Genomic DNA, 288,358 nt, shown 5'->3' on the forward strand with positions numbered 1-288,358 from the left:
GAAACTCAGCAGATCACACAGTGTCCATAGGGAGTAAAGATCATAAGAAATAGGCTATTCAGCCCATTGAGTCTATCCCACCATTTAATCAGGAGCTGATCCATTTTCCCACTGCCCATAACCTTTTCTTAATCAAGAACCTGGTAATCTGCCATAAATACATCCAATGATTTTGGCTCCACAACCTCCTGTGGCAACAACTTCCACAGATTCACGACCCTCTGGCTGAAGAAGTTCCTCTGCATTTCTGTTCTAACCATACACCTTTCAATACTGAAGTTGTGCCTTCCTGTCTTCGACTAACATTTAAGACCTGAACATTGGATGTTCAGGGATCAATGAAACTGACATGTCGTTACTTGAGGTCATTTCCACAGTAAAACAGGTCCACAGGCCCAGCGTATCCACGTCCAACAACAGTGGGTTCAGCGATCAGTGGAACAGAGTTGTAGTTACATGGAGTCTGTGTCAAAATGTAGCTGGAAAACAGCTACTTCAAGGTCTTGGATGAGGACGGTGTCAGAGTTGGTGAGGAGCTCTGTTGAAACATTGACCTTTGATTCCACAGATGCTGCTTCACCTGTGGGAAGTCCCAGTTAATGTAATTTATAATTTAATGTAACATTTAATTTAATTTAGACATACAACACAGTAACAGGCCCTTCTGGCTCACGAGCCTATGTCACCCAAATACCTATAACCTACAATCCCTGTACATTTTTAAGAGTGGGAGGAAACTGGATCGTCCAGAGGAAACCCATGCAGATGTGGGGAAAATGTAGAAACTCCTTACAAACAGAGCCAGATCTGAATCCAAGTCACTTTCACTGTAATAGTTTTGTATTAACTGCTATGCTAACCGTGCTTCAGGTTCCAGCAAGGGCAGTCTTTAATTAGCAGAATTGTGGCCAATAGGCTGACAGCAACAATGAAAGTAATTGAAGGTGGTTCTTATGTATGTGTTCGTATGCATGCGTATTTTTCTGTGTATGTGTTCTTGTATGTTTTTTAAGTCTGTGTGTGATTTTTGTGTGTTGGAGTGTGTGTGTGTTCCTGTGCATGTGGGTTTTTTCTGTGCTTGTTTGTGTTATTGTTTGTATGTTTTAGCATGTGTTGGAGTCTGTGTTATGTTTTTGTGTTTGTGTGTGTACATATATTTGTCTGTGTGTGTGCCTTTTTGTAGTTGTGTGTTTTGAATGTGTTTTTGTGGTTCTGTCTTGTGTGTGTTTTAGTGTGATTTGTGTGTGTTGTGGATATGTTTCTCGGTGCTTGTGCGTATTTGTGTATTTATGTCTTGTGTGTGCATTTATGTGCATATGTGTGTTTTGTGTGGCTGTGTGCATGTTTTTGTATGTTTTCTTGTGTGTGTTTTTGAGTCTATGTGTGTGTTTGTGTGTTTTAGTGTATCTGTTTGCATGATTGTGTTCTTGCATGTGTATTTGTATCATCTTTGTATTGTGTTTGTGTGTTTTCTGTCTATGTCAGTGTGGGCATGTTTAGTGTGTGTGTGTGTGAGGCGTGTGTACGTTTTTGTGTGCTGGTTTATGGGTGAATGTGTGTTTTGCCTGTTTTTAAGTGGGGTGTATTTTATGCGTGAGAGTTTGTGCTTGTGTGTGTGTGTTTCTTTTTGTGTGTTGTATTGGGTGTGTTGCATGTCTGCATTTGCATATATATGTATGTATATGTGTGTGTTTGTGTCTATGTCTTTGTATGTATGTATATTTATGTGTATGTATGTGTATTACACTTGGAGATGTACATTTCTCAATGACACCAGTGGGTGGCAGTGATGAATGGTGCAGCATTAGTTATATTTTATAATAATACTTTGAATTCATGTCATGGTCGTGAGGTAATACTGCTCCAATGAGTTTGCTTAGGTTTGATGTGCATGTATTTTCTTTTGTAATTCCGATTGACATGATGCTCAGTTTTCTTTAATCTTCAGTACTGTTCTATTCTAACTCAATACACAGTCAAATCAGTCATTTTTAGAAGCCACTTTGGATCCCAGCCCAGCAGTTTTTTTCCCCCTCTGATGCAGCTTGATGGGGTTCAGGGTGACTCACTTTCACATTTGTTCTGTGGCTGTGAGCCGTATTGCAGGGCCAGCAGACTGTCGCAGTCAGGCCAATAGGTGGGTGACAGAGAAGGTGAGTTGTATGGGCACTTCTGTACACCCTCCACCATTTTGGTTTGACCTTGCATGCTCCTGCTGAACAAACTTAATATATTTACTGCCTCTACAAGTTCTCTTATTTTTGCTGTGGCTCAACAATTTCTTCAAATTGATGAGAATGTTTTGTTATTTTCCCAAGGAGGCTTTGAGAATATCCTTAAAGAGTTTTTGTTTGTACTGGAGAAATTTAGAGTAGGGAACCTGATTTGGCTGTATGGTATCAGGCCAGCAGACATTCTTGGATCTGACAAGGTGCTTTGATGTTGTTTGGAAGAGGCTCTAATGTTTGTTGATTTATCCAACCAAAGGAATTGGAAGCATTTACAGAAACCACATTGCTGGTACCTTCCCTCAGTGCTTTGAAGTACCTGCAGTCGGTTGTCCATGAATCTGAAGGTATCGGATGGACAATCTCCATTGTCTGATTGACCATGTGTTGTGTTTGGTCTTGGTTTTAAACTACTCCTTTCCTCAGAAGCCCAAAGACTGTACTGTTCAAGTGATGATGAATTTTGATATCAATATCATGTGCACTGAGAATTGACTCCTGAGATATGGAAAGTAGTCCATACCTATTTTCAGGGAGCACAGTATTGCACTGAAGATAACTTGATGGAGGACATCGGCTTTACAGATGTTTATGTGAGACATTCTCTCATAACCTTCAGTGAACGAGTCAGTCATGTACATATATTAATGACTGAAATTGCAAAAATGCATAAGAAATAGGAGGAGGCTATCTGGACTGTCTTTGCCTTTCATCTTTTCAATGAGTTCATGGGTGTTCCTTTAACCAGGTGTCATTTTCCTGTATAATATTTAAACATTTATCAAGCAGTGTCGTGAGCATTCACAGCAACAGGACTTTCACAGCACTCAGGTAAAGAATTCTAAGGATGTATTGTCCTCTCAGTCCTGATTGATGAACCTCGAATTCTGGGACACTGACCCAATGCCTTTGACATCCCAGCCTGGAAAATTAATACTCTTGTACTTATCATGTCAAGCTTTATAAGAATTTTGGGTTTCAATGAGATCACCTCTCATTCTTTAAATTCTAGATTGGACCACGTACTGATACTCTCCTTCCTCCCATCTGTGGAATTGCATTTCCTTTATTGCAAATGTATTTTCTTTTTGTGTGGAGACCAAATCCACACATAACATTCCAGATGTTGGCCAGCCAGGCTTTTATAATTTGGGGTAAAATATTTTTAATCTTCTACTCGTATCCTTTTTCAATAAAGACCAACACTTCTATTGTTATTTTTTATGGTTCTGGGTGTTGTTGGCAAAGCCACTATTTATTGTATATCCGTCAGGGCCACTGAGAAGATGGTGAGCTGTCTTGAACAGCTGCATTTGTTCTGGTAAAGGTATCCCAACGTGCCTTTGGGGAGGAAGTTCCAGAATTTAAGCCAAGTGGATGATGAAAGAATGGGGCTAAATTTCAACACCAGAAGCGAATGTGCAAACAGTGATATATCCATGAGCTTCAGGAGTAGAGGATTGGAAGGTAATGTTTGAGAAGCCACTCTGTTCCAGCACTGAAGGGAATCTATGTACAGGGAATTCAGTGGAGTGCAATTCTTGAGAATTTACTTGGCTTGAAGAAGGTAGAGTTGCTGGAGACACATTTATCTGGACAAGTGATGAGTATCCAGACTTGATGTGTGTAGATGGTGGAAAAGCTATTGGGTTTCAGGATGTGAATCACATAGCCCAATATATTTGACCTCTGACCTTTTTTTTTTGTAGCCACTATGTGTGGTTGGTCAGTGTGTTTCTGGTTTGTGGTGATCTGCAAGTGTCGAAGGATAAGGACTTAGTAATGGTAATGCCATTGGATGGTTGCATTCCCTCTTGCTGAAGATAGCCATTTAGGTCACTTGGTAATGTGAGTGTTACCTACCATTTATCAGACCATGCCAGACTGTTGAGGTCTTGCATAACTGCTTCACTTGCTGAGGCATTACAAATGCAAGGGTAAGCATAGTGGTGTAACTAGTGGAGCTGCCATCTCATAGGTCCAGTGACCTAGGTTCAGTCCTAGCCTTTCTGAGTTCAGTTCACTCATTCTAACTGTGATTACAAGCCTTTCTTCCTAAACATGCACCCTCCTGCTTCCTCCAACCTCTGCTTCCCTCCCACACCCCAAAATAATTTTGCTTGGTCAATTACTTGACCATTGTAAATTGCCCTTGGTGCAAGGTAGAATTTGGGGGAAGAGAGAGGGAGGTGGGGAAGTTATGAGAATGAGGTGATAATAGGCGACAAGAGGAAATGTGGGAATAGTAGTGAGGATTTGCATGGATAGCGGATTGGTTATCCAATGGAAAGCAGAGCTGGGATAAATCAATGTTTCTTTGGTTGGCGATCAGTGGTGAGTGGAGTGCCACAGGGGTTGGTGCTAGGCCCACAACTGTCATGTTAATGATCTGGAAGAAGGGACTGAGTTAGCCTATCTAAATTTGCTGATGACACTAAATTGAGTGGAAAAGCATACTGTGCAGAGGATTCGGAGAGCTGCAGAGAGCTGTGGATTGGTTGTGAGTGAGCAAGGGTCTGGCAGATATTGGTACATGTGAGGTCATCCACTTTGAAAGGAAAAATAAAAGATCAGATTATTTAAATAGTGAAAGATTGTGGCATGCTGTTGTGCAGAGGGACTCGGGGGTGTTTGTGCATGAATTGCATAAAGTTGGTTTGTAGACAGGGTATGTTATCAAGAAGGCAAACGGAATGTTGGCCTTCATTGTTGGAGGGGTTGTATTTAAGAGCAGGGAGGCTCTGCTGCAACTGTACAGGGTTCTGGTGAGGCTGCACCTGGAGTACTGCGTGCAGTTCTGGTGGTCTCCCTACTTGAGAAAAGATGTACTGGTTTTGGACGCAGTGTAAAGGAGATTCACTAGATTGGTTCTGGAGAGGACGGGGATAGTCCTTGAGGAGAAATTATACTTCTTAATTGAAATATGACACCAAGCCATGTGAATGTCAATAGATCAAATGTTAAAAATTTTGAACAAAGAAGTTGATTTTGAAGAGTGTCTCAAAGGAGGATAAGAAAGAAAAGAAGTGGTAGGTAGAATTCTCGAGCAGCCATTTTCAGCAGGGGCCTGACGACACCCCCTGGGGACAACAGGACATTTAAGTAAAAGCCTCGATTTCTTATTACCTCACGTAACATAAATATTTTTTGTTTTTTTTTCATGTAGTAATTCGAAGAGAAGAATGGAAGAAATCAGAACTTGACTGCTTCACAGGGTAAGGGTCCATAAACTTTGAGCAGAGTCCTGGGGAGAGGGGGGCGGCATAGCCAAACAAAAGGTTGCAAAAGGTGTTCTGGAGGTTAAGTGCCAGGATCTCTGTAACAATGCCATTAGTGTACAGTGATTCACATCAAAAATACGCACTGGAAATGGAGATGGGCACTGGTTATGTCAACACAGAACCTAAATCTGGATTTTCAAATGGCCTTGCTGAGAACACCGCGTGGGTGAAAACCAACTCATGGAATAGATCAACAGGTAAACACAAAATCTGCAGCTGCTGGAAGCTTGAGCAGAGGAAGAATTGCGGGAGGCACTCAGCGGTTCAGGCAGAATCCATGGGTAAAAATGGTAAGTCAGCATTTCAAGTCTGAACCTTTTATGAAGACTAAAATAGAATAGGTAAAATTACATAAATGAAAGGGGAAAGAAGATGGGAGAGAGGCTCAGATGTGATCCAGCACAGAAGGTGTGGGAGATGGAGAGAAAGGTCAAGGGAGAAACCAGTAGGAAGTGAGGTGGGGGGGGGGGGAAGAAAAGTTTAAGTGAAAAAAAATAAGTGCAGGAGTAGGTAAAGAAGAGATGGAAATGGGAATCAGGTGAGGGTGGGGCTTATGGAAAAATTTAAAATTCACAGTTGCCTTCAGGTTTAAAGCTGTCCTCTACATCAGTGAGACCCAATGCAGATCAGGATCGTTACCAGCAGTATTCAAGAGCACTTGATAATTGCTTTCTTGCTTTTTTATAAAATACATTAAAATGTTGGACAGACCAAGGGTATAAAAAAGAGTTTGCAGATGATGTAAAAACTGGCTGTGAGGTTAGCAATGAAATGGAAAAACTTTGAGCTGATGTAGATGGTCGGCCAGTCAACCAGAGAGGTTTTTTACCAAACATCAGTTAGGGAGTGCATTTGGGGAAGAGTAACGAGGCATAGGACTGCATAATAATTGGGAAGAGACTGAAAGGTATAGGAGAATGAAGTGTCTTCGGATTGTCTGTCCACGTCCCTCAAGTTAGCATGGCAAATCGATGAGGTGATTGAAAAGGCACAAATGATGCTGAGCTTCTCAGCTGAAGCACAGAATACAAGATTTGAGAGATTTTGCAGGATTTGTTATTAACACTGCTCAGACAGCGACTTGTGAACTCTGAAGAGTTCCAGTCTTTAGATGGCAAGGAAGATGTGTTTTCACTGGAGAGAGGGCACAGGACCTTGTTGCCACAAATGTAAAATTTAGCTATGAGGAAATATGGGACTAGATGTAGCTAGTTGCTTTCGAACAGTGGAGGCAGAGTGGGGTTATAATTGTGGTGTATACATTATGTGGGTCTTCGATAGGTAAGACTTACTTCTTGTAAATGATAGTTCAAAAACCTGGGCTTTGGTTTGATCGGAAGAAAACAATTTTCATCTAGAGGGTGGTAGATGTAGGGAACCTCATTTAAAAAAAGAAAAGCATACATGGATGTGTATTTGAAGAGCTTTGACCTGCAGGAATTGGGCCAATATTGCAAGTTCACTTTTGACTGAACTCACATGATCTTGATGGGCCAAATGGCCTCCTACTAAAGCACAAATTTTCCATGATTTTTTGGTATGATGGAAAAGAAATTGGAGAATGGGTCTTATGGGATTGCAATTTTTTAAAAAAGCACAGGTTTGGCAGTCATACCTGCAGCAAGAGGTCCTAATTGATGGTACTGAATATTAATAGGGCCTGTAGCTGTCTAAATGGTTGTGACCAAAAATGTAGTATCCTGGGGAACTATAGGTTCTGTGATTGTATAAGCTTTGAGAACAGGGAGAGGGGAAGAAAGGGAGGCATGTTCATGACCTACAATAGTTCTTGATTGTTCACTGGGCTGTATCATTTCCAAATAGGGAAAAACATGGGTTCCAATGCTAGAAGCTATTGAATTGGAAAACTTTAGGCTCCATTTACATGCCTTTTCCCCCAGAAATCTTAATTCCCCTACTATGCAAAAATCTGTCTATCTGTGTCTCAAATATATTTAATGAGGAACTTCACTACTTCCTTAAGCAGAGAATTTCACAGATTCAATACCCTCTTGGGGAAGCAGTTCCTCATTATTTCTGTCCTCAATCTCATTCCCTGAATCTCAAGGCTGTGTCCCTAGTTCTAGTCTCACTACCAATGGAAACAACTTAATCCCTTAATCTTAAGGGATTACCTAAGGCGGTATGTGAGTGGTAAAATAAAGGTCGAGAACCACTCCTCCCCTCTGGAATCGTTCTGTGAACCGCCTCTGTACCACCTCTTACTTTTGCTTTTAAACAAGGCCCATAATAATATTCTGGTTTAGTCTGTGAAGTATTTAGAGTAGTAGTTCTGTGGCTGCAAGTAATTTACTCAGTATGCACACAATTTAAATCCACTCACTCATATCATAGGTTGGGGTTAGAAATTAATTAGATTAGTTATAGATTTTTATTTCTTTTCCTTTTTTTATCAGTAGCATGGATCATATGTATCTTGTTTACTGCTGCTATCTAATTTTAATTTACTGTTATCTGAAGATTATATCATATGTATTTATGTATGTTATTTTTTTCAAAAACCAATAAAAATATTTAAAAATAAAAAAATATTTCAGTAACAATTGGGTCTAGAGCAGTGGTTCTCAACCTTCCCTTCCCACTCACATCCCACCTGAAGCAATCTCTTACTAATCACAGAACACTTATGGCATAGGGATTGCTTCAGGTTTAGGAGGGCGGTTTGAAAACCATTGATTTAACTCATGGGGTCTTGGTTCCTTTCTATTCAATCTATGCCACTTTGCTTTCAAGGCCAACATCTTCCCAAGTTGTTCTTGATTCTATGCATAAACTGAGCAAATGTCTAGGGAGCTTGCAACTATGAGGGCCTTCTTTGGAGCAATGACCTGATGCAGCTTCCTTCTTCAATGAAAGTTCAGACTGTTGGTGACTGTTTAACAAAGCTTAAAAACACTTTAAGGGCTCATACCCCAATCAAAAATTCAACAACGTGTAGTAAAAACACAGAAATGCTGGAGGAACGTAGCATCCAAAGGAAGTAACGATATATTACTGATGTTTCAGGCCTGAGCCTATCAATAATGTGCAGCAAATACTGTGATCTTATAAATTCATAGATTTACAGACATAATCTAACCAAGGCCTTGTATAACTGAATCAATTCTTTCCATTTCTATTCTAAATACAAATTTTCACAGTTACTTGTATGTGTAATTTTTTTGAACAGGAACAGGCCCTTCTAGCCCATGACCCCGTACTACCCAATTTGATTATTTAACCTACTAAACCTGTCTTTGGAATGTGGGAGGAAACCGGAGCACCCAAAGGAAACACAAGCAGTCACAGAGAGAACATATAAATTCCTTACAGACAGCAGCAGATTCGAACCCGACTCGCTGCCGCTGTAACAGTGCTGCACTAACCGTGACATGTTCCACGTTAATGCAGGTTAAGCTTGAATCAGTTTAGGAATGCTATGGTCCTGCTAGAAATGAGCAGAGCAAAGAGAGATCAACACAGAACCTCTTCAAGGGAAACTGATGAATAGCACTGTTGGAAAATCTTGTGTCGCCTGGTGCACACTTACAGCAGATGGATAACACTGAACTTGAAGTGGATGTAATGTTTCATGGATGCCAGTCTTAATGCAAGCGAACACGGCTGATGGAATGACTACTTCACAGCACCTGAGACCCAGTTCATTTCTTTTACCAGTATGGACTTTTTATCTAGGTGTTCTAGTTTCCTTCCACATCTCAATAAATGTGGGTTACCATTTTAATTGTATGTTTCCCCTAACATATAGGTGCATGCTAGAGTCTAGGGGAGTTGAAGGCATTGTGGAATTAATATAATAGGATTGATGTATGATTGGTGAAAGTGGGTAGGTAATGATCACCATGGACTTGGTGGGCCAAGGGGCCTGTTTCCATTCTGCACTTGTCTCAGACAGTAAGAAAAGGTGGACACCTAGGGGCCCTTAACTCAGGCCACCCAGGAGAAGCCAGAGATGCAATTGCCATCAGCAATGTTCGGAGGACCTGTCCCAATGCAGCAAGAAGTTTACATATGTTAAGCTAACAAGGTTAATGGCCAACTATCACTATCCCACACTCACACTGCTACATTCACACACTTATCACAAATGTCATGCCAACAGTATCTCAAGTTTTGCATGCATGTACAGCCCATTCCACCACTCCAGGCAAAGCATAAGTATGATGTGATACCAATAATATTCTTTCCCCAATTAAAGGTATATTTTTAATTTCATTACAACATTAAAAGAGGTCATGCGACAAATCAGATTTCAGATCATTTCCATCAATCTCATTCTTACACTATTTCCCTCTATCTTCCATGTCTCCTACACATGCCAATTAACACTCCCAAGTTTGCTCACCAATTCCCTACATTAGGGGTAATTTTCAATAGCCAATAAATATAATAACCAGTAAGGCTTTGGAATGTGAAAGGAAACTGGAAACTGAACTTATGTGGTCACAGGGAGAATGTACAATCTCTGCACAGAAAGCAATAAAGGGCAGAATTGAACCTGGGTCACGAGACCAATGTGACAGCTGTTGTGTCTGTGATTAAATCACCGGAAATTTAAGATGCTAATCCAAAAGGATTTTATTCATTGCAACAAATAGGAAATCTCTTGGAGAACCTCTCCGTTGAATCTCCCTGAACTCAAAGTACATTTGAGCTTTGTACTCTCAAGATCAAAGATAACAGCAGAAGAAAGAATATAACTTCAATAGCTACAATGGCATAGTTTATTTCAATAATTTAGCACCAACAGATGGTTCAATTGAGGTATATATTTATCATGGGAGTACAAGATAACTCTGAATATTCAACACATCTATGTTGGGGCAAAGTCATTCACATGGATGGTCTAAAATAGTGGTTCTCAACCTTTTTCTTTCCACTCACATACCACTTTAAGTATTCCCTATGCCGTACGAGCTCTGTGATTAGTAAGGGATTGCTTAAGGTGGTATGTGGGTGGAAAGAAATAGTTTGAAAACCACTGTTTTAATCGTATCTAATTGACTCATTATGTGCTCAGTTTCGTATCTCCAAAGGAAATGGGCCAATGACAATTTTTCTCAAGCAAAATATTTCAGTAACAATTGGGTCTAGAGCAGTGATTCTCAACCTTCCCTTCCCACTCATACCACCTTAAGCAATCCCTTACTAATCACAGACCACCGATGGCATAGGGATTACATGATGTGGTATGTGTGTGGAAAGAAAAAGCTTTTAAAGACAAACTATCATACCAGGCAACTCTCTGGGTACACATATATCCCAGTTATTAACATGTCCATAACCATGTTTGATGTGCTAAATGACAGGTCTAGTCTGGATCCTTCCTTGATCTCTATCAGAATAGTACAAAAAAAACAGCTGCACATGTCCAATCAGTGGTTCGATGCAAGCCAATTAACTTATCCCCATTGTCTTACATTTGGCTGGTGCAGATGAGAATGTCTCATGGTCATTCAGTTTATATATATCTCTTGAGTGGATGCCTGCTGTAGGTCATTCATCTGCGCTCTGTAGACTTAACTCAAGAACCTGAGTCACTGGAGACTGAAAGCTGATAGATGCAGAAGATCTTTCTTCATTGCAGCAATACTGTGGGCCTCCTAATAGCCACCAGGCAGTGGAGGAATGGATATATGTAGCCAGATTATCAGAATTTATCAAGAACGATCTGGAGACTTTCTTAATTTATTCCCTGGAGTGTAGAGGAATGAGTGGAGATTTGATAGAGGTATGCAAAATTATGAGAGGTATAGATAGAATAAATGCAAATAGGCTTTTTCCACTGAAGTTTGGTGAGATACAAACTGGAGCACGTGGGTTAAGGTTGAAATGGGAAAAGTTTATAGAGAATATTAGAGGAAACATCTTCACACAGAGAAAAGTGGGAGCGTGGAATGAGCTGCCGGATGAAATTGTGAATGTTGGCTCAATTTTAACATATAAGAAACATTTGGACAGGTACATGTATAGGAGGAGCATGGAGTGCAGGTCAGTGCATCTAAGCAGAATAATAGTTCGACACAGACTAGAAGGGCTGAATGACCTGTTTCTGTGTGATAATCTTCTTTGGCACTATGAGGTTGTGACCAGTGTGATGGGGGTCCTTTATGATGTTGGCTGCCTTCTTGAGGCAGCACTTCACATGGATGCATTGAAGCATGTGATGAAACTGGAGTCTTCTGTGCTCCTGGTTAGCCAAATTCCCAAACCAGACTGTGATGCAACCAGTCAGTGTACTTTCCACAGTGCACCTGAAGAAATTCATAAGAGTATTTAATGACATGGTAAATCTCCTCGAATTCCTCAGAAAATAGTGGCATTGGTCTGTCTTCTTCACAGTGGCCCTGATGTGCAAACTCCAGGAGAGGACCTGAAACAGGAAGGTGAAGGCTCTAACCCTCTCCCCCTTCTTCGCATCCATGCAGAAATGGCCTCTTCCTTTCTAAAATCAACAATAAGCTCCATGGTCTTGGTGACATTGAGAGCAAGATAGTTACTCTGGCCTCACCCAACCAGATTCCTCATCTCCATCCTGTATTCCAACTCATCATTTCCAGTTATTCAGCCAACAATGGTGGTGTCATCAGTGAATTTGTAGATTGAGTTGGAGCAGAACATGGCTACGCAGTCATGGGTGTAAGAAGTAATTCTGCTGTGCCCGCAGGAAAAAGAATCTCAGGATTGTATGTGATGTTATGTGTGTACTCTGACAATAAATCTGAAATCTGAGTAGTGTAGGGGGGTAAGCACATAGATTTAGGAGGTGAAATGTCAGGAGTATGTGCAAAATTAATAGCAGAGCTCTTAAAAGTATGATAGGCAGAGAGATCTCAGTGGATACACAAATGTGTGATTAAAAAAGGCACATGGTATGCTTGGCTTCACTGGGCAGGGCATTGAGTATAAAAGGAAGGTAGTCTTGTGGCAAATGTATAAAATTTTGGTTAGCCGCACTTGGAATGTTACATTTTGGGCATCCCATTATGTGAAGCATGTGGGGAGGCATTGGAAAGAGTGCAGGAGGTTTACTAGGACGTTGCCTTTTCCAACAGATATGAGATATGAGGTGAGATTGGACAATTTATTTTTCTGGAGAATAGGAGTCTATGATTGGTGGAGAGTCAGAATCTTTTCTCCAGAATAAAGGTGTCATATTACTCGTGGACATGTGTTTAAAGTGAGGGGGAGGAAATTAAACAAGAAACTTTGCAGGAGCTGGGGTCGAGTGCAATATCCAAACGTATTGGAGAAACTTAGCAGGCCATGAAGTGTCCATAGGAAGTAACGGATAATCTTGGGCCCTTCATCAGGAGGAAGTTTAAGGGAGATGTGTGAGCGAATGTTTTCCACAGTGTAGATGCCTGGACTGGAACAGAGTGGAACAAACTGCCAGGAGTAGTGGAGGAAGTAGATACGATAGAAATGTTTAAAAGTTTTCTAAATATCTGTCAAGTTCAAACAGCAGAATTTTACTTTAATTTGGACATCATATTTGGCACAGACATGTGGGTCAGAGGGCCTGTTCCTGCGCTATCTTCTGAGAAGGCACCCAAGATGAGATGGTGTCAAAGTACATCAAATTATTGACTTATAGACAATGAGGATTAAAAACAGTTTCAATGGCTTCAATTACCTATTTAGCGGTAACATTTTGATTGTGGACATACAACTTAGTAAAATTACATACAGTATTTGGAAAGGCAGAGCTGCTCGAAATATTCAAATCCCAATGATAGATCCAATGGCCTGACCACCAAACACATGACATCCACAGTATCTCCTCCATGTCTCATTCTTCCACTCTCACCCCTCCTCCCCAGGAAGGATGAGGACAAAGTCCTCTTTTTATATCCCACCACCCTCTGCATCTGGCATATTATGTGCACTTCCACCAACTTCAATGTGACCCCCCCCTCCCATCCCTATCAGCTTTTCACACGGATCAGTCTCCCCAAGACCTCTGGTCCACTCATCCCACTAACCCTTCCATTCCCTCAGGTGCTTCCCTCTGTAATCACAGAAAGTGAAAAACTTGTCCCTAAATCTCTCCACGTCACCTCCATCCAGGGCCACAAACTTGTTGGTAAGGCAGTGTTTTGCAAGTACATTGTTCACCCAGATCTACTGCATTCTGCACTTCATTTGGCCCTCTCTACATCAGTGAGATTAATCGCAGATTGGGTGACCACTTTGCTGAAAACCAGCACTCTGTCCATGGGTTGAAATTAGAAAACCCAGTCACCAACCATGTCAATTCCGCTCACACAGATGCATCTGTCCTCAGCCTTATCTATGGCCAGGTTGAGGCTAAATCGAAGCATGAAGAACAACACATCATATTCCGCCAGGACTGATTTAACCCGATAGCATGAACATTGATATTTCTAATTTTAGATAACACTCACCTCCATCTGATTTGATTGTTTCAATCTCTTAGAACATAGAACATTTTAGCAGTCAGCACAGTCCAGGCCTTTGGCCCTTGATGTTGTGCCAATCTATATATTCCTGCCCTGCGAAAAAGGTATTGGTTGTCCACCTTATCTATGCCTCTCAGAATCCTGTAGACCTCTATTAAGTCTCTTCACATTCTCCTTTGCTCCAAAGAGAGAAAAGTCCCAGGTTTGCTAACCTTGCCTCATAAGACTTATTTTCCAATTCAGGCAGCATCCTGGTAAATCTCTGCACCCTCTCCATAGCTTCCACATCCTTCCTGTAATGATCTGAACATAATACTCTGTCAGATCTCAACAGAGATTTATAGAGTTGCAACATGACCTCTTGACTCTTGAATTAATTCCCCTATTAATGAAGCCCAATGTCCCATAGACCTTCTTAACTATCTTATCAACCTGTGCAGCAACCTTGAGAGGTGCATGGATTTGGACCCCCAAGGTCCCTCTATTCTTCCACACTGTTAGGTCTCCAACCATTAACCCTGTACCCAGCCTTCTGGTTTGACCTTGCAAAATATATCACCTCACACTTATGCAGATTGAACTCCATCTTCCACTTCCCCATCCAACTCTGCATCCTGTCTATATCCTTTTGTAATCTACAACAACCTTCAGCACCATTCACAACTCCTCCAACCTCCGTATCATCTACAAATTTACTGACCCATCCTTCTGCTTCTTCATCCAGGTTATTTATAAAAATCACATAGAGCAGGGGTCGCAGAACAGATCCCTGTGGAACTCCACTAGTCACTGGCCTCCAGGCAGAATACTTTCCATTCATTACTGCTCTCTGCTTTCTACATGCAAGCCAATTTTTAATCCACACAGCAAAGGTTCTGTGGATCCCATGCCTCATGACTTGCTGAATGAGTCTTTCATGGGGGATGTTGTGAAATGCTTTACTAAAATCCATATAGACCATATCTACTCCCTACCATCAATTTCTTTTATTATCTCCTCAAAAAACTTTATTAGGCTCATGAGGCACGACCTTCCCTTCACGAAGCCATGCTGACTATCCTTGAGTAGTCTGTACTTCTTCAAATGCTCATAGATCCTACTCCTAAGAATCCTCCCCAATAGTTTGTACATGACAGACATAAGACTTACTGGTCTATAAATCCCAGGATTCTCCCTATTACCTTTTTTTTTAAAAAGGGGACCACAATTGCCATTCTCCAATCCTCAGGCACCTCCCCTGTGGAAAAAGGAGGATTCAAAGATCAAAGCCACTGCTCCAACTATCTCTTCCCTCCCTTCCCACAGTAATCTGGGGTATATCTGGTCTGGCCCTGGGGACTTGTCAATCTTAATGTTTTTAAGAAGACCCAACACTTCCTCTTCTTTAATCTCACCATCATCCAGCCTGTTTTATTCCAACCTCTCCCTGATCAAGGTCCTGAATACTGACACAAAGTATTCATTTAGGACCTCCCCAACCTCCCTGCCTCCAAACACATGTTGCCTCCTTTAACTTTAAACAGCCCCACCTTCATTCTCATCATCCTTCTGTTCTTCACATATGCATAGAACACCTTGGGGTTCACCTTAATCCTACATGCCAAGGCCTTCTCATGTCCCCTTCAAGCTCTCCTAAATCCTTTCTTAAGTTTCTTCCTAACATGTAATTCTCATGAGCCCTTCCTGTTTTCTAAATCTAATGTATCCTCTTAACTAGCTGTCTTATCTGTTTTGTCATCCATAGTTCCATTTTTCTACCATATTTTCCCTGTCCCATAGGACAAACCTATCCTGAACCTTGCGCAAGTGGTCCCTAAACTTCCTCCACATTAATTCTATGCTTTCCCTGTGAGCATCTGTTTCCAATTTACTTTCGCTTGTTCCTGCCTACTCCCATTGTAATTAACCATTCTCCAATTAAACACTTCCCCATTTTGTCTGGTTTTATCCTTGTCTATAGCTATTGCTAAAGCTCAGGGAATTGTGGTCACTCGTACCAAAATGCTCCTCCACCGAGAGGTCCACCACCTGACCAGGTTCATTATCCAGTACTAGATACAGTATGACTTCTCCTCTTGTTGGCTGGTCCACATACTGTGATAGGAATCCTTCTTGGACACACCTGACATATTCTGCCCCATCTATCCCTCTTGCAGTCGGCAGTTGTCAGTCAATATAAGAGAAGTTGAAGTCTCCCAGAACAACAACCCTGTAATTCCTGCACCATTCCAAAATCTGCCTGCTTATCTAAGGGTATTTGGGGGCCTATAGACTACTCCCAGTACAATGATTTCTCTCTTCCTATTTCTGACTTCCACCCACACCAACTCAGTAGACACTTGCATTGCTGTGTCCTCCCTTTCTGCAGCCTCGACTCTATCCCCGACCAATAATGCTCCTCCCTCCTCCTTTACTTTCATCCTATTATTTCTAAAACACATAAACCCCAGTACTTGCATCAGCCAATCCTGCCCTTCTGCTAGCAAGCCTCTATATTGGCCACAACATCGTAGTTCCACATACTGATCAATGGTTCATCTCCTTTATTCCTAATACTCCTACCAGTAGACAATTTCAAACCTTCTAACTGACTAAATTTATGTTTTGTCCACTGCCTGTCTTTCTTCACAAACTCAGAACACATTGTATCATGCTTTTAACCTTCTTCCCTAATCTCTGCATTAACATCTGATCCCCCCCCCCCCACTAAACTAGTTTAAACCCTCCCCAACAGCTCTAGCAAACTTGCCTTCCAGGATATTGATCCCTTTCCAGTTCAGGCACAGCCTGTCCTTTTTGTATCCAGAAGAAATCCCAATGATCCACAAATCTGAACCCCTGCCCCCTGCACCAACTCTTCAGTCACGTATTCATCTGCCACAATTTCCTACTCCTCCCGTCACTGATGAGTGGCACAGGCAGCAATCCTGAGATTACCACCCTTGAGGACCTGCTTTTCAGTTTCTTTCCTAACTCCCTATATTTCCTCACTAGGACCTCATCCGTTCTTCTATCTATGTAATTGGTCCCCACATGGACGATGATGTCTGGCTGCTCACCCTCCCACCTGAGTTCGGAGAAGTCCCTGACCCTGGCACCTGGGAGGCAGCAAACCATCTGGGAATCTTGATCTTGTTTACAGAACTTAACTATTTGTCTAACTAATGAATCCCCAATTACTATGGCTCTCCTCTTCCCTCCACCTTCCATTCTGAGCTGAAGGGCCAGACTCTGTGCCAGAGATGTGACCACCACGACTTGTCCATGGAAAATCTTTCTTCCAAAACAGAGGGCCACTGGGGTGCACTACATTATCTGCATAAACCCTTTCCCACTCCTAACAGTCACCCAGCTACTGGCTCCTGACTTTTGGGGGCATCTGTATCCCTGAAGCTCCTGTCTATCACTGCCTTGGCCTCCTGACCTCGCACACCAACCAATTACCATTCTGTTTTAACATTTAAATTGACCTTTTAAACTCACCTTCACAAAACCTGGTCCCAACACTCTCTGGTTGCTGAGTCCTCAGTCTGTCTCCTGACACTTATACAATCTCATTCTTCCTTTTCTCTCTAACATTCTACCCTACTCAGTTGACTTTATCTATCTTTTCACCCGTCCCACTCTCTGTCCAATACCTTATCAGCTCTTAGGCCCTCGCCAGCTTCTCCCCCGCTCTTATCCTCCTCGATACGCTTGATAACAGACTTCCTACTTTACTCTTCATAAAGTGCCCTGACCTGAAATGTTACCCAAACATTTCTACCCACAGATCTTGCTTCTTATTGTTTGCTCAAGATATCAGGAATCCCTTCCAGGCAGGGGGAGAAATCTTATTTCCAATACAAACGGGACAAGGTAGACCCCAAGGGGCTAGATATGAAAATCGAGTCCACTAACCCTCAATACACTTCTCCCACTGGTTGGAATGAGGAAAAAATTTCAATTGCAGCAAAATTTGCAGTACGGAGGGGCATTGGGCATCCCCTTGATGAAGAAATTGCAGGGTCAATATCATATTTGGCATCTAATGTCTTTGAAGAGTCGGTGCTAGAAGACTCAATTAAAAAATACCAATACCCCTGCCCAGCCAATTGGATGTACCAAAAGTAAACCCCACAATATGGGACAATTTGAACGTCCCCGCAAGAGTCAAGGACACGAAGCTGCAAAGATTACAAGGCTCTCTGGTTAAAGATATCACTGTGTTTGCCCAGACACTGTCATCAGATATAACAGAGACACAACAAGATGTGCTGGGGTTACTCTCTCATACCAATTACAAACTTAATGCCTTCCGGAAGGAGCTGATGAAGCCTGATGTAAATGTTCAGTATGCTTATTTATGTAAACCCAGTAATCCTGTCACTAAATTTCTCTTTGGTGATGAGCTGAGTAAAGAAGTGAAGGACCTGAATGGGCAGCGGCTGGAGTGGTTAAAGGCTCGAGAGTACAGGCAAGAGCAACTGCTATGTTTTAACCCTATCGCAGGTGCGTGGGGGACTTTAAGAGAGGATATCCCTCTAAGGCGGCACCACCATGCAGGCATTATTTAAGGCTAACGCCCTCTGTGGAGACCGCGGCAGCAGAATTTTCCCACCCAAAGCTTTTCGCAGAGGTCATGCCAGATTGCATTGCCATGCCAGCCAAGCACACCAAAAAAATGAGCACAACCTATGGACGGCTGAGTGCATTTTCTAATTATGATGATAAGATTGTAGGCGGTTGATTAACAATATTCTTTAGCCAATGGTGTAATCTTACTACTGATGCTAATGTACGACATACAGTGTCTGGGTATCAAATTGAGTTTGTCCCACAGAAATTCCATCCGGTTAGGAGAAAGGGCTTATATATGCAGCCCCCAGCTCATGAAAGCTACACAGAAAGAGATTATGGCTTTAGAACGCAAAAATATAATAGAACGCTGCTGCTGGGAAGAGAATGAGTTTGTCATAAACATATTCATGAGAAGCAGAGGAATGAGACTAATCTTAAATTTATCTGACCCAAATGAATATGTCTTATACCAACATTTTAAAATGGACACGATTCACTTTGTTATGCCATTACTATGTCAGGGCTATTTTATGGCATCCGTTGATTTACAAGATGCTTATTATTCAGTATCTATACATATGCTCTCTGGAAAGAACCTGAAGTTTGTTTGGAAGGGTGAATTGTAGCAATATAAGGGACTTCCTAGTGGACTTAGTTCGGCGCCCAGAATATTTACCAAATTGCTGAAACAGGTTTTCTCCCAGCTCAGACAGGAGGGACGTGGTGATAGGTTACTTGGATGAAACCATGGTGATTGGGAGGTGCATGGGCGAAACAGAGAGAGCAGTGACCACCACTACAGCGCTGATGCAGGATTTATAATACACCCAGAAAAATCAGTCCTCAGCCCAACCCAAGACAATAAGTTCCTCGGGTTCCTCTTAAATACGGAATCAATGAGAATAACCCTATGAGAAGATAAAAAGGTGGAAATTCCACAGGCTTGTAGTGCTTTGATTGCATTCATACGGAAAGTTGCAAAAGTAATTTGGAAATTGGTGGCTGCTTTCCCAACCGTTCAGTATGGTCTGCTAAAATATAGATTCCTGGAAATAGATAAAGTACAAGCCTTAAAGACTGCCAGGGGTCATTTTGATAGACCTATGAGCTTATTGCAAGAGGCTAGAGCAGAACCTGCATGGTGGAAGACAAATATATCTCAGACTTATGCCATGATCGAGATTAGAAAGTTTGATATGGAAATCTGATCAGATGCTAGTGGTGAAGGATGGGATGCCACAGACTTAACTACCTCTGCCGATGGCAGATGGACTATTTAAGAGATTAGACTGGCATCAGCATCTGGCATTAACTTTCTTGAAATGTTGGCAGCTCAGTTGGCACTGGAGTCTTTCTGTGCAGAGAAAAGGGGTTAGACAACATCTCAGCAATAGCATACCTGAATAAAATGAGAGGTTTGAAGTCCCCATCATGTAACTGGCTCGCAATACAGACGTGGAGTTGGTGTATCAAAATAAATATCTGGATTACAGCTGCGTACATGCCAGGGCGTCTGAACTATCAGGTGGGTTTGATGTCTAGAAAGTTCAATGATAGTGTGGAATAGATGTTGTGGGAAAAGAGTTTTAATCTGATAGTACGGAATTTTCGGTTGTCAGAAATCAATCTGTTTGCATCTCGTTTAAATGCTCAAGTACTGAGATATGTCTCCTGGTTGCCAGACCCCAGCCAGAAGCCATAGACGCCTTTATGATTGGACAGAACTGAATTTCTATGATTTTCCCCCCTTCTCATTAGTAGCCTGCACAAAATTCAGGAGGACGGGGCCTCTGGGCTCCTGGTGGTGCCAAATTAGCCTTTCCAGCCTTGGTTCCCAATGCTGAATTGGATGCAGTATCTCTCCTTCTACATCCTCTCACTCATTTCGATTTCTTATGTTGCAGGATTGGCATGAAAAGTTCGCCGTAAAAGGATTGCAGCTGAAAATGGTGGACATTAATTGTGCTTCATGGAGAAAGTCAACTCAGAAGCAATACACCACTTATGTAAACAAATAGCAACTGTTTTGTTTTAATGTGAATTTAAATGTTAATTATGTTTCAGTTTCAGATGTTTTACATTTCCTCACTGATTTGTTTTAAGTTCACGTAGCCAGTGCTTTGTCGGCTTTCCTGACTCTATGAGACGCCGAACACTCTATTGGGAATCATCCCCTGATTTCAAGATTCATGAGGGGAGTATTTCACTTTCGTCTGCCTACGCCACGTTATCATGCTATCTGGGATGGTAAAGTTGTGTTGGATTTGTTGCGACATTTGTCGCCAGCATACACTTTGGATTTGCGTGATTTATCACGGTTGACTTTGGCCCAAACAATACAGACTTTAACTTGTTTACACTTGGACTATATAATTTGGGAAAATTATTTTGTTGAATTTCATGTTCATGACTTGTTGAAACATAAAAAACCTGGTAGTGTGGGAACAAAGTTTAAATTGTACACTTATCAAGAGAATGAAAGATTATGTGTGGTGTGGTATCTGAGACAATATATTGAATATACTTGCAATATCAGAGGGGAAGAGAAATTCTTGTTTGTATGTTACAGGAAACTGCATCAGCGGGTATCCTCTCAGACCTTGGCCAGATGGCTAAAGAGGACCATGAGGTTGGCTGGAGTGGATACCACTCGGTTTGGGACTCACTCAACCAGAGCGGCAGCTATGTCTACTGCTAGTAGAGTGGAAGTCCCCATTTGGGATATCCTCCATCAGGTGGGATGGTCAAATGAAAGAACATATAACAGGTTTTACAATAGACCTCTGAGGACAGAGAGGCAAATTTGATTGAATTGTGCCACATACGGGAGGTCTATTGATCTACCCTATAGTCTTTTGGACCATGCGAAAAAGAGACCACTGAGCTTTGAAATTTTATATTAGCACACCAATGAACATTACGAAAAATAATGGAGCATTAAACGAGAACTTACCAATTCGAAGTTTGATGATTATTATTTGAATAATAGGAGTGGTGAGATAATATGCCCTCCTCGCCGTTATACCATATGACGCCCTCCAGTAATTACTTCAAACATTGTTAAGGTAGTTTCTGGTGTTGCATGTATGCCTCACAATAAAATGCTCTTTTGACAGAATTATACCAGTGGTCGTCTCTTTGGAGATTCAACGATTGGCTGCATGTGCGCAGATGGGATCTCATATTATCTCACCACTCCCATTACTCAAATAATAACAATCAAACTTCATACTGATACGTTCTCATTTAATGCTCCATTAACAGTGTCTCTCCAACAGCTATCAGACTCTTGCACTTCCTCCTGTTTTACTCATTATGGACAGCTCCAACACTACAAAAGGACTGTCTATACGATTGCAATGTCGCTTTGCACTCTAATAAGTATGAATGTTTATCATTTATCAATTTTTATACTCACTGTCCCTTTTAAATTCAACTATAATAGCATACTTAGTTGTTTTTCTAGCTGCTTTTTCAATTTTTTTAACAAAGTGCCTGAAGAAGTAGATGGATGGGTCAGTAAGTTTGCAGATGACATGAAGGTTGGAGATGTGAGTTGTGGGCAGTGTAGAAGGTTGTCAAAGGTTAAAACAAAATATAGACAGGATGCAGAGACTGGTGAAAAAGTAGCAGATGGAGTTCAATCTGGATAAGTGTGAAGTGATGCATTTCGGAAGATCAAATTTGCAGATGACATGGTTAATTTCAGAATTCTTAACAGTGTGGAAGAGCAGAGGGTCCTTGGAGTCCAAATCCATAGATCTCTCAGGTTGATAGGGTAGTTAAGAAGGCTTATAGTATGCTGGCCATCATTAGTTGGGGGATCGAGTTCAAGAGTTGGGAGGTAATGTTGCAGCTCTACAAACTCTGGTTAGATGACACTTGGAATATTATGTTCCGTTTTGGTCAAGTCTACAGGAATAGAGCTGAAGCCAGGGTGTTGTGTAGATTGGAGAACATGACTTATGGGGCAAGGTTATCAGAGCTCGGGTTTTTCTCTTTGGAGCCCAAGAATGATGAGAGATTATTTAATAGAGGTTTACAAAATTATGAGAGGGGTGGACCTGGGCGAGAACAGAGGACGTCTGTACAAACTGTTTTTAACACAAGAGAGGAGCGGGTAACGTCGAGTTGGGCCGAACTGCCTGTTAGCTTGCTGTCACCCTGCGCATGTGAGCTCGGGCTGATAGCGGCCCGAGGCTCCTCCCCGCCGACACATCCCCGCTCGCTGCCTCTGTTCAGCGACTCGCCGCTCACAGCTCTCGGAGCATCCAGCCGCTTTCGACATGACCTGGTGCCGTCTTCTGCTGATCTGCTCGGCGGTGTCCTGGGCAAAGGCAGCCGTGCTGGCCGAGCCCACGGATTCGGCTTCCGACCAGATCATCTTCCAGTATCATCAGTACCCAGAACTGCGCGAAGTCCTGGTCGGAGTGTGGCTCCAGTGCCCCAGCATCAGCCGCATCTACACGGTGGGCAAGAGCACCGAGAACCGGGAGCTGCTGGTCATCGAGTTGACAGACAACCCCGGAAAGCATGAGCCCGGTAATGTGCCTTCCTTGCACACCTCTCCCGTCTGCAATGGCAAAATCAGCGCAGGAAGTAGATCGCCATTCATGGGATTATTTGCTCTGAGCGTTGCCGAATGGTGAAATTAATATTATGGGGTGGTGGGTCCCCTTCCTGGGTTCTGCCCATTCTGGGCACGGACGCGCTGAGAGCCGTGGAGGTGGGCGGATGAAGCAGGCATTCCTTGATCTCCCTGGTCTATTTTGCCCATCAGCGGATATTTTGAGACAAGAAATGCTTCTCCGCGTTCCTCTTTGAACTAGGGTGCGCCTGACACCTGCCCGGTTTGTAGAAAATGGTTTGCTGCTGTTTGCAGTTAAAGTGGCCGCAAACAAACAGAATATGAAGCCATTTGGCTCACGGTCTCGCATCTCCATTTTCCAATGCAATCCCAGTTATAGTAACACGATAAACACTCTGTTGGCTTGCTCAAATTTAGCCATGCAATGACATATTTTGAGCATCTGATTTTGTTTTAAAAAGGCATTATTTAGGGAAACACATTCGAGAGGAATGTTACTTAAGATTAGAGTGCTGACATTTTATAAATGTATAATGGATCTTTTAGAATCTCCGGGTTTCATGACACAGGAGAACTGACCCAGTGCAGGCCACATCAAGCTCTTCACACTAATCCCATCTCGCAGCCTTCAGCCGGTAGCCTGGTCACAGGCACAGAATTAAAGGGATTCGATTGAATCGCTTCGGCTGCCTTTCTAAAGCTGATGATGGCATGATGTGGTTTTGCTTCTTGAACGACTTTTCCCCTTCATAAGGAGGTTGTTTATTTTTTTAAAAAAAAGTAATGTCAAGATATCCAAAATGACTGGCCTTAATTTCCTTCTGAAAAGGGTACTATTTACATATGAAGAAACGATAAAAGTACAATGTGAAAAATGCACAGAAGATCAATGTATGGTATAAAACTACGTTGACTTCAGGGGTCCCCAAACTTTTTAGACCATCGACCCCCTTGGAATTCTTGATCCCTCATGACCCATAGACATGCACATAAATAAGGAGAATTGCAGTTTCCATATGCATTAGTGAGGGAAACTGTATACTGGGTCTCCCAGCCACAACCCAAACTTTATTACAACACCCCAATCGCCAAGTAACAAATCTGTAAATCAGTGATTCTCAACCTTTTTCTTTCAACTTGCATATTTGAGTGGGAAGGGAAGGTTGAGAATCACTGCTCGAGACCCAATTGTTACTGAAATATTTTGCTTGAGAAACATTGTCATTGGCCCATTTCCTTTAGAGTTATGAAACCGTGCACCTAACAAGTCAATTAGGTACGGTTAAAACAGTAGTTTACAAACTTTTTCTTTCACCCACATACCTCCTTAAGCAATCCCTTACTAATCACAGAGCATCTATGGCATAGGGAATACTTAAAGTGGTATGTGAGTGGAAAGAAAAAGGTTGAGAACACTGCTGTAAATTAACCAAACAAGTGATTATAATAATTAAAAAAAACTTTGCTTCTGGACGGGAAGATGCCAAATGGACCTGGGTCCAAGTCTTCAGCATCAGTGATGGCGACTCCATTCTCAACGTCAGGTGTGGTGCCGTCTGTATCAAAAAAGTCACCTTGGCTCCCAGGCAGGATTGGGGACCTTGGGCTCCTGGGCAGGAGCGCGGACGTCAGGCTCCTGGCATGTGCAGGAAACTTGGGCTCTACAATTCTTTCGACCCCAAAAGTTCAATTGACCCCCCCTCTCTAGCATTTATCCCCCTTTTGACCCTCCTGGGATTTTTAGACCCCTTGGATAGTTCCATCAACCCTCAGAGATCGATTTCAACCACTTTGGAGACTTAATTTAGAGGCATCACCTCTGGTATGGAATCAGTTTGCAATACAGCCATTGTTTTATAGTGCAAACTTCAACAACTTTGTAAGATAAGACAATCATTATTTTGGGTTTAGCTCTGAGAAATAATTCTAGATCTTAAAAAAATCCTCTGTCTCTATTTCTGGGGACAAGCTATCCACTGATACCTATTGCGTACCTACTGACTCTCACAGCTATCTGGATTGTACCTCTTCCCATCCTGCCCTTTGTAAGGAGACCATCCCATTCTCATAATTCCTCCACCTCTTCTGTATCTGTTCTCAGGATGAGGGCTTCCACTCCAAGATATCCAAAATGGCCTTTTTATTTAATCCCCTTCCTGTGGATGTTGTGTGAGCTGTTGAGTTTCTCCAGGACATTTGTGTATTGCAAGGATTCCCCCCCCCTTACTATCAGTGATAAAGCCCTCACTCATATGTCCTCTATTTTTTATACTTCTGTCCTTGCCTAACCTCCCTCCTCCCCAGGCAGAACCAGGACAGGGTCCCCTTGGTCCTCATTTTCCACCCCACATGCCTCCTCAGCTGACACATTATCTTTTGCTATTTCTGCCAACTTCAGCACTATCCCATTACCAGCCACATCTTCACCCTTTCCATCTCTTCCTGCTTTGTTTTTTAGATATACATGTCTCACTGAGACTCCCTTGTCTGCTTTTCCCTCTCCAACCAAGCTTCTTCTCCCACAGACAGAAAGTGCAAAACATGTCCCTGCATCTCCCCAACCTCTCATCTACACCCAGGACCACAAACAGACCTTCTAGCAGAGGCAGATACACATCATCTAACCTTGACTACTGCATTCGGTGGCCTCCTCTACATCAGTGAGTCCAAACGCAGATTGGATAACCACTTGGCCAAATACCAATGCTCTGTTTGTGATCTAAATGATCTCCATGTAGCCAAACCATTTTAACTCACTGAGTCATTCAGACATTGACAAAGATATAATTCTGAAAACAAAATGCAAGGACTTTCCAGAAATAATTTGTTTTAATAAGTCTGAATGAAAACACATAGTGTTTATTCTGCTTGCAGTTTGGTGCTCACAGTATTATGAGAAAGGACATTTGATTAATTTAGTGGCATGGGGATGGTGATAGCTTGTGTTGTTTGTATGTGCCAAGAACAACACAATTTAAGTCCACTTTTATTTAAACTGAGTTTTTCTTTAGTCATTTAATATGACAAAATTTCAATGATAACTGCATCTTGCTGTTGCCCATCGGTATCCCACACCAAAAAGTCTCATAGAGTGCAATTGGCTAATAACAATTTGGCATGATATGAACACCAATGTACTTCTAATAGTCTCTCTAAATCAGTGGTTTTCAACCTTTTCTTTCCACTCATATATCACTTTAAATCATCCCTATCCCATCTGTGTTCTGTGATTAGTAAGGGATACTTAAGATGGTATGTGAGTGGGGGAAAAAAGGTTGGAAACCACTGTTCCAAATGGTCCACAGCATGGCTGACACGTCAAACACGTTAAAAGTGAAATACTGTTGGAGTGTTGAACAACATCGAAGTTACTTCTACTTAAGCTGTTCAAAAGGAAAGAGATGCAAATAAATCAATAGGGCTCATTTTTTTTAAGCAAAGCACTCTTTCCTTTGCAGATTGCTAAATATTTACAGAATGTGAGATTATCACATGTTCTCTAAAGAAGAGTACATTGTTCTTAAGTGAGAAACAATTCCCTCTAAAAGATTTTTCTGAATCTGTGAAGGTAGAGTACTGAAAACTGCTCATTTCTGAATCACTCTTTTAATATAACTTGAGAATAGATTATTTGCTCCTTATACAAAATTGTTCCTTTACTGTGGTGTTATAAAGAATCAGAACAACTGATGCAACATCAGTCCTGGTCAGATTGTTGTGTTAACAAATAAAATGCTGCAAATAGTGGACTTCTGAAATAAAACCAGAAAATACTAGAAATAGCAATTCAGGCAACATCTGTGGAAAGTTTGATGCGCTGAGCATCTCGGACATAGTCTTCTTGATGGTACAGGTCCTATCCCTTTATCTGTGATCCCAAAAACCTCTGTTTTTAAACTTTTTTTAAACTGTATGTACCATATATTTTCAGGTGTTCTAGAGAGAGTAAGGAAGGTACACGGTGAGTAGGGAGAGCGAGAAGAGAATAAGGTTCAGACAGCGAGGGGGGGAGAGAGCAAGTAGAGAACGAGGCTTGGGTAGGCAACCGGAGAGAGAACAGCAGCGCAACTCAGGTGGGTGAGTGAGGTGAGAACATGGTCTGAAAAGTGTGAAGGCCCAGCAGGGGAGAGTTGGAGCCCTCCGAGCTGCTGCGGCCAGAGACCGATGGGACCCAGGTGCTGAGCTCCTTGGCCCAGGAGGAAAAAGGAGAAAATCAAGCCGGTGGCGAGGAGAAGGTGGTGTCAGAGGGAGAGAAGCCAAGGGGATGCTGGGGAGTGGCTGAGCCCGACAGCAGCAAGAGCCAGGCCCAAGGGAGGAGCAGGTAATGGGAAGCCCCCTGGCAGCCAAACTGGTGCAGAGCGACCAAATAATGGGAAGCAGCCCAACAACAGTTGAGCCAAGCTGGAAGGAGGCAGGCAAGGGTGTGGCGGAGGGTGATCCTCTTTTTGTTTTAATGTGGGATCAGTGGCCATCTTCATTACCCATAATCCCTCACACACCTGGAACCTCTCTGCATTTCTCAGAGCGGTTCCAGCTGCATGGGAGATTATGGGTTCAATGCAGCATCGCTCCATAAAAAGGATTTATGTTTTGTGTGAATCTGCATAGTCGCCATTTTAATTCCATAATCTGCTATAATCCGAATACTGAGAAGTGTCCCATAAATATGATTTGCCTAATAAAACCTCTGCTATTTTCAGGTAAAGTCTTGCTTAAGGGATAATTTGGGACCATCTATGACCCTGCCCGTGTGTAGTGACGTGGAGATTCTAATTAGAAGGAGGAATGTTTGTAAGTTTATTTCTATGATGTATCTCCTATTCCAAAGTGAGGGCCAAATACCGGGCTTACACAGGTCGAGGGAAAGGTAGGAGTCGGACTTGGGCACAACAATCCACAAATGGTGCTAGTCAGATCTGTGTTGGGCAGCATGACAGCTGTTATTAATCCCAGGTACAGTTTTTATTTGGTACAGGTTGATACAATACTATTTCCTGCATCAACTGTACCTCACACCACAAAAATTACATAAATCCAAATCAGAAATCTTGGAAATATGCTTTAGATGTGGAGATTGGAACCTTTATCCATTCAACCTGGCTGTGTACAAAGGTTGGACCTTTCTGGGAGAACCTAGGGGACATTCTGAAAAAAATTACAGAAGTGGATTTTCCACAGGATCTAGAATTGTACCTTCTGTGGAACATTGTGGACATGTATTTTAAACTGTCCAGATACCAAATTCAGTTTGTGAAGGTTGTCTTGTTAGTAGCCAGGAAGCTTATAATGGTCACGTGGATTTCCGACTCCCAACTAAATATTACACAATGGAATACAGAAATGCAGAGTTGTATTCCCCTGGAAAAAATCACATACAATTTAAGGATAAAATAGGATACATTCATTAGGGCGGGGCAACCCTATCTGCAATACATTGGTACGCAGATATAATTACAGTACAACTCCAATGATCCAAAATCCGATTCTCAGAAATCCTCAATTTAACTAGGATATCTGAAATCCTCATTTATCTGAAATTTTTTCGGAGCCGAAATGACCGGAGACGTTTGACTCCCGGTAGCGGCAGTAGCAGACCTGGCAATGGCAGCAGTGCAGTGGACCTCAGGTTCCTGGCACCAGCAGCAGCTGATCTTGGGCCTCTGGCGCTGGCAGCAGCAGGGACCTCAAGCTCTCGGGCAGGATCCGAACCCTCGGGCTTCCGACACGAGCAGGACCTCGATGGGGAAGTATTGATGATTGGCGGTGGCCAGCATTTTTTTGGTGAGAATCAAATTTTATTTTAATGCTTAAAAAGCCCTTCCCTTGTAGTTTGTTGTTGAATAAACACTGTTACAAATGATTTGCTACTGGGCTGTTATTAAAAAATGACCAGTTCTCTGAAAAAAACGTTTATCCGAAATGGGCCCGGTCCAGATCACTTCGGATAATCGGAGTTGTATTGTATCTAAAACCCATTTTCGATAAAGTGAATACAACTGTGCCAGTTGTGGAATGCTTGTAATCAGGGAAGTGGGGCGTGGCGCAGGCAAAAGTGCTTTTGCATTTTGTTCCTTCTCCTTTTATTTTGGGTCTCTTTAGGTTCTTCTTAAATTACCTTAAAGATTTTTTTACTTTAACAATATTTTAATCTTTGCATTTTTAAAATTTATATAATCTTTTCTTTTTTGTATTAGGGTACAGGAGGGAGGGGAGGGGGAAGGGGATAAAATAGACTCTGTATGATATACACTATTGTTGGAAAAAATGTATTGTTTATTTGGATTTATAAGAGTCTTTGAAAATAAATAGAAATGTCCGGTCCCAAGGACCTTTTGGATATAAGGATAAGCACCTGTACGAAGTTTTGCAAGTCAGTATGAAGATTTTCACCCAGTAAAACCTATAAAAGAAATGTTATAAGTTAACATTTTTCCAAGAGTCATCAAGAAAAGCATTTGTGTAACTTGTGTATTTTAAAAAAAATTGTGTTGCAAATTACAGTGATAATGAGCTCATGCACTGGAAGTCTTACTGCAGTCAAATGGGTACTTGTAAAGAAAAACTCTCATTGTTAAATAATTGAATTAAATTAAAAGAGCAAGTAAATACATAAGATGGAAAATAAAATTTGCCAGTGATCTTGAAAAATGTCAGAGGTGAAATTGAATCTCATAATGAATCATATTACATACTTAATGATGGAATGCTGGAAATTGTCCTGGCTGTTAAACAGGCTGTCTATGTAATTTTATGCAAAATGAGGATAATTCAGTTCCACACCCCCCCCCCTCAATTTTACCAAACATTATGCTGCTGTTATGATTATAAATTGATAGGGGGAGGGGGGAGCTCTCTGAATGGAAAGGGAAGGGTGTGGAGAGCTGGAGATAAGGAGACAGGGATAGGGAAAAAGAAGGAAATGGGGAGAAAGCTTAGTAGAAATTGGAAAAGTTGATGTTAATGCCATCTGGTTGGAGATTGCTCAGACAGACAGGTATTGCTCCTCAAATTTGTGGATTTGGCCACAGATGAAGCAGACATGTCGGCGTGGGAGTGGGGTGTGAAACTGAAATAGTTGCCCACTGTGAAGCCCCCTATTGGAGTGGACAAAGCGAAGGGACTCAAAGAACCAGTCTCCCCATCTTTGCCTTGTCTCTCTAGTGTAGAGCAGGCCACAACTGGAGCACTGGATGCAGATTCCCCTGCAGATTCACAAGCGTTGCTTCGCTTGGAAGGACTGTTACTTCCAATACTGGAGAGATATCTTCCATACTTATCTTTAATTAACAGAAATTTAGAACCAAATCCTTTAGTTGCTCTATTCAGAACAATGGGAAAGGTTGATGTTCTTTTGACTTCCATTAAATGTCGAACACTATCCTTTGCTTCCCTTTTGGCTAGACGAGTTGGATTACTTAGATGGAAGGATGCTGCCCCGCCCTCTCATGCTCAGTGACTGAGGTTCATGTTCAAACTTAGAAAAGATTTGTTATCCAATTAATAATTCAGGTATAAGATTTCAAATGTTGTGGGGGCAATTTATGAGTCATTTTCTTAATCTTCATTATAATATACTTAAACTTTGTAATTTTCTTTCTGTTTTCATTTTAAGTATTAAGTATGCTTATTATCATACAGCGATAATAAAGCAGGGACAGGGGTTGGATTTCTCTTTATTTGGGATAAAATTATTAATATATTTATAGCTTATGATTTCTGTATCTTCTTTTTTAATGATTTAATCTGTTATTTACACTTAACACTCCCCAATTGCTTTTGGTACTTTTTTCCTGCTTCAAAATCAAAATTAATAAAAATATTTTAAAAAGAAAGAAAGGCCTCTTTGAGGCCCAGAATGGTGGCGAGGGGGGAGGTGTGAGTGCAAGTGTAGCATTTCCTGCAGCATGAGGGGAGGTAAATTATTCTCACATTTTAGAGGCTTTTCTTAAAAACAAATCATTTGAGGAAAAAAATAGGAAAGTGAGGACCAGTTTCAGCCAGACTGAGGAGGAGAATGGAGGAAGGAGTGAGGAGTTAATTATTTGGTTTAAATCAAGCAAAATCATCCAGTTATTTTCAAATATTATTGCAATATTGTGTGATGGCAATTTTGTTGATTGAACTAAATGAATCTAATTATAGCTATTATGCAAAGTATTCTGGTTCTGTGAAATGAAGCAGCTTAATGATTTACACATAGGGATACAAATGCAGGAAATGCATATCTGACTCCAAGGACAGTTGGACATTGAATAGATTTAAAGCACAAAGCATGAATCCGACTTCTTGGAGTAAATGGCTGATGCAATGAAATTAGTGGTATTATTGGCAAGAGATCAGAATTTGTTGCAATTATTTGGACCTTTTCTAGGGCAATGATCAGTAATAATGTGCAGCATAATCTATTTTACTGTGACAAAGGCAAATTGTCCTTCATCCTTTTCAGCCCCATGACACACTTAGTGACACCATCGTCCTCTGTTGTTTCATCCATGTGGGGGAAGGTGGGCTGGGCAGAATTCATTTATCTAGTAGTTGTAGTGAATGAATCACTTTAAATTGCAGCTTTTTGCTTCTGTCAGGTTTTGTTCCACACGAATCTATTATCAGTCCCCTCCTGTATATTTTTGTTTTTGTGCTGCCTGCGGTGCCATGATATTAAAAAATACTGTTTTTCATACGTGTTGATAAAGTCCAACTCTATCCCACCTGCACCCCCCCAGATCTCTCCAACCTCAATGGATTTTGATCTTTCCCACAAACTGCTTGCGAGTTACTGACCCAATCTTTCTCCCTTGCTGCTGCTCAAGACTAAAACTAATAATTTGTTGATTTGGTGTCATATTCAACCTTGATGTTAATGCCATCCAGTTGGAGGATGCCCAGATGGAATATGAGGTGTTCCTCCTCTAATTTGTTGGTCTCTGTCAGACGATGTCCTCAAATATGGATGCTTAACTCTGTCTCTACAAGATCAATGACTATTTTGGTGCTTCCTCAATTCTTTTCACTTTTCTGCCAACTTTCACCCTGTCCTCAAATTCACTTGGTCCATCTCTAGCAAAACTCTCCCTTTTCTCAGTCTCTCTGTCTCCATCTCAGAAGACAAGCTCTTGACGGACATCTTCTACAAACCTACCAACTCCCACAGCTACCTCAATTACACCTCTTCACATCTTGTCCTCTGTAAGAATTCAATTTCCTTCTCTCAATTCCTCTCTCTCTGGCGCATCTGCTCCCAGGTTGACGTCGTCTATGCCAGATCTTTAGAGATGTCGTCCTTCTCCTTCAAAAAACATGGCTTCTCCTCTATCACCATCAAATTGGCCCTCACCCATATATCCTCTGTGACCTGAACATCTGCCCTTGTCCCCTCTGCCCCTATACACAATAAGGACACACCTACCAGCCCATCAGCCTCTGTATCCAAAATATTACCCTCTGCCATTTCCACTGCCTACTACGTGATCCCTCCACCAGGCACATACTCCCCTCTCTTCCTTCTGCAGGGACTGCTCCATCCACTTCTCCCACCCCACCAATTGCCTCCTTGGCACCTTCTCCTGTGACTGCAGAAGATGCTCCACCTGTGCCCACAACTACTTCTTCACCACCATTCTGGGCCCAAAACAGTCCTTCCAAGTGAAGCAACACTTCACGTGAATCACTAGGGTTGATGTCACCCAGTGCAGTAACTCATGGTGTCACCCATCCCCCATGGACCTCCTCCCGTACCAGAATCCTTAGTAATGTTTTTTTTGTACTAATGTAATTTGTAAATTAGGATTCCCATATATCACTGAATGTAATGGCAATAGTAGTGAGATAAACAACTCGCAAAATTAAAATTACAATTTCATACGCACAGGATTAATGAAAACAACAGCGCCTGCTTGTAGCGTGTGCAGACGAAACCAGTGATTCAAAGTGTCATTGTAATTGGGTAATAATGAAGCTCTGAATGGAACATATTAGAAGATTCAAAAAGTAAATTAACAAAGCATTTTAGCCTTGTAGGTATAGCTGGCTTAAGAAAAATGTTTTTGTTGTAATAACTAATTAGAAGGATATTTTAATAAAAAGATAATACATTTCTGCTGGAACACTGCACAAAAATTTTATAGACAGTCATTTTGATGTCACCTCCTCTGATGGTGTCACCTGGTGTGGTCCTCATCCCCCGCACCTCCCTTGTGTCACAATGATCAGCAAGGGTCATCAACAGAACGGGTGCTACTGTTGTGGTCTCCTCTACATGCAGACTGAGAGATCACTTCATTGGGTAGCTTGGCTCTATCCACCACAAAAGTGGGGATCTCCCAGTGGCCACCCATTTCAATTTCCCGTCCCATTCCCTTGCTGATATGTTTGTCCATGGTCAAATGGACTGTCAGACTTAGACCATCTGCAAATTGGAGGAACACCTCATATTTTGTCTGGGCACACTCAAATTGGCATTAACCTCGAGTTCTCCGGTTTCTATTAGACGCGGCCCCTCCCATCTTTCCCTCTTGTCTCCTTTCTTCTAGCTCAGTCTCTATCTCTCTCTCCTTCTCTTCCCTTTTCCTTTTGTCTCCTTTCACAGAGCAAAAATCATGTCTCACCTTTCCTCTTGCCTGCCCTTTTATCATATCCAATTAATACCTTTTGTCTGTTAGTCTGTACTCCTCCACCTCCCATTTCTTCCCTTTTTCCCTAGCCTTACAATACAGATACGTGTCTCTTTTTTCACTCATTCCTTGAGGAAGGGCTCAGACTCGAAACATTGGTAATATATCTTCACCTGCTATGGACGTTGCGAGACTGGCTGAGTTCCTCCATCATCTCTGTGTTTCTACATAGAAGCCTAGAATATAGCAATATGGAAAATATAACATGTATAAGGAGGCCATGTGAATTATGTTTTTTTTCCAGTGGATAAAGAGCTATCCCATCTAATCCCACCTTCATGCATGAGCTCTGTGTCACCTGAGGACTAAGTATTTCTCTGCCTCATTCACCCTTTCAGGGAATGATTCTTGTGCTCTGCTCTCTCCTGGATGAGCAGTCACGACCTCTCTTTAATCCTTTTACATACATATAATATATATAACATAACAATTACAGCACGGAAACAGACCATTAGGCCCTTCTAGTCCACACCGAACCAAACACCCCTTTCTAGTCCCACCTCCCTGCACAATGCCCATAACCCTCCATCTTCTTCTCATCCATATACCTGTCCAACCTTTTCTTAAATAATACAATTGACTCCGCCGCCACTATTTCTCCCGGAAGCTCATTCCACACGGCTACCACTCTCTGAGTAAAGAAGTTCCCCCTCATGTTACCTCTAAACCTCTGCCCCTTAATTCTTAACTCATGTCCTCTTGTTTTAATCTTTCCTCCTCTTAACAGAAATAGTCTATCCACATCCACTCTGTCTATCCCTTTCATAATCTTAAATACTTTTATCAAATCCCCTCTCAACCTTCTACGCTCCAAAGGATAAAGACCTAATCTGTCCAATCTCTCCCTATACTCTAGATGCTTAAACCCAGGTAACATTCTGGTAAACCTTCTCTGCACCAGAACTGCACACAGAACTCCAAATTAGGCCGCACCAACGTCTTATACAATCTCAACATCACCTCCCAACTCCTATATTCCATGCAATGATTGATAAAGGCCAGCATACTAAAAGCCTTCTTCACCACCCTATTCACGTGAGTTTTTACCTTCAGGGAACGATGTACCGTTACTCCTAAATCTTTCTGCTCTTCTGTATTCATCAATGCTCTCCCATTTACCATGTATGTCCTATTCTGATTCTTCTTACCAAAATGAAGCACCTCACACTTATCAGCATTAAATTCCATCTGCCATTTTTCAGCCCACTTTTCTAAGCAGCTCAAATCCCTCTGCAATCCTTGAAAACCTTCTTCATTATCCACTATTCCACCTATCTTAGTATCGTCTGCATATTTACTAATCCAATTCACCACCCCATCATCTAGATCATTAATGTATATAACGAACAACAATGGGTCATAGCTAAGTCCTTCCTATTTGCTTTGAGTATGTCGTATGCTATTTAGGTAGTTAACTCTTCAATCAGCTTCCTTTGATCCAAAGGAAAGAACTCTAACATATACAATACTTCCACTCTCATCAAACTCCTCAAATTACTTCTTGACCCCTTTCCTGTAATGAGGAGACCAGTATCGTATACAGAGGTTGAACTGGTGTTGTACACAATTCCAGCTCTTATATTTTATGCTTCGGCTAATTAAAGAAACCATGCCATATGCTTATTGACCTATACTACTATCTTTAAGGATTGATGGTCAAACATAACAGCATTCAATGTCGGCCATCTACAAGAATACTTCAAAATCTTGTACCTTTCTGAATGCATTTGCTCACATTCTCTGGGTGGATTGGTCAATGGCGGATAAGTGCATTTCCTAGTTGCTTGAGATTGCGTGTTGTGTTATTGGCAAACTAACCACAAGGGGGACCAATTTTAAACCTTAGTACTTTTTACGTTTTACTTCTGCAATGTTTTTCGCAGTTGTTTGAGGCTGCCGGTTGCATGAATTCCGGGTAAGAGAGATTTTTACTGTACACAGTATATTACAGAAAGAATGGGACAAAATACAGAACCCTGTATTTAACAGTTCAAAGTTATCAAAGTTAAAGACAAAGTTCAGATTTATCAACCTTGCACCACAAAAGTACTAATGATTCATGACCCTTTCCTTCCTGCAATTTAGGGTCCAAATTGTCCCTCCACCTTGGATCTCTTGCTTCAAATTATTTTTGGATCTTGTTGAAATCCTTGCTAAAATCCATTTGTGCCCATCCATTGCACTGCCCTTAATAACTCTCCTTATCACTGCCTCAGAAAGTTAAAGTGTTTGTAAGAAAATGACCTCCCATGAACAAATGACCTTCCAAATGAAGGTTTGTACTAACCATCAGAATTCCTTACAAAATTTGTCAACCTCCACAGTTAAACTATCTTGCTGTCCAATTACACCCAAGTTTTCAATTAACCTCGTAATCCCCTACCTCTTTGGAATGGGGGAGGAAACCAGAACACCCAAAGGAAACTCGTGCAGACATGGAGAGAGTGTACAAACTGCTTTCAGACAGTGCCAATGTCAAACTATAATAGCTATTCTTATCTTACAGCTATTAAGCAGGTCAATGTCTTGATGCAGTAGTATCTTTCAAGAACTATATGTTTCTGGAGAGTCATGGTTTAACTTGAAGTTATTGTATTGTCACTTCAATTGGCAGTAGTAACAGGTTTAAAGCATAAAACCAGCTTTTTTCTTGACAGACGCATCATTAAATATCACACTTCACATATTTGATTATATATTCCCTCAGCTTTACTTTGGCATTTACCCCAGGTTCTGAAGGCATTTTAGAAATGGGTAGAGGAGGGAATGAGTGAATTCCAAGGAAAATATGAAGTAGTTGCCTGAAGAGCAAACAGGTGGCTGCATGGATTTGTGTCTTCTGTTGAGCTCGAAGAAACATTACTCCTGATCCTAGTCCACAGGTAGTGCCACAGTGGACTCATCATACAGAGAGGAGCACCTCTATTCACCTTTTGGGAAACCATCCTGACTGGTTAGAATACCTGTCTTCTGGGAACCGATTGGTTCCTTGCCCCTCGCCCTCCCACTCTTAAAACCAATTGAGTATTGTGTCAGACTTTTCACTTTGTAATACAGGTACTCTCCGACTTGTGGCCTATACGACTTGCGTCCATCAGCACATGCGACTGAAAATTTAAAAAAATAAAGAAAATATAAAATTTACATGGATTATGTTGTATTTAACAAACTATAAAAGGGATTGTGGTGATAGACCACTGGCCTACTGCAGGGGGTGATCTTTGTACCTGGAGGAAGATCACTGGAGGACAGACCACACCTAGCTGGCTGTCAATCAGCCGACCTGAATAGACCTAACTCCACCCGACTGGCTGTCAATCAACTGCCCGGGATATAATCCTGAGCTGGCCCGTCCAAAGTAGTCACTTAGGAGTTACCAGTACAGCTACCACTGTAGCAGATACTTTTAACAATAAAGCCTGTTGTACAGTCTTTCTCGAGTTTGTTTCTCCCTGGACCAAACTATAGAGGAAGTCCATTCCTTGGGCCTGCAGCCCTCCATGCCGAAGCCTTCGACTCCCGACTTCCCCAAGCCTCCGTGTGGACTGCCCAGACAGCAGCCATGACTCAAGAACCACTGGTAGATGAACGCATCACGGCCACAGGCGTCCTGCACCCGTGTAAGTACTGTGGGTCTCAGTGTGGGTCAGATCAATGAGCGCACCAAAACTGTCCAGCAAGAAAGGCCACTACGCAAAAGTATGCCTCTCGAGGCCCACCGGCCCTCTACGATCACCTTGCTAATCCCCGGGACGCCACCATTACTTGCCCAATGACTTCCGTCCTCCTCACCAGCCCCACTTCTGGCCCCGACGCGTATTACCGCTGCGTGCTCACCACGAATGTCTCCCTTCCCAAACCCTCGCCAGCCAAGGCCAGTGAAGATGTCACTTCTGCCGCCACAGATGACGTCACATCTACTGGTGCAGAATGCGATGATGTCAGCTCCTCCCCGAGCAAGCAGCATGACCGACGGGTAGAGCCAGCAATGCCACTGCTATGCGTGCCCAAGGGGCACCGCCATCTTGTGTCGGCTGAACACCGCTGCCATCTTGGGCCTATTGGGCCGATCCAGCGCACAACCCTACCTCCCACCCAGAACAGGGTGACAATGACGATGTGGTCAACATGTGTGCTGACCAGACCGCACTCCTGACGCACCCCAAGCCTGCGGATGCCACTGACCACCACTCACCTCCATCGATGTGAAGGATGCCACCGACCACCACTCACCTCAACCATTGGGGAGTAGCGACTCGGACTCCAGCCACTACACTAAAGAGAGACATCCCACACAAACTCGGGCACTCCATGATGGACATTGCTATTAACGGTCAGGTACAAAATGCCTATTCGACAGCGGCAGCACTGAGAGCTTCATATACCCGGACATGGCCCAAACTTTGAGACTTAAAGTCTACCTTACAAGCTTTGCTATCGCTTTCGCTGCCCAGGACTGCTCCATAAAAACTCTCAGGCACTGCTCTGTTGACCTGACTGTGGGGGGGTGGGGGTTGGGGAGACATGCCCAAACTCTGTGCCCCCGTCCTCCTGGGCTTAGATTTCCAGTGTCACCTACATAGCATCACCCTCGCCTTTGGTGGGCCCCTATCCCCCCTCACACTTCACAGCACGCTGTTCGACCAGCTCCAGCCCACTTGCAGCCTCTCCACATTGCACATCACCCCTCCCGCCCTTTTCTCCTACCTCATGACAGACTGCAAACCGATAGCCGCCATAAGCAGGCGCTATTGCGCAGGCGATAGAGAATTAATTAAAGCGGAGTGCGATGCCTCAGATGTGGTGCTTGCCGCCACTCTCACCAGGAAGGGTGACCCATCGCCTTCTTCTCAAGAACCCTCCATGGTTCCGAACTCAGGCACTCCGCCATTGAAAAGGAGGCTCAAGCAATCGTGGAAACGGTTCGCCACTGGCGTCACTACCTGGCAGGCAGGAGATTCACCCTCCTCACCGACCAGCGGGCAGTGGCGTTCATATTCAGCACCACGCACAAAGGCAAGATCAAAAACAACAAGATCTTGTGCTGGAGAGTCGAGCTAGCAACATTTAGCTACGACATCCAGTACCGACCAGGGAAGTTCAACGACTCCCCTGATGCCCTATCCCGGTCCTGCACGTCGGCCCAGGCCGACCAACGGCAGGCACTCCACAAATCCCTCTGCCACCCAGGCATCACACGTCTCTACCATTTCATCAAGTCCCGGAACCTCCCATACACCGTCCAGGAAGTCCGGACCATGACTGAGGCAAGCAAGGTCTGCGCGGAATGCAAGCCCTGCTTCTTCCGCCCACCACAGGCCCACGTCATGAAGGCCACCCGGCCCTTTGAACGCCTCAGTATTGACTTCAATGGCCCCCTGCCTTCCACAAACCGGAATGTCTACTTCCTCGCAGTGATAGACGAGTACTCCCATTTTCCCTTTGCCATCCCGTGTCCAGACATCTCCACAGTCACCATCATCAGGTCACTGACACAGATCTTCACTCTGTTCGGCTACCCCATGTTCATTCACAGTGACCGGGGGTCCAGCTTCATGAGTGAGAAGCTGCACCAGTACCTGACAGCAAGGGGCATCGCAACTAGATGCACAACTAGTTACAACCCAAGGGACAATGGGCAGGTGGAGCGCGAAAACGGGGTGATCTGGAAGGTAGTATTCCTGACCCTTAAGTCAAAAGGCTGGTCCGTGGAGTACTGGCAGGATGCCCTCCCTGAGGCGCTCCACTCCATCAGGTCACTCCTGTGCACGGCTACCAATGAGACACCCCCCCCACCCCCCATGAATGCCTGTTTTAATACTCCAGAAAATCGGTGACTGAAATCTCCCTCCCAGCATGGCTCACATTTCTGGGACCAGTGCTCCTGTGTAAACACGCACAGGCCCACAAGGCTGACCCCTTGGTCAAGCAGGTGTTCCTCCTTCATACCAATCACAACTACGCCTACATCAGCTACCCCAACGGCCGGGAGGACACCATCTCAACCAGGGATCTGGCCTCAGTGGGAGCACCTACCTCTACACAGCAGCCTCCACTGCCCCAGGACTATGTCAGCCCATTGCATTGCCACTCGCCCCCATCTCGGACACTCATTACTCACTCACGTCACAAGGAACGACCTTTCTTCCCTGCCCCTCCAACGCCTCACAGGCTTGCCAATCCAGGCTGCCCCGACCACCCCACCACGCAGTGCCATGCCAACCGTCCCAGCGCCCGACCTAGCCACCCTGTCTAGCTCTCCCAGCACACCCTCGCTGACCTTTGACCAGGGGCCACCCCCGCGACAGTCACAGAGACTCCGCCAGCCGCTGGACCGTCTAAACCTGTAAATACACATATACCACCTAAAAATGTTGCTAAAACCACCCCCCCCCCCCCACTCAGGACAATTTTAAAGAAGGGGGTGAACGTGGTGATTCACTACTAGCCTATTGCAGGGCGTAATCTCTGTACCTGCAGGAAGATCATCGGAGGCCAGACCACACCTGGCCGGCTGTCAATCAGCCGACCTGAATAGACCTAACTCCACCCGACTGGCTGTCAATCAACTGCCCAGGATATAATCCTGAGCTGGCCCCTCCCGAGTAGTCACTCAGGAGTTAGCAGTACAGCTACCACTTTTACCTGTTGTACAGTCTTTCTCGAGTTTGTGACTGCTTACTGCTGCAGCCGTGCATCACAGGGACACAGGGCATGTAAGAGCCAAAATGTGTGCACTTATCTTGTTAGTCGGCACCCTGGGGTCCATAGGCTGGGCATGGCCATCTTGATTCCTGTGCGCATGCAGAATCAAGATGGCCGTGCCCAGCCTATGATCCACAGGATCCTGAGACGCCAACTAGCAAGGTAAGCCTGGACCAGAATGTGGAAAGATTCACCAAGGTTGATCGACAAATTCAGGAAGCTTTATATCGTCAAATCTATCAAAACAAAATTTGATTAAAAAGTTTGCTTTAAGACTTCTGTACTCCACGCCTGCTGGCAAAATTCCACCTTGAGTCCATTTTGAGATACGACTGATCCTTCGGTCCCAATTATAGTCATAAGTCAGGGAGTACCTGCATTCCACCTTCGTAAACGACCCATTTTTGCCTTTAGATTTATTCATCGGTCCTTTGGAAGCTGCAATTTGGTTAAGGAATCAATTATACCCTTGAGAAAAGAGGTAATCAAATATGGCTCTCAAACTAAAATGAGCAAGTGTCTTAAGGTATTCTGGATAAGTAGCTATGAGAAAAACCGAAGTGAATGCAATATTCCAGGCCTTCAGTGAATTCTGTGATGAATTCTCACCCAGAGTTTCATAATTGGTGCTCAACAACCAGCTTCAATTTTTATAATTGGAAAGCATTCCTCTTGCAAGTGTGCAATTTGAGGCTGTCAGAAATCAAGCACAAAATAACATAGACTAGTTGTGTGATGTTAGAACTCAAAATGAGCAAATAAATTAAAGCAAATATTTTTCCAACTTGCTTCTGATTTAGATGCACATGACTCTTAAATGATCACCTGCTGCACCATTCTGTGTAGCTGGTCAAGCCAAAGTCCATGGTACAATACAACATATTTCTGATTAAAAAAAATAACATGATGTAAAACTAAATTGTGCAACAAGTGCATGAATTTGCTCAATTTGGACAAAAGATCTCAAAACTTTGGTCGCTATCACTGTCATTGCCATAAAACAAAGAAGAGTGAAAATGAGTTCTCAAGGACCTAAAACGGAGACAATATACCTTTCACGAGTTGCTGAATTATAGTTCGTGTGGTAATGGAGGGAACAAAATGCATTTTGGCTCATTTCTCTGGAACATAAGGCTCCTATTTTTCTGAAAAAACATTCCTAATTTGTAGAACATAAAGTAATGTGGCTCTCTCAAGTTTCAATGTTAGAAAACATGGTTTGGAATTTTAGCTAATACAAGTGCAAGAGGATCTGGCCAACATATACAGTGGATAATAGTTCTGTTCCATGTAATTTTGCATCGACTTAGCATGTCACTGAATTTTGGAGAGTGGAAACTCTATGGGTTTTAGGTATTATTTCTTTCTAAAATTCAGATGAGCCTTCCAGTTAACGTTATTGACCTTAACATTAAGAAGTTACCATAGCGGTTACAAATCATTGTAGCGGCTACTATGGTAGAGCTACTAAAGTAATATAAACACACACGCCAAATTAGTCAACTCAAGACTGACTTTATTCGGGCTTTACAATCTTCTTTTATACCCCGCATGTCCCGGACTCCACAGGATAAGGCGGGACATTGCTACTAGAGTGCTTCCGATCCACGGGACCGGCAGGTTTTAATTGATCCTTGTGAGTATCCTGCACCTTCTGGCAGGATACTCAGCAGGATAACATGCTGTTCTCCAGCACGTAGTATTGCTCTGTTAGGTGAGTATTCACCTGTTTGTTGATTTGTTCCGCGGCCCGCAGAGCCATGCCGGTGACGGTTCACAACACTTGCTCGGCCCACTACGCAGCTGCTACGTCATAAAATAAAAAACAAACCATGGAGAGCCTTCTGACTGGATGCATCACTGGAATGGAGATGCCAATCTACAGGACAAGAAAAAATCTACAGAGAGTTGTGAACTTGACGAGCGCCATCTTGGGCATTAGTCTCCACTCCATCAAGAGGCACTGTCTTAAGAAAGCAGCCTCAATCTTCAAGGACCCCCACCACCCAGGCTATGCTCTCTTCACACTGCCAAGATTGGGAAGGAGGTAGAGGAGCCTGAGGATGAACACCCAGCGGCACAAGGACAGCTTCCCTTATGCAATCAGATTTCTGAATTGGTAATGAACCATAGACACTAACTCACTTTCTCTTATTATCGCACTAATTTATTTATTTTTAAATGTAATTTTCAGAAGCAATGCTGCAGAACAACAAATTTCATGACATGTTCATAACAATAAATTCTGATTCTAATGTTCATTTGCTAGTTACACAGTTAATCAGATTGTTTGTGGAAATGATTACCAGGTCATTTCTGTCAGCAAGAGATAACTTTGCTTTAGAACAGTGTGCTAATAGGCATATTAAGCATCACAGAATTCAATTCCACACTTTCACAGAAAATAGCATTTTGGTGAGCGAGAGAACTGTGCAAAGATGGGAAGAGAAACTGTTTTTGTATTTTATCTCTTTTTGGACATCAATCTTTATAAATAGCTGTGGCAAAACACCTCAGATTAATGGAATCCAATCTTGTGTCATACACGACTTCTATAATGCTTCCTCTTTCCTGGATAACTACGTTGACATCAGTTGAAACTGTACAAACAGCTGCTTGAGAAAAAGCAAATACCAGTGAGGCTGGTTGTTTCAGGAGATACCCACAGCTCAAGATACTCACCCTCAGCTCCATTATTGTCACATGATACTACATTTATAATGTAACTTACATGAAATTCTTTAACTTTATCTACTGTAAGGAAGACAGGGAGTCGCCACTTTGTCCAGCGCCCCTCCAGAAATGAGGCTCCAGCAAGGAAGGAACCCATGGTTTACAAGACCAATGCTCTAACCACCGAGCTATCGGACAGACAAAACAGAGCAAACTAATGTGCAATTCTGAATACTCTAAGGGAGAAGGTTCCCCTGGGGAGTGAATTGTAGCTCAGCTGAAAAAGAGGTGAAAAGTCAGGAGAGTCAAGAGGCCATTTCAGAGAGCCCAAAAGTTGAGATGTAAAGGTGGAGAAACTCCGCTAAAACATATAATCACCTACCCTTCTGAATGTGCGGAGACGGTCTCCGAGCCACATTTTCCAACCCCTCTCTGAGAGGGATAACCTCTGCAGCGCAGCCCTCCACCGATCGATCTGAATTGGCAGCAGCGCTAAGCGGCTATTTAGGGGCGGGCTGATGATGCTGTCAGCCCGTGACTTATCTCCCCACTCACCCTTCTCCCTTCAAGGCAGCGGGGAGCGTCGGGGCAGCGGGAGCTATCGGGGCCGGCTGGTACGGGCTAGGACAGCCACACCAGGCCGCTTCAGCCTTCAGGCTCAAAAAGTGGGAGAGCAATGGCTTTCTTCCCTTCCTATAATCCCCCATGCAGCTGGAACTGTTCTGGGAACCGTAGAGCAGTTTCAGCTGCCTGGGAGATTATGGGTAGGGAAGACAGCCATTGCTCTGCTGCATACTTATGATGGGTGGTGCTACAGCGGCCCCTCCTCAGTGGGATCTGGAGGGCATTACGAGGTGCCTCTGGATATGAATGGGACACTGGAGCAGCCTTTTAGGGCTGCTGTCTGAAAAGTAAGTTCCCATTTTTCCATCTGCTCTGTAGCTGGTCTCAAGGCGGATGCTCGATATGAAATGACCTATAGTGATAGTGAATTCTATGGTTAAGGAATTACTTTTCAAGAGGGCCAGGAGCAATATCCTCCTGGGTAAGTTTGCTGGTGTTGGAAAGCCAAGCATAGAAGAGTTCATTCAGAAGGCATGAAAGCAATTAGTTAGTGATATAATTTGGAAAGCAGCACAAAAACTATTTAGAAAGTGGACAGAGATATTCTGCTTGTGCATTATAGTAGATATTTAAAAGAAAGTAGTTTACTTCAAGGAAGGAGTTTAGGTGAGGGCACTAATAAACAGATTGAAGAATATCCTGTAGCTACTGTACTGTATACTGTTGCAAAACATGGCATAAAGAGGACCAGAGACAGGAACATGCTGGAAAGGATATGTGAAGAGAACAATCAATGATTCAGATCAGTGACCCTTTGTCAGAATAAACAATGATTGTTGAGAAATGGCTACAGAGCTAAGCTGATCACAATCCCCTAACCAAAAGTGAAATCCATTCTCTTAATATGGTCATTTTAAGAGAGTTATTGGAGTCCGACTGTTACAAGATTGGTTGGGGTGGGGGGGGGGGGGGGGGGGGGAAACAATCTTGCGATCAAGAAGCAACTTTTTTAAATTTAAAATTTCAATGTGATTTGCTTATTAATGTTAGATAATTGCTACCAATATAATGATTAATCTTGTTACAGTTTTCTGTGAACTTTTTTTGTGGGTCCAAAATGCCGCTGGATCATGGAGACTTTTTGCAAGCTCCTTCTATGGTAACAAAATTAAGCTGTATCTCTGAACGCAAGACCAAGCAATTTGATGTTCAATTATTGATGAAAAATTCATGTTTACTTTACCTATTTACATGATGTTGATTAGAAATGATTTTAAAATTAGTTTTGTACTAGGAATCTTCGATTAAAAAAAATTCTGGAAGATTCAAAACTGGTCAATCATCATGGACCCTGCAATTTGGTATTCAACCTTCTGTGCATTATTGGAATCTACTGCAGGAAGCAATACATTTTCATTGGTGCAAAAAAAAGAAAATGGGGAGTCACCTTTAGCTGGATGTTATTTCTGTTCTCTGCCTCGTATTTCAGCTGATAGGTGTTTTTACTCTTGATGTATCACTTTCCCTTTCCTGGTTATATCTGTTGAATACATTATGCTTGATTAAAGAAGTATAATGAAAATCGGCTAAGCTCCCTGTTTGTTTACTTGATGACATCATTGCGATTGAATGCGAGTTATACATTTTTTGTTTTAATAAGAAAGTCATTGTTTAAACATTTTGTTGTTTTATCTGTAAAATCATCTTGTGTTGTAGACAGCATTCTATGTAAACAGTTGGAACAAATTTTTTTTAAATTAAAATTTTTTATTTTTCACACTATGAACCATACTGACCAAAGTACACACAAACATTTCCCTCTTGAATATACACAGTCATTTTCTCCCCTTTCCCCCCTCCCTTCCCTCCCTCCTTCACACCCCCCCCCCTCCCCACCCACTCAAAGTTCAACATATATGATATATTAAACCTATTAAACTATGTCATCACACAATGAAAATAAACAAGAAATTTGTGTCTTCTACTTTTACATACTGGGTCAGTTCATTTCGCCTTCTTCTCCTTCTGTCATTTTAGGCGGTGGAGGTCCGCGGTAGGACTTCTCTATTGTGTTCCATGTACGGTTCCCAAATTTGTTCGAATACTGTGATGTTATTTTTTAAATTATATGGTTTTTTTTTCCAATGGAATACATTTATTCATTTCTATGTGCCATTGCTGTACTCTCAGGCTATCTTCTGATTTCCAGGTTGACATTATACATTTTTTTTTGCTACAGCTAAGGCTATCATAATAAATCTTTTTTGTGGTTCATCCAATTTGAGGCCTAATTCTTTACTTCTTATATTACTTAGAAGAAAGATCTCTGGATTTTTTGGTATGTTGCTTTTTGTGATTTTATTTAATACCTGATTTAGATCTTCCCAAAACTTTTCCACTTTCTCACATGCCCAAATTGCATGTACTGTTGTTCCCGTTTCCTTTTTACAGCGAAAACATCTATCTGATACTGTTGGGTCCCATTTATTTAACTTTAGGGGCGTGATGTATAGCCTGGGTAACCAATTATATTGTATCACGCGTAACCTCGTGTTTATTGTATTTCTCATAGTTCCGGAGCATAGCTTTTCCCATGTTTCATTCTTTATCTTTACGTTTAGATCTTGTTCCCATTTTTGTTTGGGTTTACAGCTTGTTTCCACGTTCTCTTTCTCTTGTAGTTTGATGTACATGTTTGTTATAAATCTTTTAATTATCATTGTAGTTGGAACAAATATTTGAAGCTCGTTTAAAGCACTTTAAAAAGGTTCATGATTAAGTACTTGGAAACCGATGAACAGCAGAATTTTAGTTCAAGGCTAGCAAATTTAAAAATGGCTAACTTCATGTGGCTGTACTAATACGTAATATTTGGAAATATGAACTTGTGGTATTTTACCTTCTTATACACAAGAAAGGAAATCAGCTTATCAAACCAGCAGATACAGTTCTGGTTGGCATAAGTAGTAGCACGATGGGTTCGAGGCTAAAGAAATTGTGTGACATGAAAAGATCGCCTTTGTTGGCAGGTGTAATAATCCTAGCAGTGGTTATGCAAATCCAAGTATGACAAGAAAAATTGGGTGCATGTTGGGAGAATTTTCCTGTCTGGAATTTGCTCACCTTGTGGCATTGGGTGTGAGTGCAAGTAAAATGTTGTGGATAGATTATTAATTTAAGCAGCAACCAGGTGGCGAACTGACTGAACAAGTAAAGTGAAGCAGAATGATTTTTTCCCAAGTCAGTTAAAACAAGAGATAATTAGATGGCAACAAATTAGTTTTGCATTAAAAAAAATGTTTTCCCCTCAGTTAAACATTCTTCCGTGTAACTCTCTTTTCCTGATAATAATTATTGAGCCATCCATTGGTTTCATACCCCTGACAGCCCTGTTAGCTGTATCTGGATCATGTGAAGTGACATGTAAGCAATTAATTTTTCAAGTTCTATACCTCTTGTGTGTTGCCTGGGGAATGATATTAGATTGTCAGCAGTAAACAGAAATATTCAGAGTTGATTTTTTATCACCAGGTGGGGAATATTGAGGATTATTCTTTTCTCTAGTTTTGTTGAATTCGTGTATCCGTTTATGAAGTGGCTTTAGTAAATTTATTTATAAAGAAATATTAATTTTCCACGTTTGAGATTAATTAGTGTTGGTCAGCCTTTTGACTGCTACTGGCACCACAACTGAATTTGACTTTTTCAGCGGATGTACAGCTTACAGATTCATAGACAAAGGAAGGTTTCATTCAGACGAAAAAACTGATGGCACGAGTTTCTGATGTGTTCAATACCATTGCTTATTATTCCATGGGAGTTTTCCATGTTCCTTGCTGACTATTCAGCTGCTTTAATATAAATACTTTATATCTACAGGGCTCACTGGTGCTTAACACATCTTTAGCTCTTGGCAGTTAAAAATAGCATTGTCAGTAAAACAAAATTTTTGACATCTGGAGAAGGAGATATTATCTTGGTCAGAGAGGTAGATTTCATGATGCATTTAAAGGAAGTGATGATTGAAAGGTAGGGAGATTAGGAGAGGAAATTCTCAGGAGTTTAGAATGGAGCCAAGTGAAACCATAGCTACCAATTGCCCAGTGCTTAAAATGAAATGTACAAGAAGTCAGAATTGTGGACAATGATGCCAAGGTGGAGGAGACTAGAGATAGGAGGCCAAGAGAGAAGGTGAAAGATTTTTAAAATGGAGTTGTTATTGGACCAAGGATCAAAGTGGGTTAGTGAGCATACGGTGATAGATAATATACGGTGATTATATATTAATGTGGTCTATAGGAATGTTTTTGGCGAGCTTGAGGATGCAAGGAAACATGCTGGGAATGAGAAGCTGAGATTTGTTTGCTAATCCAAAGGTTTTCCTTGTACCCCAGTGTAGTATGGGTATAGATGAGATGAAATTGTATAATCATGTGCATAAATACCATGCGTAGACAGTAAAATTCTTGCTGGCTGCAACTACACAGGTCTGTAAAACATACTAACAAACAACAGGAATAAATTAAATGAACACAATGCACCACAAGTGAAAAAAGATAATAAATATAAAAGGATAAATAAATATCCACAATTGCAGCAACACAAAAAATGTCCTGTTCCAAAATTGCAAACAGAGGTTCAGATGTTCAAAAATGTGATAGTTGTTGGAAAAATGCTATCCTTGAACCTAGAGGTGATGGACTTCAAGCTTCTGTACTGTCTTTCTGAAGGTAACTGAGGGAAGAGAGGATGGTGGTCTTTTAAGATGTTGGCTGCCCACTTTAAGCAGCACCTTCTATAAGAATCCGCAATAGATGGGACTTTGGTATCAATGATGAACTTGGCTTGGACTATCACATTCTGCTGCCTTCTGTGTTCCTGAGTGTTCCAATGTTCAAACCAGACTATGATGCAACCAGTCAGTATACTGTTCACAGGACACCTGCAGATGTTTTACAGAGTATTGGATGATGTGCTGAATTCCCTCAAACTCCTGTGACTTTTTCTTGATTGCTTCAATGTGCTGGCACCAGGAGAGGTCCTATCCTTAGAAACAAGGGAATGTATAATTTTTTTTATCATCTCTGCAATGTATGTGGTATCTTGAACATAATGCCTTTGAACCGTTGTTGGTCTAAGCTGTGATGTTGAATAATTGCCCATGCATACTGTTAAGTTTGCATGGTGATAATTATTCATTTTAGATTTCCCTCAACAACATGGGATAATAGCTTTTTAGCTAATTAACGTATAACTTGGTTATCCATTGTACAGTGAAAAGTAACATTTGGATTTGATTTGGGAATAGGTTGTGCTTCATGAACATTCAACATAATCAGGGCAAACTTTATTGACCTACTCTTAGCTTTGAAGATGATGCATCTCTTATAACTGAAGGATTGTTCTTAACAAATTGTACTAATGTTCCTTACTTATTGTTCCTGGAAAAGTTAGCACATTGACCATAACCTAATATATTCAAATAATTTTCTTTTCGAGGGGGAAGGAAAACATTCCAGTTTCCATTCATTCCAATGAATACCTTTTAGATTTGATTATTAAATCATTGTATTAAATCTTCCTGCAGGGGTGTAATATTTATTTTAATGCTAATCATCCTCTCTTCAGTCACAGAATGTAAAAATTACCACGGTTTCTTTGGCTTGGCTTCGCGGACGAAGATTTATGGAGGGGGTAAAAAGTCCACGTCAGCTGCAGGCTCGTTTGTGGCTGACAAGTCCGATGCGGGACAGGCAGACACGATTGCAGCGGTTGCAAGGGAAAATTGGTTGGTTGGGGTTGGGTGTTGGGTTTTTCCTCCTTTGCCTTTTGTCAGTGAGGTGGGCTCTGCGGTCTTCTTCAAAGGAGGTTGCTGCCTGCCAAACTGTGAGGCGCCAAGATGCACGGTTTGAGGCGTTATCAGCCCACTGGCGGTGGTCAATGTGGCAGGCACCAAGAGATTTCTTTAGGCAGTCCTTGTACCTTTTCTTTGGTGCACCTCTGTCACGGTGGCCAGTGGAGAGCTCGCCATATAACAGGATCTTGGGAAGGCGATGGTCCTCCATTCTGGAGACGTGACCCATCCAGCGCAGCTGGATCTTCAGCAGCGTGGACTCGATGCTGTCGACCTCTGCCATCTCGAGTACTTCGACGTTAGGGGTGTAAGCGCTCCAATGGATGTTGAGGATGGAGCGGAGACAACGCTGGTGGAAGCGTTCTAGGAGCCGTAGGTGGTGCCGGTAGAGGACCCATGATTCGGAGCCGAACAGGAGTGTGGGTATGACAACGGCTCTGTATACGCTTATCTTTGTGAGGTTTTTCAGTTGGTTGTTTTTCCAGACTCTTTTGTGTAGTCTTCCAAAGGCGCTATTTGCCTTGGCGAGTCTGTTGTCTATCTCATTGTCGATCCTTGCATCTGATGAAATGGTGCAGCCGAGATAGGTAAACTGGTTGACCGTTTTGAGTTTTGTGTGCCCGATGGAGATGTGGGGGGGCTGGTAGTCATGGTGGGGAGCTGGCTGATGGAGGACCTCAGTTTTCTTCAGGCTGACTTCCAGGCCAAACATTTTGGCAGTTTCCGCAAAGCAGAACGTCAAGCGCTGAAGAGCTGGCTCTGAATGAGCAACTAAAGCGGCATCATCTGCAAAGAGTAGTTCACGGACAAGTTTCTCTTGTGTCTTGGTGTGAGCTTGCAGGCGCCTCAGATTGAAGAGACTGCCATCCGTGCGGTACCGGATGTAAACAGCGTCTTCATTGTTGAGGTCTTTCATGGCTTGGTTCAGCATCATGCTGAAGAAGATTGAAAAGAGGGTTGGTGCGAGAACACAGCCTTGCTTCACGCCATTGTTAATGGAGAAGGGTTCAGAGAGCTCATTGCTGTATCTGACCCGACCTTGTTGGTTTTCGTGCAGTTGGATAATCATGTTGAGGAACTTTGGGGGACATCCGATGCGCTCTAGTATTTGCCAAAGCCCTTTCCTGCTCACGGTGTCGAAGGCTTTGGTGAGGTCAACAAAGGTGATGTAGAGTCCTTTGTTTTGTTCTCTGCACTTTTCTTGGAGCTGTCTGAGGGCAAAGACCATGTCAGTGGTTCCTCTGTTTGCGCGAAAGCCGCACTGTGATTCTGGGAGAATATTCTCGGCGACACTAGGTATTATTCTATTTAGTAGAATCCTAGCGAAGATTTTGCCTGCAATGGAGAGCAACGTGATTCCACTGTAGTTTGAGCAGTCTGATTTCTCGCCTTTGTTTTTGTACAGGGTGATGATGGTGGCATCACGAAGATCCTGAGGCAGTTTACCTTGGTCCCAACAAAGCTTGAAAAACTCATGCAGTTTGGCATGCAGAGTTTTGCCGCCAGCTTTCCAGACTTCTGGGGGGATTCCATCCATACCTGCTGCTTTGCCACTTTTCAGTTGTTCGATTGCCTTATATGTCTCATCCAGGGTGGGAACCTCATCCAGCTCTAGCCTTAGGGGCTAAACCACGGTTTAATACATGAGTAACAACACAGAATGCTGGCAGATCAATCAGCATTCAGTGATAAGAGAAACACTGAATTGAATATTAATCCAGAGATACAGAATGGTAACAAGCCCTTCCAGCCCATGTGCCCTTGTAGTTCAAACACACCAATTAACTTACAAACCCCGTGCATCTTTTGGAGGGGAGGAGGAAACCAGAACACTCAGTGAAAACCCATGCAAGTCATGGGGAGAATGTACAAACTCCTTCTGGACAGCACCGGATTCAAATCTAGGTTGCTAGTGTTGTAGCAGCGTTGCGTTAACTGCTACACTAACCGTGCCACCCCTTTTCAGGCCAATGATCCTTCATCATCCCATCCCTGGTTGGAGTAAATTTTGCGTTTGATCTCTTTTTTATTTTAGATTTCCTTTCTTCTGCTTCTCTCAACGTAGACCTGCCTTTCTCGCACTCCAGCTTGATTTTTTTTTGACTTAACATCTTAATGAAATTATCCACTTGTTTGTTGGTTATTGGAGAAAGAGATCTGTTAATAAGGAAATCCATTATCTTGCTGTGCACCATGTTTCTGGATGTCCTTTACAGTCATTTTAAGAATGCAAAGTGATTTTAAGACTTGCACTTCAAGCAACAAAATGTTTTAATGCAAAGTTAAGCCATAAAACAAAGTAACTTGCTTGGAAAGTGAAATAAAAACTGTTCGCATGTTAAGATGTAAAAGTGGCACCTCTTCTCTCCTGGAGAAGTTTTAGTTTATTGGAATTCCAACACGAGCTGAGAAGCCCTGTTAACTAGTCACAGTGCCATGGGTCCGTAGGTGATTTACAGAAAGTGTTGACACTGATAAACTAGCTAATGCATGAAGTCCAGTACTCAATAGAATCAAAGGGCTTCCCTTCACATGATTTGTCAATGGAAAGACGGCAGAAATAAGTCAGGGCCCTGCAGGTGGAGCTTGAGAGAGCACTGGGATTGGGAGTGATGGTCATGGATCAGAAGGAGTGTGAGTACTAATGATCTTCAGTGGGTGGACTGTGCTCCCTCAGAGGATCAGGAGCATGGTCTTTGATTACCAGTGGGGGATTTTGTGCACCCTCTTCAGAGAGCAATCTCATTAAAGCACGTCAATGGGGCAGTGATCCTCTCTGCCCCTCTTATGTTCTTGTGGATTGACCATCAATCCATCTCTCTGTATTAACTGTACCACACTGTGATGCAACTGGCCAGGACAGTCTCGGTAGAGTTCCTGTAGAAGGCTGACATAATGTGGCTGTAGCCTTGCCCACTTTAGTCTTCTCAGGAGGTGTAGTTGCTGTTGGGAAAACTGGAATTTTTTTTAGCTTTGTTAGGGTCAGATAGAATTGTTCGGTGAGATGAACTGTCCCTCTACTTATGATAATTTCCTAACGGGACACATTGAAGGCTTATTTAAGGGGCCAGTTAATTGATATACCAAAGGTGTCAAAAAGGGCCACATGAAGGAAATCAATAATTTGGAACATGAAATAGCCCAATTGGAAAAAGACTATCAAAGAGTGGGTTCAGAAGAAAAATACAGGAACTTAATGAATAAAAAGCTCAAATATAATACACTGCAAATGTACAAGACTGAGAAATTGATCTTAAGATCTAGGCAACAGTATTATGAGTTGGGGGAGAGGGCACATAAAGTCCTGTCCTGGCAGGTGAGGGCGAAAGAAGTTTCAAGAACAATCAGTGCGATTCAAACGAGGGAAGTCAAGATTTCACATAAACCAAAGGAAATAAATGAAACGTTTAGAAAGTTCTATAAAGAGCTATATAAATCAGAGTTGGGGGTGGGTAGAGGGAATCCCATTAAAATAGATGATTTCCTGCTTACATTGGAACTACCATATTTGGATCAGGAAGATCAAGAAGGGCTAAAAGCCCCCTTCCCTAGTGATGAGATTGAAAAAACCTTGGACTCTCTGCAGGCTAATAAATCACCAGGGAAGGATGGTTTCCCTGAGGAAAGAGTTCTTATGAAGATGATGGATCATGCGGCAGAAACACATACGCTCCCGGGGTCTTTCTCAACACGATGATCACAAGAAAAGGCAGGGACTCATTGAACCCCTCCTCTTATAGGCCCATCTCACTATTAAATGGAGATTTTAACATCTTAGCAAAAGCATTAGCCAAGAAGTTGATGGTATATTTGTTGAAATTAACAAATCCAGATCAAGCTGGATTCGTAGAAAAGAGGCAATCAACAAACAACATAGCTAGATTACTTAATATAGTATATCTGGCACAGTCCTGGGTGGATCTGGGAATGGGCATACCTCTGGATGTGGAGAAGCCCTTCAACAGATTGGAGTGGGACTTTCTGTTAAAGGTACTGGAAAAATTTGGTTTGGCCCAAACATTTATTAATTGGTTAGGACACTACTATAAGCTAAAGTTATTTCAAATGGGCAGATATCTCCAGTGTTTCCATTGAGTAGGTCCAGTAGACAGGACTGTCCATTGTTCCCAGCACTGTTCATGCTGGTCATTGAGCCACTGGTGGAAGCCATTCATCAGGATCCAGACATAAAAGGGGCCAGGTGGAACAAAAGATCAACCTACTCGCTGATGATGTGTTAGTATATTTGATGGACCCAGGGTGGGAGTTCGTTGGCCAGGCTGAAGGCGACACTGGAGGATTATGGGAAGGTCTTGGGGTATAAGTTAAATCTGGACAAGAGTGAGATCATGCCTCTGATGAAGAGGGATTATAGATAATACCAACAGGGAAGTCCATTCAAATGGCCGCAAGAAGATATTAAAGCTGACAAGGATTTACTCAACTTATACAAACTCAATTATCTCCCTTTGCTCTGGAAGATTGAGGAGGATCTTGGTAGTTGGAGAACTCATAACTTTGGTGGGCAGAGTTAATTGTGTCAAAATGAAGGTGATGCCAAGGCTACAATATCTATTTCAGTCATTACCAATTCCGCTGCCCCAGGGCTTCTTTAAGATGGTGAGCGGATGTGTCAGAAAGTTCCTATGGAATGGTAGAGTGGCTAGAATCTCCATGGAAAAGTTGATTTGAGATTACAAATTCCGGGATTTAAAATGACCAAATTTCAAAAAATATTATTGGGTGGCCGAGGAGAGGTTTATCGTCTCATTCTTTGAGGAAGGAGGCCCTCCCTCCTGGGCACAAATTGGACTACATGCAGTAGGTGAAAAGATAACAGGAGAGTTTATATATAAATGAGAGACTAAATTAATCTCAAAGCAAATGGATAACCGCATACTAAAACATGTAATTGAGACATGGCAAAGATTAAATAAATGTATTGAATTAAAGATGGGGATATTTCCCAAAATGCCCTTGACCCAGAACTTAATACCCATGACTCTGGACACCTGGTTCCAGAAAGGGATCAGGTGTATCGAGGATTGTTACAAGCGAGGGCAACTTGTATCATTCAAGCAGCTGAGGAATAAATATGATTTGTCTAATAGAACGTTCTTCTGCTATCAGCAACTAAGATCTTTTTAAAAGGTCATATTTGGACCATCTATGACCCTGCCCGTGTGTAGTGACATGTAGATTCTAATTCGAAGGGGGAATGTGCTTAAGTTTATCTCTATAATGTAGTTTATATTCCAAAGTGAGGCCCCAAAGCCAGGCTTACACAGGTTGAGAGAAAGGTAAAATACAGGATTCTGTTGACACTGTGGTTAAGTAAAAAAACTCACACAGATGGTGGAGAAACTCAGCAGGTCAAACAGTGCCTTTATACTGCAAAGGTGAAGATACATCACCAATGTTTCAGGCTGGAGCCCTTCATCAAGGTTCAAGCCCGAAACGTTGGTGATGTATCTTTGCCTTTGCTACATAAAACCACTGTTTGACCTGCTGAGTTTCTACACCATCTGTGTATTTTTTCAGGTTGAGGGAAAGGTGGGAGTTGGACTTGGGGACAACAATCCATGAACAGTGCTGGTCAGACCTGTGTTGGGACAGCATGACAGCTATTATTAATGCCAGGTACTGGTTGGTGCAATACAATTTCCTGCATCAACTGTACCTCACACCACAAAAATTACATTAATCCAAATCAGAAATCTTGGAAATGTGCTTGAGGTGTGGTATGGAGATTGGAACTGGCTGTGTACAAAGGTGGGATTGAATTCTCACTCGACGTGGAGAGTGAAGAAATTAAAACCGAGACTAAGGTCCTGAATTTAAATAAAGGGAATTATGATGGTATGAAACGGGAGTTGAGTAAGATTGATTGGGTGGTGTTTATGGGGGGGTTGACGATGGATAGACAATGGAAAGCATTCACAGATCTAATGGAAGAATTGCAGAAATCGTTTATACCAGTTTGGCATAAAAATAAACCAAAAAAGGTGACTCAACCGTGGATAACAAGGGAAATTAGAGACAGCATTAGGTCCAAAGAGAGAGCATATCAATTGGCCAAAAAAAGTACCACAACCGAAGACTGGGAGCAGTTCAAGATGCACCAAAGGAGGACAAAGGGATTAATCAAGAGAGCAAAAATAAATTACGAAAGTAAGCTTGCGGCAAACATAAAAAACAACTGCAAAAGATATGTCAAGAGGAAAAGATTGGTGAAATTTAGAGTAGGTCCCTTGCAGTCAGAATCAGGGGAATATATAATGGGGAATAAGGAAATGGCAGGCCAATTAAATTCTTATTTTAGTTCTGTTTTCACAAGAGAGGATACAAATAACCTCCCAAGGATTTTGGGAAACATAGAGACTAATGCAAAGGAGGAGCTGAAAGAAATCAGTATCTCTAAGGACATGGTCTTGGGGAAATTGAAGGGATTGAAGGCAGATAAATCCCAAGGGCCTGATAATCTACATCCTAGGGTACTTAAGGAAGTGGCCATTCAGATAGCAGATGCTTTAAGAATTATTTTCCAGAACTCGATAGACTCAGGATCAGTACCCATGGATTGGAGGGTAGCTAATGTTACCCCACTATTTAAAAAGTGGGGGGTAGAGAAAAAGCGAGGAATTATAGGCCGGTGAACCTTACATCAGTAGTGGGCAAAAAGATGGAATCCATTATTAAGGATGTAATAGCGGAGCATATGACTAGCAGAGAAGGGATCAGACAGAGTCAACATGGATTTACAAAAGGTAAATCGTGCTTGACAAATCTATTGGAATTCTTTGAGATGGTGACAGGTAAAATAGATGGGGGAGAGCCAGTGGATATGGTGTACCTGGACTTCCAAAAGGCCTTCGATAAGGTCCCACATAAACGACTGGCATGCAAAATCAAGGCTCATGGGATTGGGGGCAAAGTATTGATGTGTATTGAGAACTGGCTGGCAGATAGAAAACAGAGAGTTGGGATAAATGGCTTGTTTTCTGAGTTGCAGGCGGTGACCAGTGGGGTGCCACAGGGATCTGTACTGGGACCCTAGCTGTTAACAATTTACATTAATGATCTAGATGAGGGGATTGGATGTAATATCTCCAAATTTGCAGACGACACTAAGCTAGGAGGGATTGTGTGCACTGAAGAGGGGGTCAGGAAGCTCCAGTGTGATTTGGATAAATTGGGGGACTGGGCAGATACATGGCAAATGCACTACAATGTGGATAAATGTGAGGTTATCCACTTTGGTAATACAAACCGGAGGGCAGATTACTATTTAAATGGCAATAGATTGGGAGATGGGGAAGTGCAGAGAGACCTAGGGGTTCTTGTGCACCAGTCGCAGAAGGCGAGCATGCAGATACAGCAGGTGGTTAAAAAGGCAAATGGTATGTTGGCCTTCACATCAAGAGGGTTTGTGTATAGGAATAAGGATACCTTACTGCAGCTGTTCAGAGCCTTGGTGAGACCACACCTGGAGTATTGTGTGCAGTTTTGGTCGCCTTATCTGAGGAAGGATGTTCTTGCAATGGAGGGAGTGCAAAGGCAATTCACCAGTCTGATACCTGGAATGGCAGGAATGACTTATGAGGAAAGATTGTGCAATTTGGGATTGTGCTCACTGGAGTTCAGAAGATTGAGAGGGGATCTCATAGAGACATATAAAATTCTGGCAGGGCTGGACAGAATGGATGTGGAAGTGCTGTTTCCAATGATGGGGGAGTCCAGAACCCGGGGCCATGGTTCGAGGATAATAGGCAAACCATTTAGGACCGAGATGAGGAGGAATTTCTTTATCCAGAGGGTGGTGAATCTGTGGAATTCATTGCCACAGAGGGCAGTTGAGGCAGGTTCATTGAATATATTTAAGAGGGAATGAGATATATTTCTTCAGTATAAGGGAATTAGGGATTACGGAGAGAAGGCGGGGGCGGGGTACTGAACTTTAAATCAGCCATGATCTCATTGAATGGTGGAGCAGGCTTGAAGGGCTGAATGACCTACTCCTGCTCCTATCTTCTATGTTTCCATGTTTCTGGGAGGACTTGGGGGACATTCTGAAAAAAATTACAGAAGTGGATTTTCCACAGGATCCAGAATTGTACCTTCTTGAGAACATTATGGATGTGTGTTTTAAACTGTCCAGATGTCAGTTTGTAAAGATTGCCTTGTTAGTAGCCAGGAAGTGTATAACGGTCATGTGGAAGTCCGACTCCCAACTAAATATTACATGATGGAATACGGAAATGCAGAGTTGTATTCCCCTGGAGAAAGTCGCGTACATTTTGAGGAAGAAATATGACACATTCGTTAGGGTGGGTCAACCCTATTTGAAACTCATAGGTACACAGTTATAATTCCACCCTTTTGGAATAAAGGAAATGAAGTAACCCGTCCCAGTAGGGAAACGATTGGGATCAAAGAAGCGGGATGTAGCGCAGACATGCCCTCATTTTTATCCTTACCCCATTTTATTTAAGTACCTGGGGTTTTCTCAGTTTTAATTCTGTTTTTTGCAAGGGACATTGACCTCACCTGGTTTTGTGTTTTGTGTATTTGTATAATTTATATATCTTTATTCTCCATTTTATTGGGACATGGGGGGAGGGGGGAGAGGGAGTAGGGAGGGGAAAAACAGACTCAGAATGTTATACATAAGTGTTCTAAGAAAGTGTGTTGTTGACTGAATCTATATGAGTCTTTGAAAATCAAAAATAAAATATTCAAAAATTAAAAAATAGAAATATGGCCTTTTAAAAATGTACATTATTTAATTGCAGTCAAACCCCGGTATCTGGAATTCAAGCAACTGGCAGCTTCAAGCAAATGGCAAAATAATTGAGGAAAAAATACAAATAAAATAAAATAAATAATAGGTAAAAATATACATGTTTAAAATTGTAAAAGAAAATGTTCTCTGAAGTTACATATAAACCTTTGGTGAAGATGGGAACAAATATTCAGCCAGTGGAGTGTCTTGGTTGTGCTTTGCTTGTAGCAGTTGTTTGAATAAAGTTGTGTGAAACACCAATGGTATTACCCAGGATGAAGAGCTGGTTGATGCCACTCACCTTTTTTCAAAACTGTTCACAAATTTAATCAGATACACAGGGAGAGGTTCAATATTTACAGTCTAGCAATGGAATAGCAGGTGCCCAGAAGTATTTCCAAGCCTATCTCAACCACCCCAACTACCAGGTAAGTAATCTCACCAGGGGCCCTGATATCAGTCCTTTTGCAAAACCACATTCTTCTCCATCTCCACTGATCTCTTGATGGTCTCCATTGGGGTGACTGTCTTAAAGTGTCCCCGTATCCATGCTTATGAAGAGTTGCCCCAATCAGAGGTTTTAATTGTAAACTTGGGGGAGGAGGGGTTAATTATCTATAATGTTATTGATCATTTTTGGGTGGCTCCGTGGAGGGGGAGGAACCTGCAGATGCAGTGACTGTTAAATTTTTTCAAAAATTGTGACTAAAAATAAAGTAAAATGCTTTAAGGTTTATATCTTCATGTAAGTCAAGTTTGTTCAGTGTAAGTACATTGCAGTATTTTTGTCCATTTCATGTGCATTAATTAGGCATTGTAAGAGTAGGTCTCAAGCAACAGGAAAATATATACTTATCTGGCGTCTACTAATCCCCATAGGTGCTGGATACCAGGGGTTTTACTGTAGTAACAAAACATTAAATAATTTATATTCCTGATAAAAATCTACAAGAAGGAAGCTCACCAGCTCTTTGTGATTTTCTTCATATCAATTTTTGAAAAAAATATCTTTGTATGGATTGTTGCTGGTGTGGCTGTGTGAGCAGTGGAAGAAACAGAGCCACCATGTTGAGGGTCGTTAACGACTGTTTTTATTCAAATTCAGCATGCCCCTATAAGGGCAGCATGAGCTCAGTCACCTGGTGCATTGTGACATCATAATCGCTGCCCAGGGTGTGCACTGGAAGGGATGCTGGAGTCAGAGAGAAACCTCTGATGACGCCACTTCCCCATGGCTGCCCCGCCACGTGGCGATACTAGCAGGGCCGGTTCACCATGAGGATGTGTGCTGCCACACAACACTGCCCCCCCCAGAACCGGCTACACGTCCTGTCACTTTGGCGGCCGGCCCCGGCACTTGGGGGTGGCCTTCTGCACCAGCTGTGATAAGTCCAGATGGGCCACCTTCAGGCGGTCCACTGTAAAAGGTTTCTCTCTCCCCTCAACGTCCAGGGTAAAGGTTCCACTGGACTGGTGCAAGACTTTGTATGGCTCCTCGTACAGTTGCTGTAGCGGTGCACCTTGTGGTCCCCTCCGCATGAAAATGAACTGGGCCAAGTTGAGCTTTTTGGGGAGATGAAATGGCTGGGTGCTGTGGTGTGCCGGGGGTGGGGGAGCTAGGGAGGCCAGTCGCCTGCATAGGTCCGCCAGCAGGTTTTTGTCAGTGGCTGTGGTGTCAGGGTCTGGGCCGAAAAACTCACTCGGCAGGGAAAGCGGTGCGCCATACACCATCTCTGTTGCTGAAGCCTGCAGTTCCTACTTGGGTGCCGTACTAATCCCGAGGAGGACCCAGGGTAGTTCGTCTGCCAGTCTGGTGCAGAGAGCCTGGCCATAAGCAATACCTTCAGGATCCTGTGGAACCTCTCCACCAACCCGTTGGACTGTGGTGTGGTGGAGCTTGACCCCCAGGAGCTTCACCATCTGAGTCCACAGGGCAGACGTGAACTGCGCCCCTCTGTCGCTAGTGATGTGTGCCAGGACTCCGAAACAGGCGATCCATTGGCTGACCAGAGTCCTGGCGCATGTCTCCTCGAAGGCCTCCTTAAGCGGGACGGCCTCCGGCCACCTAGTGGCCTGATCCACCAACGTGAGGAGGTAACGAGCCTCCTTGGAAATTGGCAGGGGCCCAACGACATCAACGTGGATGTGTTGGAATCTGTGAACCGCTGGGTCGAAGTTCTGGATGGGGGCTCGTGTATGTTGCTGGACCTTAGAGTTCTGGCACCTGGTACAGTTCCTGGCCAATTCTGCCACCTCCTTCTTCAGCCCTTGCCACACAAACCGCTCCACGACCATCCGCAGTGTTGTCTTTACCCCTGGGTGAGCGAGGTCGTGGATCAGACTGAAGATCTTCGCCCTTCAGTGTGGCGGGACCACCAGCTCGCCATACCTGTTGAGACATCGCAGAGCAATGAGTCCGGGCTGCCGGGCACCCAGACATCCTTGAGTTTGAGGCCTGAGATGGTGGTCCACAAGACCTGCGTCTCTGCATCATTCCTCTGTGCCTGAGCCAGTTGCTCATAATCCAGGCCAGGTGCAAGAGTGTTGATGGCTGGACGGGAGAGTGTATCCGCCACTACATTGTCCTTGCCGGCCCTGTGTCGGATGTCAGTCATGAACTCAGACACGTAGGAGAGGTAGCACTGCTGTCTGGCAGACCACGGATCCTTGGCCATCGCCAGTGCTTGAATGAGGGGCTTGTGATCCGTGAAGGCTGTGAACGGCCTGCCCTCGAGGAAATAGCGGAAATGGCGGATGGCCAAATACAGCGCCAGGAGCTCCCGGTTGAAAGTGCTATATTTGATCTCCGGCAGGTGCAGCTGCTTGCTGAAAAAGGCCAGTGGGCGCCATTGTCCATCGAGTCACTGTTCCAGAACCCCCCCCATTGGCATAGCTGAGGCGTCCACAGAGAGCACTGTGTGTGCCTCCGGCCGCGGGTGTACCAGCAGCGTGGCGCTGGCTAGAGCCTCCTTTGTCGTGATGAAAGTCCTGTCTGCCTCCTCTGACCACAGTGAAGTATTTTCTTTGGTGGCCATGAGTGCGAAAAATGGATGCATGGTGCGCGCGGCTCCGGGGATAAAACAATGGTAAAAGTTCACGCGAACTCTTGGAGGCCTTTCAGGGTGGGGGGTTTGAGAATTGTTGAACAGCTGCTACATTCTCCGGCCCCGGCATTGCCAGAGCCACTGAAATGGTGTGCCCCAGGAACTGGAGGGACTTTTTGCTGAACTGGCATTTGGCCGTGTTGACCGTGAGGCTGAAGTCCGCCAGCCGGGCAAAGAGTGTGCGGAGGTGGGTTTTGTGTTTGTTGTGGTTGTGACTGGCAATAAGAATATTGTCCAGGTAAATGAACACAAAGTTCAGGTCTTTTCAAACCACGTCCATGAGGCACTGGAACGTTTGGGCTGCGTTCTTTAGACCGAAGGGCATACGCAGGAACTCGAAGAGGCTGAAAGAGATGAGAATGGCCATCTTACCCATGTTATCTGGATGCGCCGGGATCTGATGGTATCCTCGCACGAGGTCCACTTTGGAGAAGACCTGTGCACCGTGGAGGTTGGCGGAGAAGTCCTGTATGGGGGGTACCGGATACCTGTTGGGGGTGGTTGCGTCGTTCAACCGATGGTAGTCCCCGCACAGTCTCCAGCCCCGGACGATTTTGGGACCATACGGAGCGGCGATGCCCAGGCACTGTCCGAGTGCCGGACGATTCCCAGTTCCTGGAGCCTGAAGAACTCCTCCTTTGCCTGCTGGAGCTTCTCGGGTGGCAGCCATCTGGGCCTAGTGTGCAGCAAGGGGCCCTGTGTGTGGTGATGTGGTGGAAGACCCCATGTTGGGGCAGGATGGCATTGAACTGTGGCTCTAAGATGGTGGGGAACTTGTGGAGGATCTCGTTGAACTCATCCCTGGCGGCAGCTATGGTGGTGATTTTAGACCTGCGAGCTTCTGCTGTGTCTAGTCGGGTTGAGTGTAACATTCAGGCATTGATCAGTCTTTTGCCCTTCATGTCAACCAGTTGGCCGTGAGCTCTGAGAAAGTCAGCACCTAAAAGCACGGTGCCCACAGAGGCTAGGATGAACCTCCAGTGGAACTTTTCCTTCCCAATCTGGATCTGTGCCCTGCGGGTGCCATAGGTTCTGATGGTGGAGCCGTTGGCTGCCCGCATGGTTGGACATTGAGATCGTGTGCGAGTCTCTAATGCTGTGGGGGGAAGGACGCTGAGCTCAGCCCATGTCCACCAGGAATTGGCAGCCAGTGGATCTGTCCGTCACATGAAGGGGGCTGTTTGTGTGGCCAGCCATTGCAGCCATCAACAACAGCTGGCCTGGTCGTTTCCCTGAAACCTGCAGGGCTGACGGTACTTATGGGCTTGCTCTCCCCAGCGCTGGTGATAGAAACAACAGGTCAACTGACCCTCCTCTGGCTTGGTCTTGGGAGCGGCTTGCGGTCGGCTGGCTCCTGGTTGTGCCACCTTTTTTGAGGGGTGCCTCATTCTTCCTCTTCGTGTGCCAGAGGATATCCGCTTGGGCTGCTGCTCACCTCAGGTTCAAGAAGTCTTCATCTGTGAGGAGCAGCTGGATGTCCTCCGGCATCTGTTCCAGGAATATCTGGCAGAAGAGAAAACAAGGCTTGTGGTCTTCCGCCAGGGCCAGCATTTCGTCCATCAGCGCCAACGGTCTAAGTGAAGGAGCCTGGAAACCTGTTGCTGGGGAGTTAGCCCAAAAGTTCCAAGCAACAGGTCTTTGAGGGTGTGTACTTGCCCGTAGCCAGCGGTGGTGGATGATATCGTCCACCCTCGCTGATGTATCTTGGTCCAGAGCACTCATCTGAGGAAATGTTGTGGAGTTGAAATTGTGCTTCCACCTGCCTGAACCACATTCCTGGTCGGTGGGTCCAAAAGGGGGAAAGCTTGATGGAGACAGCGTTAACCTCTGCTAAATCCATGGCGTTTTGAGTCCAGAAGAACGTCTGGGCTCGTCGGCGTCACCACTGTAGGGGTGTGAGCAGTGGAAGAAACACAGCCACCACGATGAGGGTCGTTAACGACAGTTTTTATTCAAATTCAGCGCGCCCTTTTAAGGGCAGCATGAGCTCAGTCACCTGGTGCATTGTGACGTCATAATCGCTGCCCAGGGTGGGTGCTGGAAGGGATGCTGGAGTCAGAGAGAAACCTCTGACGACACCATTTCCCCATGGATGGCCCACCACGTAGTGATACAATTGGGGCCAGTTCGCCATGAGGATGTGTGCCGCCACACAGGTACAATATGTTTTATTTTGATTGTTGCACTGTAGTCTTCAACTAAAGAGCACAGGCCAAAGTAGAATGCATTTCAGGTGGAGAATGATGTTTTGGCCAGTTTTGTGCAGATAGCCTGGATATCATTTTAAATGATAGGACCATGATTTTGCTACCTTTATCAGTGCATATTCCTAAATGTTTGTCGTTGTAAGTCATGCATCAAGAAACTCCAATCCTATGATTTAAAGAAAATACTAACAGTTCTGGTAATACTAGTCTGTCAGCAAAGTAGATTCTCTGTAGTATAATCTATTGATATTTTATGATGCAAAAAAAGTGTAGCATCTCAGGAGATGTTGTTTTACCTCTCACATGCTTGATTTTAATTCAGCACAGATTGTGTGGCAGATGCTTAAATACAATGCATTGATTATCATACCATCAAATTCTTGATTGGACTTCTCATTAAATATGACTAATCCATTTGAAACATTCATATCAGTTAATTTTCCATTTGTACACACGCTTATTTCTGATTTTATTCCCCCAAGATTTTAATTAAAAGCTTTCAAAGGATTATACAACCTGTGTGTTGTTTGCATACTGTGATTCAGATGTGCCATAATCACTCTGCCCTTTGTTCAAAGCTTGAACGTGGCATCAGCTTTTGTTACATGAGCTGTGAGAATGTGTCAGCAATATAAAATTTCCACGGCCTACATTATGCTGGATGCAATCATTCTTTTTCATCTACTCAGTGGAGATCTGGTCAATTACTTGGGGGGTTGGGGTGGAAATTGCATCAAGAAAGCTACCTGCTGACAATTTTTAGGTAGCGAACATAAATCACTGTTAACTCAGCATTGAACATGACACCAATATGTTTCTAATCATTTGTAGACAATTGGAAATAATCTTTTGTTATTTTGTTAATTATAAAGTTTATTGCAATACCCTGATTTCACCATTCTTTTCCATAATGAGGCAACCTGTGGAGTACATAAGCTACATTTCTCTTTTGCAGAGTGAATATTCAGCATCCTTTCAATTTTATGAAGGATTTAGGTTTCATTCTGATCAACAAACAATTTGTTTAGTTTGATATCTTCACTGAATTGGTAATCATCAAAATTCTTTTGGATTCTCTGACTCCGACTGCTGAGTCTACTTTCAGCAGATGCTTTAGCTGATTCTATGTCATTGATATTGTGCACATGGCAGGCTGTTTTCGTTCTTAATTTCACACAAATGTAATTTTTATCTGCTAGTCTTCTCCATTTATAGTTTTTTTTGGTCTACCTTTTGAACAAAATATCAGTGCATTTTACACTTGCTGTGTTGGTTCTGATTCCACTTTGTCCTTCCCTCTCCCCAAGCCCGACACTTCCTGAACAATTATCTGCTGTTTCATTCAGCTAATTTTTATCCTTGAAAAAATATTACCATTATTTTCCATTGCATATTATTCAAGTAACAACACTGCTGTGAAATCCTGGCCTTAAGACCCTGTAATTCTTTGCATGTCTGTTTAGATATTATTTATAAATTGAAATAATGAATAACTGGACTGCTTCCTTCTGAAACGATGTGTTTGTTAAACACCATTTCTCTTGTTTATGATCCCAATCCTGGGCTTCACTTCCCCGATTGTTATATTCTGATCTTGGTTGGCTATTTTCACTACATTGGACCCATTGTAATGAGGTCAGGCTCAATAACCCTAATTGATCTCATAATTCAGGCAAAAGACAGTGCAGGAATCCTGTATTCCCAATTGCCTTTAATTGTTTCTTTGACTATGGCATCACTGGAAACTCCAGCATTTATTATCCAAACCTGGAAAGATTGTAGTGGTAATTTTTTTGGTCTGCTTCAGTCTTTCCTGTTTAAGATCCAGGCTGATTCACTTTAATAGGGAATGAGGGATCACAGTGCTGTCTTTGTACTTTTCTTTCATCGACGAATTTCTGCTTCCTTGACCTTTCGAGTTCTGACACTGATTCTTTTCTCTCACAGAGAGAGCAGTTGACTGATTACCTTATACAGTGCTGACTCTGGTCAAGGCAGAGTCATTCTTTCATCTCCTGTGTCAGTTCAGGAGGGTGCTAGACACTTTTTGGTCTTTGGCCTCAGCTTTTCAAAGCTCTTTCTTCCTTGTGTCAGATGGCTTCGTGTGAATTTCGTTGCTTCTGTTTTTTGAACTGAACAGCCCCTCAGTTTGCTCTAGTCAAATAGAAATGCTTTGGTGTCCAAATATCCCAATGATCAAAAATTATTTTTGCATCATAATTGTAAATAATTTGTGAGGTTTTATCAACTTTTTTGCAATAACTTTGCAGACGAATTGGCACAAACTGTTTCTGCAACTCTTCTGCTTAAACATTGGTGGTTAACTAGCACTATTCCCATGAACTGGTCTTTGCCCTGGCACACATGAGGTAATATTGGTAAAATGACCGTACTTAGAAATAAGTCAATGGGCCTCTGTAAATTGGAATAAATACCGACAGCTGTAGAGACCAATTCATTTGATGCATTTAAAGTGGAGGTTGATTAGTATGGGGATCAAAGGTTACGGGGAAAAGGAATGCCATGATTGAGTGGTGGAGCAGACTGGATAGGCCAAGTGGCCTCAATCTGCTCATATGTCTTACAGTCTTATAGACCAATAACTCACACACTTGGCTGCTTCACTGTTTCAGGCATTTGTCATATTGTCCCTTAATTGAAATTATAATTATAGGCAATAGGATATTTTATATGTGGGAATAAAAGGAAGAGAAAGCATTTCATTCTCATATGTGGTCTCTGATACTTTCTATTGTTTTATAAAATGAGTTTACATCTGTAATAATTATTATGATTGAATTTGTAGTATGTTTAATAAATAGTGTTGTTGGTTTCCCTTTATCCAGCTACTAATAGTTGGAATTCAGTGCTCCATATCTGGGAAACTGTTGGAAAGCAGGCCAGTTGGAGTAGTCTAATGCAATAACACTAAACAGTCTGATCAAAAGAAAATGTCTTCAATGTCACAAAACCAATATGATACATTTACCGGTATAAAGTCAGTGGGTGTGGCAGCCAATTTACTGGGAGAATTGGGCCACAAACAAAAGTGAGGTAATTGACTAGATATCAGGGATAGAAATTTCCCATTGGCCACACACAATAATCATGAAATACACTGTGATTTGCAATCCACCTCTGAAATGTGGTTGTCATGAAATTAATGGAACCATTATTTGATGTGGGTGTCTGTATATAGCCTTCACTAAATTGTATTTTCTTTTCTATATTGATGGTTGGAAACACTTAAATATTGAAGACTGAATTCCTTACATTTAATATAGTTTAATATTCACCATGCTTATTGTTGGTGATGGAGAATGAATTTCTGTCCTGTACAAATCTTGTTGATGTTGTTGAGGATGAATAGATTAACTCCTCTGAATATTACCACCTGAAGAAAGCTAGAGGCTATTTACCCACTTATCCAAAGGATACCACTATTGACTTGTGTATCTCATTGAATCTTCTTTTGTGTTATTGTTTCCAACTTGAACACACATCTTTAAAGAAGGAGACAGAGGTCTAAAAGTACATCCAGAAAATTGTAATCTCGGACAATGATGACTTTTCAATATCATGGGTATTTCTAGAAATTTGTGATTCCGATTATAGTGTAGAGTGCCACCACCAGGAGTAGTTGGAAACAGAGGTGTAACATCTTGGGAATGCTGTTGCATCTTGGATACATCAAGATGGATGCCTCCACATTAGCATACACATCTGGCATGTATATGTTCTGTCCTTTGTGCTGTTTGCTTGATAATAAATCTAGTTGTTTTAAAAAGAATCCAAGTTTCTTTTATTGTAATAAAAGAAATATCACATGGTACAAAGGATGGAAGAAACAGCCATTTTCTGTTGTGAAAGAAAAAAGAAACACAAAGTGTGCATAGTAAGTAACAGTCGATATCAGCAGAGAAAATATGGAGAGTTTAAAAGTCCTAAGGCTGTAAAATGGACTGGAAATGTCGACCATGAGTGGAGGCTGTTTAAACAAACTTTATGTTGTACCTGCAAGCCATTGGAATCAATAGCGAATAGGATACATGGAAGATTGCACTGATACCTATCTTGGTGGGATTTCAAGCTCTAGAGGTTTTCAACACATTTATTTTTGCTGAGGAAGAAGACCAGAGTAAATTTGACAAGGTATTCGAGATGTTTGATGAACACTGCTCACCAAAGGAAAAAGTAAACTTCGAGAGGTATGTGTTTCGCTTACGCACACAGGTGCAGGGCAAAAGCTTTGATTCTTTTTTAACAGGCTTAAAATTAAAAGCAAGATTCAGTGATCAAAAACATGTAATTCTGGATTGGTGGAAGATTCAATGATCCATGATCAAATTGCGTTTGGAATTAATGATAAGAAAGTGAGAGAGGTTGCTGCGAGAGACAGCTCTTACCTTAGCTGGAGCTGTGAAGATTGCCACGCCAGTGAATTAGCTCTGCAGCATGCAAAAAAATTCAGTGATAGTGTACAAGTCAGTGAAAATGAAGGCATAGTAGTAGCCACAGTGTCTGGACACACACAAACAAAATACAAGATACAGGAAACAACAAAAAGATGGAGAGATATTCAATTGTAAGCGATGTGGCACTAAATATGCACCAAACCAAAGCCCAGCTTATGGGAAAGCCTGTAATAAGCACAAGGGCAGAATCACTATCAAAGCAACGTTTTTCCAAAGGGAAACTAAACAGAAGTAAACATGTATACACTATAGAGGAAACTGCTCTCATTGATATGTTTTTTGTAGGCATGGTGGTGCAGGAAGTGAACAGTGTTGAGCTGGATAAATGGACTATGTCATTGCATACAAATGGAACAAATATTCCTTTCAAGTTAGACAAAGGGGCAAAGGTCAATTTGATCTCTGAGCACAACATCAGGGCAATGAAGATAAAGCCATATGTCCAAGCAAATCCTGTACTGCTCAAAGCCTACAATGGACAGAGCCTCGACATGAAAGGTACATTTAAACTCAAGGTGAAAGTTAAAGATAAAGAGTACCACCTCAGGTTTACAGTAGTCCCAGATGGACATGAATCACTGCTTGGTGACAAAGCTTGTGAAAACTTAAACCTAGTCAAGAGGGTGTTTCTCATTAACAGTGACCATGCAGAGAACAGCGTAGAGGAAATACTGGATCAATTTCCTGACACCTTCAAGGGGTTTGGAGTTCTACCATTTACCCATAAGATACAGTTAAAAGAGGACTTGCAGCCAGTAGTGCATGTCCCAAGGCAGGTTCCAGTGCCACTAAAAGATAAGCTCAAGCAAAAAATCGACCAAATGATGGCACCAGGAGTCATAAAGAAAGTGGAGGAGTCCACAGAATGGATGAATTCAATGGTTTGTGTCAAAAAGAACAATGACCTACACTTGTGCATGGATCAAAAGACTTGAATGCCAATATAAAGAGGGAACATTATCAGATTCCAACATGGGATGAAATTACAAGTGAGATGGTTGGTGTAAAGTTTTTCATTAAATTGATGCATCCCAGGGCTTCTGGCAAATAAAACTGCATGACGATAACACAAAATATTGTGCACCGTTTGGCTGATACTCCTGTTTGAGGATGCCTTTTGGAATTTCCTCAGCTCCGGAAGTGTTCCAAAGGACAATGGAGCACATCATGGAAGGCATAAATGGGGTATGTGTGTACATGGATGACATGATCCTATGGGGATCAATACAATGAGAGGCTCATCAAAGTGCAAAAACACAGTAAAAAGTATGGATTAAAGTTAAACAGAGAAAAAGATGTCAGTTTGGTGTGAAGGAAATCACCTTTCTGGGAGATAAACTGTCAGAGGTAGGTGCAGAGCCAGACAAGAGCAAGGTAAAAGCAATTTTAGAGATGCCCACTGACAAAAAGGCATATTAAGAGTGCTGGGAATGATCAATTTCATTGGTAAATTCATATCAAACCTGTCTTCCAAAGCAATGTACTTAAGGAAGTTGTTAGAGGACAAACGTGAATTCAAGTAGACAGCCAACCACTGAATGGAGATGACTGAAGATCATTCTTAACAGAACCAGGGTTTTTGACATTCTTTGTTGCATCCAAAGGGACAAAAATATCCACATACACTTCAAAAGATGGAATAGGTGCTGTACTACTTCAAGCTGTGGGAGAAGATTGGAGGCCAGTCACATAAGCATCAAGGACGATGACAACATCTGATTATCAATATGCACAGATCGAGAAAGAGTGTCCAGGGTCTGATCTATGAACTCGAGAAATTCCACAGTTATGTGTATGGTAGACCAACATTCATGGCAGAGACAGATCACAAGCCATTAATAGCAATAATCAAGAAAAACCTCAGTGAAATGTCGCCGAGAATCCAAAGATTGGTGATGAAACTACATCATTATGACTTTGAATTGGTGTACACACCAGGGAAACTTATTGTGTTAGCAATGTGTTATCCAGGGCAATGACACAGAGTGAAACACACAATGAAAGTTCCACAGAGATAGATGTGAATCTCCACGTGAATCTGATCACTGAATCTCTTCCCAGATCTGCCATGAAATCCAAGCAGGTCGCAGCTGAAACTAAAAAGGACACAGTCCTACAGAAGGTCATCAAGAATCTGAATGAAGGATGGCCCAGAGGTGAATGTCAGCTATACTGCAACATCAAATCTGAGCTGAGTGTTATCAGTGGGCTTCTACTCAGTTGAGCAGAATTATCATTCCTCAATCACTATTTTCCACGATTTTTTTGCTGGCTGCTTGAGGCTCTCGGTTGCTTAAATTCCAGATAATGGGTATTTTACTGCATTTACAAGATAATTGGACCCCTAGCCCACTTTTTTCACCCTGTTCTCCATTGCTGGGCTGAGACTATATTATCAAAACAGGAGAAAGAAAAGTAATACCTCTCTTCTATGAGCATTTACTTACAGTACTGCATTTTTTCTGTTGTCCATTCTCAAATATTTGAACATGCTATTTCTAGAAATTAATGTTCATATTTAGTGTAATTGCATAGTAAGTGAAGGCAATATTGATCCGTTCAGCATTTTCCCTGAGTGTTGACTGTGTGCCTATAAGTCTAGACCAAGACATGCATTCTTAACGAAGGCAGATACTCCTTAGGCATTGCCTGAGGGAATGCTGCGGTGCTGTAGGTGTCGTATAAACAGTTTCTCAGCTAGGCATAAATTATCCCATGGCCATTCCTGGATACAAGCAAGGGAACCCCTCAGTATTACAGCCAATGTCCTTCTAACATTATTAAAACAAATGATCAGGTCACCATTGCTGTTGTGTGTAATATCACAACAAAACCACTCTATAATTTGCACTCATGTAGAGAACTTTGGGTCATCATGAGTTATGCAAATGCTCTCTATTGGTATAGCTTAAGTAATAGTAATCAATTTCAAAAACCCCATTCTGTTACCCTTCCATCAGTGAAAAATTAACAAATAGAATTAGTCTCTGGTGCAGAGGGTTTTAAGCATATATAAGATGTGGGAACTAATTTTTGATTAACCATTTAGTGTGGAATTGGTATTTTAGATTGAAAAGAGGGTTGGTGCGAGAACACAGCCTTGCTTCACGCCATTGTTAATGGAGAAGGGTTCAGAGAGCTCATTGCTGTATCTGACCCGACCTTGTTGGTTTTCGTGCAGTTGGATAATCATGTTGAGGAACTTTGGGGGACATCCGATGCGCTCTAGTATTTGCCAAAGCCCTTTCCTGCTCACGGTGTCGAAGGCTTTGGTGAGGTCAACAAAGGTGATGTAGAGTCCTTTGTTTTGTTCTCTGCACTTTTCTTGGAGCTGTCTGAGGGCAAAGACCATGTCAGTGGTTCCTCTGTTTGCGCGAAAGCCGCACTGTGATTCTGGGAGAATATTCTCAGCGACACTAGGTATTATTCTTTTCAATCTTCTTCAGCATGATGCTGAACCAAGCCATGAAAGACCCCAACAATGAAGACGCTGTTTACATCCGGTACCGCACGGATGGCAGTCTCTTCAATCTGAGGCGCCTGCAAGCTCACACCAAGACACAAGAGAAACTTGTCCGTGAACTACTCTTTGCAGATGATGCCGCTTTAGTTGCCCATTCAGAGCCAGCTCTTCAGCGCTTGACGTCCTGCTTTGCGGAAACTGCCAAAATGTTTGGCCTGGAAGTCAGCCTGAAGAAAACTGAGGTCCTCCATCAGCCAGCTCCCCACCATGACTACCAGCCCCCCCACATCTCCATCGGGCACACAAAACCCAAAACGGTCAACCAGTTTACCTATCTCGGCTGCACCATTTCATCAGATGCAAGGATCGACAATGAGATAGACAACAGACTCGCCAAGGCAAATAGCGCCTTTGGAAGACTACACAAAAGAGTCTGGAAAAACAACCAACTGAAAAACCTCACAAAGATAAGCGTATACAGAGCCGTTGTCATACCCACACTCCTGTTCGGCTCCGAATCATGGGTCCTCTACCGGCACCACCTACGGCTCCTAGAACGCTTCCACCAGCGTTGTCTCCGCTCCATCCTCAACATCCATTGGAGCGCTTTCATCCCTAACGTCGAAGTACTCGAGATGGCAGAGGTCGACAGCATTGAGTCCACGCTGCTGAAGATCCAGCTGCGCTGGATGGGTCACGTCTCCAGAATGGAGGACCATCGCCTTCCCAAGATCATGTTATATGGCGAGCTCTCCACTGGCCACCGTGACAGAGGTGCACCAAAGAAAAGGTACAAGGACTGCCTAAAGAAATCTCTTGGTGCCTGCCACATTGACCACCGCCAGTGGGCTGATAACGCCTCAAACCGTGCATCTTGGCGCCTCACAGTTTGGCAGGCAGCAACCTCCTTTGAAGAAGACCGCAGAGCCCACCTCACTGACAAAAGGCAAAGGAGGAAAAACCCAACACCCAACCCCAACCAACCAATTTTCCCCTGCAACCGCTGCAACCGTGTCTGCCTGTCCCGCATCGGACTTGTCAGCCACAAACGAGCCTGCAGCTGACGTGGACTTTTTACCCCCTCCATAAATCTTCGTCCGCGAAGCCAAGCCAAAGGAAAAAAAAAAAAAAAAAAAGTATTTTAGAACAATCAAGTCTTTAATAGACAACTATTAATATAGTTGGTGTGGCGGTTAGTGCAACACCTTTTCAGTGCCAGTGATTGGGACCAGGGTTTGAATCCTATGCTGTCTGTAAGGAGTTTGTATGTTCTCCGTGTCTGCCTGGGTTTTCCCTGGGGACTTTGGTTTCCTTTTACTGTTAGAAACGTACTCGGGGTGTAGGTTAATTTGGAGTGTAAATTGGGTGGCATGGACTCATGGGCTGAAATGGCCTGTTTCTGTGCTGTATGTCTAAATTCAAAAATGTAAATATCAAAGTAGATATCTTATATAACCAATCTCATGTCAAAGTCTCCTATTTTTAGTCATGACTACCTGCCCATCCGAGCTCTCAATGCCCCGAACGTGAACCTTCACCTCAGCTGCTTGCCCATCTGAGCTGCCGATACCCCACCTGCAAACTCTCACCTTGGCTACCCACCCACCAGAGCTCCCGAGGCCCCGACTGTGGATCCTCACCCTGACTACCCACCCATCCGAGCTCCTGATACCCCACCACCTTTCGTCACCTCAGCTGCCCTCCCACTGGAGCTCTCAATGCCCCAATCGCAGATCCTCACCCTGGCAACCCACCAATCTGAGCTTCTGATGTCCTGACCACATATCTTTATCCTGGCTGCCCACCCATCCAAGTTCCTGATGCCCTGACTGCAGATCTTCATCCTGGCTGCTTGCCCTCCAGAGCCTAACATCCTGACTGTGGATCCTCGCCTCTGTCACCTGCCTATCCGAGTTCCTGATGGCCCAACGCAGACTTACCACCCAGTCCTGCCATCCAAGCTCCAGATACCTTGAACACTGCAGGTACTTTCTGCAGTCAAAAGTAGTATCTGTGTAAATGTTTACCCCTCAAATTTGACCTAAAATTTGGTCCCCAAAACTTGACTATTACATGAGTATATAAGGTAGATTGAATCTATTTACTAGATCAATTACAATAAATAGATCTACTGCAGTAGATAGAACTGCAGATGCTAGAATCCTATTTTTGTGATTGTTAATTAATAACTGTATCCACAATATTTTCAAATATACATGAGAAATAAAATATTTTTCCATTTTATTTCTATTGTTGATAGCCTTTTGTACAAATCTATCAATCTTACATGACTTGAAATGGTGCTTAAAATCTGGAGAGGTGGAGTCAGTGCAGGAAGTAACGGATGTTCCTGTACTGAACATCCTCTAACTAACTTTCTTTTAATGCTTTAAAGATTTCTGATGTCACTATTTAACACTGACACAGATGGAATCCATCTGACTTGACCAGACAAGCATAAATTTGTCTTTGATACATTTGCTTCATTCAAGATTCATGATTCCTTGGCTCAGGTGTGGTGCTGAGGAAGGGCATTCCCCCACTCCCCACCTGTTTGCAGTCATTTCCACTCAAATGAGGTATTTTGACCCGCCACCTGCTGCACTAGTCTCCATGCGATATAAGCAGCATGCTTGTGTTATGTCGGAGGGAGGGGGATGTGTGATGGCAGCAGCGCATGGAGGAGGTTCATGATAGGTAGGTAGGCAGGCACCACACCCTCCAGCGAGCTTCTGAACATCAGATTGTGCCCCCACCCACAGTTACCCTAATGCCCCCCAATTTTGACACCGACTCTGCCTTGACTGTCGTGTATATGAAAACACAAAATATGCCAATTTTTGCTTGCCGTAAAGCGCACAATTAGACACCATGAGCCCAGTACCCCCACGAATAAGAGAATGAGAAGCAAAAAAGAGTCACTTCAGAGAGATGGTGTCCATGATTCACCTCCTGCACTCCTGCAACCTCAGTAACTTCACAGCATCTGGCTTGTTCCACCAGTGAACTTGAGCTCCTAGTTCCAAACCTTCCATATGTACATGAGGCTGCTGATACACGAGATCCTTTAGGAGTCTTTCTCACCATCTGCACCTTCATGAATCCCAATCCAAATTCCATTGTAGCAATGATCATTCCTTATCTTCCAGGACTGGTTATCCTCATTATTGGCCATTCCTGGGTGATCAACGCTCGTCTTGTGGACAACCAGATATATGAGCAAGCTCCTATAATACTGTATTATTAACTTCAAAAGCCTGGCCTACATACATATGCTCTTTCCCGTGAATGGCAGAACTTGTTCCCCCCTCTCTCCACTTCGAGTGATTATTCTTTCTCTTTAGTGGTTTTGATGCCACTCATTACAAGACTGAGGAGGTATGGTTACATATTGGGTGATTTTTGTGTATTTCCTGTCGTATGGACAAAATCAAAATGAATGTGTAAAATTGAACTTGTTTGTTACCCGGGATGATTTGTATTGTAAATAACACTGATGTTGCCTGTTGCCTAACAACAGCAATAATAATGAAATTCAAGGTTTAAGTCTGGCCAATTCTACCTTGTATCAACATTCCTCAAATAACTTTCAGTTCTTGGATTTCACCTTCAAGTTTTCAAATTTGTGGCCACAATTTTCTCAAGGACTTTCCCTTTGACAAAATGCTCTCAGCTGATTCTGCTTGGTGAAGAGTTATAATGACGCCAATGTCGATGATTTCTTTGCTCCCAGCTTTTGCTGAAAGTTGATGGGAGATTTAAAACTCTGGGGAGAAAATTACAGCAAATAAATACTGCAGATTTCCATTAACATTGAACAGGCGCCAGGGCACGATATTTCATCTACAAATGATGGTTTCTGTTCTGAAATGTTACATTGTAGCTCATGATTGACATGCAAGAATAACATGGTTTCAGTAACCTTTACAGCAAATCACAGCGAAGGATAGAGTGAAACTGTTTCAAATGCCTGTGTTATGCAAGCAAATGCATCAAAACAATGAAACATTTTCATGTTTGCTTCTTACCTTTGCTGATACCGGTTTTTGAAAATGTGGTACTATATTACTTCCCTGGCACAAGGTGTTAAAGGATCAGTTATATCCATATTTTTGAACCAAGATTCATATAATGTGTTTGCATGGAAAAATCCATGGTCATTTAGTTGAGTTATTGAAGTGGGTCCTCCCCCCTCTTCACACATATTTGATTATATTAAATTAATTTAGTTCCTGTGTATATAGTTTTGGTGCATTTTGACTATTTGAAATTTATACAAAGGTGACTGGAAAAATGGAAGTAGCATTGGTTTATGATTCGTTTTTTTTTAGCCACTACTGGTTGTAAAATGCCCGTCCAGAACCCTTATTTTAGCCACACTTTAATTTTGCGAATCATTGTTAAAAAATACTATCATTAGATCTATAAAAGCTACTTTGCATGAAGCTTTAAAAAAAAATCCGGACCTAATAAGGGACTCTCCCAGAACTAATCTAATATCTCTCATAAAAATCAACGAAATGTTGATTAATTAATGGGAGGTTGGAGAGGGATCAGTAAATACTGGTAACACCAAAATAAAGGGAAAGGAATCAGTTGTTTAACTGAAGTTGAAACTCTGTAAATACTGATTTGAAAATATCTTTGTAAATATTTCTTGCTCAGAATGGCAAAATGGCGTACATCATCGGCAAACTCAAATCATATTAGACTTTCAAAGGGCTTGTTGTCAGTGAAATAAGATGTATGCTGTTGATAATTTTCAAATTCTTGTAGCTTGATGAAAACCTGATTTGTCAATATTCTTTTGGAGTCATACTCTATACAGGAAGGCCCTTCTGCCCACTGAGACTGGCACCTCCCATCAAGCCCCCATATGCACATCCTACAATAACCCTGTTTTTCCACATTCTACCCCATTTCCATAAACATCTCCCGGATTCTACCACTCAACTCCACTCTAAGGGCAATGTATTGTGGCTAATTGACTTGCCAGCATACACTTTGTGTGGCAGCAAACTGGCGCATCCAGAGAAAAGCCCTGTAGTCAGAGAGATAACAACAGATATCAGGATTGTACTGGAGCTTCAAGGCTGTGACAGAAATGTGTTGGGGACATGAGGGGAATGTGACCAAATAGAAATATGGTGTCAGAAATAATTCCAAGACAATTTGATTTAATGGAGATAAATTTGTGCCATGTGGTTCTTTATAGCTTTTGAGTGGGGCCTTTGGAAGACTACACAAAAGAGTCTGGAAAAACAACCAACTGAAAAACCTCACAACGATTAGCGTATACAGAGCCGTTGTCATACCCACACTCCTGTTCTGCTCCGAATCATGGGTCCTTTACCGGCATCACCTAAGGTTTCTAGAACGCTTCCACCAGCGTTGTCTCCGCTCCATCCTCAACATTCATTGGAGCGACTTCATCTCCAACATCGAAGTACTCGAGATGGCAGAGGCCGACAGCATCAAATCCACACTGCTGAAGATCCAACTGCGCTGGGTAGGTCATGTCTCCAGAATGGAGGACCATCGCCTTCCCAAGATCGTGTTATATGGCAAGCTCTCCACTGGCCACTGAGACAGAAGTGCACCAAAGAAGAGGTACAAGGACTGCCTAAAGAAAGCTCTTGGTGCCTGCCACATTGACCATCGCCAGTGGGCTGATATCGCCTCAAACCGTGCATCTTGGCGCCTCACAGTTCAGCGGGCAGCAACCTCCTTTGAAGAAGAACGCAGAGCCCACCTCACTGTCAAAAGACAAAGGAGGAAAAACCCAACACCCAACCCCAACCAACCAATTTTCCCTTGCAACCGCTGCAACCGTGTCTGCCTGTCCCGCATCGGACTTGTCAGCCACAAACGAGCCTGCAGCTAACATGGACATTACCCCTCCATAAATCTTCATTCACGAAGGCAAGCCAAAGAAAAAGAAAGAAAAGAGTTAGATCTACCAAATACTTCCTTTAAAAGAGCAATGTCTCTAATGAAAGTCTTTGACCTGAAACATTAACTCTGTTTCTCTTTCCACTCTCTCGACAAGCAGCCAGACCTGCTGGATGTTTCCCGTATTTTCTGATTTTGTTGTGTAACAAGTTTGCACAGGATGTAGAAGAGATGACTCGCAGAACTGTATTCCAGCATTTATTCACTCTCACTTTGAAGACAAAATAATGCAAGTATTGTCTTCTGAGTTTTCTTCCTTTTTTGTCCTTTTTTTCCCTTAGCAAGGTAACAGCAGTATCTCTCCCATTCATCCTTTTCCTCAACTACACACATATACTTTATTTTAGCATTTCAATTTGTACTCAACTTTGTGTACATGGTATTAGCCGAGAGCTTTTAAGATTTGCCCAGGAAAACATTTTGCATTTTAAAATCTTTTTAAATTATTTAAAAATAACTGCATTTACAAGGTGAAAACAGTTGCTCTTGGCGAGTTAAAATTACATAGAGAAACTAACTGGCTACAATCATGCATTTGATGAGAAAACCCTGTATCTTTCTGAAGACAAAATAATACAATCATTATCTTCTGAGTTTTCTTCTTTTTCTTTGCCCTTTTGCTCCCAAGCTTGTAAAGTAACAGAATTTACACTATGAAATCTTGTGTCACATGATCAACACATGGTAATGGCACCTGAACAGAATTCAGATAAAAATGTTCATAAAGCTTACATTAATGATTAAAACAATAAAATAACAGTTGCAAAACACAATAATATTAGCAATAAACAATATACATTTGAGATTGATAACATAAACAATTCATTCTCTGTGATAGTAGAGACCTATCACCAATGTATATAGTTAGAGTATCTAGAGTATGTAATGACTGTGCTTACAGCGATTGGCTGAGAGCTTAGCCACACCTACTGACTGGGCCTTAAAGGGTTGTGTCCCTCGCCAGGTCAGATCATTCCAGACTGGTCGGCCATCTGTGAAGAGCTCCTGTCTTTTGCTAATAAAATTGTAGAGCTCGTCGAAAGAACCAAAGACTTGTTGATCCAAACCAAGGCTTTTATTAGCAAAAGACAGGAGCTCTTCACAGGTGGCCGACCAGTCCAGAATGATCTGACCTGGCTAGGGACACAACACTTTAAGGCCCAGACAGTAGGTGTGGCTAAGCTCTCAGCCAATCACTGTAAGCACAGTCATTACATACTCTAGATACTGTAACTATATTCATTGGTGATAGGTCTGTACTGTCACATTTTCCAAATAAAACATTAAGGTACCCCATCAGCAGTTTTCTCACACTTACCCATAACAAGGTAGCAAGTGTAATGAGGAGCAGGAAGGGAGGGCTGAGGAGGTGCACTTGAGGTGTGCACCACCAAACTCATTCCCACTGGAAACATTATTAAAATGACAGCAAATACAAGTGACTCATGGATATAAAACTTACAAATACAGAATTGAAAATGAAAATTATTAAAAGATTTTTAACTCTGTTACAGTTGAAATGTTTCTTATATCTGCTGAGAACAGATGTTTAGTTCAGGTATTAAGACAACCATAATTGACCATTGGACATGTTTAAAAACTTGTACATTGTGGTACACACTAATCTCCAATCTAACAGGGCAACCAGCCCTGCTCTCCCATCTTCATACTGTGAGAAGTGCCTTCACGTTCACAAAATATGCTCGAGACAAAAGTTGAGAACAAAGAACATTTATTTACATTTACAACATTGCAAGTTCGGGTACTCTCCCCCTACCTCCGGAAAGTACACCGAGGGCAGGAAGCTTCTTTGTTTTTATACATTTTTCAATTCACCTGCCCTTACATTTTTCTTACATTTATCCTTCTTGGATTGGTTTGGCACTTTTCCCTATTCGCCTGACTCTTGACTGACTCCAACTTTCTCCCATCCCGTACTCACACTTCCTTTCCCCACCCCCTATTAAACAAGCCCTTTGTGTGTACATGCATATTTCTATATCTCCTTAAATTCCTCTGTTATCTTGTCTACTTTTTCATGCACCATTTTACACAAAGAACATTTTAGCTATTTCCTTGCTTTTTCTACCTTCTATAACTGTTTCTAAACTCCTACAATAATCAAAAATTAACTGTTTCTAAACTCCTACAATAATCAAAAAGTAACTGTTTCTAAACTCCTACAATAATCAAAAAGTAACTGTTTCTAAACTCCTACAATAATCAAAAAGTAACTGTTTCTAAACTCCTACAATACCATCAAAACCAACTTTGTCCCAATGGCAGGAGGACAGATGAGTGTTGGGTGAGAGTCAAAGTGGAAGTTGTGTTTTAATGTGATAATTGAATGAAGGAAACCAAGTGTCCTCAGTTAGCAAGTGATCTATGGCTGTGTTGCCCAGAGTAATAGGATATAAGTTTATTTTCACAGCTAGCTGCAGTCATCGCGCATGATCTGCAGCCTTTGCTTTCCAGGTTATGAAATATGTGTGCTTGCATTTTAAAATTGATTCATTTGCCAAGAATTTTTGTTTAGAAATTATGGCTATAGTTGTGTGAAGAATGGTTACATTTCATATTGGTGTGGCAGAGGAGATAAATTTGTACTCAAATGGGTGCAGACAGTCCAAATAATCTGCAAAACTGGACAACATTTTGTTCTGCCCTAATTATGCTCACATTGCAATTCCAAGGATGGATTGTATCAACTTCCAAGTCAGAGCTTCATATCAGTCCTAGAGCAGAGGACAGCAATAAAAGGCTGTAGCCCCTTTTGCAGGGTGATTTCAGATTTGGATTGCAGACTTATTGTTAGAGTACATACATCACATCACATACAACCCTGAGATTCTTTTTCTTGTAGGCGAGGCAGAATTACCACTTATTGTAGTGCAAAAAAAAACTGTACTCAATGTACATGTGAGCAAATATAAACAAACTGACTGTGTAGTACAGAGGAAAAAAATCAATAAAGTGCCAAAAGTAAGAGTTCTTAAATGGGTTCCTGATTGATTTTATTGTTGAAAAGTCTGATGGTGCAGGGGCAGCAACTGTTGGTAAACCTGGGAACGCAGATTAAAACTTTCAGCTCCCTCAACAGCAGTGCATGCTGTTTCATTCTACTGATTTAGCATCCATTCCCTCCATCTCCATCTCCCTTTCTCCTTACCCTCCCCCCCCCCCCCCCCCACCCCATCTTTCTGCAGAATTAGAGCCCCACAGAGCATTTATTCTATATGTTTGGCACAGGAAGATGTTTTTGAGAGTGGAAAGGAAAAGAGGAGGTATGCATTTGCTGCTCTGATAGATGTGGCTGCACAAGTATTGCTGTGAAAACATCCTTTATATGTGTCCAATAGTCAAAAGTAACTTTTTCTGGCAATTATGTATGTGGGTTCCCATGGCAACCTGATGGAGTTTTAACAGATATGGTGTTTCAATGGCAGTGTAAAGACACTTTTTTAGGGCATGTTACTGTTCCTTTTAATTCCCTTTGTGATCATTTGAATGACTTATTTCCAGCTTCCTTTCCTGGCATCAGTGCAGAGATCACACAAACAAATGAACAGCAAAATAGTTGCTCCAATGTTCCAAACTACATTATCAACCCACTTTCAGCTTAAATCAGAAATCAGTTTGTTTCATATTCCAAAAGGAAATGAACAATTAAGAAGTATTGTAATATAGTTTTTCATGTTGGAATTGTTCTGTAGCTTGATGCTTTGGCATAACACAGTAATTAATCCCAATATTTTATCAAGTCTGATCAAATTGAAATAATTTTAACACATTACATCGGGACTTGTTAACCCTTGGAGCACTGGAGAAGAAACTGTAGACAATGATGGACTTGTCTGATAAATATGGAATTGAATCATTAGTCCTTTTTACACAGAGATCCTGTGTAAAGAAGACCTGTCATTAAGCCAGCTTTGCTTGTTTACACTGAACCGAACAACTTCAGCATAAGGCTGGGCCAGAGTGTCATTTTACACACCAAACCAACATTGCAGGAACAAAAGAGGCAGGACTTGTAAAGTAACAGCGTCGGCGTCTAGTGAGACGTATAACATAAACATTGGATATTGCTTTCTACATAATAATGGCGGCTGAACTTGAGGTGCTTATGCTAGCTGTGACCATTTATGCCACTCTTTGAACACAAGCAAATTTGCTGTGCATTGTATTCAGCTTTTTTGATGCGTACAATGGTGGATTTGTGCGAGCAACATGTTTGTGTGATCAGAAATACGTTGGAGGAGAAATTGAAGAGAAGCAGAGACCTGTTTGAGGAAGAAAGAGACGCCATAGATGGAGATATTTTTTTCCTCTGAGTCAACTCGCGCTGGTATCTGATAGAAGAATATAGTGTGGGGGTGGGGGGGGGGGGTGGAGAGAGAGAGACCACAGCTGCCTGTGTTCTGGGGTAACATTCTCAACAATTTTGATGAAGATGAGTGGTGGAGTTATGTTCGTATGTCTCAGAACACTTTTGACTTTGACTTGGAACTCATTGAGCCACCCCTGAGGCACAAGGCAACAAAATGGTGACAGCCTCAGGAACCTTGGCTTAGACTCACCGCTGCTGTGTGGTGGTATGCCGTCCCATCTGATTATCAATCTATCAGTTGTATTTTTGGTGTCGGTGTCACCATTGTGCATGTGTTGGTATGCCAGGTTACTGGAACATTGAAGAGGGCTTTTTAAATGTTTCATTGACCTGCCGAGTGGTGCACGTCTTCAGGAGACAATAGATGGATTTGCAGAATGTGTGCAGGTGCCATCGATAGCACACATAATCCCATCATCATTCCCCATGAGGATGCACCAGCCTACTACAATCGGTGGCACTCCATTGTTCTTCAAGCTGTTGTTGACTACAACTGCTGGTAAGGATCATGGCCTGAGTTACAATTATTTGTCTTTAACAGATAATGTGTTTCATTTGTCAATCTATACACAGTCTTTTTTGTTCCAGCTTCACAGATGTGAATGTGAGGTAGCCTGGTTGCACACCTAATGGTCGAGTTTTAGACAACTTAGCCATCTACGGAGAGGCCGAAGATCAAGGTGGATACCTCTTCCCATGTGAAGTAAGTTTCTCTACTCCACTGTACAGTAATATATGTGTAGACCAATCAATCTGTTGTGTTTATTTGTCACATAATCATATAGGATACAATGACAGTGAAATATATATATGCATAAACTGAAGGAATGGCTGACCAAGGCTACGTCAAATAAAACTTATGACAAGTCCAAGGGTCAGGTTCAATCCTTTTATTGTAAAATGGCCACTAGAAAACATTAGTGAACAGATTGTTTGTGATCTCAGAGGTTGCTCAAAGTACTTATACATCTACATTGTTCTGCCCACAGAAATCCAAAGCTGTTAACAGAGTGGAAATCCCTGTGCATCTAATCTGAGAACTGCTTACCCCCCTCAGGAAGTGGCTGATGAAGAGGTTTACAAACCACCACATACTCGAACAACGGCAGCAAAACCTTAACTACTGTTTGAGCTCGACAAGGATGGTGGTAGAAAATACTGTTGGACATCTCAAAGGTCACTGGAGGTTCCTGGCCAAGCAACTTGATATTTGTACCACTTTTGTATCAGACATTGTTTTTGCCTGTTGTGTTGTACACAATATATATGAAATCAACAAGGAACACTTCTTGCCAGAGTGGATCACTGAGATAACCGATCTCCCAGAGCCTGATTGAGTTGCTTATCAGGGTGCACAGCACCAGGCTACCCGTGAAGCTATTATGTCCATTCTGTTAACTAATTAAGCAAACAACTTATAGTAAATGTAAATTGCACATGTCAGAGAATTGTGTACAGGAAATGTAAATAACAATAAAAAGGATGAATTCAATGAAGTATAACTATTTAGAACTGTGCAAATAAATAAAATACCAATGACTATGTGCAAAAGTAGTCAGGCACAACACAGTGTGGACAACTGTCACATCACTCCAGTAGCTGGAGGAAGGAGGAAGGTGGATGAAATGTCTCGTTCATGTAGTGGAGGATGTCATTTTGATATGGTGGCAGAGATTAATACTGCCTCAGGTGCAGGAGTGTGGTACTGTTGTGTAGGAGCATGGTACTGTCGTGTACGAGTTTGGTGTTGTGGAGTGGGAGCAGGGTTCTGTGGTACAGGAGCTGCTATGAGTGTAATCATGTCCCGCCTGATTCTGAGGCCTGATTCTGCATCTCGTGCTGAATGTCTCTAAACATGTTTCTGAACTCATTAATTTCATCTCCACGGTCATGTCTATCAGCCTCCCATGCTGCCATCTCCGCCTCCTGCACCTCTCTTCTCATGGGCCCTCTGCATTTCCAGTCGAAGGCATTCCCTCTCCACATCCTCACGGTTCATTGCTAGTACAAGCCCTTTATTTCCTTCATCATCACCTGGGCCTTTGTTAATTTCTGCCCTTTCTGCCACGGCAAGCTTGCTAGAGAACAATTGAACTCAAGCAACATTAACGAGATGGCTGTTTATGGGCAAACCCACTCACAAAATCACATGAAAAAAATGTTAATCATGAAAAAGAAGTTTTTACCTTGTTGATCATGAGGTGGAGAGTCACCATTTTTATTGCTGGCGTGGGTATCTCACATCAGCATTGCTGCTGGAGGAGGGAGATTGGAACGCTCTCAGCACCAGCAACCAGGATTCCAATCCAGTGCTGTCTGTAAGGAACTCGTACATTGTCTGCGAGGGTTTCTATCAGGTGCTCCGGGTTCCTCCCACCATTCAAAAAACATACTGGGGGGTGTAGATCAATTGGGTGCAATTGGGTGGTACAGGCTCTTAAGGCTGTCAGGGCCTGTTACCGTGATGTACGTGTGTCTAAATCCCTGACTTTATATTTCACCCCTGTAATTCTGTGATCAAAATAAACTCCAAGTTTGCACTTGCAAAAATTAGATTGATCCTCAGTTACAGGACTTACACTATGCAATATATTTGGAATGGTAGTTCAGATGAAATATCAGACACAGGCTGTTTCTTACTTCAGATAAATATGGCACAATTTGAGGCACAGAACAAAGTGTTCTTTCAGATGAATTATCAAGCAGAAATATAATTTGCATATTTAAGCAGGGTCACTAATTTCAATGACAGGCTCCCTGTTGCTCACTCTCTTTCCAAATCTTTTCATTTCCCTCTGCACTCTGCTTGTTAAAATTCAATTTACTTGAATAATGTTGGACTTAACTTGAGCAGTTCTATTCATCTAACATTTTATTTATCTTTATTCACATGATTGGAGAGAATATTAAGTCAGAACTGTTGTTGGCTGTTGTAAAAACTGCAGAAAATTGAATCATGAGTATTCATCTTCCTCTTGCCACCTGACAGGCCACAGGTTCAACATCTATGCAGTGTGTATCATTTGTATGGTCTTCTGCATGGAAACAGGAGGTATAAGATCATCTGACTCACTTTTCTGAGCTTTATTATTAGGTACCTCTCCCCCACTGAGACAATCCATAGAAAACCTGAGTGAGGAAACAGCTTCTTAGCAGAGCATTGTATAGGGCTTTGACTCAAACAATAATACTGATAACAAAACAGTGACCAGCTTACATTCAGTAGCTCTTTAAACGTATAAAATGTTCTGAGTCACAAAAGCAGAAAATGCCGTAAGTATTGACCAGATAGGCTGCCTATGTGGAAACAGTATGAATATTTCAGGTCAGGGTTATACATTCTTTTGGCTTGGCTTCGCGGACGAAGATTTATGGAGGGGGTAAAAGTTTGAGAGGAGACAACAAAGGGAATGTTAAGGACCTGTATATCAAGTAGCAGCTGTAGAGCTTTTCTTCTTCACTTAACTCTGTTCAACTTTACATTGTTTCCAGACAAATGCCTTCACCACCCCCGCCCCCCCTCTCAGCCAGGACCACACTCCTCAGTGATGATTCAATGATTCACTTTATTGTCATTGTACCAGTAAACCAGCCAATGAAATACAACCAGCATTGACCAGAAGTTAAAAAATAGTGCTACATATCTTACAATAAAACATATGCAATTAAAATCAACAACAATCTATTCTCCAACGAACTACTAAAAAGTCCCACTCAGCACTGTGTTTCAATGTTCAACGTAGTTGCAGATTCATTAAAAAAAGCTCTTCTTGAGTTTACTGGTTCGCAAGCGAAGGCTCCTGTAGAGTCTGCTGATGGGAGAAGAGTGATCAGTGGAGATGTAAATGATGAGGCAGAGTCCAGGAAGTTGAGATCAGGAAATGGTAGGTGATGAGGAGCACAAAGTACAGTGGTTAATGACCTTAACTAAACTTATTAAGGATGTAGGATCTACACAAACCGCAGGAATGATGGTCGAATTACTCTTGACCTCAAGAACTTTACTGTTCATTTTAAAATACAGGGAGCATACAGGACAGATCAATGCTGAAGAGATTCTCATTAAACAAAGTGGTAGCCCTGCACCACCTAGTTTTACCTCCCACCCAAGATCCACAATCCTAACTGCCCAGGTAGGCCTCTGCGTGCACCAGCCCCACTGAACATATACTATCTTCTCTTGACTCAGTTTTGACCCTCTTGGATTTGTCCCCTAGCAGTGCATGAGACCAAGGGAATGGGATGGAGAATTGAAATGAGAGGCCACTTGGAGATCCACACTATTGTGGTGGATAGAGCTGAGGTGCTAAAAAAAAAGATCTCCCAGTCTATATCCAGTCTCTCTGATGTACAGGAGATCACAACATGAGTACTGGATGTAGTAGATAACCTCTCATGCACTGCCAGACTCAGACCACCCACAAATTGAAGGAATAACACCTCAAATTCCATCTGGGCATCCTCCAATTGGATGGCATTAACATCGACTTCTCCAATTTCCATTAGACCTCCCTGCCCCCGCCCCATCCGCAATCTTTCCTTATATCTCCTTTTCTCTAGCTCTCTCTTTCTCTTTTCCCTCTGTCTCACAGTCAAAACACCTCCTCCCAAACAATTCCCACCTTTCCTCTCTCTTATCTTCCCATCCATATCCTTTTGTCTATTGGTCTGTACCACTTCCCCTGCCCATTCTTCCCTTCTCCCCAAGCCTTTTAATTCAGACGCCTTTAGACATACCTTGAAGAAGGGCTCAGGCCCAAAACGTTGTTTGTATATCTTTACCCTCTATCTTTACCTGTTGAGTTCCTCCAGCAATTCTGTATTTTCACTACAATCACATAATCTGCGGGCTTTCATGCTCCAATCCTCTTTATCACCCGATCTACTTATGTCCACTTTCAGGGAGTTTTGGACTTGCTTCCCTTGCTTTGACCTTCCAAAATGCAACACCTCACACTTGCATGGATTATCTGCAAATCCTCCACCCACATCTGCAATTGATCCATATCCTGCCATATCCTTTAATAGCCCTTAATGGCAGTGGTTCTAACCTTTTTCTTTCCACTCACATACCACTTTAAGTATTCCCTATGCCATAGGTGCTCGGTGATTAGTAAGGGATTGCTTAAGGTGGTATATGAGTGGGAAGGGAAGGCTGAGAATCACTGCTCTAGATCCAATAGTTACTGAAATATTTTGCTTGAGAAAAATGGTCATTGGCCCATTTCCTTTGGAGTTATGAAACCATGCACATAATGAGTCAATTGGGTATGATTAAAACAATGGTTTTCAAATATTTTCTTTCCACCCACATACCTCCTTTGGTATGTGATACACCGATGCCATAGGGATGACTTAAAGCATTATATGTGTGGAAAGAAAAAGGTTGAGAACCACTGATCTATGGTGTCTGAAACTCCACCAATCTTACAATCATCTGCAAACCTGCTAACCCTACCTTCCATATTTTCGGCCGTTATTTATATATAGATCATAAACTGGAGGGGTCCCAACACCGATCCTTGTGGAAAAAGCCACTGTTCATGGACCTCCAGTCAGAATAACACCCTTCCAGCATTACCATCTGTCTTCTATGGGTGAGCTGATTCTAAATCCAAACTATCAATTCACTGTGAATCCCATGCATGTTTATCTTCTGAATCAGCCTCCCTTGAGAGACCTTGTCAAATGCCTAAATAAGTCAATGTAGATGACATCCACTTTCCTACCCTCATCATTAATCTTTGTCACATTAATTTCTGGACATATAGCCCTGCAGAATGTCCCCAATAAGACCATACCTATCAAAATGTACTTACATAATGTAGTTTAGAACAAGGGATCCATTTTATAAGATAGATTAATAGTAAACCTTTCACCTTACTTCTAAATTAGCATCAAAAGCTAGTTGTTGATTGAGTAAATTTATGCACCCTTTTAGATAGCTCTTACGAAAGCCACATGTGAATAGATTTTCTTTTCTTGCCTGATTTTCTTTTAATTAACTTTAGAGTTTAAATTTAAAATTAAAAGGACATCGCAAGTGTGAGATTTATAAAGCTACAAAAGAGTATTTGTGGACAATTGGATGGCCTGTTGTGTTGGCAGATCATTGGGCTTACATGCACTTCTGCTACAATCACAGCCAGTTCTGCCTGAAAGCTGCTAAGTAAAATGACTGGGCACTCTTTCAATGCCTTTTCATAGAGGAAAGTCGTTACCAAATGACAATTTCCAACTAAGAGTGGTGATAAAAAGAACAGTGAGAATGGAGCAGCAACAGATGGCATCCTGGATTTAGACACGTGACAAGGTCTAAATCTGGAAGGGGACTATAAAGCTGTGGTGTGAAGCAGATGGATGGTGCTATATTGTGGCTCCAACCAGGTCCATAAAGATTTGGGTCAAAAATGTTTTCCAGCCTTGTTAGGTGTTAATTTGATTTCTGAGCCTGTTTTTAGATTTGTCTAAAAAGAAATGTTAAATTGTCAAGTGCTTCATAACTTTATAAATTGTTTCCATGATTTTATATTGACAGCTTTGACATTGTGTAAATTACAGTTGTTCCTTATAAATTATAAAAAAAATTAGACATACATCATGGTAACAGGCCTTTACAACTCACGAGCCAATGCTGCCCCAATTGCACCCAATTGACCTACAACTGCTGGTATATTTTGAAGGGTGGGATGGAACCAGAGCCCCTAGGGAAAACCCAGAAAGACACGAGAGCAACCGACAAACTCCTTACAGACAGCGTGGGATTCGAACCTCAGTCCTAATCGCTGGCGCTGTAACAGCGTGGCCCTAACCACTACACTCACTGTGCCGCCCTGCAGGTTCTGTAGGTATCATGTCTGTGAGATAAACAAGGGTGTAAAATCTTGGAGGGAGTGGAATTGATGATCACAGAACACAACTCACTTCATACCCTGTCATGTCTTTTTCATTAGATTAAACTAGCTGCAAATTCACTGGCTTTAATTTTATGTTACTGTTGAAGACCAATCAGTTGATGGCCTCTTCACTGTATTTTGGAACATTTTCAATGATTTTTAAAATTTTCTCCTTTTCCCTGATCAAGAAATGTGCTCCTTTAATTTTGATTTTGATTTGTAACATTATGAAGTTTTTTTTTGGCTCATCTCTGTAAACAAAGTTTGTTCTGAATGTTAGTGAATGAAGTCCTTTCAATGCTTTGTCTGCCAGTTTTAAGTGAGATCACGATCTTCTCACACAGGTACTTACAATGGAATGAGCTGTTAAGTCCTTACTTGTTTACCAGCACCCAGCTAATGCAGGCATTGAATGAGCAGTTTGCATTATCCACTTTAGGTTCAGGCAAAGTCAGGAAAAAAGGGGGCTTAGTATTTCACTTTCACTTGGTAAAATCCCAAAGTTAAATTAGTTTCTAAAGTGCCTGAGGGGTACAGATCTTGTAGTAATTCTCATGCACCTTGTTTACCTTACAGGAGAGCCAGAATTTAAATACGTTGGCAACATGCATGGGAACGAGGCAGTGGGAAGAGAGCTGCTTGTCTTCTTGGCTCAGTATCTGTGTAATGAATACCAGAAAGGAAATGAAACGATTGTCAGACTGATTCACAGCACGCGGATTCACATCATGCCCTCCATGAATCCTGATGGCTTTGAGAAGGCATTTTCACAGGTAAATCCAGACATCTGTGGTGTACCTCAGTTACTCGTAAAAACGTTGACATCCCCATTTCTTTAGAACACACATGTCAAACTCTGGCCCGCTCTTATATTTGGCCCACAAGATCATATCAAAAATGAATTAGAGGCAGCCCGCTGGCTGCCGCGCCAGTATAGCGCATGCACAGAAACCGCTGTGTCCGAGGGTGAGAGAGAGAGAGAAAAATCCTGGTCCTTGAAAAGTAGTGGTGGGTGGTTTTATAAACACGCTGTCGTGTCCCCCCGCCCACCCCCCACCGCAGCGCGGCCTGGCCGGTGTCAGGGGAAGCCAAGGCCGCTTCCCAGCGCCCGGAACCCCAGTGGCACAGCGTTTCTTGGAGCTGCAGATGGAGTCGGGACGCCGGAGGGAAGATTGGGGCTCCCCGCCGGGCGATGAGGGCGCCGGCCGCTGGCCGTCCTGCGCCTTCCCACCGGACCAGCGGCGGGTGCCCGGAGTATACGCGGAGAGTGAGGCTGGTCGGGCAGGTAGGGTGGAACCCCCCGCCAATCTCTGGAGTGGTGTGGGCTGGATCGGGATTAGCCGCGCTCACCTGCTCCTCCACCGCTGACCGGGATCCCAGCACGGTCCTGAGCACGGAGACTGCCCTGGAAAGGTCCTGGGACACCGGCACGGAAAGAAGAGCAGGGTCCGTAGAACATTACAGATCAGAAACAGGCCCTTTACCTCATGAAAACCCAACACTGGAGAAACTCAGCGGGTTAAACCGTATCCTTTATCCAGCATAGAGGTACCTGACAATGTTTGGCCCTTGATCCCCCTCATCAATGTATGAGCGAAAGTCTGTGGTTCTCGTAAAAATACCAGAAGGGAGAAACTCAGCAGGTCAAAGGGGGTCCGGGAGAAACTCAGCAGGTCAAAGGGGGGTCCGGGAGAAACTCAGCAGGTCAAGGAGGGTCCGGCAGAAACTCAGGTGGGCCTGACCTCGCCAGGACCGTTGCCCACTCCCCCTCCCTGCCGCAGGCCGACCCGCGACTCACGGTGACGGGGCCGCTGATCCGCCGAGATGCCGCCCTGCAGCGAGAGCCGATGCCCCCGCACTGTCGTTGTCCAACCCAATCGCCCGCAAACCCCGCCCTCCCGCACACAGGCCTGAGTAAGAATTATGAACTTTAATCTCAGGATAAAACGATCTTCCAATAGTTTCATGTCACAGTGATAAATATATTCCTGGTTAAAAATGGTCCTGCACCTGGATACAAGCTCATTAGGCATAAAACTTGAAAAGTGTGTAAATCAAAGGATATCTGTACCAATGGAAAAAGGGCATGGCAAATAACCCTGCTAGAGTTCATGCCCACAATCAGTCACCCATTTGATTGTTTCAGGAATCATGTTATTCTCCCACATTCTCAATAGCCCTCAGATTTTACTATTCGACAGCACACTAGCAACATTTGACAAATCCTCTATAGAGAAATATTATTTATTGAATATTTTATTTCTCATTTGTTAATGCTTCTGGAAAGAGTTTATCCAAAACTATTATTAAACATTTATTTTAATAAGAAAAAGTTTAACATTACATATGTTGAAAGAAGAGAAAACATGCAGATGTTGTTGAAAATTTTCAATAAATATTTAGTTCGGCCCTCGACTTAGTCCAAGTTTTTAATTTTGGCCCTCCATGAATTTGAGTTTGACACCCCTGCTTTAGAAGGAGAATTTACCTCATAGAATGTGTTCACAAATATAGTTCATTTCACTCAGACTGGAGTGGAATTCATTATGATTTGTTTATTAATGTATGAGTTTTTAAAAATTAAGACCTACAGCATGTTTATACAGTAATGTTCAACAAGGATGGCCTTTACCAAATGTCCAAAATGGAGGACATGTAGCAGAGTCTCTCTAAGCTTTGTGTGTGTGCGTGTGCGGGTACACAAATGCTCTGCGCTTGCACAACAGGAATGGATGTGTACACATTAGCGCGCAGGTGTGTGCACACATGGCTTGTTTGTGCAACTGGGTGCGCGCACAAGCGCACAGCCTAGAAGGAGCACAGTGCTGGAAAACTCTCAGCAGGGGTGGAGGCGTGGTGTGGGTGGATTACTTACCTGCCATGAACCTTTGTGCACCATTATCACATTTCCCCCTCCCTCCAGTGGAAGGAGGAACCCGGTACACCAATCCATCACGTATGCACCAGCTGGCACTCGTGCATGTGTGCGAGAAGAAACAAGGCCACCCATGGCCTAGGGACATTTAACAGGTAAATGCCCCTGATGGGCAATCAAGTGACTCCACAAGGCAGTAGATGAGAGTCAAAAGGCTTTTATTAGCTTAGATATTAGCTGGGTCTCAGAGAGCATCTGGCCTGGATCCGAGCAGGAACTAATCTAGGGTCAAGGTCTTGGGTTGGGATCTTTATTTGGGAATCTCCTGGGAGGGGTCAGATGGAAGGAATGGGGAGTCCAGTCCAGTACATACAGTTATTACAGTGATGTAATACCTCATACCACCACAGCCCCCTTCCTTTCTGCCTCTTAATTTGTCCTCCATTTAGGAGTGTAGGGCCTATAACCCCAAATGGAGGACAAATTAACATCCAACGAGGTGGCACTGGACGGAGGACAGAGTTCTCAAAGGCTGGACTGTCTGGCCTAAAACCAGTCGTCTGGCTACTCTGTTCCAGGTCTTCATAGCCAAGGGTTCAAAGGTTGGCCTTTACGGCCCAGACCAGAACTGTGAAGATTTAGCAGCTCAACATGGACTTGTAATGGCACTGATTTACCACAAATAAAAGAATACACTCATTCGTTTCTTTCAACACACCATGAAGTCAACTTTCTTTATTATTTCTAGACACAACATTGCATTCTTCAACTCCCCGAACACCACCCAACTAAACCCCTCTGACCTTCTCATTGGCTCACTGCCACACAGGTGATCCTTATGCTCTCACTCTCCTCCTCCTGCGTCCGAGATTCATTACCCGTATGGTGATGCTTAATACACCCGCGCATACGCGCTATTAGTCCCACGTGTTGTGTCGCTTACATCACCAGAGGCCACCAGCATGGCTCCCGACGAAGGTAAGTACGTTACTGCGACAGACTGACATTTCATCTGGGAATTACGTAACAGTGACTTGGTTCAACAATGATGATTAATTTGCCTCTGGCCAGCTTAGATCATTAGACTTTATGAGAGAACAAAATCCACAAGTGCTTAAAAGCAAAGATGGAAGCTCTGTGCAGCCGTCTCGAAGAGTTTCTGCACCAGCAGTCAATGTGACTGAGTTACCCACCCTCATCAACATCTCTGCAGCCAGTGATCATCTCCTTCAATGCCAGCTTTTTGTTCATTGATGGAATCACATGACAGAGGAGGAGGGATCTGAGAGGTGACACTGGTGCATACAGAGCCTTTCGAAGGAAAAGAAGGTTTGGAGATGAGGTAATATTTGTCAAGAACAGAGGGCATTTCTTGAATTGGTTTAACCTTAGTAGCTTACAATGTAGTCGTAGATTAAAACTATGAAGATACAGGAGGTGTGGTCAAGAGATTAGAGTATGGTCTAATGGATAAAATGGCTCAGAGTGGACATAAAAGGAAATAGGAGAGAATCAAGAGCAAGATGGGTTCTGAGGTACTTTAGAGCAAGACATGAAAGGTGTGGGTGGGAGATGCTTATGGTATTTGCCACTCTGATCTCTCACATCCAGCTCTGAGTATGTGCTTGCAATTTATCATTTGAATCCCCAGTTCGATTGGATGGGAAACAGATTCAGATTTCAGATTTATTGTCAGAGTACAGACATGATATCACATACAACCCTGAGATTCTTTTGCCTGTGGGCGGGGCAGAATTACCACTTAATTCTTTCTTTGGCTTGGCTTCGCGGACGAAGATTTATGGAGGGGGTAAAAAGTCCACGTCAGCTGCAGGCTCGTTTGTGGCTGACAAGTCCGATGCGGGACAGGCAGACACGGTTGCAGCGGTTGCAGGGGAAAATTGGTTGGTTGGGGTTGGGTGTTGGGTTTTTCCTCCTTTGCCTTTTGTCAGTGAGGTGGGCTCTGCGGTCTTCTTCAAAGGAGGTTGCTGCCCGCCAAACTGTGAGGCGCCAAGATGCACGGTTTGAGGCGTTATCAGCCCACTGGCGGTGGTCAATGTGGCAGGCACCAAGAGATTTCTTTAGGCAGTCCTTGTACCTTTTCTTTGGTGCTCCTCTGTCACGGTGACCAGTGGAGAGCTCGCCATATAACACGATCTTGGGAAGGCGATGGTCCTCCATTCTGGAGACGTGACCCATCCAGCGCAGCTGGATCTTCAGCAGCGTGGACTCGATGCTGTCGACCTCTGCCATCTCGAGTACTTCGACGTTAGGGATGAAAGCGCTCCAATGGATGTTGAGGATGGAGCGGAGACAACGCTGGTGGAAGCGTTCTAGGAACCGTAGGTGGTGCCGGTAGAGGACCCATGATTCGTGCAGCAAAAACTATACCCGATGCACACATGTAAACAAATAATGAAATGTAAACAACTGACTGCGCAATACAGAGAGGAAAAAAAAGTAAAGTGCATAAGTAAGAATCCTTAAATGAGTCCCTGATTGAGTTTGTTGTTGTGGAGTCTGATGGTGGAGGAGTAGCAGCTGTTTCTGAACCTGGTAATGCGAGTCCTGTGGCACCTATACCTCTTTCATAGATCCATGGAATCCTACAGCACAGAAAACAGGCCATTCAGCCCTTCTAGTCTGTGCCAAAACATCATTTAGCTAGTTCCACTGCACCCATTCCATAACCCTCCAGACCTCTCCCATCCATGTATCTATCCAATTTATTCTTAAAACAATAAGAAAAATTTTACTTTTTCCTGTTGGAAGCAGCAAGAACAGTGCATGTGCTGGGTGGTGTGGAACCAAGAACTTAAATTTGCTCACCCTCTCCACCTCTGATCCCCCAGTGATCACTGGATCATACACCTCTGGTTTTCCCTTCCTTAAATCAACAATCACCTCCTTGGTTTTGGTGACATGGAGTGCGAGATTGCTGTTGATGCACCATGTTTTCAATCCCCCTCCTGTATGGTGAGTTATCTCCCCTTTTTAAACAACCCACTACTGTGGTATCATCAATGAATTTGTAGATGGTGTTGTTGTTGTACCAAGCCACACAGTCATAGGTGTAAAGTAAGTAGAGCAGCGGGCTAAGAACACAGCCCTGTGGTGCACTGGTACTTTTGGAGATTGTGGAGAAGATGTTCTTACCAATCCTCACTGATTGTGGTCTGGAGGACAGGGATTCAAGGATCCAATTACACAGTGGGGTGTTGAGTCCCAGGTCTTGGAGTTTGCTGATCAGCTTTGAGGGGATGATGGTGTTAAATGCTGAACTCTAGTTAATAAAGAGCATCCTGATGAATGCATCTTTGCTGTCCAGTGTTCCAGGGCTTTGTGTGGAGGCAGTGAAATGGCATTTGCTGTAGACATGTTGCTACAATAGGAAAATTGGAACAGATCCATGTCATTGCTCAGACAGCAGCTGATATGCTTCAACACCAGCCTTTTAAAACAGTTCATCACTGTGGATGTGAGTGCCTCTGGTCGACAGTCATTTAGGCAGGTTACTACACTCTTCTTGGGTATTAATATGATTGATGCCTGTTTGAAACAGGTGGGTACCACGTCTTGCCAGAGTGGAGATGTTGAAGATATTTATGAATATGTTGGTAAGTGTTGTAAGGGTTCATGTGGATCCCACAGGTTAAGAACCAGACCAAGATCAAGGTGCAAAGCACATTTATTTTGGGGATCCAGATGGAGCAACAGGATTGAAATGCTAAATGAACCTAAACACACATACACAATACACAAGCGGTGAATGTGCATGGATAACGAGGGGAAAACCGACAGAACTGGTGAAATGACGCAAATACACATACAATCAACAGTCAGGATCAAGGTGATACTATGTGCCCCCAGCCCTTGACCAGTACGGATATGGCTCTTGTTACCTAACCTTGGGGGCCCAGTGCAAAAGGTGATCAAAAAAAGAGAGAACAAAGGGAAGCATGGTCCTTTATAACCCTGCAGCAGGTATTGGGGTGGGGGCCAATTGCTTGGTGTAAGCTGGGCCCTGTTGGCTGTTGTGGCCAAAGGGTTGAAGCCAAGTGCAAGGGCTCAGTAGGGGATTCACCTGGGCCAATTGGATGAAGGTTAGGGCTAAATCCAGGCAGGCTGCCTGGACTCCAGCACCTGGTAATTTAGATAGGCCAATCGAGAGGGCCACCTTGATGGCTTGGGGTGAGTCTGACCTTGATCGACATGCGATGTATCCTCTGAATAAGAGCGCAACAGTGCCACCGTGTGATGGCTGCAGCCTTTCCATTATAGTAAGTTGGTCAGCATTGATTTTTAATATTGGTGTTCCATCTGGACCCAGATGCTTTCCTCATAATTCACTCTCCTGAGGGCAGCCAACATGTCATCCCCAGATATGGATAGGAGAGGATCATCAGGGGACACGGGAGTGTTCAGTGGTTTTTTTTCTCTTGTTCTTAATTTGATTTAGACATATAGGATGGTACAGGCTATTTTGACCCATGAATCAGTACCGCCCAATTACACCCAATTAACCTGCAACCCCGGTACGCTTTGAAGGGTGGGAGGAAACTGGAGCCCTTGGGGAAAACCCACGCAGACATGGGGAGAATGTACAAACTCCTTAGAGACAGCGTGGGATTTGAACCCTGGTCCTGATTGCTGGCGCTGTAACAGTGTTGTGATAACAGCTACGTTAACCTTGCCTCCCATGCTGTCTTGTGGTCGAATTGGGTGTAGAAGGCATTGAGTTTGACTGAGAGCGAAGCTTTGCTGTTTTCTACTGCACCGGATTTTGTTTTGTAGCAGGTTATGCCATTTGGGTCCTGCCGCAGCTGGCGGGATCCCTCATGGTTTCCATTTTCGACCGGAAACTCCACTTCACCCAGGAGATGGCTTTCCATAGGCCATACTGCTGCTTCTGTAGTGATCTGCATAATTAAAATCCATACAAATACTAATGAAATATAAAAATATAGGAACCTAAAAAATAAACATCTGCATAATTAAAATCAATATTAAAAACTAATGAAAGAAACACAAAAACTTCAGTGGCTGGAATTGTGAACAACTATTTTGATAAAAACATAGAGATAGAACATGCTATCAGGCCCTTCTGCACCACCTAATTACACCCATGTGTCCAATTAATGTACTACCCCTCAATGACTTTGAAACATGGGAGGAACCCAGATTACCCAAAGGAAACCCACACAGCAGAACGTACAAATTCTTTACTGACAGCGCTGGATTCAAACTCATATTGATGGTGCTGTAATAGCATTGTGCTAACCGTGCCACTGTTGATGAAAGCCATCACTAGGGTGGACAATCAGCATCTTGTTACCCAGGGCGCCAATGGCCAATACCAGGGAGATCCGTTTAAGATGAGAGAAGGAAAGTTCAGTGATGGTGTCAGCAGAACATTTTTTTCACTGAGACTGGTGGGTATCTGGAATGCACTGTCAGGGTGGTGGTTGTGGCTGATGCAATAAGACATTTAGATCGACACATGGGTATACAAAAAGTGGTTGTGGGCTGTGAAGGAAGGTAGGGATGGATTGATCACAGAGTAGGTTTATGAAGGTTGGCACCACATTGTGGGATGACGGGCCAGTATAACTGTGCTGTACTCTTCTATGATCTATATTCAATTTAAGAGGAGCTGGAGGGACTCACTGGGTCAGGCTTGTCCAGGAAGAGAAATGGGAAGTTGTAGCAGGCCACGCCTGAAGCGGCAACGGACACTGGGAGCCCGCGGCCTACGCAGCCGGCCGAGACGGTCTATGCTCTTCGAAGTCGGTGCCCGACACAGCAGCACGCAGCTGTAGTGCCCCACTCTGGTGGGTTGGCCAGTGGCAGCCCATCAGGTGGAGCTAGGGAAGCAGCCACACCTGGGGATGAGAGGGCCCACTGATTGGCTGCTCCCCGGATAGCATTAAACAACCAATTCCAGGAAGTGGATCATAATGCCACCGGTCAGGTGGCATGATGACATCAGAGATGGGCTTCTGAGCCCTTTATAAACAGAGCTGCCAGCACAATAAACCAGTGTCTCTTCTTTGAGCATAACCTCTCCAGCAAAGGCAGACACTACACAGTCAACATTTCAGATGGTACCTTTTTTCAATATCAGTCTTGAGAAAGGGCTCTCCCCAATTCTCTCCATGGATGCTGCCTGACCCATTGAGTCCCTCCATCTTCTCCTTCCTCACTAAAAATTAATTTTTCCGGCACTCCTGTACCTTCCATGCGTTCTCACAATTACTCATGCCCAGCATGAGGAGCCACCAAAAATTAATTCACTACCTTCCCAAAAAATTGTAGCATTTGTAATCCCATCAATGCAACTCATCATTGCCCTCCCTGTTGCCTCTTAGTTGCTAGTCTTGTGCCAATTCATTGAAGTTCAACATTAGTCTCACAAATATTCATTCTTCATTCCCACTTGTCCCCTCCTCAACTACAAGGTAGTAGCTGTCATCCACTGAGAGAGCAGTGCAGAGAGGTAACAGTACGGTACGGTACGGTACGGGGAATGCAGGCACTCAGGGGATATTTGAAGGTAAAACATTAACTTCTTTGTACTTTTCCACCTGATTATGCGTATGATCTCGATTGGCAAATTGATCAATTTAGCTCTTACATTTTGTGCTTAAACTTATGCCGATATGATATCAAAAACAGAGATGTGTAACAATGGATGTGTAACTTCCCTTTACCCATATAATTTCTTCTTTACGAGGTTGGTATGGAAATCATTTTTTAATGTTCAGTCCTAATAGTCGTTGATAAACGTTGGGAAGCTGTGGTAGAGGTGTTGTGAAGATACCCTCAGTGTACGCTGGTATTGGGAACTGCTCCACTGTTGTAAATTAGGAACTAAAGTGGAACAGAAATATTGTTCCAGGTCAGTAGTCATGATGAATGTACAAGTGTATGTGTCTGAATACCCATACAGAGGTGTGTGTGTGTATACATGTGTGTACAGGTGTGTTTGTATGTGAGTGTGTGCGCATGTGTGTTTAAAAACCTGCATTAAGCAAATGATTTCTTGTCCTTGTGTGAAATTGGATCCTGGCACCATCTTGTGGGCAGAGGAAATCTAATCTAATGTGGTCAGGACAAGTTCTGCCACAAGATGGCATCAATGCTCCATTAGAATGGGAGGATATTTTGACTTAGATCCTGATTATTAATAGGTACACTCCCACTCATGAGTTGTACTATGCCAACAACTAATTCATTGCATATACTACTTTCAGATATTCAGTGTGATGAGACAAAGATTAATCCAAATACATTTTATTGATTTCCTGTCCCTTGCATGCAAATCTGACCTAATGCAGGTACGTGGGAAAAACGGGATTAGTGTGGATAAGTACAAGGACAACATGGGCATGGTGGCCAAAGACCTATTACTGTGATGTCTAACTCTATGACCCACTGATTTTAAATTGTTGTGTGTGTGTGTGTGTGTGTGTGTGTGTGTGTGTGTGCGTGAGTGTGTGTGAGTGTGTGTGTGAGTGTGTGTGAGTGTGTGTGAGTGTGTGTGTGAGTGTGTGAGTGTGTGTGAGTGTGTGTGTGTGTGAGTGTGTGTGTGAGTGTGTGTGTGAGTGTGTGTGAGTGTGTGTGTGAGTGTGTGTGAGTGTGTGAGAGTGTGCGTGTGAGTGTGTGTGTGAGTGTGTGTGTGAGTGTGTGTGAGTGTGTGTGAGTGTGTGTGTGAGTGTGAGTGTGTGTGAGTGTGTGTGTGAGTGTGAGTGTGTGTGAGTGTGTGTGTGTGAGTGTGTGTGTGTGAGTGTGTGTGTGTGAGTGTGTGTGTGAGTGTGTATGTGTGAGTGTGTGTGAGTGTGTGTGTGAGTGTGTGTGTGAGTGTGTGTGAGTGTGTGTGTGTGAGTGTGTGTGAGTGTGTGTGTGAGTGTGTGTGTGAATGTGTGTGTGTATGAGTGTGTGTGTGAGTGTGTGTGTGAGTGTGTGTGGGAGTGTGTGTGAGTGTGTGTGTGAGTGTATGTGAGTGTGTGTGTGAGTGTGTGTGTGAGTGTGTGTGAGTGTGTGTGTGTGAGTGTGTGTGTGAGTGTGTGTGAGTGTGTGTGTGAGTGTGTGTGTGAGCGTGTGTGAGCGTGTGTGTGAGTGTGTGTGAGTGTGTGTGTGAGTGTGTGTGTGAGTGTGTGTGTGAGTGTGTGTGAGTGTGTGAGTGTGTGTGAGTGTGTGTGAGTGTGTGTGTGAGAGTGTGTGTATGTGAGTGTGTGTGCGTGAGTGTGTGTGTGCGTGAGTGTGTGTGTGAGTGAGTGTGCGTGTGTGTGTGTGCATGTGTGTGTGTGTGTGTGTGTGTGTGTGTGTGTGTGTGTGTGTGTGTGTGTGTGTGTGTGTGATTTTGTCTAATGATTTTGTGATTCTGTCTCATTGCAGTTTCATGAAAAGGTTAGGTTGTCTTTGAAGCTCCGACTCTTTGTAAGAGGGTATGTTGTATAAGATTCCTTCTGCTTGATGATTCATGTTGCCGTTTGGGTGACGGGTAAGTCAGCTTTGCCACAATTCCCACGATTCTTTGATCAGGATGGTCATTCCCTGCTTTTCTTTTCCAGGTGGATGATCCAAACGACTGGTTTATTGGCCGCACCAACGCACAAGGAATAGACCTCAACAGAAACTTCCCTGACCTTGACAGGATAGTTTACATTTATGAACACGAAGGAGGGCCCAATAACCACCTACTGAGAAACATAAAGCTTTCTGTTGACAGAAACTCTAAGGTACGACCTGCCCATCTACCCTCCTCACCTGCATCCACCCATTGCTTGCCAGCTCATGCCTGCCATTTCCTTTTACTTCTTCATACAGGCTGACTCCTCTTTACACCCTCAGTCCCAATGGAGGGGCTTGACCTGAAATGTCTCCACTGATGCTGCCTGATTCTCTGAGTTCCTCCACCAGCTCTCTTTGGGTTTCTGACTTTATCGAGATTTACCCGTAAATACAAATCCTAGTTTTAGTTAAGAACCGAATCCGGAGAAAATGAGATTCTTTCAGAGGGAATCCGAATAAAATGTTCACATTTCAGAGGAGTTAAACAAGAAAGTCTGCAGTTGCTGGGGCTGAGTGCAACACACGAATGTGCTGGAGAAACTCAGCAGGTCACGCAACGTTCATGGGAAGTAAAATTCAGAGGAGTTTTGATCAAGGAAATGGTTGTGTTTGCTAATGAGCCAGTTACCAGTTGGCATAAAGTTCAGACCATTAAAAAAATGACCAAAGTGATTGGGTAGGGAAGGGAGGGTCCATTTTGTGGTTATGTTTTGGAACACCCTTTGAGGAACAGCAATCTAATATTTGGGAAGTAAAAATTTGGGAGGTTGAAGAGAAGGAGCAGGCAGTGGGTAATGTTGTTAATATGGAGCAGACTGCAAGACAAGTTAAACAGAGAGCTGCCCTCGACCCTCTCCCCCATCACTTTTTTTCTCTTCTATCCTACCCTATGACCTCTTACCAGTTAGCTGATGCACCTCCTCTCTGCCCTTTCCTCCCTCCTCTTCTTACCCCCTCTCCCCATCTTGTTATTCAGATGCCTGCTTGTTTTGCTTATACCTGACGAAGGGCTTGGGCCCGAAATGTTGGTAACCCTCTACTTCCTGTGGATGCTACGTGCCCTGCTGAGTTTCTCCAGCACGTTTGTATAACGCAGACTAGGAGACAATCTGGCTCCTTTGGGCTCTATGGGTCTTTAATTCTTTCAAGAACCTCACTGATGTGACAATATGATAAAAATGTAATTTTAAATTTTAACAATACAGCATGGCAGAAGGCTCTTCTGACTCATGAAACCCATGCCGTTCAAATGCACCCAATTATATATGAGAGGAAACTGGAACACCTGGAGGAAACCCACGCAAGTCACGGGGAGAACATACAAACTCCTTGCATTGATGATTTAAACCCGGGTTGTTGGCACTGTAATAGTCTTATGCTAACCGTTACGCTAACCATAACGTCCAGTTGGTGTAAATAGGTATGAAAGCACAGGAAAGGGCATTTAGAGCACCACATTTTTCAAATACAGTGAAACCTTGGCACCTACGGGGATTGGTATTTGCCAGTTGTTTGAGATTGTATGTTGTGTGGATCGGCAGATTAACCACTAGGGGGCGCCAATTTTAAAGTTTTGTATTTTTAACCAGTTAACTTTCTGTGATTTTTTCTGCCGGTTCCTTGAATGTCGGGATTTTACTGAATATCAAGATTCAAGATAAAATTGATTTTCAAGTCACAGACATTAAAAAACTTTCCTTTTTGTGCCTTGCAAAGGCAAACAAGAAGTCACCAACTAGTCCAGTGCCTTTATTAAAAAGCAGAAAGAGAAGCAAAAGAGGAGTCACTTCAGAGACATCAAGTGGTCGTGGGCCTTGTACCTCTGTCAGTGTCACTGTCTCCAGCATCCCTGTAACCTCCAAAGCCACACAATCTGTTGTTGAGAGGTGAACCTGAGCTTGAGGTGTCCAAATCATGTCTCCTTGACCCCTGAGTCTGAGTCCTCAAAGTGATAGGAAGCAGTAGGTGCCTGACGCCTCTTGGGAGGACTTCTTGCCATCACATTTTCATGAATTCTGGATCTGATTCCTGGTTTGCAGAGGCCAGTTCCATCAGCTTGCGGCCTGGTTGAGGCCCTAGTTGCGGGGCTTGAGCCCAAGCCTGCCTTAGCACTAGCTGTGAGCTGTTCCGTGCAGTAACATGGTGGGACCAACAAAAGCCCCAGGTGCATTCACAAGGAATGGCTCCAGTTGACCTGGTCTGTTGCTGTGGGGTTTCCTTCTTTGTGGGTTCTCTACAGAGCATCACCTTCTAGGCCAGAGGATGGAGAGGGTGGTGTCCTCTGCCTCTGGTATTCTGCTTTGATCGGACACGATTTCAGTGTTAACAACCCTCTACACAAGGCTGCCACAAATGCCCGCCTCCATCTTGGATAAGAACCTCAAAAGATCTTTGGTTAAAACTCACCAATGACTTCCTTCTACAGATGACTCAATCGTCACTGGGGACTTCCAGAGAGAATGGCTGGGCAGTAGGACCCTGTGGAGGTGCTGAAATGCCATGATATCACTCCTCCTGGCTCTGCAGCAGCAGTGCCAGGCAGTAAAATCCTGTAGAGAACTGTTGAAATGTCATGGCCCCACTCTTCAAGCTCTATAGCAAGAGCAGAAGTAATGGCAGACAATAGGACCCTGTGGAGAACCTCAGAAAGGCTCTGGCAGGAGCAGCAGTGCTGGGCAGTAGGAGTCTGCGGAGAACTGCTGAAAGGTCCTGCTCTGCTCCTCATGGCCCTGCAACAGGACCCAGAACAGTTTTTATTTATTTGCTTTAATGGCAGTAGGTATTTGATTGCTGATCTGTCCAGAATTTCTATCCCTCACCTTTGTCCAGAGGTAAAAACTGGACAGCATAGATGATGTCTTTAAGGTTGGTGGCGATGATTTGGCAGAGCTGCTTTAAGGCACATCTATTGAAATTGAAATTGTACAAGTTTAGAAACATAGAACACAACAGCATAGGATCAGGCCCTTTGGGCCATCTCGTCTGTGCTGAACTATTAATTCAAGTTCAAGTTGGGACAAAGACACTTTTCCTTTATTTGACCCTGTGCTCCAGTTTTAAATTTGTAATCAAACAATTCACATTTAATCAAAGTGTACATTCCAGATTTTATTCAAGGTTATTTGTATGCATTTTAGTTTGACCATGTAGAAATTACAGCACTTTTTAAAAAAAAACTTTATTTATAAATTAAAAAAATACATACAAAACAAAATAACTTACTAAAAAAAAAACTGTACCCTTGCTACCCACCACCCCCCTCCCACCCCACCCCCTACATCCCTCCCCCCACGTCAGAGCAAAATACATATTTCAGGTAATTATCGGTGGCTGTGGAGTGTGCCAACCATTTACATCGTAAAAAACTATTTACAGTATATCAAAACCCATACATTTCAAATATGGGGTAAGATAATTATTCTGTAAATTATGTTATCTTCTTTAAATAAAGACACAATTTTAGTTTATTGTGCCATCTTTGTATATTCGATTGAACATCATTCTTCCTCATAACAGCTATATATTTCCTAGCCACTGCTAACCCCAGATGTATAAATGCAATTTGGAATTTATCCAATCGTAGACCAGCTGTTAATGTATTAGTATAACCCAATAAACATAATAACGGATCAAGTTGTAATTCAATCTTGAACAAATCTTCCAAAAACTTGATTATTTTTTCCCAAAAAGATTTATCTTTTTTCACATGTAAGTAAGTACCTGTCTGTTTTCAACAACTAAAACACAAGTCTGAAGAACTAAAACCATATTTTTTCAACTTCTCAGATGTAAAAAGTTATAATTGACTAAACTATATCTCACATTAATTTCATAACACTGTCTACACACATATTCATCCATTCCTCCTGAGATAACATGATATATAAATCCTTCTCCCACTTAATTCTTAATTTTATTTAAGTCAACCTTAACCGTCTTCTCATGTAACAAGGCATACATTTCAGAAATGAATCCTATCTTCTCATTATCAACAATTAAAATCTCAAATTTAGTTTGTCCAGGTAACACCAAATTCCGTCCAAAATTTGATGTCAATAAAGCCCAAACTTGATAATAAGCAAACAAAGAGCTTGATGATATCCCAAATTTTTCTCTAAGTCTAGTAAATGAAAGAAACATGCCAGCTTCAAAACAATTCTCCACCAATTTAGTACCCTTCAATTCTCAAGCTTTCAAGTAGGGGTTATTAAGTGAAAAGGGAATTATTTTATTCTGATATAACGGTCTCTTAGCTGAAATTTTACCTTTAGTTCCCATAATTTGATCCCTTTTATACCAGGTCTCCATTAAATGTCTCAATACTGGCAATTTATACTTTGGTAAAAAATAAGGATTCCATTTATATATAAATTGATGTACATTATGTTCAAAAATCTGAGCCAGTTCAACTTTAGCCCATATTGGAGGTTGGTCGATATCAAACATCCTATTAATGCATTTTAATTGTGCTGCTTCGTAATAATTCTGAAAATTTGGTAATTGAAGTCCTCCCAATTCATATCTCCATGTCAATTTCTGTAAAGAAACTCTTGATAATTTACCTTTCCATAAAAACAAACGTACCGCTGTATTTAATTCCTTAAAAAATATTTTTAGTATAGAACAAGGAATAGATTGAAAAAGATATTGAATACGAGGAAATATATTCATTTTAATGCAATTTACTCTCCCTCTCAAAGTTAGAAGTAAATCCTTCTATCTGTTCAAATCAAACCTAATCTTATTTAATAAAGGTACATAATTTAATTTATATACATTTTGATAATCTCTATCCACTGTTACACCTAAGTATTTAATTTTGTAGTACTGGACACAGCCAAGAAAGACTCAGCCACCACAATGAAAGTCGTTAATGACAGTTTTTATTCAAATTCAGCGCATGCCCCTTTAAGGGCAGCATGAGCTCAGTCACCTCATGCTTTGTGACATCATAATCGCTGCCCCAGGCATGCACGGGGTAGGAGAATTGAGGCAGGGAGAAACTCTGGTAGCGCCATCTTCCCATGGATGCCCCACCACGTGGCGTTACACGCAGGGCCGGTTCACTATGAGAGAGTGTGCTGCCACAGTAAGCTGTTTACAATCTGAATAATCCTCATCTGATATTGGTAATATCTCATTCTTATCCCAATTAACTTTATAACCAGACATTTCTCCATATTGATTCAACAAATTTTGAAGTTTCCCCAAGGAATTTCTAGGATGTGTTAAATATATCAACATATCATCTGCAAACAAGTTAATTTTATATTCTTCCTCACCAGCTTTAATTCCCTTAATGTCAACATTCTGTCTAATTACCTAAGACAGCACCTTTTAGATATAGTTCCCTCATTTCAGGGCACCATAATATTTTGGACATAGGAATGGTATGTCCCCTGTATATTAAAGTACTTTGTTGCATATCCTGTGCATGCAATGTCTGCTTGAAGTCTGTGATTCATAGACATCACCAGATGCTGAGTTTCTTCTCTGATGATGCTCTGCCAGGCCTCTACTACAGCCATCTTCAGCTCCTCTTGTTTCGGGGGCTTGGCCCCTTAGGTTTTCTCTTCAGCATATGGAAGACATGCTCAATTAGATTTAAATCAGGTGACTGACTTGGCTATTCAAGAATTTTCCAGTTTTTAGGTTTGAAAAACTCCTTTGTTGCTTCAGCAGTATGTTTGGGATCATTGTCTTGGAAACATAGAACATCACAGCACAGTACAGACCATTTAACCCTTGATGTTGAGCTGACATATATTCCTACCAAAATAATCTAAACCTTCCTACCTCATTACCCTGAGCCTGTCTAAGTGTCTCTTAAATGCCCTTAATGTTTCAGCCTCCACCACCATTCCTGGCAAGGAATTCCAGGCACCCACAATTCTGTGTAGAAAAAACTTACCCCTGATGTCTCCCTAAACTTCCCTCCCTTCACTTTGTAGAGATGTCCTCTGGTGTTTGCTACTCCTGCCCTGGGGAAACAGATGTTGGCTGCCCACCCTATCTATGCCTCTCAGAATCTTGTAGACCTCCATTAAGTCTTCTCTCATCCTTCTTCGCTCCAAAGAGAAAAGTCCCAGCTCTGCTAACCTTGCTTCATAAGACTTATTTTCCAATCCAGGCAACTTCCTGGTAAATCCTCTCTGCATCCTCTCCATAGCTTCCATATCCTTCCTATAATGAGGTGACCACAACTGAACACAATATTCTAAGTGTGGTCTCACCAGAGATTTGTAGAGTTGCAACATGACCTCTTGACTCTTGAACTCAATCTCCCTATTAATGAGCCCAGCATCCCATAGGCCTTCTTAGCTATATCAACCTGCATGACAATCTTGAGAGATGCATGGATTTGGACCCCAAACTGTTAAGTATCTGACCATTAACCTTCTGGTTTGACCTTCTAAAATGTATAACCTCACACTTATCCGGATTGAACTCCATATGCTACTTTTCTGCTCAACTCTGCCTCCTGCCTATATCCTTTTGTAACCAACGACAACCTTCAGCACTATCCACAACTCCTCCAACTTTATATCATCTGTAAGCTACTGATGCATCCTTCCATTTCTTCATCTAGGTAATTTATAAAAATTGCAAAGAACAAGGGTCCCTGAACAGATCCCTGCAAAACTCTACTAATCACTGACATGCAGGCAGAATACCTTCTGTCCATTACTACTCTCTGCTTTCTACAGGCAAGCCCATTTTTAATCCACACAGCCAAGGTTCAGTGGATCCCATGCCTCATGACTTTCTGGATGAGGGACCTTGTCAAATGCCTTACTAAAATCCATGTAGACCACATCTACCACCCTATGCTCCTCAACTTATTTTGTTATCTCCTCAAAAAACTCAATTAGGCTCATGAGACATGACCTTCCTTTCACAAAGCCAGGCTGACTTCCTTGTGTTGACTGTACTTCTCCAAATGATCATAAATCCTGTCCTTAAGAATCCACTCCAGGGGGTGGGGAGGGGCGGGGGGTGGCGAGATGGCGTAGAGACTCGACGTGTAATACCTGCCCTCTCTGGTCAGACTTTTAAGTACCTGTTTTTTAACCCTTTATTTTTAATTTAAAAATTTTTATTTTTAGATTGATATTTTTGTGAGCCATTATGGCTACTAATGTAAAAAAAACTAAGTCTCAGTTACAAAAGAAAATACAGTTTCGAAGTGCAGAAGATTTGGGGCCTAAACGACCTGAAACAGCCTCAGATTAGATTTCAGCGATCCCCAAGCTTCAGCGATCGCCGGTGGGGACAAAAGTTAAAGTAACAGCCACTCATCAGTCTCAAGATGGCGCTGGTTCAACCTGTTTTGTGGAAGAAGGAGCGCACTCCCGAGAAGTTGGGCACGAGCCTGGAGGCTTGCCACAAAGAATAACCCTGTTGGAAGAGATGGGAGCGCAGAGGAAGAGGTCTGTGACGCTGGACACGCAGTCTATAGTGACTGGGGGTTTGAGTAGCGCTGTTAATTACGGAGGATTCTGTAATTTTATTTAAAAATGGTCTGCGGGGGAAGGACAGCGACGAAGAAGAAGTCGGGGGATCGTCGCTGGGTGTCCAAACTCGCAGCAAAACGACCAGAATGCTACCTTTTGAAGTACAACCAGAAGAGGATTTACCTTACTCTACCACTATACATGAAATGGAAGAAGAGCTGGAAGAAAGTGAGTTACACATTGTGGAACTGCATTCTGCATTCCAAATTGCATCTCAACCTGTTTACATGATGTTTGAAGGTATTGCTTCTTATTTGGATATCATTACTGGTCAATTGAATCAGCTGGTTCAAATGAATACTGATATGAGTTCAGACTTAACTGTGGTTAAGGCAGAAGCTAAAGAAAATTGGGAAAACTTTAAAAAATTTGAAGCTTCCTTTTCTGAATGTAAACCATAGGTACAATCCAATATAGAAACAATAATAAAGGTGGAAAAATCAGTTAAAGATTTAGGAGCCCGGGAAAGAGAATTAACAAAAAAAAAGACTATTTGGAAAATCAAAGCAGAAGAAATAATATGAAAATTGTGGGTTTACCAGAAGGTATAGAAGGTCAAGATCCTGTTAAATTTAAAAAAAAATTGGATTCCCCAGATGTTAGGGGAAGAGTCTTTTCCTGATGGATTGGTATTGGAAAGAGCACATAGAGCTTTAAGAAGAACACCTTTACCTGGTCTACCTCCAAAAGCTGTGATAGTTCGCTGTTTGAACTGTTTGGATAGAGAGACAATTCTTTGACTTGCAGTTCAAAATGCAAGACAAAGGCAAGCTCCAATGATGGTTCAGAATAGTAGAGTTTTCTTCTACCCTGATTTGAGTCAAGATGTTATCAGACATCAACGTGAATTTAATCCAGTTAAAGACATTTTATGGCGTAAAGGTTACAAATTTGCTTTTCGTTACCCTGCTGTGTTGAAAGTGTTTTATGGAAACTATCAGTCTCAATTCTTTGAGAATGAACATGAGGCAATGGTTTTTGCTAATTCGCTACCAGATGTCAGAGGACAAAGAAGAAGTCCACCAATATCTCCTAAAAGAAAATCTGATGGTCTTGGAAATGGAAAGAATGGGAATGGAAAAAGTTCATCTACTTTTGAAATGAGTTCACCATCTGGACTGGAATCTCAAGGCTGAAAAATTTTTTTTGTAATATGTTAATATTTTTGATTGGCTGGCTGGGGAGGAGGGGATTGCACTAATTTCTTTGTTAGTCATCAGTCACTAGTGGGTAATCCACACCCAGTTTTTTTAGGAGTTACTACCTTTTGGTAGTTTTTTGTTTTTTTTTCTTCTTCTTATTAACAAATATTATTTTTATTTGGAGGGCCTATATATTTTAATTTGAGGGTCCTATATATAAAAAAATTTCTTTGCTATTATTAATTTTGTGTTTATTTTTGGTATTTAGTAATTGTATTAGATATGTCAAATTTGAAATTTGCTACTTTTAATGTTCAGTGTTTTGGCTTATATCAAAAAGATGAAAATTGATATTGCTTTTTTACAAGAGACACATTTGAATGAGAAAGAAAGTATGAAATTGAAGAGAGACTGGGTTGGACATGATTTTTTTTCTTCATTTAACTCCAAAGCTAAGGGAGTAGCAATTTTAATACATAAAAATTTATCTTTTGAATTACAATCAATGGAAATGAATACAGGACGTATTCTTAAATTGAATTGTAAGATTTTTAATGAATTTTGGACTTTACTTAACATTTATGCACCGAATGTGGATGATGAAGCATTTATTTTGGATGCATTTTTGCTTCTGGGACAAGATAATGAAAATGTTTTGGTTGGAGGAGATTTCAACTGTGTTTTGGAACCTTTATTAGATAAATTTCCAAAAAAATGTTAAAAAAATCCAAAATGGCAATTCAAATTCGATCTTTGATGAAAGATCTTAATTTAGTGGGCATTTGGCGATGTCTCAACCCAACAAAGAAGGATTTCTCTTTTTATTCATTTAGCCATGAATCCTTTTCTAGAATTGATTTTTTTTTAGTATCGGCACATTTACAGGGGAAAATATTGCAAGCAGAATATAAAAGTAGGGTAATTTCAGATCATTCTTTGTTGTATTTTACTTATGAGAGTTCTGAAAAAGTTCGTGCAGCTTATCGTTGGAGATTCAATACGATGTTAAAAAAAGCGGAATTTATTGAATTTGTTAAGAAACAAATCAATTTTTTCTTGGAAGAGAATGTTAATTCCGTTCAGAGTAAATTTACATTGTGGGATGCTATGAAAGCTTACTTGAGAAGTCAAATAATTAGTTATACTTCTAAGGTTAAAAAGAATTACTTGACTGAGAGCCTTGAATTAGAGAAACAGATTGATGAATTAGAAAAGGAATTTCAGAGAGATGTGACAGAAAATCAGAAAATAGAGTTGTCTAGATTAAAATTGAAATACAATACGTTGCAGTCTTATCAATTTAAATGCTTGATGAATAGATCTAAACAACGGTATTATGAATGGGGTGAGAAAGTACATAAGGTACTTACATGACAGTTAAAGAAAGAACAGGTATCAAGGGTTATTAATGCAGTTAGATGAAATTCGACTGTTACTTATAAACCTCGTGAGATTAATGATGAGTTTTACTCATTTTATAAGAAACTATATACTTCTGAGGAAAAACAGGAGAGTGGATCGATTGATTCCTTTTTATCAATGTTGAAATTACTGATATTAGAAGAAGAAGACATATTGGAGCTGGAGGCTCCTTTTACTGATTTAGAAATTAAATTGGCTGTTGGAAATGCTGAATGGAAAATCACCTGGTGATGATGGGTTTTCGGTTGAATTTTATAATGTATTTTATGATGATTTATCTACAGTGTTTGGAGATGTGTTGTGACAGATTAATGAACATTATGATTTACCTGAATCATGCTCTAGTGCTTTAATTACTGTAATTCCTAAGAAGGATAGAGATCCGTTGAAGGTGTCTTCATATAGACCAATTTCTTTGTTAAATGTAGACTATAAAATAATAGCTAAAGTATTAGCGAATCGATTGGCTAAATTTTTACCTAAGTTGATACATGTTGATCTAACAGGTTTCATAAAGAATAGATATGCTTCAGATAATATTCTTAGAATGATTAGTTTAATTAATAAATATCGACAGTGCCCTGACCATCTGATGGTGATATATCTTGATGCAGAAAAGGCCTTTGATAGAGTTGAGTGGAATTTTTTATTTAAAGTTTTAGAGAAATTTAAGTTTGGTCCTTCTTTTATTGGTTGGATTAAAGCTTTATATAATAAACCAATAGCCAGGGTATTGACAAATGGTCAGATTTTGGAACCTTTTAAATTAACCCGTTCAACTCAACAAGGTTGCCCTTTGTCTCCAGCTTTGTTTGCGTTAGTAATTGAACCTTTAGCACAGCTGATATGACAAAATGCACAGATACAAGGTATGAGAGTTTTAGATGAGGAGTATAAAATTAATTTATGTGCTGATGATGTATTGGTGTATTTAACAAACCCAGCTCAGTCACTTTTACATTTGAAGGAATGTTTAACACAATATGTATCTTTATCTGGTTATAAATTTAATTGGGAAAAAAGTGAAATTTTACCGATAGGTGAAGGAAATTATTCAGTTTATAAGAATATTATTAATTTGAAGTGGACTGATCAAATTAAATATTTGGGTATAAATGTGGATGTTGATTATCAATCTTTATATAAATTAAATTATATAACGTTAATGAAAAAGATCAAAGCTGATTTGATTAAGTGGAAGGATCTTTCTATAAATTTAACTGGAAGAATAAATACAATTAAAATGAATATCTTTCCACGTATACAATATTTGTTTCAGTCAATTCTGTGTTTACTTAATAAGAATTTTTTCTGAGATTTAAATAAAATGGTTAGGGAATTTTTATGGAAGGATAAATTTCCGAGAGTAGCTTTGAATAAATTAACTTGGAAATATGCATTAGGAGGATTACGTATACCTCAGTTTCAAAATTATTATGAGGCAGCTCAATTTAAATTTATTAGTTCTTTAATGGATTTGGAATGCCCCCCTGGTTGGGCTAAAATTGAAATGGCAAATATTTTTGAATTTGAAATACATCAATTTTTGTTTTGGTGGAATTTAAATTTATTACAACAATATAATGTGCCTATACTAAAGCATTTAATGAAGTTATGGATGAGGAACAATAGAATGATAGGCTCTAAGGGTAAATTATTGACTTTAACACTGTTATATAATTCTTTTATATTATTCCTTTTTCAATACATAATCAATGTTTATTATATTGGAAATCTAAAGGTATAAAAAATTTGGGGGATTGTTTTAAAGAAGGTAAATTTTTATCCTTTAATCAAATGAGGGAAGATTTTGGTATTAATGAGAATTTTTTATTCGTTTATTATCAACTTCGATCTTTAGTAAAACAAATATTTGGTAGAGATATGATTTTACCTAAATTGACTAAATTTGAATCTTTTCTTGTGATTGTACCAAAGAAGGGATATATTTCATTGATGTATCAAATATTACAGGGAAGTATGGAAAAAAAAAAGGATGGGATAGATCTAAGATTAAATGGGAAAAGGATATTAATTTTATTTTTTTCTGAGGATGAATGGTTAGATATTTGTCATGATAGTGTTACTAGATTGATAAATGTTCATTATGCAATGGTTAATTACAATTTTTTACATCAATTGTATTTAACACCTGAAAAGTTAAAAAAATATAGTTTTAGTGAATCAAACTCTTGTTTTAGGTGTGGTAATTCGGTTGGAACTTTTTTCATGCTGTTTGGTTATGTGTTCATATACAATCTTGTTGGAAAGCAATTCAATTGTTTTTGGAACATTTGTATAAGATTAAAATACTTCTAGATCCGGCAATATTTTTGTTGGGTAAGTTGAAGCCTTTGAAAGATTTGGGATTAGATAAATTTCAGATTGCTTTTGTATATTTAGCTTTATCTGTAGCAAAAAAATGTATAGCAAGTACATGGAAAAATGCTAATGTGATTGATATTAATAGATGGCGTAATGAGATGAAAACTTGTTTATAATGGAAAAAAATCACGTATGTTTTACATGATAATTATTATTTTTTTCTTAATAAATGGTCTTTATATTCAGAATATTTACATTTAAAATTACTTTGATTAGATTTTAGTGAATATATTTTAGTTTATATTTTAGTTTTCTTTTCTTTTTGGCTTTCCTAAAGAGAGCTGGCTGAGAGGGGGAGGGGGGTTCTTTTTTTTCTCTCATTTCTTTTTTATATAAATTTTTTTTTATTGTTCACAGAATGTACTTTTTTATTGTATGTAATAACCTTGTTGAATGAATAAATAAAGTTGTGGAAAAAAAAAGAATCCACTCCAATAGTTTGCACACCACTGTCGTAAGACTCACCCACCTATAATTTCTAGGATTCTCCCTATTACCATTTTTAAACAAGGGGACCACATTTACCATTCTCCAATCCTCGGGTACCTCCCCTGTAGCCAAGGAGGACTCGAATATCATAGCCAATCCCCCAGCTGTCTCTTCCCTCCCTTCCCACAACAAGCTGGGGTATACTGTGACTGGCCCTGGGGACTTATCAATCTTGATGTTTTTAAGAAGAGCCAACATTTCTTCTTCCTTAATTTCAACACTGTCCAGCACACAGGCTTGTTCTATTCCAACCTCACCCTGATCAAGGTCCTTTTCTCTGGTGAGTGCTGAAGCAAAGTATTCATATAGAACCTCCACAACCTCCTCTGCCTCCGGGCTCGTTCATCATTTTCTTTCATAATTTTTCTTTAAAACTACTTCATTTTGGTAAATGAAGCATGCTGTATTTGCTAACGAATAAACTATCAAAATTTACTTGTTCATCTCTTCTTTATTCCACCTTAAATTTGAATTTTAAAAGTACTGTCCAAGAATCAGAATAATTCAAAAATTCGGACAGACCCAACATCTGAGCATGCGGATTTCACACATCTGTATTGAGTAGCGTGTGCAGAGCTGCCAGGTATTAAATGCATTCCTAATAAGGCCACTAAACTGCACCTCTGCTGAAATGGGAGTGTTGCAGACATGATTAACATGGCTCCTGCAGCAGGTTAACAAGCCATCTAAAAATAAATTTAAAAAAGCTTTGCACAGTGGTGCTTTTGGGCATTGTGAAATGGAAGAGCCTGCAGATGCTGAACTCGGGGTTCAGCCAAAAAGTAAAGATTTTGAACAATAAATCCACTTCTTGTGGTTACCATCTTGGGTACAAAGTCTTCATGTCCAAGTTCATGATGGGCATTAATAGTTTGCAACCCAAGCATTCTGAGATCCATTCGAACTGTCTGATGTATTATTATTATACTGAGGAAGCTTTGTTTCTGCAGCTTGCTCCCGAGACGAAAGCCATCATTCACTGGATCATGGATATTCCATTTGTGCTCTCTGCAAATCTTCATGGGGGCGATGTTGTAGCAAACTATCCTTACGACGAGACTCGAACAGGTAAATATGCAAGAAATCTGGTGAAAAATTAAGTTTGATGGGATAAAGCCCAGTGGGTGATTTTCTGTGAGAATTGGCACTGCTAGGTTCAGGTAACGAGTTGAATGCAGTGGTAGACAGAGACAAGGCAGCAGGCAAAATCCAGCGGTGGCGCAGCAGCAGGTGTACTGAATGTTCCAGACTAGTCACTTGCTTCACTGCAAACCTCCCACTGCAACCAAATATCAAGTCAAGTCACATTTATTTGTTATTCATACCATAAACCTTGCAGTGTACAGTGAAAATGAGATAGCGTTTCACCAGACCATGGAGCTGGTTATTTACATGGATAAATTACCTTAGAAACAATTTATATAAATAACATATCACTCATTAAATATCATTTTACCCTATGTTAGCCCTGTGTCCCCGTAGTTCTGAAGCCTCATGGTTTGGTGAAAAAGCTGTCTTGTGTAATCTGGTTGTGAGGGCCCGAACGCTTTGGTACCTCTTCCCAAATAGCAGGAGGGAGAACAGATTGCGGGAGGGGTGTGTGGAGTCCTTCACAATGTTTATGGCTTTCCGCAAACAACGGCCATTATAAATGTAAATCATGGCAGAGAGACCCCAGCAGTCCCCTCAGCAGTATTTACTATCTGCTACAGGGACTTGCGTTCTGGGATGGTGCAGTTCCTGAACCAGGCAGTGATGCAGATACATAGGATGCTCTCAATGTATCCCCTGTAGAATGTAGTGAGGATAGAGGGTGGAAGCTGAACTTTCCACAACCTCCGCAGGAAGTAAAGGCATTTTTGGGCCTTCTTGGTAATGGATCTGGTGTTGGGGAACCAGGAGAGATCCTCCTACAGGTGCACACCAAGGAATTGGTGCTCTTGACTACCTCAACGGTGGAGCCATGGATGGTCAGTGGAGAGTGGTCGCCCCAGGCTCTCCTGAAGTCAACCATTTTGTCTTGTTGATGTTCAGGTGTAAGTTGTCTCTGCAAACGATACTGTACTCTCAATTTGTTCTATCCTAACTTGGTCAATATTATGTTTTTTGAGGTAACCTTTACAAAAATACTATTCTGTCTGATAATCCTAAAGTATAAGTGTTGGATGAGCTTTCATGACCGGGAGCATAATCTCAGCTCGTGGTTTCAAAAATAAACAAGATTTGTCACCTTGGCAAAAGTGATTGCAGAGTGATTGACAAATACATAAGGTATTTCTCTGGACATGGATATTTTAAATCTTGTACAGGTAAAAGCAAATGTGAAACTGGTTTCTGTTAGATCCACAACAGTGCAACTAAATATTGGGCAGGAGGTCAAAAGCCTGACAATAATACCAATGATATATCCCATCTCTTGATCCCAATTTACCCAGATATTCCCAATTGTGATGTGCAGAGGAGATCACACTACCTGCCCTTGAGTATGTAGGTCAAAGATACCGCAGGCTGAAGAAAAGGGTCCTCAATAAGTCTTTGAGTCCTATTTAAGTAAGGCTCATAGGAATGTCATTTATAATGGAAAGGGAGAACCCAGTGATCTTTTCGGCTGTTTAGATGATCCTCTGCATTGACTTTCGGTCTGATCCTTTGCAGCTACCATACCACATATGATGCAGACACACAGGACATTCTCAGTCGTGCTCCTGTAAAATTGTGTCAAGATGGGATCAATAGCCTTCCCCTCCTCAACCTCATGAGTAAGTTCAGTACCTTCCTGACTGTTGTGGATCCAGGTCAAGTCATCTGTTAAATAATACCAATGATATATCCCATCTCTTGATCCCAATTTACCCAGATATTCCCAATTGAGTTCCACACTCCTGCCCTCTGGAAAATTTTCCATTGTGATGTGAAGAGGAGATCAAACTACCTGCCCTTGAGTATGTAGGTCAAAGATACCGCAGGCTGATAAAGGAAGTTTGTTCTCTCCACTCTCTACACATTAGAGCCATTGATGTGTGGTGGTGCTTGGTCAACCTTTATCCTCCTGAAGTTCACAATCATCTCCTTTGTCTTATCCATGTTGAGACTCAGGTTGTTGTTTACGAGCCTTTCTACCTCTTCTCTGTTATGCAGCTCATATTGTTGCTGATGAGGCCAACTACTGTTGTATCAACTGCAAACTCGATGACTCAGGTAGAACTGAATCCGGCAGTTGTGAATCAACAGCGTGAATGGTAGAGGGCTGAGTCCCAGCCCTGAGATGAACCAGTGCTCAGCCTGATGAGGTTTTGATGCCAATCTAGACAGACTGAGGTCTTTTCACTAAGAAGTCCAGAATCCAGTTACAGAGAGGGGCATTGAGCCCAGTGGGAACAGTTTGTTTATGTTTATGACGAAGGCATTAAAGGCTCTCCCAGAAACAAAATACTTGTCTCCGAGCTTCCCCATCAGCGCTGACACCCAAATTCCTTTCACTTTGGCTGTTTAGGTCCACCTTCCAGATGAGGCAGAGCTCCAAATGCACCTTCTCTAACCTGGCCTGTTGCATTCAGTGCTCATTCTGTGGCCTCTTCTGCACTGGCAAGATGAGGTGTAGACTGGGTGATTGCTCTGCGGAGCACCTGAAGTGTGTCTGCAGTGGCTGTTTTGAACTCCTGGTTGCTTGCCTTTTCAACTACCTTTCCCATACCCAGCTTGACCAGTCTGTTCTCCATTGCCACAGAGAGGCCAAACATAAACTAGAAAAAGAACACTTCAATTCTGCTTGTGTAATCTACCACCCATGATATGAACATTGAATTTCCCAATTTAAAGTTACCCATGCTTCCTGTGTTCCTTTCCAATTCCCAATGGTCCACATAGTCTCTCTTCCTTTGTTCACATTTCTCATATCTCTTCACATCATTATCAATACTCTTTACCCTCCCTCACCTGCTTCCAGCTGCCTAATTTTTCTCACCTCTTATTTGTTTCTACTTATCACCTATCAGTTGCTGTTTCAGTATTTCCTTTTACTTCTATATATTAGCAGTTTCTGCCACAGTCTCAGACTAAAACAAGACTATCCCTTTGCTTCCAGAGATCTGCTGATTTTTTTCTATGAGTTTTATTTTTGCCACATATGCTGCATCTGCTGTCCTTGTATCAAATGTTCTCTGGAATTGGTGAGGTTTAGTTCTGCCTTGAGATTGTTTCTTGGAACCTAAGATTAGATTTAATGGCATTTCAGAAACAGTGGGGGTGGTGAATTTCAACTATGTTTGTATGGATCTAATTGGCCCAGAGATCAGAGCGTAGGTTGAGGTGAAAGTTCACTGTGGCTCTGGAAATCTCATTAAAAGAGAGAAACACTGTTAATGTATTAGACTGATGACTTACTGATTTCTAAATGGTGGATATAATTCTCTCCACTTTGCCAGATATATTGAGTATTTCCAGGATTTTCTACTTTGAATGCTGCCAAACATAACCTTCTGTTTGTTCTATTAGTGAGAATAAAATAGCTGATCAAGACGAAACTGCATGAGGGGTGAATTGCACCTTCATGTGTTAGGATCAGAGATCACAATATGAAATCAAATTTCCAAAGAACTCCTGTACATTATTTTCTGCAGTTTGTTTCAAATATGTTTGTTTATCTGGCAGGTTCTTCACATGAATATAGTGCATGCCCAGATGACAAGATTTTTAAAAGCCTGGCTGAAGCTTATGCTTCTTTAAATCCAGTAATGTCAAACCCGAATAGACAACCATGCCGCAAGAATGATGACGACAGAAGCTTTATTGATGGAACAACAAATGGAGGGGCTTGGTATAGTGTTCCTGGGGGTAAGTGACAATGAATCCACAAACAATTCTGTCTTGGAATCTCCTTCTGCAAAGTGTAACAGCTATTTATTTCAGGTTCAATATCTATTTTATTATACTTGCAACACTCAACAAGAACCAGGCTAACAGGAAAATCTGCAGATACTGGGGTCTGGTGCAACACACAAAGTTTTAGATTTAGGTTTAGATTATGGATTTATTGTCAGAGTACATATCTGACATCACATATAATTAAAAAAAAATCTAGACATACAGCACGGTAACAGGCCAATTCTGCCCGATGAGTCCATGTCGCCCAATTTATCCCATATTAACCTCCATCCTGGTTAATGTTTGAAGGATGGGAGGAAACCAGAGCCCCAGGAGAAATCCCATGTGTACACGGGGAGAATGTACAAACTCCTTACAGACAGCATGGGATTCGAACTCAGGTCCAGTCCTGATCACTGGCACTGTAAAGGTGTTGTGCTGACTGCTACGCCAACCATGCCGCCTTTTATCTACAGGGAGGCAGAATGACCACTTCCTGGTAGTGCAAAAAAAAAGGTACACAACATGTATACAAATAAAGATCTGCATACAGGTAATAAATGTAAATAAACTGACTGTACAATACAGAGAGAACAAAAAAAAAGAGAAAATAAAAAAAGTCTGGAGAAACTCAGGTCATGGAGCATCCACAGGAAATAAAAGGCAGTCAACGTTTCAGGGCTGAGCCCTTCATCAGGAGTGTTGAAAACTGGGCAGATGCCTGAATTCAGAGGTGGTGGGGGGAAGAGGGGAGGAGCACAGGATAACAGGTGAGAGGTAGATGCAGGTAGCCACTGGATACAGTTAGGAGGGTGGAGGAGAAAGAAGCTGAGAAGTGATAGGGCAAGAGGGCAGAGGGCTAAGAGGAATTAACTCTCTGATTGGTGAAGGAAATGAAGTGGGTAGGGATCAGGAGGAAGGGAGACACAGGGGAAGGGGAAGGGTGAGACTGGGGGAGGGAGTTAACAGCAATTGGGGAAATCAATATTGATGCTGTCTAGTTGGAGATGGCTGAGATGGAATACAAGGTGCTGTACCTCCACTTTGTGGGTGGCCTTGATTTGGCAGTATTTGAAGCCATCTACTCATCAAAGCATTAAATCTTCTCTGAGGGTTTGGATTTTATACCGTGCCTTACATGTTCATTGAACATAGCCAAAGAATTGCATAGCTGTGGACCTTAATGCCAAGAACAGTGGCTATTGTTAAACAGATAAATACTGTAGCCGGTTTACATAAATGTCTTCCAACAGAAAATTAAACAAGTAGGCGGTTAAGCTGCTTTAATGGACTTAGCTGAGGGATGAATTTGACAGATAATCTTGAGTGCAGCCTTTTCTTTCCTGGAAATACATGGATGTTGGAAATCATCATTGATTGTTTATGCTAAATGCCAAGTAATAATGAGACTTGCTTCAGACTGAAATCCACTTCTAAAATTTGTTTCCTATGTTGAAGCTTTCATCTCTCAATGGCCAGCTTTTCATTTTTTACTTTAAGAATAAACCTACACACATATTTTAACTTTGACAGTTTGGTTTTAAGGATTTTACAGTGAAATGGATGATTATTTTAATTAGAAGGATAGAGGATAATTAGAAGTAATTTTGTGGAAAGATCCCCAGAGTGTGTCACTATGTGTCAGAGAAATGCAGCTCAATTGCATGGAACTAGATTACTGTGCACCAAACATCTATTTGGATAACATGTAAGATTGCAAATTGTGTGCATGTAAACTCTTTTTAATAATGGACCTAGTTGTGGATGTTGGAATCAGAGGGTTAGGGTTAGGGTTAGGGTTTGGGTTAGGGTTAGGGTTAGGGTTTGGGTTAGTTATTGTCATGAACATGTATCACAAAATTTGTTGTTTTGTGGCAGCAGTGTTGTTCTGAACAAGGTGTAAAATTACTATAAATTACAATTCCATAAATACAAGATTTTTAAAAATGCATAATTGTGCAAAAAAGAAAAATTGAGATAGTGTTCATCGGTTCATTGTCCGTTCAGAAATCTGATGGCGGAGTGAAGAAGCTGTTTTTGTTATGTTGACCGGCTTTTGTACCTCCTTCTGATAGTAGCAATGAGAACAGGGCATGGCCTGGGTGCTGTGGGTCCTTGATGATAGAGGATGCTTTCTTGAGGCAATGCCTCTTAAAGATGTCCTTAATGGAGTGAGGACTAAGCCCATTATGGCACTTGCAGCGCACAATGGTGTTTACAAGCCTCAGTAGCTTGTTCCTGTACTGTGCATTGGCACCTCCATATCAGAGAGTGATGCATTCAGAATGCTCTCCATGGTACATGGTACAAGTTATTATTTCTCAACAGGTAACTTACACAGAGAAATTAAAATGAGTCATATTGGGCTTCCACTAATGACCCTAATAGTGGACACAGTTGTCGATATCATAATCAGAATCAGGTTTGCTATCATGAACATGTGTCATGGAAAGTGTTGAAAGTGAAACACAAAAGTCTGCAGATGCTGTAATTGTAGTTAAAAACACATAGAAATGCTGGAGAAACTCAGCTGGTCTCACAGGAAATAGAGATATATCACTGATATTTGGGGCTGGAGTCCTTCTTCAAGGAATAGACAAAGAACAGGAAGGCACAAGAATAAAGAGACCAAAGACTAGCTGGGGGAGGAGTCCAGGTGTTAATTGGATATGATAAGAGGAAAGGTGAGAATTGATATTGGTGCTGTGAAAGGAGACAGAGGGAAAAGGGAGACAGAGCTGGGGGAAGGTGGCAGGGAGAAGAAGAGGGAGTGGGGTGTTGTAACCAGAGAAGTTGATGTTAATGTCGTCTGGTTGGAGGGTGCCCAGATGGAAGATGAGGTGTTGTTCCTCCAATTTGCAAGTGGTCTCAGTCTGGCAGTGCATGACAGTAGGGGAATGGGACAAAGAATTGAAATGGATGGTCACTGGAAGATCTAAAATATTGTGGTGGATAGTTCAGATGCTCAACAAAGTGATCTACTAGTCTGCGCCCAGTCTCTCCGATGTAGGGAAGACCACAACGGGAGCACCAGATGCAGTAGATGGCCCCTGCAGATTCACAAGTGAATATTGCTTCACTTGGAAGGATTGTTTGGGGTCCTGAATGGTGGTGAAGGAGGAGCTGTGGGGAGTGGAGCATCTCCTGAGGTCACAAGAGTAGGTGCCAAGGGGATGATTGGTGGGGAGGGAGGAGTGGACAAGGGAGTCATGGAGGGAGTGGTCCCTGTGGAAGGCAGAGGGGGAGGGGAGAGGGGAATATATGTCTAGTTGTGGGATTGCATAGTAGCTGGCAGAAATGGCAGAAGAGGATATGTTGGACATGGAGGCTGGTGGGGTGGTAGGTGAGGACAAGAGGAATCCTGTCCTTGTTGCATATGAAGGTGGAGGGGGCCAGGGCAGATGTGTGGGTAATAGATGATATGCGTGTGAGGGCCGAGATGATGGAGGTCGTACTCCAGACCAGAACAGCACTATCCTTGTCCGTGGGTTTGATGGTGAGGTTAGGATTAGCATTCCAAGGGGGTGAGATTGGAAGAGTGAGGGGAGTAGTGAAAATTGTTGTTTTGCAGGAGCACTAATTGTGCATTCCAGGTGGAAAATTACTATAAATTACATTTCTGGAAGTACAAGATTTAAAAAGTAAATAATTAGTGCAAGAAAATTAGATCGTTTACTTGATCATTTCAATGCATGCCTACTCTACCTCCTGCAGGCTCCCCTCCAAGTTCCACACCTTTCTGATTTGAAAATAAACTCATGTTCATTTGGTTGCTGGATCGAGGATTTCCCACCCCAAATGTAGGAACACCTTCACCAGAGCAGTTAGGAAGAGATTATAAACTCTGACCATGATAGTGGCACCCACATCCTGCAGACAAGTGTTTAAAAAATGTACACGGAATCTTATTTTTAGTGTCATTATTTGTATTGAATGAATTCATAATATAAATGAACTGAACTGGGAGAACCTCACTTGTGTTTCTTTGAAGCTGCGATCTTATTTGGCGTAATTGTGCTCCTTCTTAGAACAATCAGGATGGAGCAACAATGGGTGGAATCAAGCCTTGATTTCCTTCTTCCTCATGGCTTCTAACTTTATCTTGATATTGCTACAGCAAGTTGTGCATTTTCTCAAATGGGAAGGGAAATTCAGGGAAGACCATTCCTGATCTCGTGTTCTTGAAGCTTGAGCAGAAGTGGCCAAGGCATGAGGACAGTGAGCACTGCTTCTGTTGGGCTCTGTTAATGAATTTCCTGCTAAATTCTGTGATGCCAAGTCCTCCGTTGCTTCTAAAGCTGCTGTTCTCCTTTGCCTCAGGGGTTGACAGAGATTTGCTTCCACTTCCATTTTGTGGGCTCTAAGATGGGTGAGGAAGGAGAGATGAGAGGTTTGGAGCTGGTGCCCTCCAACTGCTCATTCTCTGCTAGATGAAGCAACTGCTAAGCTGGATGCTTCTTATTGCTCTCAAGCAGTCAGGGACAGGGATTGCTAAGTCAGCAAGGATGTTCTGTTTTTTCTAATGAAGCACTTGATGCTTTTCTCGTATCTATCTGGTAACCTCCGGCTGTATGAAGTTGGCCATGATTGGTGCCTTGGTACTTGCCCAGGGAATGGTTGCTGACATTTATCCTGCTGGTAGATTTGGAGGATTTTGCAGACACGCTACTAATGCTCTGAGATGCTTGATACAGGCAGTCTAGATTTCAGTGAGGAAATTAAAATCACGGATTTCAGACTCTGTAAAAATTATTCCATGTCTATTGTGTTTTATTTCCTTCTAGGTGAGGGAGATAAAACTGTGAATTGCCATCTGAAGTTCCTTTTCACCAAGCTTAGAAGGAATGCTCTCTTCTCCTGTTGCCTTGTTGTAGTTAAGTTGGTATATTAGAGGGAGCCGATGGTCATGATTTCTTCTGGCAGAGGAGGAACTGCTGAGAGGCTGGGCTGGCTCATTCGTGGCAGCGAAACCTACCATGGAAAATGGTGTTGCTATTCCAATTTGTCTCTTTATAAGAAGCAGCCAATACCATCACCGCCCTTCATGTTTGATTCAGATTTTCTGAGCAGTGATTGTGGAGCGATGTTGGGTCTGTCTCTGAAGGCCCTGGCATCCTGGATCCCAAACCTATTATTTGGATGAGGAAGTTGCTTATACGTGATCTCTTTAAACATGGGATAGCTGTTGCACACTGACAATCACATGTCAGATTTCGGATTTTTTTACAGCATCAGATTTCAGATTTATTGTTAGAATACATACATGACATCACATACAACCCTGAGATTCCTTTTGTTTTCTGCAGGCGCAGCAGAATTACTACTAATTGGTAGTGCAAAAAATAAACTGTACGCAGCATAAACAAATAAAAGATAACAAATGTAAACAATCTGACTGTGCAATACAAAGAGAACAAAAGAAAATCAATAAAGTGCACAAGTTGTTTGAACAGCTTAAAAATAAATATGATTTATCGAATAAAACTGAAATGCCAGTAAATGAAGAAACCAAAGGCTGTGTAGTTAACCAGAAATGATGGCTTTTATTAGTAGAAACTTAGTAATACAATAATGAATGATAATGGACGTATACACAGTTATACCCAAGGGGAGTGTCTTTAGTGAAAGAGATAATACACGTCCAATGTCAGGAGAGCAGACTAAGCACAGCGAAAGACTGACAGCATGACACAGATTCATCACAAAAACATTCCACTGCTGTCTTCAAATAAGGTCGTATTAGGGACGTATTAGGTCCAGGTATCGTCTGCAAAGAGTAGTTCACGGACAAGTTGCTCTTGTGTCTTGGTGTGAGCTTGCAGGTGCCTCAGATTGAAGAGACTGCCATCCGTGCGGTACCGGATATAAACAGCGTCTTCATTGTTGAGGTCTTTTATGGTTTGTTTCAGCATCATGCTGAAGAAGATTGAAAAGAGGGTTGGTGCGAGAATGCAGCTTTGCTTCATGCCATTGTTAATGGAGAAGGGTTCAGAGAGCTCATTGCTGTATCTGACCCGACCTTGTTGGTTTTCGTGCAGTTGGATAACCATGTTGAGGAACTTTGGGGAGCATCTGAGGCATTCTAGTATTTGCCAAAGGATGTTGTCTGGATTAGAGAGCATTCCTTAAGAGGATATGTTGAGGGAACATGGTCTTTTCTTCTTGGAATGACCTGATAGAGGTGCACACGATGATGAGAGACGTTGATTGTGTGGGTGGCCAGAGACATTTTCCCAGGGCTGAAAAGGCCAACACCAGGGGCCTTAGTTTTAAGATATTTGGAAATATGTAAGGGGGCATGCAAGAGGTAAGTTTTTCCACACAGAAAGAGGAGGGTGCATGGGACGTGCTGCCAGCAACATTGGAGGAGGGAGATTCAATTGAATCTTTTAAGAGACTATTAGATAGGTACATGGAACTAAGAAAATAGATGGCTGTGCAGTCTGGAAATTTTAGGCAGGTGTTAGAGTAGGTTATTAGGTCAGTACAGCACTGTGGGCCGAAGGGCCTGTATAGTGCCATAGATTTCTGTGAAAAGCATTGGACAAAATCTCAAGTTGACAAAGTCATGGAGGAGGAATTCAGTAGATGAGCCAAGGCAATTTGGGAACTATATTGTCTGATACTTGGAACTGTGCCTACTGTTTTCTCCCTTTGCATTTACTTTCAGACCACCAGATGTAACTCCAGCTGACTCTTCACTGTCTAGTTTGGGACATTGTGCTTCAGATGAATTGTTAGCTAAGACTAGAAGTTGAACCATTGCATATTTCCATGTGATAGTGCTTTTTTATGACTGTATCATTGTATTTTTGGAATATATCCCAGTTAACATTGTCAGATCTTATAATTTGCAATTTTTTTAATTTCACAGGAATGCAAGATTTCAACTACTTGAGCAGTAATTGCTTTGAGGTCACACTGGAACTGAGCTGCACGAAATTCCCACCACCGGACAGCCTTGCACAATACTGGGAAGAGAATAGAGACTCACTCCTTAATTACATTCAGCAGGTTAGAAAAAAAATCCACATGCATTTCAAGGTGACATTAAATCAAGCTGACTTTTAACTAATTTTTTTTAAACTTTGTCTTATTTCAGCAAAGTTTGTGATTAGAGAAGGTGTGACATTTCTGCAGGACTGATCTTTTATCACTGATAAAAATCAATTTGTTTCCAGGACTGGAGAAAAATGAGAAACAATACAGTAAAATCCCTGGTATGGGGACTGGTAGATGCCAGATAAGTGTTTTGCCTTACTAATGCACCTGAAATAGACAAAAATACTGCATTCTACTTACACTGAACAAACTTCACTTAGAACCGTAGAACAATACAGTACAGAAACAGGCCCTTTGGCTCATCTCTTCTTTGGCTTGGCTTCGCGGACGAAGATTTATGGAGGGGGTAAATGTCCACGTCAGCTGCAGGCTCGTTTGTGGTTGACAAGTCCGATGCGGGACAGGCAGACACGATTGCAGCGGTTGCAGGGGAAAATTGGTTGGTTGGGGTTGGGTGTTGGGTTTTTCCTCCTTTGCCTTTTGTCAGTGAGGTGGGCTCTGCGGTCTTCTTCAAAGGAGGTTGCTGCCCGCCGAACTGTGAGGCGCCAAGATGCACGGTTTGAGGCGATATCAGCCCACTGGCGGTGGTCAATGTGGCAGGCACCAAGAGATTTTTTTAGGCAGTCCTTGTACCTTTTCTTTGGTGCACCTCTAGCCCATGTATAACCTATTCTCCCTAATCTTCCTGATCTGCACTCTGACCATAGGCCTCAATACCCTTTACCTGTCCAAGCACTCTCTGTGTGAAGAAGTTCCCCCTAATGTACCCTCTAAATCTTTTCCCTTTCACCCTTAACCCATGTCCTCTAGTTTGTATCTCACTAACCCTCAGTGGAAAATGGTTACCTACATTTACCCCGTCTGGACCTCTCATAATTTGAAATATTTCTATCAAATCTCCCCTCATTCTTCTATGCTCCAGGGAATAAAGCCCTAACCTATTTAGCCTTTCCCTGTAACTTAGTTCCTGAAGTCTGGGCAATATCCTAATAAATCTTCTCAATGTTATTGATATATTTCCTGTAGTTAGGTAACCATAACTGCACATAATACTCCCAATTTGGCCTCACCAATGTCTTATACAACTTTGCCATAACATCACAACTCCTCTACTCAATACTTTGATTTAGGAAGACCAAAATGCCAAAAGTTCTCTTTACAACCTTCTTTTTTCTTCTTCTTTGGCTTGGCTTCGCGGACCCTACCCACTTGTGAAACTACTATCTGTATTCCTATATCCATCTGTTCTACTGCACTCTTCAGTGCCCTACCTTTTACTGTGTATGTCCTTTCTTGGTTAATCCTTCCAAAATGCAACACCTCACACATGTCTGCATGAAATTCCATCTGCCATTTTTCTGCCCATTTTTCCAGTCCAAAGGTCCAAATCCTTTTACAATCTTTGAAAGCCTTCCTTTCTGTTACAACACCTCCAGTGTTTGTGTCATCTGCAAATTTGTTGATTCAATTTTCCACATTATCATCCAGATCATTGACAAACAGCAATGGTCCCAGCACCGATCCCTGAGGCACACCAGTAGTCACAGGCCTCCAGTCTGAGAAACAATCATCCACCACTATTCTCTGGATTCTCCCCTGTAGCCATTGCCAAATCCAGTTCACTACTTCACCATGAATACCTAGCATCTGAACATTTCTGACTAACCTCCCATGTGGGACCTTGTCAAAGGCCTTACTGAAGTCAATGTAGATGACATCCACAGCCTTTCCTTCATCAACTTTCCTGGTAACCTCTGCAAAAAACTCTACCAGATTAATTAAACTTGACCTCTCATGCACAAAACAATTTTGACTATCCCAAATCAGTCCTTGGCTATCAAAATACTTGTATACTTCATGCCTAAGAAGACCTTCCAATAACTTACCTACTGCAGACATTAGGCTCACCAGCTTATAACTTTCAGGTTCACTTTTGAAACCTTTTTTAAACAACAGAATAAAATGAGCTACCCGCCATCCTCCGGCACCAGACCTGTGGCTAAGGACATTTTAAATATTTCTGCCAGAGCTGCTGCAATTTCTACACTCGTCTCCCTCAAGGTCCAAGGGAATATCTTGTCAGATCCTCGGGATTTATATTTGCTTTAAGACAACAAACACTTCCTCCTCCTTAATCTCTATAGGTTCCACTGCTTATTTTCCTTACTTCCTATGACACTCTGCCACTTACCTGAGTAAATACTGATGCAATAAAACCATTTGAGATCTCCCCCATCTCTTCTGGCTCCATATACAGCTGATCACTCTGATCTTCAAGGGGACCAATTGTATCCTTGTGGTGCGCTGTTAGCCAGAATCAGACACACACAAGGTAAAGGCTGTACAACAGGCTTTAATCCACAAAGTCCTCCACAGGGCCAGGCTGGCTGTAGCTGCAGTAACTTTGAGTGACGCTTCGGGAGGCCGGCGCAGGCTTATATCCCGGAGGGAGATTGACACCCGACTGGGTGGGGCTTGATCCATTCAGGCTGACAGATTGACAGCTGGCCAGGTGTTGTCCTGTCCCCTTACACTCCTGCAGGTACAGAGGTTGCCCCCTGTAGTAGGCCAGTGGTGTACCACCACATTCACCCCCTTCTTTAAAATTGTCCCGGGGGGGGGGTAGTAACAAGGAATCGTACCCACTATACAACATACAATTTTTACAGATTGAGATGATCCAGCAGCCGCCGGGTCTCTGTGACCAATGTAGGACTGGCTCTTGGTCACTGATCGAAGGGGAAGTTGGGGGGCGGCTGGTGGCAGGGGTCTGTGTGACTGGTGTGGTGCCGTGCGGAGGGGTGGCTGAGGGGGCCAGGATCAACATATGAGTGTCGTATTGGATGAGTGGGGGGGGGCAGGTTCATCCCCCAGGGCTGAAGCAGGCCCCTGGTAGTCAAGGAAGTCCTGTGCGCCCCATAGCTGCTTGGGGACGGGGATGTATGCCTGGTCGGCGTCGTCCTGGGCTGAAGGATGCCATAGGGTGGTGGGTGCTCCTGCTGAGGTCCCTCGTCGAGATAGTGTTCTCCCTGCCATTGCCGAACCTAACGTAGGCATAGTTGTGGTTCGCATGTAGGAGGAAGACCTGCTCGACCAGGGCTTCGGCCTTTTGTGTCTGTACGTGCTTACGCAGGAGCTCCGGTCCCGGGGATGTGAGCCATGCTGGGAGGGACATTCCAGTCTCTGACTTCCTGGGGAATGAGAACAGACATTTATGAGGGGTCTCATTGGTAGCTGTACAGAGCATGGAGTGCCTCGGGCAGGGCATCCTGCCAGTACTCAACGGCCCACCCTTTCGCCTTGAGAGCCAGGAGGACTGCCTTCCAGACCACACTGTTTTCATGTTCCACTTGCCCATTGCCTCTCAGGTTATAACTTGTTGTGCGTCTGGTCGTGATGCCCCTTGCTATCAGGTACTGGCACAGCTCGTCACTCATGAAACTAGACCCCTGGTCGCTGTGGATGAAAGCGGGGTAACCAAACATGGTGAAGATCTGCCCCAGGGCCCTGATGACAGTGGCCGTGGAGGAACCAGGCAAGGGATAGTGAAAGAAAGCATGAGTACTCGTCGATTACCGTGAGGAAGTAAATGTTTCGGTTCGTGGAAGGCAGGGGCCCTTTGAAGTCCATGCCGAGACACTCGAAGGGCCGAGTGGCCTTTACAACATGGGCCTGGGGCGGGCGGAAGAAAATGGGGTTTACACTCCGTGCAAACCCAGCAGGCCTCGGTCATGTCCCTGACGTCCCTGATGGTATACGGCAGTTTCCGGGACTTAATGAAGTGGTACAACCTGGTGACACCCGAATGGCAGAGGGACTCATGCAATGCCTGCAGCCTGTCATCATACTTAGATGCGCAGGTCTGAAAGAGGGCACTGGGAGAGTCGTTAAACCTCCCAAGGTAGTACTGGATGTCGTAGCTGTAGGTTGCCAGCTCGACTCTCCAGTGCAGGATCTTGACGTTCTTGATCTTGCTCTTGTGCGTAGTGTTAAACATGAACGCCACAGCCCACTGGTCCATGAAAAGGGTGAATCTCCTGCCGGCCAGGTAGTGGTGCCAGTGGCGGACCTCTTCCACAATTTCCTGGGGCTCCTTTTCAATAGTGGAATGCCCTAGTTCAGAGCAATGGAGGGTCCTAGAGAAGAAAGCGACGGGGCGCCCCACTTGGTTGAGGGTAGCGGCGAGGGCTACCTCAGAGGCATCGCTCTCCACCTGGAAGGGGGAGTCCTCATCCACGGCCTGCATTGTGGCATCTGCAATGTCCTGCCTGATGCGGATGAAGGCTGCCTGCGCCTCGGGTGGGAGGGGAAAAGTTGTAGCTTGGGCCAGTGGGTAGACCTTGTCTGAGAAGCAAGAGACCCACTGCGAGTAATAGGAGAATAGGCCAAGGCTCCTGCAGAGGGCCTTTAGTGTGGGGGGGAGAGGTAGCTCCATTAATGGGCGCATCCTTTCTGGATCTGGGCCAACCTCATGGGCCACGATGTACCCCAGGATGGCGAGGAAGGTGGTGCTAAACACACATTTCTCCTCGTTGTAAGTGAGGTTCAGCTCCCCGGCCGTCTGGAGGAATTTTTCCAGGTTAGCATCGTGGTCCTGCTGGTCACGGCTGCAGATAGTGACGTTATCCAGATACGGGAACGTCGCCTTCAGCTTGTACTGGTCTACCATGCGATCCATCTCCCGATGGAAGCTGGAGACCCTGTTCGTGACCCCAAAGGGAACTTGGCGGAACTGGTAGAGGCGCCCATCTGCCTCGAAGGCGGTGTAGGGCTTGTCCTTCAGGTGGATGGGGATTTGGTGATACGCTGACTGCAGGTCAATCGTGGAGAAAACCCAGTAGTGAGTTATCACGTTGACCATGTCGGCGATCCTCGGCAGGGGGTAGACATCCAGTTGGGTGTACCGGTTAATGGTCTGGTTGTAATCCACGACCATCCTCGGCTTACTTCCCCCTTTGACCACCAGGACTTGGGCTCTCCAAGGGCTGTTACTGGGCTCTATGACACCTTCCACTAATAGTTGCCGCACCTCTGCCTTGATGAAGTCAATAGCGCCTACTTCTGGTGGCGATCGGCTTGCAGCCAAGCATAAGATGTGGGAAGAGTGCCGGTGGGGTGACGCGTAGTGTAGAGAGGCCGCAGGTTGGCTGGGACTGGTAGGTTAGCGTGCTGTGTAACGTGAGTGGAGGTTGGGGCCCTCCGAAGGCAAAGGTGATACTCTGCAGGTGGCACTGGAAATCTAGGCCCAGGTAGACTGGGGCGCAGAGTTTGAGGATAACCAGGAGCTTGAACCCTGTGTATGTCTCCCCTCCCACAGTTATATCAGCTGAGTAACCTTAGCCAAGGGTATCAACAGTTTTATTCTTGGCGGTGAGGGGGATCGAGCAGGTGGTGGGGTGGACTTTTAATCTCAGGGAGTGGGCCACGCTCGGGTGAATGAAGCTCTCAGTGCTGCCACTGTCGAACAGCTACTTTGTTACCTGCCCGTTGACTTACACGTCCATCATAGAGCGCCCGAGGTCGTGAGGGATGTCCCTGGTCAGCGTGTTGGCAGCCATGACCGTCTTGGGGTTGGAGTCATCACTCTCCGGTTGTGCATGGTGATTTATGGTGTCCGGAGGCGTGGGGAGCATCGGTAGGGCAGCCTGGTCATCGCCAGTGTTGACCACGTCAACGTCGGTCGTGGGATGTGGCATGTGGCAGCGATGGTGTCCGGAGGCATGGGGTGTGTCAGTAGGGCAACCTAGTCATCGCCCATGTGGACTACGTCGTTCTCATCATTGTCAGGGGCCCTCCGTGTCGGCCACTCTCTGGCCCAAGAAGGCGGCGGCACGTGGGGGCCCACTGCGTGGCTGGCCTCCTACCCCAGCTGTGTTCATTGCACCAGGGGAAGTGACGTCGTCACGGCCGGAGGCACAGACGTTAATACATCAGCTGGATGTGACATCACGCCATGTCCCGGAAGTGACGTTGCTGTAGTTCTCGGTGAGCGGCGCTGGCGAGGGCGGCGGCTGGTCCAGGTGCTCAGGGCACACGCTGCGGTCATCGTTGGTGGAGCAGGATGCAGCACCATCGGAATTGGGGAAGGCAAAAGTTGTAGCGAGGACAATGGTGCTGCCCGGCACGCGCACATGGAGGGGTCCATGGGGGAGGTGGGAAGATCATAGGGGGCCACTGAGCAGCCGGCTGGTTTTGAGAGGCACACTTTAGCAAACTGGCCTTTCTTGCCGCATCGGAAACAGTACTGGTTCCTCACTGGACAGTTTCAGCGCGATCGACAGTCTGACCCACACCAGGACCTACAGTTCTTACAGGGGCGCTGGGCACCTGCCGCCGCAAAGTTCTCATCCCCAGCTTGGTCTGGGGCTGCAGCTGCAGTGTGAGAAGGCCATGAGGGAGCCTGGGGGAACCTGGAATCGAAGGCTTCGATGAGCAGGGCTGCAGCTTCCAGGGTTCGGACCACTTCCACTGTCTTAGTCAGGGCATAGATATCTTCCAGCAGCTTCTGCCGGATGGCCCTCGAGCATAGCCCTCACACGAAGGCATCCTGGATCAGTCTTTCGACATCTTCTGCGTCTACTCCCGGGTTCAGCCAGACACGGTTGGGCTAACTCTCACAAGTGTCCCAGGTAAGACTTAACCATCTCCCCGGGTTGCTGGGCTTGGATGTTGAGGAGGTACCTTGCACAAATCGCATTCATGGCGGGCTTGTACAAGTTCTCGAGTGTGTCCATTCTGTTCTTGTACGTGGAGCAGCCTTTGGTTGCCTGGAAGGCATGGGGACCCAGCTTTGACCGGAGTAGGACTAGCCTCCTCCGATTTGAGTCCAGGATGCCACCTGCATGCGCCACGATGATTACCTCAACCGCGTGCCACCAGATCTCGAAGCGTGTCTGGGCTTCCGGTGGCGTGGGTTGACTTCGAGGCTCCCTGCGCTCAGGAGTTTTTCCATGGTAGCCGTAGGAAAATTTTGTGGATTAAATTGTGGTGGTCTGTTAGACAGAATCAGACACACACAAGGTAAAGACTGTCTTTCTTCTCTTTGGCTTGGCTTCGCGGACGAAGATTTATGGAGGGGGTAAAAAGTCCACGTCAGCTGCAGGCTCGTTTGTGGCTGACAAGTCCGATGCGGGACAGGCAGACACGATTGCAGCGGTTGCAAGGGAAAATTGGTTGGTTGGGGTTGGGTGTTGGGTTTTTCCTCCTTTGCCTTTTGTTCGTGAGGTGGGCTCTGCGGTCTTCTTCAAAGGAGGTTGCTGCCCGCCAAACTGTGAGGCGCCAAGATGCACGGTTTGAGGCGTTATCAGCCCACTGGCGGTGGTCAATGTGGCAGGCACCAAGAGATTTCTTTAGGCAGTCCTTGTACCTTTTCTTTGGTGCACCTCTGTCACGGTGGCCAGTGGAGAGCTCGCCATATAACAGGATCTTGGGAAGGCGATGGTCCTCCATTCTGGAGACGTGACCCATCCAGCGCAGCTGGATCTTCAGCAGCGTGGACTCGATGCTGTCGACCTCTGCCATCTCGAGTACTTCGACGTTAGGGGTGTAAGCGCTCCAATGGATGTTGAGGATGGAGCGGAGACAACGCTGGTGGAAGCGTTCTAGGAGCCGTAGGTGGTGCCGGTAGATGACCCATGATTCGGAGCCGAACAGGAGTGTGGGTATGACAACGGCTCTGTATACGCTTATCTTTGTGAGGTTTTTCAGTTGGTTGTTTTTCCAGACTCTTTTGTGTCCCCAACAATGAAGACGCTGTTTACATCCGGTACCGCACGGATGGCAGTCTCTTCAATCTGAGGCGCCTGCAAGCTCACACCAAGACACAAGACACAAGAGAAACTTGTCCGTGAACTACTCTTTGCAGATGATGCCGCTTTAGTTGCCCATTCAGAGCCAGCTCTTCAACGCTTGACGTCCTGCTTTGCGGAAACTGCCAAAATGTTTGGCCTGGAAGTCAGCCTGAAGAAAACTGAGGACCTCCATCAGCCAGCTCCCCACCATGACTACCAGCCCCCCCACACCTCCATCGGGCACACAAAACTCAAAACGGTCAACCAGTTTACCTATCTCGGCTGCACCATTTCATCAGATGCAAGGATCGACAATGAGATAGACAACAGACTCGCCAAGGCAAATAGCGCCTTTGGAAGACTACACAAAAGAGTCTGGTAAAGACTGTACAACCGGCTTTAATCCACAAAGACTTCCACAGGGCCAGGCTGGCTGTAGCTGCAGAAACTCTGAGGGAGGCTTCGGGAGGCCGGTGCAGGCTTATATCCCGGAGGGTGATTGACACCCGACTGGGTGGCGCTTGATCTATTCAGGCCAACTGATTGACAGCTGTCCAGGTGTGTCCTGTCCCCTTACATTCCTGCAGGTACAGAGGTTTCCCCCTGCAGTAGGACGGCGGTGTACCACCACAATCCTTTCCTATCCTTTTGCTCTTAATAATACCTGTAGAAAACCTTAGGATTTTCCTTCACATTGTCTGCCAGAGCAACCTCGTATCTTCTTTTAGCCTTCCTGAATTCTTTCTTGCATTTTTTATACTCCCCAAGTACCTCATTTGCTCCATGTTGCCTGGGGTACACCACTCACCTCTTCCAAACTAGATCCACAATATTCCTCAAAAACCAAGACTCTCTATGCCTGTTTAGTTTTCCTTTAATCCAAACAGGAACATATAAACCCAGACCTATCCTTCTCCATAATTAACTTGAAACTAATGGCATTATGATCACTGGACCCAAAATGTTCCCCTATATAGGATGCACCTGAAAAAATTGCCATCACACACAACCCTTTGACTTCTGATGTCACATGCAATCTTCACTTTATACTTCTGTCACCTGTCCTGCCATGTTCCCTAAAAGGAGATTCAGTATTGCACTCTCTCTAGTTGGTACCTCTATATATTGATTTAGAAAACTTTCCTAAACACATTTGACAAACTCCACACCACCCAGGCCTTTTACAGTAGGGGACTCCCAGTCAATATCTGGAAAGTTAAAATCTCTTACGATCACAACTTTATGTTTCCTGCACCTGTCTGCTATCTCTCTACGGATTTACTTTTCCAATTTTCGCTGACTATTGTGTTGTCTATAATTCAACCCCATGGGTCTGTTCATACCTTTCCTGTTCCAGCTCCACCAATATTGCCTCAGTAAATGAGCCCTCTGCCTGAGGACAGCTGTGATACTTTCCCTAATGAGCAATGCCACTCCTCCCTTATTCATTTCCCCCCATTCTATCACATCTAAAGCAATGGAAGCCCGGAACATTGAGCTGCCAGTCCTGCCCCTCCAACAACCGAGTTTCATTGATGGGCACATTGTCATAACATCATACACCAATCCACGTGCTAAGCTCGTCTGCCTTTCCTACATATTGAAATAGATGCACCTGAAAAAAATTGCCATCACACACAACCCTTTGACTTCTGATGTCACATCCAATCTTCACTTCATCTTTTACCCCATTCACTCCTCTATCTACTCTGGTACTGTGGTTCCCACCCCCCTGTAAATCGAGTTTAAACCTCCTGGAGCAGCACTAGCAAGCCTTCTCACAAGGATATTAGTCCCCCTCTGATTCAGGTGCAAACCATCCTATTGGAACAGATCTCACCTTCCCTGGAAGAGAGCCCAATGATCCAGAAACCTGAACCTCTCCCTCCTGGCACATCTCTTTAGCCACATGTAAGCAGCATAATCCTCCTATTTCTAACCTCACTAGCATATGGCACGGGTAGCAATCCTGACATCCCTGGAGATCCTGTCCTTCAACCTGATGCCTAACTCCATGAACTTTTCTTGCAGGACCTCCTCACTTTTCTTACCCATGTCATTGTTCCCTACATGAACCACGACATCTGGCTGCTCACCATCTCTCCTGAGAATGCCATGAATGAGATCTAAAATATCTTGGACTCTGGCACCAAGGAGGTAACATACCATCCGGGATACTCGATCTCTTCCAGAAAACCTCTTATCTGTCCCCCTAACCATGGAATCCCTATCACTACAGCTCACTTATTCTCCTCCCTTCCCTTCTTAGCCACAAGGCCAGACTCTGTGCCAGAGACCTGACAACTGTGGCTTGTGCCTGGTAGGCCATTCCCGCCATCCCACCTCCCAATAGTATCCAAAATGGTATACTTGTTATGGAGGGGAACAGCATAGGGGTGCCCTCCACTGACTGACTGTTCCCTTTCCCTCTCCTGACTGTCACATACCTACCTCTTAGATGTTCCAGCATCCCTGTGACTCCTGTCTGTCACACCCTCAGCCTCCGGAATTCATCCAACTCCTGCTCTAGTTCCCTAATTCAATTTATAAGGAACTGCAGTTGGATGCACTTCTCACAGATGAGGTTGTTAGGGATGCTGTTGGCTGCCCTAACAATCCACATCCTGCAAGAGGAACATGTCTCTGCCCTGGCTACCTTTCCCACTATCTATGAAATAGGGAAAATAAAGTTTGAAAAACCTGTCCTTAGCTTGCCTCAACACCTGCTCGCCGAAGCCACGCGACCCAAAGCCTCAAAGTCCCACTCACTCACTGGCCGTTCCACTTGTGCTCCCCCACTTTTTATTGGCTAGAACTAATTGGTCAATGGAGAGATTTTAAAGAACACTTAGCAATCCTGCTACCGATTTAAGTACTTGTAAACTGCTTGCACTGCCTCTCACGGCACCTTGTTCCCACATTCCCAAGTTGAGGACCAAAATAGGCACTTGATGTCCTTCCACTATAACCCTTGCCTATTACCCGTTCTTGCTGAAGCCTGATGAGCCAAAGCCTTACCACTCTGCTTCAGACTAGTCCGATGAAGATCGTTCCCGCGACAACTTCTCCGCTACTTGATTCCCCATTTATATGGTGTTTATAATAGGTAACCTGCTCACTCCTCCACCAATCACTGTCTTCTTGCTCCAACTGACTTTTAAAGACTTTCTGGCAGTTTGAAATGGGTCACCTGTTCACTCCTCCACTTGCATGAATGTATAAACAAAGCATTTTACTTTATTTCAGATACTTTCTTTGAAAATATTCAACCGTTGCTGCATCTGCAGGTTCCTCTCCCTCTATTGAACCACCTGAAATACAAACAATAACATCATAGATAATTAACCTCCTCTTGGCCCCAAATTTACAGAAAAAGCCTCTGACTGGGGCGACACTTACTAAGCAGGGATAAGGAAATACCTTAAGAGAATCACCCCAATGGTGATAGCATCAACCAGCTCTTCATCCTGGGCGACACCATTGTATTCAAACACAACTTTATTTAAACAGTTGCTACGAATAAAGCACAACCCCACTGACTGAATAATTGCTCCCATCTTCACCAAAGGTTTATGTGTTACTTCAGAGAACCTTTACTTTTGCAATTTTAAACTTACATAGTTTTTACCTATTATTTTATTCTTATTTATTTTAATTTTTAAAATATATTTTCTTCGATTTTTTTTGCTGGTTGCTTGAGGCTGCCAGTTGCTTAAATTCCTGATACCAGGGATTTTACTGTATTTAACTTTCAGATGTGTTGAAGATCAGATAGATAAAAATGTTGGCATGTAAAATTGCTGCAGCTTTGCATCAATGAATGTTTTATTGTAGCTGCAGAATATTTTTTCCCTTAATGCTTTCCTTTTGACTTCCTGCATTATTGATTTTTTTCTTGTAATGTGATTTGGGTGCTACCAAATGCAAAACAAAATAATTTTATAGGTACATATATTTTTCTTTTTTCTCTGCAAAGTTTTTCTCATGCAAATATGTGTTTGAAGAGTGAGACTGTCCATTTTACAACCACTTCCCCTATGCATGACCCCTCCTACTCTTGAAAAGCTTGTCGATGTCATTTGTGAGCTAGTAATGACAAAGTTACAATTGTGTTTCAGGTTCACCGTGGGGTTAAAGGGTTTGTCCGAGATTACCACCAGAAACCAATAGCTAATGCTACTATATCCGTGGAAGGCATAAATCATGATGTTACCTCTGGTATGTTTGAACACATTATATTTTTGGGTTAGGGAACTTAGTGGCTGTTTAAAGAAAAAGATGCCTTTTAATTTAAATTAATTTCTATTGATTAGAGATCATAATTCTTGTGGATCTCTTGATGAGAGGAATCTTTCATTTCTCTATACCTCTTCCTGTAAAATTATTAGTCGTCTATCACCAGAATGCACACTTTCTGTAGTAAAACTGCACTCTCTAAAAGAATACTGTACATTAAAAAAATAAAATTCAAAACTATGGAATAATAGAATTGGACAGCATCAAAGGAGGCCATTACACCCAATAGGTCCTGCATCAGACCATGAGAGATTTCTAATTAGTCTGCATGTCTTTTCCCCACATTGCTACAGTATTTCCCCTTCAGGTATTTGTCCAATCCCCTCTGAAAGCCAACTGTTAAACCACTGGTTCTATTTCAGTTTCATTAGTTATTGAAATTACAATTGAGTTCTTTTGTAAAGCTTTGTCCTTGAGCAATCTCTTTTTGTGATTCCCTTAAAACTGTCCTCTGATTATTGAACCTTCAATCAAGAGAAGTGGTTTCTATATATGTTTCCGATTTATTTTTTGACTCTTGATGATTGTAAATATCTGTATTAAATTCATTCCTTAAGTGTATCCAAGTAACTGTAATGGTTCTTGTCCCAGAACCATTTTGATAATTGTGCTTTGTATCTTGTCCAGACCCTTTGCTTCCTGTCTAAACTCTGTGCCCAAAATCGAAGCACTTCTCCAGCTGGAGTTGAGTTAGTGTTATTAACATATAAGATAACTTCCTGGATTGTATATTGGGTGGGGTGGGTCAGTGGAACAGGGCTTTGAACAGACTGCAATGCGTAGTGGTCAAGGAAAATTTCTTCCTTATGTCTCTATTTGAAAATCCCTAAATTGTCTATTATTTCCCCAAAATAAATTTTATTTACAATAAAATTATTTACAAAATCTATCCTTGCAATGTTCTGTCATATCCTTGGTGTCATATTCATCATTGTACATTATTACATTGATTATCTGATTAGTATATAGCTTTGTTGCCACCACTGTGGCCCCTTGGAGTTTCTCCTCCCTTTTTTTTGAGGGGCTTCCCTTTCAGCCCCTCAATGCCTGGAAGTAGAAAAGATTCAAGATAGTGGTCCTTCCCCACAAAGCTCTCGCACTGGCTGCGCCAAACCTCAGTGCTCCCTCAGCATCTACTCCTGCAGCTTGGAATATGCCAGTCAGCAGCATTCCCTCACTGACATTGCTAGATACTTCATAAGCTGATTTGTTGGCCTCAGCTGCTAGACACAAACAACCCTTGTTTCTTCATCCAACTTTAAGCCTGCATCATTTAACATTAACCAGTACTCAGCCTTCAGGTTTGACCTTCCAAAAAGCATCACTTCACACTTATCCAGATTAAACTCCATCTGCCACTTTTCTGCGCAACTCCACAATCTGTCTATATCCGTTTGTAACCTATGATGACCCTCAACACTATCCACAACAACTAATGGTCAAACCTAATTTCTCTTGCCAAATGGCAACACCTTACATAGCTCCGTGGTGAATTTCATATTTCTTTTGTACAGGACAGCATACTGTATCATTTAGAAGTGCTTTTCTATCTTCCTCATTATTTACAATGCCTAGCAACCTTGCTAATAAATTTAAAATCAAACACCCTTTCAAAGTCTACACAGAGAAAATTGACCGATGTCCACCATTTCTGTGACCTCGTCAAAAAAAAACTCTGTGGAGTAAATGATTTCCTCACGGAAAACCTGCTGCTTTTCCTTTGATGTCAGCGCTTTTCCAAATAGTGGTTAGATTTCCAATAGATTATTGATTCAACAAGCTGTACTACCACTGATGTTGAACTAATCAGTTTGTAATTAAACTAATCTGTCTCATTTTGTGAAATGGCATCTAAAGAGTTTGGAAGATTTTATCTAGCATCTCAGTAATTTCTAAGCTTATGACCGGCTGGTGGATTGTCGGTGTTGGGACTGGGGTTTAGGTGTTTTATAGGGAGGTCAGAGAGGGAGTGCAAAACATTACTGGTCAGGGATAATATCATGGCTGTAGAACGGGAGGACACTGTCTACTGAGTCGGCGTGGGTGGAAATCAGAAATAGGAAGGGGGCAAGCATTGTGCTGGGAATAGTCTATAGGCCCCCAAATAACCCTCAGAACATCAAGGAACAGATAAGCAGGCAGAATTTGGAATGGTGCAGAAATTACAGGTTGTAATGGGAGACTTCAAGTTCCCAAATTTTGACTGGCAACTCCTGACTGCAAAAGGGATAGATGGGGCAAAATTTGTCAGGTATGTCCAAGAAGGATTCCTAACTCAGTATGTGGACCAACTGATTAGAGGAGAGGCCATAATGGATCTAGTACTGGGTAATTAACCTGGTCAGGTGTCGGACCTCATGGTAGGGGAGCATTTTGATGAGAGTGATGACAACTTCCTGAGCATCAGTATTGTTATGGACAAGGATAAAAGTAGACAAAATGGGAAAGTGCTTAATTGGGAAAGTTCTAATTACGATGGGATGAGGCAAGAACTAGGAAGAGTAAATTGGGAACAGATGTTCGCGGGAGAAAGCACAGAAGTAATGTGAAGGATGTTTAGAAACCACTTATGCTAGGTTCAGGATAGGTTTGTCCCACTGTGACAGGGAAAAGGAAACCATGGTTGGCAAGGAAGCACACTTATTATATAGGAAGCAAAACGCAGGAAAGGCTTATGAGAATCATACTAGGAAGGAATTTAAGGAAGTACTTAGGAGAGCTGGAAGGGGGCATGAGAAGGCCTTGGCAAGTAGGATTAAGGAGCACCCCAAGGTATTCAATGTGTTCGTGAAGAACAGAAGGATGGCGAGAGTGAAGGAAGGCCCACTTAAGGATAAAGGAGGCAACATGTGCCTGGAGATAGAGGAGGTCCTAAATGAATACTTTGCTTCAGCATTCACCAGAGTAAATGACCTTGGTTAAGGTAAGGTCAGAACAGAACAAGCTTGTGTTTTGGACCATATTGTGATTAGGAAAGAGGAAATGCTGGATCATCTTAAATGCATTAAGATTGATAATTCCCAGGGACCAGGTGAGATATACCCCAGGTTGGTGTTGGAAGGGAGTGAAGAGATAGCTGGGGTGTTGGCTATGATCTTTGGACCCTCCTTGACCATGGGGGAGGTGCTGGAGGATTGTAGAATGAAAATGTGGTCTCCTTGTTTTTAAAAGGTATAAGGGAGGATCATGGGAATTACAGACCAATGAGTCTTACATCAGTGGTGTGCAAACTATTGGAGAGGTTTGTTAAAGATAAGATTTATGAGCATTTGCAGAAATACAGTCTACTCAGGATAGTCAGCATGGCTTTGTGAAAGGAAGGCCGTGCCTCATGAGCCTAATTGAGTTCTTTGAGGAGGTTACAAAAGAGATAGATGAAGGTAGGGTGGTAGCTGTGGTGGATATGGATTTTAGTAAGGCATTTTACAAGGTCTGCCATGAGAGACTCGTTCAGAAAGCCATGAGGCATGGGATCTATGGAACCTTGGCTGTGTGGATAAAAAATTGGCTTGCATGTAGAAAGCAGAGAGTAGTAGTGGATGGGAAGTATTTTGCCTGGAGGTCAGTGAGTAGTGGCGTACCACAGGGATTTGTTCTGGGACCCCTGCTCTTAGTGATTTTTATAAATTACCTAGATGAAGAAGTGAAAAGATTGGTCAGCAAGTCTGTGGAAGGTTAGAGGTGTTGTGGATAGTGTTGAGGGTTATCATAGGTTACAAAAGGATATAGACAGATTGCGGATTTGGGCAGAAAAGTGGCAGATGGAATTTAATCTGGATAAGTGTGAGGTGATGCTTTTTGGAAGGTCAAACCTGAAGGCTGAGTACTGGTTAATGGCCAGATGTTTAATAGTGTGGAAGAACAGAGGGACCTTGGGGACCAAATCCATGCATCTCTCAAGATTGCTGTGCAGGTTGAAGGGATAGAGGCTTCGTAAGTTGAGGCTATTGAGTTCAGGAGTCAAGAGGTCATGTTGCAACTCTACAAATCTCTGGTGTGGCCTCACTTGGAATATAGTGTTCAGTTCTGGTCACCTCATTGTAGGAAGGATGTGGAAACTGGGATTTACCAGGATGTTACCTGGATTGGAAAATAAGTCTTATAAGACACGGCTAGCAGAGCTAGGACTTTTCACTCTGGCGAGAAGAAAGATGAGAAGTAACTCAATAGAGGTATCTAAGATTCTGGGAGATACAACTAAGATGGACAGCCAGCGCATTTTTTCCAGGGCAGGAGTAGCAAACTACCAGAGGACATCTATATAAAGTGAAGGGAGGAATGTTTAGGGGAGTCATCAGGGATAAATATTTTACACAGAGAGTTGTGGGTGCCTGGAATGCCTTGCCAGGGATGGTGGTGGAGGCTGAAACATTAGGGGCATTTAAGAAGTTCTTTGACAGGAACATGGATGAAAGAAAAATAGAGGTAGGAAGGGTTTAGTGTTTTTTTTGGTTGGAATATTGGATTGGCACAACATCGAGGGCCAAGGGCCTGTACTGTGCTGTGATGTTCAATGTTGTATGTCCTTAGGTAACATTCCCTTGTGTACTTTTAGTCATTCTACTTCCTCTTCATTATCTATCTTTGCTATGTGGCATGATGGTGCAGCAGTTAATGCTGCTGCCACACAGGGACCTGCTCTGGATGCTATCAATGAGAGATAGGTTACAGGGAAGGAAGAGGAAAATGAGAAAGATTGCTCTGCTAAAAGCTGGCATAGATTTGATGGGCTGAATGGTTTTATCTGTGTTGCAATATGTACCCCTTATCTGAAATGCATGGGACAGAAGTGTTTTGGATTTTGGAACATCATTTAAGAAAATGCACTCATTCATTCAGACTTAAAGATACATGCATTCACATTACATTACAAATATTTAGATGTGCACAAATTAACTGAAGTAGACATGTATTGAAAAATCTACACTCCATAATGCAGTAGTTACGTTTGCTATGTCCCGTTCTCTGATTGGGATTTCTGAACTCTGTTATGTATTACGTTGTGGGATCCAGACCAAAAAAGTTTTGTAGTTTGGAATTTTGGATAAGGGGTACTCAACCTGTATTGTGAAAACCTTATTACCATGGCTTGGGTAAATGCAAGCACAATTCCCATTTGGCACATTGTTCATGCTTTCTGCCTCTACTGTTAGATCTCTGTTTCAGTCCTTCATCAATCTTGTACTCTTTTATCAATCCTTTTCTGATCATTGAAGACCTTTGCATTTCTGTAGCTGCCATTATATCTGTTCTTCTGCCCTTTTTCACTCTCACTCCTGTTCCATTGAGTCTGATTCTCTCTGGCATTCTGAAGGTAACGCTGTCATACAGTTACATTCCTCCTTATTTTTCACTTTAATTCATGTGCCATTCAGAGGGAACAGTTTTATTTGCTCTGGTTTTCCCCTTGAGAAAATGTACCTGGTTTGGCTTGGATGTCTGTCAAAATTCTTTTGGCAGCTTTGCAGATGGGTCAGGTCCTCTTACCCCATTGAATAGGCTGGGCTAGCTTCTTTCAGCAAATTCCTGCAGGAGGAACTGCACCAAAAGGATAAATAATCAAATCCAAGTCCAGTTTAAATCATGATTTATAATTTGCAGCAATGCATGACAATTTTTGCTTCTTCTGGGGGAATGAAGGAGAAAGGGAATGCTGTGGGAATGATTTGCAAATCATTTATTTTGAAACCTTTTTTAACTTTCCAACATGACCTCATTTGGGAGTGTCTGTATCGCATCTGCACAAATCTAAACTTGGCCAAGGTGCAGTTAGGAGGTGTGATTAAAGATTTGGTCAAGGACAATAGCCTCTTTCAGTTGACATAGGTACCTTCTCTCAACACTTCCAATGGATTGTTAATCCAAACACTGTGAGGAATCAGTTATCCAGAGGAAAGAAGAAATATTTTTATTATTTGTACAATGTAACAAAGATTTGATGTTTTGCGTAATACTGTAGGGAAACAAATTGGCAGTTTTCACAAAGCCCATGCTGTAATTTCTTGGAAAAGAAACTTAAAAATAAAGAATGCATTTGTTAGAATGATAATGAAGGGAACTGTTTCTCTCTCAATAAGGGAGAGAATAAGGGATGAGTTATCATTAAAGTTCTACCATATTTCCACCAGAAATATTGACATAATATGAGGCAGCTCTATAAAACTCTGGTTGGACCCCACTTGGAATATTGCATTTATTTTTGGTCACCTCATTACAGGAGGGATGTAAATGTTTTGAAGAGGGTGCAGAGGAAATTTGTCAGGATGTTGCTTGGATTGGTGAACATGTCATATGGAGTAAGTTTGACAGAACTAGATCTTTTCTCTTTGGAATGATGAAGGATGAGAGGTGTTACAGAGTCCAGAGGACCCCAAAACCCAGCAGCAATAAATATGCACCACAACAAAGGGTTACTTAAACAAAAGTAGTTTTTAATTATGTTTGAACAAAAAAACAGAATTGAACTTTAACTTATTACTTAACCTACCTAATTATTTAATCCCCCCTCTAATACTAAGCACAGGTGTGTGTAATGTATATTTAAGATTAGAAAAGTTCTTTGGATCACAGTCCAATCACACTGGTTGCAGCCAATTCTTGTACTGTGCACAGAAGTTAGCATTAACAAAGTTCACCAGTCTTTGGTGCTTAACAGGCAGATGGTTACCACTCAGGAGGGTTCTTGCTGGTTTTCTGAGAGAGATTCCTTTTCCAGGACATCCACAACTGATTCCTTCTCAATCAGTCTTGCTGACGAAACTTGCCCCCTTCAGGATTCTCCAGATGATCCTCTTTCTTTCAGGTCACCTTTCAAACCACCAGTCTTCTCCTTTGACCAGACAGACTTCCAAAGTTTGCAGCTTTGTCCTTCTGGAAATAATTTCTGTGATTTCTCACTGTTTCACACCCTCCCTCTCTGAGAGCCAAACTCTTCTCCTCTGCCTGCAAAGATCACATGCTCTCCCAGGCAAGCTTTTGTTGATACTTTGTTGCCTCCTGCAAAAAGCACTCTGCAAAAGTCCTGCAAATATTCTGTGTTTTAAAATGTGTGTGTGCAAGCTGTTCTAACAATTCCTCCCAAACCACCTCTAAATACTCTGTCACAGAGGAGACTTAATAATGGTATATAAGATTGAGAGGGTGGACATCCAGCACCTATTTCCTGGCTCGACAATAGCAAATATCAGACAACAACTGTTTAATGTGAGTGGAAGAATGTTTAGGGGAGATGTCAGAGGAAAGTATTTTATATATAGAGGGATGGATGCCTGCAAAGCACTGTTGGTGGTGGTTGTGGAGGCTGGTACAATAGGCACATGGATGTAAGAAAAGTAGAGGGTGTAAGGAAGGGAAGGATTAGATAGTTGTGGAGTAGGTTCACATAGGTTGGCACATGGGCTTGTGAGAAGTGCCTTCACTTTCACAAAATATGCTCGAGACAAAAGTTGAGAACAAAGAATATTTATTTTTATTTACAACATTGCAAAGTTGGGTACTCTTCCCCTACCTCGGGAAAGTACACTGAGGGCGGGAAGCTTCTTTGTTTTTATACATTTTTCAATTCACCTCCCCTTACATTTTTTTTAAAATTTATCCTTCTTGGATTGGTTTGGCACTTTTCCCTATTCGCCTGACTCTTGACTGACTCCGACTTTCTCCTATCCCGTACTCACACCTCCTTTCCCCACCCCCTATTAAACAAGCTCTTTGTGTGTGTATGTGCATATTTCTTAAATTCCTGTTATCTTGTTTACTCTGTTCTGCTGTTTTTCATGCGCCATTTTACACAAAGAACATTTTAGCTTTTTTCTTGCTTTTTCTTTTTACCATCTATAACTGTTTCAGAACTCCTAACATTAAAATAATAACTGTTTCTAAACTCCTGCAATTAAAATAATAACCATTTCTAAACTCCTTCAATTAAAATAATAACTGTTTCTAAACTCCTACAGGCTGAAAATTCTGTCCTGTGCTGTAATGCTCTATGTTCTTTAACTACCAACATTTTGGAAACTATTGATGTTTTTGATATTGATTTTTTTTCTGCAAATTGTTATTGTGGGAGAGTGTTAAAACATCAATAGAAAGTCATTCCTATAGTTCCCTGAATAAGTAAAAAAAACTCAGCAGGTCAGTGTCCTTTATGTAGCAAAGATACATAACCAAAATTTTGGGATTGAGCCTTCATCAAAATATGACAAAAATGTAGGTAGGTGTCCAAACAAAATGGTGGGGGGGGGGAGGAACACAGTCCCACAAGCAGGAGGTAATGGGGATAAGGGAGGGAGAGCACACCCACAAGCAGGGAGAGGGAGAAGTCTCTGTGAACAGAGAGGAAATGGGGTGGAGAGCTGGAGGAAAGAAGACAGAGGGAATGGGAAGGGAGGGAGAGTAGGCTAGCAAAATGTGGAGGTCGATGCTAATCCCATCCGGTTGGAGAGTGCTGAGATGGAAAATTAAGTGTTGCTCCTCCAATTTACAGATGGTCTCGGTAAGAGAGTACACGAAGCCATGGACAGACGTGTCAGCATGGGAGTGGGGTGCAGAATTTAAATGGTTGGCCACTAGGATATGCGGATAGAACGAAGATGCTCAGTGAATGATCTCCCAGTCTACGTCCAGTCTCTCTGATGCTACAATGGGAGCACTGGATGCAGTAGGTGACTCCTGCAGGTTTACAAGTGAACTGTCACTTGACTTGAAAGAACTGTTTGGGGCCCCAAATGGTGGTGAGGGAAGAGGTGTGAGCGCAAGTGTGACACCCTGTTTGCTATACAAAGTGTAGTGTTTGACCTGCCGAGTGTCTCCAGCATTGTGTTTTTACTTTAATTCACAGTTTCTGCATACTTGTGTGTTTTACTCCTGTTCCCTGAATAAGTATTGATCTGGACGTTATAAATCAGTTCAGGAAGCAACTGGATATTTACCTGATGAGAGAGGAGAATGAGGGACATATTGGGAAGATAAATGGTTGGTGACATGGCTTATTGGACCTGATGCTACATGATCTGGCCTCCTTGTATCTAAACTACTGTGTGCAAGATCTTCCTGTAACATTTACTTTTAAGGGTTACACTTGACCAACTAACTTTGTTTCTTGACTTTTAACTCATTTTATGCAAAATCATTTTTCAAGAGCAACTTTTACTCTGGAAGGAAGCCTTTCCAACACAGGAGTTGTGAATTGATTTTTTAAACTATTTCTACAGCTGAAACGATCACTCTCTTGAGGCCCCAGTCATAGCATTCACATTATTTTCAACAAGTCAATCCTGCCCTGATTATTACAAACAAGTCAATTGGCCAAGATAGTCCCTGTGCTGGGTGCAGGGTTCTCTGCATGCAATCAATTTGCAAGAGTCTTCAGACATTCAGAATGTCTCGAACTTCATGTGAATGCTTCTGATTGGCACAAGTTTAAATGGCTAATTCTGCCAAAGAAATGATCATTTGGTGAATACCTAATGCTTGCACTAGAATTGCCACTCATGAACATTATTCTTTCTTTCAGCAAAAGATGGTGATTACTGGCGGCTCCTGGCTCCAGGAAATTATAAAATCACTGCTTCTGCATCTGGCTATTTGGCAATAACCAAAAAGGTGGCCATTCCTCCCAGCCCAGCCGTTGTGGTAAGCATCACGATTTATTTATGCAGTTGTGGAACTTACTTCATACTTCCCATGAAATACAAGAAAATCCAGTTAGAAAATCCTGCGTGGCATTCAAGAGCCATAGGCCTCATGTCTCATGACAAAGACAAAGTCTATGCTACTGGATCGATAGAGATATGCACAAAAGTCATGTTATTGCCTGCTCAAGTTTAAAAAAAAGGCAAATTTACCTTTTATGCAGAGGACAGAAAAGGCAGATGTAGCCCAGAGGAGTGCACCGGCTTCTCAGGGCAAAAGAAATGGGATATGTTGCACAGCAGTGGCTGCCCTGCGACACCCCATCCAGCCGACTGCCTGACAGCTCCCCCACCTCACTGCCTTACAGCCCCGTCGCCCCGCTGCCTTACAGCCCCGTCAGGAGCGGGTGGTGTGAGAGAGCACGGTGGGGGAGTGCTTTGAGGGAGCGAGGCGGTGTGAGAGAGCGGGTGGGTGGGGGAGCAGGGTGGAGTGAGTGACCATAGCCTGACAGCTCCAACGGCTGCTCTGAGACAGCACAGCAGGGCAACGGGGCTGTAAGAGCAACAGCAATCAACTTACCTTCCTGTTTGGAGCCGCTTTCAGCGGCAATCCTTTTACAGAGGAGGTGGAGCGACTCCATTCCACCTCTGTGTGTACCCCCCCTAGGCGGATGTAAGAAGGACCGAGTTTGAGCAGACAACCCATGTTCCGACCTTTTATGGAGGTAAATGAAGTGATGTAAAGACGGAGAATCTCTGTTTTCACAATTCCTTTTTTCACTCTAAAAGGGTCTAATAAGTAAGATAGTCTCTGGCAAGATGCAATCATAGCTCCAGGAGTAGAGTTTTCAGAGCAGCTTGGTCTGGGTTAAAATGAAATCTGCACATCAAAGGGACTTGGCCAGGACTCCATGTGAATGAAGTTCCTGCTTCCCATGTGGCTCTGCCTCAGTGGGGTCTGATGGAGACCACTCTCACAAGGAGGATGAGGCATGCTGGTTCTGTGTTTGTCCTCTCCTCAGTTCCTCTGTACCATGAGAAAAGTTAATAAAAATGACCTGAGTAAAGTGAACACATCAGCTTGTGTTCACAACAAATAAAGTAAATTGCCTCTTAAGCTTTACTCAGCTACATGACACTAATGTGAGGAATCCTTGAACATTGTGTGAATTTATTTGACTGCAATAATGTTCCACAAATGGAGTGGAATTAGGCGATTCAGCCCATCAAGTCTGCTCTGCCATTCCATCAAGGCTGATTTACTATCCTTTTTGACCCCATTCTCCTGACTTCTTCCCATAACCTTGATTCCCTTCTTCATCAAGAATTTATCTACCTCTTTCTTAAACATACCCAATGACTTGGCCTCCACAGCCATCTGCGACAACGAATTCCATGGATTCACCAATCTCTGGGTAAAGAAATTCCTCCTCATCTCTGTTCTAAAGGGATGTTTATGTATTCTGAATCTATGCCCACTGCTCCCAGACTCCCCCACCATAGGAAACATTCTTTTCACATCCACTCTCTCCAGTCCTTTCAGTATTCATTAAGTTTCAATGAGATCCCCTCATTCTTCTAAACTCTGGCAATTACAGTCCTAGAGCTATCAACCTCTCCTCACACGATAACCCTTTATTTCAGTGATCGTTCTCGTAAACCTCCTCTGTACCCTCTCTAATATCAACACACCCTTCCTTGGACAAGGAGCCCAAAACAGTTCACAATACTCCAAGTGTGATCTGACCACTGCCTTATGAAGCCTCAATATTACATCCCTGTTTTTATATTCTATCTTTCTTGAAATAAATGGCAGCATTGCATTTGCCTTTCTTACCACTGACTCAACCTGCAAGTTAACCACTAGGGAATCTTGGATGAGGGCCCCCAAGTCCCTCTGCACCTTGGATTTTGAACCCCTTGCCATCTTCTTTCTTTGGCTTGGCTTCGCGGACGAAGATTTATGGAGGGGGTAAAAAGTCCACGTCAGCTGCAGGCTCGTTTGTGGCTGACAAGTCCGATGCGGGACAGGCAGACACGATTGCAGCGGTTGCAAGGGAAAATTGGTTGGTTGGGGTTGGGTGTTGGGTTTTTCCTCCTTTGCCTTTTGTCAGTGAGGTGGGCTCTGCGGTCTTCTTCAAAGGAGGTTGCTGCCCGCCAAACTGTGAGGCGCCAAGATGCACGGTTTGAGGCATTATCAGCCCACTGGCGGTGGTCAATGTGGCAGGCACCAAGAGATTTCTTTAGGCAGTCCTTGTACCTTTTCTTTGGTGCACCTCTGTCACGGTGGCCAGTGGAGAGCTCGCCATATAACACGATCTTGGGAAGGCGATGGTCCTCCATTCTGGAGACGTGACCCATCCAGCGCAGCCATTTAGAAAATAGTCTATGCCTTTATCCTTTCCAACAGAGTGCATGATCATTGAACCTTATGGTACTTTTGATCATATCTCTGTGAAGAAGATTTGGATGCTTGTTTCCATGTTAAATACACTGTTTGTGTAAATGGTTATCAAGGAAAGGAAGATGAGTGCCAAGAAATTGGATTGCTGGTGGGAATTGGCCTCTAAAGGGCGACCAGTTCAGGCACAAAAGAATGGCCGAAGTTATTTTTCCTTGAAATGTTACCTATCTCATTGATGATAGTCTTAGACAACATGAGCCTGTGAATGCATTGGTCATCATGTCTCTGAAGACTCTTATAACCAACATGTCCATTGGCCAAAACAGTCCCAGTGCTCTGGGCAGAATTTGGAGTATTAATTCTGTTTTTTAAATAAAAAAAATTAGATATACTGCACAGAAACAGGCCCATCCAGCCCACATGCCCATGCCACCCGATTACACCCAATTAACCTACAACCCCTGTATGTTTTTGAAAGGTGGGAGGAAACAAGAGCACCTCCACAGCCATCTGTGACAACGAATTCCATGGATTCACCAATCTCTGGGTAAAGAAATTCCTCCTCATCTCTGTTCTAAAGGGATGTTTATGTATTCTGAAGCTATGCCCACTGCTCCCAGACTCCCCCACCCTAGGAAACATTCTCTTTACATCCACTCTATCCAGTCCTTTCAGTATTCATTGAACCTTATGGTACTTTTGATCATATTCTCTCAGAGAATACACAAACTCCTTACAGACAAGTGCTGGTTTCAAACCTGGGTTGCCGACACTAACTGCTGCGCTAACTGTGCCGTGACCTTCATTTGCATGGGTATTCATGGAAAGTTTATTGTACGTTCTGTGAGTGCTACTGATTGGCACATGTTTAAATTGCTAATTCCATTCAAGGCATTATCAGTCAGGGAATACCAACTGCTTGAACTAAAATTGCCATTCATAAACATTATTCTTTCCTTCAGCAAAGGATGGTAATTACTGGACATTTCTTATTGTTGGAAATTTTAAAATCACCACTTCTGCACCTCGCTGTCTGGCAATAACTGGGAAAGTAGGTTCTTCACCTGCCTTGCCTTCTGCAAAATGGAGTGATGCCAGCAGTGTCAAACTGAGGATCCCCTGGAATGATCATCCCAGCAGTTAAATGTTGGAGAGAATTCTTCCTGTTGTGTAAGCACTTGCTTTGGACTTTGGAAAGTGCATGAGCAGTCTGCTGTTAGTTTGAGGGGGCCCAGTCAGGTTTCTCAATCTCAGCAGAGTATCCCTTTCAATAGTGACAAAAGTAACAAACCAGCACAAAATTCTCCAAATATTTGTCTTTATTTACAACAAGGTAGAAGCCAATTCTGGCCACTGAAACCCATGCCGCCCCATTACATCCAATCAACCTACCAACCCCATATGTTTTTGGAGGGTGGGAATATACTGGAGCACCCAGGGAAAACCCATGCAGGTCAAGGGGAGAATGTTTAAACTCCTTCCAGGCAAGGCTCAGGTCGCTGTTCTACTGGAAATGTTGCAGGTTGCAGCTTTGAGCTGTCGTTTATGAGAGTGTGTAAATAAAAGGATGGTTTGTGAATAATGCCATCATCTGGCGTGCACCTGATATTGGGTGAAGTGCTGAGGAATTCCTGCGGAACAGGCATAGATATGTCTATGATGTCTTTGGTTTAACGCAGAGAGGATGACCAGTGCTATCTGGCTTGAGTAAGATCAAAGTTTACATGATTTCCATTGAAAAAGTAGAGACTATGTGATCCAATTTCTCAGCAATGTTTCCTACACTGTGAACTAATCTTCGTCCATGATGAAATTAATAAATATTAACTTACTGCATTTTCTTCTTCAAATATAGAAATCCAATTGATAATAGAAAACATGCACTAATATAGCATCTTGCATGCCATTTCTCCCTACTGGTGACTGTGTGGCTATTGTGGGCAGTGGAAAAGTGGAAGTGTGGAGGGTTCTTTTGGTTATGTTTTAACTCAAGTTCGGTGGAATGAGTGGTATCTTCTTGATTTTCATACATGCACATGTTCTCTTCCAAACAGAGGAGTGATTTTACAAATCCCTTTGTATTTTGATTTGTCTTTGCAGCTTGACTTTAATCTTGAGTCATTTTCTGAGCGAAAAGAAGAGGAAAAGGCTGAAATCATGCAATGGTGGAAGATGATGTCGGAAACACTGAATTTTTAAACAGCTCATGCTTTCATGGGAAGTATGCGGCAACTTTGTCCTTTTTAAAAAATCACCTAATAATTTGTTTGTTGTTTTAATACTACTTGAGGACATTAATGTAGGAATTGATGCTTGTGATCAATCTGATGGCCCTATCGCCAGTTCTTTAGCTCAAATATGTGTTGCCATTTGGCAGTGATTCAGTGTGCTCACCTTGCTGAAAAATGGTTTCCCCTTCCCCCCATGGCCTCGTTCATATACAAGTGATCAACGCTACTGTGTGTGTTTATACCACGATGTAGTAATTCATTAAACAATTTCAAATGATGTGTCCTAACCAACAATATCAGGTAATGCTTGGAATTCTCTGGAGTAGCTCATGACAAATGAAATTGGTAAGATCTTTGTGGATTCATGGAAATGACTTTTGAAGGTATTCAAATTGAAATGGAAATCTACTTTGGGGAAGCACTCACATCAAAACTGCTGTTGATTCAAGTATAAAAGTATTAGTTTTCTGTCTTGGTTTGAAAAATCATCAATCTGTTATAAATTTAAACTTAACGAATCAAGCAATAACTGAGATTCTGCATCAGTTCCTATGAGGTTTAGCACGTGACAAAAGAGATTACTAGTCTCATGTTCATAGTTTAAAACATGATGCAAAACTGATCCAACTTTCATAATATGAATAGATCTGAAACCAAGTTAGTAAATTATGATGGTAAACAATTTAAAGATTTAGATTGTATCTTGAGTGAATGTAAATGTATTAAACATATGTGTGTCAACAGTATATAAAACAGCCATACTTTACATTTGGTAGTTAAGATTGACAATACTTACACATGGTCGTATAGTTAATCTGATGGCATTCTCTGCCCTCATAAGCATGTAGTATTAGATTGTTCATGATGCGAATACACCATTTCTATACACTAAGCATTATATTGTTATCCCAGAAGCATTGGAGAATAAAAACTGTGTATGTTCATGCTCCTATATAATTCAAAGAGTGCTGAACTGTAATGTGTGGTTTTCTGTTTGTTTATGATAAAAGTTAATTGTTGCCTGATAATCATTTTGTCTGTAAGTGGTTTCTGTTCTTAAATTTGGTCATATCATGTATCAAAGCAGAATTCATGAGGAGTACAACCTGTCAGAGCGCCTGGTGAAAACGAAATTGATTATTCATGGTTCACTTCATTGATCAGGAAAAGGTCTTTTAGATTTAAAGTCAAAACTGAAATATGCAATTCCATTTTTTGTTGGTTTGAGGTCATTCAATTTCCATTAAAAAATAAAATGAAGAGAAAAATTAGGGAATTTCTGCAAGTTGTGATAACTGCAGTTTTCCTTCTGGCTTCTCCATGCACTTGACTGTAATGTAACAAGGAGTGCCAGTTTAACAATCAGTATCATTCACATAGCACATTCAAATTTAACCACATTACTGGATACTGATCTCTTTACTCACATTTTTGAATGCATAAATGCTGAATTTGTGAACAATTTAGTTTCAAATTCAAATTGGTCTCAAACAATACCAATAATAGTTTCCACATTTAAAATTATGACATGGATTATGTGTTTGGCAACTTAATTGGGTTGAGATCTTTTTTTTAGTTTTTATGAATCCCAGAGGTGCGTCTTTGGTCCACATCCAAATCAAATGCCATCATTCCTTTTACTTTTTTAAATTTAGATGCACAGCACAGTAAGAGGGCCTTCTGGCCCACGAGCCCATGCTGCACAAATACCCCAGTTAACATACAACCCGGTATATTTTGAAGGGTGGAAAGAAATTGGAGTACTGGAGGAGCCCCTTGCAAACATGGGGATAATGTATAAACTCCTTACATATAGCATCAGATTCAAACCCGGGACTCTGCAGCTGTAATAACGCTATGCTAACTGCGCTGCCCCATTTTAAAATATTCTGACTTAATTAAATTAAATTTCGATGTTAGGAACACAAAGTTTCCATTTCCAAACCTCTACTCAAAGTTAATCTGTTTTCTTTTGTTGTCTCTTGACTCACTGACAAAAATACATTGCTTGCTAATTATGCATGTGAAAAATCTGATCACCTCTATCCCCCACTTATGGTCTGTCAACTTTCAGATTGTTTTTTGAGTATAATTTATTGAATTTCCAAACAAATTGATGGAAGAATTAGTGGGTATTAAATATCTATGGGGATGCTCCTAGTATTTAATCAACATTCAAACCATCTAAAGCATTTGGAAACTTATAGGTCCAAAGGCAGGGTCAGGCATTTGCTTAGAAACAGGTGAAACTCATTTTCGTGAAAGAACTGACTGGCAATTGCCCCAGGCCTCCTTCCTGGATGCACCATGTGTTGAGTACCAAGAATTTGACTGGTTTTGGGAGTTAGGTGGAGCTAGAGGGTTAGGTGAGGGGTGGATGAGATTTGCAGGACATCAGGCAAACAGAAAATTGTGAAGGTTCAAACATTTCAGCAGCTTGGTTTGTAACCAACTAAAGACAATGGAATTTTGCGGCTGGTTTTAAGTGGGCAATGTAACCAAAGAAATAAAGTAATAATGCTGCAGGGGTTTAATGAAATAATTCTTTCTCCATATCCCATGGACATTGCCAACAGTTTTTTTTTCTTCTTTTCGTGGAGGGGGAGCACGTGGACCTGTCCTTGGGCCTGCGCAAAGGAGCTTTTAGGTGGAATGCAGTGCGCGCAGTACTGGCCCCACCCTTTACACCCATGGTTCGTGTGCCGTGGCCAAGCAAGCTGGGACGTGGCAGCGAGGTCCTTGGGTCGTAGGTTTTATATCAGAGTGGCCTTCTCCTATGCAGGTTTCTTACCCGGGCTGAAGGGGCCTGCCTCCCCTCCTAGGTCGGACCATACTGCCCGGACAGGGGCCGGGGCCGCCGCTGCTTTCCCTGTGCCCGGACCGGGGCCGCCGTCTCCTACTTTCTGCCCGGACCGGGGCCTCCGCCTGCCTCACTCGACCGAGGCCGGGGCCGCCGCCTCCCCTTTGCTCTTGCCCGGATAGGGGCCGCCGCCTGCCTCACTTGACCGAGGCCGGGGCCGCCGCCTCTCCTTCGCTCTTGCCCGGATCGGGGCCGCCGCCGCCTACCCTCTGCCCGGACCAACGGTAGTATGTATCATCAGAACAATGAACAAGGTTCCCTCAAGACTTCCAGAGACCAGGATTCATTTTCCAGATTTGAGATTATAGGAAGAAAGGATAGTGGAATTATTTTCAATCTTAACTTTTCTATCTTTATTTCTCATCTCATTTGTAAATTAGCTACACCCTTTCCATCTGTTGAGACTCCAACCAATGGCTCTAACCCTAAATAACAGTAGACCGGAGATCTTGTCATAACCTTTAGCCGTGACACTTTTGGGTCGGTTCTGGCAAATCTGTGATGATGAACTCAACTATAGTTCCCCCTGACTGAGAAGGCATGCTGTATCTTTGCTGGGCACTAAATACAGCTTATCATTGTTTTTTAATATTTTATTTTAGATTTTCAAAGACTTATAAAAATTCAAACAAACAACTATCTTTTTCAACAATAGTATATCTAACATAGTCTATTTTCCCCCACCCCTCTCCCCTCCCTCCCATACCCTAATACAACAAAGACAAATTATATAAATTAAACAAATACGAAGAGGCAAATATTGGTAAAGTCACAAACCCTTAAGGCAGGGGTTCCCAACCTGGGGTACATGTAGCCCCAGTGGCACATTTGCACTTTTCAGGGGGTACATTGGGTCTGAGAGAATAACCACTACTGTACAATACATGATGTTGTAATCTGCAGTCAGATTGCACAATGTCGTGTTTTTTTTATCCTTAATTTTTAGGGGTACACGGGAACCTATAAAAATGCCCAAGGGGTTCAGAGGAACAAAAAGGTTGAGAAACCCTGCCTTAAGGGAATTTAAGAAAAACCCAAAGAAACCTAAAAATAAAAAAGATAAGGAACAAAATACAAGACCACGTCATCTGCACCACAACCCATTTCATTGATCTCAATCATTTCACTACTGGGATGGATTGTTGCTTTTCCTTTATTCAGAAGGGGTATAATTATACCTGCGTACCAATGTGTTGCAGATAGGTTTGTCACACCCAAACAAATGTGCCATATTTCCTCCTTAATCATTACATGATTTCTCCAGGGTAATACAACTCTGCATTTTGGTATTGCATCATGTAATATTTAGTTGGGAGTTTGATATTTGTTTCAGATAAATATTTGGAAATAAACTCTACAGTCACTGGAGAATTGAAGATTGCCTGCAATACTTTGAGTGTCTCCAATCTGTGGATCTGTAGTTTACTTAATTGCTAGGAATTCTGTCCATTTGCAAAGTTTAAGATTGTCAAATTTCATAAAAGACAAATTACAAATTTTAGGCAGTTGGAGAGCTAAGTGTTTGGTGCCTACACAAAAGAAAGCTGAATCCAGTAGTAAAATCTCCCATTTACCTGTTCTACATTGCATTGCAAGGGGCTCCAAGGTTAGAAGGAAGGTCTGTGGGGGCTGAACATACTTACATATGTTGTGTATGTTGAATGGCAATGCTCCAATACATGGAGAACCCACTGAATTTTCTTGGATTTTCATTCACACATGCATGGATTGCACTTGCAGAAGCAGGAGATAATTTGTGCAGCTATTTCAGTATTGCTTTCATTAGGCTTCCTCTTGAGGCATCTCGCACTGGAAACTCACTTTCAAATCATATACTTTCCGAGCTGAGCCTTAGGCTTCTACACAGCTCCCCTTTACCTACAACTGCCAATAGTGATATGTATCTGATCCAAGGTGCCCAACACCCAACCATTGATCTGATTCTTTGTTCAATTCTTCTGAGCTGCTAAAAATAAAGAAATGTAGACATTGAAAACCTGAAACAAAACCAGAAGGTTCTTTTAATCCTCAGCTTGCCGAGCAGCATCTGTGCAGAGAAAATGGAGTTAACATTCCAGGTCAATGAACCTTCATTAGGGCTGAAGAAGCAGAAAACAAGTGAACTTCATATTACAGTGAGGGGAACAGGTGGGGAGAAAGTTAAAAAAAAATGCCTGTGATAGCACAGACACCAAGGTTGTAATGGTGATTCAGGCCTTTTGGAGTTATCTATTTAAAAGGGAAATGAAGCCAATTATCGAGAGAGACCAAAAAAAGACATTCTGAAAATGTGGGAAACAGTTCCATGAAATCTGAAACCAAAGGGGATGTTGGAAATATCCAACAGATCAGACACCATCAAAAGGAAATTGGGGTTATGGTGGATTACCTCCCATCATAACAGGCCAGTTCTGACACAAACAGGAAAGGCTGGCTATCTGATGCTAAAATTAATATTGAGTCCTGAGAGCTGTGATGTGCCCTAGGCAGAAGAAGAGGTGCTGTGTTTCAAGCTTACACTGGCAAGTATTCAAAGAAAATGACCTAATTTTCCTCCAAATGTGTTTAATTAAGACATAATTGTTTAGGCATGGAGTCAGATTATGGTTGACCCAAGATTGTCTTTGCATTGTTCCCATGGCTGAATAATGTGACTGAATGTGTCCAAGCAAATCTAGTCCTTGTGAGAGGGATTAATTGCGAGCAGTGACTAAGCTTCAGGTGATGAAACCTCCTTACAATATTTGATAGCTTGTGATGCTAAAGACTGGATCAAGCAAAATGTATCTCCAGGCCTTTAGCATTTTCCTTATCCAAGAAATCATATATAAAGAAAAATAAGTTTGTGTTCCTGATACACATTGCTTTCCAATTTAATTTAAAAATATAGCATCTTATTGATTTTTCATGATGTGAGACCTTTAGAAAAAAGAAAAGATTTGAATGTTTATAAAGATAAAAACTTTGTTCAATTAATTTAAAAACTGACTACCTCAAGAGAACTCACTTATCTAGGTACCGTGAAAGGTGGTAAGGGATTCTGTTTCCACCTTATCAGCAGAGAGTTTCCAACCTAACTATTCTTTAGGTGAGAAAATCTTGTCCATTACTCCCTTAAAATTGTTCAACCAATTAATTCAAAATTAACTTCTCTAGTTATCCATCTTTCTGCTGAGAGATGTAGGTCCTTTCTTGCCCTCACAATTTTGTGCACATTGATTCAATCTTGTAACATCTTTTGTTCAATAGAACACAGCCAGATTAGTCAGTCTTCCCTTATAAGTGCTAATTCTCCAGCTCTGGCACAGTCCTCATAAACCTACTCCACACCCCTGCTTGTGCAGGATCAACCTCCCAATGATTGGGTAGCCTGAACTCTACTTGTGGCCTTGTGAGTGCTTTTATATAATTCTAGCATCCTTGTTCTTTTATTTTGTGCCATGACTCATAAAGGTATACCATGTGACTTCCTATCCTCTTCCCTTCCTGTCCCGTGATCTTCATGAATGTGGACATGTGCTCTCAGATTCTTCTATTATTCTACGCTTCTTAGTATCTTGAATTAAAGTTTATTTTAATTTTTTTGATATTTAAAAAATATATACATGTAGCACGGTAACAGGCCCTTCTGTCCATGAGCCCGTGCCACCCAAATGCCCCAATTAACCTGCATCCCTGTACATTTTGATCTTATAGTTCTTTTCCTTCCCTTGCTTATCTAACCCAGGTGTGTTGCCTCACATTCCCTCTGTTCAATTTCTATTGGTCACTTTTGTATTCACGAGTCATCGTCATACAATGTGGAAATAGGCTCTTTGTAAAAACACGGAAATGCTGGAGGAACTCCTGATGTTTCGGACCTGAGCTCTTCCTCATGGTAAACAAAACCAGGCAGGGTCCCTATATTAAAAAGCTGGATAAAAGGGAAGAATGGGAGGGGGGAGAAGTACAGACCAACAGACAAAAGGTGTTAATTGGATATGATAACAGGAAAGGGGGAAGGGGGTAGTTTTTGGCTCTGTAAGGGGAGACAGAGGGAAATGGGAAGAGAGAGAGAGAGAGAGAGAGAGAGAGAGAGATGCAGAACTAGAGGAGAGGAGACAAAGAACAGATGGGGGGGGTAACGTAAATTAGAGAAGTCAATATTAATGCATCTGGTTGGAGGATGCCAGATGGAATCTGAGGTGTTTTTCCTTCAATTTACAAGTGGTCTTAGTCTGGAAGAATATGAGACCGTGGGCTGAGAAGCTCAACGGAGCAATGTCCCAGTCTGTGCCCAATCTCTCCAATATAGAGGAGACTACAATGGGAGCACCAGATACAATAGAAGACCCCAGCTGATTCACAAGTGAAGTATTGGTTCACTTGGAAGAAATGTTTGGGGCCTTGAATGGTGGTGGGGGAGGAGATGTGGGCACAAGTGGAGTATTTCCTGCAGTCACAGGGGTAGGTGACAAGGGGGCGATTAATGGGAAAGGAAGAGTAGACAAGGGAGTCATGGAGGGAGCAGTCCCTGCACAAGGTGGAGAGAGAAGTGAAGATGGGATCACATAGTATGTGGTGGAAATGGTGGAGGATGGTATGTTGGATGTGGAGACTGGTGAGATGGTAGGTGAGGACAAGGGAAATCTGGTCCTTGTTGAAAGTGGGGTGATGGAGGCTAGGGCAGATATGTGGGTAATGGAGGGTATGCAGGTGAGGACTTGTGGAGGGGAAGCCAGATTGTTTGAAGGAGGAGGACATATCTGGGTGATATGCCATGGAAAACCTTGTCCTGGGAACAGATGTGACAAAAATGGAGGAATTGAGAGAAAGGAGCGGGGACAGGGTTTGAAAAAGGGTGTCAAGGAAGCTGTGGGCGTGGACTGTTTGGGCCAACTTGCCCACGCTAACACAAATGTCCCACCAACACAATCATCCCACCTGTCTCCATTTGGCCCATAACCTTCTCAACCAGGGGTCCCCAAAATTTTTAGACCGTCGACCCTTCACGGAAGACTTGATCCCTCATCGACCCACAGCCATGGAATTTCGGTGCTGGATGATGGGGGGTGGTGGGTGGAGAGTGGTGCCAGTGCTGGATGGGAGCACCGGGTGAAAACACTGGCCCAAGATAAACTGATTAAGCAGGAACCGTCAGAACATGCCCAAGGGCACCACCAGTGCACAGAGCCCGAAAATTGAGTCAATTCGAAGGGAGGGGGGAGGGGGGGTGCACAGAGCTCTGGTTACAGTCGGTCTGATGAGAAGCTGGAGAGCGCCCATCTGTCCCACTTTCTCAACGCCTGGCGGGCTGTGGGCGCTACCAAAGGTACAAAAAAAAACCACATACACTTCTTCTACGATCAGTCCATCCTTCCTTTCACTCTCAACTTCACAAGTTGCAGCCAAATACAAGGTGGCGGCCACCAAATCCTGCTCTCGCTCGAGGTTGGCCCCCACTTCTATGGGCGCTATTTTCCATAGATCTACCCCTGCTTTCTACTGCAAAAGTTCATTTGACCCCCACCCCCCCACGTGCGTTATTGACCCACTGGCATTTATGGACCTTTTGGATAGTACCATCCGGTACCGCACGGATGGCAGTCTCTTCAATCTGAGGCGCCTGCAAGCTCACACCAATACACAAGAGCAACTTGTCCGTGAACTACTCTTTGCAGATGATGCCTCTTTAGTTGCCCATTCAGAGCCAGCTCTCCAGCGCATGACGTCCTGTTTTGCGGAAACTGCCAAAATGTTTGGCCTGGAAGTCAGCCTGAAGAAAACTGAGGTCCTCCATCAGCCAGCTCTCCACCATGACCACCAGCCCCCCCACATCTCCATCGGGCACACAGAACTCAAAACGGTCAACCAGTTTACCTACCTCGGCTGCACCATTTCATCTGATGCAAGGATCAACAAAGAGATAGACAACAGACTCGCCAAGACAAATAGCGCCTTTGAAAGACTACACAAAAGAGTCTGGAAAAACAACCACCTGAAGAAACACACAAAGATCAGCGTGTACAGAGCTCCTGTTCGGCTCTGAATCATGGGTCCTCTACTGGCATCACCTACGGCTCCTAGAACGCTTCCATCAGCGCTGTCTCCGCTCCATCCACAACATTCATTGGAATGACTTCATCACCAACATCGAAGTACTCGAGCTGGCAGAGTCCCCAAGCATCAAATCCATGCTGCTGAAGACCCAACTGCGCTGGGTGGGTCACATCTCCAGAATCGAGGACCATCGCCTTCCCAAGATCGTGTTATATGGCGAGCTCTCCACTGGCCACCGAGACAGAGGTGCACCAAAGAAGAGGTACAAGGACTGCTTAAAGAAATCTCTTGGTGCCTACCACATTGACCACCGCCAGTGGGCTGACATCGCCTCCAACCGTGCATCTTGGCACCTCACAGTTCGGCGGGCAGCAACCTCCTTTGAAGAAGACCGCAGAGTCCACCTCACTGACAAAAGACAAAGGAGGAAAAACCCAACACCCAACCCCAACCAACCAATTTTCCCTTGCAACTGCTGCAACCATGCCTGCCTGTCCTGCATTGGACTTGTCAGTCACCAACGAGCCTGCAGCAGACGTGGGCATACCCCTCCATAAATCTTTGTCCGCAAAGCCAAGCCAAAGAAGAAAGGATAGTCCCATCCACCCCCAGGGGTCAATATCGACCACTTTGGTGACCCCCTAGTTTAAACCCATCCTATCCACCTATCCGCCCAATAGTTCATTGATACCGTCGGAAGATGCCTTAAACCCCACAAATCCTGATAGCTCTATTAAGCTCAATTGGTGCTGCCCATTCAGAACACTTAACGGATTCAATTATTTTCTCTCTGGGAAACCTGTCAATTCAGTCTCTAATTTCGGTTCCATTGCCTGAGTTCTTGACCTTGGCTTGAAGAATTGTCTTGGAATATAGGGATCCAGATGTATTTTTCTTTGGGTTGACATGAATATGCCCAGCTCAGTTTGGAAACATGTTCACGTGTCTGGAGCACCTGCTGAAATGTTCCACTCTCATCCATCTTAACACAATCCAAGGGAGGTTTATCCCAACATATTTAGTCCAGAGTTATACACAAAAGTGCTGGAGAAACTCAGCAGGTCCCGCAGCGTCCATCAGAGGCAAACATATAAAACCAATGTTACCTTGATGAAGGACTCAGGGCTGAAATGTTGGTTTTGTATCTTTGCTGCCTTTGGACTCTGGGACCTGTTGAGTTTCTCCAGCACTTTTGAGTATTGACGACCTTCAAACTTCCTTGTTTCAGTCAGTTTAATTCTGCACTTGGTGTCGAGTTCAAATGTTGCCTAACCTTTGTTGTCAGTTCCCTTTACTTTGAACATCATGAATTTGATTTGAATTGAATTATTTGTTGTCACATCTACCAAGATGCAGTGAAAAAATTGTGCTCCATCCAGGCAACTCAATCCCAGTAGTATAATAAAACACAAGTGCAGTGTATAGTGTTATGGTAAGTCAAAATGTGCAGGGAATAGTGTTACAAAGACAAAATCCAGGTTACAAAAGAAATGGAGTAAAACAGTGCAGGAGCATCATCTTTTACCAATGAGAGGCCTGTTTGAGAGTCTGATGACAACAGGAAAGAAACTATCCATGAACACTTCCACTTGCTTTCTCTATGTGTTGAGAAAAGTGAAAACTTTGGAGATTTGAGTGCCTTATTTTGGGTTTTGGTTTTCATTTTGTTTCATCATTTTGCATATCCCTACTAATCCTGGCAATGCAGGCTTTTAAACCACATATGTGACACACTTCATGCTTAAACCAACATAACCTATGCTTTTCCCCATCTTTGTTTACCTGGAGAAAGTGAAGCTTGGTTTGCTTGTGTTGCAGCTGGTATACTTTACGTCACTACATGTAACTGCCATATGCATTTGCAAGTTCTAAACGTCTTTACTTGCCAATTCCACCAATCAAGTAATTTGAAATATATTTTCAAAAGTCAGATTCACTTATGACAATGGTTCCCAACCTTTTTCTTCCAACTCACATACCACTTTAAGTATTCCCTATGCCATAGGTGCTTTGTGATTAGTAAGGGATTGCTTAAGGTGGGATGTGGGTGGAAAGAAATAAATTTGAAAACCACTGTTTTAATCATGCCTAATTGACTTGTTATGTGCACGGTTTCATAACTCCAAAGGAAATGGGCCAATGACAATTTTTCCCAAGCAAAATATTTCAGTAACAATTTGGACTTGAGCAGTGATTCTCAATCTTCCTTTTCCACTCACATACCACCTTAAGCAATCCCTTACTAATCACAGAGCACCAATGACATAGAGAATATTTAAAGTGGTATGTGAATTGGAAGAAAAAGGTTGGAAACCACTGACTTATGACAACAGCTGCCTCCAAAGTAGTTATCACTCATTCTGCAAGCTGATTTGTTCCTTCACATCTGTAATCATTGTCTTGTGATAATTTCCTCATCTCAGATTCATTCTCACCAATATTTCATTAGTCCTTCTTAAATACCAATCAAACTTGCACCTTTACATAAAGGATGAGAACTCAGAAATTGAGATGTTGCCTGAAAAAAAGCAGCAGTAGAAAATGTGGAGGCATTGAAAATTATTTTTCAGGAACCGGAATGAACCTGGAGGACTGGAAAATCTCAAATGTCACCCCAGTTTTTAAGAAGGTGGGGCATGAGGGAGCAGAAAGGAAATTATAGATTGGTTAGCCTGATGTCAGTGGTTGGGAAGATGTTGGAGTCGATTGTCAAGGATGAAGTTACGGAGTACTTGGAGGCACATGACAAGATAAGCCAAAGGAAAAAATTACTTGACAAACCTGTTGGAATTCTTTGAAGAAGTGATAAGCAGGTTGATAGGGGAGATGCAGTGGATGTTGTGCATTTGGATTTTCAGAAGGCCTTTGACAAGATGCTGCACATGAGGCTACTTAACAAGATAAGAGCCCATGGTATATCAGGAAATGTACTGTATGAGCGTGGATCAAGCATTGGCAGATTGCAAGAAGCAGAGTGTTGGAATACAGGCATATTCTGGTTGATTGCCAGTTGCTAGTGATTTTCCACAGGGATTGGTACTGGAACCACTTTGTTTTATGTTGTATATTAATTATTTGGATTATGGAATGAATGAGGTGGAATCTCATTGAAGCATATTGAAAGTTGAAAAGCATGGACAGAGTAGTTGTAGAAAGTTTGTTTCTTATGGTGGGAAGTCTAGGATAAGAGGGCAGAACTTCAGGGTTGAAGGGCGTCCACTTAGAACAGAAATGCAGAGGAATTTCTTCAGCCAGAGGGTGGTGAAGCTGTGGAATTTGTTGCCGCAGGCGGTTGTGGAGGCCAAGTGATTGGATGTATTTAAGGGAGAAATTGATCAGTTCTTCATTAGCGAGGGCTTCACAGGTTATGGGCAGAAGATCAGGCAGTGGGGCTGAGTGGGAAAATGGATCAGCTCATGATTGAATGACAGGAAAGACTCGATGGGCTGAATAGCCTACTTCTACTCCTATGTCCTGTGGTCTTATGGCTATATGGTGATCATATTGGCCACACATTAATGTTTTTTCCTGTGTTCTGATCAAAGTGTTGTTGGGAGGTTATGTTGCTAATTTTGCAGGGTATGTGCATGAAGTATATGTGTAAGCATAGAGAGTATGTGCACTGTACTTCTATTTCACATTAGAAGGACTAAATTGGATGATTGGTTAAATGTAAGATTGTCTGTGATATAGGCCCATTTCAGCTCCAGTCAAAGCATTGCCAATCATTGTCATAGTGAGTCAAAAATGAGGGCTTGTCCACCCTTTCAAGTAAAGTGGAGCCTTTGGCCGGGCCTCTGGTTCCAGGAGCTGTATCAGAAGCTGTGGTCAGGAAGAGCAAAAAATAGAGAGGGAAGAGCTGTTCCCCTCAGTCTAGCCTGCCTTCCCTCTGCTCTACTGTTGTCTCTTCTACACTCTATTTTCAGAAACGTGGATTTTCAGGCCATTTGAGGGCTCACAGACTCTTCAGAAGAATAGAGGCAAGCAGATTGTTGCAGGAGCAGAGAATCCACACTGTGAAATCACAATCAACTGGCATGACATGAATAAAATGACATTAAACAATTAGATTTTAGAATGAGCAGACATTTTGCTCATTAATGAGAAGGCACAGCTAGGAGATATAGGTAGGGGTGGGAAGATAGACTGGGATTTTGGGGTCCAGCTTATGTAGCATTAAATTCTGATTTGGAGGAGGAAGAATTTACAAGGTGAGGCTATGAAGGTAAACAATTGCTACAGTGTAATGTTACTTGTTGGAAATTTGTCCAAAGAGAATTTTGCATGGCCTATACAGAACACGTCCATTTTTCATCGATCACCTGTATTATACAAACATGACACTGTCAAATATTTGCAATCAAGGTGTCCCTCAACCACGTTTTAAATCTTTTATTTGAATATTTTATTTATCAGTATTCAAACTTAAACTCATACTATGATCAATATTCATCAAAACATGGTCATCATTTCTGTACAAGGTTCACCATTGAGTCCAAGTCCTTTTTCTACCCCTCCTTTATCACACACAATAGACCACATAACAACAGACATTCAAGACACTCACAACAAAGGTTAAAAACCTAAATCAGGGGTATGTGGATTTGTTACGCCCTGGCAACCCTTGACTTGGCCATTATCCTATCCATAGTTTTATTTTGGATTGGGATGGGATGGGGCTAGGCTGTGAGACAGGACGGCCCACCCTATAGCTGCGCACCTATGAAGTTTAGGTATAGTTTCCAAATCTTAAGGAAGGTACTGTGCTTTTTCCTGAGATTATTGGCAATCTTCTCCAGGGGAACAGAGCTGTGCATTTCTACATTCCAACGAGCAATGCTCAAGATGGAGTTGGACTTCTAGGTAGCTGCTATGCACTTCCTGGCCACTGGCAATATAACCATTACAAATTGGATTTGAAATTTGGACAGCTTTGTTGTAAGTCTTATGTTCATCATATATCCCAACAGGAACAGTTCTGGATCCTGTGGGAATTCTTTGCCTATGATTTTCCCCAGGGTTTCGCCCAGGTCCACCCAAAAGGTACATGGCCAGGTTGCATGCCATATCTGAAGTATTGGACTGAACTTTCTGATTTTGATCGGTTCAATTTTTGTGGCATCAGGTATAGCTGGAGAAGAAAGTTATACTGCATCAGCCTATATTGTGCATTAATGATTGCTGTCATGCTGATCCGACACAGGTCCGACCAACACTGCTCATCAATTGTTATTTCTAAGTCCAACTCCCACCTCTGCCTTGACTTGTGAAGGCTTGGTTTAGGCCCCCCTGCCTGAAGTAAGAAATACATTGCCAAAATAAACTTCCATGTGTTCCATTTCGAATCAGGGTCTCCATGTCACTGCACTCTGGCAGGGCCATAGTTGGACCGAGTTTGTCCCTCAGAAAAGATCTTATTTGTAGATAGCAGTGAAACATCTAAGCTGCTCTAACAACATTAACTGGCCCTGCTTATAACAGTCCTCTATGCACCGGACACCATTACAATGCCAGGTGTCTAGGATCTTGTTACCCACAGTCCATAGGAGCACTTTATTCAGAGCCAGGGATGTTTTTGGAGACAACCTCATTTTGAGCCCTATACATTGATTAATTTTCTTCCAAATTAAAATGAAACTTATTTCAATATGGTGCTGTCTTTCTTTCTGGATAGCAATTTAGTATTCCACTTGTAAATAAAGTCCTCTGCTACCTTCTCCCCCACCACTTACAGATAATTTTGTGGCCAGGATGGTTCATCTTCCCCCGTCAAAGAGTGAGGCAATGTATCACAACTGGGATGCACAATAATATTTCTGGCAATCGCAAACCGTCCAGACTGAAGTCCCAAGTTAATTTCGCCATAGAGACTCTGGCCACCTTACCATTCCATAAAAATCTTTGCGCATGAGAAAATAATTTCTGAAAGAATTCCTGGGGCAACGCCAAGGGCAGTGTCTGGAAGAGGTTCTGACGTCTCAGTAACACATTCATTTTTACACAGTTAACCCTGCCCACTAGTGTTATGGGCAGGGTCATCCACCTATCCATAGGAACATAGGAAGTAGGAACAGGAGTAGGCCAAAAATGGCCCATCGAGCCTGCTCCGCCATTCAATAAGATCATGGCTGATCTAATTTATGACCTAACTCCACCTACCTGGCTTCTCCCCATATCCCCTAATTCCTCTATCATGTAAAAAATTATCTGACCGAATTTTGAATATGCTCAATCTTCCTGAGCAAGGGGGTATAATTTAATTGTATAAATTATTCAAGTTATTATCCATCTTCACCCCTAGGCATTAATCCTATTTTATAGCCACTTCAAACGACTGTTTTCCTGGTATTGAGTGTAATTTCCTTTTGTAAGTTGCATAATTTTGCTCTTCTCCCAATTAATCTTATATCCAGAGATCTCCCCATAGTCCTCCAGAGTAGAGTGCAACTTGGCCAGAGAGTTCACTGGGTCTATCCGGTATATCAGCACATCTGCAAATAAGTTATTTTTATGTTCCTCCTGGCCTGCCATAAATCCCTTGATATCTAGATCCTGGTGACTGGTCTCAGCTAAGGACTCCATGGCTAGTATGAATAGAGCTGGAGATAGTGGGCACCCTTGTCTACTGGATCTTGACAGTGAGAAAACTTGCAAAATTTGTCCAATGGTCACTACTTTAGCCTTGACACATGATATAGTGTCCTTATCCAGTTTATAAAAGTTGGCCCTAGCCTCAATTTTTCCAGCACTCTGAATAAAAAGTCCCACTCTAATCTATCAAATGCCTTTTCTGCATCCAGGGCTACAGCAACCCTTCTTTCATCTCTTGACTGTGCCAGATGTATTATACTTAACAGCCGTCCAATGTTATATGCTGCCTGTCTCTTTTGGATAAAGCCCGCTTGATCATTGTTTACTAACTTTGGTAGATACTTTGCTAACCTCTTCACCAGAGCTTTGGCCAATATTTTGTAATCTATGTTTTACAATGAGATTGTAAAATAGGAGGACGGTATCAGTGGATCTTTGCCTTTTTATAGAATTGCCATTACAATTGCTGTTGAAAAAGATTCCGGGTCTCCATTGCCTGGTCCACCAGCAGGTCCTTAAATTACTTATAGAACTCAGGTGGGAACCTATCCTCCCCTGGAGACTTGTTGGTTTGTAGTGAACTCCATGCTTTCCTTATCACTTCCTCTGTGAAGGGGAGACCTAATCCCTCCTGTTCTTCAGGGTCTAAATTTGGAAGCTCTAATTTTAACAGGAACCTGTCCACTTTATCAAACCCCCTGCCAATTCAGATTTATATAAGCCCTCATTGTATTGCCTGAAGGTCTCATTTATCTCTTTTGGTTTGTATGAGATCCTGCCATCCCATGTTTGTATTGCATTGATCATCCTTGAGGCCTGCTTGATCCTTAGCTGCCAAGAGAGAACCCTCTCCCCCAACTCATAATTTTTGTTTTGACCTCATTAGGGTCTTTTCCATACTATATGTTTGGAGCATATTATATTTTAATTTCTTGTTTGTCAGGGTCCTGTAGTGCTCTTCCAAGCCACACTCCTCGAAGGCCCTCTCTAAATTGGTAATCTCCTGTTCCAATTGCTCCACCTCCCTCATGTACTCTTTTTTAACTGTTTTATCTGATCTCTCAAATATGCTTTGAGGGTGTCCCACAGGAGAAATTTATCCAGAGCAGAGGTACAGTTGGCCTCATAGAACACATCTATCTGTGCCCTAACATTGCTTCTTTAGTAGCAATGTGTTAAGGCACCATCATGGCATCCTGCTTATCTGGCATTTCTATAGTTAGCATCAGAGGTGAATGATCCAAAAGAAGTCTTGCTGCATATTCATTCTCCATGATCCTACCCTCAACAGGAGCTGAAGCCAAGAGAAAATCTATTATAGAGTAGGAATCATGTTGCTTTAAATGGAAGGAATAATCCCTCTTCTTCAGATACTTCTGTCTCCACACATTTATCAAATTCAGCTCCTTCATACAGTCAATGGTAGCCCTCGTTGTCTTTGTTTTGGTTATCTTTTTTGTTGTCTTGACCAAGACTGGATCCAGGCAAAAATTTTTTTAATAAAACTTTATTTAAAGATTATAATCAACTTACAATGAAATATATATAAAAAAAGTAAAAAACAAATTTTTATATATATAAAAAAACCCCCACCCACGCTCCCACCCCTTCAGCCAGCTCCCTTGGGAGCCCAATATATAAATAATACAGTAAATATAGAAAATATTTCAAAGTATTTCTAAATTTATATACTCCAAATAAGAAGACCACATTTGAACAAAAAATGAATAATTATCATACGTTACATATAATTTTTTCCATAATAACACAATTTCTCAATTCATTATTCCAGCGTGCAATATTAACCTCCACATTATCTTTCCAGGTACTAGTTACACACTTTCGTGCTACAGACAGCACTAGACATACAAAAGCAATTTGAAATTTGTGCCACCCTAATCCTTTCAAAGAAATCATATATCCCAATTAAAAAATCAATGGGTCTAATGGTAATTTAATTTTAAATAATTTTTCCAAAATCAACTTAATTCCTTTCCAAAATGATTGTACTTTAACACAAGACCAAACTGCTTGTAAAAAGGTTCCAGTACATAATCCACATCTAAAACAAGAATCCAAATTACTAAACCCATACTTTTTCAATTTCTCTGAAGTCAAATATAACTGATGTAAAAAAATTATAATTAACCATCCCATATCGTACATTGGTCACTTTAGTTACACTATCATGGCACATAGCCTCCCAATGATCTTCCAGAAAAATATGTTAAATCACTTTGCCATTTGAGCCTAGATTTCTCTCAACCTGGCTTATCCATAGCTTCTTGTAATAATTGATATATGTCCGAAATATAACCGTTCTTAGGTATAGAAGAAATCAAAGATTCAAATTTTGTCAACATAGGTAAATTCATCTCTGTACCATAATTATCTTTTATTAAAGCTCTAACTTGATAATACACAAATAAAGAATTTATTATCAAATTTCTCCCACAATTGATTAAAAGAAAGGAATTCGCCTTCTTCAAAACAATCCTGAATTATCCTTCTACCCTTAAGATTCCATCTCTTCAAATGATTATTAAACATTGAAAAAGGAATAAGCCTATTATGATATAATGGGGTTTGAATTGGTAATTTACCCTTTGATCCTAAGGCCCTATTTCTTTTAACCCAAATCTTTAACAAATGTTTTAATACCGGCATATTACATCCCCGCAACAAATTCACATCCAACTTAAATATAAACTGATGTATCTCAACTTCAGATATACAAACCATTTCCACCTTTGCCCAACTCGGAGGTTGATCCATATCCATCAATCTGCTAATAAATTTCAACTGAGCTGCATCATAATAATTTTGAAAATGAGGTAACTGCAATCCACCTAGGGCATATTTCCATGTAAGTTTAAATAGAGCTACACGAGCTAACTTCCCATTCCATAAAAACTCCCTCACTGCTCTATTCAAATCCTGAAAAAAACCCTTTAAAAGTAAACATGGTATAGACTGAAACAAATATTGAATTCGAGGAAAAATATTCATTTTAATGCAATTTACTCGACCAATTAATGTCAACGGTAAGTTTTTCCATTTAATCATCCATTTTGATCTTTTTTAATAAAGGGACATAATTTAGTTTATATAAAGAATGATAATTTGCACTTACTACCACTCCTAAGTATTTAATCCTATCTGACCACTTAAATTTTCTTATACTTTTATACTCTGAATAATATCCATCCCCAACTGGCAATATTTCACTCTTATCCCAATTTACTTTATATCCGGACAATTCTCCAAACTTCAACAAACAATCTTGTAAATATTTCAAAGACTGTTCCGGCTCTGTCAAATATACCAACACATCATCTGCGAATAAATTAATCTTATATTTGTCTCCTGCAATTTTCATTCCTGTAATCTTATCATTCTGTCGTATTGTCTGAGCTAACGGTTCGATAGCCAATGCAATTAAGGCTGGTGACAATGGACAACCTTGTCGAGTCGATCGCATTAATTTAAATGGTGAAGAAATTTGGCCATTTGTCACCACCCTAGCAATTGGGTTAGAATACAAAGCCTTAACCCAGCCAATAAAATAAGGGCCGAAATTAAACTTCTCTAATACCTTAAATAAAAAATTCCACTCAACCCTATCAAAGGCTTTTTCTGCATCTAGCGCAACCACCATTGGGTGGTTGGGTTACTGTCTAAATGCCTTGACTAAGGTTATCAATCTAAGAATATTGTCAGGTGCATTTCTATTTTTAATAAAACCTGCTTGATCTATATGTATCAACTGCGGCAAATATTTGGCAAGTCTATTCGCTAACACTTTCGCTATAATTTTATAGTCAATGTTTAATAAAGAAATAGGCCTATACGAAGATACTTTTAGTGGATCTCTATCTTTCTTAAGAATCACATTAATTATAGCACTCAAACAAGATTTAGGTAACAACTGCTCTTCAGTTACTTGCTGCAAAACATTTCCAAATACAGAAGATAAATCTTCATAAAATACTATAAAATTCAGCTGAAAGACCATCATCTCCTGGTGACTTTCCATTTGGCATCCCCTGTATAGCCTCTTTGATCTCAAAGACTAAATGGAGCCGCCAATTCTTGAACCTCCTCCTCCCATAAAACAGGTAAATTTAATTTAGATAAATAGGATTCAATAGAACCAGCTTCCTGCTTTCCCTCAGAAGTATATAATTTTTGGTAAAATGAATGAAACTGGTCATTAATTTCCTGAGGTTTATAGGTAACTGTTGAATTCCTTTTCACAGCATTAATAGTTCATGATGCCTGTTCTGTTTTAATTGCCATGCTAATACTTTATGAGCTCTCTCAGCTAATTCATAATAACGTTGTTTAGATTGATTAAATAGACATTCATACTGATAAGTTTGTAATGTATTATAACGCAATTTCAACTTCATTAAAGCAGCTTTTTTTAATCTTCTGTAACATCTTTCTGAAATTCCTTTCCCAACTCAGTAATTTGTTTCTCTAGCATTAAACTTTCCGCTACATATTGCTTTTTAACTTTCGTAGTATAACTAATGATTTGCCCTCATAAATAAGCTTTCAAAGCTTCCCAAAGTGAAAAATTACTACGTACTGAATTAACATTCTCAGCCAAAAATAATGCAATCTGCTCCTTAACAAAAGTAATAAATTCCAGTTTCTTCACTAGCATTGTATTAAATAAGACTATTGTACCACCTCTGAACTCACACAAGAAAAAAATATCTGATATAACCTGGCTTTTATATTCAACCTGCAATACTCTACCCAACAAATGTGCAGAAAAAAAAATCTATTCTAGAAAATGAATCATGTCGAGACGAATGAAAAGAGAAATCTTTCTCTGTAAGGTTCACTCTCCTCCAAACATCAACCAAATTCAAATCTTTCATCAAAGCTCCTATTTCTGTTGCTACCTTCGATTTCCTTATACTTTTCTGAAATCTATCCAATAAAGGATCCAAAACACAATTAAAATCTCCCCCTACCAAAAAATTATTATTGGCCTGATTTAACAACAAAAAAGCCTCTGACATAAACCATTCATCATCTACATTAGGTGCATAAACATTTAACAAAGTCCATAATTCAGCAAAAATTTTACAATTAATCATCAAAACCCAATCAGCATTTCCTTCAAACGATTTCAACTCAAACGGTAATTTCTTATGAAATAATATCGCTTCTCCCCGCGCCTTAGAATTAAAAGAAGAAGAAAACAGATGCCCAACCCAATCTCTCTTCAATTTCAAATGTTCTTTTTCAGTCAAGTGTGTTTTTTGCAAAAGAACAATATCAACTTTCATTTTTCTTATATAAGCCAAAGCTCGTTTATGCTGAATTGGGTTATTCAAACCCTGGACATTAAATGTTGCAAAATTCAAATTGAACATTACTAAATCTAATAATATATCTCACTACTATAAATAATGCTCCCCGTCTAAGTCTCGTAATATTCTAATCCCCCCATATATAAAAAATGTAAAAGAACAATCGCAAAACAAACTACTAAAAAGTAGTAGCCCCTAAAAATCTGGGTGTGATAAAGCCCTCTAGTGGCAGGTGACCAAAGGTCACAGTGTCAACCCCCCCCTCCCCCCACCCCAAGTCAGACTTTCACTAAGTACTTGATTCCAATCCCAATGATTGTTCCGGATCTTCAATATCAGGCAAAATTTAAAGTCTCCCCCAATCAAAATATTCCCCCTTTCCTCTGGTAATTTCAGGAAGGTGTCTTTTATAAACTTCTCATCATCAAAGTTGGGGTGTACACATTCAGCAAGGTCCAGGTCTCTAAATATATCTGACAGTTCACCAATATGAAATTCCCTGTTTTATCTGTGACCACACTTTGTACCCTTATTGAAGCAGTCTTTCCTATCAGGATTACTACCCTCCCTTGTCTTCGAGCTGAATAAGGAGGCTATCACCTGACCAACCCACCCCCTTTTTAATTTTTGGTGTCTCCATTCTGTTAAAGGTGTTCTTTGGAGGAAGGCCAGATCTGCCTCCATTTTGTTGATGTATTCCAAGATCATTTTCCTCCTTACACGTCTGTTCAAGCCATTTACATTGAGACAAATGTATTTTTTTACTATTAATCATTGCCCCAAGGACTTCCACCAAGTTCATGCCTTTCACCCCTGTACCTCAGCAATTTTCTCCTACCAGCCAGCCAGTCCAGCTCACCGGGGGTACAACAAATCCTAGGAAAATCAAGGGACAACAAAGACAAAAGGATGAACAAAAATAAAGAGAAAACAACATATATTACATAAGACATTGAAACAACTGACCAATCCCACACATTTCCCCTCTCCAGCTCTTTGCCAACCTACCTGTAGTGATATGCCATTACACCATTAGGTCACCAGGGGCCACCACCTGATCTTGTATATAAAGCCGATCGAAGCTCATGCTTCTCCATTCTGACCTAGGCTTGCACAGAGGCAAGACCTAGCTGTATATATTAGTCTTTTAAAACTAACATTTAACTTGCACTCTGTCTCGTGTGGTTGATATTAGTCACCATCAATTTAATAGACTTAATATATAACCAGGATGGAAGCTATTTCTGCCCTCGATCACGCTCCCGACTCCACCGAAACCCAATTTAAGGACCTGGAAATGGAGATGGCTCCCACGTACATGCAACTGAGTACGGACCAGACTGAGAGCTGCGGGACCGAAATCACGAGGGAGGGAGGGACTTATCCAGCGACTGTGGACTACGAGAGGGACAGAAGTCTCCCGGAGCAGGTAAAGAGCAGCCAAGAGGCCCACCTGTTAGTTAATTAATCGGAACCGAGACCGGCCGTGCAACCCCCCTGGATTCTTGATTTATAATCAAGGATCACAACAAGCGCGGGCAGAAGGCGTACAGCAAGTTGCCCTCCCGATTACTACTGCCAGGACTGCATGGACAGGTTGCTACCCCTGAGACACTCCCAGCTAACCCCAACTCCCCAGAGGGGGCACACACTTCCCCATGACCGAGTGGCCGCATGGTGAAGGGATCAGGCTCGGTATGCACCCCCCCCAGCACTGAATCAGAGGCTTACGTTCAGTCAAGTGCTGAGGCCAGACAGGCTGGAACTGGACCCCAGAATCCCTGGAGCAAGCACGCACTTCGGCCAGTGGCATAAGTGTTTTTTAAATTATGTGGGGGTTCATGGGGCATCAGAGGAAGAGATGTTAATGCTACTGCTAGCTCAGCTGGGGGATCACCTGTACTCCCTTATACAGGATGCTAAGTCCTACCAAGAGGCTATGAATACCTTACAGAGACATTATAATAAAGGGCACAGCGTGCTCCACTCCAGACACAGGTCATGACCAGGTCACAGCAAGTGGAAAAGTCTGTTAGAGATTTCATCCTCTCCCTGAAAGATCTAGCAAGGGCATGTACTTTTAAAGCAGTATCAGCCCAAGAGTATGCAGATGACCTCATAAGGGACAGGATCGTAGCAGGCATCAGATTTACAGAAATCAGGCAAAGGCTGCTGGAAAAAGGGATAGTCAGATTGGAAGAGGCAGAGACTATTGCAGAGGCTCTGGAGGACTCTAGGAGAGAACTGGAAGAGTACTCACTGCTGGACTCGTTAGCCCCTCACAAGGAGAGGAATACGAGTGATCAAGGGCAGCACTTAGCAGCAGCAGCCCCACTGGAGCGCTCCAAGTGTTATTTTTGCGGGCATTGCAACCACCCCAGAGCTCTCTGCCCAGCTAGAGAAAAGGACTGTACAAAATATGGAGAGGACATTATGCAAAAGCCTGCAGAAGCCCCAAGGCTCCCGGCCAAAGCCCTTTCTCATGCAAATAAGAGGCGGGAAAGCTCTTCTTCTTCCTCCTCAGGTAGACAGAAACAGAGTGCTATGTGCAGTCGGCCATTTTGGACAAAGGATGCCGGACAGAGGACACCATCATCGGGGGATGAATACGATACAGAGTACTACTACGACCAGGAGGCCGAATACTACCAGAACGGAGGACATGCCAACCTGGCCTCTCTCTGTTTGAATCAGGCGAGTCCACACAATTTATCGGATGCTACTGTTAGTATTAAAATTAACGGGTCGAAAGTAAATTGCTTGATGGATAGTGGGAGTACTGAAAGTTTCATAGACCAGGGGCTGGTAGAACGCCTTGCTCTAAAAACGTACCCAAGTGACCACCAGATTTTGTTAGCGTCCAGCAGGCACAAAGCTAAAGTAAAACATTTCTGCAGGGTCACACTGGAAATACAGGTCACAGAGTACGAAGAATTTAAGTTGCTAGTTCTCCCATGCCTCTGTGCCCCTGTCCTGCTGGGGCTGGACTTTCAGTGCCAATTGAAAAGCATTACGATAGGACACAATGGGCCCCTTCCCCCACTGCTCCTTAAGAACAAGCAACACTGTAGCCTGACAGCCTTGAACATAGAACCTTCCCCACTATTCACGCACCTCACTCCCAACTGCACTCCAGTAGCCACCAAGAGCAGGAGGTACAGCCCGAGGGACAGAGATTTCATTAGAGCAGAAGTCCACAGACTCCTGCAGGAGGGCGTTATAGAGAAGAGCTCCAGCCCCTGGAGAGCACAAGTTGTAATGAAGTCAGGGGAGAAGCAGTGAATGGTGGTTGATTACAGTCAGATGATCAACAAGTTTACGCAGCTGGATTCCTACCCATTACCACGTATTGTGGACATGGTAAACAGCATTGCTCAGTATAAAGTGTTCTCCAAGGCAGTGCATCATCAGTTGCCCATTAGAGAGAGTGACCGCATATACACAGCGATCGCGGCAGATGGCAGGCTGTATCAGTTTCTCAGTCTCCCCTTCGGCATCATCAACGGGGTGTTCCGCATAGTAGATGAGTACCAACTCCAACTCCAGGCTGTGTTCCCATACCTTGACAATGTTACGATTTGCGGCCACTCGAGGGCTGAACGTGACATTAACCTTAAACATTTATTTCAGGGAGCAGAGGAAGACAATCTAACGTATCATAGGGATAAATGCGTCTTCAGCACTAGGAAACTGGCCATCCTGGGATATGTGGTACAGAACGAGGAAATCAGTCCAGATCCTCCTCGCATCCGACCGCTCCTAGACCTCCCAGTCCCACACACAGAGAAAACCTTAGAGATGTTTGGGACTTTTCACATATTATGCACAGTGGGTCCCCAACTATGGCAACAGGGCTCACCCACTCATAAAAGCCTCAGCTTTCCCTCTCTGCCTAGCAGCTATCAAAGCCTTCACAGATATTAGGGACTTGATTGCAAAAGTAACCCTGCGGTCCATAGATGAGACGATCCCGTTCCAAGTGGAGACTGATGCCTCGGGTGTAGCACTAGCTGCCACACTGAACCGGGGGTGGGGGGGGCGACTGGTAGCCTTTCTCTTCAGGGGTCTGAGGTAAGACACTTGGCAGTGGAGAAGGAGGCTCAAGCCATTGTGGAAACAGTAAGGCACAGGAGACGTTATCTGGCATGTAAACACTTCACCCTCATCACGGACCAACGATCCATGGCTTTTATGTTCGACAATCAGAACAGGGAAGATAAAAAAAACGATAAAATCTTGGGCTGGAGGATAGAATTGTCTACGTATAATTACAACATTCTATACCATCCCGGGAGGCTCAATGAGCCCCCAGCTGTGCTGTCCAGGGGCACCTGTGTGACCCTCAACCACATGTCCCAACTGCAGAGCTTGCACAATGAGCTGGGCCACCTGGGAGTCGCTAGACTGTTCCACTTCATAAGGACCCAAAATCTCCCATTCTCGGTAGAGGAAGCAAGGACAGTAAACAAGGGCTGTTCAAATGTGCAGAATGCAAACCGCAGTTTTACCGGCCAGATAAAACCATACTGATGAAAGCTTCTAGACTTTTCAAGCGCCTCAGCTTTGACTTTAAAGGTCCGCTCCCTTCCTACGACAGGAACGTCTGTTTCCTTAATGCCATAGGCGAATACTCATGCTTCCCTTTTGCAATCCTATGCCCCGATGTATTGGCACCCACGGTAATAAAGTGCCTGCAATCCATTTTCAGCATGTGTGGGTACCCCAGCTACATACACATAGACAGGGGTTGCTGTCCTTATGAGTGCCAAAGTCCAGCAGTACCTATGGGATAGAGGCATTTCCACCAGCCGCACCACAAGCTACAATTGCAGGGGTAATGGGCAAGTAGAAAGGGAAAATGCCACTATCTGGAAAACCGTCCTGTTGACCTTAAAGGCAAAAGACCTACCCATGGCAAGATGGCAAGGTGTGTTACCAGAGGCTTTACATTCTATACACTCACTGTTGTGTACTGCCACTAACATGACACCACATGACCATATGTTTTCTTTTTCTAGGAAAGCTGCAACAGGCATGGTGCTGCCTAGATGGTTGATGATCCTGGGACTGGCGCTCCTCCCTAAGCACTGCAGGCCCCACAAAACGGACCCACTAGTGGAGCCATTGAAGCTGAGGCATGCGAACCCCCACTACGCATACATCGCATTCAGGGATGGATGGGAAGACTTGGTAGCTACCAGGGACCTCGCACCAGCCGGAATTGTGGATGACATGGGAGAGTTGCAGACCCCTACGGATCAGCACGAAGGGATTGTGGATGATGTGGGAGAGTCACAGATCCCTACGGATCAGCACGAAGGACGACAGACACCAGGACAGCCGACCATCACGTTACCCAAAAGGGCCCCGCCGAACAATACACTTCCAACAACCAGTACTTGTATGGAAAGCCCTACACCCCCTCAGTAAACTCCCACCCTACAACTGACTGGAAAACCTACACCCTCACAGCATATTCCCACCCAATGTCAGGACCCTCCACCCTCAATACCCTGCACTTCTCTGCCCCAGTACCCCGAAGTTCCAGGAGAAAAAGGAAAGCCCATCAGATACTAGACTTATGAATGTACGGGGGGTGGGGGGGAGAGGAGGTCAAAATTCTTTAAGTGGGGAGTGATTGTGGTGATATGCTATTACATCACTCGGTCACCAGGGGCCACCACCTGATGACCTTGTATATAAAGCCGATTGGAGCTCATGCTCCTCCATTCTGACCTAGGCTTGCACAGAGGCAAGAGCTAGCTGTATATATTAGTCTATTAAAACTAGTGTTTAATTTGCACTCTGTTTTGTGTGGTTGATGTTAGTCACCATCACTACCTTTCTCCCCCAACTGATGAATCCCCCACGCTGTCAACCATCCTCTTCTATATTAAAGTTTGTGCCTTTTGCACCCATCTACTTCCCTCTCCTCTCCACCCAACTTCCCTGAGCTGCTCGGACAATTTTCCTTATTATATTTCTACCCCTTTCTACTTTTGTACCCAGATATTTACATTTTTTACTAGGTATTATTCATAAACATTATTTATGTTCTTAATTGCTACAGTTCTTTAACAAACTTTTGAGCCGCTTGCATCTTTGAAAAAATGTCTCCCTCCCCACCACCACCCCCTCCCGCCCACCCCCAGCATTACCAACTCCAAGATTGCTGGGATCCTAATTACACACCTATACCCCTTTTGGAGCCTTTTCAGTTGTTCCAATTCTTTTCTTTGGCACAGGAGGGTCCCACTTATATTGGGATAAAAGAATATTTTATTGCCCCCCAGCTCCAGCAGCCCTCCCCTTGCTTTCATGTCACAAACCGCAACTCTCAAGATTTTTTCTCGGTCCTGGTGTTGCTGTACCTCCACCAGTACTGAGCGTGGCCTTTGTTTGGGGCCCAGGTGCGAGAAGAAGGATTGATGGGCTCTCTCAAACTCTACTGATTCCCTCAGACTTTCCTTCCCTGTGGTCTCCAGGAGCCAATGTTGAAGGAAGTCTACAGAGTTTCTCCTCTCTATCCCTTCCTTTAGCCCCACAATTTTAATTTTATTGCGTCGACTATAATTTTGAGAATGTCAATTTTCTGCCAAAAGTGCCCCTGTTCTGCCCTATCCTGTCCTCATCGTCCCCTGTTCTTTCTTCCAATTCTGTCACCCTCCCTTGCAAAGTATTCAAATCTGAGTGACATTTAACTGGCCCATTTTCCAGCCCGTCCAATGAGAATCTTTTCTCCTTTTTCTCTATTGCTTCTAGAATCGTCCATAGTGAGGGCTCCGAGCCCCCCTCTCCTTCTCACCACCATCTTGGCCACCTCATACAGCCTGATGCCATCATCCATCTCGATGGTACAGACCCATCTCGTTCCTGTCTCTCCCAGCATCCCCAGGTAAATCTGTTGCAGTCTCACCTGTCTTTACCACTTCGGGGCCGCTGCTTCCCATGCCCACCCTCTTTCCCCACCTGTCATCCACTGGAGCTCATTGTTGTAGGGGGAGGGGGGGATGTTTCCTTCCTTGTTGCGAGATGAGTTGGCTAAGGTGCTTATCACCTCCTTCCACACAAGGTCAAGGCCTCCCGCACCTTCCCGTGCCATCACCTTACCTGTCGAGCTCCGAGCCTACACTCCTGCCGCCCGCTGTTCACCTCAGAGAAAGTGGCTTTGTTTCAGCCCTGCCACTAGCCTGATGCCTCCCAGCGACCGGTCCCTGGGTGTGCTGCCGATTTTCTTGCTGTCATTAACCTGCCGGATGAGTGTTGGGGGCTGCCGCCAATGTCTAATCCGTTGGGGCTCTGGGCCCACTGTCTTTGGCGTTCCCAGCGCCACCTTGTTTCTGTTGAAGCGGGCTGGCCCTAACCTCGCAGCTTGATGCTTCTTTGCTAGCCATCTTCTGCTGATTGGGGTCTTCCTTTCAATACTCTTCTGCTAAGAACTTTATTCTTCACTTTTATTCTTTTGATGTCTTCCCATTCAATTTCAGGGTGTTTTCTCTTCATCCTCTTTCAGAAGCTCTCTGGGATACATCCTACTACTTCCCTTGCATCACGTGACCTCTCCACATTTTAAATCTTCTTCACAATTATTAGAAGGACAAATTCCACATACCAGTTGAAGTGATGGTGACCAGCCCGTGTGCATGTTTTACCTTTTATACCATTCCAACACTCTACCCATGCCTCCTGAGAAGAAACTCCCACCTGCTTTGCATGCTGCCATTCTGGTGTTCAGCATTGATGGATCTATTGATTCCAGTTCATGAACAGGTTATTATGAATAAAGCACCTGGATAAACACGGGTTGATTTTTTTAAAAAAAGTAATTTTATTTTACACAAAGATAAAGTCCAAATATCATTGATTCATCAGTTTTAGATCAGAGAATGTTGCACGACAAATGACTTCTGTTCTTCTTTGAATACATTTGGCAGAATGTGACAGTGGCTTACACATACTGGAATTGCAGTGCAAAGCAGAAATGAGGAAGTGATTAAAATATTTAAAAAATAATTGCATTCTTTTACCCAAAGATACAATGATTTGCAATATATTTAGGAGTTGCAAAGGCACACTTTAGACAGGTAAATTCCAAGTTATACTTGAACATATACCAGAACACTGCAGAAATGGTTATAATTCGACAAAGAACAGAAAGCAACAAACTTCTATTGGGCAACAAACAAAGACATCTATCTTCTGAGATGGAAGCAGGATATATGTATATAGAAAAATTATCTAGAGGCAAACTTATATAAAAATAAAGAATTTACATCTTTAATAACTCAGAAGGAAATAATCATGTATTAAATTTGGCAGTAAAATTAAAATGAAGAATAGTTAATTTCAACGCTAAAATGCATCTTGAAATCCATCTGAAGTAAGACAAAACTTAAGATTCTAAAGAGCATTTCACTACTTCAGGACATCCCAAATAGTTTTCAGCCAATAAAGTAGTTTTGAAATGTAATCATAGAAAATGTGTCATCAGTTTGTGACACGACAGACTACAATGAAATAATGGCCAGGTGATCTACTTTTAAAAGCTGTAAGATGTTAGTACAAGATAGTAGTGAGACCGTATTTGGAATATTGTATTCAGGCTTGAGAGCCCTTTTATAAGAAATTATGCCTTTAAACTGGAAAGGGTACAGAAAAGATTACAGGGATGTTGCCATGTCTGGAGGGCTTCAGTTACAAGGAGAAGATGGATAGGCTGTGACTTCCTTGAGCATAAGAGACTGAGGAGTGACTTTATTGAGGTTTATTTAAAATTTAAATTTTTTAATTAAGACGAACAGCACGGTAACAGGCCCTTCTGGTCCACCAGCCCATGCCGTCTAAATGCCCCAATTAACCTACGACCTCCCATTCATTTTGAAGAACAGGAGGAAATTGGAGCACCCAGAGGAAACCTATGTCGCCATGGGGAGAGCATACAAACTCCTTGTAGACAGTGTAGGATTTGAACCTGGGTCAGTGGCGCTGTAATAGCGTTGTGCCAACCGCTATACAAACCGTGCCACCCTGAAATCATAAGGAGTATAGTTAAGGTAAATAGTCATTGTCCTTTCACTAGTGTAGGGGAACAGAAAACCAGGGGACACAGGATGAAGGTGATGGGGTAATGATTTAAAAGGAACCTGAAAGACATTTTTGATTGATGTGAAACAAGTTGCCAGAGGAAGTGGTAGAGACGGGTAATTGCAACATTTAAAAGACATTTGGATTTGTACTTGGATAGGAAATGTTTAAAGGGGCACGGGCCAAATGCAGGGAAAGTAGACGACTTGGTCAGCATGGACCAGTTGGGTCAAAGGGCCTGTTCCCCTGCTGTAAAAATACCAGGCTCTAAGATATATATTGATCAGGACACCAGGGACAAACCACATTCTTTTTGAATAATATCAAGGGATCTTTGGTATTTAATAAAAGAAGGTTTACTCTCTTGTGCCAAGAACTCCATGACGTTGAATTGGTAATCCAAATTATGCACTCCAATGATGGGGCAGGGTTGTCCTATACCCCCTGAAACCACAACCTTGTAATGGAGAAAGTATTGTACCACTGCTAGACATTGCACGTTGTTAAAGATAATTCATAGAATGAATTGTGAAGTTACTGCCTTTTAGTATTATCAATGCAGAATGATAGAGAGGTACGGCAGTATGATTATATTCAAATGGTTTATTTCCCCAGACATGCCACATCACACCCAATGTGAAAAAGTGAAACTAAAAAACTGTAGATGCTGAAATCCTGAGCCAACAACAATAAGCTGGTGTGACTCGGTGGGTCAGACAGCGTCCATGAGTAGAAATGGTAAATCAATGATGAAGGTCCTGAGCTGAAACGTTGATTGACTCTTTCTGCTCATGGATGCTACCTGACCCTCCCCCCCACCAACCCCGAGACCCTTCGGCTTCTCCTTCTTTGTGGGGAAAAAAGTGAATGTTGCTGGAAAGCTGAAATAAAATCCTAAATATACTCAGCAGGTGAGGGAGCATCTATGGGGAGGCAAATATTTTGGGTCAATGATCTTTTGTCAAATCATCTTCATATTTTTTTCACCAGTTTATTTTGGTCCATATGTGATGAAGAGGAGCCAGGGCAAGAAAAGTAGTGATGCACTTGGTCCCAAAGAGACATTTAGACCTTCCCAACCCTGTGTTTGCCTCTTCCTGATCCTAAGGCTCTCCTTAAATCTACTTCTTGTAACTTCCCTGAGTGTTTGCTTCCATTTTTTAACTGCCCAGTGATTGTATGATATAAAGATACACTCTTGTCTGTCAGATGGTCACCTACTAGATCAGATGTTTAGCTGACTGCATGCATTTAGATGAGAAGGGCAGAGACTTCCAGCATACTGTCACAGACCTGGACAACGCGATGTGAATAGATGGTTTGCTGCACTGAACCTTTCTTTCTAACTTTCTTATTTTTCTGTCCTTCACTCATTGATCTTCTTGCCAGTGGAAACCTATTTAACTCTTGAAGAGCTCTTCAGAATTATGAACAACTCACTGAATCTCTTCTTAATCTTTGTTTTACCTGGGAAAACAACCTTATCATTTTCCCTGGTTCCACTAAGCTGAAATTTCTAATTACAGCCCTGTTCTTTGCACGTTTATCAAAGCCAGAGTATCATGCACAAAATTATGTCAATAACTCCATTAGGCATAATTGAGACTTATGTACTGTGAATGATGCAACCTAAATGAACATTTGGAGCAAAACGGCTGTATAAGCTTCTTTTGCTATCTAAGCCAATTTGAACCAATGGTTCCAATTCTCTCTAAGCTCTGTACCTTTCATTCCTCTATTTTCAGAGCTCAACGTTACTTGCTGCAAAGACATGGGCTTTTAATACACTGGATTGTTCTTATTTAAAAAAAAGTTGGTAAACTGGGATATTTTCAATTAATTAATGGCATAAAGCTAAATTAATGGCTAGCAATAAATTAAATGTGCAAATCTTCACATTTTTACAATCTTCACAATCCAATGTATTAGGCTTGTGGACCAGTAAGTAATAATACTTGTTGTTGCCATTAATTCTACACACAATTGAACAGGGTAAACCTGTCTTTTAAAATTGACAGGTAGATTGCTTATTTTATGCATGTTTACTGTTCCTAGTTAACAATTATGTTAAAAGAATTCACTTTTATCTTCAATGGATTCCTTGTCAACTACTTGTCTTTGTTTATTCTCCAGATTATTTTTTGAGTCGAGATGAGGCTCATTTCCCTCAGGGATCAAATCCAGCAGCTGGGAATCCACGCAGGAAAGCACACCTGAGTCTTTGGATGATGATTTCTCCAGATCTTTAAATTCAGCCTCATAGTTTTCATGGCCTGGAAACGTTACAGGTCTAGGAACTGCGTACTTGTTATCCTGGACCATTTCGAGAGGTATTTCAAAGGCAGAAGGACCAATTTCACTTAGGGAGCGCTTCAAAGGATTGTGCTGGAAATCTGAAGCTGGAGTTGGTGGTGAAAGAGCGTGGCACATTGAGGAGCAAAAGCAAGGCCGAGGCACATCATAAATAGCGTAACTACTTGAATCGGGTGAAGGAGGCTCAGGAATGTTTGCTGCTGGTTGGGTTTTTGTTTTTTTTGAAGGTTTCTGGTTGGAGACATCGTTTGCAGCATAGCCAAATGTTTGCAACTCTTTGGTTTGTTGAAGGAAGTTCCTCTGGGAATAATTCAACTCTCTATTATAGGATGGTGGTGAGAAATATTTTGGGATATTCTCAGACAATTGGACATTCCCTCTGACTCCACTGGAGTACTTTGTTGATTCTGTGTTAAGTTTCACTTCATTGGGAATTTCCATTGAGATGGGTTGAACGATTCCATCAGGAATCTTCAGGAAAGGACATTTGTTTGACCTCTTTTCATTGTCACATTCATTGCTGTTTTCCACTATGCCATTGTTTCCTTTCATGTTCCCATTGCTACTGGCCAAGTCCTGATCCTTCTTCCCCTGTGTGAAATGGATAATATTGGCGCCAATTTGTGCGTATGTCTCATCATCTTTTTCTGATATCATTTTCTGGATCTGAAACAGAGGAGACAATTATTTGACCTTTTTCAGAGTTTGTGCAGAATTAAACCACAGAGAAAATACCTATTTTATGTCAAAAACAAATAATTATAATAATTATAAGGCAATTTACAACCGTGACCAATTCTCTCACACTACTCTTTCATTCTTAATATGCCAATAGAATCTCCCTTATCCTGGCTACCAGCTCTATCTTATCTCCTTCTTTTTCCTCCTATATTTCCTTCTTGAACATATTCCTACAATTCCTGTACTAATCAAGGCATTTGCTTGATCCAGACTTTAATGCAAGACTCCTTTTTCCTGACCAGATCCTTGATATCCTGCATGAACCAGGATTCCTTAAAATTACTAGCGTTGCCTTTCAACCTAATTGGAACATGCAGTGACTGTTCTCTTGCTAATTTACCTTTTAAAATATTTCACTGTCCATCCCCTTACTTGCAGTATCATCTACCAATCAACTTCTACAAATTCCTGTCAAATTGGTCTGAAATCAGCCTTGCCCCAAATTAAGGACTTTAACTTGCAGACTAGGCCCACCTTTTTTCATAATTATTTTAAAATGAATGGACACTTGGTCAGTGGATCCACAGTACTTCCCCACTGTCACTTTGACAGAAGACCATAAGAAGCAGAATTAGACCATTCTGCCCATTGAGTGTGCTCTGCGATTTGAATCCTGACTGATCTATTCTTCCTTTCAACCCCACTTTCCTCCCTTATCTCTACAGCCTGTGACACACTTATTAATCAAGAACATATTAACCTCTTTAAATCTATCTGATGACTTGGCCTCCACAGCTGCCTGTGGCAACATATTCCACAGATTCACCACTCTGGCTGAAGAAACTTCTTCTCATCTCTGTTCTAAAGGGATGTTCTAATATACTTATGCTGTGCCCTCTGGTTCTGGACTCTCCCACTACTGGAAACATCTTCTTCACTTCCACTCTATCCAGCCCTCTCAATATTTGGTATCTTTCAATGAGATCCCTCTCATCCATGTAATCTCCACTGAGTACAGGTTCAGAGTCATCAAATGCTCCTCATATGTTAACCCTCTCTACCCTGGGTCTTTCTCATGAACCTCTTCTGGATTTTCTCCAATACCAGCTCATCCTTCTATAAATAGGGATCCAAAAACTGCTCACAATACTCCAAATGTGGTCCGACCAATGCCTTATAAAGCCTCAGCATTGCAACTTTGCTTTTATATTCTAGTCCAGTGGTTTGCAAATTCCCCCCACCCCCCACCACTCACATTCCACATTAAGTAATCCATATGCCATAGATACTCTGTGATTAGTAAGGGATTGCTTAAGGTGGTATGTGGGTGGAAAGAAAAAGTTTGAAAACCACTGTTTTAACTGTCCCTAATTGACTCGTTATATCCACAATTTCATAACTCCAAAGGAAATGGGCCAATGACAATTTTTCTCAAGCAAAATATTTCAGTAACAATTTGAGTTTCAAGATTCAATTTATCATATCATAATAAAACAGTAATTTTTTTTGCCTGCTGCAAGGCAGACAGATTCGCCACCAGCAGGAATTACCTAAGTGCCTCTGACAGTTCTTACAGTCAGAGAGAGAGAAGCAAAAGAGTCACTGAGTGTCCCGCAGATTTGCCTCCAGCGCTTCTGCAACCCCTGCAGCCACACAGAGTCCAGTCCAAATCTCTGGCAACCCACGCTCAAAATCTGAACCTCCAGTGCCCTCGGTACCTCCTCACATCTTGGTTACAATACCTGGTACCCCTCCAGCGAGTTTCGAGCTAGTCTCCAGCAGCCCATAGCCTGGCACGAGGCTCCCGACATCAGTCTCCAGCAGCCCACAGCTTCCTCGCTTTGAGTCACCAGCAGCCCACCGCATGCACTGGTCCCTCAGCTGTAGAGCCCCTCACTGGTTCGCCGCCATGGTAACCATCCCCACGGGTGGTCTCCTCCGCTTCTCCCTCTCAGACAGTGCGTTATCTTTCCACCCTCTGGTGCCCTCCTCCTGTCCTCCGCTTCCCCGGGGTCTGCAGCCCCTTGTGGCTGCTGCTGGATTAATAGGTGCTGCCATCTTGGGTGCAGGGAAACAGGATTTCAACTAAAACCACCGTCGGCTCCCTCAATGGGCTGTTCAAAGCCTGTTTGGAGCCCACAGCAGTCGACTGGGTGGCTGGACCCCGTGGGAGCACTGCACCTCCGCTCCCTTGCTCTCCGCAGGTCTGCGGCTCCTGCAGCGCCACCATCTGGTTCTCAACCTTCCCTTCCCACTCACATATCACCTTAAGCAACTCCCTACCAATCACAGAGCACTTACGGCACTACTTTCGAGATATCTTTCCTAAGCTTCGAAACTCATTAGCCTCCTTGGAAGTACTCAAAGATGTACCATGTGGTGACAACCAGGTTTCTATTTTTGTTTTCCAACTTTTCTTTTTTTTCCCTGTGGCTTTTCTTATTTTCATTTCTCTTCTTTCTCTTTCTTGGAGTTCTATTTAGGGTGGAGGGTTTGAGGTTTTTACTATCATCATGTATAATAGATTTGATACTAATATCTGTTTACTGTATTTTGCATATGGCTATGATTACATGTATGGAAATTTTTTTAAATAAAATTGACCAAAAAACCTAATGGCATAGGGATTGAGTTTAGTGGTGGGGGTGGGGAGGGGGGAGGGGCAGTTTGAAAACCACTGTTCTAGTCCTTTCCAAATGAATGCTAGCATTGCATTTGTCTCCCTGGTTACCGACTCCACCTGCAGGTTAACCTTTTGCGAGTCCTGCAGGAGGACTCCCAAGACTTCGCGGGAATCCACTTTCTGAATTAGATAATAGTCTACACTTTTATTACATCTAACAAAGTGGATGACTATACACTTCCCTACATCATATTCCATCTGCCACTTCTTCACCCATTCTCCCAACCTGTTCGAGTTCCTCTGCAGACTGTTTGCTTCCTCAACACTACCCGTCCCTCCACCTATCTTCGTATCGTCAGCAGTGGTCTTTCAAGAATAACTAGCATTGGAAATGGTTCCAGAGGACTGGAAAATTGCAAATGTCACTCCATCAGTTCCATCACTTACATCATTTGTGCACAGTGTGGAAAGTACTTGGACACAACACCAACCCCTGCGGAACACCACTAATCACCAGGAGGCAGCCAGAAAGGCCCCCTTTATTCCCACACTTTGCCTCTGCCAGTCTGCCAACCTGCTATCCATGCTAGTACCTCTCCCATAATAGCATGGGCTCCTATCCTTTTTAGCAGCCACATGTGCAGCACCTTGTCAAAGGCCTTTTGAAAATCCAAATAAAGAACATCCATTAACTATTTTTTGTTGGTCCTTCTCTCTTCAAAGAATTCCAACAGATTTGTCAAGCAAGATCCCTCCTGAAGGAAGTCATGCTGGCTTTGGGTTAATTTATCTCGTGCTTTCGATGACTCTGATGCCTCATCTTCTAGAATCTTGACCACCACTGAAGTCAGACTAACCAGCCGACGGTTTCCTGTCTTTTGCCTGCTTCCATTCTTAAAAAGTAGAGTGACATTTGCAATTTTCCAGACCTCTGGAACCATTTCCAATGCTAGTGATTCACTACTGATGCCTCCAAAATCCCTTTCAGAGCCCTAGGGTGTAGATTTTCCAGTCCAGATGACTTAACCACCTTCAGTTCCCAAGCACCTTCTCCTTAGTAATAGCAACTGCAATCACTTCTGCTCTGACTTTCTCGAACTGCAGGCTGACACAAACCACTAATTTATTTCATCTGCCATTTCTTTGTTCCCCATTACCACTTCTCCAGCATCATTTTCCAGTAGTCCCATATCCACTCTTGCTTCTCTTTTACTTTTTATACATCTGAAACATCTTTCAGAATCCTCTTTATGTTACTGGCTCGCTTACCTTCATATTCCATCTTTTCATCTCTTATTGCTTCTTAGTTACCTTCGGTTGGTTTTTATAATGACCAATCCTCTTTCTTCCCACTAATTTTTGAAAGACTCTCTGCCCCCCTCTTTTGCTTTTATGTTCATTGACTTGTTAGCCACGGTTACCACATCTTCCCCTTTGCGATGATCTATCCTGTTTTATCTGTATTACTCCCAGAAACACCTGCCATTGCTGCTCCACTGTCTTTCCTGCCAGGGTTCCATTCCAATGAACTTTTGCCTCTCTCATGCCACCATCGTTACACCTTTACTCACCTATAACACCAACTCATTTGATTTTAGCTTCTCCCTTTCAAATTTCAGAGTGAATTCTATTGTATTGGTATCACTACCTCCTGACGGTTGTTTTATCCAAATCAAGTCTGGTTCATTGCACAGCACCAAATGTAGAATTGCCTTTACTCTTTTGAGCTCGACTACATGCAGTTCTAAAAATTCATCTTGTTACCATTTAACAAATTCCTTCTCAGTGCCAATCTGATATTTCCCAGACTATCTGCACATTGAAGTCTCCTATGACCACTGAAACATTGCCTTTCTTACATGCCTTCTCTGACTGCTTTTGTAATTTGCTCCCTAGATCCTGGCTGCTTTTTGGAGGCCTGTATGTAACTCCCATTAAGGTCATTTTTTCCCCTTGTAGTTTCTCAACTCTGACCACAAGGATTATCTCTCCTCTGATCCTATGTCCCTTCTTGCTAGGATTTGATTTCATTTTTTTTCCCACCAACAGAGCTATCCCATTCCCTCTGTCCACCTACCTGTCTTTTCTACAGGATGTGAATTTATTTACTTTTATTTTAATTTAATTTTGGATTAAAGTTGTGTCCTTGAGTGATTAGGTCCTAGCCATGATCATGCTTCAGCTACATCTCCATTATGCTCACAACGTCATGCCTGCCAATTTCTAACTGCACTTTAACCTCACCTACCTTGTTTCATACACTGGTTACATTCAGATACACCTTTAGTTCCATGTTTAGCATTCTTCCTAAGCCATTTGTATGATGAGTTCCCCAGTCAATATTCGAGAGGTTAAAGTCTCCCAGCAATAGTATCCTATTGTCCTTGCAACTATCAGCAAATTCCCTGTTGATCTGCTCTTCCAATTCACATTGATTATAACATAACATAACATAACAATTACAGCACGGAAACAGGCCATTAGGCCCTTCTAGTCCGCAGCGAACCAAACACCCCTCTCTAGTCCCACCTCCCTGCACAATGCCCATAACCCTCCATCTTCTTCTCATCCATATACCTGTCCAACCTTTTCTTAAATAATACAATTGACTCCGCTGCCACTATTTCTCCCGGAAGCTCATTCCACACGGCTACCACTCTCTGAGTAAAGAAGTTCCCCCTCATGTTACCTCTAAACCTCTGCCCCTTAATTCTTAACTCATGTCCTCTTGTTTTAATCTTTCCTCCTCTTAACGGAAATAGTCTATCCACATCCACTCTGTCTATCCCTTTCATAATCTTAAATACTTCTATCAAATCCCCTCTCAACCTTCTACGCTCCAAAGAATAAAGACCTACTCTGTCCAATCTCTCCCTATACTCTAGATGCTTAAACCCAGGTAACATTCTGGTAAACCTTCTCTGCACTCTCTCCACTCTGTTTATATCCTTCCTATAATTAGGCGACCAGAACTGCACACAGAACTCCAAATTAGGCTGCACCAACGTCTTATACAATCTCAACATCACCTCCCAACTCCTATATTCCATGCAATGATTGATAAAGGCCAGCATACTAAAAGCCTTCTTCACCACCCTATTCACGTGAGTTTCTACCTTCAGGGAACGATGTACCGTTACTCCTAAATCTTTCTGCTCTTATGTATTCATCAATGCTCTCCCATGTCCTGTTCTGATTCTTCTTACCAAAATGAAGCACCTCACACTTATCAGCATTAAATTCCATCTGCCATTTTTCAGCCCACTTTTCTAAGCAGCCCAAATCCCTCTGTAATCCTTGAAAACCTTCTTCATTATCCACTATTCCACCTATCTTAGTATCGTCTGCATATTTACTAATCCAATTCACCACCCCATCATCTAGATCATTAATGTATATAATGAACAACAATGGGCCCAATGCAGATCCTTGTAGCACAGCCCCATTAGCACTCATCCAGGGACATGGAGTAAAGGTGGGAAGATGTGGCTGAGGGGCCAGTCAACAATAATATAATGGAATAAAGGGACAGGCCCAATAATTTCCCTTCCTACTATCATAGAACATTAAAGCAATTTATTATTTTCAGTATTTTTTTTAAAAAAATGCGAGAGTACCTGATTCAGTTTAAAATAGACGAGAGCAACTCCAATGATTGCTGCAAGACCCACCACCAGAATCAACACCAGCAAGACAAGACCAACTATTAAATACGTCTGAAGAGGATTGGAATCTTCTTCTGCTCCATCATTAGTAAACGAATGTCCAGTCACAGGCACCTACAATGAGAAGACGCAAAATAAATTAATCCAATTCTTTCCCAATCACACTCCTTTTGTTTTTAACATGAATGAACTTGTAACGAGGTCTTTGATGCATCTATATATATAAAAAAAGCAGGAGTGAGAATCGGCCACATTGACTCTCAGTCCTGCTCTGCCATTCAATAAGATCATGTCTGATTTGATATCGGCCTCAGCTCCACCCACATCATTCTAAACTCCAGCGAGTACAGGCCCAGAGCTTATTTGATTTTTCCTTGTCCGTCAATGGTGAAAAATGAGAAAATCTACCTTCACAAAATGAATGGTTTGTACTCAGACTGTTGTATTGAAGAACAACCTGCACTGGCCTTGACGGTGGCTGCCTGCTGAAGTTCTTGCTCCTGTCTCTTTTTCCATAAGGGATCATGGGAAGGATTTCGGACCCAAACTGGGGCATGTCCTGTAGCTCCCTAGAGAACCATCGAAAAGAGTTCTGTCAAGACGAGACAAAGCTTTTGGTATGCTGACCTTTATAAATCAAAGCATAGAAAATAGGAGTTGGGAAGTGATGTTGAGACTATTCAAGGCATTGGTGAGGCCAAATTTAGAATACTGTGTGTAGTTCTGGTCACCAAATTATAGGAAAGATATAAATTATGTAGAAATGGTGCAGAGAAGATTTACTAAAATGTTGCCTGGATTTCAGAATCTAGATTACAAACAAAGATTGAGTAGATTAGGTCTTTATTCATTGGAGTGTAGAAGGTTGAGGGGGGGATTTGATAGAGGTATTTAAAATTGAGGGGGATAGGTAGAGTAGATGTGAATAGGCTCTTTCCCTTGAGGGTAGGTGAGATTCAAACAAGAGGTCACGAGTTAAGAGTTAGGGGGGAAAAAGTTTAGAAGTAACATGAGAGGGAACTTCTTCACTCAGAGAGGGGTGGCTGAGTGGAATGACCTTCCGGAAGAGGTTGTCACAACAGTGTCAATTTTGTCATTTAAGGAAAAGTTGCATAGGTATATGGATTGGAGGGGATTGGAGGGTTATGGGTAAAGTGCAGGTAGGTGGGACTGGAGGAGAAGGGGCCGAGATGGCCTGTTTCCGTACTGTAATTGTTATATGGTTGTTATATGTTTGGCCTGGAAGTCAGCCTGAAGAAAACTGAGGTCCTCCATCAGCCAGCTCCCCACCATGACTACCAGCCCCCCCACATCTCCATCGGGCACACAAAACTCAAAACGGTCAACCAGTTTACCTATCTCGGCTGCACCATTTCATCAGATGCAAGGATCGACAATGAGATAGACAACAGACTCGCCAAGGCAAATAGCGCCTTTGGAAGACTACACAAAAGAGTCTGGAAAAACAACCAACTGAAAAACCTCACAAAGATAAGCGTATACAGAGCCGTTGTCATACCCACACTCCTGTTCGGCTCCGAATCATGGGTCCTCTACCGGCACCACCTACGGCTCCTAGAACGCTTCCACCAGCGTTGTCTCCGCTCCATCCTCAACATCCATTGGAGCGCTCACACCCCTAACGTCGAGGTACTCGAGATGGCAGAGGTCGACAGCATCGAGTCCACGCTGCTGAAGATCCAGCTGCGCTGGATGGGTCACGTCTCCAGAATGGAGGACCATCGCCTTCCCAAGATCGTATTATATGGCGAGCTCTCCACTGGCCACCGTGACAGAGGTGCACCAAAGAAAAGGTACAAGGACTGCCTAAAGAAATCTCTTGGTGCCTGCCACATTGACCACCGCCAGTGGGCTGATAACGCCTCAAACCGTGCATCTTGGCGCCTCACAGTTTGGCGGGCAGCAGCCTCCTTTGAAGAAGACCGCAGAGCCCACCTCACTGACAAAAGGCAAAGGAGGAAAAACCCAACACCCAACCCCAACCAACCAATTTTCCCTTGCAACCGCTGCAATCGTGTCTGCCTGTCCCGCATCGGACTGGTCAGCCACAAACGAGCCTGCAGCTGACGTGGACTTTTTACCCCCTCCATAAATCTTCGTCCGCGAAGCCAAGCCAAAGAAGAATATCTAAAACATAAGGAAAGGGGATTTGTACACTATTATGCCTGGTGTTACCCCTCCCCTGTTCAGTTCTGAGCTGAGAGTTGGTCCCACCCCCCCCACTGCAAAACAGTGGCTCATTTTTAAGATGAATCACAGCACGTCTGTTCTCCTCCTTAAGTCACTGGGAGATCCAACAATTATGTAACCAATACACCAATCGTTGGAACTTTTAGGCAGAGATGAACAACAATATTTCAATGAAATAGTCAGGGGACTCTTTATTTGATGTGGCTCTTGATTGTCATGGAGTTAAATTTGAATGTCATAGGTTACATATTTTTCAGAATCAGAATCCAGATTTATTGTCATGAACAAGTCATGAAAGTCGGTGCTCTGTGACAGTATCATTGTACAAACATACATATTATAACCATCTTAAAGCAATAATATAAAAAATATTATAATAATAATAACATTGATAGTGCACAGAAAGTGAGGTGGTGTCTTTGGTTCATTGATTATTCAGGAATCTGATGGCAGTGGGGAAGAAGCTGCCCTTGTGCCGCTGAGTGCTCGTCTTTAGGCTCCTGTACCTTTTCCCTGATGGTAGCAAAGAGAAGAGGGCATGGCCTGGGTGAAGGGGGTCTTCAAGGATTGAGGCTGGTTATTTAAAACACCACCTCATATAGATGTCCTCTATGGAGTGAAGTCTGGTGCCTGTGATGTTGCAGGCCAAGTTAACAACCCTCTGGAGTTTATTCTTGTCCTGAACGTTGACGCCTCCATAACAGGCAGTGATGCAACCAGCCAGAATGATCTCCACTGTAGTTTACATCTGTAGAAGTTTACAAGAGTCTTCAGTGACATACTGAACCTCCCCAGACACTTCACAAAGTATAGCCACCTCTGGCGAGCCTTCTTTGTGATTGCATCAGTGTGGAGATGCCAGGATAAATCCTTGGAGATGTTGACACCCAGGAATTTGAAGTTCTTGACGTTCTTCACTACTGATCCCTCGATGAGGACTGGGTCATGTTCCCCTGACTTCCTCCTGAAGTCCATAATCATCTCCTTGGTTTTGTTGACATTGATAGGTTGTTGTTGTCACACCATTCAATGAGCCGATCTATCTCCCTCCTGTACGCTTTCTCATTGCCATTTGTGATTCTGCCAACAACTGTGGTGTCATCAGCAAACTTGTAGATGGCATTGGAATTGTGCCTGGCCACACAGTCATGGGTGTATAATGAATAGAGCAGTGAGTTAAGCATGCATCCTTGGGGTGCGCCTGTGTTGATAAACAGTGAAGAGGAGATGTTGTTTCCAATTTGTACTGATTGTGGTCTTCTGATGAGAAAGTCAAGGATCCAGTGGCAGAGGTGGGTACAGAGGCTTAGAGTTTATAGCTTCTTGACCAGCACTGAGAGAATAATGGTATTGAAAGCTGAGTTGTAGTCTATGAAGAGGAGCCGTATGTATGAGTTGCTGTTTTCGAGGCGATCCAGAGCTGAGTAGAGAGCCAGCAACATTTCATCCGCTGTGGAGCGATTGTGGATGATAGGTGAATTGCAGTGGGTCCAGATCTTTACTTAGGCGCTTGTTAATTCTGACCATGACCAACCTCTTGAAGCATTTCATCTCAGTAGAAGTTAGTGCTACTGGCAGTAGACATTGGGGCAGCCCACACTACTCCCCTTAGGTACCGGAATGATTGATGCCCTTTTGAAACTGATGGGAACCTCTAACTGCCACAGTAAGAGGTTGAAAATGTTTGTGAACACTCTCGCTAGTTGGTTGGTGCAAAATTTCAGTATCCTGCCAGGTATGCCGTCAGGGTCTGAAGCTTTGCGAGAGTTCACCCTTTTGAATTATGTTCTGATGTCAACCTCAGAGACAGATCTCATAGGATCCTCAGCCTTTTCAGGGATTCTTGTAGGCATTGTTTGGTTCTTCTTCTCAAAGCGGGCATAGAAGGTGTTCAGCTCATTGGGTAGTGAAGCATTGCAGCCATTTATAGTGTTTGCCTTTGCTTTGTAGACTGTAATGGCCTACTCTCCCTGCCGTAGCTGGTGTGGATCTGTCTCTGTCTCAGCTTCCTCTGGAATTGCCACTTTGCTTTGGAGATGACCTTCTGCAGATCATGCCTGGACTTCTTGTAAAGATCTCGATCCCCGGCCTTAAACACCCTTGTTCTCACCCTCAGTAGGTTGCAGATTCTCTTATTCATCCAGGGCTTCTGATTGGGGAACACCTGGTATTTGTGCATGGGCACACACTCTTCATGCAGGTCTTGATTGTCAGTGACACCTGTTGCATTTTCATTCAAGTCTATGGATGAGTTCTTGAACATGTACCACCGATTTAAAACTGTCCAACAGACGGTCCTCCGCCTCTCTTGACCACACCTTTGGCGTCTTCACCACTGGTGCTGTGGTCTTCAGTCTCTACTTGTACATTGGTAGTAGAAGTACAGCCAAGTGATTGGACTTGCTGAAGTACGGTTGTGCTATGGGTCGGTAGGCGTTTTTCATGGTGGTGCAGCAGTGGTTGAATAGTCACATGTGTGGTGTGTTGGTGGTAGTTTGTCAGAGACTGCTTCAGGTTGGCTAGATTGAAGACTCCCACAATGATCGGGAAGGCATCCAGATGTGGTGTCTCATGTGCTCTCTTTCCTTTCAGTATCTAGTGATAAAGTAAGCCTCATGCATATGTATGCTATTATTATGTACACTAATGACACCAGTGAAAATGACAGTTTCACTTGAGTGAAACAGCACTTCATGTGTCCTGGTCAGTTTCCCAATGGGAGGGAATTATGCATACATTGACTTTCAAGCACAAAACCAGCTACGAGGTTGAATTTCTGAGCTGGCACAATGATATGTAGAACATCAGATTCCCTCTCAACAGTCCCAAACAGTGGAGATCTGCTCAGGTATAAAAAAAGGGCCCATGTCCCAATGGACCATAACTGTTCAGAACCTGATCTAAGTACTTGTGGGGTCTTTTTCCCATGCTCAATCTGACTCGATATTAGGAAGGCAAAAATGCGTCACAAAATATTATTAGCCAACAGTATATTCAGGTTAAAAGAATAACCAGGTGAAGAGTATGGCCCATCAGGAGCTACAGCGGATATCTGTGCATGGTATCTCAATATATGGGTGAGGATCAAGAGACTGGAGGTTCTGAAATAGGGAGAAAAATGAATGCAGTAGGTCAAGCAACATCTCTGAGAGGAAAGGAAATGCCAATGTTCCATGCTAAGACCATGCATCAGGAGTGAGAGCGGAGAGGGAATACCACTCATGTAAAGAGGAATGGAGGTGGGGGTGAGACTGGAGCCAGGAGGTGAAGGTGGATTGAGGAGGGGTGAAGGTTGATAGTCAAATAGCGATGGTGGGGAGGGGATGTGTAGGATTGTGAGACTCAGGAGGTGGTTGATAGATGAAAGCACTCAAAGAAAAAAAGGGGAGATGCAGCCAGGTTGGGGGAGGAGAGGGTAAAGGTGAAGACAGCTGTAGGATGGCAATAAAGAGGAACACAATGGCTACCTGTTCTGGAACCTGATAAATAAGGAAGATGTTAATTAGAATCACTAGAGGAGATGTGAAGGGCAGATGGAACCAGATTAGCATGAGATGTGGTAAGTGAAATGTGTGGGCAGTAGATGGATGGAACCAGGAGGAGCAAGGGATAAAAGTGGATGATGTTGGACTCAAGGTGGTCTATGGGAAACTGGAAAGACCAGAGATGGATTGGGAGTGGGAAACACAGAAGGTTAAGAATGACCTGAAATTGGAAAATATAATTTTCATACCATTGATGGAATGTGAGATGCCATTTCACTGGTGTGGGCTGGACATTGCTCTGGCAGTGGAGAAGGATGGGGGTGGGCGGTGGTCAGTTTGGGTAGGGGAGTCCAGGAGGTAAGGAGACCTATTGTGGACAGAGTGCAGGTGATCTGAAAATTTGTTGCTTAGTCTATACTTGATCTCACTGACATGAAGAAGGCTACATTGAGAATGCTGAATGTAGTCAATGAGGTGGAAGCAGGTGCATGTGAATCTTAGTAACCTACTCTACCAATTACCCTACTTCAGAACCCTATTTTGTTTTTCTCAGTTTCATGTACCAATCTAATTTTCTCTTAAAATATCCCATTGTACCTGCCTCCACCACCATTGCCAGCAGCACTTGCCATGCATCTCTCTGTGTGAAAAACTTGCTTCTTACATTCCTCCTGTATTTACTCCCTAGCCCCTTCTTGTTAGCCATTTCAGCCCCAGGAAATAGCATCTGGCCATCTTCATGATTAAGGCTTCTTATCATCTTGTACACCTCTATCAGGACACCTCTCATCCTCTGTCGTTCCAAGGAGCAAAGACCAAGTTCACTCACCTTATCTTCATAAGGCATACTCACTAATCAAGGCAATATATTTGTAAGTCCCCCACCCCTTCACCCTTTCTATAGCATCCACATCTTTCCTGTAATGAGGTGACCACAACTGAACATGATATTCCAATCAAGGTCTTGTCTAGCTGTAACATTACCTCATGGCTCATGAACTTGATCCCTTAGGTAATGAAGGCCATGCACCTTCTTAGCAACACTATTAACCTGTGCAGCAGCTAGTTCACCATCTACCACTCCCCCCCCCCCCCCCCCCCCCACCAACCCACTCCAAGTAATCAGGCACTGGCATCTAAATACTACATAAAATCCATTGAATCTTGATGTGCTGGTCTTCTTCAACTGATTAAATGGGACAATAAAGATTTGGCTTCCTGAACACTTTTGAGTGTGTTTTATGGATTTTGGGCTGCTGATCACAGAAATCATCTTAAAATATTCCTATCACATACTCTTATTTAGATTTAATCTATTTTTGTGATTTTTCCCTGTCATATTTTGTCTACTAGTATATTGCCCACGAAGCAAGCTGTTTTGTTCAGTCCAGGCATGTCTGCCTGGGCAGGCACTCAATGTGGTTTGATGATCAGCCAGTGAGGCCAGAGAAAAGAGCATGGAAGGCATTTCAAGATGTTGCTGAGAATTTTCTTGGCAACTACAGAGCACCCAGCTACATCCAGATTATTGACAACATGCTTCAAGCATACAAAACTGTGAAGTGCAGCATGTTACTGAAAATTCATTTTCTTCATTTGCACTTGGACGTCTTCCCTGCTGATCTTGGTGCAGTCAGTGATGAACATGATGGAAAGTTTCACCAGAACATTGTGACCATGGAAAAGTGGTATCAGGGCAACTGGCATCCATCAATGCTGGATGACTATTGTTGGACACTGACATGAGACATCAGATGCTGAGTATAAACAAAATCAGTAACTAAACATTTTTTAGGTCATTTGAACTAATGCAATGTGGCAGCGTCATTATGCGATTAAACATGCTAAATTCAATAAAAGTTCATTTAATGTTTCTCCAACTTCCTACATGTTACAGCAAATCTAAAATTATCTTTGTGTTCAGCTTGAATTGTCTATCATAATCCCCTTTTGAAAATAATTGTTGTCCATTATTATATCTCATGAGTTATATCATTATTATATCTCATGAGTTATATCGAGTCATACAGCATGGAAACAGAGCCTTTGGCAAACCTGGCCTTGCTGACCAAAAATATCCCAATCCACACATATCACACCTATGTGTGTTTGGCCCATATCCCTCTAGGCCTATCTAGTCCATGTATCTGTCTAAATTTGCAATCTGTTTAATTTGCAATACTACCTGCCTCAACCATTTCCTCTGGCAGCTTCTTCTGTATATCCATACCCACCCGAGTCACTTCTTGGGTTCCTGTTGAATCTCTCCCCCCTCACCATAAACTGATGTTTTCAGGATACCGATTTCCCTTATCTGGGCAAAAGACTCTCTACGTTCACTCAATCTATTCCTCCCTTAATTTTATGCACCTCTATGAGATCACCCTAATCCTCCTGCATTCCAAGGAATAAAGCCCTAGCCTGCTCAACAAGCCTCTGCAGCTCAGGCCTGCAAGTCCTGGCAACATCCTCATAAATCTTCTTACCCTCTCCAGCTTGACAACATCTTTCCTTTTCCTTTCCTCACAGATGCTGTCTGGCCTGGCGGATATTCCCAACATTTTCTGTTTCCGTGGCAGCCAGAGTGTGTGATGCTGCTACATGGCTATCATGTAAAGATATCCTTCAAGGGCACATATCCTTTGGTGACATTTCAACATTTGAACTAAATCGGAGGTGCTGTTGGGAATTCTGCAGGTCTTAATTTAAGACTTGTTTCAGGATGAAAACCACCTTCATCCTTTATTTTCACAAAGGATTTTGAGCAATTCTGTGATATATTTTGCATAGTAGCTGATTTTGTATTCACAGTCAACGCAAACAAATTTTAGTACTGAATAAATTGGTAAAATACGATTTCTGAGTTAGTGGTTTTTAATTTCTCCTGAAATGGATTCTTAGTCTTTAGGGAGTGCCTTGAATGTTTTGCTTGTGAAGGTCAAGGTCACAGCCAGTTTTTAGCTTCTGAGCATCAGGACCATTCCAGGCTGAAGCATTAAATGCTCCTACATTCTGACATAACACACAATTTGCTCCTGACTGCCACGTTAGGGAGGTTATCAAATTCATTGAAGAACGGCTTAGGCCCAAAATGTCGGTTATATATCTTTATCTCCTAGGGATGCCATGAGACCTGCTGAGTTTCTCCAAAATTTCTGTGTTTTTACTACAATCACAGTGACTGCAGTCTTTGTGTTTCATTCTCAAATAATTCCTGAATTAATAAGTGGAAACCTCACCTATCTTCCTTCAAGTCTACCAAAGCTGACAGCCTTGTCAAGAACAATTACCATCACCGAAACTTTCCCAAAGTTCAGGAATTAATTGAACACGGCCAGACATCTCTGAAGACTCCTAGAAATCTTTGGAACCACTGGCTGCAGCCCTGGGGGCTCTTAGTGAGCTCCATGTTCAAAGCTCATGCTTTCTTGGAGGCATAGAGTTCAGTCTCGAGACCGTCTATCACCCATCTCTCACCATGGCGACATCCATCTATTCAGAATCAACAATGCCTTGCAGTAGGAAGAGTATGGTTTGCACGCTCCATTCTCAATGAAGACTGGTATTCCCCAAGGCTGTGTTATGCCCCAAAGATTTTGCTCACTGCCATGTTGCATCTAACAAACTTTCTGCAATATTTGTCAAAACTAAGGAAACGATGTTCAAACTATGGTTACTGCACTACCGAACAAGTTACACAAACCTCAGTAGTTGAGCTGCAGTATGGTGATAATATTTGTGTTAGCACTAGCTTGGCAGACCTGCTCCAAGGCTTTCATTGACACATGTGTAAGGAAAGGCCTTATGTGCAACATTTGCAAGACAAAGATCTCTCCCAAAATTCCATTACTATAGAGTTTCAGAGTGGAACCCTCAACAATGTAAATCTTTTCCTGTGATAATCGTGCCACCTGCTAAGGTACACAAATACACAGCAGAACCACAAAATACAAGTGGGAGTAAATAGTATTAATGTCAGGTAGACAGTATCGTCTAATACCAAATCTCATTTGAAGGCTACAGTGAGAAGGTACAGTACCTATGGCAATTTTTATCAGTCCATCTCTTCCAAATTTTTTCAGTCAATCTCTTACAAATTGATAAACATATCTCTCTGAATTTGTTTGAGGTACATTGTTTCATGTCTTAGTTTAACACATCTCAGGGTGTACTTTCTCAAGAAATGGAAATGATTGACGTCAAACAAATATTTGCATGAACAAGTCATTTTGAATAGATTTCATTTCTTACAAACAAATGAGTTACTGTCTGGGAGGTTCGGTTCCAATAACTTTAACATCTATGTTTTTGTATACCTGAGATTTAGACTTTAATGACCTTATGTAAATGGTTGGTTTCACAATAATATTAAGCCATTAAAGTTAACAATGGAGAGGAAACCTTCTGAGTTGAAACAATATTGGGTCTGGACTGGGCTGTTAGAGTCACTGGGTGGGTCCTACAGCCTTCAATAATTCAAATAGCATTTGACAGCTTGTGAGACCTGAGCAGCTGCGTTTGCGTGGGAAGCTTTTTATGAATGGTTTTCTCGTTGACAGTTCGACTGAATGGACTGATCCATTTCGCGACTCTGTGTTATAAGCTATTAATGCGTCTGCGAACCCACTTGAAGGTTTCTTTGCCCAGGGACCCAGTAGTTAATTCAAATGGCTTTGAATAGTTAATCTAAATGCTTTAAGTGAACATGTGGTTTTTTTTTTCTAATACAGACTTTAGATAGGGAATTCTGTATTTAATAAAAACAAAATAGTGGTGGTGTTCTCATAACTGTCATTTCCGGAGAAGCATAGAAATACAAATTTTAACATTCCCTTGGGAGCCATGTCTTGGTTATTGCCTGACATCAATTATGAAATTCAACACTGACTACAGTGCATCAAGATAGCCTTTAGTCAAATGAGTGAAGAGTGTTTGAAGAACTCTCACAAAATGCATGAAATAACCTGCAGCAGTAATCCCTATCCTCAAATGTACTTCTGAAGCTTGAACTCTCTAGACAGCCCCTCAAGGCACTAGAATATACCCCAATTCTGTCTCCAATTAAGCTTTCAAATTCACTGGCAGGATGAGCATACCAATGCCAGTGTCCTTCCCAAGTCAATACCTGCATTTCGGAGGCCCCAGTTACACTCAGGTAAGCTACAATGGACAGGCCACATTGTTTGCATGGCCAAGCCAGCCTCTGAATTTTGTTAAGGGAAAAGATTATCAGGTAGACAGAGGAAAAAATTCAGAGAAGTTCTCAAAGCTTCCTTGTAGAAATATAAGATTCTCATTGACAAAGTGCATAGATTTTAGGTGAGAGGGGGGAAAAGTTTAAAGGAAATTTATGAGGCACATTTTTAAAACAGAGAATGGTAGGTGCTGCCAGGGAAAGCAGAGGAAGTATACCCTATCACAACATTTAAGAAGCATTTAGACTGATACATGGACAAGCAAGGAATGAAGGGATATAAACTATGGGCAGGAATATAGGATCAGTTTAAATTGGCATCATGGTTGGCATAAATATTGTGTCAAAAGGTATGTCCTACGCTGTTTAATGTTTTGTGATGCCTGTTCAATGATTGCTCAATAATATATTGTTTTTCTCTTCTTCTGATCAAAGTGAATAACTTGCACTGTCCCCACTAAACTTCAATTGCCATAATTTAACCATTCTCTTCACCTGTTTATATCCACTTGTTGACCATTGACAGGCAGTCAGTTGCATTGGTTGAAATTTGTTTAATGAGAAGTGTTAAGAATAATGACAATGAACTTAGAACATGGACGACTTCATGGAACTATGATGTTGTGGCCATTGCAGAGGAATGGCTGTCACAAGGGCAGAAAGTACCCTATTGGGACTATTCTTTTGACCCACCACCCCCAATAGCCACCACACCACTGGCCACTGAGGAATGATTAAGAAGGCAGATTTTGGAAACGTAAAAATAACAGAGTTGTTATTATGAGAGACTTCATCTTCCTTAATATTGACTGGCACCTCCTGAGTGCAGAAGATTCAGATGGGGCAGAATTTGTCAGGTGTGCCCAAGAAGGATTCCTGCCACAGTATGAGAAGATGCTCAGTGAGTAAGATGTTTAGTGGACAAGCATTTTAGAGACTGTGACCAATGACCAGTCCTTTACCATAGCCATCGTCAGGGAGAGGAACAGACAAAATGGAAAGCATTTAAATGGAGAATAGCTCATTGTGATGGACTCTGACAGGAACCTGCGAGAGTAAATCGGGAACAGATGTTCTCAGGCAAGTGTACAGAAGAAATTTGGAGGCGGTTTGTGGACCACATGTAAAGTCCTGAAGGGGATGGTAGGGTGAAAGAACAAGAGAAGTTGAACAGTTAGCTAAGAGGAAGAAGGTAGCATACATAAGGTTTAGGAAAGAAATGTCAGGAAGTTCTCATTAGAATGATAAGGTAGGTCAGAAGGGACTGATGAGAGCGAGCAGAGGGCATGAGAAGGCCTTGGCAAATAGGATGAAGGAAAATGCTAAAGCATTCTCCATGTATGTGAAGAACAGTAGGATGACTAGAGTGAGGCTCAGGAATAAAGGGTTGAACATGTGTCTGAAGGTGAATGAGATAGGGGAGGTCATTAATGAATACTTTGCTTTGGTGTTCACTGGGGGAGAGACCTTGGTGAATGTGAAGTCAATGTAAACAGGCTAATGTACTGGAGCATGTTGAGATTAATAAACGGGAAATGGAGCTTTTCAAAGGCATACGGATAGATAAGTTCCCAGGATTGGGCAGGATATACCCAAGGTTACTACGGCAAGTGAGGGAGGAGATTGTGTGGGTATTGGTGATAATCTTTGTAACCTCCTTGTTCACAGGAGTGATATCAGACAATTGGAGGATAGCAAAAAAGGTAATAGGGAGAATCTTGGGAATAATAGACCAGCAACTCTTACATCAATGGTGAACAAACTATTGGAGAGGATTCCAGGTACATGATTTATGAGAATTTCGAAAAACATATTCTTATTAGAGATAGACAGTGTGGCTTTTTCTCAGGAGCCTAAATGATTTTTTCAAGAAGGTGACAAAAGAAATTGATGACAATAGGGTGGTGAATGTAGTGTATATGGATTTTAGTCAGGTGTTTGACAAGGGTTCTGCATAGTAGGCTCATGCAGGCAATCTTGAGGCATGGGATCCATGGAAACATGGCAGCATGGATTCAGAATTGGCTTGTCCACAGAGGACATCAGGTAGTAGTAGATGGAATGTATTCTGCCTGGAGGTCAGTAAATTGTGGAGTTCTGCAGGGATTTGTTCTGGGACTCATGCTGTTTGTTATTTTTATAAATAACTCAGGTGAAGAAGTCGAGAGGTGAGTCAGTACATTTGCAGAAGGTGGTACATGTAAATAGTGGAGAATGTTATTGTAGGTTACAAAGGGATGGGGCAGGATGTAGAGTTGAGCAGAGAAATGGCAGTTGGAGTTCACTGGAAAAGTGTGAAATTATGCACTTTGGAGGAGTATGTGGTTAATGGCTGGATTCTGAACAGTGTGGAGGAACATAGGGATTTTGGGGACAAAGGTTGCTACGCAGGTAGATAAGGCAGCTAAGGAGATGTATGGTGTGGTGGCTTTCTTAGATGGGCCATTGATTTCAAGAGCCATGAGGTAATGTTGCAACTCTGTAAAACTCTAGTTAGGTCACACTTAAAGTATTAGGTTCAGTTCTGGTCACCTTATTATTAGAAGAATGTGGAAGCATTTGAGAGGGTGCAGAGGAGATTTACCTGAATGTTGCATGGATTGGAGAAAATGTCTTATGAAGAAAGGTTGACTGAGCTAGGAAGGTTAGATTGATGGTGGAGAAGGTTTATGTAACATTGTAGGTGAAAGGCCTGTACTGTTCTATATATGTTCTATGACCCTTTGTGTCTTCCTTGCAACTTATAGTCCCATTTAATTTTGATTGATCAACAAATTTTGATGCCATATGTATGGCTCCAGTGTCCATATGATTAATAAATCCCCAGAACACATCCCGTTAGTTACAGATTGCTGGCTTGAAAACTATTTGTTTCTCCTTACTCTGCTTTCCTGTGAGACTCATACTCTCAACACCATAAAGCCTATCATCTTAGCCAAAATGTATTCAGTAAAGAGCTAGGCATAGATATCTGGCACTTTATTAGATACCTATGAAAATTCTCTAACAACTAACCTAACAGGTACATCCTCAACAAAATTTACCAACTGTGTCACACACAAATGACCTTCATATTTGACCAAATCATATTTCCCCCTTAACAACAGACTCATTGTTTTCTCAATGAGAGGTATTTCAGCCACTTGGCTTGGAGTTCCTTAATTTCTCTTCCTCTTCTTTCTGGAATAGTGGATTGCTTCCAGTTTTCAAATATGCTGGATCTTTTGCTGAATTCATGTAATTTGAACAATTGCAAGGAATGCATCCACAGTCTCTGCAGTCACCACTTCAGTCTGAGTGGATATATTGGTGTTATTAATGTGGCTGGTCCCTTTGCTCCAGCAATAGTCACGGTCTTAATTTCTTTCCTATCTTTTCCCCCCATTTCTTACCATGTGCTTATCAGCTGAGGAAGAGATGATCTCATTATTTGGTTCACATTCTACATCTGCGCTGGGTGATGACTTCAAACACATATTCATGGACATGGTACCTCTCTGACTGCGACATGCACCTCTCTTGGAAAATTTACCAAAATAAATCACTTGGAGAATTAAGAGCCTTGGGGTTAGAGATTAATGCACCATGATTATACTGTGCAGCATGCTGTAAGTGAACAAATGCGCCTCTAGACTGAAGCACAAAATTCTGCAAATGCTATGATTGTAGTATAAAAATAGAAATGCTGGAGCAACTCATACCTTGAAGAAGGATTCAGACCTGAAACATTGGTTATATATCTTTACCTGCTGACCTGCTTGACCTGCTGAGTTTCTCCAAAAATGTGTTTTACTTCAATCACTGCACCTGCAGACTTTATTGGTTTACTCCATTTGATAATCACTCATAAGGAAATCATCAATTACAACAACTTTGCCACCAACTTCCACCTTCCCTGAAATTCACCCGGCCTATCTACAACACTTCCCTTTCTTTTCTGTATCTCTCTTCCTCTATCTCACTAAAAGAGATTTACCACTGACATGTTGCTACAATGACCTTGATGATACTTCCTCCAACCCTGCCTTCTGCAAAGATAACTCCCTTTTCTCTCATTTTCATTGTCTCCACTTCATCTGTTCGTAAGATGAAACCTTCTGTTCCAAGGCTTCTTAAATGTCTTCCTTCCTGAAATTTAGCATTTCCTCTGCCATGGTTGATGGAGATCTCAAACACATTTCCATATTGCCCACCTAATTTCCCTTCCACTTCTCCAGTCTGGTTCCACCTATTACCTTCTCATCTCTGTCCCACCCCTCTCTTGCACTGCTGTATCCTGACCATCTTTCCTCTTCCTTTTCAGTCCTGGTGCAGGGTGAAATCCAAACTACAGTAAGAACCCTGGTATCCAGCACCTCTGGATAGATGCTGGATGTGATTAATCTCAAACACGCTTGAGATTGCATGTTGGATGGATCGGCAAAATAACCGCTGGGATGCCACTTCTAATCTTTCCTATTTTTTACCTATTTATTTTCCTCAATTTTTTTGTCAGTTGCTGGTTGCTTGAATTCCAGATAATGGGAATTTTACTGTATCTACATGTACCTTTTGCCTCAACAGATCCTGATTGACCAGCTGAATACTTTCAGTGCTTTTTTGCTCTAGATACCCGTTTCTGGGCTTGTTTCTCTTCTTGTCTTACTCTGGGACCATTCACAGGGAATAAAGTTACAATCACAGCTTTACCGAGAATAATTACATTTTTAGATTGGTTGGATGTGCCGATGATTGAGTTTGCAAGAACGCTGCCCTTGCTTAGTTTCTCAATACTGAAATGGGTCAGGGGAAGGAGTTGCAGCTATAGGAATGGGGGAAGGAAGAATCCTCCTAATTACCACCTAATGTAACCAGCTGGAAACATAGTCATGCATTGCTTAATGTCCACAAAGCATTCTGTGAAATAGGACGTTTTGCGATTTGGACATTGTGCAAAGACCATATTATATACTTAACAAAGTTATATGGGATACTGTTATGTATCTGTATTGACCAATAATATTTTCAAAAGAAAATGAAACCGAGAGCTAATGCTACAACACCCAAGAGACGCATGATACATGAGATTGGTTGCTGCTGGTTACGAGTTGAAACATACACTGTTTTACGGTAAACTTTATATTTATAAGTAGGAAAAGTTCACAATAAAATAATGACAGAAAATACTGTACAGTACATACATAAGCCAGTCCAGTTAGGTCCGCTACACCCTGTTCTCCAATTGGGATTATTGAACTCTATTATAAGCTTATGGGACCACAGACATATATGAGGTCGAATGTTGCCTGAATGGACATTATGTGGTGCAAGACTGTAAAACCATTAATGTCAGCGGGAAAAAAGGATATCTGGGTTGATTTGCCTGCCAAATCTTACACTGAGGCACAGGCACAATGAAAGGGCATTTGGGCGAAATGCCTGTGAAATTTGTCCGACATGAGTCAGAACTTCAGGAGTGGAGAGGAGAAAATTATAGAGGAAAGGAAAATAAAGGTCCGTCTTGCAAAATTAAAAATCCATCCTGTGAAATTTTATTTAAATCCTCATCTGCCTGGAAACAGATGGCTATTCCCACAGGCAACATCTGAAGGGACTCCAAATCTGCCTTGACGTGGCATTGAGTCAGGGTTGTTGTAGACTCAGTCAGTGGTAAAGATTTTTGCTGATGTTGCCATGGTTGCATGAATTCAATTTACCAATTTCAATAATAAAATTACATTGTTATAGAACATGGTGTTTAAACTACTCTACACTGTATTATGTCAAATATTTTCTTGAATTTTTGTATGAAGAGCAACAAATATATTCGCTGAAAAATAGGTTATTTTTCAGATTAAAAAATAATTGCAATTATAATATATTTAATTTTGATAAATATTTAGACTTTTAGTAAAAGTTTAGAACATTGATAGCAATATATTAGATATTCAAATCAAGAAAAGCAGTGAAAAAGTAAGAGGGAATTTACCCATCTTTCAAAACAGTCGAACAGATTAAAAAATCCTGCATGTCTGTATACGCTTACATGTGTGTTTGTGTTATTGGGAAGTAGTTTGTACATGTAAGGATACATGTGTGTGTGTGTGTGTGTGTGTGTGTGTGTGTGTGTGTGTGTGTGTGTGTGTGTCTGTCTGTCTGAGTGCGTGTTTGTGTCTGTGTGTGTGTGTCTGCCTGTCTGTGTTCTGTGTGTGTGTATCTGTTTGTGTGTGTGTGTCTGTCTCTGTCTGAGTGCGTGTGTGTGTCTGCCTGTCTGTGTTCTGTGTGTGTGTGTGTGTGTGTGTGTGTGTGTGTGTGTGTGTGTGTGTGTTTTTCTCTCTCTCTCTTGCTCTCTCTAGGGGTAGTACTTATTAGAACATACTCCATTAATTTTGTGTTTTTGCAAACAAGTTCAATGAGGATTAATGCAGAAGAAATTCTTCTTATCATTGTTATTCACAAGCTATTTTTGTTTAAGACAGATGTTCTAAATCAACTTTACATTGAAAACTATTAGGTCAATACTCTTAACATTGGAGTTAGTGCATTACTATTACAGCACAAGTGACCAGAGTTAGATTCCTCTGCTGTCTATAAGGAATTTATACATTCTCCCTGTGTCTACGTGGGCTCATGGGCCAGAAGGGCCTGTAACTGTGCTGAATCTCTAAACTAAACTAAAAATATTTAGTTGGACTGCTTTGACTGTTGGACAATGGCAAACAAACAGAACCTGTCATTTGCAAGATGCTATTGGTTATTAGCTTTAGAGGTGGAACTTTCTGTCCAAAATTGGCATCTCATATGAGGAGGGTAAGCAAATGAGCAATTCTTTAACCAATAACTTTGAAGAACTATTAATTATTGATTCAGAATCTAAATCAGGAACCATCAACAACTAATTTTAATAGGTCAATGAGTTTCAGAAAGCAGAGAGATTAAAAAGAAGTTGGGGGAAATGGGGAGAAGAAAAAGAGACAGAAGGCAAGAAATTAACAAAAAAACCTTTACAATTGAAAATAATTACCATAATTAAAATCTGAAAAATATTAAAGTCAAACTTGTAAAATCATTAGTAGTTATACAGTACAAAACAAGCTGTTTGACAAATCATGTTCATGTCCACCATTAAGTAGCTAATGTTCTAATCCCATTGACCAGCCAATGAGTCAACTAATAGCTCTTATTTGGCAGTAATTGAGACTTCATCTGTCATTAAAAGAATGGATATATTTATCGAGTAACATAAGCAATCGATATGATAATGTACAGTAAATTAAAATGAGAAAAAAGGCAGATGCTGGGAATCTGAAATGAAAAGTAGTAAGTTAAAAACAAAACTCAACAGGACAAGCAGCAGGCTGTTGAAAGAGAAATAGTCAACATTTCGCATCGGTGGCTCTTCGTCAAAACCTCTGAAAAGTTGGAGACTTGAAACGCTGACTGATTCCCTTCCCATGGGTGCTTTTGAATTTTTTTCCAGCATTGGTCGGTTTTTATGAAAACAAGTTTCTGTTATTGTACCTTTAACATTGCAAAAGCATCCCATGATGTTTCATAGAGTGTTATGGAATTAAATAGGTTTCAGGTAATTCATGCCATTCCATGTGTTTGGATCGGGATCCAGGAGGAGAGGTACCATTTGGAGCAATAAACTGATGCTCTTTGACCTTCTCAGTCCTTCCAGAATTTTCCATTTTTGAAGAGAGGTTATTATAATATGACTTTTCCATGAACTGGAAATATCCTGATTTATGCATTTAATTATACATATACAGTTGCCTGAATTGGGTCCAATTTGCAGAAGTGCTGGAGAAACTCAGCACGTCACACAACATCCACAGGAAGTAAAGGGCAACCAATTTTTCGGGCCTGGGCCCTGCTTGAATTGGGTATTTGATTTGAACATCACTTCCATTTTAACTGCAAAATCCAGCCCATGCTGTTATTGAAAGGTATGATAATCTGCTGTATAAGTTTTATTGTTTAACTAGTCTTTTTCATGGAAACCAGAATCATATTTTCATATTATTTTAAAAATGAACTAAGAATTTCCCCCTATTGTTGCAAAAGAGTAGTTATAGTCAAGTCACCATCTAACCAAAAGTATAAAATGACAAGGATCTTCTTAACATCTATATAATTTCAGACAATAATGATATGGAAAAGTTAATGAACTTCATCCAACATAATTTAATGAATCTCTAGCTATTACAGGCTATTTACACATGCATGATGAAATAAATGTGCAAATCTATTCACTAAAAACAGTTACCATAGAATTTTATTCCTAAATTTGGAAAGAGTTGAAGTTGTAATTATGAAAATAGAACATTCTGGGGCGTGGAATACGATTCCATTTCATCAGAGATAATTTTGCTGGCCACAAAATAATTCTGATTTTGTACCATTGATTTGGAAGAGTATATTCTTGTAAACCCACCTGAAGGTAAAGTATTTGCATTTGCAGCTAATTCAGTGATTGATAATTTTGGACTGCAAGACCTTAATTATAAGCATAAATTTCTCCAGATCAGTTTATATTCTTTCAGTGATATTGTGTTTAAGTGACTGGTCTAGAACCTAGAAGCACAGACCAAAGGCCCAGAGGTAACTATTCAAATTCCATCACAGTAGCTGGGGAACTTAAATTCACTTAATGAAGTGAAGTATGGTCACCATCTTCAGTAAAGCTAAATGAATCCTTGCCAGCAAACTTAACCCCACGGTGGTGGGGTTGATCACAGGGGGAGATGAGTCTGCCTACAGGAATGAAATCCTGAATCTGACCGAGTGGTGCCGGGCTCATAACCTGATCCTAAACACCACAAAAACAAAGGAAATCATTCTGGACTTCAGGAAGCACAGGTCTGACCTGCTCCCCCTATACTTAGATGGTGACTGTGTGACGACGGTCCACAGCTTCACCCTCCTGGGCATCAATATCTCAGAGGACCTCTCCTGGACTGTAAACACTTCAGCAGTCATCAAAAAGGCCCAGAGGCGCCTGTACTTCCTGAGAATGCTCAAAAAGAGCAAGGTGGGTCAGAAGATGCTGATTACCTTCTGCAGTTCCTCCATACAGAGCATCCTGCTGTACTGCAGCACAGTATGGTTCTCCCATTGCAATGAAGAAGAGCGGCAAAGACTTCAACGGGTGGTGAGGGCAGCAGAAAAGATAATTGGATGTCCCCTACCCTCCCTGAAGGATCTCAACACCTTTCGTTGCCTCAGTAGAGCACAAGCAATAATAAAGGATCCCACCCACCCTGCCCTGCATCTGTTTGACCTACTACCCTCTGGCAGACGCTACAGGTCAATCAAGACAAGAACAAAAACAGACTCAGAAACAGCTTTTTACCCCAGGCTGTCACTACACTGAACACACATATCCACAAATTCCCCTCTCTGTCCTCCACACCTATTATACATACAGCCGACACCCCCCCTCCATTCACATAAGGGACATATACGGCACTGTAAATTAATTTTTTAATTTAACTTCTGTGGTGCTGCCTGTGGTTGCGTCGCTGCATTGGTAACCTTGTACTGCTGTCATAAATCTCGTTGTATAACTTGTACAATGACAATAAAAAGCTATTTGATTTGATTTGATTTGATTTGATAAATGTAGAAATTGAAAACTGTTTCTATCAATGCTGGCTGTGAAAAGGTCAATGTAATTCACCGATGTTATTTACGGGAGGGAGACTGTCATCTCATGGGCTCTGACCTGTATGTGGTTTTAGATCACCCCCAAATATCTGTCCTTGAAATAAATCAAAGCACTCAATCCCCACCACCCCCATCTGAATCTAGACTTCCAGGAAGTATGGTCACCATCTTCAGTAAAGCTAAATGAATCCTTGCCAGCAAACTTAATGAATAATAATTAATTAGTGCTAGGATGAATGCAGTTCTAAACATTCTTTCATACAGTTAAGTATTTATTTGATTACATATAAAAAATAATGAAGACTTTTATTTTTCACATATTTTTAGCTCAGCTCTTTGATCCCCTGAGGGAAAGTTATAAAAATGTTCAACTAAAACTGACTATCAATGTATACATTATTATTTTTGTTCATGAATTTCTGCTCCTATATATTGTATAGGATCCCTAAAGCAAATTTGCAGAAACTGTGCAATTTGCTAGAAAGTCAGTGAATGCCCTCTATTAGAATTGAAAAAGAACTAAAATGAACCTAAACCAGTTGACGCCAGAGTCAGTGCAAAGCTAATAGTACAACCAACAGAGAAATAGGACTCTAAATAGTGCAAGCTGGATTTAAACACCACTTCCAGGATCAGAAAAAGCTACTAACATGTGAATCCACCCAGTTCCAGAAAGTAGAACATTTGTACAATCAAACAACACAGTAAATGATAAAAAGAAAATAATAATTGCAACCTACCAGTAGTACATCTAACCAAACACAATTCATTGCCCAGAATATAGAGTATACTGTTGTGAACATTTTCTCTGTTTCTTGGGGACTCTCAGCATTAACTGAGACCGAAATCTATGACTCCATCTGTGGAGACTGCAGCACTTCTGGGAAGATTTATAATTTTCTGTGTGAAAAGAGGAACTTTGGAATGAAGCACTGTGGGTGGAATGACACATGGTTGGCAGGAACATCTCGGGAAATCTGGAGGGAGGGACGTTGTACAGCATTAGCTTAATGAAATGCATGAAGACAATGAATGTGTGTACAAAACAAAGTGTTATGGGGAATCACCAGAAGGTAATTCAATCTGATGATATGTTTAGGTGTGTACTTCCTTAAGCAATGAAAATCCTGGTCCGATTTAAAACAAATGGTAATAATCGTGGTGTCGTGTTTAAATTATGAAATGAGTAAACTCCCAATGTCAGCTGTGCTCTCATGAGAGGAGATTGATCAGAGGCCAGGAACTGCAATAGAGGCATTTTCCTAATATGTGCTGCATGAGCAAAGTCAATGGGAGTAGCTTGTTAACCTATCTACACACTGGCAGCAGATATCTGAATAGTATGAATTTTCTGAATAGTCAGGATATCAAGGGTTATGGGGAGAAGGCAACAGAGTGGGGCTGAGAGGAAGAATGGATCAGGTTAAAATGGAATGGTGGAGCAAACTCGATAGGTTGAATGGCCTACTTCTACTCCTATCTTATGGTCTTAGCTGATGTAGAGAATCTAAAAGATCTTGACAAGATAAAAGAAGTATAAAATATTATGTCAATTACACTCTTGCTTAATTCCTTTGTCACTTCAAAATGACTGAATGGTTGGAAAATATGACATGTTTAAGAAGAAAATATTTATTTTGGCTTTGAATTTTGAATGGCCCAGTGGCAAGCTTCTGGTGAATGTAGCTGCCAGGAAAGTGGACAAATCATTAATTCTAAAAATGGGAAATTCAAAACTTGAGGGGAGAAAACTTTCATGCTGCAATTTCCTGGCTCAGACTTCTGAATAATGAAATACTGTAACACCTCAATAATCCTACAAAAGCCAACCAAACTGCCAACGTTTTTTGGAATATCTTTTGGCTTTTAAAGGGGATAAATCCAACCTCCTCAGTTGGTCAGCAGCTGGATGGGGAGAAGAAGGCCAGTTTCATTTTTTTCTTGTGTGGACTTCTTTGACAGACAGATATAAGATGCATCAAAAGCAGTGATTTAAATGCTTTTTTTAAACCTTGGACATTAATCAAAAGAGAAGGTTGGTGATGTCTGCTTTTGATGGGATGGACAAGCTTCCTTGTTTAATACCACAATCGGGGGAAAGTAGGCTTGAAGCTGTAGTTTGGTAATTTTAGGTACATGGAGCCAGAGACTGGATGAATAAACCAATAAAAAGGGAAACTCAATGGAGTGGCCACTGTACAACGTCCCTCCCTCCAGATTTCCCGAGATGTTCCTGCCAACCATGTGTCATTCCACCCACAGTGCTTCATTCCAAAGTTCCTCTTTTCACACAGAAAATTATAAATCTTCCCAGAAGTGCTGCAGTCTCCACAGATGGAGTCATAGATTTCGGTCTCAGTTAATGCTGAGAGTCCCCAAGAAACAGAGAAAATGTTCACAACAGTATACTCTATATTCTGGGCAATGAATTGTGTTTGGTTAGATGTACTGCTGGTAGGTTGCAATTACTCTTTTCTTTTTATCATATTGTAGGGCCGTTGTTCTGGCTAGTGATGTTCTGCTGGGATCTGAGTTAGTCTGCTACTTTATATGTTGATGATATAGATATGAATTAATGGCATTATGGACAGATGATATGAAGATAGGTGGAGTGGTGGATACTATTGAGAAAGAAGGGAAACTGTGAAAGGATTTGGACAGGTTGAAAGAATGTGGAAAGAGGTGGCAGATGACATACAGCCCCAGGGATTATGAACTTTGGTTCAAGGAATAAAGGTGAAGGCTATTTTCTGACAGAGGAGTGAATTCAGAAAGTGAAGGTTCAAAGGGGCTTTGATCAGACCCTGGTGCACATGCAGCACATAATAATCACATACATACATAAAAAATGAGCACACAACCCTGAGGTGCTATAGTGCTCAGTGTGATGGGACTTAAGATGTTGTTCTCAACTCAAACTGACTAGTCTTTTGTTCAAGCAGTCCAGAATCCAGTTGCAGAGAGTCCCAGCAAGAAGAGTTCATCCACCAGCCTCTGAGGTAGGATTGTATTGAAGTCAATGAACAATAGCCTGGCGTATGAGCCAATTCTTGAGGTGGGTCAGGATGGAGTGGAGGGTCAAGATGGAGTGGAGTGTAAAGGCTATGGCCTCATCTGTGAGCTGGTTTGGATGTTAAACAAACTGGAATGGGTCCAATTTCACTGTAAGGTGTGATTTGATGTGTCCCATTACCAGTTGCTCATAGCACTTCATGATGGTAGAGGTCAGTACCATTGGGCAATATTCATTTTGTGCCATTACAGTTGCTCTCTAGGGCACTGGGATGATAGTGGCTGTCTTGAATCTTGTGGGGTCAGTGAACTGCTGCAGTGAGATATTGAAGCTGTCCATTATGACCTCTGTCACCTGGGCTGCACAGATCTTCAGCACTCAACCAGGTATGTTATCTGGTCCTGCTGCTTTGCCTGGGTTTACCCCAGATAGAATTCTCCTCACCTTAGCTGTGGTTATACAGGGAGTCTATTCTTCAGACGGCTTACCTTCATGTCACCTTATTTTTCTCATAAAACCATGCATAGAAGGTATTCAACCTGTCAGGAAGGGAGGCATTATCATCACTGACCTGCAGGTAACTCATTTATGGTTTGAGCTCGTTATGTTACTGCTGTCAATTCTGTGTGTACCCATACTTTGCCTTCCTACTTGCTCGAGAAAGTTCATCCCTTGCTGAACTTAATGCCATCTTGTCACCCAATCTGAAGGCAGCATCAATGCATGAATCTCCACATCCAGCCAAGTTTTCTGATTTGTCCTGATTGTGTGTCACATTTGATCACCATAACATCCTCAATAAACCTGCTTACGTAGCCAGTCATTGAGCTCGTATACTCATCAATGTTGATGTGGGGATTGTAAATGGTTGCCTCCCTGAATCCACTCCATTCGTGCTTTTGAAGCAATCCTACTGCTCTGCTGTGTCTTCCTCTGGCCTGGTCCTGATCTTCCTGTGAACCATTTTGACTTGTTTTACTAGTGGTCTTCATGTAAGAATAAGCAAAATGGAGCGCAATATACAAAGGTGCTGGAGAAATCAACAGGTCATACAGCATCCAAAGGAAGTAATAGGCAACTAACATTTTGGGCCTGAGCATCATCAGGAATCTGGAAAAACAGATGGGCTCCTAATTAAAAAGGTAGGGGAGGGGAGGAGGGAGGAAGGGGAAGTGGAGGAGCACAGGTTAACAGGTAAGAGGTAATAGATGGATACAAGTGGGAGGGCCGAGGAGACAGATGCTGAGAAATAATAGGCTAGAGGGCAGAAGGTTAAGAAGGATAGCTCATACAAGAAGGAGGGGAACGGAGTGGCGAGCTGGAGGAAAGGAGACGGGGCAGGGAAAGGGAGACACTGGGGGAAGAGGTTAATGGAAATTGGAGGTCGATATTTATGACAACTAATTGGAGAGTGCTGAAATGGAATATAAGTTGTTCTTGTTATTCCAATTTGCAGGTGGACTTGATTTAGGTAGGTGACATAAAAATGCAGAGAATAAAATGTTGTATATGTAGGCTGGTGGGCTAGTAGGTAAGGACAAGGGGAACCCTATTTTTGTTATGTCTGGGAGGGAAAAGAGCAGGGGATAAAGGAGATATATAAAGGAGATAAGGGTGAGGGGTGGTTAAATGGCAGAGGGGTGGAAGCCACGTTTTCTGGAGGAGGAGATCTCAGATGTCCAGGAATGGATGGTCTCATACTTGGAGCAGATGTGGCAGAGACAGAGGAATTGAGAGAAAGGAATGGAATCTTCACAGGAGTCAGGGTGGGAAGAGATGTCGTTGAGGTAACTGCGGGTCTTAATGGATATATTAGCAAAGTGGATATGTGGTCTAAGTTTTGAGAGGACTGGAATATAAAAGCAACGATTAAGGCTGAGGCTTTATAAGCCATTGGTGATACCATATTTGGAGTATTTTGGATCCCATATCTAAGGAAGGATGTCCTAGCACTGGAGAGCTTCCAGAGGGTATTTACAAAAATAATCCCAGGAATGACGGGGTTAAAGTACTAGGAGCATTTGCTGGCTCTAGGCCTGAACTTGCTGGAGTTTACAAGGATGAGGGAGGATCTCATTGAAACTTACCAAATATTGAAAGGGCTGGATAGAGTGGATGTGGCGAAGATGTTTCCTGCAGTGGGAGAGTCCAGGACCAGAGAGCACAGCCTCCAAATAAAAGAGCGTCCACTTAAAGCAGAGAAAAAGAACTTGAATACAAAAATGTAGATGTCTTTTCACATTACATAAAGGTCTGAAGAAGCACCAACTCGAGTATTATAAAGTACCTTAGGAATGTTATACTTCTGATAGAGAAGGAGTGCCATGATGGGATTTGTCTTGTCAGGATCAGTAAAGGAGTTTAGACACGTAACATGAAAACTTGTAAAGTTTCCGTGCAGCCTGATGGAATAGATTTAGGGATGGTGTTAATCTGTTGCAGATGTGGACATCACTGTCATGGCCAATATTTAATGTCCAACCCCAATGGTTGCTTTCTGCAGTTCTTCTGGGGAAGGGCAAGGTAGCACAGCTGATGGGTCAAGGATTATCAACCATGTTTTTAGATCATTGCCTCAATAATGGCAACATTGGAACTGTTAGACTGTTGTAAAAGCCCAAATTGACTTCAAGGAAGGAAATTGCCATACATGATCTCAAATTTGAAGAATTTAAACCAGACATGATGAAGAAATCATGTTTTATTTTTTGATCAATATCACGTGTGATTGGAATGGAAAAGAGTGGTGATAGCCCATATGTTGCCTTTGTCTCTCTATTGAAAAAATCCTAGCCAAGTAAACATGATGTGACCCGCAGAGAGGATTGTGACAATTCCTAAAGGTTCAGTTAGTTTGACTTCCTTTGTCTTGAAACTATTTAATAAGGAAATAATAATTTCAGTTGGTTGAAAAACCAATGATTAAGAACTGGCATGCCACATTACCTTTGTTTTTTTAAGATTTATTTTCAGGCATGGGTTTGATAAGTAGGTTAGCATTTATATTGGAAAAATGCTGGGCGTTCTATTATCCATTATCCATCCAATGTCCTCAATGGTGATGAAAACACAATAATAAAATAAATCCAATCATGTGTCTTTACTGAATGAATGGCAAAGTGGAGAAGAGCCTGCAGGCAAGAAGATGGGGATATTGGTGTTGAGGCAGTAGGAAGGCAGGGTAAAGATTAAAACCTTGTGTTTTTGCCACTTAGTAATTTTGTGTCTATCCCTTTAAGGATAAGTATTGTTTGTAGTGTTACCATAGTAACTATGACATCCTATGTTGTAATATCCGTGCAGACTTGTCTTGGAGTTTATATCTCATTCTTTACCCAGCTGCAAGGGTAAAATGAACAGGGTTCTCCAGGTAGAACAGTAATCATGGCAGCTTTGCTCATGACAGATATGTGGGTGAGCTGGAGAGTGTAAGATGCCAGCTTTAATTTGGTTTAGTTTAGACATATAGCACAGTAATAGGTACTGCGGGCCCATGAATCTATGCTGCTCAAATACATCAATTAACCCACAAACCCCTTACGTTTTTTGGAGGGTGGGTGGACCCATTGTGTACACACGGAGAACACAAAAGCTCCTCACAGACAGGGCCAGATTTGAGCCCTGATCGCGGGTGCTGTTATAGCATTGCACTAACTGCTTCACTAACCATGCAACTCTAGACTAAACAAACCATTCTATGTACATGGTGCTGATGCAGATATTCTTGTGAGCAAATTATATCAATCATGTGCTGTCGAAGGATACAGTTTAGGGCTACGTGGCCTGATGTGTAAATGGGAAGGTGATACAGTTACTAGTAATAGGGACAGAAAAATGTTTAGTGATGCCATGAAACATGGACAATGTCCTCTATGAGTATCATATAAACCTTTAAGGGATATATTATGCCAATGTCTTCCGAGGCGTTTCTGAGTCACATATTGGGCGTGTGGAACCAGACATCAAGCAGTTGTTAGTGGCAGTCAGGCGTTTGGTACTAGCCAACAAGCACAACCTTTTTATTTGGATCAGAGACCACTCAATGTGTGGCCTAGCTAATGAGAGAATTCAGAAGGAGATGTTTGACATAGAGGCTTAATGTTTGTGGATGCATTTGGCATCAACTCTGCCATGGAAAAGTCATTTGCCAGCATGAGATTGTTTCATGTGAGATGTGATTCTGGAATGGGGTGTTGGCCACACAGTTGAGAACCGTGACTGGGAAAGCCAGCAGAGATGGTCTCAAAGCATCCACTGCTCACCTGAAAGTATTCATTAAGATGGTATTTTAGTAAGCTCAACCTCTCCCATGCAGACTCACTGTGGATTCTGGGAGGCTGGTTTGTCTGATATTAAATGTATTCTAACACCAAATTGCCATATGGGTTAAACTAGACCTGAAGATCTTTCAGTCCTTTCTGAACAAAATGCTGCTGAAGGTCCCTGCTGGCGCAGACCCAGGAGAGTGGAGAGTGGAGGCACAGCGTTGCTCCAAAGGGTTCAACTGCCTGGTCATAATGTTAGCAGCTCTGTTGTACAGGCTTTAAGTGGATTGTTAAAGGAGTTGATTGTGTTTGTAAGTATAATCCTGCAATTACAGAGATGTGTACCCAAGATGGTAGTGACTGCATTCAACAACAGCCAGGAGGGGTTGCAGACTCCAGGGAGCAGAGGAACGGCGCAGGGCTCTAGAAATGGAAGAACACCCTTCCCTATTGAGAAGGAGAAAGGTGACCGTGACAGCAGACCAGCAAAGGGCTCAGCATCTGAGGGATCCTGTGGTGATATGTATATATGTATATACTGTTGCTGTTCTGTGTATAAGTGGCTGGCCCGCCCACTGATAACTCAACTCCCTGCAACTCCTCCCTGCTTCTTCCATTCATTCGAGAACATGGAGTTGGGCCAGCTGAAATCTAATGTGTATTAAAGCCTATTGTTCCTCACTCAGTCTTTGGAGTCATTGATAATGCGGATCAATTTAATACACATTAATTTTCCACACAGGATGGACAAGCTGCTGAGACATGACAGACTCAAAATTGATCCACAGACACCCGGAGCTCTTGAACGGTAGGAGCAGTGGATCGCCTGAAGTCACAGTGGGCTTAGTGAACTCTGACGAGAAGAAACTCAAGGTCCTACAAGCTAGAGTGGGCTACCGAGTGTACCACCTATCCAGAGGCCATGGCCGAGCTCCACAACCTCTACCGACTCCAGGAAAACAAAGTGTACTTACGGTATCGACTGGCCTCGAGGAGACAGCAACCCAATGAGTCCATGGATGAGTTCCTCCGAGCATTGTATGACCTGGGGAGAGACTGCTGGGGCACTGCTACAGCCCACATGCCCGTAGCCCAGTGTGTGGTTGAGCTGGTCCTTGATGCCTGCATGGCTGGAGTGAAGTCTGACTACATTTGTCAGCGACTGCTCGAAAAGGACAATCTGCCAGGACCCTCGACTCTGCCCAATGCAATGCCAACGAGATCACGGGTAAGAAAGGGGCTTCCATGTGTGCACCACAGGTGCTGCCATGTTTGGACCCTGCATCACAGACTGCCTCCATGATAGTGAGCCACAACCCCACCACCGCCACAGTAGCACCCTCAGTAATTCTGCCTGTCTAAGGAGGTGATCTGTTCGGGATGCGGGAAGAAGGGACATTACCAGCGTGTCTGTAAATTCAATCCCTCCTGAGTGAGCAGCGCAGCACTGACGCCACATCCGGCCCCGAATGGCTTTACCGCATGTGTGACTCGTGAGTTGCCATCATACCTAGCGAGTACTCCTCCCTCCTGGATGACATCACCTCTGCCTTCCATTGCCCAGATGACATCACTTCCTCTTTCTTCCACCGATGTGATGGAGTGGTCAACTTGGAGGCCGCCACCTTACCGGTCGGGCATCCCCTCCGACAACGATGACAACGACCTGATCCTGGTCTCCATGACTCTGAACCAGGGCAGCCTTCATTCAATCACCCACTCGATGATGGAGATCGAGTAAATGGGAAAAGAACGAACTGCCTGTTTGAAGTGGAAGCACAGAGAGCTTTATTCACCCAGGCACTGCCCAGAAACTTTCTCTCTCTGTCAGACCCACTAGTGACATCATGGCCGCTGAGATCCAGGGGTACTGTGTAGTGTTGTTAACGGTGGTGGGGGGTGAATGTTATGATAACTTTCAATTGCTTGTAATGCCACAACTCTGTGCGCTGATACTCCTGTGCTTTGACTTCCAAAGCCAGTTTAGGAGTGTGACGATAGCGTTCGGAGGACCACAACCACTCATAATGTACACAATCCCTGACTCACAGCCCTCTCCCCCTGATAGCCAGCTCCCGCCTGCGGTATCTCCTCTCTCCGCATATCCCTTCCATCATTATTTGAGAACCTAACCCAGGACTGCCTGCCCATTGCGATGAAAAGCAGGCGCTATAGCTCTGCGGATCGGGCATTTATAAAGCTGGAGGTGCAGCGACTTCTGACGGAGGGGGATCATAGCTCCCAGTTCAAGCCCATGGAGAGCCCAAGTCGTGGTGGTCAGGGGCAGAAGCAAACCCCATAAGGCGACTGATTACAGCCAGACGGTCAACAGCTTCACTCAGCTAGATGCTTACCCCCTCTTCCAGATAGCTGATATGGTCAATAAAATAGCCCAGTACAAAGTGTACTCCATGATTGACCTGAAATCGGTGTACCACCAACTCCCCCTTTGCCTAGAGGACTGCAAATATAGTGCCTGCGAAGCAGATGGTAGACTTTATTACTTCCTCAGTGTGCCCTTCGGTGTCACCAATGGGGTCTCAGTGTTCCAAAAGGAGATGGATCGGATCGTAGACAGGCATAAACTGATGGCGATGTTCCCCTACCTTAACAATGTCACCATCTGCGGCCATGACCAGCAGGACCATGACGCAAACGTGGCAAAATTTCTCAGCATAGCCAAGTTCTTTAATTTGCCTGGGCCTCCTTGAATGCATCATAGCACATGTTATCATTGCCCCAACCCTGACCACATGCGTCCCCTTATGGAGCTCTCAATACCCACAACCTCAAGGCACTGAAACTGTGCCTGGTGTTCTTTTCTTACTATTCCCAATGGGTGCCCAATTATGCCAATAAGGCCTACCCCTTTGTAAGGTCCATAAGCATCCCCTTATTGGCAGAAGCCAGGTGGCATTCAACCAAATCAAATGAGACATCACTAAAGCCACGATACATGCCATGGACGAATCCATCCCATTCCAGGTAGAGAGTGATGCCTCCGTGTTTGCATTAGCCATCATTCTCAACCAGGCGGGAAGGCCAGTTGCATTTTTTTCCTGCACCCTCCACAGATCTGAGACACGGCACTCCTCCTCCACGGCCCCGAGACATGGCACTCCTCCTCCACGGCCCCGAGACATGGCACTCCTCTTCCATGGCTCTGAGACATGGCACTCCTCAGGTGATCATTGAGGCAGTGCACCACTGGCATCACTACCTGGCCGGGAAAATATTTACCCTGCTGATGGACCCACAGGCCGTTGCCTTCATGTTTAACACAAAACTGCAAGGGAAAATCAAGAATGATAAAATCCTGAGGAGGAGAATTGAATTCTCCACCTATAAATATGATACCCTGTACCGGCCAGGGGGACGTGTGCAAGCGTGCATCTCAACCATCTCCAGTCCCTCCATGACGTCCTCTGCAACCCCAGGGTCATGAGGTTGTTCCATTTCATAAAACCCCAGAACCTCCTGTACTCAATTGAGGACGTCAGGTCTCTGACCAGATACTGTCAGGTCTGCCCAGAATGTAAACTGAAGGCACATTTCATCAAGGCCACGCGCCCCTTCGAATGACTGAACGGTGATTTCAAGGGACCCCTGCCCTCGACCAATAGGAAGGTCTATTTCTTTAATGTCATAGAGAGCTCTCCAGATTCCCATTTGCCAACCCCTGTCCCAATATGACCTCTGCCACAATTATCAGGGCACTCCACAGCATATTCACCCTCTTGGGGTACCCAGACTATATTCATAGTGATCGGGGGTCCTCGTTCATGAGCGAGGAATTGTGGCAGTACCTGTGGGCTAGAGATATAGCCACTAGTAGAACCAAGAGCTATAACCCCAGGGGAAATGACCAGGTAGAGTGAGAAAATGCCACCATTTGGAAAGCGATCCTCCTGGCCCATGTCAAAAGGCCTGGTGGTGTCTCACTGGCAGGAAGTTCACCAGAGGAACTCCATGCCATCCGCTCTCTCCTATGCACTACTACAAATATGACTCCACATGAATGCATTTTTCCTTCCCCAGGAGGTCAGCAACCAGAACCACTCTTCCGCCCTGGCTCTCATCTCCAGGTCCCGTCTTGCTGAGGAAGCACGTGAGGGACCACAAGACCGACCCATTGGTGGAAGAGGTGCTCGTTAACCACAATATGTTTACGCTCAGTACCCCGACGGCCATGAGGACACAGTCCCTGTTTGGGACCTGGCACGTGCTGGAGACACCCACTTATCCCCAGCTCCAGCCACCACATACACAGACATTGGCCCCTACAGGGACAGTGCAGGCTAGAGATGCCCCCAGGCACCCATACCACATGCCTGGGACCCTTGCCCAGCTGAGCTGACCACCATGACTGCCCCCATGGACAACCAAACCCCACCCCCTCCAGAGAACAGCCTTGCCCCCCTCACCTCAATACACCCGTTCAGCAATGGAGCTGACCAGTACACCACTGACAGAGCTGCACAGGTCACAGAGGCAGAGGAAACCATTGCTGCACTGTGTATGTGGCTGGCCTGCCCACTGATGACTCAACCCCATGTAACCTCTGCCCCTGTGACCTGGCCATAAAGGTCAACCTCCCTACCCCTTTCCATTCATTCGAACACATGGAGTTGTGCCAGCTGAAATCTAATATGTATTAAAGCCCATCGTTCCTCACTCAGTCTTTGGAGTCATTGATAGATCGTATCAGGACGTGAGCGATATGCGGTCAGGGTCCCACATGGGCTGCGGGCTGCTGGAGGCTGGGAACCAGGTATTGGAGTTGGGATTTAAGAGGGTGCTGAGGGCAAGAATGGCTCCCGAAGGGTCTCAGGTGCTCAAGACTTGCTGATTGATTTGGAGGTTTGGGTCAGGAGCTTGGGTGCTGATGAATCAAACAGATGTCTGTGGGAGTGCTGGAGACAAATCCACGGACATTCAGTGATTCTGAAGGGACTCTTTTTCTTCTCTTTCTCTCTTACTCTCAGGGACTCTGGGCAACACTAATGGCAATTTTATATTTGTCTTGTGGCAGCAGAAGGTAATGTTGTGTAATATTGCCTGTTCTGTACATGACAATAATGGAATCTCAAATCTTGAATGATGTCTACTGTATTGGGAAGGGTTGTGACTGTCATGTGACAGCACTGTCCCCTACTTCGTAGGAGGCTCACCAGCTGCCAATCAAGGTTTGGTTCTGCCCCACCCATTAGTGCACACCTTGCTGTTGGCAACATGTAAATTACCTGGACTGGACTGTCCAGCCTGCCTCTACTTGGCCTTGGACTGTTGTAATTAGATTAACCCTCCTGCCATTGAGCTATTGGCCCCCAGTAAATGATGTGGGCTTGTCCCTCCAACTCTATAAAGGTGCCGTGTGCTCTTTGTTCTCTCTCTTTGCCAATGTGGGACCACTCTGCTTCACACCTGGCCTAGAAATGTGGAAGGGTGCTGGAGAAACTGTTGGTAAGATGTGCACTGTTAAAAGGGTTGGGAACGTTTAATTAGTGTCCCTTGTGGCATAGAGCCGGGCCTGTACTGAGTCAAGGGGTGGTGGGGCATCATAGTGATTTTTCCCTGATCATTGTATGTACCAGTTCATTGTGTGTGTATAGAGGTTTGCCCAACATATCGACCCTGTTGTCCCGTTTCCATCTCTGAAATAAAGGTGTGCCTTGTTCCTCAACTTTGGTCTGGTTTTTAACCTGTGGGACCCACATAAATCCGAACAACATCTTTGCAAACAAAATCTCATTGCTGTTAAGACTAAACAGAAATACCTAAAGATACAGTAGGAAGTCTTTGGCAGATTTCAGAACTACAGAACACAGCTGAAGTAATATTTATGCAGCTTGGAGTGGTTTATTTGGTTTGCTGAAAATGGGCCGAGAGGAGCCCAGGAGATGGTGGCAGTAGTATTGGCTGTGAAGGAGCCGGGTAAATTTACTGAGCTTTCCTTGTCTCTGGAATTGTTCTAGCAATACATAAACCTTTCCCTGGATCTGATCAAAATCTTTCATGGATCTGAACACTATATTGGGTTCTCTTTGGAAGCTGGCTCTGGCATGAGTTGGCTTATAATCTCTATGGAGCAAGATTAGCAAAGAATCTTCATTCATTGTAACATACTGAAAGCAGGATTGCATTCATCATCCATGTTAGAAGTAAGGGCAAAACTCCAGTGGAGTACACTCCCTCAAACTTCACCTCTAGTGAGAAGAATGGTACACAAGATAAACAGGATGATCATTTTTTTTTTCTGTGAATGGATTTCAGAAGTTCCAGCTGGCCAACATTCCACCTTGAGCCAAAGTCATCTATTCCCAAAATAGAAGCTTGACAACTGCAATGTGGGGCTATCTTATTGACACATCTGGATGATCTGATTGAATTCAGCCTTGTGAATAATGCAGATGTTTTGTCCCAGATGGCTTATAAGGAGACAACGGCTCATTTGGAACTTGCAACTTTTCAACTTCAAGATGTTGGAGGTGATTTTCCCATCACAGAAATGAGATTGCAAGTCCCACTTGTGGAGACATTCCTCAATGGCAGGGCTATAGATACCAGATATTTGGATGCAATGAACTGGGATTGGAAGTGAGTGTCAAGATCAGAGGCTCCTGGAGAAGTCATCATGAGCTGTTGGTACATCAGAGCTGCGTGAAGAGAGTAGACATTGTGAAGGTACTTCAGGCCTGCATGTGGTAGAGTATGCACTCTCAGCACATGAACATTGTTCATATACAGGCAGTATCTAGACGATATGCACGCTGGACTGGGATTCATTGGGATATGCAGAATGCGTCAAGATTGTAGGACATAACTTCCGACTTCTCCAGTCCAAACATGGAAAACTTGTCCCTTCCCATCATCTGCAATCATGCTCCTCACAGGTTTGAGTTCTAATGAAGGATCTTTAACCCAAAATGTAAACTTTGTTTATATTCCCTGTAGTGCACGTTGAAAGAATCAAAGGCTTGTTGATCCAAACCAAGGCTTTTATTAACTAGAAGACTGGCGCGTATCACATGTAGGTCGACCAGTCCAGAATGATCTGGGTCTGGCTAGGAGCAACCCTTTAAGACCTGCCGGTAGGCATGGCTATGCTCTCAGCCAATCACAACCATCCTATACTACAATATATACATATACATATTGGTGATAGAATCCGTACTTTCATATTCACCCCTTCTTTGAGAACTGACCCTGGGGTGAATGGAGGGGTGTTTTAAAATAAAGGGGGAAAAAAAACTGGTGGGAGGTTAGGGGCTGTAACAGTCGGGGGCTCTGATTGTCCAGCGTGACCACCGTGGTGCTGGGATTGGGGTCACTGGAGTCGTGTCACTGACAGGCTCGTTGGGTGTGGCCACTGCCTCGCTCAATTCCCCAACGGCGTTGTTGACAGGCTGGCCTGAGTTGGTGGGGTGGTGCTGATCCCTCTGTTCAAGCACATGACCTAGGGGAGAAGGATTTGAAGGAGGTTGGGTTGGGAGCAATGCTAGGTCCGATCCGGCTTGGGCTAGGTCTCTTACTGAGACTGTGTCCACCCACCCGTCCGGATACTCAATGTATGTATAATGCGGGTTAGCGTGGAGCAGCGTCACTCAGTCAACCAAAGGGTTGTTCTTTGAGTACCGGACGTGGCATCGCAGGAGGACAGGTCCGGGAACCGTGAGCCACACCAGCGTGGTTGTTCCTGATTCAGATTTCCTCGGGAAAGAGAACATCCTTTCATGGGGAGTGGGATTGTTTGTGGTGCATAGGAGGGAGTGGATGGAGTGTAGGGCGCGAGTGAGCACGTCCTGCCAGCAAGCAGTGGGGAGGCCTTTGGACCGGAAGGAAAGAGTAACCACTTTCCAGACGGTGGCATTCTCTCTTTTGACCTGCCCATTACTGGATGGGTTATAGCTGGTGGTCCTGCTCGAAGTAATACCATGCTCCAGGAGGTACTGCCGCAGCTCAGCGCTCATAAATGAGGACCCCCGATCACTGTGGATGTAACTGGGGTACCCGAAGATGGCGAAGAAGCTGTGCAAGGCCTCTATGACTGAGGAGGTGGTCATGTCCGAGCAGGGCACAACGAACGGGAAGTGAGAATACTCGTCGATCACCGAAAGAATGTAGGTGTTACGGTTGGTCGACGGTAGGGGCCCCTTGAAGTCCACGCTTAGATGTTCAAAGGGCCAGGTGGCTTTGATGATGTGGGTGTTCTCCAGACGGAAGAAGTGGGGCATGCACTCAGCACACACTGGGCAGGCTCGGGTCATGGAGTGAATCTCCTCGACCGAGTAGGGCAGGTTGTGAGCCTTAACGAAGTGTGTGAACCTAGTGACCCCCGGATGACAGAGCTCCTCGTGGAGTCTCTGCAGCCTGTCCAGTTGTATGTTGGCGCAAGTCCCCCTGGAGAGTGCATCTGGCAGGTCGTTGAGTTTACCAGGCCAGTACAGTATGTCGTAATTGAAGGTGGAGAGTTCGATTTTCCACCTAGCGATCTTGTTGTTCTTGATCTTACCTCGCTGAGTATTGCTAAACATGAAGGAGACCGCACGTTGTTCGGTCAGCAGCGTAAAGCGCCTGCTAGTGAGGTAGTGTCTTCAATGACGAACTGCTTCAACTATGGCCTGGGCCTCCTTCTCGACAGAGGAGTGTCGGCTCTCGGGGCCCTGGAGGGTTCTGGAGAAGAAGGCTATTGGCCGGCTGGCCTGGTTCAAAGTGGCCGCCAATGCAAAATCAGATGCATCGCTCTCTACTTGGAACGGAATGGACTCGTCAATGGCATGTAGCATTGCAGTGGCGATGTCCGATTTGATGTGGTCGAAGGCCGCTCTGGCTTTAATTGACAGAGGGAAGGAGGTGGTCTTGATAAGTGGCCGTGTCTTGCTGGCACAGTGTGGAATCCATTGGGCATAGTACGAAAATAAACCCAGGCAGCATCTGAGTGTCTTTTGGGTATGAGGGGGTAGCAAGTCCATGAAGGGACGAATGTGGTTAGGGTCTGGCATTACCACCCTGTTCTCCACCACTCAACCTAGAATTGCGAGCTGAGTGGTCCGGAAGACACACTTGTCGAAATTGTAGATTAAGTTCAGCCGAATCGCAGTCTGAAAAAATTTCTCGAGGTTGGCATCATGATCCTCTGTGTCATGGGCGCAGATGGTGACATTGTCCAGGTACGGGAAAGTAGCTGTTAGCCCGTTCTTGTCTACCATCCGGTAAATTTCCCGCTGAAAAACCACAGCACCATTCATGACCCCAAAGGGTACCCTAAGGAATTTATACAGCCACCTGTTCGCTTCGAAGGCTGTGAAAAGTCGGTCTTCTTGGTGGATCGGGAGCTGGGGAAAGGCCGAACGTAAGTCAATGGTGGAGAACACACAGTATTGGGTGATCTGATTCACCACATCCATGATCTGTGGGAGGGGGAATGCATCCAGAAGCGTTTAATTAGTGTCCCTTGTAGGATAGAGCCAGGCCTGCACTGAGTCAAGGGGTGGTGGGGGATTGTAGTGATTTTTCCCAGATCATTGTGTGTGTGTGTGTGTGTGTGTGTGTGTGATTGTGTGTGTGTGTGTGTGTGTGTGTGTGTGTGTGTGTGTGTGTGTGTGTGTGTGTGTGTGTGTGTGTGTGTGCACGAGCTCTGCATCAGTTACCATTTTCCCACACTTGCCTTCTGTAAATAAAATCCTTCCCTACATCAAAACTATGTTCAGATCCCTTGCCTTTGAGACCTACCAAACCTTTTTCCTCACTCACAAAACTGTGAATGTCCCCAGGATGAAATGCATCAGCACCTGGGGAACTGTCAGTTTACAACTCTGATCATTTGCTCACAACCTCTTTTGGGATGGTTGCAATTTTCCTCAGATTCTCCACACTTTCCTGTCAATTTTCAACTATTTTTTGGATGTTACTGCATTCCATTGGCAGTAGGTTCATCACAATGCCAATTAGCCATAGTAGACTGCGCCAGGATTACCATGTTGTTGTACAGATATCCTAAGGGGTTAGGAAACATTAGAATATACTCTCTTTGAAATGACCCATTATGAATTCCTCTTGGGTGGTCAGCCAGGCAGTTGTTGGCGGTAGTGGCGGTGGGTACTGGGTCGGTAGCATCTGTAGCGGTGGCGGGTACCTGGTCGGCAGCGTCGGTGGTGGTGGTAGCGACAGCCGTCGCGGCGAGTACCTGGTCGGCAGCGTCAGTGGTGGCGGTAGCGTTGGTAACGGTGGCGGGTACCAGGTCAGCAGCGTCAATAGCAGCAGCTGCGGCGGCAGGAACCTGGTTGGCAGCATCTGTGGCAGGTGAGTCCCTGGTCGGCAGCGGAGGCAACGGTAGCGGCGGCAGCAGTTCTCAGGTTGGCAGCAGCGGTCGCTGAAGTCGGGGCCGGGCCTGGGTTGTCGTTGCTCTGTGTGGGAGGTCCAAGCAGGCCAACATAATCGCGGCAAGGGTGGAGTATACCTTCCACACCTGCCCCGTGACATCAGGCGCTGCCGCGCGATATAGCCCTCACTCTTATTGGATGAGAGCTCTGGAGAAGAGGTGTTAGAATGGGGGGGGGTGACGGTTGGGCCTCCCACGAAACACTGTGTTTGACGGTGGCCATTTTTGAGTGACAGACTACAGCAAAGTGGCCATTTTTAAGGCAGTTCTGGCACCTGGCTCTCCTTGCCGGACAATGGGACCTGCTGTGCTTGTCCCTCCTGCAGAAGTAGCACTTTGGGGTCACATCAGGCAGCGTAGTCAACAGGCCGTCGGTGGGCTGTGGGGTAGTAGGGTTGAGGGAGGACATCCTACTCACTTCATAGCATGTGGTCCAGCCCTGAGAGTAAGCGTCCATACTTAAGACCGCAGTCTCCATTGTCTCTGTGATCCGGGTCGTGTCCTCTAGGTTTTCTCCCCCATGCTCTAGCAGGCGCTGTGTCACCTCATTCGATCGGACCCCAGCCACATAAGCATCCTGAATGAGATCGTCGGTGGTCTCAGCAGCAGTTCTGTCTGTGCAGGCACAGGCCCTTCCCAGTGCCTTTAGTATTTGGAGATAAGCTCTACGGGACTCACCGGGCTGTTGCCTCCTGGTCGCTAGTTTGTACCAGGTGTAGACCCTGTTCACCGGTCGTTCGTAGAGTCCTTTCAGCACCTTCATGGCTGCGGAGTAAGTGGCTGCGTCCTGGATGCTCTCATAGATATCAATACTAGTAGTCGATGGCCGTCCTCCACCACAGCAGGGTCAGAGAGTTGTAGGTAAGCTTCAAAACACCTCACCCAATGCTTAAAGTCATTCGGAGCTGTAGCCAACTGCAGGTCGATGTTGAGGCGTTCTGGTCGCAGCATACGCTCCATCCCTTTAAAACTTTCTAGTTAATAAAATAGTAGTGCACATCGAAAGAAGCAAAGACTTGTTGATCCAAACAAAGGCTTTTATTAACTAGAAGACTGGAGTGTATCACATGTAGGTCGACCAGTCCAGAATGATCTGGGTCTGGCTAGGAGCAACCCTTTAAGACCTGCCAGTTGGCGTGGCTATGCTCTCAGCCAATCATAACCATCCTACACTACAATATATACATATACACATTGGTGATAGAATCCGTACTATCACATTCCCACAGATCGAACCTGATCTGCTGAATATTTTCAGCATTTTGGTTTTTTAAAAATTTTAGATATCCAGTATCCGCAGCCTTGTTTTTAAATTTTTCTTACAGATGCCTGGTTGAAATATATTGGACACACCTCTAGAACAAGAGGCCTGTGGTCAGTTTTTGCATTGCAATCTGCTGGAGGAACAGGTTTCTGATAATGACTTACAAATTAGGCCAGCACAGTTTGTCACATTCCACCAGTGAAATTCAACGTATCTTAAAGAATAATCAGCCCGCATGGTGAAGGAGATGATGAAGGACAAAGCATGTGAATTACTGGATGCCAATGCTTCTGATCAGGTTCAGGTTCACTCCAGCCTTCACTGCAGAATATGCCACAGTTAAAATAATGATTGGTTATTGTTTATGGATGTGTGAGCTGAGTGCAGTCTGATGTGGGTGGACATGTGTCTGTTTCATGTGCTGTTGTGCATCACATAGAGAGGCAGGAATCTATTAACTGCTACACTTCCTTTATCTCTGTTTGGATGCTGTCCAGCTTCTTCTCCACATCTTTTACAAATCAATATTTAACAGTCAAATAACTGTCGTGGGGATTGACTATCATCCACATCTCATTGTTGAATTGGTAGTTTAAGCGCAGGAAATCAATCTGCACTTCATTTCACTTCTGCTGACACAAGACTGTAGCAGATTAACTGCTGAGCTGTGGTTTGGCTGAGATGAAGAGTGGCCTGTGGTCGTAGGAGACAGAGGAGACTACAGACGCTGGACTTCAGACCAAAAACCAAATTGCTGGGGGAGCTCAGCAGGTCAGACAGCGTTAGTGGAAGGAAAATAACAAATTGTTGGCAGAACTCAGTGGGTCAAAATCCCATCTGAGCCCAACCTGTGGTTTGTTTCCTTGACCTGTAGTCTTTGTTGCATTGCAGATTACATCAGCCAGGCTCAATTTTTTTTTGGATTCTGCTCAAAGGTTATACTGTGAAGCAGTCATGTTTAGTTGGCTTCTTTCATACTTTTCTCTTACCAACTATATAAAATACATAAATATTTTATCATTTCATGTATTCCATTGCCCCCCCCCCACCCAAATGTGCTATGGCCCTCAGGATGCCCTTATGGCCCCTGTTGAGAATGATTGAGCTCAATGATTCACTGGATTTTCTGCAAAATCTTACACAGTATGACAAATCGTAGAAAGAGGAGACATAGGATCAGAAGATTGGCAGAGTTAAGAAACTGCAAGGGTAAGAAGCCCCTGATTTGGATTATATTGGGCGCGGTTTGCATAGACATCAGCACATGGATTCGAATCCAATGCTGTCTGTGTAGTGCGACTAAAAGCTCTCGAAATGCTTTTATTAGCTTATAACTATGGGTAGGGTCTCACAGTGGTCTTCGGAAGGGTTCTGCATTTAAGCAGAAAACAGATGGGGGCGGAGCCAGGAGGCGGGGCCAGCCATCAGCACAACACCCTACCAGTGAATCCCAGTTCACTGCATTCACCCCTTCCTGTCGAATTTAGGGTCTGTGAATGAAGATAGAGAACATGCGTTCAGAAAAAAAGTTGAAAAATATACAGTTATTAAAAAATTTCCAGATTTAAGCACTGGAGATCCTGGTGGAGCGCCTTAACACTGAGGGGCCTTGGTCTCCTGGTCCCCTTGTGAGGGAGGAGAGGCGGGCTGGGTCTCTGGCTTGACAGTGGGGGGGGGGAGGAGATGTACTTTCCTCCTGAACTGGATCCCCTGAGGCCCTGTTTGGGGTGGCGAGAATGAGCCCCGTGGCTCGCAGGGCATGTGAGGCAATGGAACCTTTGTTCCAGCGGGTGCCAAGTCCCTGATGGGGACAGTGTCCTTCCTGCCATCCGGATACTCCACGTAGGCATACTTGGGATTGGCATGGAGCAGTTTCACCATCTCCACCAGGGAGATGGTCTTGCTTCTCCTCACGTGCTTCCTGAGAAGGACTAGACCAGGAGTGGTGAGCCAGGTTGGGAGTGTAGTTCCCAATGCCGACCTTCTTTTGAAATTGAATAGGAGCTTGTGAGGAGTAGCGACTGGATGGAATGGTGCGCCATAAGGAGGACTTCCTGCCAGCGTGAGTCTGGAAGGCCTTTTGACTTCAGGGCCAGTTTGACAGCCTTCCAGACTGTGGCATTCTCCTTCACAACCTGCCTGTTCCCCCAGGGGTTGTTGAACCTAATAGTCCTGCTGGATGTGATGCCACTCACCAGCTGGTACTGACGTAGCTCATCACCCATAAAGGATGAGCCATGGTCACTATGAATATAGCTGGGATACCCGAACAGGGTGAAAATGGAATCTAGGGCCTTTATGACTGATGAAGTGGACGTGTCTGGACATGGAATGGTGAATGGGAAGCGGGAATACTCATCAATGATATAGAGGAAGAAACTGTTCCTGGTCGTGGAGGAGAGAGGTCCCTTAAAATCAACACTTAGCCGTTCAAAGGGCCTGGATGACTTGATCAGGTGCGCCTTTGTGGAGTGGAAGAAGTGCGGCTTGCACTCCACGCAAACCTCACAAGACCTGGTAATTTCTCTAACGTCTTCCATGGAGTAGGGCAGATTGTGCGCCTTGACAAAATGAGCCATGTGGGTAACCCCTGGATGGTAGAACTCATTATGCAAAGTCCACAGTTGGCCAGTGTGTGTGCGTGCAGAGATACAGCTTCCTCTGGATAAGGCATCTGGAGTGTCATTAAGTGCTCCTGGCCGATAGGCCATGTCATAATTGTAGGTGGAGAGCTCGATCCTCCACCTAGCAATTTTGTCATTTTTGATTTTGTCCCTCTTGACATTATTGAACATGAATGCAACCAAGCACTGGTCAGTGAGGAGGATAAATCTTCTACCAGACGGGTAGTATCATCAGTGCCTTATGGCTTCGACAATGGCTTGAGCCTCCTTTTCCACCGATGGGTTCCGGAGTTCGTGGCCTTGTAATGTCCATGAAAAAAATGCAAGTGGCCTGCCCGCCTGGTTGAGGGTAGCGGCCAGGGCTATGTCCAAAGCGTCACTTTCCACTTGGAAAAGTACATTCTTGTCCACCGCGTGCATGGCAGCTCTCGCTATGTGGTTTTGGAGGTAGTTAAAAGCTATTTGGGCTGCAGCCGAGAGGGGGAACCTTATCAGTGTATTGAGGGATCCACTGGGCATAATATGAGAAAAACCCCAGGCCTCTCCTCAAAGTTTTTGTGGTCCCAGGGATGGGGAGCTCTAACAGGGGGCACATCCTATCGGGATTGGGGCCAATGATGTGATTCTCCACCATGTAGCCAAGGATAGCCAGATGTTTAGTCCTGAACACACACTTATCAGAGTTATAAGTGAGGTTCAGGGCTTTCGGCGCGTGGAGAAAACTCTGGAGGTTGGCATCATGGTCTTCCAAGGTGGCGTTATCAAAATAGGGGATGGTAGCCTTCAACCCATACTCATCCACCATTTTGTCCATCAGCCTCTGGAAGATAGAAACCCCGTTAATGATACCGAAAGGGACTCTCCGGAATTGATAGAAACAATCGTTAGCCTCAAATGCTGTATATGGATGGTCCTCAGAATGGATTGGCAGCTGGTGATAGGTAGCTTTTAGGTCGATGGTCAAATAGACCCGATACCGCGCAATATCATTCACCATGTCCGAAATTCAAGGGAGGGGATATGTGTCCAGGAATGTGTACTGATTAATAGTTTGGCTAGAGTCAATTATTAGCCTGGACTTGTTTTCCCCTTTTACCACTACCACTTGTGCTTGCCACGGGCTGGTGCTAGGTTCGATGATGCCTTTGCCTAACAGACGTTGTGTCTCAGACTTTATGAAATCTTGGTCTGCTGTGCTGTACCTACTGCTCTTGGTAGCAATAGGTTTGCAGTTGGAGGACAGATTCGGGAAGAGAGGTGTGGGGTCGATATTCAGTGTGGAGAGGCTGCATGTGGGTTCTGATTTTAGGGGCCCTCCATTCCAAACCATTACAGGGGGGAAGGGACATAGGAAGTCCAGACCCAACAACACCGGAGCACACAATTCATCAAGAATATACAGACGAAATTTACAGAAATCCCCCCCCCAAATGAATTTGAGTCATGGCAAGATGGCTGCCGAGCCTTTTCACGCCGTTTCCTCACTGCCACCCTCCGTTGGTGTGTAGTGCAGTAAGTGGGCAGTAATTTGGGACAGATGGCTTAGTGCTGGAATCTGATCCGGGAGCGGTGCAGGCCGTGGACTTCTCCAGGCTTCCTCTCGCGTGACAAACCCTCGCCCAGTGCCTTTCTTTCCACAGCTGAAACACACTGAGTCTTTAGCCGGGCAATGAGATTGGGGGTGCTGGCTCTTACTTCAAAAAAAGCCCTCCCTAGCACAGGAGCGCTCCCTACCACATGAAACAGCAGCCATTAGGGCTTGGGTAGTGGGACCAGCTGGTTCTTGGAAGGGGTCATCTGGGTGAGCAAGCTCTCTGGCTTTGCGGTCATTATTCTTGAGCTTGGCCTTTTACAGGGATTTGACCAGTTCTTTCCCAACTTGAACAGTTATTGCCTCATGTACCTCAAGCAGACCCCTGCGACTAGAGTGTCCCGGATCTGTTCTTCCTCACGAATGCGACCCGTACCTGCACTTCTTGCCAAGCATCCACAAGCCCAGCAGATATTCCTGACTGTTGGCGACATAGGACCTCACTAGGACCTCTTTTTTTTTACTTCAGATACCAAGCCTGAAAACCTTGATGACCGCATCATATGCAGGGCAGTCCCTGAAAACTGCATACCCTTTCGTTCCTACCCTCAAAACGCGTGCGGACCTTCTGAGTTCATTGGTGTGGAAGACACCTCTGGTTGCGTTCAGGTAGACCTGGAAGCAGTTTAGCCAGTACGTGAACTCCTCAGCCATGTCGGGGGGGACAGAGGGTCTATCAGCAGCACGCCTGGCTTGAGTCGTGCTTCCATCATTTGAGAATAAGCTAATAAAATTGTAGTGTGAATAAAAGCTCTCACAACTGGAGGGAGAACAAATGCTTTTATTAGCTTATAACTATGGGTAGGGTTTCACAGTAGTCTTTGGAAGGGTTCTGGGTTTAGGCGGGAAACCAGGGTTATATGTGAGCAGATGGGGGCGGAACCAGCCATCAGCACAGCACACTACCAGTGAATCCCTGTTCACTGCAGTCTGTAAGGAGTTTGTATATTCTCCCTATGTCTGCGTGGGTTTCCTTCAGGTGTTGTGGTTTCCCTTCTCTCTCCAAAAAAGCTCTACAGATTGGAGGTTAATTTGGCGAAATTGGGTGGTGTGGGGTTCAACGGTGGAAATAGGCTTCAACTGCTATATATAAAAAATTTTAAAATATACAGGCCTCCATACAGTTGCCAGGAGGTGGCGTACGAGTTAAAGTGGGAGAAAGAAAAGAATACTAAAAGGGCAAATTTACCATAGTCATCTCAGATTTCAGGTTGATTGGGAAAATCAGGTTGGTGCTGAATCCTAAGAGAAGGCATTTATAGGATGGCTGCAGGACAGACTTTTAGAGCTGCTTGTGGCTGAGCTACCCAGGGAAATTCTGGAATGGGTGTTGTGTAATGAACCAGATTTAATCAGGGAACTCAAGTAAAAGATCACTTAGGAGGCATATGATAGAATTTCTTCCTGCATTTTGAGATGAGTATCAGATCAATATACCAGTGGAATAAAGAAAACTGCAGAGGAACGAGAGAGGAGCTGGCCAAAGTTTTCTCTGAAGAAGGGCTAAGGCCCAAAATGTCAGCAATATATCTTTGTCTCTTATAGATGCTAAAAAGACCAACTGAAGTTCCTCCAGCATTTTGGTGTGCTTACTACAATCACAGCATCTGCCGCCTTTCGTGCTTCACATGATAGGCTAATAAAAGCTAATAAAATTGTAGCGTGAATAAAAGCTCTCACAACTGGAGGGAGAACAAATGCTTTCATTAGCTTATAACTATGGGTAGGGAAACCAGGGTTATATGTGAGCAGATGGGGGCGGAGCCAGCCATCAGCACAACACACTACCGGTGAATCCCGGTTCACTGCAGTCTGTAAGGAGTCTGGAAGCAGACACTAACAGAGATGAGAGTAGAGCAGTAATGGCTGGAGTTTTTGTGCTCAACTCAGAAGGCACAGGACTCATTCATCCCATGGTCAGGAAGAGTTGTTTAACTCATCCCACTTCTTTCAAATCGTAGGAGTAGCCTTGGGTACTCTCATGGGTTCCAGCTACACCTGCCTGTTTGTGGGCATTGTGGAGGAATCAATGCTGCAAACCTACACAGGCAAGACCCCTCGACTCTTCCTCCGGTATATCGATGACTACATTGGGGCTCCCTCATGCACCCATGATGAACTTGTCAATTTCATCCACTTCGTGGCCAACTTCCACCCTGATCTTAAACTCACCTGGTCCATCTCCAATAACATTCTCCCCTTCCTGGATCTCTCTGTCTCCATCAACATATATTACAAACCCTCCAACTCCAACAACAACTCAGATCCTGTCCCCTGCAAGGATTCCATCCCCTTCTCTCAATTTTTCAGGCTCCACCACATCTGTTCCCAAGATGAGGTCTTCCAGTCCAGATCTTCCAAGATGTCTGCTTTTTCCACAAGAGAGGGCTAATTTATGAGGAACATTTGATGGATCTGGGACTATACTCACTGGAGTTTTGAAGGATGAGGATGGATCTCATTGAAATACTGAAAGGCCTGGATTGAGTGGATGTGGAGAGGATCTTTCCTATGGTGGGGGGGGGGGGGAAGGGGATGGAGGAGCAGGGTCTGGAACCAAAGGGCACAGCTTCAGAATTCAAAAACGCCCCTTTAGAACAGAGATGAGGAGGAATTTCTTTACCCAGAAACTGTGGACAGCTCTGAAGTCCACAGAACTGGATATATTTAAGATAGAGGTATTTAGGTTCTTGATTAGGAAGGGAATCAAGGAAAGGGCAGGAGAATGGGATAGAAAAGATAGTAAATCAGCCATGATGGATTGACAGGACAGACTCGATGGGCTGAATGGCCTAATTCTACTCCGATGTCTTATAATCTTACGGTCATATTCTCATTATGGAATTGAGCACATAAATTCCCTTCACTGTTGTGTTCATAAGTTATGATGCACAAGATCATAAATAAAACCAGCTAATTACACACCAGCACAGTAAACAAACAAAATACACATGAGCACCCCAAAGATATTTTGTGAATTAAACATCTCCGTTCTGGATGGTTCTCATCACATCATCACATCTGAAATGAATTTAGGAAGTTATTTCAAAGAAACAGTGGTTGTTAATAAGCAATTTCATTGTGGTTGCCTTAAACTAGATATTTGAAAATATTTTTATAATGTCATATTAGTTGCATTAACTGCTTGGTGTTGGAGCTCATGAAGACTTAAAAATTGCCAAAAGCAGGAGAATTCTTTCCATGTGGTGCTGAATTAGTAATGAAGTGCTGTTGTCAGCCTCAGTACTGGTAACATTGTAATGTTGGAGGTTCAAAGCATTGAAGATGTAATAAATATTGGTGAGTTTTCTGAACAGAAAAATGTGCCATCAGGTGAATTGTATTCAATTTTATTTTCCATTCATTATGAAGACTGTGGAAAATGCTGTAATACAGTAATTTCTTGAAGCAGCATGGATAATTTTGAGTTCATGCAACAGTTATATTGTCAGCAATTTTTAAAAATCTTAATTGCAGTTAATTCTCTCAAATTATTGCTCTGCAAAAGTAAAGCTATTGTTGAAGGTGCCATTATATGTACTCTTAATGAAATTGGTCTAATGCTTAATTTAAGAGTTAGCTTCATTTTCTTTTTTTTAATAATTTTTTAGTTTTCATATCAACCAAAATATGTACACATGTTTCTCATTAAATATACACAATGGCATTTTCCCCCTTTTTTTCCTTCTTCCCTCCCTCCCTCCTTCCCACCCCCCTCCAAAACCAATAAATATTCAACATATACAATACAACATTTATACACTAAATCAAAAAGTTTTGTCTTCTTATCATTTTAGGGGCTGGAGGTCCGAGGCAAGCTCTCTCTGTTATGTTCCATGAATGGTTCCCAAATTTGTTCGAACAATGTGACTTTAATTTTTTTTATTATATGTTATTTTTTCTAATGGAATATGTTTATTAATTTCCAAGTGCCCTTGCTGTATTTTCAGGCTCTCTTCCATTTTCCAAGTTGACATTATACATTTTTTTGTTACTGCGAAGGCTATCTAAATAAATCTGTTTTGTGCTTTATCCAATTTGAGGCCTAATTTTTTATTTCTTGTGTTACTTAAAAGGAAGATCTCTGGATTTTTTGAATTACAAAATATTTTTATAATTTTTGTGATTTTATTTATTATCTGATTTAGTTCTTCCCAAAACGTATTCTCTTTTGTACATGCCAAAATTGCATGTACTGTTGTTCCCATTTCCTTCTTACAGCGAAAACATCTATCTGATAATGTTGGATCCCATTCTTTTAATTTTTGAGGCGTGATATATAACCTGTGTAACCAATTATACTGTATCATGAGTAACCTTGTGTTTATTGTATTCTTCATAGTTCCAGAACATAACTTTTCCCATGTTTCATTCTTTATCTTTATCTTTAAATCCTTTTCCCACTTTTGTTTAGGTTTATAGCTTATTTCCTCATTTTCCTTACCTTGCAGCTTAATGTACATATTTGTTATAAATCTTTTAATTATCATGGTATCTCTAATCACATATTCAAAACTGCTTCCTTCTGGTAATCTGAATCTGTTTCCCAATTTTTCTTTTAAATAAGCTTTCAGTTCATGATATGCAAACATTGTACCATGAGTTATTCCATATTTGTCCTTCAACTGTTCAAATGTTAATAAATTATTTCCCAAAAAACAAATTTCTATTCTTTTGATTTCGTTTCTTTCCCATTCTCCAAAGGAAAGGTTATCTATTGGAAAAGGGATTAGTGGATTTTGCGTCAATCACAATTTTGTAATTCATTTGCCTCGGATCTCCATCCCCTAAAATGATAAGAAGACAAAACTATTTGAATTAGTGTATAAAAGTTGTAATTCATTTTTTTCCTTTCTACGTGAATCTTCTTCCATATATTAAGTAAATGATTCAATACTGGTGAGCTTTCATATTGCACCTGCTTTTCATACCCCTTATAAAGTATATGTTTCAGTACCTTCTCCCCTATTTTATCTAGTTCTATCTTAGTCCAGTCTGGTTTTTCTCTTGTCTGGTAAAAAATCTGATAAATACCTTAATTGTGTGGCTTTATAATAATTTCTGATATTTGGTAACTCTAAACCACCCTGGTTATACCTCTCTGTTAATTTATCTAATGCTACCCTCGGTTTTCCCCCTTTCACAAGAATTTCCTTATTATTCTTTCATCAAAGAATTTCTCTTTTAAGGGAATCGATAATGATTGAAATAAGTATTGTATCCTTGGGAACACATTCATTTTAATGCAGTTCACCCTCCCTATCAACATTAGCGGCAGTTCTTTCCAATGTTTTAAGTCTTCCTGCAATTTCTTAATTAGTGGCTGATAATTTAGTTTGTACAAGTGGCTTAAGTTATTATCTAACCTGATCCCTAGGTATCGGATTGCTTGTGCTTGCCATTTAAATGGTGATTCTTTTTTAAACTGTGTAATCCGCATAACTCATTGGCATCACTTCACTTTTATTTGCATTGATCTTGTACCCCGATATTTCTCCATATTCCTTCAATTTCTTAGGTAATTCTTTTATTGATATCTCTGGTTCTGTTAGGTATACTATGATGTCATCTGCAAATAAACTGATTTTATACACCTTCTCCTTTATTTTTATCCCTTTTATTTGTTTTCTATTCTTATCAGTTCTGTCAATGATTCTATTGCTAAGGCAAACAATGAGGGGGATAATGGACATCCCTGCGTAGTTGATGTACATAATTTGAATTGGTTCAATACATAGCCATTTACTACTACCTTTGCCAACGGTCCATTATATAATGCTTTAATCCGATTAATATATTTTTGTGGCAGATTGAACTTCTGTAATACCTTAAGTAATTCCACTCTACACTGTCAAATGCTTTTTCTGCGTCTAAGGCAACAGCCACCTTTGGTTTCTTATTTCCTTGAGCTGCATGAATTAGATTAATAAGTTTACAGACATTATCCGCTGTTCGTCTTTTCTTAATAAATCCAGTTTGATCTTTGTACTGACAATAACTACACCAGCAGTGCGAGTATAAGACTGCTTTAATAAACTAATATGCACACTAAGAGGTCTTGTCTCTCTGCAAGACGAACCTGGAAGGCTAGACTGTAGCTCTGGACTGCTTTATATACAAGGTCACTGGGATGACCACTGGTGACCTAGTGGTGTAATTACATATCACCACATTCACCCCCCCTTAAAAAAAATTGTTATTCCCCCCCGCCCCATCCTCCTTCCCTTGTCTGTAATTTCATGTCCAAAATTTTCCGTGGCTTCCGTGGCCTTCTGGACCTCCTCGGTAGTGGTATAGGGGTGGGGAGTGCGGTCTGCCTTTTGGCCTTTCTTGGTGGAGGTGTGGGAGTGGGAAGTACTAGATGGCCATGTGGCCGTGTGGGATGGGGATCCTCTTGTATGGGATTAGGTACAGCCATCAAGTCTAGGGTGGTGACATTTTGTGGGGCGGGTGTACCCAGGGGCCTGATTTCCGGGATGAGTGGTATAGTCCTCTGGGGTGACTCAATGGACGACTGTTCTAGTGACTGCTGCTGCAGTCCTTGTTGATCCGTGGACATCTGTGTTTCCTCCGCGTTGATTGCACATCCGGCTGGCACGAGATCCCTGGTGGCCACCGAGTTTTCTCTTCCATCTAGGAATGTGACAAAGGCATACTGAGGGTTCAACTCCACTTGATCCATCAGCAGGTTCACTTTGTGGGGTCTGCAGTGCTTCCGGAGGAGAACAGGTCCTGGTGTCATCATCCATTTAGGCAGCACTGTGCCCGTCGTGGTTTCCCTTGTGAAAGAATGGACCTAATCCCATACAAGAGGATCCCCAGCCCACACGGCCACATGCCCATCTAGTACTTCCCACTCCCACACCTCCACCACGAAAGGCAGACCGTACTCCCTACCCCTGTCTGTGTGTATGTAGTCCATTTCCCCAAATATGTTGAAGATGGGTTGGAGGCATTTTATAATAGTGGCTGTTGATACGTCAGAACACATGATTGCGAAGGGGAAACGGGAATATTAATCTATTACTGGATGGAAGCGGGCCTTTAAAATCGAGGTTGAGGCGCTCAAAAGGTTTGGTAGCTTTTATCAGGGTGGCTTTGTCTAGCTGGTAAAATTGCGGTTTGCATTCTGCCTAGATGGGGCAGCTCTAGTTCACTGACCTCACTTCCTCTACCAAAAATGGGAGGTTTTGGGTTTTAATGAAGTGAAAGAGTCTAGTGACCTCCTGGTGGCCCAGCTCATTGTGTAAGCTCTACAACTGGGATGTGTGGTTAAGGATGGCACAAGTGGCTCTGGACAGCGCATCTGGGGGCTCGTTGAGTCTCCCGGGGCGGTATAGAATGTTGTAGTTAAATGTAGACAATTCTATCCACCAGCGCAGGATTTTGTCATTCTTAATTCTCCCCCTGTTCTGTTTATTGAACATAAAAGCCACAGACCGTTGGTCCGTGATGAGGGTGAAGTGTTTGCATGCCAGATAATGTCACCAGTGCCTTATTGCTTCCACAATGGCTAGGGCCTCCTTCTCTACTGCTGAGTGTCTTATCTCTGACCCCTGTAGGGTTAGCGAGAAAAAAGCCACCGGTCGTCCTTCTCGGTTTAGGGTGGCTGCCAGAGCCACACCTGATGCATCCATTTCTACTTGAAATGGGATCGACTCATCTATGGATCGCATGGTAGCTTTAGCGATATGGTCCCTCATGTCCCTGAATGCTCTGGGCACAGTGGGAAAACTGAGGCTTTTATAAGTGGGCGGGCCCCATCAGGGACCCATTGGGCATAGTAAGCAAACAGTCCCAAACACTTTTTTAGTGCTTTCAGTGTGTGTGGCACTGGGAGATCTTGGAGAGGGCACATACGGGCTGATTTCCCTGTTTTCTACTATGTAGCCCAGGATTGGCAAATTCCTGGCGCTAAAGACGCATTTGTCCCTGTTGTACATTGGGTTCCTTTCCTCGGCTGTCTGGAAGAAACGTTTTAAATTCGTGTCATGATCCTCCTGAGAGTGGCCACAGATTGTCACGTTGTCTAAGTAGGGGAACACCACTTGCAGTTGGAACTCATCTACTATTCGGACCATTTCTCTTTGAAACAGGGACACTCCATTGGTGACACCGAAGGGGAGTCACAGAAATTGATACAGCCTGCCGACTGCCTCAAATGCCATGTAAATGCAATCGCTGTTTCTAATGGGCAGTTGGTGGTATGCTGCCTTCAGGTCTATGGCAGAGAACACCTTATACTGCGCAATGTTGTTGACCATGTCTGCTATGCGTGGCAGGGGTTAAGCATCTAGTTGTGTAAATTTGTTGATTGTCTGGCTGTAATCCACTACCATGCGCAATTTTTCTCCTGACTTTACTATAACCACCTGGGCTCTCCAGGGGGTGGTATTTTGCTCTATGATGCCCTCCTGCAGTAGCCTGCGGACCTCTGTCCTAATGAAGGCTCTGTCCTTCAGGCTATACCTCCTGCTCTTTGTGGATATTGGTGTGCATTCTGGGGTCAGGAGTGTGAACAGTGGAGGAGGTTCTACATTCAGGACAGAAAGGCTGCAGTGTTGTTTCTTCGTAAGCCGTAGTGGGGGCTGAGGTCCGTTGTGCACTATTGTAATGCTTTCTAACTGGCACTGAAAATCTAACCCCAATAGTACCAGGCAACAGAGGTGAGGGAGTACTAGTAATTTGAACCCTTCGTATTTCTAAGTTAACCCTGCAAAACTGCCCCACCACAGCCACAAGCCTGCTGGCTGCTAACAGGATCTGGTGCTCACTCGGGCATGTGGGGAGGGCAAAGTGGTTGACTAACCCCTGGTCAATGAAACTTTCAGTGCTTCCGCTATCTATTAAGCAATTTACCGTCACATCATTAATTTTGATGCACACAGTGGCATCAGAAAAATTGTGTGGAACTCGCCTGATTCATGCGTAGGGAAGCAAGTCTGGCATGTCCTTCGTGTCCTTCCATCCGATAGTACTCAGCATCATATTCATCTCCTGAAGACTGTGTACTGACAATAACCACAAAAGCAGTGTGAATATAAGACAGCTTTAATAAACTAACATGTACACTAAGCGGTCTTGTCTCTCTGCAAGACTACCTGGAAGGCTAGACTGTAGCTCTGGACTGCTTTATATACAAGGTCACTGGGATGAACCCTGGTGACCTAGTGGTATAATTACATATCACCACAGACTGTGTCCTCTGCTCCGTAGCATTTGTCCAAGATGGCCGGCTGCACATTACACTCTTCTTCTATTTGTCTGTGGAGAAAGAAGAGCTTTCCCGCCTCTCATTAGCATGAGAATGGGCCTTAGCTGTGGCCTTGGGGTTTCTGCAGACTTTTGCATAATGCCCATGTTTTCCACAGTTGGAACAGACGTTTTCTCTGGCAGGGCAGAGGGATCTGGGGTACTTTCTTTGTCCACAGAAAAAAACACTTGGGACCCTCAAGGTGTGCTGTTGCTGCTGTGGATTCCTGTGAGGCAGCATACTTTTCTTTTCGTGGGGCTAGAGAGTCTAGCAGTGTGACCATTGTCCCAGCCCCAGGGTCCTGTGAGTACTCCTCCAATTCTTTCCTGGAGCTTTCTAAAGCTTCTGCAATAGTCTCTGCCTCATCTAGCTCCACCATTCCTTTCTCCAGCAATCGATGTCTCGTCTCAGTGGACCGTATGCCCGCAACTTTTCTGTCCCTAATAAGGTCCTCTGCATACTCCTGAGCTGATACTGCTTTAAAGTTGCAGCCTCTCGCCAGGTCTTTCAGAGAGAGTATAAAGTCCCTGGCAGACTCCCCTACTTGTTGTGACCTGGTCATGAGCCTGTACCGGGAGTGGAGTTCGCTATGCCCCTTACTATATTGCCTCTGTAAAATGCTCATTGCCTCTTAGTAGGACCTGGCATTCTGTATAAGGGAGTAAGGGTGGTCTCCCAGCTGCGCTAACAGCAGCATTAGTAGCTCTTTATCTGATGCCTCAGCACCCTCCACGTAATTCAGAAAGCATCTCTGCCAGCGGCCAAAGTACATGCTGGTTCCGGGATTTCTGGGGTCGAGCTCCAGCCTGTCTGGTCGCAGCACATGGCTAACTTGCAGTCTCTGGTCCCTTAGGTGTAGCAAGGGTGGACCCTGGGGTACTGGGAGCTGCTGGTAGAGCCTCTGTGAGGTTTGTGTCTGCTGGAGGAGTAACCTGGGTGTTTGGGGCTGTTGGCTGAGTCTCTGGCTTTGGGACATTTGCAGCGGGCTTAGGGAGGATCCCAGCAGTAGCGTCAGGTCTCCATGGTACTGGGGAAACTACTGCTGGGGGAGTGACGGTAGCAGTGTCTGCTTTCCCTGGCCCTGGAGTGGTCCGGAATTCTGCACATACGTGGCGATCAGGAGCACGACTTGTGGAGATCCTTCCACCCGTGCTTGTAGTGGCCCCTTTTTGATTGGACCAGGGTTTAGGGTCGGCGGCGCCTGTACTGGTGAACCCATGGGAAGTCAGGGCTCTTGGCCATTTCTTACCTGCCCTATCGTACTTCTGTGGTCATCCCCGCATTCCACCATGATTCCAGTACAGCAGTCCCTCGCCGTCTCTGTCCTCAGATGCACGTGCTTGCTAGATGTCCCTGAATTCCATTCCTCAGGAAGAGTCTCCAGGTGGTTGGGAATGCGCATTGGAACAGAAGCAGCTTTCATCCTAGTAGCTATGATATTAGTTTATTAAATTGTACTCACAATATCCACACCAGCAGTGTGAGTATAAGACAGCTTTAATAAACTAATATGTACACTAAGAGGTCGTGTCTCTCTGCAAGACAAACCTGGAAGGCTAGACTGTAGCTCTGGACTGCTTTATATACAAGGTCACTGGGATGACCCCTGGTGACCTAGTGGTGTAATTACATATCACCACAATCCTGGTTAACTATTTTTGGTACACAGTAACCAATCTGTTGGCTAATAATTTTACTATTATTTTATAATTTGAGTTAAGTAGAGATATTGGTCTATATGATGCTGGTATTAATGGATCCTTCCCCATCTTTGGTATTACTGTAATTATTGCTGCCTTACATGAGTATGGGAAATTGTGTTTCTTCTACCTGATTCATTACTTCCAGGAGAGGAGTATTAATAACTCTTTAAATGTTTTATAGAATTCTATTGGGAATCCATCCTCTCCTGGCGTTTTTTTGTTCGGCAGCTTTTTTAATATATCATGTACTTCTTCTATTTCACATGGTTTTATCAATTTGTTTTGTTCCTCTTTTTGCAATTTCGGCAGTTCAATTTTAGTTAAAAACTCTTCTATTTTATCATCTTTCCCCTCATTCTCAGTTTGGTATAATTGTTCATAAAATTCCTTAAAGTTTTCAATAATCTCTATTTGGTTATATGTGATTTGTTTGTCCTTTTTTTCTTGATGCCAATACAGTTCTTTTAACTTGTTCTGTTTTAAGTTGCCAGGCCAATATTTTATGTGTTTTTTCTCCCAATTCGTAATACTTTTGCTTTGTTTTCATTATGTTCTTCTCCACCTTGTACGTTTGTAATGTTTCGTATTTTCTCTCTTTTTCTTTATATCGTCCCTTTTCACTAGTTCCTTTTCTATACATGCTATCTCCCTTTCCAGCTACTCTCTTTCCCGATTGTAATCCCTTTTCATCTTAGTTACATAACTTATTATCTGTCCTCTTATGTAAGCTTTCATTGCATCCCATAGTATAAATTCATCTTTCACCGATTCTGTGTTTATTTCAAAATATGGTTTAATTTGGTATTCGATAAACTCTCTAAATTCCTGCCTTTTAAGTAGCATGGAGTTTAACCTCCATCTATGTTCTTGGTGGGATGTCCTCCAGTTCTTTTGCTAATAACAGGGGTAAATGATCTGAAAGTAGTCTAGCTTTATACTCAGATTTCCTAACTCTTCCTTGAATATGGGCCGACAACAAAAACATATCAATCCTTGAGTATATTTTATGCCTATCTGAATAATATGAATATTCCTTCTCTTTTGGATGCTGTCTGCTCCATATATCCATAAGTTTTATTTCCTGCATTGATTTAACCATAAATTTGGCCACTTTATTCTTTTTGCTTGTCTTTTGTCCAGTTTTATCCAACTTTTGGTCCAAATTAAGGTTAAAATCTCCTCCTATCAATATATTCCCCTTTGTATCTACAATCTTCAAAAAAATATCCTGCATAAACTTTTGATCCTCCTCATTATATATAGGTATTGAACAAATTCCAAAATTCTGAATATATCTGACACGATCATTACATACCTCCCTGCTGGATCTATTATTTCCTCCTCTATATTGATTGGTACATTTTTATTAATTAATATGGCTACACCTCTAGCTTTTGAATGATATAATGCTGCTGTTACATGCCCTACCCAGTCTCTCTTTAATTTATTATGGTCCACTTCAATTAGATGTGTTTCCTGCACAAATGCTCTATCTATTTTTTCTTTTTTCAGTAAATTTAGTAGCCTCCTCCTTTTAATTTGGTTACTTGTTCCATTAATGTTTATAGTCATATAGTTCAACATGGCCATCTTATATCTTGTTTACACCTCTTTTCCACCTCCTCGCCACCTCCATCCCCCTTTTTCCCCTTTTTATCTTTTAGTTTTCCCTTTTTAAACTCAATATATGACAACACATTTAAAACATAAAATACTCCAACAATTCCCACACCCAATAACACCTTAACCCCAAATGCACACCTCCCCCCTCTCTGAGTTGCCCCTTATCCCTTGCCGGGCAACCACAACTCCCCTTTCCATTTGGTTTGCAATCTTGCTCACAAGCGCAGTGACGGTTATTCTCTCCCCACCCCCAGCCCCCCCAGAAAACACTTTTTTTACACATATAACAAAGCTCTCTCTTTTTTCTCCCTCTTTTTCCTTCCTTCCCTTCTCTTTTCCATCTTTAGTTCTTCACATATACATTATTTTTACTCCTTATATATACTTTATCGCCGGACTTCTTTCTTAGTTACATCTCTTCTTCTCTTCTTCTATCCTGCAAATACTCTGCAAATTCTTGTGCTTCCTCCGGATCCGAGAACAGTCTGTTTTGCTCCCCAGGTATAAATATTTTAAGAACGGCTGGATGTCTTAACATAAATTTATAACCTTTTTTCCATAACATCGTTTTTGCTGTATTAAATTCCTTCCTCTTCTTTAAGAGTTCAAAACTTATGTCTGGGTAAAAAAATATTTTTTGTCCCTTATATTCCAACGGCTTATTATCTTCTCTAACTTTGTTCCTTGCCCACTCCAATATATTTTCTCTTGTCGTATCTCTTAAAAGTTTTACTCAGATGGATCTTGGTTTTTGATGTGTCTGAGGTTTCGGTGCTCGTGTTCTTTGTGCCCTTTCTATTTCCATTTCTGCATTAATTCTGTCGTTCCTTTGGAATCTATAATTTTATAAATTCCTTCATCTCTGTGCCTTCTTCATCCTCCTTCAGGCCCACTATTTTTATGTTGTTTCGCCTACTATAGTTTTCCAAAATATCAATTTTCTGAGATAACAACTCTTGTGTTTCTTTAATTTTTTTGTCACTTTCTTCCAATTTTTCTCTTAAATCATTTAGTTCAAATTCTACAGCTGTTTCCCGCTCCTCCACATTTTCTACTTTTTTCCCTATTTCTGTAATGACCAGTTCTAAACTTTGCATTTTGTCTTCTGCTCTTTTCATTTTTTTAATCGCACTAAATTCTAATGATAACCATTCTTTTAATGATCCCATTTGTTCTTCAAAAAAGGCTTTATCTATATTCTGTCCATCTGTTTTACCTTCTATTTCCCTGTGAAGATCTTGGTCTTCTTCTTCCTCTTCTTCTGTGTCTGTACCTGTGTTTGTGTCTTCTTCTTCTCTTCTTTGTTCTGTGTCTCTTCTGTTTTTCCTGATGAATTACTTCTATGTCTTTGTCTGGCCTCCTCTTGCTGGGCCTCTTGCTGTTGGTCTTCTTTTCGTGGGTTGTCTGTCTGTCTGGCCTCCTTCTGTTGATCCTCTTGTTGTTGGTCTCCTCGCTGCCGTTCTTCCTCGTCTGGCTCTTCGCTCCTTTCCTCTCTGTTGTTTTTATCCTCCAGCTGAGCACCCTGATGCCGGGCGTCCCTCAGCTGTTTGTGTTGTAAATGCCCGCTCCTCGGCTGAGCCACCCTCACTTTTTCCTTTGATTGCGCACTTTTGTTTGGACTTTTTTGGAGTCCACCGGTCAGGAGGTCGCTACTTCGCAGGGCACTAACCAACCTCGAACATCGGCTGCTCTTCACCACCACAGCTGCCTGTTCCTTCGTGCAGGTAAGGCCTTCTTCTTTCTTTTTTTTCTCCTGTTGTTCTTACTTTCTCTTTCTTGGGTGCCATCTTCTTGTTCTTCTCTGTAACTTTATCTTCTATTTCTTGAGTTTTGTATCTGCTGAGCCTTGACTTTTCCAAACTTTTTTCTTTTTTTCTGGAGAGAGCTGGTTCAACCCAACCGGCCACTACTCCATCACATGACTTCTTCGAGTTAGCTTCATTTTCTTTTTTAAAATATTTTTATTTTTCACACTATGAACCATATTAACCAAAATACACACAAACATTTCCTTCTTGAATATACACAGTGTCATTTTCTCCCTTTTTTCCCCCTCCCTTCCCTCCCTCCTTCACCTCTCCCTCCCCACTCACTCAATGTTCAACATATATGATACATTAAACCCATTAAACAATATCGTCAAACAATGAAAATAAACAAGAAAATTGTGTCATCTACTTTTACACACTGGGTCAGTTCATTTCGTCTTCTTCTCAATCTATCATTTTTGGGGGTGGAGGTCCACGGTAGTCCCTCTCTGTTGTGTTCTATGTACGGTTCCCAAATTTGTTCAAATAATGTGATTTATTTTTTTTATTGTATGTTATTTTTTGCAATGGAATACATTCATTCATTTCCATGTACCACTGCTGTACTCTCAGGCTATCTTCTGATTTCCAGGTTGACATTATACATTTTTTTGCTACAGCTAAGGCTATCATAATAATTTTTTTCTGTGCTTCATCCAGTTTGAGGCCTAATTCTTGTGTTCTTATATTCTTTTCTTTGGCTTGGCTTCGCGGACGAAGATTTATGGAGGGGGTAAAAAGTCCACGTCAGCTGCAGGCTCGTTTGTGGCTGACCAGTCCGATGCGGGACAGGCAGACACGATTGCAGCGGTTGCAAGGGAAAATTGGTTGGTTGGGGTTGGGTGTTGGGTTTTTCCTCCTTTGCCTTTTGTCAGTGAGGTGGGCTCTGCGGTCTTCTTCAAAGGAGGCTGCTGCCCGCCAAACTGTGAGGCGCCAAGATGCACGGTTTGAGGCGTTATCAGCCCACTGGCGGTGGTCAATGTGGCAGGCACCAAGACATTTCTTTAGGCAGTCCTTGTACCTTTTCTTTGGTGCACCTCTGTCACGGTGGCCAGTGGAGAGCTCGCCATATAATACGATCTTGGGAAGGCGATGGTCCTCCATTCTGGAGACGTGACCCATCCAGCGCAGCTGGATCTTCAGCAGCGTGGACTCGATGCTGTCGACCTCTGCCATCTCGAGTACCTCGACGTTAGGGGTGTGAGCGCTCCAATGGATGTTGAGGATGGAGCGGAGACAACGCTGGTGGAAGCGTTCTAGGAGCCGTAGGTGGTGCCGGTAGAGGACCCATGATTCGGAGCCGAACAGGAGTGTGGTTAGAAGAAAGATCTCTGGATTGTTTGGTATGTTGCTTTTTGTGATTTTATTTAATACATAACATAACATAACAATTTACAGCACGGAAACAGGCCATTAGGCCCTTCTAGTCCGCACCGAACCAAACACCCCTCTCTAGTCCCACCTCCCTGCACAATGCCCATAACCCTCCATCTTCTTCTCATCCATATACCTGTCCAACCTTTTCTTAAGTAATACAATTGACTCCGCCGCCACTATTTCTCCCGGAAGCTCATTCCACATGGCTACCACTCTCTGAGTAAAGAAGTTCCCCCTCATGTTACCTCTAAACCTCTGCCCCTTAATTCTTAACTCATGTCCTCTTGTTCTAATCTTTCCTCCTCTTAACGGAAATAGTCTATCCACATCCACTCTGTCTATCCCTTTCATAATCTTAAATACTTCTATCAAATCCCCTCTCAACCTTCTACGCTCCAAAGAATAAAGACCTAATCTGTCCAATCTCTCCCTATACTCTAGATGCTTAAACCCAGGTAACATTCTGGTAAACCTTCTCTGCACTCTCTCCACTCTGTTTATATCCTTCCTATAATTAGGCGACCAGAACTGCACACAGAACTCCAAATTAGGCCGCACCAACATCTTATACAGTCTCAACATCACCTCCCAACTCCTATATTCCATGGAATGATTGATAAAGGCCAGCATACTAAAAGCATTCTTCACCACCTTATTCACGTGAGTTTCTACCTTCAGGGAATGATGTACCGTTACTGCTAAATCTTTCTGCTCTTCTGTATTCATCAATGCTCTCCCATTTACCACGTATGTCCTGTTCTGATTCTTCTTACCAAAATGAAGCACCTCACACTTATCAGCATTAAATTCCATCTGCCATTTTTCAGCCCACTTTTCTAAGCAGCCCAAATCCCTCTGCAATCCTTGAAAACCTTCTTCATTATCCACTATTCCACCTATCTTAGTATCGTCTGCATATTTACTAATCCAATTTACCACCCCATCATCTAGATCATTAATGTATATAACGAACAACAATGGGCCCAATACAGATCCTTGAGGCACACCACTGGTCACCGGCCTCCAACCTGACAGTCAATTATCCACTACCACTCTCTGGCCTCTCCCTTTCAGTCAATGTTCAATCCATTTGACTATCTCAAAATTTATACCTAAAGACTGCACCTTCTTAACTAACCTTCCATGTGGTACCTTATCGAAGGCCTTACTGAAGTCCATATAGACAACATCCACTGCACTACCCTCATCCACATTCCTAGTCACAGCTGATTTAGATCTTCTCAAAACTTTTCCACTTTCTCACATGCCCAAATTGCATGTACTGTTGTTCCCGTTTCCTTCTTACAGCAAAAACATCTATCTGATACTGTTGGGTTCCATTTATTTAATTTATAGCCTGTGTAACCAATTATATTGTATCATGCGTAACCATGTGTTTATTGTATTTCTCATAGTTCCGGAGCATAGCTTTTCCCATATTTAATTTTTTATCTTTATGTTTAGATCTTGTTCCCACTTTTGTTTGGGTTTACAGCTTATTTCATCATTTTTTTTCTCTTGCAGCTTGACGTACATGTTTGTTATAAATCTTTTAATTATCATTGTGTCTGTAATCACATATTCAAAGCTGCTTTCTTTTGGAAACCTCAGCCTGCTTCCCAATTTGTCCTTTAAGTAGGTTTTCAGTTGGTGGCATGCAAACATTGTACCGTGAGTTATTCCATATTTGTACTTCATTTGTTCAAAAGATAATAAATTATTTCCCAAAAAACAATTTTCTATTCTTTTAATCCCTTTTCTCTCCCATTCTCTAAACGAAAGGTTATCTATTGTGAAAGGGATCAGTTGGTTTTGCGTCAATAATAATTTTGGTAGTTGGTAAATTTTTTTCCTTTCTACGTGAATCTTCTTCCAAATGTTGAGCAGATGGTGCAGTACTGATGAACTTCTATATTGCACCAGTTTTTCATCTCACTTATAAAGTTTATATTCTGGTACCTTCTCCCCTATTTTATCTAGCTGGTCCAATCTGGTTTTTCCCTTGTTTGATAAAAATCTGCTAGATACCTTAATTGTGCTGCTCTATAATAATTCTTAAAGTTTGGTAGCTGCAAACTACCTTGTTTGTACCATTCTGTTAATTTATCTAGCGCTATCCTCGTTTTCCCCCCTTTCCATAAGAATTTCCTTATTATTTTCTTTAGCTCATTGAAGAATTTCTCTGTTAAGGGAATTGGTAATGATTGAAATAGGTATTGTTTCCTTGGGAAGATATTCATTTTAATGCAATTTACCCTTCCTATCAGTGTTAGTGGTAAATCTTTCCAATGTTCTCAGTCATCTTGTAATTTCTTCATTAATGGCTGATAATTTAATTTGTATAGATGGCCTAGATTATTATCTAGTCTAATACCTAGGTATCAGATTGCTTGTGTTTGCCATTTAAATGGTGATTCTTTCTTAAACTTTGTGAAATCCGCATTATTCATTAGCATTGCTTCACTTTTATTTGCGTTGATATTGTACTCCGATATTTCTCCATATTCCTTCAATTTCTTATGTAATTCTTTTATTGATAATTCTGGTTCTGTTAAGTATACTATGATGACATCTGCAAATAGACTGATTTTATATTAATTCTCTTTTATTTTTATCTCTTTTATTTTATTTTCTGTTCTTATCAGTTCTTCCAAGGGTTCTATAGCTAAAGCGAACAGTGAGGGAGATAGTGGACATCCCTGCCTAGTTGATCTGCTTAATTTAAATTGGTTCGATATATATCCATTTACTGTCACCTTCGCCAATGGTCCCTTATATAATGCTTTAATCCAATTAATATATTTCTCTGGTAGGTTGAACCTCTGTAGTACTTTGAATAAATAATCCCAATCTACCCTGTCAAAGGCTTTCTCTGTGTCTAAAGCAACCACCACTGTTGGCATCTTATTTCCTTGTACTGCATGGATTAAGTTAATGAACTTACAGATATTGTCCGTTGTTTGTCTTTTCTTAATAAATCCAGTTTGATCTAGTTTTGCTATTTTTGGTTCACAGTCGGCCAATCTGTTTGCTAATAGTTTTGCTATTATCTTATAATCTGAGTTAAGTAGAGATATTGGTCTATACGATGCTGGTGTTAGTGGATCATTCCCCGTCTTTGGTTTTACTGTAATTATTGCTGTTTTACATGAATCTGGCATGTTTTGTGTTTCTTCAATCTGGTCCATTACTTCCAGGAGAGGAGGAATTAGTAACTCTTTAAATGTTTTATAGAATTCTATTGAGAGTCTGTCCTCCTCAGGCGTTTTATTGTTCGGTAGCTTTTTAAATATATCTTGTATTTCCTCTATTTCAAATGGTTTTATCAATTTGTTTTGCTCCTCTTCTTGCAATTTCGGTATTTGAATTTAGCTAGAAACTCATCTATTTTGTCTTCTTTCCCTTTGTTCTCAGTTCTGTATAATTGCTCATAGAATTCCTTAAAATTTTCATTGATCTTTGTTGGCTTATACGTAATTTGTTTGGAGTTAGCTTCATTTTCCATGCAAATCGTGGGACATTGAGTTTGAACCAAATATGTCAGTGTTCATGTTATGATACAGCCAATGTTTATATCTGTCCTACAATTGGGGATTAGATGATCTCTTGCTGTCATAATCATGGTTTGGATGCTGCATTATTTATATTATCTGATTAAGAAGGCATGTGCTGGTGACAAGTTTATGTTAATGGTGACATACAGATCATGATTATTAATGCATATTTTAAATATTTTAATATTTATATTAATTCAATAATTAAATTTTAAATATTAATACTTTAATCTAATCAGTCAACCTGTCTTGAACTGGGAAGGATCCAAAAATAACAGCTGCCTGGAACTGGATTACTCCAGACGAATGTGCCAGTAACATTGATGTCAGCATAAGTCAAGAACCATTTTACAATTGTGCCTCTATTCCACAAAAATACCTTTAAAAGTGGACCTCAAGCTTAATGGTGCTGTTTTAAATGCTGTGGAAAACCTTACTAAACAGAAAATCACTGAGGTGATAACAAGTATCAGACAACTTTATTTTAATAAAATACTCAACAGAATGGATGTAAGATTTATATAATCTTATATTGTTAAAGGAATTGGAGGTTATTTTTAACATTGGAATATTCTAAAGGAACAACATTTCAAGGTTTACTGGTGAAGATTTGAGTACATTCATTTATCCTTTCTGGAGAAGTAGAGATTTCTTTGTCAGAGTTAAGCAAATAAACAAATGTTAATGAAAAGGAAAATTCTTTCAACATCATCCTTTGCAGCCCCATAAGTCACTTCACTCCTTCTATGCTCACTTTAAAAAGGAAAATTTAAGGGTATCACAGAATCCTTGCAGAAAGTGGCAACCTCTCAATATCTGTCTCAGAAGTCAACATCTCAACATCTTTCAAGAGGATGAACCCTCCCAAGACATCAGGACCTGATGGTGTACCTGGCAGGGTACTGAAAATCTGTGCCAACCAACTACCTAGAGTTTTCATAGATCTTTTCAGATATCTCGCTGTATAGTTGGAGGTACCCATCTGATTCAAAATGGTATCAATCATATGGTACCCAAGATGAGCAGGGTGAGCTGCCTTAATGACTATCTCCCAGTAGCACTCACATCATTAACTCATATGGCTATGGACCCATTGCAATTTGCCTTTTGCCACAATCGTTCCACAGCAGATGCAATCTCACTGGTTCTCCACTCAGCCCTGGATCACCTGGACAACAGCAATACCTACATCAAGCCATTTTCATTAATTAGCTCAGCCTTAAACACCATAATCCTCTCAGTACTAGACAGCAAGCTTCAAAATCTGGACCTCTGCACCTCCCTCTGCAATTGGATCCTTAACTTCCTCTTTGGAAGACCACAGTCAGTGCAGATCGCTAACATCTCCTCCTCACTGACAATCAACACAGGCTCAAGGATGCGTGTTTAGCTCACTGTTCTACTCTCTATATACCCATGACAGTGTGACAAGACCATCCACAAAGATGCCGATGACACTACGGTTGTTGGCAGAATCACAGACAGCAATGAGGAACCATACAGGAGGGAGATAGATCAGCTGAGTGGTGTCACAACAACAATCTTGCACTCAAAATGAGCAAAACTAAGGGATTGATTGTGGAATTCAGGAAGGGTAAACCGGGCAGAACACAAACCAATCTTCATCAAGTGGTCAGCATTGGAGAGGGGAAAGAATTTCAAATTTGTGGATGTCAACATCTCTGAAGATCTATCCTTGGACCATCATGTTGATGCAATCATGAAGAAGGCTCAATAGTGGCTATATTTCGTTAGGAGTTTGAGGAGATTTGGTATGTCACCAAAGACTCTTGCAAATTTCTACAAGTGAATCGTGGAGAGTATTCTGACTGGTTGCATCATTGTCTGGTATGGTGGTGTCATTGCTTAGGACAGGGAAAGGCTACAGATGGCTGCAAACTTGGCCAGCGCCATCGTGGGCATTTGTCTTCGCTCCATTGAATGGGGTTTCAAGAAAGCAGCTCCTATCATCGAGGACCCTCACCACCCAGGCCATGCCCTTTTCTCACAGTTATTTACCATCAGGAAGGAGGTACAGGAGCCTGAAGATGCACACTCAATGTTACAAAAACAACTTCTTCCCATCTGTCATCAGATTTCTGAATGGATAATGAACCTGTAGATACTACCTCACTTTTTTTTATTTTTGTACAAATTATTTATTTTTAAATATTGTACTTAGGAATTGTAATTTATAGTAATTTTGTACTTTTAATGCACAATACAGCTGCCGCAAACAACAAATTTCGTGACATATTCATGACAATAAATCTGATTATAACATGATCTTGGGAAGGCGATGGTCCTCCATTCTGGACATGTGACCTACCCAGCGCAGTTGGATCTTCAGCAGCGTGGATTCGATGCTGTCGGCCTCTGTCATCTCGAGTACTTCGATGTTAGGGATGAAGTTGCTCCAGTGAATGTTGAGGATGGTGTGGAGACAACGCTGGTAGAAGCGTTCTAGGATCCGCAGGTGATGCCAGTAGAGGACCCATGATTCGGAGCCGAATAGGAGTGTGGGTATGACAACAGCTCTGTTTACGCTAATCTTTGTGAGATTTTTCAGTTGGTTGTTTTTCCAGACTCTTTTGTGTAGTCTTCCAAAGGCGCTATTTGCCTTGGCGAGTCTGTTGTCTATCTCGTTGTCGATCCTTGCATCCGATGAAATGGTGCAGCTGAGATAGGTAAACTGGTTGACCGTTTTGAGTTTTATGTGCCCGATGGAAATGTGGGGGGGCTGGTAGTCATGGTGGGGAGCTGGCTGATGGGGGACTTCAGTTTTCTTCAGGCTGACTTCCAGGCCAAACATTTTGGCAGTTTCCGCTAAACAGGTCGTCAAGCACTGAAGAGCTGGCTCTGAATGGACGAGCTCTCCACTGGCCACCGTGACAGAGGTGCACCAAAGAAGAGGTACAAGGACTGCCTAAAGAAATCTCTTGGTGCCTGCCACATTGACCACCGCCAGTGGGCTGATATCGCCTCAAACCGTGCATCTTGGCGCCTCACAGTTTGGCGGGCAGCAACCTCCTTTGAAGAAGACCGCAGAGCCCACCTCACTGACAAAAGACAAAGGAGGAAAAACCCAACCCCCAACCCCAACCAACCAATTTTCCCTTGCAACCACTGCAACTGTGTCTGCCTGTCCCGCATCGGACTTGTCAGCCATAAACGAGCCTGCAGCTGATGTGGACATTACCCCTCCATAAATCTTCGTCCGCGAAGACAAGCCAAAGAAGAAAAAAATCTGATTATGATTCTGACAAAATGTGTTTCGTTTATTTCTATGTGATCTATGTATGAATTTGTTTGTATGTTTTGAGTACTCTACAATCTTTTGTAATTTATTTAACTCACTTTCTAAACATTTTTCTGAATAGACTACGTGTCTGATTCAAGCTTGAATTTCTCACCCCTGGTTGCACATTACAGCAGTGAATTGGCTGCTATTAGTTGAAAATGGGCAGCTAATCAGTTTGCTAGAACTTTGCCAAATTTGCCACCTTCTAGATTTCCCAACATAACTTTTATTGTCCAGGAGCTGTGCCTGCCTAATTACTGACAACTTGATGGAAACAAGGTGGTTATTGTGTGGTTCTATTGTATTCCACAATAATCTGACACATCTTGTTCACATCAGGTAATTTGCACAAGATAGTTTCTCACCATGGTAGAAGACATGGAATGGAGTTTAATATCCCAAAGACATTGCAGTACATGTCATGGACATCACATTCCTGAATCAATGGTGAAGACCTTACTTAGTTTACTTACGTCCCAGTTAAGCCATCTTTCTGAGCGCCTTCTTCTGCAGAGCAGCAAGTTACTACCAAATGGGACAATATGGATATTCAAGATTGAAGAATACTTCATTGTCATGTAATAGTACAAGTTATATTACATGAAATTGCCTTTTGGCTGCCACAAGGCAGACAAATAGTTGAGATGAGTATCACCCGATACCTCTTACAGAAGTGAGAAAGAGAAGCAAAAGAGAGTCCCTTCTGATATACTAAATGTCTATGAATTTGCCTCCAGTGCTCCTGCAGCCTCTGCATCTGCCCAGTAGCCTGTTTGATCCACTGCCCACACAAGCTCCAGACCTAAAAACCCCAACATGATCAGAAAACCTTCAGTACCCCAGGCCTTTCAGGAGCCCTTCTTGTCCTCAGCACCTGCTTGAATCCCTGCACCGATTCCTGGTTTGCATAAGCTAGTCTGCAGCCCCCTGCAGCCCGTGCAGGTCCCCTGACCATCAGCTGCTGATGCCCCTCACTGGTCTGCCACCATGGTCACCATCCTGCATGGTCAGCTCCTTCTCATTGGGCTGTGGGGGAGGGGGGGGGAGGTGGAATGCGCATCCTTCCTGTTTATGGTGCCCTGCACTGGTCCGCTGCTTCCCTGGAGCCTGCAGCTCCTCGTGGCTGCTGCTGAGCACAGGCACCGCCATTCTGGGTACAGACCCTACGGTTTCAGGATCTTAAAATGAAGCAGTGCCAGATCCTATCAACAGCCTGTAAAGAGCTGTCGCATTAGGACTGGGTGGTTGAAGCCTTTGGAGCCTGCGCTGTGTCTCCAGCCTCTGCTCTTCTGGGTGCACGCAAGCAGCAGCGTTATCGTTACAGCAGCTCTGGAATGTTGCCATTTTTTCTTCACAATGAGCAATAAATAGGGAATCTTCTCCAAGCCTCTGCTGTTGGGGAATGAAGAAGAGTGAATGAGCAGACAGGGTCCTGGAAAGTTCAAAGTTCAAGATTCAAATTAATTGTCAAAGAACATACACGACATCACATATAAACCTGTGATTCCATTATCTATGGGCCAGGCAGAATTTATAATTACCAGTCACTGCAAACTGTACTCAAGAAGATAGAAATGTATATAGAAGGAAGAATTGTAAACAAACTGACTATGTAAATACAAAATATGAATATTAAGTAATAAATAATGAGCAAAGTAAAAGTCATTAAATAAGTTTCTGAATGAGTCTGTTGTTCAGGAGTCTGAAGATTGAGGCAACTATTCCTGAACTTGGAGATACGAGCCTTGTGGTATTTGGACCTTTTTCCTGATGAACAGAGAATGTGCTGGGTGGTGTGGATCCTTGATCACTGCTGCTGCTCTCCAACAGCAATGTTCCATATAGATATTCTCAATGGTGAAAGCATGTGATGTGCTGGGCTGTGTCCACTACCGTTTTCAGGGCTTCCTGTTCAGAGGTATGGGTGCCCCCATACCATGCTATGTCAACACACTTTTCACTTTAAATCTGTAGAAGTTTGCCAAGATTTCCAATGATGTACCAAACCTCCACAAACTCCTGAGGAAATAGAGGCACTGATGTGCTTTCTTCACAATGCCATTAGTGTATTGGGTCCAGGAAAAATCCTCCGAGATAATGACTCTCAGGAATTAAAATTTGCTCACTGTCTCCATCTCTGATCCCCCAATAATTACTAGATTGTACAGTTCTGTTTTTCCCTTCCCAAAGTCTACAGTCAGCTCCTTAGATTTGGTGACATTGATTGAGGGGTTGTCATTAGCACGCCATTCAGTCAAGTTTTCAATCATCCTCCTGCATGCTGACTCATTGCCCCTTAGTATGCAGCCCACCATCGTCAGCAAATTTGTATGTGGTGTTGTTGTCGTACCGAGCCACACAGGCATAAAATGAGTAGAACACGGGGGCCAAGTACGCAGCCCTGTGGTGCGCCGGTGGAGAGTGTACAGGAGATGTTTTTGCTTATCTGCACTGATTGGGAACTTCTGTCTTCACTTTGGCACCAAATCCATGGCGTAATATACATGCCTCGGAATTTCCCAAGAGAAATAAGAAAGTTTTGATTTGCAAAGGAAAGAGCTGCTGAACGATGACTGATGGTATCTAAAATGCAGCCAATTTTCTCCACAAGCATACCCTCTGGTTTGTGATATTAATTGAGGTCTCTGCAGTTTCCGCACAACTGGATTTTGCCAGAAACTTGTTTTAATGACGCTGAATGCAGTTCCAACATCATTGGGTAATAACAACACTAGTAATATGCATTGATACAGTATGAGCAACACAGCTACATCTCCTCAGTGGTTTCCTGAAGTTTGTCAAGTAAATCTCTCCACTCAACAGTGAGAGGAGATATCAGGCAGATTACCCAGGACCTTAAACCAATGACCATTATGAGAAATTAATTAAAGAAGGAAATAGAGATGGAGAGGTCAGGATGTGGCAGGGATTATTTTGGGGGGGGGGGGGTGGTTGTGATGGAGTAAAAAATCGCAGAATTTATGACATCAGCAGACAATGCTGGAAATACTCAGGAAGAAGTTAGGAGCTTCTGAGGAGAGAAACAGAAGGAAAGAGTTAGCGACTGAGGTTGAGAACCTTTAATCAGCTCCGGAAAATGTTGGAGATAAAATAAAATGTAATACCCTGAGAAATGGAAGGAAATTATTGGAAGCGGAACAAAATTTAAAAAAAAACTGGAAATAATTATTATCAACAATTATTGAACTCAATTTTTAAAATTTATAGCACAGTAACAGACCATTTCGGTCCATGTCACCCAATTATCCTACACCCCTGGTACATTTTTGAATGGTGGGAGGAAACCATAGCCCTCAGGGAAAACCCACGTAAACTCCTAAGAGACAGCACGGGATTCGAACCCTGGTCTGGTCGCGATCACTGGCGCTGTAAAGGCATTGCGCTAACTGCTACGCCAGCTGTGCCGCCCCTCAACCCTGTTGCACTACAAATGGCAGGCTACTCGCTATGGGAGTGCTGAGATCAGACATCTGTAGCGTTCCTTTCTTTGATGATGAACGATTATTTCTTGAATTTATGTTGAGCCTTGCTGAAATTGTCAGAGGTTGAGATCAGAGAAGGAGGGGGCAGGCAAAAAAATGGGCACTTGAATAGTAAGGTGCCATGGGAAGGGGAATGGTATTCTGAAGTGGACGCTGCTGAGGTTGGAGGTGAAGACAAGGGGTACCCAATCCTGAGTCAAACTAAATAAGGAAAATAAACCACATGAACTACCATCCATTACTATGTAACAATTTACACACACTATGTTACAAAATTAATAATCCATTATGTATTTACTACACAAGGCCACACTAATGAATAGAAGACAGCAGGTGGCTGGATATGATGAAACATGCAGTCCTAAACATGATTAGATTAATGGGAGGAGAATAATGAAAATAATTGTGGCAAGCCATGGGATGATGTCCTGTTAAGGCATGAGGTTATGAATGGGTGGGTGCAGAAATGTGATTAAGTCAGGACTGTAATATAAAAAAAAGGGCACTGTCTCATAGCAACAGGCCTTTCAGAGTCCAGGCTTTGATTTGTCTCAACTTTTGTTTGCAAATAAAGGCTTAAACTTTTCTGAAGAATTCTCCGTGTTTCCTGACTCATTTTTTGACATCAAAAAACCACAACATAAGTGGGGGGGTGGGGGTGGTCAGGGGAGTTGAGGATAGCAATGAAGGAGATGGGACAAGCATGGTTTGAGAGTGAAAATCTCACTGGGGATTAAGAGCAAAACAAATGTGGCAACAATGGAGAAGATGGAATCAGAATCCTTATAGAAAGCAAAGTCAAACACCAACTCAAACAGACTGTGGAAGCCTATTTACTTGTATTGAATGTTGGATACTCATGTTCACCTAAGAGAGACATAAGGAAGTTATAGCTGCCAACAGTGTCACGTTGAGTAAGTGGGGAAGAGTCAGATAAGAACCACATTGAAGGAAGAGAAAGGTGAAGTTGGCAGAAAAGGGGAATATTCTCTTTCACTCCTGCACCTAAGCAGGAAACAGCAGCAATAACAATGTCCCGGAAATAGAAACAATGGCTTGAAGAGAATGGAATCAAACAATGTTCCACAAGGATAAAGAGACCCGCAGAGCTATTTCCTTATGAGCCCCTGCCCACCATTTATTTTATCTGGGTGGGGGGGGGGAGTGTGCATGGAATCAAAGAAGTATTTCATTTGTTAAAGTTGTGAGAGATAATAGATTATAGGAAGTTAGTATGAATGAACTAGACGAGAGGAAGTTAAGTAAGTGCTGAATAGGGATGAATTCCGATAGAGTGTAGAGGAAGTGTTACGCAAGTATGATAGAAGAAAGGTCTTATAATGATAGAAAGAATTAGAAAATTCTGCATATCGAATTAAGTAACTCCTGGGGGTTGAGATGTTTGAATAAGAACAAAGGCAGATTCATGAATAAGGACAATGACATGATGAGACCCAGACAGGATACCCCCATGGTCTTTCAAGTTACAGAAACTCCACGTAGGCAGACAGAATTACCAAATGCCCAACCAGTCCAGGAGGCAGAAGAATGTTAAGGGGAGGGGGGGAGATATCTCTACACTGAAATGAACTGTATAAAAGTTGGGTGAGCCCCAGTATGTGTGTGTATTCCCATGGTAAGGAGAAGCACCCAACTTTGCACTGTTGTACAATAAATGTTCTTTGTTCTCAATTTTTGTCTCGAGCGAAATCTGTGAAGGTACTTCCGTTTCTCACAAAGTCAACCAAGTGTCTTCATCCTTGAGGTTGAGCAAGTTTCTTCATTTTGCAGTGGAACTTAAAGGAGACAACAGATAAGACTTCAACTCTCTTCGGCACTTTCTGATTATTTTCTTTAAATTGTTTGCTCAGTAGCTTAGTACCAAATACCATGTACAGGGTGTACAGAGAACCACACTTATATCTGTACTTTCTGAGGATCTTTACCTGTGTAAGCCGCCTGTCTAGTATCAGATGACCTGTGGTTGTCCTATGGCCTCACCCCAGGCTCACATCCATGTACATCACTGCTGGTCAAAGTCAAGGTTTTAGTAACACCCAAACTCCTAGTCTTGTGATCATTGCGGTGACTGCTTCTGATCTGTGCCCTGTTTCCCAGCTTATTGCTCACTGAGCTTTCCCTTGTAATAACTACTCTCTGGTGTAAAATACATTAAGAGTTTGCCAGTTCATTTTAAGAGCTGGATGCCATTTCTGAACTTAGAAGTTTCTTACAATGGGCATATGTGTGGTGTTGCTGGAGGATTTTGAGCATGTGGTCTGAGGAGTTGCAGGCATGCTGGGATCCCTAAAGGTGGAGGTAAAATAGCTTAGTACCAAATACCATGTACAGGGTGTACAGAGAACCACACTTATATCTGTACTCGCTGAGGATCTCTACCTGTGTAAGCTGCCTGTCTAGTATCAGATGACCTGTGGTTGTCCTATGGCCTCACCCCAGGCTCACATCCATGTACTTCACTGCTGGTCAAAGTCAAGGTTTTAGTAACACCCAAACTCCTAGTCTTGTGATCATTGCGGTGACTGCTTCTGATCTGTGCCCTGTTTCCCAGCTTATTGCTCACTGAGCTTCCCTTGTAATAACTACTCTCTGGTGTAAAATACATTAAGAGTTTGCCAGTTCATTTTAAGAGCTGGATGCCATTTCTGAACTTAGAAGTTTCTTACAATGGGCATATGTGTGGTGTTGCTGGAGGATTTTGAGCATGTGGTCTGAGGAGTTGCAGGCATGCTGGGATCCCTAAAGGTGGAGGTAAAATAGCTTAGTACCAAATACCATGTACAGGGTGTACAGAGAACCACACTTATATCTGTACTCGCTGAGGATCTCTACCTGTGTAAGCTGCCTGTCTAGTATCAGATGACCTGTGGTTGTCCTATGGCCTCACCCCAGGCTCACATCCATGTACTTCACTGCTGGTCAAAGTCAAGGTTTTAGTAACACCCAAACTCCTAGTCTTGTGATCATTGCGATGACTGCTTCTGATCTGTGCCCTGTTTCCCAGCTTATTGCTCACTGAGCTTCATACCCTATGAAAAGTGTCTTCCTTTGCATTTCTTTCAGTGGGGGTGATCTGGCAGAGTAAGCATGTGGTCCTGCCAGTGTTGCTGGTTTCTCTAAGGTTCAGATTGCACTGGAGCACTTCGTGAATTATATAGGCTAATACAGTGTTTGGCCCTGGTCAGCCAAGAAAGGAACTCCCTCATGGTCACTATAAGGCACCCTAAAAGATTCCATAATTCCTTCATTTTAAGGAAACTACAGCTGCTGAGCATCTTTCAGGGATCACTGCTTCAGCAGATGGATATTGGAAATTATGATTCTTTACCTGGTGTCCTCTATGCTGATGACACATCAGTAGTGGGTTGTATATCAAATACTGATAAGACAGAATAGAGGTACTAAATGCCATGTTCTAAGTAGTATGGTGTCAAGATAACAACCTCTCTGTCAACATCAATAAGACAAATGAGATGATTGTTAACTTTAGGAGAGAAGGCAGAGTCCACACCCTTATCCACATCAATGGCTCCGAACTCAAAAGAACAGACAGTTTCAAGTTCATGGGAATAATTACTTCGAATGACCTGACCTAGGTCAAGCACGTTAATGGTTAAGAAAGTGCACCAAAGCCTCTATCTTTGAAGATTCAAAATGTTCGGCATGTCCCCTGTCCTTCAATAACTTTTAGAGGTGGACTATCGAATGCAGACTTGCTGGATGCTTCACAGCTTGGAATGGAAGCTGTTTTGCCCAAGATCAAAAGAAACTATAGAAGTGGTGAAGGAATTTGAGAACATAACACCAACTTTCCACACCTCCACAGAAACCATCAACATCTCCTGTTGTCATGGAAAGGCACTCCTCATACTGCAATACCCAGCACAGCCCATACATACTCTCTTCTCTCTTCTCCCTTCAGGGAAAAAATCTTAAGGTTATGCAAACATGCACCAACAGGCTTAAAGACAGTTTTTTCTCTGCAGCCATCAAGTTCCTGAATGAAACCCATAAGAGTGTTCTTATGCTGCCCTAGCTTGCTGCTAATAGATCTCCCTTTCTATTAAAACCCTTCACTCTGCACATTGTGCTCTACATGGTTGTAAGAGAGTTACAGATGACCTGTTGGTCAATTTGCAGAAGAACCCTAGAGCTAGAGGAAAGGAAACAGGAGACTTTTAGTTCATTCTCTCTCTCTCTCTCTCTCTCTCTCTCTCTCCCTCTCTCTCTCCCCCCTCTCTTTTGAGTATTTTATTTATGATTTTCCAAACTTATCAGTGTCAATTTTAACAGTATCAGCATTGACTATAATTTATAATTATCCATTTTATACAGTTTTCTGCAGAGTTCGAGCTCTTTTTATCTCCCCAAATCCCATATTTAACACTTAACATTTAACTAACCACAAGGGTGTTGTGAGAAACAGAAGTACCTTCACAGATTTCGCTCGAGACAAAAATTGAGAACATTTATTGTACAACAGTGCAAAGTTGGGTGCTTCTCCTTACCATGGGAATACACACACATACTGGGGCTCACCCAACTTTTATACAGTTCATTTCAGTGTAGAGATATCCCCCCACCCCCCTTAAAATTCTTCTGCCTCCTGGACTGGTTGGGCATTTGGTAATTCTGTCTGCCTACGTGCAGTTTCTGTAAACTTGAAAGACCATGGGGTATCCTGTCTGGGTTCCATCATGTCATTCACTTACTTAACTTCCTCTAGTCTAGTCTATTATTCTTTATTTCATTTCATACTAACTTTACTTCCTATATTCTATTATCTCTCACAATCCACACTTTTTCTTTAGCTACGCTTAGTAAATTCTCAACTGGAAACTTTTTCCCAGCGAGTCAGCAAACGAACTGTAATCTCAGCATTATCAGACGGAGTTTGGGAAACATACATCCTTTGGGTTGTAGTGATCTGACGAAGGGTCCGTTGAATTAAACACTGCACACAAGTCATTAGGCAGGGAAGTATCATGATGGCTAAAGTAATGAGTCCAACTGCTATAAGGGCTGTGTGTATCCACCTCCAGTCACCAGTAAAAAGTTCAACCACCTGACCATTGTGACCATTGTCATCAATCGATCTTCCACAAACGCTGCCCTCAGCAGCTAACAATTAATCGAGAGCCAGGCGGTTTTAATAAGCTGTAGCTCGTATCTGTCGTTGTTCTTCAGCCAATAAATCCAAGGCCGTCGCTGTATGTTTGGTGATAATCTTCAAAACTGCCTGGAGTCTGGTTAAACGGTTTAAATGCCAAACAGCTGTGGTATTCTGGAGCAGCTTGAGCCGTTTACAACTCAAATCCCCCTTATAGTGATTGCCTTTAGCCTTCCGAATGTATTCGTGACCCAAAGGATGATTTACAAGATGCCAAGTTGGGGGGGAGCGTTTATTGTTACCTAACCTGTGAGTAGCAGCTTGTCTGCGAGCATTAGCCCTTTATCCCTACTCCAGGTATAGCCCTGACTAATGTTCTGCCTATCATTTTCCCACCATCTTCTTTGTACCATATTTTTAGCACTCATCTCTTTAATATCTGTAGAGGCCGGGACGCAAACCCAATCCACTCCCCTAGGGCAGTTCTGTTTCCCTGGTCCATGTTGGGATCCTAAATTAAACCATACTAAATAAGGTACCCCACTATGAATATACTCTATACCTGTGCCCTGTCTGCATTCCAAAGGTAAACTTGTCCATTCCTCAAAGTAATTATCACCTCTGCTGCCCCTATTCCAGGAGGACTTAATACATTGTGTACAATTGGGTGGTTTCCCAAAAATTGGGAACCAGCAGAAAAACAATACAGCATATAATAAAAATAATATTACAGCACTTTTTCCCGGCGTAGTGTAACTTTCAGACCAGAAGGATGCAAGACTGCACGCCAGGTAGAGGGTGTATTATCAACGTCTTTAGTTCATGGATTAGCTTGTTTAATGCATTGTATGTGAGTCCACCCCTTTTCTTTTGTTCGCACTGCAGTGTCTGTAATCAGAAGTACCCAATAAGGGCCGTCCCATATCGGTTTTAGTTTATGGTCTTGCCACGCTTTTACATATACCCAATCACCAGGTTTAACAGAATGAATAGGATAGTCCAGGGGTGGGTTTTGAGCTAATAAACCCTTCTGTCTTAAGTCATACAGAGAAGTAGAAAGTCCTTGTAAATATTTAGATATGTACTGGTCATTAGCCTCAGGGGTAGGGGTATCAGTGTGGAATCCCATGTAAGGAAGACCAAACATCATTTCATATGGTGAGACAGCAAGGTCCTTACGAGGAGCTGTGCGAGTCCTAATTAAAGCTAAGGGTAAGCATTTAATCTAGGAGAGGCCAGTTTCCTCATGAAGTCGAGTGAGTTGATTTTTCAGGGTCTGATTCATCCGTTCAACACGGCCTGAACTCTGGGGGCGCCATGGGGTATGTAACTGCCAATCTATTCCCAGGATTTTACACACACCCTGGAGTACCTGAGAGGTAAAATGTGTACCTCGATCTGAGTCAATGGTTTGAATAATGCCATAACGCGGAATAACAGACTCTAGTAATATCCGGATAACGGTGCTAGCACGATCATTAGGGGTCGGGAAAGCCTCAACCCATCGAGTAAAATGATCTACCATCACCAGGAGGTATTTATAAACCCCTATCTTAGGTAATTCCGTAAAGTCAATCTGTAGTCGTTGAAACGGGCGTACGGCTATATCGCGACCACCAGGCATTACCTGGCGCATGACTTTCTTATTCACTCGCTGACAGATTGGGCACCCCCGAGTACTTTGCTTGGCTATGGTGTATATTCCCGAGCAATTAAAGAACTGTACAAAAGCATCAACAAATGGCTGTGTTCCCCAATGTGTCTGCTGGTGGAGCTGATCAATAATCTGACGAGCCAAGGCTTTATTCAGTACTTGGCGTCCCTCTGCCGTCCACCACAACCCATCGGCAGTTTGACGCATTCCCTGGTCTTTCATATAAACCTCCTCTTCCCGTGAAAAGATGGGAGTCTTTTGAACCTCATGTGGGGTGGGGAGTAACAGCTGCATGTCTATTTTTTCTGTTTGGCCTGTTTGGCACCTTCATCTGCCCGTCTGTTCCCCTGTGCTTCAGGACTGTCAATAATTTGATGGCCCCGTACATGAACTACAGCTATCTCCTCAGGTAACATAAGAGCATCTAAGGATTGAACAATTAAGTTTTCATGGATCAACTTTTGTCCTTTCCCAGTTATCATTCCCCATTCTTTCCAAATCTTTCCAAAGGTGTGCACTACACCAAAAGCATACTTTGAGTCGGTATAGATTGTGCCCACCTTTCCCTCTAAACCCTGGAGAGCTCTACAGAGGGCATATAATTAACAAGATTGTGCCGACCAATGACCGGGAAGATGACTGGCTTCAATCACAACTCCTTCATTCCCATCCACTACACTATACCTGCTATAACGAATGCCGTCAATGCAGCGCAAAGATCCATCAATAAACCATCTTTCACCCTCCCGTAAAGGTTCATCAGTTAAATCATCTCTAATTTTTGTCTGTAAATCTATCACTTCTAAACATACATGCTCTAAATCAGGGGTGTCAAACTCAAATTCACGGAGGGCCAAAATTAAAAACTTGGACTAAGTCGAGGGCCGAACTAAATATTTATTGAAAATTTTCAACAACATCTGCATGCTTTCTCTTCTTTCAACATATGTAATGTTAAACTTTTTCTTATTAAAATAAATGTTTAATAATAGTTTTGGATAAACTCTTTCCAGAAGCATTAACAAATGAGAAATAAAATATTCAATAAATAATATTTCTCTATAGAGGATTTGTCAAATGTTGCTAGTGTGCTGTCGAATAGTAAAATCTGAGGGCTATTGAGAATGTGGGAGAATAACATGATTCCTGAAACAATCAAATGGGTGACTGTTGTGGGCATGAACTCTAGCAGGGTTATTTGCCATGCCCTTTTTCCATTGGTACAGATATCCTTTGATTTAAACACTTTTCAAGTTTTATGCCTAATGAGCTTGTATCCAGGTGCAGGACCATTTTTAACCAGGAATATATTTATCACTGTGACATGAAACTATTGGAAGATCGTTTTATCCTGAGATTAAAGTTCATAATACTTACTCAGGCCTGTGTGCGGGAGGGCGGGGTTTGCGGGCGATCGGGTTGGACAAGGACAGTGCGGGGGCATCGGCTCTCGCTGCAGGGCGGCATCTTGGCGGATCAGCGGCCCCGTCACCGTGAGTCGCGGGTCGGCCTGTGGCAGGGAGGGGGAGTGGGCAACGGTCCTGGCGAGGTCAGGCCTGAGGCTTCCGGTTCCGGGCGCTGGGAAGCAGCCTTAGCTTCCCCTGACACCGGCCAGGCCCCAAAACCAGAGTCCACGGTGAGACCCTGCAACGTAAACAGAGGAGGTGGGGGCGATTAGCGGGCTGACGCCAATGCATTCTGGGATTTGTTGTATTACTGTGCATGCGCTATACTGGCGCGGCAGCCAGCGGGCCACCTCTAATACATTTTTGAAATGATCTTGCGGGCCAAATATAATTATATTTGGCCCGCGGACCAGAGTTTGACATGTGTGCTCTAAATCATTGGGGACAGTATCAGAATCTGGAGAAACCAAGAAGGCGGCTGGATTCTGTTCTTTGTTCATAATCAGTGTCAAATTATCCCTATCCACGAGAATCACTTCATACTTTAAAATTCTAGAATCAGTAAGCCACCTTCCGGCACATTGTAAGAGAATGGTGCAGACTGTGTGAGGGGTATGAACTAACATCGGGGCACCAAACGTAATCTTTCGTCCTTCTTCGACTAAAATAGCACTGGCTGCAATTGCTTGCACACATTCTGGCCAACCACGACAAACAGGATCTAAAATTTTTGACAGAAAGGCAACTGGTTGTCTAAAGCCTGCCCTCTCTTGCGTTAATACTCCCATGGCCACACCGTCTTTCGCATTGGTATATAGGTCAAATGGCTTATTTAGGTTGGGTAAAGCCAAAACTGGGGCACTAATAAGACACTGTTTCACCAAGGTAAAATCTTTAATCTCCTCCTCCGTCCAGACAACAGTTTCACCCCTAGAGTCGCAAGTTTATCATAAAGAAATTTGACCAGGCTAGAATAATTCTCAATCCAAATTCTACAGTACCCCACTAAACCAAGGAATTTTCTAAGTTCTCGAGCACTCTTTGGAGGCGGAATCTGCAGAATACCGTGTATTCTCTCTGGACTTACCTTCCTAATTCCTTGACTAACCAGATGACCTAAGTGTTTAACTTCAGATTGAACAAATTGTAACTTTGATTCGCTCACTCTAAGACCCTTATTCCCTAGAAAATTCAGAAATTCAACAGTGTATTGTTTAACCACATCATACGTTTTTCCCGTGATTAATAAATCATCAACATATTGTATTAATTGACAATTCTCTCTCCGAGGGGCCTCATCTAGTACCTGTTCTAAAACTTGGCCAAACAAATTTGGTGATTCTGTAAAACTCTGGGGAAGGACTGTCCACCGGTATTGATTTTTCCGTCCTGTAAAAGGATTCTCCCACTCAAATGCAAACATGTCCCCATTGTCTATTGCCAACGGACAGGTCCAGAAGGCATCTTTGAGGTCAATTACACTAAACCACTTACTACGGGGATCAATTTTACCCATTATCGTATAGGGGTTAGGTACAACTGGATAACGGGTGAGAATGATTTTGTTTAACTCCCTCAAATCCTGCACTAATCGATAGGTACCGTCTGGTTTTTGGACAGGTAAAATTGGGGTATTAAAAGGTGACATACAAGGTTTGAATATACCATCTTTCACCAATTGGTCAATTACTGGCTGCAGCCCCTTTCGGCCAGCCATAGGAATTGGATACTGTTTTCGTCTAATTACTTGATCAGGGTCTTTTAAAGTAACTTGCAGGGGAGGAACATCTAACCCTCCTCTATTGCCTCTTTTAGCCCATACTCTAGGATTTATTAGTTCCCAATCCTCCTCTGTTAGTACATAAAATTGAACCCTGATACCTGATCCCTGTGGTCTGGTACCGATAGCCAATTGGTCTTGTAAATCTCGTCCCAACAGGCAAACTCCAGCTTGGGGAACTAGTAAAATATCCTCTGTTATTATCTTTTCTCCCATTTGTATCCTTACATTCTTTAGTATAGGGACCGTAAAATCTCTTTCTCTCACTCCCGAAATCATCACTGTCCCTTCAGTTTTAACACCCTCGGGCCGTTGTAAAATACTAGACCGGGCTGCCCCAGAATCTACTAGAAAAGTCATCTCGTCACCGTGGGGTCCTATGGTTAAATTTACCAATGGTTCTCCGTGCAGCCCCACGGTGTGTATTGACTAAGAACTGTGACCCCCTATTCATAATCTGCCTCCATCAATGCATAAGATCGCGTCTCCCTGGCTCGCATTGGGCATTCCCTCTTAAAGTGTTCCACCTTTTTACAATAATAGCAAACTAATGCTCCTGTTTCCCAATTTCTACCAGGGTCTCCACAGGGTCCCGGGGATGGTCGTCGTCCCCGGAATTCTCCTCTACCCCTGCCTCTGCTCTGGTCTCTAGTTCCCCACCCCTGGCGCTCCTCCCAATGTCCAGGAGCTGGCACACAGCTCCTAACATTTCCCTGCTGTCCCTCCACAACTTCCTTGACTGCCTGCATCCAAATCTTAGCCTTTCCTTTCTGTTGATCTTTAGACCTCTGGACGTATACCCTTTGTGCGATCTGTAAAAGCTGTGTTATTCCCTGTTCATGCCAATTCTCTGTCTTTTGTAATTTCTTCCTGATATCTGGAGCTGAATTAGTAACAAATTGTTCACCTGCTGGGGATCCTATATCCAACCCCCCATATTGCTATATGGCCGCACGCAATCTATTCAGAAATGCAGAGGGGGGTCTCCTCGGAACCTTGGGGAACTTCAAATGCCTTCTTAAAGTTCTGTCCTTTTGGAATAGACTCCTTCATTCCTTTTATTAGATTAACCCTGTACTCATCCATTCGTGTGCGACCATCATTAATAGTCTTATCCCAATTTGGGTTTACCAGGGGAAATTTAGCTTCTCCAGGTATCGCCTCTGGTCCCCCTTGGTGTTCCCTATCCCAGACTCTAATCCCTGCTTGGCGAATCATTCCACGCTCATCCAAAGTAAACAGAGTCTTAAAGATAGACATTAATTCATCCCAGGTATATATATTAGGTCCCAAAAATTGATCTAATTGTTCTGCATATCCCTGAGGGTCTTCTATCTGAGAGGTAATTTCCTTCTTAAAATTGTGCACCTCCGTACTGGTCAGAGGCACATTTACGAACCCGAGACCCCCCACATCCCCTCCCAAGGGAACCTCTCGTAAAGGTCTCATCCAATTAATTTCTGGCTTATCCCCTCCTCTATGATGTTCTGAATGACCCTCATAATCAAAGTCTCCTCCCTCTCGTGTCAATTGAGGCGGTAATCTTGTACTCTGTGAGCGGGTCATCATACCACCCCTACTTTCTTTTTCTTTCTCTAACTGTGGAGGAAGAGGGGAAGGTGAAAAAGGGTAAAGCGTAGGTGAGAGGGGGGAGATAGGAGCCGGCACAGGGCGAACATAAGGTGGAGGAAGGGAATGTAACACATCCCATCCTTGTATTTCAGGGGCAGAAGGTTCCTCATCCTTCTTGTTCTTACATTCCTTTTTGCTCAAAATCATTTGATCAAACGATCCACTGAGCCAACAGGCTGCATATTCTCTGCTCTCGGTATTACCTCCTTGATTTTGGTAGAGCCAGATGTTCAATGCCTGACACATCCAGTCCTCATTGGATCCGAACTTTGGCCAATATACTGAACTCCCTTTTATCGGATTCTTAACCCATTCCTGATAGCAATACCTGACCATGGTCTGTTTATCTTTCCCACGGGTTTTCCCCGCACCCCAATCAGATAACATTAATCCTAACGGACTATGTTTAGGTATCTGATCTTCCCATCCTTCTCCAGGACTGTTTTTCTTGCTACTTACTCCTCCCATACTAGCAGGTAAATAAATTCCTCTTACCGGGATCCAGTTGCTATTCCTAGCGCGCTTCCTTAACGTCCTCCCGTCGTTTGTTCTCAATGCCTCTTCTCGGATATCACTCACACTCACTTCGTCCACTGACCAGTCACCCTTCGTCTGGGAGTCCAGCTGAATCAGCCGGGGTGCACTTACCCCCGTCATCGGGCACTCTGTCAGTGAAGGGAGTGCGATCCCGGACGAGCCTGTGAGAAACAGAAGTATCTTCACAGATTTCGCTCGAGACAAAAATTGAGAACAAAGAACATTTATTGTACAACAGTGCAAAGTTGGGTGCTTCCCCTTTCCATGGGAATACACACACATACTGGGGCTCACCCAACTTTTATAAATTTCATTTCAGTGTAGAGATACCCTCCCCCCCTTAACATTCTTCTGCCTCCTGGATTGGTTTGGCATTTGGTAATTCTGTCTGCCTACTTGCAGTTTCTGTAAACTTGAAAGACCATGGGGTATCCTGTCTGGGTCCCATCATGTTATTGTCCTTATTCATGAATCTGCCCTTGTTCTTATTCAAACATCTCAACCCCCAGGACTTACTAATTCTATATGGAGAATTTGCTAATTCTTTCTATCACTATACACTTCTTCTATTATACTTGCGAAACTCTTCCTCACACTCTTATCGGAATTCATCCCTATTCAGTACTTACTTAACTTCCTCTAGTCTAGTCTATTATTCTTTATTTTATTGATACTAACTTTACTTTCTATATTCTATTATCTCTCACAGTGTGAAACGTATATTGGGATTTTGTGGGTTTGTCATGGCTTGGTGGTCAGAGCTCAGGCTGCTTTCTTTTCTTGATTTTGCCTGGTTGGGATGAGATGGATCCCCTGCGCCTCCCCCTCCCATGGGCTGAGGAGTAGACAGGGAAGGCGGGGCAACGAGACACGACGGTCTACCTATAGTCAAGCTCCTATGGAATTTAAATATGGTTGCCAAATTTTTTGAAAGTATCATAATTTTTTCCTTAAGTTGCAAGTGATCTTCTCTGGAGAACACAACTTTGCATTTCTGTGTTCCAGCATGCAATGCTCATGCAGGAGTTGGATTTCTAGGTAACTGCTATGCACTTCCTGGCCAATGTGATCATTACGAATTAGATTTTTGAATTTGGATAGCTTTATTATAAGTCTTATATCCATTTTATTTCCCAACAGGAACAACTCAGGGTCCTGCAGGAATTCTTTGCCTATAATTTTTCCTTGGACTTGACCTAGATCCATCCAAAAGGGCCTCACCTTGGTGCATGTCCAGGTTGTGTGCACAAAGGTCGCGGTCTCAATGCCACATCTGAAACATTGATCTGATAATTCTGGTTTAGATCTGTTCAATTTTTGCAGATTCAGGTATAGCTGGTGCAGAAAATTGTACTGCACCAGCTCGTACCCTCATGTTGATAGTTGTAGTATGCTAGTCCAGCACAGGTCGGACCAACACCGCTCATCAATCACTATTCCTAAGTCTGACTCCCACCTCTGTCTTGATTTGTGAAGACCTGGTTTGGGTCCTTCCACTTGGAGCAGCAAATACATTGCCTAGATGAACTTTCGTGTGTTCCCCCTTCGATTCATCGTCTCTATGTCGCTGCATTTTGGCGGGGCCATGGTTGGAGCTAATTTGTCCTGTAAAAAGATCTTACCTGATGGTAGCAGTGGAACATCTTGTTTGATAAGCCGTACACAAGAGAAACTTGTCCGTGAACTACTCTTTGCAGATGATGCCGCTTTAGTTGCCCATTCAGAGCCAGCTCTTCAGCGCTTGACGTCCTGCTTTGCGGAAACTGCCAAAATGTTTGGCCTGGAAGTCAGCCTGAAGAAAACTGAGGTCCTCCATCAGCCAGCTCCCCACCATGACTACCAGCCCCCCCACATCTCCATCGGGCACACAAAACTCAAAACGGTCAACCAGTTTACCTATCTCGGCTGCACCATTTCATCAGATGCAAGGATCGACAATGAGATAGACAACAGACTCGCCAAGGCAAATAGCGCCTTTGGAAGACTACACAAAAGAGTCTGGAAAAACAACCAACTGAAAAACCTCACAAAGATAAGCGTATACAGAGCCGTTGTCATACCCACACTCCTGTTCGGCTCCGAATCATGGATCCTCTACCGGCACCACCTACGGCTCCTAGAACGCTTCCACCAGCGTTGTCTCCGCTCCATCCTCAACATCCATTGGAGCGCTCACACCCCTAACGTCGAGGTACTCGAGATGGCAGAGGTCGACAGCATCGAGTCCACGCTGCTGAAGATCCAGCTGCGCTGGATGGGTCACGTCTCCAGAATGGAGGACCATCGCCTTCCCAAGATCGTATTATATGGCGAGCTCTCCACTGGCCACCGTGACAGAGGTGCACCAAAGAAAAGGTACAAGGACTGCCTAAAGAAATCTCTTGGTGCCTGCCACATTGACCACCGCCAGTGGGCTGATAACGCCTCAAACCGTGCATCTTGGCGCCTCACAGTTTGGCGGGCAGCAGCCTCCTTTGAAGAAGACCGCAGAGCCCACCTCACTGACAAAAGGCAAAGGAGGAAAAACCCAACACCCAACCCCAACCAACCAATTTTCCCTTGCAACCGCTGCAATCGTGTCTGCCTGTCCCGCATCGGACTGGTCAGCCACAAACGAGCCTGCAGCTGACGTGGACTTTTTACCCCCTCCATAAATCTTCGTCCGCGAAGCCAAGCCAAAGAAGAGAAAGAAGAACTTACGTCTGAGTTATTCAAATGATATTAATTGCCCCTGCTCATAACAGTCCTCTATACACCTGATGCCTGGTTTCTAGGATCTTGTTATTTACCATTAATGGTATTAATCTATTCTGAGTCAGGGATGTTTTTGGAGACAGCCCCACTTTTATACCTAAATATTGGTTAATTTTGTTCCAGATAGTGATGATTTGTTTTAGTAAAGGGATGCCTGCTTTTCCAGAAAACAATTTAGGATCCCATTTATAAATAAAGACCTCTACTGTCTTCTCGCTCACCAGGTACAGGCCAATTTGTGCCCAGGATGATACACCTCCTCCTCAAAGAGTGAGGCGATCTACCTCGATAGGGCTGCCCAATAGTATTTCTTGAAGTCTGGCATTTGTAATACACCCAGATTGCAATCCCAGGTCAATTTTTCCATAGAGTCCCTGGTTACCTTTCCATTCCATAGAAATGTTCTTAATTGTGAGAACAAATTTTGGAAGAATCCCCAGGGCAATGCCATAACCAATGTCTGGAAGAGAAACTGAAGCTTCGGTAACACATTCATTTTAGTACAGTTGACCCTGCCCACCAAGGTTATTGGCAGGGACATCTACCTGTTCTTCCAAGCAAAGAGATATAATTTAGTTTATATAAATTATTCAAGTTATTATCTATTCTGACTCCCAGATATTTGATACTGTATTGTGACCACTTGTTCTCTTGACATTGACTATATTCCCCCTTAGTGAGTGGCAAAATTTCACTCTTGTTCCAATTAACCTTGTAGCTGGATATCTCCCCATAGTCCTCCAGAGTAGAAAACAGCTTGGACAGTGTTTGCTGTCAGATATATCAGTACGTCACCTGCAAATAAGTTGATCTTATGTTCTTACTGGCCTGCTCTAAAATCCTTAATGTCTGGATCCTGGCAAATGGCTTTGGATAGCAGCTCCATGGTTAGTATAAACAGGGCTGGAGACAGTGGGAACCCTTGTCTACTTGATTTTGTCAGTGGGAATGCTGGAGAAATTTGTCCATTAGTCACAACTTTAGCCTTGACTGCATGGTACAGTGCCCTTATCCAATTTGTATAAGTTGGCCCTAACCCCAACTTTTCCAGCACCTTGAATAGAAAATCCCACTTTAGCCTGTCAAATGCCTTTTCTGCATCCAGGGCCACAGCCAGACCCCTCTCATTTCTGGTCTGTGCCAGATGCATTATACTCAACAGTCTGCCAATATTGTCTGCTGCCTGTCTCTTTTACACAAAGCCTGCTTAGTCTTTATTTATTAGTTTTGGAAAATGTTTTTCCAATATATTTGCCAGGCCTTTGGCAAGTATCTTATAATCTGTGTTTAACAGTGAAATAGGCCTATAGGAGGACAGCATTAGTGGATCGTTGTCTTTTTTAAGTATCAACATAATGATTACTGTTGAAAAAGATTTTGAGAAGGTATGGGTCTCCAATGCCTGGTCTACCACCTCCATATATAAAAGCATCAGTAAATCTTTAAATTCCTTATAGAACTCAGGTGGAAACCCATCCTCCCCTGGAGACTTCTTAGTCTGCAGTGAATTCAATGCTTTCCCTATCTCTTTCTCCATGAAGGGAAGATCTAGACCCTCCAGTTCTTCTGGGTCTAAATTTAGTAGTTCTAATTTAGACAGAAACCTGTTGACTTCATCAGACCCTCATAAACCCTCATAAAATTCCCTGAAGGTATCATTGATCTCTTTTGGTTTATACGCGATCCTACCATTCCCAGCTTGTATCACATTGATCATCCTTGAGGCCTGTTTTGTCTTCAACTGCCAAAAGAGAACTTTATGTGCTCTCTTCCCCAGTTTGTAATGTTTTTGTTTTGACCACATTATGGTTTTTTTCCACATTATACATTCGAAGCACCTTGTATTTCAGTTTCTTATCTGCTAGAGCTCTAAAGTGGTCCTCTGAACCCGATTTTTGGAAATCCTTTTCTAAGTGAGTAATTTCTTGTTCCAATTTGTCCACCTCCCTCATACATTCTTCACTGTTTTGGCACATCCAATTATCTGACCTCTCAAATATACTTTGAGAGTATCCCATAGGAGGAATTTATCTGGAGTAGAGGTACAGTTGGCCTCACAGAATATGTCTATCTGCCCTCTTATAAAACTACAAAACTCTGGCTTATTTAGAAGCAATGCATTCTGACGCTATCTGTATACCATATCTTGCTTATCTGCCATTTTTATTGTTACTATCAGAGGTGAATGGACTAAGAGAAGTCTCACTGTGTACTCAACCTCCATGATCTTACTCTCTATGTGGGCTGAAGCCAAGAAAAAGTCTATTCTAGAATAGGAGTCATGTTGTTTTCAGTAGAAGGAGTAATCTCTCTACATCTGAAGATTCTGCCTCCACACATCTATCAAATTCAGCTCCTTCATATAGCCAATAGAAGTCCTCACCACCTTTTTTTCAGGTTATTTTCTTTGTTGACTTATCTAAGACAGGATCTAGACAAAAATTAAAATCTTCCCCAATCAGGATATTCTTCTTTCCCTCTGCTAATCTTAGGAAAGTGCTCTGTATGAACTTTTCATCATCAAAGTTGGGGGCGTACACATTTACAGGTCCAGGATTCTAAATATATGTGACAGTGCACCATTATAAATCTTCCTGTCCTGTCTGTGGTACATCCTGCACTCTCATTGGAACATTCTTCCCGATCAGAATTGGCACCTACCTTGCACCTGAGCTGAATGAAGAGGATATTACTTGACCCACCCATCCCCTTTTTAGTTTTTGGTGTTCCCACTCCATCAAATGTGTTTCTTGGGGAAAACCAGATCCACTCCCATTTTTTAAATATGTGCCAAGACTCTTTTCCTATTCACTCACCCGTTGAAACTGTTAATGTTAAAATTAACATATTTTATACTCTTAGTCATTGTCCCAAGGATCCCCGAACCATATTCCCCCCAATACATCCACTGCCCATATCCATCGTCGCCCAACCTTATTCCTCCAGCTGTCCGCTCCAGCCCACTGGATCCACGACAAACCCTGGGAAAATCAAATAGAGACGAGGACAGGTAAAAGAAAGAAAATTCAACAAAGAAAGAAAAAGGAAAACAGATGAAGATGACATAAAATACTACATAAAACTCTACCCCCTTGCCCATATGCATTCCCTTTTCACATCTACTTTCCTTTAATCCTCCCTCCCTCCCACCACTGGTGACTTTATCCTCCGCATCATCATCATTCCCCTCTTTTCCGCAGGCTGTGCATTTTGGACTCATCTACCCCCCACACATCTCCACCCTCATCCACCTCACCCCACCCGACCATTTCCCTTTCCACAAATTCTCCCAGTAATATATTTATATCACACACAATTAAATCTATTATTACTATTTTCATATAGAGCAATTACTTGTAGTATTTTCTTATATGCAACAAAAATGCTGGCATTATCCATTCGCACTGCACTATTTCTTACGGAGCGGCAGCTGCTTCACAAATTCCGGGGCCTCTTTGGCCTCTGACAAAAACTTTCTCTTGCCTCTTGGCTATACGATTTTTAGAGTTGCTGGATACTAAAGGACACTTTTGTATCCTTTCTGCTAGGCCATTCTTTTTATTGGCTCAAATTCTTTTCCTTGTTTAAGGAGGGCCACTCTTATGTCTGGGTAGAATAGGATCTTTTTTCCCTGCAGCTTCATTCCCCCCCACCCCCCGCCTCGCTTTAACCCTGACCGCCGCTTCCCTTGAAATTTTATCAAGGTCCTGGTGACACACTGAGCATGGCTTTTGACTAGGGTCTGGGCATGGGAAGGGAGTCCGATGGGCCCTCTCTACCTCCACCAATTCCCCCAATCTCTCCCTTTCCCAAACCTTTGAAAACCAGTGTTGAAAAAAATGTTATGGGATCCCTCCCTTCTTTACTTTCTGGCAACCCCACAATCTTTATGGTGTTTTTTCTAAAGTGCCGATCCTCTGCCAGAGGCATCGCCTTTCTGCCTCCCATGCGGTGACCTTTCTGTTCTCATTATCTCCAGTCCTTTCTTCTACTTTAGATAGTCTTCTTGATAATCCAGTTAGGTCATTCTCCCTTCTATCCATTTTGATGTAAATTCTCCTGTTTTTTTACTTTAAGTCCTGGCCATTCTCTCCTCCATTCTTTCTGTGGTTATATGTAATTATACCACTAGGTCACCAGGGGACATCCCAGTGACCATGTATATAAAGCAGTCCAGAGCTACAATCTTGCCTACCAGGTTCACCTTGCAGAGAGACAAGACCTCTTAGTGTACATATTAGTTTATTAAAGCTGTCTTATACTCACACTGCTGGTGTGGTTATTGTCAGTACAATTTAATAAACTAATATCATAGCTACTAGGGTGGAAGCTGCTTCTGCTCCGACATGCATTCCCGACCACCTGGAGACTCTACTTGACGAATGGAATCTGGGGACGACCAGCACGCACATTCATCCAAGGACAGAGATGGCGAAGGACCGCTGTACTGGAATCATGGTGGAATGCGGGGAAGACCGCAGAAGTACAATAGGGCAGGTAAGAAACAGCCAAGAGCCCTGCCTTCCCATGGGTTCGCCGGTACAGGCGCCGCTGACCCTAAACCCCGGTCCGATCAGAAAGGAAGGATCGTGGAAGGATCTCCACGTCGTGCTCCCGATCGTCACGTGTGTGCAGAATTCCCAACCACTCCAGAGCCAAGGAAAGCAGAGACCACTACCGTCACTTCCCCAGCAGCAGTTTCCCCAGTACCACAGAGACCTGACACTACCACTGGGATACCCCCCTATGCCCGCTGCAAACGTCCCAAAGCCAGAACTCAGCTAACAGCCCCAAGCACCCAGATTACTCCTCCAGCAGACACAAGCCCCATAGAGGCTCTTCCAGCAGTTCCCAGTACTCCAGGGTCAACCCTTGCTACACCTAGACCCAGAGACCACTTGGAGACCAGGAACAACCCCCGGTGCCTCCACATTACCTAAGGAACCAGAGACTGCGGCCAGACAGGCTGGAGGTCGACCCCAGAAATCCCGGAGCCAGTACGCACTTTGGTCGCTGGCAGAGATGCTTTCTGAATTACATGGAGGGTGCTGAGGCATCGGATAAAGAGCTATTAATGCTGCTGTTAGTGCAGCTGGGAGACCACCCTTACTCCCTTATACAGGATGGGAGGTCCTACCAAGAGGCAGTGAGCACTTTACAGAGGCATTACAGTAAGGGGCATAGCGAACTCCACTCCCGGTACAGGCTCATGACCAGTTCACAACAAGTAGGGGAGTCTGCCAGAGACTTTATACTCTCTCTCAAAGACCTGGTGAGAGGTTGCAACTTTAAAGCAGTATCAGCCCAGGAGTATGTGGAGGACCTTATTAGGGACAGAATTGTAGCAGTGTGGTGCGCTGTTAGCCAGAATCTGTACAACAGGCTTTAATCCACAAAGACTTCCACAGAACCAGGCTGGCTGTAGCTGCAGTAACTCTGAGTGAGCTTCGGGAGGCCGGCACAGACTTATATCCCAGAGGGTGATTGACACCCGACTGGGTAGGGCTTGATCTCTTCAGGTCGGCTGATTGACAGGTTGCCCTGTCTCCTTACACTCCTGCAGGTACAAAGGTTACCCCCTGCAGTAGGCTGGCGGTAGACTCCTGCAGGTACAGGTGTTGCCCCTTGCAGTAGGCTGGTGGTGTACCACCACAAGCGGGCATACGATCCAATGAGACGAGACATCGATTGCTGGAGAAAGGAATGGTGGAGCTAGATGAGGCAGAGACTATTGCATAAGCTTTAGAAAGCACCAGGAAAGAATTAGAGAAGTATTCACAGGAGCCTGGGGCTGGGACAAACGTCACACTGCTGGACTCTCTAGCCCCAAGAAAAGTATGCTGCCTCACAGGAATCCATAGCAGCAGCAGCACACCTTGAGGGTCCCAAGTGCTTTTTCTGTGGACAAAGACAGCACCCCAGAGCCCTCTGCCCTGCCAGAGAAAATGTCTGTTCCAACTGTAGAAAATGTGGGAATTATGCAAAAGTCTGCAGAAGCCCCAAGGCCCATTCTCATGCTAATAAGAGGCAGGAAAGCTCTTCTTTCTCCACAGGCAAATAGAAGAAGAATGCCATGTGCAGCAGGCCACCTTGGACAAATGCTACGGAGCAGAGGACACAGTCTTCAGGAGATGAATATGACGCCGAGTACTATCGGATGGAAGTACATGAAGGACATGCCAGACTCGCTTTCCTATGCATGAATCAGGTGAGTCCATACAATTTATCTGATGCCACTGAGTGCATCAAAATTAATGACGTGAGGGTAAATTGTTTAATAGATAATGGAAGCACTGAAAGTTTTTTGACCAGGGGTTGGTCGACCGCCTTGTCCTCCCCACGTGCCTAAGTGAGCTCTGGATCCTGTTGGCAGCCAGCAGCCTTGTGGCTGAGGTGGGGCAGTTTTGCAGGGTTACTCTAGATATCCAGGGCACAAAATACAAAGGGTTCAAATTGCTAGTACTCCCTCACCTCTGTTGCCTGGTACTATTGGGGTTAGATTTTCAGTGCCAGTTAGAAAGCATTACAATAGTGCACATCGGGCCTCAGCCCACACTACGGCTTACGAAGAAACAACACTGCAGCCTGTCTGTCCTGAACATAGAACCCCCTCTACTGTTCACACACCTGAGCCTAGAGTGCACACCAATAGCCACAAAGAGCAGGAGGTATAGCCCGAGGGACAGAGCCTTCATTAGGACAGAGATCCGTAGGCTACTGCAAGAAGGCATCATAGAGCAGAGCACCAGCCCCTGGAGAGCCCAGGTGGTTGTAGTAAAGTCAGGAGAAAAACTGCGCATGGTAGTGGATTACAGCCAGATAATCAAGAAATTTACACAACTAGATGCCTACCCCCTGCCACGCATAGCAGATGTGGTCAACAACGTTGCGCATTTACATGGGCATTTGAGGCAAACGGCAGGCTGTATCAATTTCTACAACTCCCCTTCGGTATCACCAACTGAGTGTCCCTGTTCCAGAGAGAAATGGACTGAATAGTAGATGATTTTGAAATGAAAGCGATGTTCCCCTACTTAGATAACGTGACAATCTGTGGCCACACTCAGGAGGATCATGATAGGAATTTAAAAGACTTCTTCCAGGCAGCCTGGACAGGGACAAGGACAAATGCATCTTTAGCACCAGGAAGTTGCCAATCCTGGACTACATAGTGGAGAATGGGGAAATCAGCCCAGATTCTGCCCGTATGCACCCTCTCCTAGACCTCCCAGTGCCACACACACTGAAAGCACTAAAAAGGTGTTTGGGACTGTATGCTTACTACGCCCAACGGGTCCCCAACTACGCCGACAGGGCCCGCCCACTTATAAAAGCCTCAGTTTACCCATTGTGCCCAGAAGCCACCAGAACATTCAGGGACATCAGGGACCATATCGCTAAAGCTACCATGCGGTCCATAAATGAGTCAATCCCATTTCAAGTAGAAATGGATGCATCCGATGTTGCTCTGGCAGCCACCCTAAACCAAGACGGATGACCAGTGGCCTTTTTCTTGTGAACCCTACAGGGGTCAGAGGTAAGACACTCAGCAGTAGAGAAGGAGGCCCTAGCCATTGTGGAAGAAGTAAGGCATTGGCGACATTATCTGGCATGCAAACACTTCAACTTCGTCATGGACCAACAGTCTGTTGCTTTTATGTTCGATAACCAGATCGGGGGAGAATTAAGAATGACAAGATCCTGCGCTGATGGATAGAATTGTCTATATTTAACTACGACATTCTATACCGCCCTGGGAGACTCAACAAGCCCCCAGACGCGCTGTTCAGAGCCACTTGTGCCATCCTTAACCACACGTCCCAGTTGCAGAGCTTGCACAATGAGCTGGGCCACCAGGGGGTCGCTAGACTGTTTCACTTCATTAAAACCCAAAACCTCCCATTTTCTGTAGAGGAAGTGGAACTAGAGCTGCCCCATCTGTGCGGAATGCAAACCTCAATTTTACCAGCCAGACAAAGCCACCCTGATAAAAGCTACCAAACCTTTCGAGTGCCTCAGCCTCGATTTTAAAGGCCTGTTCCCGTCCAATAATAGAAATGTCTATTTCCTAAACATAATAGATGAATATTCCCATTTCCCCTTCAAAATCCCGTGTTCTGATGTATCAGTAGCCACTGTTATACAATGCCTCCAACCCATCTTCAGCACATTTGGGTGCCCGAACTACATACATACAGACAGGGGTGCTGCATTCATGTGCGCAGAAGTACGGCAGTACCTGCACGAGAGAGGGATTGCTACCAGCTGCACTACAAGTTACAATCCCAGGGGGAATGGACAAGTCTAAAGGGAAAATCCCACTATCTGTAAAATGGTCCTCTTGACCTTAAAAGCAAAAGACCTGCCTGTTACTAGATGGCAAGAAGTGTTGCCAGAAGCCCTACACTCTATACGTTCTTTGTTGTGTACTGCCACTAACATGACCCCACATGACCGTATCTTTTCTTTCGCAAGGAAAGCCACGACGGGCACAGTGCTCCCTAAATGGATGATGACACTGGGACCTGTTCTCCTCTGGAAGCACTGCAGATCTTGCAAAGCGGACCCTCTGGTGGACCAAGTGGAGTTGAGGCAAGTGAACCCTCAGTACGCCTTTGTCACATTCCCAGAAGGAAGAGAAGACTCGGTGGCCACCAGTGATCTCGCACCGGCCGGATGTGTGAGCAACGCAGAGGAAACACAGATGTCCACAGATCAACAAGGACCGCAGCAGCAGTCACTAGAACAGTCGTCCATCGAGTCAACTCAGAGGACTATATCACCCACCCGGGAAATCAGGACCCTGGGTATGCCCGCCCCACAAAATGTCACCACCCTAGACTTGATGGCAAGACCTAATCCCATACAAGAGGATCCCCAGCCCACACGGCCACATGACCAACCAGTACTTCCCACTCCCACACCTCCACCGAGAAAGGCCGAAAGGCAGACCGCACTCCCCACCCCTATACCACTACTGAGGGAGGTCCAGAAGGCAACGGAAGCCATGGAAAATTTTGGACATGAACTTACAAACAAGGGAAGGAGGATGGGGGGGGTGGGGGGGGGGAATAACAATTTTTTAAGGGGGTTGAACGTGGTGATATGTAATTACACCACTAGGTCACCAGGGGGCATCCCGGTAACCTTGTATATAAAGCAATCCAGAGCTACAGTCTAGCCTTCCAGGTTCGTCTTGCAGAGAGACAAGACCTCTTAGTGTACATATTAGTTTATTAAAGCTGACTTGTACTTGCACTGCTGGTGTGGTTATTGTCAATACACTTTCCATGGCCTGCAGAGTATCTTGTAGTTAGGACTCTGTAGAGCTCGTCGAAAGAACCAAAGACTTGTTGATCCAAACCAAGGCTTTTATTAGCAAAAGACCGGAGCTCTTCACAGGTGGCCGACCAGTCCGGAATGATCCGACCTGGCTAGGGACACAACCCTTTAAGGCCCAGACAATAGGTGTGGCTTAGCTCTCAGCCAATCGCTGTAAGCACAGTCTAGATACAGTAACTATATACACTATGTACATTGGTGATAGATCTGTACTATCACAGACTCCGTGCCCCCTCTCCCTCTTGTCAACACCAGCTTGCTCCCTCTGTGGGTTCCAGGTCCTCACCGCGATTTTCTTCTGATGCTGCCTCCAGTTACCTCATCACTGTCAACCTCGCTAGGATCGCCATTGGAGCTGTCTCCAACATGGGGCCGAGGTCTCCTGCATCCCCAGGTGAGTTGCTCCCACTGCCTATTGCGTTGCACTCCTGGGTGCTCATTGTCCTCGGGGTGGGGGGGTAGCATGCAAAACCCTCCACTCCCTGAATCTTGAATCCCTCTGTGGGCCCCTCATCCCCTGACGCTCGACTGGAGATCATGTCGTCTCTCCTCCCTGGGACGGTCTCACCTCCCGCTGTCTTCCTGGGCGAGCCACGGTTGCCCTCGATGAGTCGGACCTCCATTGACGGGGCCTCCCGGACTTCGGGCCTGGAATTTACGTCGCCATCTTGGCCTCCGTGAGGCGGGCTGGATCGGGTGCTGTCCATTCCTCTTACCTTGCTGGCTGCCTTTGCTTGGCTGATGTTCTTCCATCCCATTGTTGCAAGGTAAGAATTTTATTTATTTGTTTTTGTTGTTATTGGTACTTATTTCTCTCTTTTAAACTGTTTTTAATTCTCCTGGTCCGAGAGCTCTGGGAGTAGACATCCTGCTACTTGCTCTTCATTACATGACCTCCCTCTCTCCCCTTTTCCCTCTATCTCCTCACAGACCCAAAACCAATTCTCACCTTTCCTCTTATAATATACGTAACACCCTTTGTCTGTTGGTCTGTACTCCTCCTCATTCTTCCCGATTTCTTTCCTCAGCCTTTAATTCAGATACCTGTCTTTTTTCACTCATACCTTGAGGAAGGGTTCAGGACCAAAATGACGGTAATAGATAATTATATCTGATGGACGCTGCGTGATCGACTTGACTTCTTCCAGCTTCTCTGTGTTTTGAGGAAAATTCAAAAGCATTTTAGAAGAACACTGAGAGCCAGATGGAAATCAGGAAAATTGTAGGACATTCTGTATGTATACTGTATAAGACATGTATATAAATTCTGTGTAAATGTATAATTTGTCTGTATGTGTGTTTGCATGTTTTTGCACTGCTGATTAAAGAACACTGTTTCGTCAGGTTGTACTGTTAAAACTGGGTGAAAAATAAACTTCAACTTGAGATAAACATCGCTGCTCAGGGAAAGAGTTTCTCACTATCTACCCTAACCTCCCCTTCATAATTTTGTCACACCTTGGCATTCTCTTTTGCGAGGAAACTAATCACATCTCTCTGGTCTTTCCTCAAAGTGGAAATGCTCCAAGTCAGTCAACATTCTCCTCACACCCTCGCCAGCACTTTCATGTCTTTCTTATAATGATACCAGCAGATCTGTGGATGACTGTGGCCTAGCTGGACATCCTTTCAGTTGTATCATGACCACCTGTTCTTATGTTATTTATCCTAGCTAAAGACTTTACTTTCTTTACCATCTTGGACATGCACACCAAGGGCTCTCTGATCTTCAGTATTTCATGAGGACCTACCATTCATTGTGTAGGTCTTAGCCATGTTACTCCTCCTAAAATGTATCACCTCATAATTTCCATCTGCCATTTCTGTGCCCAACTAATCAACTCATCAATATTGATTTTTATTCAAAGAATGCCCTCTTCAGTATCAACAATATAGCTGGTCTTTGCATAATTTGCAGACTTATTAATCAAACCATCACATTCACAGCCACATCGATAATGTATATTACATCATAAAGATCCCAGCCCAATCTCTGGGACTGCCAATCGTAAAAAAACAACCCTTGAGCATCACCCTCTGCCTCTAATAACTCAGGGAATTTCAGATCTAATTTACACATCTAGATCCCTTAGCATCATACCTTCATATTCGAATATATCTCCAGTATATTAGAAGTAAATATTATTTAATTAATAGCCAAGTCAGAGGGAGTTGTTTTAACAATTCAGCGGTCATTTAGCAGTCTCACTGCTCGTAGGAAAAAGCTGTTCCTCACTTTGGTTCATATGGACTCTAATACTTCTGTATCCCTATCCTGACGGGAGTAGCTGAAAATGCTGTGTGCAGGGCGGTAAATTTTGCGAGCTCTCTTTAAACAATGATCCCAGTAAATCACATTGATGGGCATGAGGGAGATCTCAGTGATCCTCTCCGCTGCTTTTAGAGTTCTGTCCAATCCAATGCTCTACAATAACTGTACCACCCTGTAATGCAGGCGGCCAGGATGCACTTGATAGAGTCCTGTAGAAAGTTGACAGAATGGTGGCTGAAAGGCTGGCCCGCCTCAGCCATCTCAGGAAGTGCAGTTGCTGTTGTACCTTCTTGACAAATGAGGAGATGTCATTTGTCGAGGATAGGCCACTACAAGGAACTTGGTGCTCGCCACTCTCTCCACTACCGAGCTACGTATTAATTTGCAGTGGAGGGTGGCATCAATGACTAGAGGGCATAGATTTCAGATAAAGGCAAGGATATTCAAAAGGAACACTAGATGGGAAGATTTATATTCACCCAGAGGTGGATGGAATGTAGAATACACTGCCTGAGGGAGTGTGGACATCACACAACATTTAAGAAGTATTTAGATGAGTGCTTGAAATGCCTTGGTGCAGAAGAGATATGTTGAGTGCAAGGAAATCTGTTCCCATGCTTGATAGCCAGCACAGACACATGGTAGACTGAAGGGTCTGTTTGCATGCTGTATGATTGAAATGTTGACTTCCTTTGCAGATTTGTAATTTGCAAGCTTGCAGCTGAGAGAGACAGCCTCAGAATTATCAATATTCATGTTAGCCAAGGGAAATGAGGTCTGAGCCTTGTACTAATCAAGGCTGAATTCAGAGACTATCCTTCCTTGTGCTTATTTTTTTTGGAGGGACTGCTGTCACCAGTAACCATTAATGTGGGGAGATCATCATGAAAGAATTGAGCAAGGGTGAACCTTTTGTAATTACTCATGGACCATTAACTCTGAGTTTAGATTTAGATTTAGAGACGCAGCACGGTAACAGGCCCTTCCGGCCCACGATCCTGTGCTGCCCAATCGCATCCAATTGACCTACAACCCTGAACGTTTTGAAGGGTGGGAGAAAACAGGAGCACCTGGAGGAAACTCATGCAGGCATGGAGAAAATGTACAATGTACTCCTTACAGACAGCACTGGTTTTGAACCCTGGTCGCTGGCACTGTAGCAGCGTTGTGCCTACCGCTGTGCTAACCATGTCATCAAATATTGAGATAAGGGCACCAAGTGCCACTCTGTGCATCCTCTCCCAGGTGTTGCGAAGGATGTGTCTAGCCTATTGTCGGCCAATTTCTCAGTCAGCTGGACTTCGCCACACTACCTATCTTTTGTAGACAAGTTATTCCAGACAAATATCTT

The 288,358-nt window shown here is 42.9% G+C and overlaps 2 protein-coding genes and 1 long non-coding RNA gene across 6 annotated transcripts; 2 read left to right on the forward strand and 1 right to left on the reverse strand.

Annotated features, from left to right (window-relative positions):
- The first annotated feature begins 22,735 nt into the window (after positions 1-22,735).
- Positions 22,736-152,540, forward strand: cpe (carboxypeptidase E). Of its 3 annotated transcripts, XM_069926135.1 has the most exons (10): positions 82,529-82,643; positions 82,930-83,116; positions 89,413-89,609; positions 100,285-100,452; positions 114,188-114,305; positions 117,888-118,070; positions 124,975-125,114; positions 137,071-137,170; positions 146,760-146,878; positions 151,382-152,540. In XM_069926135.1, the coding sequence occupies exons 2-10, from the start codon at positions 83,008-83,010 to the stop codon at positions 151,478-151,480; spliced, it is 1,233 nt and encodes a 410-aa protein (XP_069782236.1). In that variant the 5' UTR covers positions 82,529-82,643; positions 82,930-83,007; the 3' UTR covers positions 151,481-152,540. The 3 variants fall into 3 exon arrangements, with proteins under 3 accessions (XP_069782235.1, XP_069782237.1, XP_069782236.1); XM_069926134.1 differs by lacking the exons at positions 82,529-82,643; positions 82,930-83,116 and adding an exon at positions 22,736-23,055; XM_069926136.1 differs by lacking the exons at positions 82,529-82,643; positions 82,930-83,116 and adding an exon at positions 63,503-63,609.
- Positions 152,541-180,176: 27,636 nt separating this feature from the next.
- On the reverse strand, positions 180,177-214,941 carry LOC138756329 (uncharacterized). Of its 2 annotated transcripts, none has more exons than XM_069922857.1 (3): positions 214,824-214,941; positions 190,651-190,812; positions 180,177-184,395 (listed from the first exon to the last, which is right to left on the reverse strand). In XM_069922857.1, exons 1-3 carry the CDS (start codon positions 214,836-214,838, stop codon positions 183,484-183,486), a joined length of 1,089 nt encoding a protein of 362 aa, XP_069778958.1. In that variant the 5' UTR covers positions 214,839-214,941; the 3' UTR covers positions 180,177-183,483. The 2 variants fall into 2 exon arrangements, with proteins under 2 accessions (XP_069778958.1, XP_069778957.1); XM_069922856.1 differs by lacking the exon at positions 214,824-214,941 and adding an exon at positions 211,980-212,092.
- On the forward strand, positions 214,690-219,198 carry LOC138756331 (uncharacterized). Its single transcript, XR_011352994.1, has 2 exons — positions 214,690-214,829; positions 218,853-219,198. It is a non-coding gene; the product is annotated as an uncharacterized lncRNA (long non-coding RNA).
- Positions 219,199-288,358: the final 69,160 nt, after the last annotated feature.

Source organism: Narcine bancroftii, chromosome 3, assembly GCF_036971445.1.
Source record: "Narcine bancroftii isolate sNarBan1 chromosome 3, sNarBan1.hap1, whole genome shotgun sequence".
In the NCBI taxonomy this organism is placed as follows: Eukaryota; Metazoa; Chordata; class Chondrichthyes; order Torpediniformes; family Narcinidae; genus Narcine; species Narcine bancroftii.

What these genes read in the sequence shown, in the direction of transcription:
- cpe (XM_069926134.1), top strand. Translation starts at nt 22,800, where the DNA reads ATGACCTGGTGCCGTCTTCTGCTGATCTGCTCGGCGGTGTCCTGGGCA. An exon ending in AAATCATGATGTTACCTCTG is followed by an intron (nt 137,171 to 146,759) that starts GTATGTTTGAAC and finishes TCTTTCTTTCAG; the next exon opens with CAAAAGATGGTGATTACTGG. An exon ending in CTCCCAGCCCAGCCGTTGTG is followed by an intron (nt 146,879 to 151,381) that starts GTAAGCATCACG and finishes TTGTCTTTGCAG; the next exon opens with CTTGACTTTAATCTTGAGTC.
- LOC138756329 (XM_069922856.1), bottom strand. Translation starts at nt 212,042, where the DNA reads ATGTTCACAACAGTATACTCTATATTCTGGGCAATGAATTGTGTTTGG. An exon ending in TTTGGTTAGATGTACTACTG is followed by an intron (nt 190,813 to 211,979) that starts GTAGGTTGCAAT and finishes TTCTCATTGTAG; the next exon opens with GTGCCTGTGACTGGACATTC. An exon ending in TCTATTTTAAACTGAATCAG is followed by an intron (nt 184,396 to 190,650) that starts GTACTCTCGCAT and finishes CCTCTGTTTCAG; the next exon opens with ATCCAGAAAATGATATCAGA.